The sequence below is a fragment of the Bos grunniens genome, chromosome 26 (genome assembly GCF_055505025.1).
Source record: "Bos grunniens cultivar Pamir isolate PY7600 chromosome 26, Bosgru_T2T1.0, whole genome shotgun sequence".
NCBI lineage: Eukaryota > Metazoa > Chordata > Mammalia > Artiodactyla > Bovidae > Bos > Bos grunniens.
In genome coordinates this window covers 21165806-21453390 of record NC_141190.1, presented here as the reverse complement: position 1 = coordinate 21453390, position 287585 = coordinate 21165806, and the positions used below count along the sequence as shown (strand labels likewise).

General features: G+C 41.6%; 7 protein-coding genes, 2 non-coding genes and 1 pseudogene across 40 annotated transcripts; 9 read left to right on the top strand and 1 right to left on the bottom strand.

The window, feature by feature from the left end:
• Positions 1-25383: 25383 nt before the first annotated feature.
• On the bottom strand, positions 25384-41319 carry SCD (stearoyl-CoA desaturase). The gene is made up of 6 exons (XM_086377263.1): positions 40405-41319; positions 39605-39887; positions 35610-35740; positions 33941-34146; positions 32131-32363; positions 25384-29442 (listed from the first exon to the last, which is right to left on the bottom strand). The coding sequence occupies exons 1-6, from the start codon at positions 40429-40431 to the stop codon at positions 29243-29245; spliced, it is 1080 nt and encodes a 359-aa protein (XP_086233389.1). The 5' UTR covers positions 40432-41319; the 3' UTR covers positions 25384-29242.
• A 3-nt stretch (positions 41320-41322) lies between these two features.
• Positions 41323-115470, top strand: PKD2L1 (polycystin 2 like 1, transient receptor potential cation channel). Of its 5 annotated transcripts, none has more exons than XM_086377242.1 (18): positions 41323-41730; positions 42585-42686; positions 57838-57969; positions 64232-64511; positions 64878-64991; positions 105832-105959; positions 106423-106676; positions 107609-107833; positions 107998-108226; positions 108894-109064; positions 109247-109428; positions 109718-109838; positions 110714-110812; positions 111024-111145; positions 113021-113147; positions 114299-114420; positions 114674-114797; positions 115105-115470. In XM_086377242.1, exons 4-18 carry the CDS (start codon positions 64277-64279, stop codon positions 115171-115173), a joined length of 2322 nt encoding a protein of 773 aa, XP_086233368.1. In that variant the 5' UTR covers positions 41323-41730; positions 42585-42686; positions 57838-57969; positions 64232-64276; the 3' UTR covers positions 115174-115470. The 5 variants fall into 5 exon arrangements, with proteins under 5 accessions (XP_086233368.1, XP_086233367.1, XP_086233369.1 ...); XM_086377244.1 differs by having other exon boundaries at positions 41403-41756; XM_086377241.1 differs by lacking the exon at positions 57838-57969 and having other exon boundaries at positions 41338-41730.
• A 2393-nt stretch (positions 115471-117863) lies between these two features.
• On the top strand, positions 117864-127481 carry BLOC1S2 (biogenesis of lysosomal organelles complex 1 subunit 2). 2 transcript variants are annotated; one of them, XM_086377270.1, is made up of 5 exons: positions 117864-117936; positions 118299-118415; positions 124506-124625; positions 125327-125431; positions 126998-127481. In XM_086377270.1, the coding sequence occupies exons 1-5, from the start codon at positions 117879-117881 to the stop codon at positions 127027-127029; spliced, it is 432 nt and encodes a 143-aa protein (XP_086233396.1). In that variant the 5' UTR covers positions 117864-117878; the 3' UTR covers positions 127030-127481. The 2 variants fall into 2 exon arrangements, with proteins under 2 accessions (XP_086233396.1, XP_086233397.1); XM_086377271.1 differs by having other exon boundaries at positions 117864-117989.
• Positions 127482-136317: 8836 nt separating this feature from the next.
• Positions 136318-161484, top strand: CWF19L1 (CWF19 like cell cycle control factor 1). 13 transcript variants are annotated; one of them, XM_086377256.1, is made up of 14 exons: positions 136318-136426; positions 138940-139024; positions 140913-140975; positions 141640-141741; positions 143205-143391; positions 145277-145395; positions 146715-146799; positions 148919-149059; positions 150936-151050; positions 151747-151826; positions 156262-156471; positions 157749-157868; positions 158264-158361; positions 161048-161484. In XM_086377256.1, the coding sequence occupies exons 8-14, from the start codon at positions 148946-148948 to the stop codon at positions 161193-161195; spliced, it is 885 nt and encodes a 294-aa protein (XP_086233382.1). In that variant the 5' UTR covers positions 136318-136426; positions 138940-139024; positions 140913-140975; positions 141640-141741; positions 143205-143391; positions 145277-145395; positions 146715-146799; positions 148919-148945; the 3' UTR covers positions 161196-161484. The 13 variants fall into 13 exon arrangements, with proteins under 13 accessions (XP_086233382.1, XP_086233376.1, XP_086233380.1 ...); XM_086377250.1 differs by having other exon boundaries at positions 143205-143419; XM_086377254.1 differs by having other exon boundaries at positions 140897-140975.
• LOC147344174 (small nucleolar RNA SNORA12) lies at positions 157410-157557 on the top strand. The gene has a single exon (XR_015155917.1). It is a non-coding gene; the product is annotated as a small nucleolar RNA SNORA12 (small nucleolar RNA).
• Positions 161485-163820: 2336 nt separating the features above from the next.
• On the top strand, positions 163821-206167 carry CHUK (component of inhibitor of nuclear factor kappa B kinase complex). Of its 10 annotated transcripts, none has more exons than XR_015155185.1 (22): positions 163821-163966; positions 169229-169323; positions 170900-171014; positions 171865-171934; positions 172750-172838; positions 174513-174602; positions 174742-174866; positions 175032-175139; positions 175743-175878; positions 179931-180125; positions 181085-181187; positions 183732-183855; positions 184260-184411; positions 186007-186068; positions 187316-187425; positions 188318-188367; positions 200737-200833; positions 201126-201273; positions 201794-201895; positions 202780-203013; positions 204130-204229; positions 204976-206167. XR_015155185.1 is itself a non-coding variant. In XM_086377235.1 (21 exons), exons 1-20 carry the CDS (start codon positions 163862-163864, stop codon positions 204196-204198), a joined length of 2145 nt encoding a protein of 714 aa, XP_086233361.1. In that variant the 5' UTR covers positions 163821-163861; the 3' UTR covers positions 204199-204229; positions 204976-206167. The 10 variants fall into 10 exon arrangements, 6 of the variants coding, with proteins under 6 accessions (XP_086233361.1, XP_086233359.1, XP_086233360.1 ...); XR_015155184.1 differs by having other exon boundaries at positions 201794-201912; positions 202780-202940; XR_015155183.1 differs by having other exon boundaries at positions 201794-201912.
• Positions 206168-208584: 2417 nt separating this feature from the next.
• Positions 208585-250340, top strand: ERLIN1 (ER lipid raft associated 1). 5 transcript variants are annotated; one of them, XM_086377264.1, is made up of 11 exons: positions 208585-209092; positions 211447-211528; positions 216544-216590; positions 218001-218062; positions 221594-221719; positions 223727-223800; positions 232230-232288; positions 235363-235454; positions 245617-245706; positions 246589-246668; positions 248080-250340. In XM_086377264.1, exons 1-11 carry the CDS (start codon positions 208980-208982, stop codon positions 248299-248301), a joined length of 1047 nt encoding a protein of 348 aa, XP_086233390.1. In that variant the 5' UTR covers positions 208585-208979; the 3' UTR covers positions 248302-250340. The 5 variants fall into 5 exon arrangements, with proteins under 5 accessions (XP_086233390.1, XP_086233391.1, XP_086233393.1 ...); XM_086377265.1 differs by lacking the exon at positions 218001-218062; XM_086377267.1 differs by lacking the exons at positions 216544-216590; positions 218001-218062.
• A 5459-nt stretch (positions 250341-255799) lies between these two features.
• LOC147344170 (synaptojanin-2-binding protein-like) lies at positions 255800-257435 on the top strand (annotated as a pseudogene).
• Positions 257436-258460: 1025 nt separating this feature from the next.
• Positions 258461-286386, top strand: LOC147344168 (cytochrome P450 2C23-like). 2 transcript variants are annotated; one of them, XM_086377261.1, is made up of 10 exons: positions 258461-258729; positions 260706-260868; positions 262788-262904; positions 274090-274239; positions 274858-275018; positions 275525-275701; positions 278706-278847; positions 280704-280891; positions 283115-283256; positions 285695-286386. In XM_086377261.1, the coding sequence occupies exons 1-10, from the start codon at positions 258547-258549 to the stop codon at positions 285874-285876; spliced, it is 1605 nt and encodes a 534-aa protein (XP_086233387.1). In that variant the 5' UTR covers positions 258461-258546; the 3' UTR covers positions 285877-286386. The 2 variants fall into 2 exon arrangements, with proteins under 2 accessions (XP_086233387.1, XP_086233388.1); XM_086377262.1 differs by lacking the exon at positions 262788-262904 and having other exon boundaries at positions 258463-258729.
• On the top strand, positions 277229-277335 carry LOC147344169 (U6 spliceosomal RNA). The gene has a single exon (XR_015155902.1). It is a non-coding gene; the product is annotated as a U6 spliceosomal RNA (small nuclear RNA).
• Positions 286387-287585: the final 1199 nt, after the last annotated feature.

Sequence of the window (287585 nt, the reverse complement as noted above, 5' to 3'; positions counted from 1 at the left end):
TATCAAGTGTTGGTGAGTAAATGGAACAGTGGAAACACTTCTGTGCTGCTAGTGAGACTGTAAATTGGTACAACCATTTGGGGGGAAAATGTACTAATATCTAATAAAGTCAACAGACCGGTTCCAAATTGGGGAAATAGTACATCAAGGCTGTATATTGTCACCCTGCTTATTTAACTTATATGCAGAGTACATCATGAGAAACGCTGGGCTGGAAGAAGCACAAGCTGGAGTCAAGATTGCCAGGAGAAATATCAATAACCTCAGATATGCAGATGACACCACCCTTATGGCAGAAAGCGAAGAGGAACTAAAGAGCCTCCTGATGAAAGTGAAAGAGGAAAGTGAAAAAGTTGGCTTAAAACTCAACATTCGAAAAACTAAGATCTTGGCATCCGGTCCCATCACTTCATGGGAAATAGATGGGGAAACAATGGAAACAGTGTCAGACTTTATTTTGGGGGGCTCCAAAATCACTGCAGATGGTGACTGTAGTCATGAAATTAAAAGACACTTACTCCTTGGAAGAAAAGCTATGACCAACCTAGATAGCATATTCAAAAGCAGAGACATTACTTTGCCAACAAAGGTCCATCTAGTCAAAACTATGGTTTTTCCAGTGGTCATGTATAGATGTGAGAGTTGGACTATAAAGAAAACTGAGTGCCAAAGAATTAATGCTTTTGAACTGTAGTGTTGGAGAAGATTCTTGAGAGTCCCTTGGACTGCAAGGAGATCAAACCAGTCAATCCTAAGGGAAATCAGTCCTAAATATTCATTGGAAGCTGAAGCTCCAATACTTTGGCTACCTGATGCGAAGAACTGACTCCTTGGAAAAGACCCTGATGCTGGGAAAGATTGAAGGCAGGAGGAGAAGGGGACAACAGAGGATGAGATGGTTGGATGGCATCACTGACTTGATGGACATGAGTTTGAGCAAGCTCTGGAAGTTGGTGATGGGCAAGGAAGCCTGGGCTGCTGTAGTCTGGGGTCACAAAGAGTTGGACACAACTGAGCAACTGAACTGAACTGAATAAAGTCAAAGATGCTGGTGACCCAATCTTGTGGGTCACAAGAGTAAATTCTAGAGTAAATTTCAATTTTAGAGTAAATCTTGCTCATGTTTACAAGGAGACAGATGTAGAATATTAATAGCAAAAAGTTGGTAACAAGCTCAATGTCCATCAGCATGAGAATAGATGAATAAATATAGATTTATCAGTGATGAATAGCTATAACATTACATCTATGTTGCATGTATTATATTAATATTAGTCACTTGTTTAGTCACTCAGTTGTGTCTGACTCTTTCCAACCCCATAGCCCACCAGGTTCCTCTGTCCATAGGATTTCCTAGGCAAGAATCCTGGAGTGGGTTGCCATTTCCTTCTCCAGGGGGTCTTCCCAAACCATGGTAGAACCCGTGTCTCCTGAATTGGCAGGTGGACTCTTTACCACTGAGCCGTCAGGAAATATTAGTCATATATAATACATAACGACTATAGATATATCAACATGGGTGAATAGCATACTGGTGCTTCACCTGTTGACACTCACAACAGCCTGAGAAGACAGCTTCCTGGAGTTGCAGTTCAGAATGTTTTATGGAACACTGGCATACACCCACTCTTCCAGGTGTCTAGCTTTCATAGATAATAACTTCTGCAGATTTTGGCTTCTCAGCCTCCATCATCATGTGAAACAATTCCTTATAGTAAACCTATCCATTTGTTCATCAGTCCATAGATGGCGAGATGGGTAGGAAAAAGTCCCTTTGGTTCTTTCTCTGAAGAACCCATACTAATATATCTATTAAATAAAATGGAGTTTTTATTTTCTTGTTAATTTGCTCACATTTCAAAAACTCTACCATTCCGTTTCCTTATCTGAAATTAGGGCTAGAAACTTATGTCTCATCAGACTGTTGTGACTATCAACAGGCAAAGCACCAGCATAGTACTGGGCATGTAAGCACTCAAAGTTAGTTCCTTTGATTGTGACCCTAGATGGAAGAATATTGCTTGGCCAACTGATTGTGAAGTCAGCCTGCAAAACTGTGGGTGGGAGCTTGAGGGGTGGCTGAGTGGGATTGCTAGGGTCAAACCAGCTTACTTCAGTATACCCCAGAGTAAATAAGTGAAGTGAGAGTCGCTCTGTTGTGTCCAACTCTTTGTGACCCCATGGACTATACAGTCCATGGAATTCTCCAGGCCAGAATACTGGAATGAATAGCCTTTCCCATCTCCAGGGGATCTTCCCATCCCAGGAATTGAACCCAGGTCTCCTGCATTGCAGGCAGATTCTTTACCAGCTGAGCCACAAGGGGACCCCAAGAATACTGGAGTGGGTAGGCTATCCATCCTCCAGCAGGGCCTTGTTCACCAAAACTTGGTCTCCCCATGTCGCTCTCTCTCCCAAATTCTGGCTGAGTCTCCATCTGGAGCGCGGAACCCGCCATGCTCACTAATTATGCCTGGGCTTCTAAGATCCGACCGGGGAGGCCTCAGTGTCTCCTCTCCTTCGGGAGAACAGAAGGACGCCTGCGGCCTACATGGTGATTTTGGTGTTATAGCTAAGAATCCATTGCTAAATCTGAGGTTTAAAAATACTAGTGTCGGAGGAGGAGCCAAGATGGCGGAGGAGTAGGACGGGGAGAACACTTTCTCCCCCACAAATTCATTAAAAGAGCATTTAAACGTCGAGTAAATTCCACAAAACAACTTCTGAATGCCGGCAGAGGACATCAGGCACCCAGAAAAGCAATCCAATTCTTCGAAAGGAGGTAGGAAAAAATATAAAAGACAAAAAAAGAGACAAAAGAGGGAGGGACGGAGTTCCATCCCAGGAAGGGAGTCTTAAAAAGAGAGAAGTTTCCAAACAGCAGGAAACCTTCTCACTGCCGAATCTGTGCCGAGCTTTGAAAGCACAGAGGGCAACATAACAGGAAGAAAAAATAAATAAACAATTAAAACTCGAAGATTGCGAGTCCTACGGTAACTCCCCCGGCGGAGAAGCAGCGCAGACGCCTGCACGCGCCATTAGCAAGCAGGGGCTGGGCAGGGAGGCGCAGCGCGGGCTGCATCGCTTAGAGTAAGAATCTGGCCTGAATACCCTGAGCACTATCTGAGCGAAATAATTTGGGCTAGCAAACCAGACTGTGGGATATCTACCACGCGAAAAGCCAGCCCCAACCTAAGACACCGCCAGGCCCGTGCACGGAACAAAGAATTGATCAGAGATAGCCGGCTGCAGACCTTCCCCCTCCGGTGACCGGCAGCCAGAGCCGGAAGGGGGCAATCGCAGCCCCAGAGAGACATTATCTATAAAACTGTAAGCAGGCTTCTTTGCTAACTAAAACTTTTTGGGGGTCTGGACGGTTAACATCTGCCTGAGAAGGTGCTCCGGTTTTACACCCAGATAACCGAGTGGCGGGGAGGCGATAAGTCGCAGCATTGGCGCTCGCCAAACACCTCATCACTTGAGCTGCTCGGACCTGGGAAGAGCACAAAACTCAGGCCCAACTGAGTCTGCGCCTCTGAGGACTACCCGAGTGCCTGAACCTGAGCGGCTTGGACCTGGGAGGTACATGCAACCCAGGGCCAGCCTTGGATTGTTCCCGGCGGAACAACCTAGAGCCCGAGCAGTGTGGGCAGGGAGGCTACACGCGCCGTGAGCGGGGGCAGACCCAGTGTGGCTGAGGCACTGCGAGCGCACGCCAGTGTTATTTGTTTGCAGCATCCCACCCTCCCTCCCCACAGCGCAACTGAACAAAGAGAAGAAATACAGCTCCACCCATCAGAACACCGACACAAGCTTCCCTAACCAGGAAACCTTGACAAGCCACCTGTACAAACCCACACACAGCGAGGAAAAGCCACAATAAAGAGAACTCCACAAACTGCCAGAATACAGAAAGGACACCCCAAACTCAGCAATTTAAACAAGATGAAGAGACAGAGGAATACCCAGCAGATAAAGGAACAGGATAAATGCCCACCAAACCAAACCAAAGAGGAAGGGATAGGGAATCTACCTGATAAAGAATTCCGAATAATGATAGTGAAATTGATCCAAAATCTTGAAATTAAAATGGAATCACAGATAAATAGCTTGGAGACAAGGATTGAGAAGATGCAAGAAAGGTTTAACAAGGACCTAGAAGAAATAAAAAAGAGTCAATATATAATGAATAATGCAATAAATGAAATTAAAAACACTCTGGAGGCAACAAATAGTAGAATAACAGAGGCAGAAGATAGGATTAGTGAATTAGAAGATAGAATGGTAGAAATAAATGAATCAGAGAGAATAAAAGAAAAACGAATTAAAAGAAATGAGGACAATCTCAGAGACCTCCAGGACAATATTAAACGCTACAACATTCGAATCACAGGGGTTCCAGAAGAAGAAGACAAAAAGAAAGACCATGAGAAAATACTTGAGGAGATAATAGTTGAAAACTTCCCCAAACTGGGGAAGGAAATAATCACCCAAGTCCAAGAAACCCAGAGAATCCCAAACAGGATAAACCCAAGGCGAAACACCCCAAGACACATATTAATCAAATTAACAAAGATCAAACACAAAGAACAAATATTAAAAGCAGCAAGGGAAAAACAACAAATAACACACAAGGGAATTCCCATAAGGATAACAGCTGATCTTTCGATAGAAACTCTTCAAGCCAGGAGGGAATGGCAAGACATACTTAAAATGATGAAAGAAAATAACCTACAGCCCAGATTATTGTACCCAGCAAGGATTTCATTCAAGTATGAAGGAGAAATCAAAAGCTTCTCAGACAAGCAAAAGCTGAGAGAATTCTGCACCACCAAACCAGCTCTCCAACAAATACTAAAGGATATTCTCTAGACAGGAAACACAAAAATGGTGTATAAATTCGAACCCCAAACAATAAAGTAAATGGCAACGGGATCATACTTATCAGTAATTACCTTAAACATAAATGGGTTGAATGCCCCAACCAAAAGACAAAGACTGGCGGAATGGATACAAAAACAAGACCCCTACATATGTTGTCTACAGGAGACCCACCTCAAAACAGGGGACACATACAGACTGAAAGTGAAGGGCTGGAAAAAGATTTTCCATGCAAATAGGGACCAAAAGAAAGCAGGAGTAGCAATACTCATATCAGATAAAATAGACTTTAAAACAAAGGCTGTGAAAAGAGACAAAGAAGGTCACTACATAATGATCAAAGGATCAATCCAAGAAGAAGATATAACAATTATAAATATATATGCACCCAACATGGGAGCACCGCAGTATGTAAGACAAATGCTAACAAGTATGAAAGGAGAAATTAACAATAACACAATAGTAGTGGGAGACTTTAATACCCCACTCACACCTATGGATAGATCAACTGAACAGAAAATTAACAAGGAAACACAAACTTTAAACGATACAATAGACCAGTTAGACCTAATTGATATCTATAGGACATTTCATCCCAAAACAATGAATTTCACCGTTTTCTCAAGCGCACATGGAACCTTCTCCAGGATAGATCACATCCTGGGCCATAAAGCTAGCCTTGGTAAATTCAAAAAAATAGAAATCATTCCAAGCATCTTTTCTGACCACAACGCAGTAAGATTAGATCTCAATTACAGGAGAAAAACTATTAAAAATTCCAACATATGGAGGATGAACAACACCCTGCTGAATAACCAACAAATCACAGAAGAAATCAAAAAAGAAATCAAAATTTGCATAGAAACGGATGAAAATGAAAACACAACAACCCAAAATCTGTGGGACACAGTAAAAGCAGTCCTAAGGGGAAAGTTCATAGCAATACAGGCACACCTCAAGAAACAAGAAAAAAGTCAAATAAATAACCTAACTCTACACCTAAAGCAACTAGAAAAGGAAGAAATGAAGAACCCCAGGGTTCGTAGAAGGAAAGAAATCTTAAAAATTAGAGCAGAAATAAATGCAAAAGAAACAAAAGAGACCATAGCAAAAATCAACAAAGCCAAAAGCTGGTTCTTTGAAAGGATAAATAAAATTGATAAACCATTAGCCAGACTCATCAAGAAACAAAGGGAGAAAAATCAAATCAATAAAATTAGAAACGAAAATGGAGAGATCACAACAGACAACACAGAAATACAAAGGATCATAAGAGACTATTATCAACAATTATATGCCAATAAAATGGACAACGAGGAAGAAATGGACAAATTCTTAGAAAAGTACAACTTTCCAAAACTCGACCAGGAAGAAATAGAAAACCTTAACAGACCCATCACAAGCACGGAAATTGAAACTGTAATCAAAAATCTTCCAGCAAACAAAAGCCCAGGTCCAGACGGCTTCACAGCTGAATTCTACCAAAAATTTAGAGAAGAGCTAACACCTATCCTGCTCAAACTCTTCCAGAAAATTGCAGAGGAAGGTAAACTTCCAAACTCATTCTATGAGGCCACCATCACCCTAATACCAAAACCTGACAAAGATCCCACAAAAAAAGAAAACTACAGGCCAATATCACTGATGAACATAGATGCAAAAATCCTAAACAAAATTCTAGCAATCAGAATCCATCCTTCAGCAGATCTTCCTGACCCAGGAATTGAACCGGGGTCTCCTGCATTGCAGGTGGATTCTTTACCAACTGAGCTATCATGGAAGCCCCTAGTAAATCTAAACTCCAAGATAAGTTCAGTATTTTCTCCCTGCCAAAAAAAAAAAAAAAATTGGGGTTGTGTCTCTCTTATCATCAAAGATGTCATGCTTATTACATAATTTTTATTGTGCTTTTATTTTACTAACCTTAGAAGAAATAGGTACTAGCTTCCAGGTAGAGAATGAGGCCCAGTGATTCACCATCATTCCCGCATACAAATGGAAAAACCGAGATTCAAGAATTGTGTGTTTACCCAAAAGAATATGGCTGGTTAGCCCCTAAGTTCAAATATCTCTCCAGGCATGTAGGCAGCCAGTGAGGGTGGCTTCTCTGAAGAGTTATAAGCCAAGTACAGTGAGGGTGCAAAATAAAGAGAAGACTTTGGTCTCCCTTTAAGCTAAGGATAAACAGAGGCTAAACTTGTGGAAAATACGTGGAAATCCATCCAACAAGGAACATACATATTTATGATTCCAATTCCTTCAAGTCTTTGCTCAAATTTTACTATCTTGATAAGACCTACACTGATCATTTTATTATTAATAAACACTGCAGCCTTCCCCCCTGCCAATTACTGATTGCTGCTGTACTTTCTTTCTTTCTTTATTTTTTTTTTTGCACTTTCTTTAAATTGAAGTATAGTTGACCTACAGCATTGTGTTAGTTTGAGGTATACAACAAAGTGGTTCCTATTTATATGTGTTCTCCAAATTCTTTTCCATTATAGATTATTACAAGATATTGAATATAGGCCCCTGCATTATATAGTAGGTCCTTGTTGTTTCTCTATTTTCTGTATAGTGGTATGTATCTATTAATCCCATTCTCCTAATTTATCCCTCTCCTCCTTTCTCCTTTGGTTACCATGAGTTTGTTTTCTATGTCTGAGTCTAATTTGTTTTAAAAATAAGTTCATTCATATCATTTGTTTAGATTCCACATATAAGTTATATCATATATTTGAATTACTTTGTTTTTAGTGTGATAATCTCTGGGTCTAATTCATATTGCTGCAAATGGCAGGTTTTAATTCTTTTTTATGGCTGAGTAATATTCCATTGTATATACATACCACATTTTCTTCGTCCTATTCATCTGTCAATGAACACTTACATTGCTTCCATGTTTTAACTATTGTAAATAGTGTTGCTTTGAACATTGGGGTGCAGGTATTTGTTTGAATCAGTTTTTGTTTTTTCCAGATATATGCCCACAAGTAGAATTTCTGGATCATATAGTAACTCTATTTTTAGTTTTTTTAAGGACCCTCCATACTGTTCTCCATAGTGACTATACCAGTTTACATTCCTACCAACAGTGTAGGAGGGTTCCATTTTCTCCATACTCTCTCCTCCTGTTGCAATTTCTACCTTACCTATATAATACCTAATATATATACTCTATGGATTTAGGTTTATTTTTATTATCTCTCCTTACATACACACAGATATACATACAAGCACACAAATGTAAATTCTATAAGTACAAGGGTATTCTGTTTTGTTCACTGATGTGTCCTGAGTGCTTAAGCAGTATGAGGTACTCCATGAATCTATGTGGGATAAATAGGTTCTGAGAGACTACAGGAAAGTTTCCAGATAAGGAAGACATTTTGAATACATGCATTTTCTCCCTCCCTAAACCCTAGTAAAGTAATAGTAAAGGAGGCATATCAAGCTGGTTTTAGAAAAGGCAGTGGAACCAGAAATCAAATTGCCAACATCTGCTGGATCATGGAAAAAGCAAGAGAGTTCCAGAAAAACGTCTATTTCTGTTTTATTGACTATGCCAAAGCCTTTGACTGTGTGGATCACAATAAACTGTGGAAAATTCTGAAAGAGATGGAAATACCAGACCACCTGACCTACCTCTTGAGAAACCTATATGCAGGTCAGGAAGCAACAGTTAGAAGTGGACATGGAACAACAGACTGGTTCCAAATAGGAAAAGGAGTACATCAAGGCTGTATATTGTCACCCTGCTTATTTAACTTCTATGCAGAGTACATCATGAGATATGCTGGGCTGGAAGAAGCACAAGCTGGAATCAAGATTGCAGGGAGAAATATCAATAACCTCAGATATGCAGATGACACCACCCTTATGGCAGAAAGTGAAGAAGAACTAAAGAGTCTCTTGATGAAAGTGAAAGTGGAGAGTGAAAAAGTTGGCTTAAAGCTCAACGTTCAGAAAACTAAGATCGTGGCATCTGGTCCCATCACTTCATGGGAAATAGATGGGGAAACAGTGGCTGACTTTATTTTTGGGGGCTCCAAAATCACTGCAGATGGTGACTGCAGCAATGAAATTAAAAGATGCTTACTCCTCGGAAGGAAAGTTATGACCAACCTAGACAGCATATTAAAAATCAGAGACATTACTTTGCCAACAAAGGTCCGTCTAGTCAATTCTATGGTTTTTCCAGTGGTCATGTACGGATGTGAGAGTTGGACTATAAAGAAAGCTGAGTGCCAAAGAATTGATGCTTTTGAACTGAGGTGTTGCAGAAGATTCTTGAGAGTCCCTTGGACTGCAAGGAGATCCAACCAGTCCATCCTAAAGGCGATCAGTCCTGGGTGTTCATTGGAGGGAGTGATGTTGAAGCTGAAACTTCAATACTTGGCCACCTGTTGCGAAGAGCTGACTCATTTGAAAAGACACTGATGCTGGGAAAGATTGAGGGCAGGAGGAGAAGGGGACGACAGAGGTTGAGATGGTTGGATGGCATCACCAACTTGATGGACATGGGTTTGGGTGGACTCTGGGAGTTGGTGATGGACAGGGAGGCCTGGCATGCTGCGGTTCATGGGGTCACAAAGGGTTGGACACGACTGAGCGACTGAACTGAACTAAATCTCACAAGGACATAAAGAACGGGAGACAAGACCACAATAAGAGTTCAGAAGCTGGAAAACAGATGAAAAAATGATCACTGCCTTAGTAGAACCTGGAAAGCTAAAGCTTAAGCTAGTAGTGGGGGAGAACCAAGAAGCATTGTGATTTACACTCAAGAAGCCACTAAGGTTCAAGATTTGGTGGTACCTCAACTCAACCCATAACACTGGAGGTTTATTCATTGGACAGGGTAAAATCAAGGGTTTCTTGATGGGGAAACACCAGATTCAGTTAAAGAAAGAGTTATTATATCAATCCGGGTCCATTTAGGAGACAGAAACCACACAATATTATACAAAATATTCCCATGCTCGGTAGAATATTTACATCCTCTTTCAGCTTCTAAATGCTGGCAGCCAAGCTGAACTATTCAGGCAGGAAATTGAAGGGGGCTTCTTTGCAGAGGCTGATAGCCTAAAAGGAAAAACCTACGATATTGAGGATGATTCAAAGAAAGAATCCAGTCAGAAACACAGAGATCTGCTTATGTCCAGTGGAAATCAAATGTGTCCAACACATGCTCAGAGCCTCTGATTGGCTCTTTGGTGCCCTACTCTTGTATGTAGACAGAGAACTAAGAATCATCAGTTATCTGTGGAAATATATCTGCCCAAACAAAAAACAGGAAAAAGAAAAAACTTGGAGGACAAGAGACTATGCAAAGAGAAGGAAAATATTCCCTCACATTATCATTAATATTTTTAAAGGGATAAATGAAAATATTGCATCCATAGAACAAGATAATAGGCAATAAAAAGGAAAACTCCAAAAGAACTTTTAGAAATTAAGATCTTAAAAAAATGCATTAGAAGTTTGTAGGGTGAAGTTGAAGAAACCTCCTAGAAAATCAAGCAAAAGAAAAAGACATGGAAAATAAAAGAGAATGTTTTTTTTTTTTCTAATAAATGATCAATTCTGGAGACTCTAGAGTGAGAGAATAAAGAGTGGATGAGGAGGAAATAATCAATCAAAAAATTTATCAGAATTGAATGACAAGGATTTCTAGATTAATCCACCAGTCCTTGATGTTAAATGAAAATGGATCCAGACAAAGCCACAGCATCATGAAATTTTGGAAAACTAAGGACAAAGAGACTATCTTAAGAACACTCTTTTTCATGAGATTAATACAGAGAATGGGTTTCTTCAGAAAAAGAAGAAACCAAGAAAAAGGGTCACACAGGATACAGGAGCAGGGAATCCAACCTAGAAAAGAAGAAAAGGGAATCTCTACGACGATGCCAAAGAGAATTCCCAGAGCAAGAGCTCTGCAGCAGCTTAAAGAGTAACCAGTCTATGTTAGAGCAGATGAAAGGGCTCCAGGGGAGATTTCTTCAAGATGAAACTGAGAGAATACCTAACATGACCAAATTTATTGAGAAGAGATGTAGACAATTAATGGGGAGTTTGAGTTGAATTGATGATTAAGTACGTAGAAAACTAAATGAAAAAAAAAGTCATCGTGAGGGCCAGAGAAAATAAAAGGTTGTGCAAGAAATAAATCATGGGTTTATCTCATGGCTTATATGTGAGCAATATTTACACAGTCATAGCAATATAAACACTGAATATTGTTTTAAACAAATATCAGAACACAGCCATCTGGAGAGGACAGGGAAGGTGAAGCCTGCTCAGCCCATGTGAATATGGTGGTGATAATGATAACGAAGGTAGGAGTCTCATCTTTCATGGAGGGAAGTCAATAAATAACGTGTGTGAAATCTATATACCAACAGATAGCCACATAAGTGTGTCATTTACAGACAGAGAAGTAAAGGCCAAAAGAGTCAGCTAAAAAGAGTTGAAAATGGGGACTTTCCTGGCAGTCCACTGGGGATGAGGGTTCAATCCCTGGTTAGGGAGCTAAGATCCCACCTGCTTTGCAGCCAAAAAACTGAAACATAAAAAAAAAACCAGAAGCAATATTGATAAATTCAATAAAGAAGAGTTGAAAATAGTTACTTCTGTGGAACAGAAAATGGTGAAGAGAGGTGGATGGCATACTGCTGTTTTCAAAACAAAGCAAAACGAATACAATACTGTAAAGTTTAAAAATAAAATTAATTATAAAAAAAAAAGAAGGAAAGATAAAAAAAAAAAAGGACCTATAAAACTATTTGACTCTTGTGTACATGTATAACTTAGGCCTAAAATAAAAACAAAATTCAAAGAAACTACAAAAGATTTTTCAAGTGAACAGAGCCCATTGCAACATTCACATCCCTTCAATCTATTATCAAATCCTGTCTTATGTCATAAATCGCCAGCCTCTCCCCAGTACCTCCACCACCTCAACAAACCAAAGTTCTGACAGAGGAAAGGGAAACTGGTTGAGTCTGGGATCTGCCCTTCTGGGATCTTGTTAGGAACCGTGGGTTACCTTTAGTCCATTATTAGTAGATAACTTCTCCGGGGACAGTTTAAAGCCTTTCCACTGATGTTACAAATCTCAAAGAGACTCAAATAATCTCTCCTAATGTATTTCCTCTTCCTTACATTTCACTGAATATCTTGATTCTGAAACGCTTGATTCTAAATGCACCTTCTACTCCTTCTTCCTTTAGATTCTCCTTCTTTAGAGACAGGGATGGCCTCAGGGTACATCTGCTTTTAGCAGAGACCGACACTTGCCAAGTTGTTAGCACTTGGGTAACAGACTGTTTCTGTTACATTTCATCTTACTGTGTTGCCCTCACAAGGGATAAAAGGCAGAAGCCCTATTAGCTTTGGTTATTTTTGCAGAGAACATTACCCTTAAGCTACCAAATTCTAGAATATTTTTTCTTTCCCTTTCACTGGCTGTCTACTGGCTCTGGTTCTAAGGCTGGCCCATGATATAAACGAGAACTTTTTGGAGGACACAGTTAAGTGATCCTGGTAGGTCAGGTGAGCTTATCTGTTCATTGCATGGTACTCAGGGGAGAAGAATCTCTCATTTTAGATTAGCTCAAAACATTTCGCACTGTCCTTGGCTCTGACCTAGACAACCCTCTTATCTGTGACAGAGAAGGCATGCTTATCCTATTTTCGACTAAGCAAAGCTGGAAGAGATATTTCATATCATAGAAGAATGAATTGGGGATTCAAAAAACTCAATAGTTTGCAAAGTTAAGATTAACAAAAGATGAAATTTACCATGCTTATATTCAAAATATTAATTTTACAAACAGCATGTGGAAGATTTTGCTTAACAATGCAGGTGGGGAAAAAAAGGCTATGAGTCTAATTAATTGCAAGTTTAGCAAGTTGACAGCAAAAAGTGGGTGGGGATGGGGCAGTGACTTCCAAAAACGTAACTTTTCTTTCTGCCTCCCTGAGAACGTGGGCAAGATTGTTTATGCTATATTAATCAGTTTGCTAATCATTGTTTAGTGAGGCTCTGCTAAAATTGATTGTGATGATGGTTACACAATCCTGTGTATATACTAAACACCATTAAACTATACACTTTAAATAGCTGAATTTTTTGGTATGTGAATTATATCTCAATAGAGCTGTTATAAAAAAAATAGAGGACTCTGAAGAGGGTTTGTTTAAATGGGCTTTATAGAATAAACCCACATAACCTATCATTAGGGCTTCCCTGGTAGCTCAGTGGTAAAGAATCTGCCTACCAATTCAGGAGACGCAGGTTAGATCCCTGAGTTGAGAAGATCCTCTGGAGAAGGGCACAGTAACCCACTTCAGTATTTCTGCCTAGAGAATCCCATGGATTCTCTACTAGAGGAGCCTAATGGGCTACAGACCATTGGGTTGCAAAGAGCTAGACACGACTGAGTGACTAAACAACAACCTATCAATAACCTGTAAGATAGTACCCTATTCAGTTCAGTTCAGTTGCTCAGTCGTGTCTGACTCTGTGACAGGAGAGTGAAAAAGTTGGCTTAAAACTCAACATTCAGAAAACTAAGATCATGGCATCTGGTCCCATCACTTCATGGCAAATAGATGGTGAAACAATGGAAACAGTGACAGACTTTATTTTGGGGGGCTCCAAAATCACTGCAGATGGTGACTGCAGCCATGAAACTAAAAGACACTTGCTCCTTGGAAGAAAAGTTATGACCAACCTAGACAGCATATTAAAAAGCAGAGACATTACTTTGCCAACAAAGGTCCGTCTAGTCAAAAGTAACCTATTACATGTTAACATAAACAGATAACATAACAAATTTTTACGGAAAAATAACAACCAACTTAAAGGTTAGTTGCAGTGTGGAATATGAAACCACATCAATGAACTTTTTGTTTTTATTAGAATCCATTGATCTCTCTTGCATCTCAAGTGCACCTTTTACCCATGCATGATTTTGTAATGCTCTTTGTTCATTTTGAAAACACTGGCTCACAAAGTTATGCAAATCTTCCAAAATGTTGACACATTTCATTCTACAATATTAAAAAATCACCGTCATTAATAATACCACTGATTTCATCAGAGGAGTCTGTTTGGGGGAAGTTGTCCAACTCAATGCCATATGCAAGTTTTCCTCATGAGAACATATACTGGCAGTTGTTTCCTAGATTTCACTAATGAAAACAATCTGATGTTTTCATTGATGAAAGCAATCGCTAATGTTCTAAATAACATCTGTCTGAATGTCTATAGTTTGCCTGTCAGTCATTCCTTTAAGTAAAAATGATCTTATATGAAAAAAATGATTAGAAAAAAGTGCTTAATTTAACAAAACTCAAATGTTTACAGTCACAACTCAAATGTTTACAGTAATGCATTTTCTTACGATTATATAATCATTTTGTGATAGTTAGCAGAAGTGCTCTATGCATACGTCCTGTTTTTGACACAGAACTTTTAAAAGATATTTCTCAACTGTCAAGATTTAATATAATTAATAAATTTTACTTTCTAATCAAGAACAGTTTTAAGTGAAACTGAACTCCCTCCAAGTGGGTGACAGTGAGAAATACGACACTAGCATAATTTGGTGCTCCTGCGTTGATTCCTGTCAAGGTGCAAAAAGTTTACATTACTTGGTACAAATGTCAACATGATGGTGAAAAAAGACAAACCAAGGTTTAATATTATTATGAAGTTCATTGTGGTCTCAAAGATCCCTGAAAGCTTCTTGGGAGATCTCCAGGTGTATAAGGATCACGTGTTGAAAATTCCTGCATTTAATGCCTCTCTCGAAGTCATGCATTTAGTTTCATTTGAAACTAGGACCTGTTAACTCCTCATCCAATAGTTTCTCCATTATATTGCAGAATGCCAAAATGAGTGATACAGATAATAAAATATAATGTGCACCCATATTAAAGCCAAATAATCAAATACACGCACCTGAATGTTCATAGCAGCACTATTTACAACAGCCAAGATATGGAAGCAACCCAAATGCCCCTCAACAGACAGATGGATGAAGAAGATGTGGCACACACACACACACACACACACACACACACGCACAATGGAACTTTGTGTGCATGTGTGCTCAGTCATGTCCAGCTCTTTGTGACCCCGTGAGGCTCCTCTGTCCACGGGATTTTCCAGTCAAGAATACTGGAGTGGGTTGCCATTCCTTTCTCCTGGGGATCTTCCCGACCCAGGGACTGAACCCACGTCTCCTGTGTCTCCTGCATTGGCAGGCAGCTTCTTTACCACTGAGCCATCTGGGAAATCCCACAATGGACCTTTACTCAGACATTAAGAAAAAATGAAATTTTGCCATTTGCAGCACCATGGATGGACCTAGAGAATATTATGCTTAGTAAAATAAGGCAGACAGAGAAAGACAAATACTGTATGATACCACTTATGTGCAATCTAAATAACACAAATAAATAAAAATAACAGAAATGAATGTGTAGGCACAGCAGAAACAGACTCACAGAAAACAAATTTCCAAAGAGGGTAGGGAAAGGGAGAGTGGAAAATTAGGGGTGTAGAGTTAAGAGACATCAACTACTGTATATAAAACAGAGAAATAGGGATATATTGTATAGCACAGGGAATTATAGCCATTACCTTATGATAACTTTTAACAGTTATCATAAGGTAAAAAAAACAAACAAAACTGAATCACTATGCTGTATCAATTCAGTTCAGTTCAGTCAGTGTATCTGAAACTAATGTAATATTGTAAATCAACTATACTTCAATAAAACACAATAATAATAAAATTTCTACCAGAGGCCTACTTTGAAATGCAGTTAGTTGTTATCAGCCAGACATGACCATTTTAAGCTCCTCTATTCCAGGTCATAAAGGTAATTTAAATAGATGTGCTTAAAACCATAAAGAGATGGGGTATTGCTTAGACAATCAAAAGAGGCAAGGTGGACACCTATTCCACAGACTGAAAATAACAAAATTTAACTTCTATCACCTTGAGAAAGGGCTGTCATGTACTTAAAATCATAGAGTCTTAAAATTAGGTGGAACCTGGAACTTCCCTGCAGGTCTAATAGTTAAGACCTCACCTTTCAATGCAGGGAGTGAGGGTTCAATCTGTGGTCAGGGAGCTAAGATCTCACATGCCTCACAGCCAAAAAAAACAAAGCATAAAAACAGAAACAATATTGTAATAAATTCAATACTTTTTTAAAAAGTTAAATATTTTTAAAGAATTAAGTGGAATCAAAGAGGTAAGCTTATCCATTATCACACCCCATACAAGAGGTTGGACAAATCTGGTGAGGAGTGGCTTACTTCTCCCAAGACCTGTAACAGCTGTCTTTGGATCTCATTTTTCTTATAGGGCCCCTATATGTATGCAACTGAATTTTGTTATCTCTTGTTAATCTGTCTCATGTCAACTTAATTCTTAGAACAACAGACAAACCTAGAAAGGGAAGAGGAAGAAGTTTTTCCTTCTTCACCATTACCCTTTCCTTCGTCACTGACCAAGCCCTTCTTATGTTCCAGGCAACATGCCACTTAATTCCCAGAATAACTCTATGAAATAGACACCATCGACAGCTACTTTCCTTCTCTAAGGCATTATGGTTTGAGGATGTTTGGCAGTTGTATACAGCCGTGTTACTACTGCCTCAATCAGCATGTAGAACAGTTCCCTCCCCCTAAAATTTCCCTCATGCCCATTTGCAGTCATATATGTAGTTTTTAAAAATAATTTTGTACATACTATTTTTTAAAATGAATGCTTCTCTTAACAAGGTTTATTAAACATCTTCTGATGGCAATAATTTTACGAGATAATCTTAATTTCTGCATAGTAGTCTATTAAATGAACGTTTCCTAATTTATTTAACCAATCCTTTTGTCAGATATCTGTTTTTTGCAATGTCCTGCTCCCTCTTCCTGGAATTAATATTTTACTTCTCATATGCTGTTCTAGTTTGCTTGCTTGTTTTTCCTCATACTTGTTAGTCTAGGTTTTGCTAACTCTGTGTCCTCTTTCTTCCTGTTAAGTGTCAGTATTTCCCAAGATTCTTTTGCTGAATCTGCTTACTATGCAGTCCCTTTCCAGGTGATCAGTTTTCTTCCTAGTTTCAGTATAAATCCCTTGGAGCTCATCTTTATTTCTCTTCCTAGCACTAAGATCCCTATTCCCTACAATCTACGAGGTATTTTTTCCACATAGATATTCTTGTAATTTCAACTCCACATATTAACAATTGGACTCCTATTCTCTTTCCAAAATCTGCTTCTCTCTCTTTTTTAAACCACCTATTTCAGTTAGTGCAGATGCTTCCTTTCCAGTCAAACAGGAGTGAAACCTCAAAGTCATCTCTGACTACTCTCCCAGGTCATCTCGCATGCGTGCTAAGCTGCTTCAGTCATATCGGATTCTTTGTGACCCCATGGACTGTAGCCCACGAGGTTCCTCTGTCCATGGGATTCTAAAGGCAAGAATACTGCAGTGAGTTGCCATGCCCTCCTCCAGGGGATCTTCCCAACCCAGGGATCAAACCCGTGTCTCTTCTGTCTCCTGCCTTGGCAGGATCATTATTTACCACTAGCCCTACCTGGGAAGCATCCGATCAATTAAGTGCTATCAATTTGACTCCAAAAGATCTCTCAACCTGGTGCCCATCCTTTCCATTTGGCCATTACTATTCTAGTGTTTAGTTAGAACTGGACATGGAACAACAGACTGGTTCCAAATAGGAAAAGGAGTACGTCAAGGCTGTATATTGTCACCCTGTTTATTTAACTTATATGCAGAGTACATCATGAGAAACGCTGGATTGGAAGAAACACAAGGTGGAATTAAGATTGCTGGGAGAAATATCAATAACCTCAGATATGCAGATGACACCACCCTTATGGCAGAAAGTGAAGAGGAACTCAAAAGCCTCTTGATGAAAGTGGAGAGTGAAAAAGTTGGCTTAAAGCTCAACATTCGGCAAACGAAGATCATGGCATCCGGTCCCATCACTTCATGGCAAATAGATGGGGAAACAGTGGAAACAGTGTCAGACTTTATTTTTCTGGGCTCCAAAATCACTACAGATGGTGACTGCAGCCATGAAATTAAAAGACGCTTACTCCCTGGAAGGAAAGTTATGACCAACCTAGATAGCATATTCAAAAGCACAGACATAACTTTGCCAACAAAGGTCCATCTAGTCAAGGCTATGGTTTTTCCTGTGGTCATGTATGGATGTGAGAGTTGGACTGTGAAGAAGGCTGAGCACCGAAGAACTGATGCCTTTGAAGTGTGGTGTTGGAGAAGACTCTTGAGAGTCCCTTGGACTGCAAGGAGATCCAACCAGTCCATTCTGAAGGAGATCAGCCCTGGGATTTCATTGGAAGGAATGATGCTAAAGCTGAAACTTCAGTACTTTGGCCACCTCATGTAAAGAGTTGACTCATTAGAAAAGACTCTGATGCTGGGAGGGATTGGAGGCAAGAGGAGAAGGGGACAACAGAGGATGAGATGGCTGGATGGCATCACTGACTCGATGGACGTGAGTCTGAGTGAACTCCGGGAGTTGGTGATGGACAGAGAGGCCTGGCGTGCTGCGTTTAATGGGGTCGCAAAGAGTCGGACACGACTCAGCGACTGATCTGATCTGATCTGATCCTAGTGTTTAGACCTCATGTGTTTAGGTCTCATGACCTCCTATCTGATCTTCCAGCCCTAATCTGATCCTCTCTTGATCTGCTCTTTATGTTAACTTTCTGAATCATCAGAGATAACTTCTGGAAGAACGGAGATTATTTTCTTCTCTTGCTTGAAAATAACTGGTGGCTCCCGGGGCTCTGTATCACTGACGGAAGCATGTTTAAATGCTCGAGGCCAGCTTTCAAGGCCTCTCGCCACGTTGCACTCCAAGTCCTGCATGTTCTGGTTACATCAGCCCTGACCGCTCCCAAACACGTTCTTGCTTCTGCTCTACCCTGTGACTATCCAGTCTTTAGCCTGTTTTGCTGATCCTTCGCTCTTTGCCTTTTACTGACAGGTGTTTGCACTATTGCTGGTGAGAATAAAAATTAGCTCTGCCTACTGGCCTGTTGTGGTCAGCAACGTCGCACCGCCTGCAAAGCAATCATGGATTAAGAGCCCATATTGATAATCCTGAGTCTCTCAGAGAGGGGCTGGCAGTGAGGGAGGAGAAACTCTATACAATTTTTCGAAGCAGAGAAGCACAGGATCTGTGCTAGGAAGGAAGACACAGTGTTCTCCATTCGTTTATAACACTCTCCTAGAATTCTATGTGCAGCTGTCTCCCCAGCTGAGTGTTGTTTCAGTATTTTCCCTATTCCAGTGAATGGCAAACTGAGGTCTAGAGAGAGCCTGAACTCTTGAGTCAGGCTCCCCTCCCCAAAACAGGCGACAACCGACCTGTGTGATTCAAAGAGAGAGAGGCTATAAGGATAGCACCTCCTGATTGGCGCAGACGGAGTCAGACAAGCTTGGGGGCTGCTGATTGGCTCCCGCCTGATCAGGCGCTGTTGGGCTGTTGTAAATGTAAATAGCTCTGTGACCAGCAGTAACCCCGGTGAGAGGGGGTGGAGAGGGAAGCTCTTCCTTTCCATTCATGTCTGCGCCCAGCCAGGCCCAGACAAGCTCAGACAGGCAGGCCCTTTAGCCGGGGGGATGGGCAGCACAAGGCTCGGAGTTGTGTCTTCGGAGATCTTAAGCTTGAGCTGAGAGTTAAAACACTCGCCTGCAGAGTTGAGCCAAGGTTGGCAGCTTCCACACGGAGCTGCTTCCTTTCTGTTCTCAGTTTTGGCTGTTTAAGACAGTTTAATGGAATATTCTGTGTGAGGAGGGAAGTGTTGGAGGGCGCTGGGAAGGTCGTTTTATGGGATAACATAAATGGCTGTGGTGGGTGTGCCACAGGGAGATGGAAGCCTGCCCTCCTCTGTTCCTGGTCACAGAATCCTGTTTGTTGAAGAGGCAAGAGCAGAGGCAAAGCATAAAGCCAGAGGGGCTCCTGCTGCCCCGGTTTATGGGGGGATCATCTTTCTACTAGAGGTGCAGCTTCTCCCATCCTCTACCCCCAGGGAAAGGGAGGTCAGTGGAAACTGGGCTTTCTTGCAAGTAGGGAGCAGGAAAGGAACAAATGGGTACATGTTAAGTATAAAGGGTGAAAAAAATAAAAGAATATGCGTTATATGAGCATTGCTTGTGGAAACAAACGGTGCATCTACTGTGGAAAACAGTTTGGTGGTTCTGCAAAGAGTTAAATGTAGGATTGCCATATAATCTAGCCATTCCTCTCCTGGGTATAAACCCAAATAAATTGAAGACCAGACTCAATTATTTGGGGCTTCTCAGGTGGTTCAGTGGTAAAGAATCCTCCTGCCAAGCAGGAGACGTGGGTTTGATCCCTGGGTTGGGAAGAGCCCCTGGGGGAGGAAATGGCAACCCACTCCAGTATTCTTGCCTGGAAAATCCCATGGGTAGAGGAGCCTGGCAGACTATAGTCCATGGAGTCGCAGCAGAGTCAGACGTGAGTGAGCACGCACACACTCAATTTCTTACACACAAGTGTTCATAGCAACACGATTCACAATAGTCAAAAGGTGGAAACAACAGAGGAAGAGAGAAAGCAATTGTGGTATATTTATACAATGGTATATTATTTGGCATTAAAAAGGAATGAAGTACTGATACATACTACAGTGTGGGTGACCATCAAAATCACTGTGCTGAGAGGAGGAAGCCAGACACAGAAGGTCTGTGTGGACAGAAGATCACATCTTGTGGGATTCTATTTGCATGAAATATCCTGAATAGGTAGATCCATAGAGACAGAAAACAGACTGGAGGTTGCCAGGGGCTGGCGTGAGGGAGACTTGGAGAGTGTGGAACAAGTACTAAGTAATCTTTTGGGGTGAAGGAAAGGTTTCAGAACTGTATAGAAGTAGGGGTTGCACAGTGTTCCGTATGTACTAAGATGTCATCCTATTGTTCACTTTAAAATGGCTAACTTTATGGTATGTGAGTTTTACTTAAAACATATGGATATGAAACAAGCAAAGAGAAAGACTGAAGGGTGAATCCTCACTGCTGTTCCGAATTCTCTGACTGTACAGTCTGCCCTTTCATTTTCGTTTTCCTCTGGTCGGTCACAAAGTTCTAAAGCTTGGCCCAGCCCTAGCTGTTCCCTGCTCCTACGGGAAATGGCCAAAAGAGAGGGCCCCCCTCAGGCCCTTCTGGATGGTCCTGACCTGGCCATAGAAGGGCTGTGTGAGTCAGCACAGCAGACACTTGGGCTTTGTGAGCTCTCTGTGGCTTGGGTGCAGCAGGCTGGGAAGGCCAGGGTGGGGGAGGGGGTAACCTGGGTCTGGAAAAGGGGAAAGCCCTGCCTCCAGCAATCCTAGTATAGAATCTCAACTACTTGGAACCTGCAATTAAGGCCTGTGGCATTTGCTCCAAAGTCAGCACACAAGAAGCAGCACTTTGCCTGCGGCTTAGTAAGTTAACTATCGGTCACAGAGTACAACTCCCACTCCCTGTGACATTTCACACACTTCGTCGCAGAGACAGAATTTAAAATGAGATGTGAGATCTTTCAATAACTTTATCAAACACAGATTGTTTAGGTGCAGGAGACATTTCTAAAAGAAGAGATTCCCTTAAAGTGAAGTGAAGTCGCTCAGTCGTGTCCAACTCTTTGCGACCCCATGGACTGTAGCTTGCCAGGCTCCTTCGTCCATGGAATTTTCCACGCTAGAATATTGGAGTGGGTTGCCATTTTCTTCTCCAAGAGATACTGCTAAGGATCTCAAAATGTAACAGCAGGGTGGAGTACAGTTTACAAAAGTTTAGAGGAAATGTCAGATAGGTTTCTATTGTCAGAGAGGTTAAAACCCAGGTGTGGTTCAATGTTATAACAGGTCACAAAGTGGCATGAGTTGGGTTCTTCTGGATCAGAGAGTGCATCTGCAATTTGACTTTGCATAAATTTAGCTCCCTGCCACTGCAGCCAGCCTTTGCCTCTGTGTAAGAGTGCATCTCAACAGCCATCTACTTGCATATGAGATTTGTGCACTCCAGGTTTACTTAGATGGTTATCTACTTCACACTCATACGGAGAGCAGTTAATGAGTGAACTTCTGGAACTGGATCACAGAATTGTTGCTCACTGCCACACAGTGTTTTTTCTCCCAGTGAATTCGGTTCCCTCATCACTAAAACTGGGGTAATCAGAGCACTTACTTCACATAGCATGAGAAAATGCACTCACTGTCAAGTGCTTGCTACAGTGCCTGGCTATTGTAAATGTTATCGTGGCGTCTGCAGGTCTGGTGGACTTAGAACTCAGACTTCCAGCACCAAAAGGTTGTGGGATTTCTGTTGATGCTTGGCCTCAATCCCTCTAATATAGATCATGGTACATCTGTGAACTTGTCCAAGGAGTGGGGAGGCCTTACAAATAGCTGTGAAAAGAAGAGAAGCGAAAAGCAAAGGAGAAAAGGAAAGATATAAACATCTGAATGCAGAGTTCCAAAGAATAGCAAGAAGAGATAAGAAAGCCTTCTTCAGCGATCAGTGCAAAGAAATAGAGGAAAACAACAGAATGGGAAAGACTAGGGATCTCTTCAAGAAAATCAGAGATATCAGAGGAACATTTCATGCAAAGATGGGCTCCATAAAGGACAGAAATGATATGGACCTAACAGAAGCAGAAGATATTAAGAAGAGATGGCAAGAATACACAGAAGAACTGTACAAAAAGGATCTTCAGGACCCAGATAATCACGATGGTGTGATCACTGACCTAGAGCCAGACATCCTGGAATGTGAAGTCAAGTGGGCCTTAGAAAGCATCACTATGAACAAAGCTAGTGGAGGTGATGGAATTCCAGTTGAGCTATTCCAAATCCTGAAAGATGATGCTGTGGAAGTGCTGCACTCAATATGCCAGCAAATTTGGAAAACTCAGCAGTGGCCACAGGACTGGAAAAGGTCAGTTTTCATTTCAATCCCAAAGAAAGGCAATGCCAAAGAATGCTCAAACTACCACACAATTGCACTCATCTCACATGCTAGTAAAGTAATGCTCAAAATTCTCCAAGCCAGGCTTCAGCAATATGTGAACCATGAACTTCCTGATGTTCAAGCTGGTTTTAGAAAAGGCAGAGGAACCAGAGATCAAATTGCCAACATCTGCTGGATCATGGAAAAAGCAAGAGAGTTCCAGAAAAGCATCTATTTCTGCTTTATTAACTATGCCAAAGCCTTTGACTGTGTGGAGCACAATAAACTGTGGGAAATTCTGAAAGAGATGGGAATACTAGACCACCTGATCTGCCTCTTGAGAAATTTGTATGCAGGTCAGGAAGCAACAGTTAGATCTGGACATGGAACAACAGACTGGTTCCAAATAGGAAAAGGAGTTCGTCAAGGCTGTATATTGTCACCCTGCTTATTTAACTTATATGCAGAGTACATCATGAGAAACGCTGGACTGGAAGAAACACAGGCTGGAATCAAGATTGCCGGGAGAAATATCAATAACCTCAGATATGCAGATGACACCACCCTTATGGCAGAAAGTGAAGAGGAACTCAAAAGCCTCTTGATGAAAGTGAAAGAGGAGAGTGAAAAAGTTGGCTTAAAGCTCAACATTCAGAAAACGAAGATCATGGCATCCGGTCCCATCACTTCATGGGAAATAGATGGGGAAACAGTGGAAACAGTGTCAGACTTTATTTTTCTGGGCTCCAAAATCACTACAGATGGTGATTGCAGCCATGAAATTAAAAGACACTTACTCCCTGGAAGGAAAGTTATGACCAACCTAGATAGCATATTCAAAAGCACAGACATTACTTTGCCAACAAAGGTTCGTCTAGTCAAGGCTATGGTTTTTCCTGTGGTCATGTATGGATGTGAGAGTTGGACTGTGAAGAAGGCTGAGCGCCAAAGAATTGATGCTTTTGAAGTGTGGTGTTGGAGAAGACTCTTGAGAGTCCCTTGGACTGCAAGGAGATCCAACCAGTCCATTCTGAAGGAGATCAGCCCTGGGATTTCTTTGGAAGGAATGATGCTAAAGCTGAAACTCCAGTACTTTGGCCACCTCATGGGAAGAGTTGACTCATTAGAAAAGACTCTGATGCTGGGGGGGATTGAGGGCAAGAGGAGAAGGGGACGACAGAGGATGAGATGGCTGGATGGCATCACTGACTCGATGGACGTGAGTCTGGGTGAACTCCAGGAGTTGGTGATGGACAGGGAGGCCTGGCGTACTGCGATTCATGAGGTCGCAAAGAGTCGGACACGACTAAGCGACTGATCTGATCTGATCTGGTATCACAAATATATCATTCTAGGTAGGCTTTAGTTTATAGCAACTGCCATTTTTACATGTGGCTGGTGTCTCTGTCTCCAAGACAAAGGTAAGACTTGGAAGGAATAGGGCAATTATAGAGCAACAGGAAAAAATGTCCAACCCAAACCTTTCAAACAAAATAGAGGGAAAGGGGTGGAAAGCCAGATATTGATTAAGAAAGTGTACCATCAACTTATTAAGGTCTGGCAAGACCTCAATGAATATACACTTGATGTTGGATGCTCAGAATCAGAGAGAATCTTGCTTCTTGTCCAAGGTGAGGTTAACTTTACATTAAGAAGTGAGGGAGGTTGGTTCTGGTGAATGTTTAGAAGCCCAGCCATTGACCAGGTAGCTCCTGTTGGAAAATGAAGATCTCTCAAACCATAAAATGTCCTTCTTTTTTCCACTCAGATTCTCAGATAAGGTGGTGGTGGTGGTTTAGTCACTAAGACATGTTCAACTCTTGTGACCCTATGGACTGTAGCCTGCCAGGCTACTCTGTCCATGGGATTTTTCAGACAAGAATACTGGAGCGGGTTGCCATTTCCTTCTTCAGTCTCAGATAAGGTAGTAAAAGCTAAAAACCTTTTCCCCTAATGATCATGAAGCCCTTTCTATTCCAGGAATTTACAAGCTTTTCCTTGAATTTTTTTCCTGTCTTCCTGCTGCTGTTAATCAGCATTTTCAGGAAGCTTTATTCCCCTGAGGGACCACGTTTTTGTTTCCATTTCAGATGAATGACTTGGATGGCCCAACCTGGCTTGCCAGGTACAAAATTGCTTTCCAAAGAGTGTCTCCTGCTGCTCCCTTCCTCTCTGTTTCTCTATTTTGGGCTCCTGTGACCATGGACACACAGGAGACCTGGTATTTCCCCAGACCCAAAGTGCTTGCTGGGTGTTAACATGTTTTATCTAATGGCAGCAGACTCCTGGATTCCTGCTGCCAAGGCTGAGTTTAACCTAAAGTTACCCCTAGAAGGGCAGGAGGGCAGGGCAGGTTACTGGGGTATGAGTCAACCATTGCAGTTTCTACTTCTTTTTCACTCTTAAAGGTACAGGAACAGGACATAAACAGGGTGGTGAAGAGACTGAATCACATCCAAAAAAGCTCAGACACAGGGCAATCAGATTCACTTTTATTATGAACAAACACAATCTCAGATCAGTACAACTAGCTTTGGAGTTGATATTAATAGAAATTATTCCAAAATTATTCTTAGGTCACAAATAACTACTATCCCACATAAAAAGGGAAAAATCCCACCCAATTAAGGAAAAGGTATCCTGTGTATGTTTCCATGGCAATGAGTTTATGCATTCTCAGATTTTGTCTGGCTAGTTATCCACCCTTTATCTGATGCATTTATTCCATCTCTCAGAGAGAACCATATAGATTCCTGACGGCATCCAGGACACGTGGCTCGTGGTAGACACACTTCATGGTGGATACTGCTACTATAAAAATACTCAGAACTTAAGAGAATTCCAAGATGCTTTATAAAAAGCATTAGTCATGCCTCAAAACTGCCCTTTGAGGTAGGTCAGTATTATTATCCCATTTTAACAGAAGGAAAACTGAGGCACATTATAGTTAAATGACTTGCCCAGGGTCACATAGCAAGTCAGTGGCACAGTGGTAGGACAGGCCCTGGCCTTAACCACCCATATAACTTTGACATCGAGCTTTCTTGAACTTTTCATGATGACCCATTTGAGCTACACTTACAGAAAATACACTCAGGATACTAGCTAACCAGGAGGAAAAATTTCCATTTTAAATGCTACAACCATCCTTTAATCTAAAAAATAATAATAATAATAATAAATCAAATACATTCAAAATTCCTTCTACCCTCCATCAAATGTGGGCAATTAAGAAAAATAGCCCTAAGCAAAGTTTCCAAAATGAAGCCCAGAAAGGAATCCTGCAAACAACTACACTGATCATTCTCTAGCCAGGCCCCCTTTTATACCAGCCACTTCTGCAGGCTCTGGGGTGCAAAGGGGCTCCAAAGAGGGAGCAGGGAGGGAGCAGAGCACGTTCAGAGGCAACACTGTTTAGAAAAGATGTAAGGCATCCAGATAAGTTGTCAGCATACCCACAAAGCAAGGACTGTTAGAAATTCAGACACCATCAGATCTGAGTTTTTGGGTCATTAATGTATCATTTAAATTTAGCTTTAGAACCTTAAAAACAGTATTCCTTACTCAGTAGACAACCCCCACCTACACAAGTACAAGTACCCTGGGCCCAAGGACACCATCCAGCCTTGTGTAGGGTCATGGTATAGATCAGATCCATGGAACACAATTAGAATAGAAAGATAAGTTGGTTTTGATCATCAGCTGTAAAGCATGCATCTGATGACCTGTGGAATTAAAACTACCCCACAGGCATTTCCAAGCGGTAGGTGCTTGGTCAGAGGATCTAATCTACAGCGATCTTCCATTAGATTTTTTTTTTTCCTACTGAGAGGAACAACTCAAAAGACAAGGATGCCTTTAGTTTAGCCTAAGCTCTGTAGCCTCCATCTATCCAATTAATACAGGAAGAAATGTTCTCCTCCTTTCCATCCTTGGAGCTCAACAGTGGCAGAGCATTTGGTATTGTATATTTTCAACCTTTAAATAGAATAAAGCCAGGTTTCTGCCTAGACAACTGAGGTTACAGGGACAAAGGGACCCAAGGTTCTTCCAACACTTCTCTATACTATTGTCTGCCCTAGACTGTGTTGTGGGGAATGCTGGTTAGTTTGCTGAACAGAGACACTGTTCAGCAAAGTTCATGGCATCTCACATCCTAAGCCTCAGTCAAGGTCTTGCGGTACACCCTGGCTCCCTCCAGGGGGCTGGGGCCACCTTCTGAGTGAGGCACTTGGAACCTGCCTTTGCTTCTTGTGCTTCCCAGTGAAGGCTAGGCCCCCCCTGCTTCTGCAAGCCTCGCACTGTCCGCTGGGAGCACTGACTCAGGCTAGGCAGCTTATCCAGTAAGCTGGGGGCATCCAGCATGCTCCAGACAGAGGAGACTAAAAACAAATCCTCTTTTGCTCCACGGCTGGCTCTGGCACAACATGAGCATTCGGCTTGGCTGTGCCTCATGAGTGCGAATGCCTGTGCCCAGGATGTTTCTAGCAGGCTTTGCCAGCCTTGTCTGGAGTCATCAGTGTGGTAAGGAGCACAAGGATATAGACGGAGACTCTGGAGGCCAAGTGAAAGTGGCAGCTTGCTCAACTTTGTAAAGAGAAACAGTGGTTCAGTGACCCTGACCATTCTGTCGGTAAGAGAGGGAACGACTTGGACCGCAGTAGCCATCACTGCCTCTGAATACACACAGAAGAGGCTTGCCTGTCCAGAAAAAGAAGGAAACATCAAGGAGATAAAACCAGCAGGAGAAAGTGGACAAAGATGGCAGAGCCAAGAATTGATAGGGTAGTTGAGAGATTCCTACCCCATCCCCCAGCCAGTCCTGTATTTTCCGCTAGAAGGTAATAGAAGGAATGAGTGAAAGGGTTCAACACCGTGGGGAGAAGCCTTCTAATGCTTTCTCAATCCAAGGAGAAAGTGGAATTAATGAAATGAACCCAACATCTAACTTGTTTGTATAACCAGTTTCCATATCAGGACACCCAACAACTTACTCAGTAACCTTCTGAATCCCCCAGCAATGTGATCTCAGAGCCTTTCTTTTGTAACCCTATCTCTTAGGAACTGCCTACAGACCCTGCCCCTCAACCTCTCCATCTCCTGTCCAGCAGCGAGAGGAAAGGAGGCAACCTGGCTAATTCTTCCTCTTCTTCAAGCCCCCTCTCTTTCAGAGGGAAATACTCTAAGAGAATTACTTTAATATTCCAACCAAAGTACCCATGTATATATAGCTTTATGTTTGACCCAACTCTGGCTCCTAAAATTCTTTCTTTTTTGGGAGGCAGCTATGCTCACCACCATACCACCAATGTATCTCTTTTTGAAGTCTCAAAATGCTGTAGCCATCTTCTTACTATGAGGGGAGCTGACCAATATCCCCAAGATGGCAGAGTAGAAAGATGAAAGAATTTTGACAATTTCCTGAGCTGCTGGAATCAGCAATTCTGGAAATAACCAACCTCAAGATTTCTTGTTATCTAGAATAAGAAATCTTCCTGTTATGAAAGAAAGAAAACAATTCGTCTGCAGCAGAGACCACTTTTACCACAAACTAAATGCTTCTTCTTTATCCTAAGCCTAAAGTATATCAGGACATTGAGATTTGCTTTTGAGTTTTAGGACTGCCCTGCTCCACAGATATTTCCCAGAGTCAGGAGAGAAAGGGAGCATACTGGGTGATGGGCAGACAGGGGTGTCTGATCACAGCAGGAGCTTCCTGCCTTGTTTCCCACTTCAACTCATCCTATTTATCAATCACACCATGCATGCTGACTCTCTCCCCTGACAATTTACCTGTTTTTTCAGTTTGGTGCCAAAATAAAGTTATTTTTCCATTTCATTTAGCAAAAGTCTGGGCTGAAGATCATCAAGGCCCTTCCCAGAAGATTCTGTCATATCTCTAGCTTGAGCCATCCACCTTAAAGCTCAGACAGCTCAAGGAAAGGGTCAGCCGGGGCAAAGACCACTAGTTTGAGACTACAGAAGGGTTGTCTAGGCTTTGGAAGCTGGAAACCCACCAATGACTGACCACCTGCTTGCCTGGGGGGCAATGAGGAGAAGGAGAAAGGAAGGTGACAGGGACAAAACAAAGGGAAGGATAATGGGAACAGAAGAGAAAGAAGATAGGAGAAGAAATAAGAACATGAGCTTAGCATCATAAAGGCAGAGTTGTTGGCTTTCAATTTAAAAAGAAAATTTTAAAGAATACTGTACTGTAATGGGTTAACGTCATCTTTAGCATCCTGGTAGCATTATTCAGTAGTTAATAAACAGAACATTAAACCTCTGCCCAGATGGCTTTTGGAAAAGGAACCCAAGGGACCACAAATTCAGCCACTCTTGTAGCTTTCCTCTCCAGTTCTTTTTATCCTGGCCAAGATGGCAGCCTTGGATACTTTCTTCCGGTCATAAGCCAGACCGATGGCAGCCATGCAATCAATGAAGAACGTGGTAAAGTTGATGTGCCAGCGGTACTCACTGGCTGAGTAGTCATAAGGAAAGGTGTGGTGGTAGTTGTGGAAGCCCTCACCTGGAACAAAAGCAGAGAAAAGTTAAGCAGCTATACTGTGGATTGCTGGATTCTTGATCTTGGCACTCTGGTTCCCTAGCAGAATGCCTCACACCTAGTAGACACCTGTTGCTGTTGAATGAATGAATGCAGCTAGTCTTTTAAACTCTGAACCAAATAGATCCCCTCAGAGGCATCTTAAGAAATGACTGGGGAGAACCTGGTCACCATGGCTCTCTGGGAACCTTTGTGGGAGAAGGGCTGGCAGTTTCTCTGAGAAAATAAGATGATTTGAGAGAAACTGCTATCAGTAGGAATGGGGTTTAGACTAGAAAACCCCAGAGCCTCACTACATGTTTGTATAAGACCCTAAAGGCTCTGTGCATATGTGCATGTGTTAGAGCGGACAGAGTCCAGAATGAAGAACTTTTACTGGGTTTCTTACAAAGATGAGCAAAGAAGCACACTTTCCCCCACCGCATGGGCACTCTCTCCAAGGGTTGAAGGTACCAAGAGAACTGGGCGACACAGTCAAAAGTCAGAAGAAAGGAGGCCTAGCCCAGGGGCCTAAGTTTCCTCGCCTCTACTGGTTCAGAGTGGACTGTTTTGGCTCCTAATTCTTTGAGCTTTCACCCTGGGATGATGCTGATAAAACAGAAGCTCTCTGAGGGAATAAGAATCAAAAAGCTTAGGTATTCCTTCCAGCCTCTAAAATTCTGAAACGAGCAGTTCACTTTGCTGGACAGAGGAAAATCAAAGAAATTCTAGATTCAGAATAATTTCTATAATGAGTCAAGCTGTGGAAACTCCATAGACAGAGTTCTCCAGTCCTAGGCAGGCTCTTCTTTGTGAACCACATTCAATAACAATACCCTTATGAGGCTGGGGTAAAGAATAGCTAATAAAAGAGTGTACTGAACCCTCTGAAGATGAAAGAGCCCCAGTACAGTAATAGTGACATTAATAACCAACAAGGAAGGAAGTCCTGTGACGGGAATAACACCATCCAGGGCACCATCTCAAGGTTTGTTCACAGTGTGGCTCATCAGTTTATTCAATGAGAACTGAGTAGGAGGGTAGGATAACCCCAAGGCTAAAGGTACTGATGGAAGATCGCTAATTTCCATAAATGACTTTGCAACTAGGCTCTGTCTAAGCACTAGCTAGGCCCACACTTATCAGATTTAAAACAATCAGACACACACACGGTGCCAAGGGAGGAAAGAAAGCGGAGGAAGGTTAGTGGGCAAAAGAAGGATGAGACTCTGTAACTGGAACAGCAAGATAGAGCCAAGAGAGGCTCAAGCAGGGAGGTTAGCTCTGGCAGAGAGAAGATGAGCATGTGACTGGGGGTGGGGAGGTAATTCAAGAAGAACAAGATTAGAATGGCAGGCAAGCAGGGGAAACAGGCGACCAGAGAACAAAGGGTGAGGTGATAAATGGGGAGCAACAGGGATGAAGGAACGAATGGTAAGTGACATACTGACAGCCACTCTGAATAGGGGAAGCTCACAACAGATCTGTTTGCAGTACAGGACTGATCTCATTCCAGAAACCTTCCATGACATTCACTGGTTTTCTATGAAAATAGCCTATAATGTGATTGATTTCAAACATGGTTCAGAGTAAGAGCATGTAAACAGTACACAGTGTCTGGAAGGAGGGAAAGATGCATGAAAATTAAAAAGGAATGAAAAAGATGTCTTTAGTACAGAGAATAATAAAAAAGAAAAAGATGGTCAGGGTTGAGAGTATAAAGGAAGGTTTTAAAGAGAACTGAGTGACGGCTAGGCCATGGCACATGTATATGTGTGGAGCAGGGAGGTTACCTATCTGTGCTGGATGACCAGAGGCCCTGATCACTGGAAGAGGCCGTGGGGTCTGCCTAAGGAAACCTAATTCCAGGCCTTAGTCAAGGTGTATATTTAGCTGAAAAGAGTGACAGACCAAAAAAAAAGAAAAAGAAAATGGAGACAGATGGCAGAACCCTACTGTCTGGCTATTAGAACAGGAATGGTAGAAATAAATTCCTGAATAGTCAGCATTAGGTCAGTGAGTGATTGCTTTATGGTAGTTTCCTAAGTCACACTGTGGGGAGGGAGTGTTCCCAGCACAGCAGAGAAACAGAAGAGAGAAAAATAAAGGATAAGAGAAGAGAGTGGTAGATGGTGATAAAGGGCCACCAACAGTTGCTTTGATGTCCTTCATACTGGCATCACCAGGTAGTAAGGCATGTAATACACTTCAAATATTGCCCCTCTGAATACAGGAAGGTGATAAAAGAGAAGCTTAGTGAGTTAAATGACAAGTATTTGTTCTATATATCACAACTAAATGTAAAATACTAGGCTTTCTGGCCACCCAGATGACCCTACTCTTCTATTTATGCATTCCCTGCCCCAAGCAAGACTACCACCCAGATCAGAGATGACTGGGAAGAGAACAGCCCAAAGGGGTTCATCATACATAGCATTTGTGGCTTGCTCTTAAACCTGGAATTAAAGGCATTGTCATTTTTCACCCTTTTCTCTTTACATAGGACTTGTTGCTTAACTTTCAAGGGTTTTCTAATACTGTCCCTTAGTTTTATAGTGGAATGACATATGGAGAGGGGTCATAAAACAGGTAAATCTAGTTTTTCTGGCACGTAACCTAATACCCTAAGCAGCAGACCACTAGATGTGGTCTTGCTGTGGACTGCTGACTTACCCACAGCTCCCAGTGAAACCAGAATATTCTCTCGGGGGTTGATGGTCTTGTCATAAGGGCGGTATCCATACATATGGGCAGCACTATTCACCAGCCAGGTGACGTTGAGCCCAAGGGCATAACGGAATAAGGTGGCAAAAAACAAGCTGTTTTGAAACGTTTCATCCCACAGATACCACGGCACGAGTGTGGGCAGGATGAAGCACAACAACAGGACACCAGGTTTGTAGTACCTGCATTGAGAGATCACAGGCTCAGTGAGTGGAGAGGGGACGCTGAGACCTACCTGATTTTCCACTCTCACAGGGCGGGGCTGTCCCTTTCTACACTGAGAGCACAGTGTGGCAGGCAACAGAACAAGAGCGAATGGGCAAGGAAATTTTCTGAGAATACAGTGTTATTATCATACTTCTGAGATGAGGTAATGAGGGGTTAAATGACTTTTCTAGGGTCACACTACCAGGAAGTGGTGGAGCAAGGACTGGAATGTTTCAACTCCTGACTCTAAATCCATTGCTCTCTTTTACTACTTCAGGGAAATAGACAGGGTCCAAATTACAGACTGAGTTCTCCTTCCCGGGTTTTTCTGTTCTGCCTTTGGGCTTCCTTTCCCTTTCAGCAGTGCTCTTCGCAGAATCTATGTTTAAGTCAATCTTTTTTTTTTTTTTTGGCCACACCAGGTGGCACAAGGGGATCTTAGTTCCTGGACCAGAGATCCAACCTGTGCCTCGTGCACGTGTGGAGTCTTAACCACCGGACCACCAGGGAAGTCCCCAGGGTTTTTGTTTAGTATGTTGCCTTCATCTCCTGCTAGCCAGGAATCTTTCTCATCCTTCCTCTTCTTCGCCCTCAGAGAGGCACCCCAAATGTCCTAGATGCCAGCAGATCTGTCCCTCTGGAGGCCCTGTTCCATTCTTCCTCCTCCCAAAGGTACAGCAAGCATCAACATTACCAGGGAACTGATTTCCTAGACACCTTCAGCAGTTAAGTCTGCTACTCTGGTATCATTAGTAAGCCCTGCTGCCTTCAACTCCTCTCCATTCCTACCACCACTTCCCTGCACAGAAACCCAAGACTTCCCCACCTCTTTAGTTCAATGCCTTCTCTCATCCACCCCAGAGGTACCGTTCTAAAGCACACCTCCAACCATGCCACCTTCTGGCTCAAAAACCTTGCCATGGTTTCCTATTGCTTGGGTTGAATTACACCTTGTCTGCTTGTAAGACTCCATAACAATGGCATCAGTCTCTGCTGCTAGTCTTTTTTCCTACCACACCCTGTATTTCAAGCAAAAGGACTCTGTTGCAGGAGTACGCTTCAGCTCTTTCTTTCTGTTTGCACTGTCCCCCCACCCACCTGCCCTGTGCCATCCATCAGTGGATTCCAAAGCTACTTTCTTCATAAGCTTCCCTGATGTTCCCCACTCTACAGTCTCCCTCCCTTTTGTGCCTCTCCTCGCTATGGAAAATATTTTGCCATGTATCATAGGTATTTGGACACTTGGCTTATCCTTCCACTCCCCAGTAAGCTATGAACTCCTTGAAGGTAAGGACTATGACACACTTGGCTTTGTATCCATGACCGTCCTAGGTCAACAAACATTTGTTGAATTTAATTGGCTTAGGTAGTTCAGAGAAAAAGAAACAACAGTCTATGGCTCTGGGCTCATGGGCTATTAAAAATTAGGGTTTTAAATTGTAATTTGAGATATAGAAACCAAGTAAATTTCTCAGCTCATGTTGACAAGTCCTAGGAGAAAAAAGGGGGTCCCCTAATGCCAGGTCCCCAGCTCCATCATCATGTCACTCACCTCCTCTGGAACATCACCAGCTTCTCGGCTCTTAGGTCGGATAAATTTAGCGTGGAACCCTTTTCTTTGACAGCTGGGTGTTTGCGCACAAGCAGCCAACCCACGTGAGAGAAGAAAAAGCCACGTCGGGAATTGTGGGGGTCGGCATCCGTTTCTGAAAACTTGTGGTGGGCACGGTGATCTCGGGACCATTCAAAAACGTCATTCTAGAGGAACAGAGAAGAGGAATGAAGGCCTGTGGAAAGACACCCTCTCAGGGGAATTCCAATTGCCAGGCGTCTTCCAGAGCCCACAGCTCTCAGCCCAACCTCACAAAATACCTAGGAGTTGGTGCTCCAAAGGAGAAGTCATGGAGTTGCCTCCTTTCCTTAAACTTGCTGCTGAAGCATAAGTGGAAAAGCAACTTCAAGTCTCAGGACCACATGAACAGGGCTGGCTGCTTCTCGAGGGTTATGTGGTGAGTGGAATGTAGGAAGATTGTACAGGGCTCAGAGTTTCATTAGGAGGGAACACTGCAATTCTTCAAGCAAGAAATGGGGTGTGGGGTGCCTAATCCCTGAGCGTGGATAACAGGAGGCAGGCAACCTTGTGTCTTAGCATCCTGGTCAATGGATGAAGCTGTGGGCAGTTCCATTCTGATGCCTTGGCAAGAGATAACTCACACAACTTGAAAAAGCCAGACAGATAAATCACGATATGACCACATTCCCAAATGGCCTCTGGGACTCTTTCTATCCCATACAGTGCCAATCTCGCTTCCTTGTTTTGCCCCGTGGGTACAATATCAGGAGCCCTTGAGGCATTAAGGCATATGGCAGAGATGATTATGCAATCGTGGGATATTGCCATGGAGAAGGAGACTAACTGGGCTTCCTTGTGTTTTCCTCTTGTTCCAAGCTAGGCCCCTCACTACATGCTATCTTTTGCCCTTTGCTACTGCTTAATAACTATGAGTTCTCTTTCTCCAGTCCCCTTCATTCTATCTCTGCTAAAAACTTTCTGCTTCAACAAACCTCAACACTTGACTTAGGCAGCCTGGTAACCCATTAAAAGGACCATAATGTTGGTCTGCCTAAACCCTCAGTGACACAATTTCCCCATCTGTGAAATGGGGATAACAATAATACCTACCTCCTACGACTGTTGTGAGGGTTTAATGAGGCAATCTATGTCAAGCGCTTAGAATAGTGCCAGACATATGGACAGCACTATAAAAGTGTTTGATCGTCTTACCTGAAAACAACAGAGTTTCAAAGAAGAATCTGTGAAACATTAACTTCAACCCCATTGTGATAGAGGGTTAGAAGACATCCACCCAGAGTTGTGAATGTTTTGTCCAATGTCTGCCCATGAAGCCAGGCTCAGCTCTTGCCTTATGCACTTATGAAAGACCACAACAGCCAGACTGGGTGATAACAGAGGTTCAAAAATGACCCTACACACTGACAGTATTTCCTCTTTATCTCCTACTTGCCTCTGCCAGTCACTCAGAAGTATCCTTATGTTTTATGGACTTCGGGACTGAACCGGAACTTAACCACAAGGAGAGAGGAAAGTGAAGTGGCTGTCCAGGTGCTGTCCCTCTCCAGGCACTGATCGCCTCCATTCCGCCACCAGCTCATCGATCAAGAGTGAGGAGAAAAAGAGCTGAGCACAGCTGGCTTCTTACCTGGAACGCCATGGTGTTGCCAATGATCAGGAAGACCCTCAGAGGCAGCCGAGCTTTGTAGGTTCGGTGACTCCACAGGCGATGGGCCCCTGCTGTGATGCCCAGGGCACCCATCAGATAGTAGAATAACACTGCCAGGATAAGACAGGGCAGGCAGTCACGAACCTGGGAAAGTGTTTGCATGATGTTTTCCTCAGGCCAGAGTGTGTGTAGGCTCCCAGTGAGGATCTGCTTTCCCCTGAACTCCAGGGATACCTTGATCTCTTAGGCTCCTTTGATTTTAATCACTTGAAAAGTATCATCCTCTCTCATCATCTAACCTAGGAGCTGGAATAAGCTTAGGAGTCCCAGGGAACTTCAGAAAGGCAAGAGAGAGAAGAGGCCTCTTACCCCCCGGCCACTTGGCATTCTCAGTTATGAGGGATATTCTCCCAAGTCCCATCCCCTCTGACCTTCTGCTAACCTTCTTCAACAGTTTAAGGACCACAGACCACTACAGCAGTGCTTAAGACCCATGGGCAAGGGTGGTATTAAAATATTTAACAGACAGTAGAGTCTGGGTACTGACCCATTTGAGGGTTCCTGGGTTCTAGGGGACATTAAGGGGGCTCAGAACTATAACTATTTACCAAGTGGTCCAAAAACCTTTTAGCAGACAATGTGGCCACAGGAGGGGAAAATTCACCCTGCACATCAGTCATAGCTGCAGTGTCTTAAGCTTCGCCAAGGATTTTATGTTTTCTGATTCACTAGATATCTTGAAAGGGGTTTAATATCCCTCGCTTTGCGGCTGAAAAAACAAATGCTCAGCAAAGTTAAGTGTTTATCTGTAGTCACATGGCTAGGAAATGGAGCCATGTCTTGAAACTAGATTTTTGTCTCAACTAAGTGGTTCGTGTTCCAGAAGTCTGCCACAAGGATGTATACCATCCACCTCCCCAAGATATGCCCACGATTCTGTGGCATATGTCTTGCCAGATATGTCTTGCCTTTGCCATATCCCTCTGCTAGCGCATACTCCAGCTGGCAAGGCTAATTCTAGATAACGGCAGGACAGGCTCAAAGTTGCCCAACACTGTCATGCCTCACCTTCCTGGAGGTCTGCAGGTTCCAGGTGCCAAATAGAGTCTCTAACTGGGAGGTGGGTTGCTGGGCAACCCAACAGCCACCCACCTTCCTCTGCTCAATAGCTCTAGGGAGGCAGGGGCTGAGGCCTTGGTAGAGCAGTGACTATTGACAATGTTTCATTCCTAGGGAAGCGGCTAGAAACAATAGATTCTCAGTGGCCACTGAACTTAGTTGCAGTTGGAGACACTGTACATTGTAACAAATCGTTCTGTGTTCTCCAGCCACAGATACCAGTTTCCTAAACAAGCTCCCACCCAACCCATCTTCCTCTACCCTATCCAATTTCTCCTACAGAACAGGAGGAGAGCCATGGAGCCAGAGTCTGTCCCGGTGAGACTTCCTCTACTCATAGCCCTCTGGACGGGGTTGGGGCCCTAGGTGATTTGCTGGACCCCGGGCATGTGGTAATAGCCTTTCAGAGGCCATATCTGTCTGCATCTACACCTGGATAGATGACAGTTGAGCCACAGCCCACCAGTCACCAAGGGTAAAGGAAAAGGTCTTTGGGCACAAAAGAAGAAGCACTCAGCTCAGAAGCAAAGAAGCTCTTAGGGTTGTTTCATGCCACAGAAGACCCTGGCAAGTTGACTCAGAAAAGTACCTAAGATCGCTGCATTAACAGAGGAATTGGAAAAAGCACTCAAACGCTCTGGTGCCTTTTTCTATCAGCACCTCTAAGCCTATCTACTAGAAGGCTTTGGGTCAGTTGGAAACTCATTCTCTATTATACTGGTGGTTAAGCAAAACCTCAGATTTAGTCCCAAGAAAGAGACTGGAGAAGTTTGCCCCATGGTCCCTCAGTGTAGCCAGAGATATCTCTTCAGCCCTTCCCTCAAGGCTGTTCTGAGACACCAAAACTGCTCAGTCATGAGAAATGCTGGAATCATAAGCATTTGCTAATTTAACACCATCCTTAGGGATAAAACAAGAAAAGGTAAAGCGAAGCTCCTGAACTCTGAGGACCCTCTGACCCTCCCCCTACCCCCCTTTTGTTCCTTAAGACAAGAGTTCTGATATCCCCACATCAAACCAGTCATTCCATCAGCTAAGCCATCCACCACAGCGCCCAGGGACAGGATACAAAAGTCACCATCCAGTCTCCATGTGGCACATTTCTCTGTCCAAAGGCACAGCACACACTCATGGGCAGGGCACCTAAAAGGTAGTGGGCACAGCCCTGGTTTGCAGATAGCATTCTGCTCCCTGCACCAGCAGCCGAGGGAAAGCAGTGAGCAGCAGCATCTGGTCAAGCTCAGGACTTTACGAGGCTTTCAGGGACTCTTGGGGATGGAAGGGGCTTGCAGGTGATCAAACACTTTCACCAAACACCTGGTGAAGACTTCTCTACTGGGGAGAAGGGGTGGAGAAAGGAGTCCAAAGTCTCCCTGGGGATTCCCTGTCCTGCTCCTGATTCCTCAATTTGAACTGAAATTCCAGAACTCAAGTTCTGCTGGGTTCTCAGAAGGACTAGAGAACAGATGTCCCCCTCCCCTCAAAAATAAGAGCCGTTCCTGGTCTGCAGATGAAACGATTTCATTGGTGCCTGGCTGGCCCCAGCAATTAAACACATGTAAAAAAGCACTATCTTTCTAATCTTAAAAAAAAGTACTATTGTCCCCAGTGTGTTCCTTGAAAAACTGAGAGAGGGGATCTACCCAGCTGCATTTCTGCCCATGGATTACCAAGAGGATTCCTCCCAAAAGCTCCACAGACCAGATTCACCACCTTTAGACCAAAGAGGTTCTGGAGGACTTGGCTGAAACTTGGCCCGCCAGCCCTTCTATGTAACTCCCCTCCAAGAGTGCAGCTGTCTGCAAGCACCCCACACCCAAGACTGCTCTGGAAGACCTACAGTTGCTTTCTGGAGGGGGAGTTCTGGCCTGCCCCTCTCAGAGAGTGCTGATGTGCCCCACCCTCCGATCCCTGGTCTTTAGGGCTCTCTGTTTCCCCTTCCCAAGCCAGACTCAGTGGCAGAGGTAGGAATGCCTGCAGAGCGCATGTGCGTGTGCAGGCGGCAGGGCCCTGCTGTCAGCCCAAGCCCATGGATTCCTGAAAGAGCTGAGCTAAGGGCAGGCAGGTCAGGGATACACTGGGGACTGTCCCCCTCACTGCAGCAGTCTGAAGGCCAGGGCTGCCCGGGCCTGGGAGAGAACGGCTGGAGCGGGATGGGTGTGGAATGGGACATGGAACACTTCTTGAACCTTATTTCATTCTAAGAACATTTTGTCAAGTGGCATGTACAGTCGAGACCTACATGGAGTCACAGATCAATCTGTGTAAACTAGGTTACACAGGAGCCTTCTTCATCTGTTTTGTAACCAAGGAGCCGGAAAGGGCCAAGGGTCAGGGCAAAATAAGTTTGTGCATGACCACCACTCTGTTCCCCTACTACTAACTCTCCTCCTGAGCCGTTGTTCTCATTACCCCATGACTAGACTCAGCTTAAGCCCTCTAAAGTCACTCATCTAGTCCAACGTCCCCATGCCTCCCAGGTAGGGACCCTGATTCTTTCTTGGCTGGCAGGGCTGGGACAAGCAGTCAAGCAAAAGAATTAAAACAGAAAACCTCTTTCAGAAAAAGCTGACTCTCTGGCATAGTTCTGCTCATTTCAAAACCTGAGGCCCATGGTCTCAGGGCTCCAGCCCCAACACCAAAATTAAAAGATCCCCCAGAGTGGACGCTCCTGCATCCCAACCCCCCTAGGCTCTGTTCCCAGGCCATCCAGCCTCTCAGGACACCAAAGAGAAATGGCTGGGAAAACCTCAGCCTGGAGGGGCTGGTGTTTGTACTCTATGTAAGATCTTACTTAACTAAAAGAGTGGAGAGAACCTGGGGTACTGGGTCAGGAGGACATGGGAACTTCTTACCCCAGAGATAGGTGTATATCTTGCAGGTGGGGATCAATGTGATCCCATATAGGGCTCCCAAGTGTAACAGAGACATGAGGATGATGTTTCTCCAAACATACTCAAGCTTGGGCTTTGGGCCCTCCTTATCCTGGTAAGTTGGGTCATAGATGTCATCTCTCATTTCAGGGCGGATGTCTTCTTCCAAGTATAGGGGAGTCTTCTCCAATTTGCCCCCTCCATTCTGCAGGACCCTGGAAGGAGGTGCTGTGATGGTGGTGGTGGTTGTGTAGGAGCTAGAGATCTGGAAGGGAGAGGAAGTGGAGGGTCAAGAGAGAGGAGAGGACACGTGGAGGTAGTAGGGACCGCTTCACTCCCTAGTCAAGCTGGGGGAAGGGCGGGGGATAGGCATAGACCCGGTCCCAATACCCAGGTTACCTGAGGGAAGGCGGAAGACAGGGAAGTGCCCAGGAACTATGCAGAGACTGGGGAGAGGAGGTGAAACCTCAAGGTGAAGGGGAGATAAGAAAGAGGAGTGAAACACTCGCACCCCAACGAGCACACAAAGGAAAGCCCGCATACCTACATACAGAAGGCTACCGGCAGGACCAGGTTTCTCTTTAAAGTTTAAGAAACGAAAGTTGGGAGACCTAAGTTTGCAAATTACAATCCCCATTCCCAACAAACTGAAGGCAGCACAACTCGCAAAAGACGGCTATGTTCTCCCGCGGTGATCTCAACTCTTCTCCAGTGAGTCGCCCAGAAGCCCCACCAGCACCCGCGAACCCGGGGTCTGGGGGCCATTACTCGGAAGCTCTCACCTCCTCTTGCAGCAAGTGGGCCGGCATCTGGGCTCTCAGACACTGGGATCACTTTCTCGGGGCTGAGACTGCGGAGCGGAGTTCGGGGCAGTCCAAACTGAGTGTAGACTAGTTCCTGAGCCTGCTTTTGCGTGGCGATCCGCAGCGCTGCGCTCGGGACCTTCCGCTGCACGGTGCGCGCTGGACCGGTGTCCGGACCCGACCTGCTGTGCTGGGGATTTAAAGGCTAGCGCTGGCAGGGGGTGACTGTGTCCCGTATTTCCTCAGACCTCTTTTATTCGTTGCCAACAAGGGGCAAAGTGCGCAGAGTTGGTTCACCGTGGGAGATCCGCATGGGCGGGAGAGGGGAGGAGACAGAGCGCCGAGGCGTGCTGGGGGCCGAAGAAGCAAGAACTGGATGCTGCAGACACACCGCGGCTTGGCCGCCGCAGCCCCTGCCTCTGCCCCTGCCCCTGGGGAAATGCTAATGGGCTTCTGTAGACTCTGGCGCGTCATTGGCCGAAGGGAATTTGGTGCCACCTCGTCCTGCCGTTGCCATTGGCTCGGCGCAATCTGCTGTTCCCTCTGCCGCGAGCTCCTCACTACCCCTCCCCTCCCTTTCTCCTCGGCTTCTCTTACATCGGCCGCTGGGCCTCTACCGGGCACCCTGCCGCCTCTGAGGCGCTGGGGGAGAGGGAGAGGACCCAGTCGGGGAGTGGCGCGGGGATGCGTGCCAGCCCAGGACTGGCCCCGGGCAATTCGCAAATGGATGGGCACTGGGGAAGTTTCCTGGGAAAGAGTGGGGAAACCACGAGGGCGACCACTCCACACAACTCCACCCCAGCCTTCCCGCTCGTCTAGACGCGTAGGAGGGGAGACGTGTCCTCAAACCCGGGCCCGGGGCCGCGCTCCCGGCCAAGCCCCGCCTCCCTCTGTGCCGAGCGCGCCGGGGATGCGGGGTAGGGGGCGGGGGACGGTTCGGTCCGCCGCGGAACAATGGCCCCGCCCCGCCCACCAGCGGCGCAGCGCTAACCCGGGACTGCTGAACAGGTTTGCGGGTCTCCCCTCCTGCAGGCGAGCTGGAGGCCGCGCACACACAAGTAGATGCACTGATGTGTAGATCTGCACGCGCGTAAGAGGTTCAGCCAATGGTCACGCCGAAAGGAAATGTTCACCGCCAGGCACCAGTGAGCTGTGCTATCCCTGTGCCCATGCCAACAGAAGGTGTGCGGGATGTTTTGGAGATTAGAACGTCGGGTCGTTGTTTTGGAATTGCCTTCGTTGGGAAAGGCCATTTCGTGGAGAAAGGACAGACGTGCTTTCACTCAGAAGCAGGAGAAAGTACTTGTAAGTGCAGCAAGAGTAGCCAAAAGGTATTGCAAGCCAATCCACAAGAATCATTTCATTTGATACTTACTTGTGGCCCTGTGAGGTAGGTAGTCATTTATTCCCTTTTAAAAGATGAGAGAAGTGAGCTATGGAGAAATTAAATAACTTGCTTTATGGTCACAGCAGCCAATCAATGATGGAGCTAGTAGCTGAGTCCAGAAATGTAATGATGGAGCCCAGGTCTTAATCCCTGCTCAGAATCCCTGGTCCCTGAGATGTTCTGACCTCACTGTTGTGGCTCACAGTCTTGCCTTTTCCGGGGGCTGTGGGAGCCTTACCATGGGGATAAGCTGGGAACCAGGCAGGCTGTGCATTCTCCCGGGCTCCAACCACACCCCTGTCTCCCCAAATACCATCCATTTGGGAAGAGAAGAAAGTGAGGAGTTTTGTGCCAACAACTAGCTTCTGGAAGAGAGGCACCTGGGATTGCCTGGGAGGATGATTAAGGAGCTCCCTAGAAGGCCACAGGTCTTGCGGTCTGGCCAGCCTCCTGGCCGGTCACCATCCACCTCCATTCCAGTTCTGACTCACTGTCCAGTGCAAAAGTTTTGAATGAGACTAGATGTTTTTAGATACAGACAGCTGTCTCATCACGGCTCAGAAGCCCTCAGCATGTATGTGGGAGAGAAGTCTGGGCAGGTGTTGCTCCTCTCCAGGCTCTCCTGCAATGTCTAATTGGCTTAATTCCTCGGCCATCTATAGAGCTATTCTTCAAGGCAGAAGAGTCAGGGTTGCTTTGAGGGTGTACCCTCAATTGTGGCCAAAAGTGGCTCTACCATTGAGACCAAATTTCTTTCCCTTTAACTGACTAGGTATGTCTGAGCCTATTTCCTCCACACCCTGGACTTCATCAGGGAACGAGCCTGAAACATCAGAGTTCTCTAGAAACTGCCCTCCTCCTCACTTAGACTCAGGTAGGTATGACTGCTGGTATCACTTAATGCTGCCATTACTATGTAAGCTAGGTGCTAGGTCATTCATTTTCTGCAAGAGAAAGGAAAGGGGGCCTGCCAAGACATAAATGGAGAATCAGGAATGTTTTATTCCTCTCTAAAGACAAGATGCTACCCTGTGGGGGAATCTCTAGGAGTTTATGGAAGGTCTGGATAAGGAGAGAGTTTTGGGGGAGGAGAGGAATGGCCAGAGCCCATCTCACTGTTGATACCTATAGTAGAAAGGTGAATGGTTCCCTAGCTTGGGCTTCCTCCCTGAAGTACATCTGGGGCATATCACATGGCTATGAATGTGTCACCCACTACTTTAAAACTCTCACTACTTTAAAAGTAGCTTGCCACAACCCATGAAATGTGGCTATGTGGTAGGAGTAATATTATGAGGAAAGCATGAGCTTTTTTTTTTTTTTTTTTCCGGTCATAAGGGACCTTAGTGCCCTGACCAGGGATCAGACGTGCCCCCTACATTGGAAGTGCAGTCTTAACCACTGTACTGGCAGGGAAATCCCAGCATGAACTTTGATATCAAGAAGTATTAGGTCAGTGGCAAATTAGAAGTTATAAATAAGTATATGATCAATATTTGTATTCAATTGCATGTATACATTGATTAAGATGATAGGTGTTTTAATGCATAATAAGAAAGCACAAAATATGCTTGGGAGGTGAAGACTGGACCTATAAATCTTGCTTTGTGAAAAGGGGTGCCGGGTACCATGGCAGTTTCTGGACTGATGTTGATCTATGGATTAATTTAATCCCTATAAAAATCCAACAGATTTCTTTGAGGAAATAGACAAGCTGACTCTAAAATTTAAGTGGAAACGCAAAGGGTCAAGAGTAGCCAAAAATTATCTTGGAGAAAAAGAACAAAGTTGAAGGAGTAAAAATATTTTAATTAGGACTTACCATAAGCCTAGAGTATTCAAGAGAGTGTGGTATTAGGAAAATAGAGACAAATAGGTCAATGAAACAAATTAGAAATTTTAGAAACCCACCAACACATGTTAACTGACTTTTTACAATGGTCCCAGGTCAGTACAATGTGAGAGGGAAAGTCTCTTTTAACAAGTATTGCTGGGACAACTGGATAACCATATAGGTTAAATGAACCTCAACCTCTAGCTCATTCCACACACACAAAAAATTAATTTGAGAGCTAAATGTAAACCTACAACTATAAAGTTTCTATATAGAACAGAGGAAAAGATGTTTGTGACCTTGAGGTAGGCAAAGGTTGTTTGGACAGGATACAAAAAAGCAAGAACCATGGGGTGGGGAAATGGATAAAATAGACTCAAGAAAGTTAACATTTTCTGATACCAAAAGGAACTATTAAGAAAACAAACGGATAAGACAGTGAATGAGAACATATATCACAGCACATAAAAAGATAACTCAGAAAACTGATATAAGATTTCACAAAAGGAGGTATAAAAATAGCCAATAAACACATGAAAAATTGCTGAAAGCACTAGTCTTAGATGTGACACCTAAAGCATAGGCAACAAAGGAAAAAAATAGACAAATGGAACTTCATCGAAATTAAACCTTTTATACTTCAGGGCTTATTATCCAGAAAGTGAAATCACAACCCACAGAATGGGAGAAAATGTTTGCATATCATATATCAGAAAAGGAATTCATATCTAGAACGTACTAGTAACTCTTACAACTCGGTAATAAAAACCCCATTAAAAATAGGTACTGCTCCAAAGAATCGCAAATGACCTATAAGCACAGGAAAAGTTGCTCAGCATTGGTAGCCACTAGCAAAATGCATGTCAAAACCAAGATGAGATACTTGATGCCCATTAGGATGGCTATATTCAATGAAACATAAAAAGTGGTGAGGATATGGGTACATTGAAGCCTTGCTATCGGTAATGGAAAATGGTGCAGCCACTTTTGAAAAAGTTTGGTAGCTCCTCAAAAGATTAAACATGGAGTTACCATATGGTCCAGAATTTCACTCCCAGGTATATCCCCAAGATAAATAAAAATATATGTGCACAGATAAACGTCTATACAGATATTCATAACAGCCAAAAAAAAAAAAAATGGAGACACCCTAAACACCCATTGACTGACTAATGGATAAATAAGAGGCAGAATGTTTTACAGAGGAATATTATTCAGCATTTAAAAAAAAAGAATGAAGTACTGGTACATACCATGACATAAATGAATCTTGAAAATATGCTAAGGGCAAGAAACCACTCAACAAAGAGCCACATGATACCACATATATGAACTGTCCAGAAGAGTGAGATCTGTAGAAACATAAAGTAATTTATGTTGTTGTAAATAAACTTAATAAGGAAATTTATTGTAAATAAACAATAAAGTAAATTTGTTGCTGTCATTTGGTAACTAAGCTGAGTCTGACTCCTTGTGATCCATGGGGTACAACCCACCAGGGTCCTCTGTCCATGGGATTTCCCAAGCAAGAATACTGGAGTGGGTTGTCATTTCCTTCTCCACAGGATCTTCCAGACCCAGGGATCAAACCCTTGTCTCCTGCTTTGGCAGGCGGATTCTTTACCACTGAGCAACCAGGGAATCCCTATAAGGGCTGAGAACACGCTAAATGTTGGTGACCATGTGAAATCTCTGAAACCCTCAAACATTGCTGGTGGAAGCATGAAACAGTACAAATACTTTGAAAACAGTTTGGCAGTTTCTTAAAATTCTGAATACTCCCATCCGAAGATCCAGTAATTCCACTCCTGGAACTGTCCTCAAGTGAAATGAAAACATATGTCCACAAAAAGACTCGTACAAGAAAATTCATTATAGCTTCATACATTATAGCCTCAAATGGGAAACATCCCCAAAGTTGCTCCAGGAGGAGAATGGATAAACAGTGTATGAAAAGAATGAACTATAAACACATGCAACAACATGGATGATTCTTTAAAAAAAACATGCTCACCAAAAGCTAGACACCAAAAGTAACATAGTGACTGATTTCCTTTTTATGAAGTCTAGTAAGAGGAAAAACTAATGTGTAGTGTGAGAAGGCAATAAAATATTCATTGAACCCCTACTCTACAGCAGGCTCTGTTCTAGGAGTTGGAAACACTGGTGATAAAGCTCCCCATTCTTGCCTTCATGGAGTTTACATTCTGATGGGAGAGACAATTAACATATATTTAATAGCAAGTGCAGGGGGGGGAAAGAATAAGGGAATTTAGAGCAAATTGTTCTATGAAATGCAGAAACTTTGGAGATTCTGGGCATGATCTGTGCTCAAGAGGAGCCCAAAGCTCATGTCTTTTTTTTTTTTTTTTTTTTTAAATTACAGTTTGCTGGCCCTAATAGTCTGCTGCTTCAATATTTGTGCCTATTTCTGGACTGGGTTCCCACTTAGCTATGACTTTTCTGGCTCCCCTTTGGGATACAAATGTGTACTCAGGACTTGCTGTCCTGAGTGTTTCTGAGCTGGACCCAGAGTAGACGATCACTACTGGGTGAGGTTCATTTCTAGGCTGCAGGTAGTTGCAAGGGACAGCCTACGGGCAGAACTCGCCAGAACTGCTGAGTCTCTTCACCTGGCCTCTGTCCTTTCTTGACCTCTGCTAGAGGTGAGGAGGTTTTGTGGCCTTGCTCTTCTCTCATTTTACTTCCCTTCAGGAGCTGGCAGCTGAACTCTCCCCTATACTTGTGCTCCTGCATTTACCTGACCTCTGACTTACAGGGATTCTTAAGAAAAGGGAGGACAGTTCAGAGGACTTTCCCACCTCTTCCCACAGCTGAGAAGGCAAAGATTTTCCCCACCCACATGACAAGAAAGAATATGACCCCACACAGGCAAGCAGGTCACTATCAGGAGAGAGAGAGATACTTCTGGGACATAGAGGTGCTTCTCAGCCTGGCATCAGGTCTTCCCCTTGTGTGAAGGCCTATCTTTAGTGACCTGGCCTCTCCAAGCCTGGCTTTGGGTGTCCCACGCTAAGCAGCCCAGTGGGAGGCCAGTAGGCTTCCGTAGGAGGCCATGATCCTCCTGGAAGGGGAGTCCTTCAGGTGTTGGGGTGGGGAGAGTGGCCCAAGCCCAAACTTTCAGGAAGAAGCAGACTTGTGAGGCAAGGTTCCTTCTCCATTTTTCACCCCCTGTGACTGTGAGTCATTCTTGGCTACAGAACCAGCTGCCACATTGTCAGGACAGTCCCTTTGTGGATTCTACGTGGCCAGGGCAAAGGTTTTGAAATGTAGGGGCTGTACGTTGCATGCCAGTGATTGAGTCGGTTTATGAGTGTCTCTCTGCTTTCTGGATCCAGGGTGAAGCCTCCAGAATCCTTGTTCTGAAGACCCTGGCGTCCTGGGTGTTAGGATACTGGCTCCCTGTTGCGTTGTAGCTGACCACATCACAGCATAGTAGGTTTCAGCTTTCTTTCCCTTTGTGTAGTAGGCAGTGGGGTGACACAGTAGACAACCCCGTTTGGGAAATAAGCCGACACTTAAGAATATGGAAAATAGCAAGATTCCAGAACCGGTTCCTTTCACTTCCAACTCTGGTCCCAGCTTCATCTCCAACTTGCTCTTTTAACGCTTTGTCCCTCAGTTTCTCCTCTGCAAAATGGAGGCAAGCCGTCTTCAGTTATCATATACTTCTCTCATAGGAGGGAAGTTAATAAATACCTAGCTCTGGTCTTCCAGGGGTTTGGGGAAAGGATGAGGGCCCATGTGAGTGGCTTTCTGTACACATGTGACCTGTATCCCAGGAAATCACATGATTCTCATGAATACTTGCTTGAGTCACAGAAAGGCCCCCGTACTGGACAGTTTGGGTCTCCCTTTTCCCTTCCCTTGAGTTGTTTAGGAAGACAGGGCTTGAGGACACATGTCTGGGATCATGGCACATTAGGCTGCAAAAGGAAAGAGGGAGATGGAGTGGCAGCCTAGTGGTGGGGGCTGGTCCTCGGGTAACACTTCCCTTGAGGATCTGTGACTGTCCCAGTCAAATGTCAAATGGGGGTGGGGGAGTATGTTCACAGATCTTCATGCGACCTGGACAACCCACTCGACAATCTCTTCCTTTTGCCCTCGGGGCTCCCTGTATGGAGAAGCCAGTAACATCGATAATATCTGAACCTGGGGAGGCTAGGTTTACAGAAGGACTGGCTGCGACCCTCATAGGTGCTCAGGGACCTCAGGCCTGTCTCCTGCCCCAAATCCCCCCGATCTGTTATTCCTTACTTCCTTCTTCCTCCTGCTTTCCCACAGATCTAAGCCAAACTTTGGATGTACATAAGTGAAGAGAAGGGCTTCCCAGGTGGCACTAATGGTAAAGAATCCACCTGCCGATGCAGGAGACGCAAGTTTATTCCCTGCATCAGGAAGATCCCCTGGAGGAGGAAATGGCACCCAGTGGCAACCCACTCCGGTATTCTTGCCTGGAGAATCCCATGCACAGAGGAGCCTGGAGGGCTCCAGTCCATGGGGTCACAAAGAGTCGCACACGACAGCACACACACGCACAAGTAGAGAGAATTCATTTCCTTGACCTAACGTCCTACCCGATGGTGATAGTAATTAGACTCATTTCCTCCCCCATGACTGACAGGTACCCAAGGCTTCTCTTCAGCCCCTCAGATCCTGAGATTAAAGTGTCTGCTTGCTCAAACAAGCACATTGAGACAAGGTGTGATCTAGCCAGCCCCACGTCACTGTCCTTCCATACTGCCCATGGCCTTGTGACATCAGGGCAAGAGGCCAGAGCTGTACAGACTGTCATCACCCTCCTGACCTCAAGATTTTCCGTGGGACTTGGCAATGTGGAGAACAGCTGGAAGTCAGCACCCACATCTGGCCTTGGGTTGTCCCCGGCCTGTTCTCTGTGCAGAGACAAGAGGCAGGACCCTCATGGGCTATGGGCTCCTTCCTGTCTCATGGTCCAAGCTGAGTCACAGACAGCAGACAGCCAGGAGAGCTAGCATCGGTGCTCCTGCCCAGAGGAGTGGGGACCAGGCTGGTCTGTATTCTGGGCACCCACTGGCTTCTAGGGGAGATTGAGTAAAACAAGGGGTAGAGACCCTGCACTTCCATAAATATATCAGCTCTCTCATTCAGTGAGTATGGAGTGCCACATGGTCCCAGGCACAGTGGTAAGTGCTTAAGTTATAAAGAGATCCTGACCTTGGACAACTCACCATAATAGTGGAGATCCTTATAACTCTGGGTGATGGTGTTTAGCACAGGGTGCTATGGACTCCAGGGAGAGGCACGTACCAGACCAGCTTGGGAGAATCAAGGGAGACTTCCTGGAGGAGGTGGCAGTGTTGAGTCTCAAGGTACCACTGGGATGGATGTGGAGAAGGGCAGTTGACAAGTTTAGAGGCTCAGAAGAGGAAGAGAGACACAAAACTGACACTCTGCTGATTAGGACCTGAAACACACTCCTCCAAGGACCCAGGCCAGAGAGATGGTGTGAGGTCTTGTGCTGTGTGACCCTAGTTGAGGAGAGGTTGGGGCACTTTTCCAGCCAGCTCCCCGTTTGACTGCGTGGTCTACCTCGCCGGATCCCTCCTTCCCCAGATTGTGCCCTGTCAGGCCTAGAACAGCAGTGTGTGTGTGTGCGTGCCTGTGTGAACGCACATACAGCCACGTGCCGCTGTGTGTCCCCAGTGGGTGGGGCAGGTCTGGCGCCTCTACCAAGTAATTCCTACCTGTCTCTGGGGACTGGGCCTATGTCTGCAGATCAGAGTGAATGCTACTGGGCGCAGTTAATGGGAAGAGTGTGGGACCAGGGGCTAACAGTCTGTGCATGCGAGACTTGGGGACAAAGGTCTTATTAGGACCAGGTCCAGGCTGGTGATCTCACTGACACCCTGGGGAGGTGACACCCAGGGACAGATCATGGGACTGGGGCCAGGCTGGCAGTTTCTGTGGTGGCCTGACTTTTCACCAGGGCTCTTACCCCAGCCAGGGAAGGTGTCCCATACCTGAGCATTTCATCTGTGGTGGGCAGAAAGAAGGACAGGCCCAGGGTCTCCAATAACAAATACCTGAGCTGGAAGGAAAGCCTTTCTTGCCCTGACTCTGTTCTGAGCTGAATGGAGAAGAGAGGGCATGCCCCAGCCTTGCTTTTGTGGTCAGAGAGAGGTGTGCCCCGCTTGCTTCGTATAGTGGCTAAGGGGAGTCTCATTGTCTTCCAGAATTCCAAATCAATGTTCCCTCTGTCCTACAGGTGGAAGGTTAGAGGCCTTAACCATTCCATGCCCTCAGCACCTCTCTTTTGCATCTCTCCCTCCCTCCTTGTTGTTCCCTGCAGGCCCCTACCCGAACCCAGCCCCCATGAGGCACCCTCTCCCCAGCTGATCCAGCCTCTGGCCTCCACAGGCGGTTGGCCTGCTCTCCCCTGCCCTTCCCTTTGCCTGATAGTAACCTCTTCCACAGCTGATGTCACCCCGCTTTGCACTGACACAGCAGTTGAACCGGGTACAGCAGGGCTGCACGGGCCAGAGGGCAGCTGTCTGTGTCCCAAGTCAGGCTTCCCTTGGTGCCTCCTCCCCGCAGCCACTCCCTCTGAGCCAGTGTATCCACCTGAGGATTGCGTGTTGACTGAGCCTTCACAGTGCTCCGTGGACTCTTAGTTCTCTTTTGTGCAGGGGTGGTGGTGGGCAGCGGGGAGGTGATGGAGAATGCAGCCAAGGCTCCGAAGCTGCCCCCGGGGAGCTCACAGCTTTCCAAAGGAAACAGGACAAAGTCCAGTAGCCAGCTGGGCAGGATAACATCTAATGACAGCAGGGTATAAACGTACCATGTTAAATGGGGAATGGGTTCAGGGGAGGCTCCTACCCGAAGCGCCCCCAGAACTGGTTAGAGGAGAGAATGGGCCTGAGACAAACTCATTTAGCAATTTTTTGAGTGTCTATTCCTGTGCACTGGCCTGGGTGCTTTGACAAACTACTAATATTTATTGATATAGTTAGACTATGTTACAAGGCTCAGAAAGCTGTATCAGTCTGGGGCTATTAGGGTAGGGGTAATGTGGGGGGGACATATCAGTTCCCTTTGCCTAGGGGTGGGTAGATACTTCATAGATTTGTCTAGCAAGGAGTTCATTCCAAGCACGGAACAAATGTGCTGAGTGGGGAGTGGAAAGGAGTCTTGCTAGTCCCATTGCCCCCATCCTGGTTCCATCAACCCTGAAACTAAGGTCTGGGCCCCTGGGCAGGTTACAGTCTGGAAGCCCACCCCACCACCACCACCTTCCACATCACCTGGAGGTGTCTTCCTTTCATTTCATTCCCCATCTCCACCTTTCTTCTCCATCTCTCTCTGCCCAAGAGGAAAAAGGGGAAATCCCACACTTGCCCTCAGCTTCCTCTTTGTCATCTAGGTGTAAATGATGCAATTGGGGTAGATTGCCAGGCCATTCTCTGCTGCTCCCATGCCTGGGGTTGCCTGGATTCCCTTTTAAACTCCCAAGTTACTTCCTCCCATTTCCATAAGGCACTCTGCGTTTGCAATGTGACCTGGCCCAGACATGTTCTTGTAGAATCCTTGCTGGTCAACCTGTCTCCTGCTGGGCCAGACTGGCACCTGGGCCTGTGGGTCAGGGCTGAAGCCAATACCCAGTTAATCCCATTACCTCCTTCAGTTTTCGAGAGCTTATAAGCAAGAAGGTGCCAAAGGCAGGGGCCTCGAAAAGGTAGGGCTTTCTTGGGAGGGTATAGTACTTGGATTCATCCAGGAAAGTGGAGAATTGGATGCAGCATGCAGCACGTGGGAGGAGATGGTCACTGGGGGAGGGGTTGGGGAGTGGGGCGTGAAGTCAGCACAAGAGGTGTGAAGTGGGGATTGAACTGCCCCCCTCAGAGGTGGGGAACACAGATGGCCCTTGGTGGAGACTACTGGGGGCTGTTGTTCAGTCTCTAAGTTGCGACAATTTGCGACCCCATGGATTGCAACACACCAGGTTTCCCTGTCTTTCACTATCTCCTGGAGTTTGCTTAAACTCATATCCATTGAGTCGGTGATGCCATCCAACCATCTCATCCTCTGTCGTCCCCTTCTCCTCCTGCCTTCAATCTTTCCCAGCATCAGGGTCTTTTCCCATAAGTCAGCTCTTTGCATCAGGTGGCCAAAATATTGGAGCTTCACCTTCAACATCAGTCTTTCTAATGAATATTCAGGGTTGATTTCCTTTAGGATTGACTGGTTTGGTCTCCTAGCTGTCCATGAGACTCTCAAGAGTCTTCTCAAGCACCACAATTGGATAGCATCAGTTCTTCGGTACTCAGCCTTCTTTATGGTTCAACTCTCACATCCATACATGACTAATGGAAAAACCATAGCTTTGACTAGACTGACTTTGGTGACAAAGTGATATCTCTGCTTTTTAATATGCTGTCTAGGTTGGTCATAGTTTTCCTTCCAAGGAGTAAGCATCTTTTAATTTCATGGCTGCAATCACCATCTGCAGTGATTTTGGAGCCCAAGAAAATAAAATCTGCCACTGTTTCCACTTTTTCCCCTTCTATTTGCCATGAAGTGATGGGACTGGATGCCATGATCTTAGTTTTTTGAATGTTGAGTTTTAAGTCAGTTTTTTCACTCACCTCTTTTTACCTTCATCAAGAGGCTCTTTACTTCCTCTTGGCTTTCTGCTGTTAGAGTGGTATCATCTGCATATCTGAGATTGTTAATATTTCTCCTGGCAATCTTAATTCCAGTTTGGGATTCATCCAGCCCGCATTTTGCATGTTGAATTCTGCATAGAATTTAAATAAGCAGGGTGACAATATACAACCTTGGTGTTCTACTTTGCCAACGTGGAACCAGTCTGTTGTTCAATGTCAGGTTCTAATTGTTGCTTCTTGACCTGCATACAGGTTTCTTAGGAGACAGGTAAGGTGGTCTGGTATTCCCATTTCTTTAAGAATTTTCTACAGTTTGTTGTGATCCATACAGTCAAAGACTTTCATGTAGTCAATGAAGAAGATGTTTTTCTGGAATTCTCTTGCTTTTTTAATGATCCAATGAATGTTGGCAATTTGATCTCAGGTTTGTTTCTCTGCCTTTTATAAATCCAGCTTGTACATCTGGAAGTTCTCAGTTCACATACTGTTGAAACCTCGCTTGAAGGATTTTAAACATTACCTTGGTAGCATGTGAAATGAGTGCAGGTGTCCTATAGTTTGAACATTCTTTGGCATTGCCTCTCTTTGGAATTGGAATGAAAACTGATCTTTTCCAGTTCTGTGGCCACTGCTGAGTTTTCCAAGTTTCCTGGCATATTAAGTGCAGCACTTTAACAGCATCATCTTTTAGGATTTGACATAGCTCAGCTGGAATTCCATCACCTCCACTAGCTTTGTTTGTGGTAATGCTTCCTAAGGCCCACTTGACTTCACACTCCAGGATATCTGGCTCTAGGTGAATGACGACACCATCATGGTTATCTGGATCATTAATATTTTTTTTGTATAGTTCTTCTGTGTATTCTTGCCACCTCTTCTTAATTTCTTCTGCTTCTGTTCTCTTCTTGCCATTTCTGTCCTTTATTATGTCCATCTTTGCATGAAATGTTCCCTTGGCATCTCTGATTTTCTTGAAGAGATCTCCAGTTTTTCCTATTCTATTGTTTTACTATATTTCTTTGCATCGTTCACTTAAGGCTTTTTTATTTCTCCCTGATATTCTCTGGAACTCTGCATTCAGTTGGATATATCTTTCCCTTTCTCCTTTGCCTTTCGCGTCTCTTCTTTTCTCAGCTATTGGTAAGGCCTCCTCAGACAACCATTTTGCCTTCTTGCATTTTTTTCCCTTGGGGGTAGTTTTGGTCACCCCCTCCTGTACAATGTTATGAACCTCTGCCCATAGTTCTTCAGGGAGTCTGTCTACCAGATCTAATCCCCTTGAATCTATTCATCACCTCCACTCTATAATCATGAGGGATTTGATTTAGGTCATACCTGAATGATGTAGTGTTTTACCCTACTTTCTTCAATTTAAGCCTGAATTTTGCAATAAGGAGCTCATTACCTAAGCCACAGTCAGCTCCAGGTCTTGTTTTTGCTGACTGTATAGAGTTTATCCATCTTTGGCTGCAAAGAATATATTCAGTCGGATTTCAGTATTGACCATCTGACAATGTCCATGTGTAGAGTCATCTCTTGTGTTGTTGGAAGAGAGTATTTGCTATAACCAGTGTGTTCTCTTGGCAGAATTCTCTTAGCCTTTGCCCTGCTTCATTTTGTACCTGAGGGCCGAGGCTGTTCCTTTTCCAAAAGAAGGTGTGGAGGCCATGAAAACAGGCCTTACAGATTTCCATCTACTGGTGGGATAATTGACCAAGAGCCTCCACCTGGGGCACTTATAGGTGAGCAGCCCAGCCAATAATCGAGCTTAGCAGGGATACTAAGGCAGGCTTCTTCCTGGAAGACACAGAATTCTCCTGGTGGTTTGTTTGGGCTCCCTGAAGGTCTTGGCCAACGTTTCTGAGACTAACTATACTGCAGGAGGCTCCACACCAACTTTCCTACTCTCTCTTCTTCATTTGGGGTCAGACTGACATTCTAGTCTGACAACTCTCCTAGCATTTCTAGGCGCACTCCCTACTTTCACTTGCAAGTGTTTCCCACACTAAAACCCCTCACAAGCTTTATTCTTGGCTTCTGCTTCTCAGAGGACACAGATTAACACAAAAAGCTACCATGCCTCCAGAATGATAAATCCCCGTGGGTTAGGACTTGTTAGCAGAGTTACCAAGCAGAAAAGAATAAGTAACAGGAAGGAGCAGGAGAGAAACAGTCCCTAGGTTGGAGACTCTCTGAGTACACAGCCTTTCAAACTGGGCAAGGGTACTGCTACCACCTGGTGGACATTTTAGGCAAAGCACCATTGTGCCTTCCCACTCTGCTCTGTGATTCTGCTCAAGAAGGTGGGAGTGAAGAATCTATTCTGGGCCTTGGGATCCCCTCTCCCTCATTTCGGAGAAGGCAAAGGCACCCCATTCCAGTACTCTTGACTGGAAAATCCCATGGATGGAGGAGCCTGGTAGGCTGCAGTCCATGGGGTCGCTAAAAGTCGGACACAAGTGAGCGACTTCACTTTCACTTTTCACTTTCATGCATTGGAGAAGGAAATGGCAACCCACTCCAGTGTTCTTGCCTGGAGAATCCCAGGGACGAGGGAGCCTGGTGGGCTGCCGTCTATGGGGTCGCACAGAGTTGGACACGACTGAAGCGACTTAGCAGCAGCAGCGGCTCCCTCATTTACAGCATAAATTATAAGAATTGAATTCCAGATTCAAATGTTTATCCTTTAAAGTCAGCACCACGGTTGGACATCTGTATAGATACTAAAAATCACTAGCTTGTATACTTAAATGGGTAAACTGTATGATCTGTGAATTATATCTCAATAAAGCTGTTTTTAAAATTCAGCACCAGAAGAGGCGTTGGAATGAACTGAAACTTCTATTTTATTTAAAATAATTTTTATTTTTAAAAGGAAAAAATAGAAGAATTTTAATTTTAATTTGGAGGATAGTTGATTTACAATGTTGGGTTTGTTTCAGATATTATGAACTGAAGCTTTTAGAACATGAAGATGAGGATGGTTGGTTTTGGTTTCTTGCTGCTGCTGCTAAGTCGATTAGTCGTTGTCCATGGCAACCCCATAGACGGCAGCCCACCAGGCTCCGCCATCCCTGGGATTCTCCAGGCACGAACACTGGAGTGGGTTGCCATTTCCTTCGGTTTCTTGGGACATCCCCAAGCAGATGTGCAAGAAGCTCACCCAGCAGGCACTCAAATACTTAGTAAATTTACATGTGCAGTTAAATGGAGCCACTTCATTCATTGCCTTGCCACCCACTCTTTAACCTTTCCACCCCTGCTCCTCCAAATCAGGCATCTCTAGCCTCCTCACTTTTCAAGGTCTCCTGAGAGATTCTAGTCTAAACATCCAGAAGCTTTTATCGGAATTCTTGACCTTTTAACACCATTTGATACCATCCATCAGCGCCCACTTCTTCAAACACTCCTCCTCTGACTTTCGTGTCTTGAAAATCTCTGGTCCTCCTCCTGTCTCTAATGACTCTTTCTCCCTTTTGGCTCCTCTTCCATCCTCCAACTCAAGTTCTTTTCTTTCTTTATTCAGTCTAATCCTTTGGCAATCTTAACTGTTCCTGTGGCTCCAATAAACTTCTAGCCACACAATCCCCATATTACTGTCTGTAGTCTTTATTGCCCTCTTAAACTTCAGCCCAAATTGTTCAACAGCCTCTCATATTTCGTCATCTCAACACTAGGCTCAAATATGCTTAAAGCCAAATTCATCACCTTCCTACTGAAACTCACTCCTTTTTGCTCCATCTCCCTACCCACCTTGTAATAACATCACCACTCTTCCAGCTGTCCGGGTTTGAGACCTTAGATCTGCCTCTGATTTCTCTCCCTTGTACCTCACATTCCTTCAGGTGCATTGTAATCCCAGCAGATGCCACCTAAGAGACTTCTCATAAATCTTTCCTTTCCTTTCTAATCTTATTTCACCGAATGAAATTCATACTTTCATTATCTGTCCCTGAGCTAACACAGTAATTTTCCAACTGATTTGCTTGCTTCCAGTCTCTCCCCAAACCAACCTATCCTGTTGTCAGACTGTTTTCCATAAAATATAGCTTTAATGTAGTTACTCTGTTCAGATGCTTTGTTTGTCTTTCTGTTGCCTAATAAATAAAATGGCTGGTATATGAGGCCTTCCATATTTTCTCCCAGCCCTCTTTCCAGGCTCCCTTTCTATACTCCAGCCAAAGTGGGCTTGTTCTTCCAAAAGAGACTTACTTTCAACTTCCCACCTGCCTGGCTTCGTACACACTGCTGCCCCTGCAGGGTGACATGCAGGAAGTCATTACCACTGTCATCAGACCCCATTTGGAAGCCTGACGCCACCGTTAAGTTCTCTCTCTGATCCTCGGTTTTCTTCCACCTGTAAAATAGAGATAATGAAAAGCTAATTGTATGAGAGTTAACTGAGATCATATTAATACACAGTAAAGTATCTGACATTGTGGTTCAGTGGTAACTAGAAGGACTGATGCTGAAGCTGAAGCTCCAATACTTTGGCCACCTCATGCGAAGAGTTGACTCATTGGAAAAGACTTTGATGCTGGGAGGGACTGGGGGCAGGAGGAGAAGGGGACGACAGAGGATGAGATGGCTGGATGGCATCACTGACTCGATGGACGTGAGTCTGAGTGAACTCCGAGAGCTGGAGATGGACATGGAGGCCTGGAGTGCTGCAATTCATGAGGTCGCAGAGAGTCGGACACGACTGAGCGTCTGAACTGAACTGAACTGAACTGATACCTTATTGTGCTGTGCTCAGTCGCTTCAGTCGTGTCCGATTCTTTGCGACCCAATGGACTGTAGCCTGCCAGGCTTCTCTGTCCATGAGATTTCCCTGGCAAGGAAAATTATTATTTTTTCCGAGTACGAAAGTACTCATAATCATTGTAGAAAAAATTAGCAAAACAATAAGCATCTATAATCACACCATCCAGAGCTGCCATTACTAAATATTTTTATTTTTCAATATTAGTCCTTTTTTTTGATGCATATATCTAAGTATATACAGAGAAAATTTGAATTCTGTACATGTATATGCCAGAAGTTTTAACATAACATACATGAGCTTTTTCTTACAACATTAAATGTTATTCAAAAATATTGCTAATTTCTGCACAACAATCCATAATGTGAATGTGTCTTAATTTATTTGATCTTTTTTCTATTGTTGGATATTTGGGCTTCCTCTTTTCCAGCTTTTTAAAAAATTAATAACTGTTATCAATCACGCTGATAGAGATACCAAGGTAGATTTCTCGATTTGAGATAACAGGGCCAGTGGAACAAAAGAAAAGAAAGTTCTTGGTTCTAAATTCCTGTTCAGGAAGTTTTTTAAAAAAAATTTTGAAAAACGATTGACCTTTATTGAGGTGTGATTGCCATACAAAAAGCTGTATTTATTTAATGTGTACCACTTACTGAGTTTGGCAATAAGTATACAGCTTTATAACCATCACCTCAGGAAATTTTAATCAATTTGTAGTTTCACCAGTTACTCTAGCTCTTTTATTCATTTGTCTCTTTTTCAGCTTTTGAAGAGATAACCAATTTCAGGAGTGAAAAAGTGGTTGGATTCCCTGTTTTTGGAAAGAAGCTAAGGCATGAGTAATTCAAGCTTAGCTCAGCTCCCATTCCAGTGACCATGAGGGACAAAGATGACTGTAAGTTTTAATATTTCTTGCAGTGTTGTAACTTTCTTCTCGTTTGGTCTTTTAACTTGGTCTGTTTCCTTATGCGTACTATCAGTAAAACATGTCTGCCTCTCAGAAACTGTAGTGCGCTGCAGGGACAAGAAGCGGGCAGAGAGATAGAAATCATCATTCCATTCCTCACTGACCTCAGAACGTTGGATCACCTGCTGCAGAGCCACAAAGCACCTGTTGCTTCTCCCTTGCAGTACTTTTTATGATGATAAACCATCAATTATCTGTATATTTGTTTGATGTTTATCTTCCTCACCAGAGTCTAAATTTCATGGGGCAGGTGGCCCTAAGGCTCGCTTTTGCTATTTCAGTAAACATCTGTGGAGTGAATTATGATTAGAATGAGAACTCAGGATGGAAAAAGATGTGGCTTCTCTAATGGGGCTCTCAGAGGGAGGGACAAGGAGGTATGGTGAATGTCTGCCCTGAGAGCCTGAGGTGATGCTGGAAGAGTGAACCCCGAGGGACCTGCCCTGGGGCTCCAGTCTCGCCTCTTCCCAGGCTTGGGACAGTCAGTCGAAGTGCCTCATATGAAATGTGGTGAGTGGCTCTGAGGAGAAGAACCACATTCTCTCACGTCCTCTTCCCCGAGCCTCTCTATCCTCCATCTCCTTGCCCTCTCATGCCTTTCTTTCTCCTCTCCTCCTCTCTCTTTCTAGCCTGATGTCTCCTACTCAGGTGGAGCTCTTTCCTTCCCTAATCCACCCCCTCCAGCAGGTGGCCTGGTTAACAGTCCACTAACGCACCAGCTGAAGAACCCTGCCTGCCACAGCAGGAGCTCTGCCTAGAAAGGAAGCTGCTAATGCATTATGTCAGGACATGTGAGCTCAGATCCGTTTTCTAGGGCTTAGTCAAGTGACAACCTCTTTATTTTTTGGCTGAACTGCGTGGCATGCAGGGTCTTAACCACGGGTCCACCAGGGAAGTCCTAACTCTCTTGTTTTTGGAGATAGTGTCATCTGTCTCTTACCACCTAGGTTTGATTGCTTTCCTCCATCTGTCTAAACCTCTGTAGAAGGTATGGGCAGATGGACAACAATGTCCAGGGGGACCCTTTAGAAATGGGAGGGAAGCTGAGGGTCTCATTCGTAAGGATTCCTTTTAGAGAGATGGAAGATGCAAAATGTATTCCAGAAGGACTCTGAAATCAGGGAGGTAAAAGGAAAGGATGAAAAGGCTAACGTGGGTCCTCTTAATGAAGAGGGGGGTCACGTCCAGCCTCTCTGTGAGGTGTCTGATGAAATAAGACAGAGGCTATTTTCTTGCTGTCTGGGCTGGGACAGCTGCTACGGGACTTCATATACCTGGACCTTCCAACTGAACTGACTTGTTCATGTTAATGTATTATGGAGAAGCTGGGGCTCGTGGAGGCCCCCTGGTGTAGTGCTGTGGTGTTTGTTACATGGAAAAGGCAGGGGAGGAGTCCCTTTGGCTTAGCTCACTCAGCTTGCTTTGCTTGATCCACCATGTATGTTTGTTGTTGAAATCTTGGGCTACTCAAATGTCAGTATTTTTACCAGGCAGATGACTGTGGTGGTGTATCAGTGAAGGTTAAGCTCTTATACCAGGCTTCTTTCTTATAGATAAGTGATTTCCAGCGTCTTCCATTGAGAATCATTGCCATAGTGAGCCACTGTTACTTATAAAAGGTTTCTTACTGTTTATGTCTATTGGGGTGAAAAAGGTTGAGTCACTATGTTGAGTACAGAAGGTGGTTTGCAGCTTGCTTCTCCCTGTAGAAACTGGACTGTGGATCACCCTAGAATTCCTTTTTCTAAAGTATGGAAAGTGTCCTATCTCAGAGGAACTTCCAAGGAAAACTTGTAAGGAGATGGACCACAAGATTCCATCTTGTAGACTTTGATGCCTCTGAACTCTTTGTCAGGGCCTATCAGATCCCGGAAGCCCTGGAGAAGCTGGCTGGGATGGGGAGGCTGTGAAAAGGGGTGCGCTGGTGGCAGGCATGGGTAACCCTCTTCCTGCTGACTGCATGAGGAGAACGTGTGACCAAAACTTTTGTCTCACTGAAGCAACGGGACCAAGTCTCCAAGTGGCTAAGAGGCTTCATGACGAAGAGGTACTTTTGGTTGGAATGAGTAACAAGGCTTGTCATGTGGTTATAAAACTCTTCTAAGAGGTGCTTTCATTTAAAGACTACTTGTATAATACTTTTGAGGTGAAATGCTAGCATTCCATTCTGTTGGTGTCAGCTGAAGTGGAATGGGTGTGGACACAGAGAGTTCTTGGACCCCACTTGTCCTTCAGGGGGCAATGACAACAGAGTCCTGGCTGAAGGTGTCTATCTTAACCATGAACTGCTGTGTCTGAACTGCACTAGGGTGGATGTAATGCCAGGATTATTAAATTCGTTGTGTGCTTTATAGTGCACAGATTATAAAGACTTCTATTTCAGTTCTAAAATAATCCTTAAGTTTAGCAGGACAGGCCTTATTATCAACACTTTGCAGATAGGTAAACAGAGCCTCAGAGGGACTCTTATTGTTGCCCAGAACCATCTGATCAGTGTGTTTTTCAGCCAAGAGTTAAACCCGGGAGTTTTGGTTTCAAGGTCAAGCCCCTTGGGTTTTGCTGAGCCAATAAGAGGCAGTCTGAGCCACAGGACTCCCCTGAAATCAGTTGCTTTTTTTTAACAGAGCAAAGTCAAGTGCCAGTAGGAGCTGGAGGGCATGGAAAACTGCTGGTCATGAAATCATCAGGAGATCCCACTTTATTACCACATTTGCAACTTCTTGAGTAAGATTTAACATCCTAAGAATGCAGAATGGCTTTTGAGAAAATTTCTCAAGCTCTGTTGCATAACCTGTGCCCACTGTGGGCCTTATAGATTATACTCCATGGGGAGTGCTCAGGACTGAGCAGGGAAACACGTTGGCCAGGTAGGTGACCAAGACAGGTCCCATATCCCTGGCCTTAAGCTCCCTGGGGCCTGGGACCTGTCATGTGATGAACCTCCTTGAGTCCATCCAAACCCCTGCTGATCATAAGCCTCCTTTAGGATATAAAATCACCCAAAGGAATCAGAAACCATCTCCATTTCCTCTCCCCACTTCTTTGGACTCTAGCTTCCTGTCCATCGCCTCTGTCCCAGAGCTCAGTTTTGCAGGCCAAGGGTCCTTTTGCAATTGTTTGAAAAGCCTGTGGGTGAGAGGTAGAAACTCCTGTTCCTTCGCTGTCAGATGGTTTCAGAGCAGATGGGCAGTACAGGCCCGAGTCCTGATCTTTTGTCTTCCCAAAGAAAACCATCACCTTGGAATGTGTCTCATTAACCAGTAAAATGCAAAGAGGGGAACTCTTCTGTCTGTGAGAGCTCACAGAGTTGCTACAGCCCAGTCAGCTACAGCTCAGATGGAGAGTTCATTCCCTTCATAGTGTCCCGGGCTGGGGTGGGAGAGCCATGCAGCAGGCCCTGGGGGTAGGACAGCTGCTATCTCAGATGCTGAAGTACACTCACGAGGAGCTGAGCCCAGCCCTGGGTTGTCTGGACTCAGGATCTCTTTGTGGGGATACCTAAGACTGCTCACTTCCACCAGGCTGATGTTTTACTGAGCACAAAGGTGGGTGGGCTTCAGGCCAGAACAGCAGTGGAATAGCCCAGAGAGGGAGTCAAGAGCAGGAGAGAGGGCAGCCCCCACTCCAGCCAGCAAGGAGGAGGTAAGCATCTGCACCTGTAGGGCGCGCCCTGCTCTGAGCCACAGCGCATGCCTGTAGGCAAGCTGGGGCCCTTGCTCAGGGCTGGAGCTAGGCACAGGCAAGGATCTCTGGGGGTCCTTGCCAGGGTTTTGATTCAGAAACCTAAGATTAGGGGGAAAAAGCCAATCAGCCTTGCCATTGCTCCTGCTGCATTTTGTGCTCCTGCTCACTGTTCTAGGTCCAGCGTTAAGCAGAGGCTAAGATAAGCTTTTCATACTGTTCATGGGGTTCTCAAGGCAAGAATACTGAAGTGGTTTGCCATTCCCTTCTCTAGTGGACCACATTCTGTCAGATCTCTCCACCATGACCCGCCCGTCTTGGGTTGTCCCACGGGCATGGCTTAGTTTCATTGAGTTAGACAAGGCTGTGATCCTAGTGTGATTAGACTGACTAGTTTTCTGTGAGTATGGTTTCAGTGTGTCTGCCCTCTGATGCCCTCTTGCAACACCAACCGTCTTACTTGGGTTTCTCTTACCTTGGGTGTGGGGTATCTCTTCACGGCTGCTCCAGCAAAGCGCAGCCGCTGCTCCTTACCTTGGACGAGGGGTATCTCCTCATCGCTGCCCCTCCTGACCTTCAACGTGGGATAGCTCCTCTAGGCCCGCAAAAGGAGTACATCAAGGCTGTATATTGTCACCCTGCTTATTTAACTTATATGCAGAGTACATCATGAGAAACGCTGGACTGGAAGAAACACAAGCTGGAATCAAGATTTCTGGGAGAAATATCAATAACCTCAGATATGCAGATGACACCACCCTTATGGCAGAAAGTGAAGAGGAACTCAAAAGCCTCTTGATGAAGGTGAAAGTGGAGAGTGAAAAAGTTGGCTTAAAGCTCAACATTCAGAAAACGAAGATCATGGCATCCGGTCCCATCACTTCATGGGAAATAGATGGGGAAACAGTGGAAACAGTGTCAGACTTTATTTTTCTGGGCTCCAAAATCACTGCAGATGGTGACTGCAGCCATGAAATTAAAAGATGCTTACTCCTTGGAAGGAAAGTTATGACCAACCTAGATAGCATATTCAAAAGCAGAGGCATTACTTTGCCAACAAAGGTTCGTCCAGTCAAGGCTATGGTTTTTCCAGTAGTCATGTATGGATGTAAGAGTTGGACTGTGAAGAAGGCTGAGCGCTGAAGAATTGATGCTTTTGAACTGTGGTGTTGGAGAAGACTCTTGAGAGTCCCTTGGACTGCAAGGAGATCCAACCAGTCCATTCTGAAGGAGATCAGCCCTGGGATTTCTTTGGAAGGAATGATGCTAAAGCTGAAACTCCAGTACTTTGGCCACCTCATGCGAAGAGTTGACTCATTGGAAAAGACTCTGATGCTGGGAGGGATTGGAGGCAGGAGGAGAAGGGGATGACAGAGGATGAGATGGCTGGATGGCATCACTGACTCGATGGACGTGAGTCTGGGTGAACTCCGGGAGTTGGTGATGGACAGGGAGGCCTAGCGTGCTGCGATTCATGGGGTCGCAAAGAGTCGGACGTGACTGAGCGACTGAACTGAACTGAACTGAAGATAAGCTTGTCAGCTGAGCTGGGTCCAGATGTACACTCCCCTTAAGGAATCCCAGGTCACACAGCCCTTGCCCTTTGCTCTCTGGTCCGTCTTCCCAATCAGTGCTTAGCCTCTTCCCTAAACAGCTCTGCACTCTGCAGGAAGACCTTTCTGGCAGTATAGCTCAGCTGTAAGCTAGAGTGTGGACCATCTAAGAGGACAGACCTCAGAAAAAAGGATTCAGGTGATCTGAACCTCTGCAGGCATTCCCCCTCCTCATCTACGGTCAGAGACCCTGTCACATAAGTGTCTGAAACAGGGGGACCTCCTCTCACGATCCTTGCCCCCAGCTGTGAGGGTGGAATGAGGGAGGAGAGCCCCCCTTCTTCACCCCACCAGGGCTCAGCTCCAGGCGAGACCATAACAGAGCCTCAGACACCATTGGCTGGGCCTGGAGGGAGGCAGCACTTTTCAGTCCCTGTGCCTGGCCTGGGTCTGCACCCTGATCCATGGTGGCCTTTTCAGGAGCTTTTAGTGGAAATGAGTTCAGACCTGCAGTGAAGTTCCAAAGCCTCCCTCTGCTCCCAGCCCCACCTACTGCTTTTTCATTACCTCTTCTACCAGGTGGGGAAGCATCCCTCCCAGGCCCCATCTGCAAGCAGCCCTGCTCTCCCCACAGTGTTCACCTCTCTTGCCCCACCTTCCTTCCAAACCCAGTCTCCACACCTTCCTATTCCCCCATCAAACCCCTGCCTCCCAGCTCCCTCCCACCCTCTTTCTTCTTGTCCCCTGCACTTGCTGAGGGGAGAGAGAGCCCCTGACACAGCACTGACGGTCATTCCCCACCCTCCACCTCCTCTGCTCCCTCCCCGCAGCGGGCACAGACTCCCCCTACAAAAGGCTGGAGGCAGAGGCTGCAGGAGACCAGCTGCTCTCCCATTCCCTTCCCTTTGCCCTCTGCTGGCTAGGCTAACCTGTGTCTTTGTTCTCTCTTTTTCCAGGTGAGAGTGGGTACCTGAGGTGCCAGGTCCCCTGCCTCATCCCCCATGAATGCTGTGGGAAGCCCCGAGGAGCAGGAGCTACAAGAGCTGGGGAGTGGAGCCTGGGACAACCCCACCTATAGCGGCCCCCCCTCCCCTCGAGGGACCCTCAAGATCTGCACCATCTCCAGTGCAGTGCTGTCTCAACCCCAACCCAAGCAGCCTGAAGATGGACCCCAGGAGAAGGCACACAGGACCCTGGTGTCCAGCTGCTGCCTTCGCATCTGTCACGGCATCAGAGGTGCCTGGTGGGGGGAGGCACCTCCTGAGATACTGGGGTCGGGAGAAGGGGCCAGCTGAGGCTTTGGGAAGGGGATGGGGTTTGTGAACTGTCTGTATCAGATCTGAATGCCCCAGAGTACAGAGGCTAGTGTGTGGTCTCTCAGAGGGAAAGCCTGGCACGGTCATCTCTTGGGGACCGAGAAGCATATATGGGAGCTAGTTTGAGGGAAGACATGGATGTGATGATACCCTAGCCTGCCCCACCTGAGGTAAGGTGATGGGAAAAGGGCCTGGGGTGGAAACAAGCATAAATTCCAGGGACTAGTTTGTGGGGTAACTGGAAGGAACCCTGCTGTGGGAATTTTGGACATCTCCCTCCCTTTAGGACTTTGGGGAACGACCTTGACTGAGAACACAGCTGAGAACCGGGAGCTGTATGTCAAGACCACCCTGCGGGAGCTTTTGGTATACGTCGTGTTCCTGGTGGACATCTGTCTCTGTGAGTAACGTTTGTCTCTGTGTACATCTGTGTGTGATCAGCACCTGTGTGTACAGCAACTGTGTACACACCTCTGTGGGCAGCGTCTGTGGGGACAGCCTCTACCACTTGTGTGAGCAGACCGTGTCCCAGGATCTTTATATCAATAATAACATTCTATTTTATACTTTTCCAGCTTCAGGCCTTTTAATTAAAAAGAACATGTCACTGAGTTCAGGAGAAAAAGGCAGACTGTGGGAAAACGTCATACAAATTGCTTTGTCGAAAGTTACAAGGGGGAATCCACTTTTTTGTTTGTCTGTTTCGTTTTTAGGGGAATACACTTTTTAAGATCAAGTTCTTGGTACTGACTTAGCAACCACTGCTCTCTGTTGGTAGGTGGAAGTTTTTAACCTTCTGTAAAGAGTGGGTGACACTCTTTTCTGTTCAGAAAAAAATAGTTTAGTGGGTTTCACATAGTTATCATAGACTAGGTTTGATCTACATTTCTTTGGAGGCGGGAAGAAAAAGATTCAGGCATGCCTTAGAACTCACCTCCCTAATAAAAGGGTTAAAGGTGCAAATGGTATTATAATCAGTGCAGCTAAGATTCTCCCATGTGAGAGAGCACCATGCCACAGGTATGGAGGGAAGCTTATCTGAAACTCTATGTATAGATATAAGCTGGGAAGGTTTGGTCTGTCCCTTGAGAGAAGCAAGTGAAAAGCTAGATCAGTGAGTCATGGAAGAACTGGAGTTAGTGATAAAGATGGATTGAACAGATGCTATAAGGCCTATAGGTAAGTGTGCTTTGTACTTAGTTAATTGCTGCTTTAAGTTCTCACACAAGTGCATTTTGGTTAGTTTGATAGAGTTGTGTGGGTACGTGTGTGTTGACTTGAAGCTGCAGCTTAGATCATACAGCTAAGGTGCCTCCATTACTAGATGACTTTATACCTCACAGAGGGCTTCCCTGGTAGCTCAGCTTAAAGAATCCACTTGCAATGCAGGAGACCCCAGTTCAATTTCTGGGTCGGGAAGATCCCCTGGAGAAAGGTTAGGTTACCTACTTCAGTATTCTTGGGCTTCCCTGGTGGCTCAGATGGTAAAAAAAAAAAATCTCCCTGCAATGCAGGAGACCTGGATTCGATGCCTGGGTTGGGAAGATCCCCTGGAGGAGGGTATGGCAACTCAGTCTAGTATTCTTGTCTGGAGAATCCCTATGGGTAGAGAAGCCTGGTGGGTTACAGTTCACAGGGAGGCAAAGAGTTGCACATGACTGAGCAACTGAGCACAGCACAGCACATACCTCACAGAAGTCTCTGCTCTTTCTAGGTTGCATAAATATTCTGCAAGTAGAATCTGAAGATCTGATAATATAATTTTGGTTAAAAATGTCATCATGTTTGTGAGCCACCCACATTTAAATGAGCCCTCTAGGAAAGCTGAGCACTTGCTTTGGTTGGACTTGGTTGGGACTCATTCTTTGGGGAGAGGAGGGTAGCTCTGTGTTTGCCATAGGCCATCAGCATGGAGTGAAAGGAGACAGAGCATGTGGGGAGCAACAGTTGACCCAGGGTATGTTTTGTGGGACCCATTTTATTCCTCTCAGCAAATGACTGTCAGAAATTCATTTGTTGACATACTGTCTTTTTGTCTCAACCATCTGCCAGGAAGGAGTGTTTCTCTCTGTTTTCAGATCCTATGACAGCAGCTGTAACATGCAGGCAGAGCCTTTCTTTATAAACGACTAGAATGTCTCTATTTCCAGAGCAAGATCGGGAGGTTTCTGGATCCCCAGAGTTAGAGTGAACCATTCTGGCTTCTGGGTGGGAAGCTACAGTTCTCAGAGCCCAGTAGTCCATCCGCTCACATTCTCCACTTTTTGAGATCCCAACACACTGCCGAATACTAGGTGGTCTGTAACTTGCCAAAGTCTGAGTCATAGACTCAATCCAATGATCACAGAAACTTTGAGTGGCCAGGAGCTTTACAGGTCATCTAGTTCAAAGAGATAGAAATCCTTTCTCCTTGATCCTCCCTGTGGAGCATCCATGAGAGTTTCACTGTTTCATGAGGCAGCCCTATTTCCTTCCATCCACGGAGCTCCCCCTTCTGTACCAGACCTTGGACCAGACCTTGGACTGAGATATGCAGAGATGACTGATCCCTGGGCCTTTCGGGGGCTCAACCTTCTCCTTTTTGAGAACTTCCTTCTATTGAGCCATCTACTTCCCTGTTACTCTCCAAAGTGACAATTCTTCAGCTGTGTGAATGAATGTGGTGATCTGTTCTCTGGATTAGATACCTGCTAATTTCCCACTAAGCCAGTCATTATAAAATGGTTTCCAGAAGTGGTATTATGCAGCGACTGAAGGCATGGGCTCTGAATTTACACAGACTTGGGTTCAAACACCATGTTCTACCATTTACCAGGTGAGGGACCTTGAGTAAGTAGCTTAACTTCTTTGAGGTTTCGTTTTCTCTTCTATACCTACCCAATCCAATAGGATTATTACATGAGATACATGAAGTAAGATCCATGGAGTCATTACCTCCATGCCTAGCATATATATTCCATAATGCTCACCATCCTGATTGCTTGTCTCCAGGTCTGATATATATGATACCCCTAATGGACAAAATACTCCATAGTCAATCCAACCAGTTCAGAGTTCTGTGATGCTCTTACTCCAGAACTGAGGGATGTATGAGGACAGGCAGAGGAAGTAATGTCTGAACTAAAACCTGAATGAGGAGGAGAATTCTGCTCCCTGAAAGGTGAAGATGAGTAAGTTTCTGGGAAAAGGGAATAATGTGTGCCAAGCCCCAGAAATGACAGAGGGCATAGTTTAGTGAGAGTGCCTCAGTGTGGCTGGAGCAGGGATTTGAAGAACAAAGTGTAAAGGAAGACAAGGCCAGCTGTTTAAGCAGAGGGTGTTGTGAAGGGCTTTATAAAGTATAATAAGTAATTGGAATATTATCCTGAGGACCCTGTAAAGACTTATAAGTACAGACTGCCAGCTCCCTCAAGAACTTTCTTTTGAAAGAGAATTTGGAGGTCTTCATATTCTGATGATTCCTACAACATGCAATAAAATATCACTAATACTAGTTTCCTAGGCCCCCTCCTCTCACAGCCCCTTCCTTGCTTCAGGCTAATTTTCAGGTAACACAGAGCCTTTGACAAGGTCTCAGTAGGGCTTCTTTGGTGCTCTCCAGGGTCCTGACCTCACCTTTCTAGCATCTTCGCTTCTTCACTCAGCCTCCTTGAGCTCTGGCCATCTGCAACTAGACTACATATTCTCAGTGGGGATGGTGTAGCCCCCAAAGGGGTGAAAATAGTTGCCTTCAGAGCAAAACAACCCTGCTTAGCTATTTCTATAGCTTTTGGATCTCCAAAGGACCCTAGTACATGAGCTAATGTAGAAAATGTATGTGATATTAAAATTTAATTAGGGTATAGGGTGATTAGGAAAAAATGTCTAAAGAGGCTCCTGGGTTAGGGTACAATGCAAAAAAATGTTAAGAAACACTAGACTATGCCTACTTTAATTTTGCTAGTTAGTGTGCTGACTAAACTCTCCTGCCTAAGGACAGGGATGCAAGTCCCAGCCATTGAATCTGGCATAAAGCAGAATGGCTATTGTTCTATCAGGATGCTGTCTTCTAAGAACTGCCGTGACATCTGGTTGGATATGTACTGTATCAATTTGCTTTTTTCCCCATGAGTTCCTGAGACTAGGTTCAGCTGCTATAGGACACATATCTGGCATTAAGCTATGGCATAATGGAAAGATCAGGATATTGGAGTCAGAAAAACTAGATTCAGATGCCAGCTCTTCTCCTTACTAGTTTTGTGATTTTAAGTACTTCCTTGTTGGTAGAACAAGGCTAATAATACTTATGGAGATAATGTATAAAGAACCTCACACAATCATTGATAGTAGTTATCTTTGTGCTAAGGGGATTTCCAAATACTCGAACTTTTAGTCTGCTGGTAAAAAAAGCACCTTTCAAGAAAGAAGCAAGTCTGAAAAGACTGTATATTGTAGGATTCTGACTATATGACATTCTGGAAAAGGCAAAACTATGGAGATAGTGGAAGGACCTCTCACTTCCACACACACAGAGCCAGGGTGGTACCTGTTATGACTGATGAGGTTATGTTGCCACATTGTCATCATCCAAAGTCCATACTTCACATTATGGTTCACTCTTGGTGCTGTGTATTCTGTGGGTTTAGAATGGAATTCTCCAGGTAGGAATACTGGAGTGGGTAGCCTTTCCCTTCTCCAGGGGATCTTCCCAACCCAGGGATCGAACCCAGGTCACGTGCGTTGCAGGCAGATTCTTTACCAGCTGAGTCACAAGGGGGCCATACACCATAGTATATGACTGATGAAGTTATGTTGCCTCACATCAGATTGTGTGCTTTCACTTGGAATTATATCATAGTTCCTCATGTTTCTAAGTGTTTTTCATATTTTCATTTTAATAACTACAGTCACACCTCAGTTAACTAAAACATTTCTCCTGTTATTTCAGTATTTGCCAAGAATAGGTAAATATATCTATACTTGCTGCTTTTTTTCACCACTTTTGTTGAATTACCTCCTTGGAATTTTCAGGGAGAGAGGTTACTATGCCAAAGATGGGACTGTCTTCTTAGTGCTTGCTATGTGTTGTTATTTTGCCTCTGTAAGCAATCATATAAATGTATTATATTGCTAGCATTGTAAGATCACACCAATTTTGTCACAACTTTGATAACATTGAATATTCTTATTTATAATTTTTATTATTAAATAGGCATAACAGTATAGTTTGCCTTAATTTATTTGTCTTTGGTCACTAGTGAGGATGGACAGTTTTCTCATGTTTTAATATATTATGTGTTTATTTTTGTATAAATTGCATAAGAAATACATTTTAAGAAGAGCAAGGAAGAAGATTGGGGGTGAAGTTTGGCACATTAGACCCTAGGTGAGGGACCAACCACCAAGGGGCTCACTTCCAAGATGTGGGTTCCTGGGGCTGGAAAGAATAGTCAGCTAGGTCACCTATCACCTGCACAGCAATTTGGCCTGGGATGGGCACCAGTAAACCAGGGTGGTTAGCCATACTAATTACATTTCTTCTCCATTATGCTTTGGATCAGGAACTGGGTGGATCTAGACACCAGGGTATTTGGAGTCTCATCTGGTTAAAATAAATCTGTCTTTTTGATAGAGGCATTATGGGTGAACTATCAATCTTTACATAATAACCATATCAGTTGTGCTTTCACACCTGTTATCTCATTTGATCCTGACAGCAATCCTGTAAGGAGTAGATACTATTATTTCCGTTCCACAGCTTAGAAAGCTGTTATGATTGTCATTATGAATAGTCCAGGAATGATCAATAATTCAGTCTGGTTCCTGATGGGTAGAGTTACTCCTATTTCTGGGCAGAGAAAGTGCTTAAGAATGATCTTCCTGCCCCCTCCCCTTCCCACCCACCATCATGCTATTTCTGAAAGGGCTTCCAGCCTTTTGCCTTCTTGGCAGGATGGCTGTAGCCTTTTGTTGACGGAGGAGACATTGAAGGTCTTTGTGTAGAAACAATGGCTGTTTGTTTTAGGAGACAGCATTGTTATCTCAAAGGCACACCTGGGACTGTCCCTCACTCCCCTCGAATAGAAGCAGCTCTGAGCCAAGACAAGGCTGGGTCTGGTCACCATGGAGCTGTGGAGGAGGGCAAAGACCGTTGGCCTTTGGCGACTTATATCTACACACCAATTAATGTCAACTGGATGCTCTTTATCCACTACTGGTTGTCAGGAAATGCCAGCCTCTGTTCACTCAGCTTTCTTTTAGTGGATTTTAAGGTTCTGTCTGTAGACTGATGGAATCTTACACTAACAGGAGAGGCTGGAGTAAGCTTGGAGATTAGGAAGAATATGTCTTTTTTTTTTTTAGATTGAGATACAATTGATAATGTACCATTGTCTTAGTTTTAGATGTATAACATGATGATCTGATATACTTATATATTGTTAAAGGATTACCACAGTAAGTGTAGTTAAGTTTAGTTTATCAGCACACATAATTACAGTTTTTTTTCTTATAATGAGAACTTTTAAGATCTACTTTCTTAGCAGCTTTTCAAATATAGTCACCAGCCCTGTGGCCCAAGACTTACTTCTTATAACTGGAAATCTTTACATTTTGACCACTTTCACCCGTTTTGCCCACCTCCTGTGTCTGGTAACCACCAATCTGTTCTCTGTATCTATGAGTTCAGGAGATTGAGATGGTTTTCTTTTTGTTTGTTTGTTTGTTTGTTTGTTTGTTTTGGTTTCTTTGTTTTTTAAGATTGTACCAGTAAGTAAAGTCACACAGTGTTTCTCTCTTTACATACACACATACACACATCACCTTCTCTATCCATTCATCCATCAGTGTTTCCGTGTCTTGGTTATTGCAAATAATATTGCAGTAAACATAGGGATGTACAGATTTCATTTCCTTTGAATAAATACCTAGAAATAAAATTACTGGATCATATGATAATTTTATTTTTAATATTTTGAGAAACCTTCATAGAAGATGGCTTTCTTAACTGAGTGTCCCTAGAATTAACAAAGAAAGGAACAGAAAGATATGAGAGGTTAAGGAAATATCTTTAGGTGAGCCCCATCCCCCACGTGGCTGTAATGATGGCAGAAGATAATTGGTCATATAGAATCATAACCTTAGTGAAGGCACAGTGGTGATGGAGATAGTATGGGACCTGGAATAAGATGACTTCCTTCAAATGATGGTGAGACCAGTTATTAGACATGTGCCTTTGATAAGATCTAGGTCAAGATATTTAAATCCATGGAGGCTTTGATTTCCTTGTATTTCAAATGAGGATAATGTCTGCTTTGTGAGACTAGTGGAAAACAAAAAAGGTACTTAATATGGTGCTTGGCGTAGAGTAGCCTTTCAATAAATATCAGTTGTCATTCCACATCATTTCCATAAATTTGGAAAATACGGAAATGAAAAGTTTAACCCACCAGAACCTGAGATCTGTTTGAAAAATACCAGTATAATGCTTAGCAAGGATCAGAAAGACTAGCCCTCCAGATGAGGTTGCCAAAGATTAAGAATGGCCATGAGGGGCTTCCCTGGTGGTCCAGTGGCTAAGACTCCATGCTCCCAATGCAGGGGTCCGGGTTTTGATCCCTGGTTAGGGAACTGGATCTCACAGGCCACAGCTAAGAGTTTGCTGGTCACAACTAAGACCTGGCACAGTCAAAAAAAAAAAAAAAAAGATGACCGTGGGATAATAATTGCATGCCTCTACTAGCATACTTAGTTAACCATGGCCCGTCCAGACCCAGAGAATTAAGATGTCCTTCAGTACGAGAGTGAGATGATCTGAGTCAAGTAAACCTAAATGATAGAGATTTAGGCCCTACCAGCAGGCTTTGGGGCTTCCCTAGTGGCTCAGGGAGTAAAGAATCCACCTACAATGCAGGAGACCTGGGTTCGATCCCTGGATTAGAAAAATGCCCTGGAGGAGGGCATGGCTACCCACTCCAGTATTCTTACCTAGGGAACCCCCACGGACCGAGGAGCCTGGCAGGCTGCAGTCCATGGAGTTGCAAAGAGTCAGACATGACTGAGTGACTACGCATAGCACAGCACAGCAGGCTTTGATCTGTGTTTGCTGTAGCAGAATTCCCTGGTGCCCTGGAATTTCCAGGGCCTGGATCACTATTATAAGACCAGCGGGTCTGGACATATCCTACAGTCCAGTGCTGAATGATAACTTGTCATTTAGTTTACTCCCATTTGGGGGGCTGTCACTGGTCTCTAGAAACAAACCGTACATTTAAATGCTAGATCTTAGGATCAGGGAAAGGGTTTTTCAGAACTATGACTATGCTTGAGGCTTCCCAGGTGGGTCAGTGGTAAAGAATCCACCTGCCAATACAGGAGACACAGGTTTGATCCTTGGATCGGGAAGATCCCTGGAGAAGAAAATGGCAACCTATTCTAATATTCATGCTTAGGAAATCCCATGGACAGAGGATCCTGGCAAAAGAGTCATACATGACTTAACAACTAAACAACAGCAACATGACCACGCTTCAGTCAAGTGCAGAAGTGCAGGCACCACTAGCTGATGAAATCTGGGGCACTGCCAGTGTAAGTGGCTAGAGGAAGAACACATAGTTCATATTTATAAGGCATGAGTCTGAGTGCTGACTCTGCCTCTTGCCAGCTAAATGACCTGAGCTAGTCAAATAACTCTGAACCTCATGATTCATAGGAAACTGCTCGTGGATAAGGTGGAATAATCTCCCCATGTCTGACCAGCTATACGGAGATGTTGCAGGGGAAAGGTCTTTGTAAAGTATGTAATACGGTATGTAGATAAGGGATTATAATAATACTGATAATGATCTCTTTACAGTGTGGGATGGTGGCAGGAGAAAGTCTAGGGTTTTAAGTTCAGGCAGATTCTCAAGTCTGGGTGGAGGCTAGTCACAGAAATAGGCAAAGGGCAGTGGTTCTCAAAGGTGTGCTCTAAGGACACCTGGATATATCCTGAGACCCTTTCAGGGGTTCTTGAGAACAAAATGTTTGTGAACCACTGACTTAGAGGATGAGTCTGAGCTAGTCAAACCAAATTATTTCACAACATTGAGGAAAAGGACAAATGAGACAAAGAGAGCTTATTAGGAAAAAGTTCAGATGAAGGGCAAGAGCCTGGGTATTTACACATTGACTCATTCAAACATATATGAAGTCCTGGCTTCCCTAGTGGCTCAACTGGTAAAGAATTGAGACCTGGGTTCAATCCCTGGGTGGGGAAGATCCCCTGGAGAAGGAAATAGCAACCTACTCCAGTATTCTTGCCTGGAGAATTCCATGGACAGAGGAACTGGGCAGGCTACAGTCCATGGGATCTCAAAGAGTCAGACTTGACTGAATGACTAACTTTCACCTTTCGCTATGTCAGGCCCTAGGCCAACTGTAAAAGGGTTTGAAATACAGAGATTCATCCTCTGCCCTCAAGGAGGAAAGATGGTAGAAATGTAAAGCAACAGTGTCATGGTGTGATGAATACAGTGGTGAACAGGTGCTCTGGACCATGGCAAGATGTGGGGGGCGAAATGGTCAGAGCAATCTGGGAACGTTCACAGCTCCCAGAGGCAGGCAAGCGTTTGCATCTGAGGAGACCCAGAGTCAATGCCAGAGAGGCCTAAAGTCATTGCTGTTTGCTGGCTTGTTTGTTTTAACATCATTGGCTTTCAGCCTTGAGGAGGCAGGGGTTGGAGGAGGTAGCCAGAGCCAGCTAAGGCCTCAGACTATAGAAACACAAGAGCTTTGCTGTACTCCGAGTCTGAAAAGATAAGTATAACAGGAAAATGTAAAATAGTATTTTTCCTCATTCCTTACAAAAAATTCCAACCCCCCAAAAAAAATTTCTGGGAACATCTTTATTGAAATGTTAACTAATACACAGTCCTTGTTTTAAAAAGTCCAATAAGGCCACTGTTATTAACCACTATTAACAGTTTGGTGTGTATCATTTGAACCATTTTCTAGGCACATAAGAAATGGTGGTGGTGGTGGTTTAGTCTCTAAGTTATGTCCAACTCTTGCGACCCCATGGATTGTAGCCCACCAGGCTCCCCTGTCCATGAGGTTTCCTAGGCAAGAATACTGGAGTGGGTTGCCATTTCCTTCTCCAGGGGGATCTTCCAGACCCAGAGATTGAACCCATATCTGCTGCTTGCAGGCCGATTCTTTACAGCTGAGAGCTTATGGTGAACGATGTCAGATTCCTGGAAGAGATTTAGCTTCAGGACCAGGGACCAGGCTTGATCACTCAAGAGCTTTTGTGTAGCAGTTTTATTAAAGTATGAAAAGAGACAGAGAAAGCTTCCGATATAGACATCAGAAGGGGGATGAGGAGTGCCCACCAGCGAGTTTTAGCAAAGGAGTTATAGTTTTTAAATTGGTTATCACAATAAATCAAAAGAATGTCTCAAGGTTCCATGGGGTCTAAAAGAGTCTGACACAACTAAATACACACACACAGACCCACTTCGACAATTTGCATTTTAAGATAACAGGATTAGTCAGAAGGTTGTTTTTTTTTTTTTTTAAACTTTACAATATTGTATTAGTTTTGCCAAATATCAAAATGAATCCACCACAGATATACTGAGGTACCATTTCACGCCAGTCAGAATGGCTGCAATCCAAAAGTCTACAAGCAATAAATGCTGGAGAGGGTGTGGAGAAAAGGGAACCCTCTTACACTGTTGGTGGGAATGCAAACTAGTACAGCCACTATGGAGAACAGTGTGGAGATTCCTTAAAAAACAGGAAATAGAACTGCCTTATGATCCAGCAATCCCACTGCTGGGCATACACACTGAGGAAACCAGAAGGGAAGGAGACACGTGTACCCCAATGTTCATCACAGCACTGTTTATAATAGCCAGGACATGGAAGCAACCTAGATGTCCATCGGCAGATGAATGGATAAGAAAGCTGTGGTACATATACCCAATGGAGTATTACTCAGCCATTAAAAAGAATACATTTGAATCAGTTCTAATGAAGTGGATGAAACTGGAGCCTATTATACAGAGTGAAGTAAGCCAGAAAGAAAAACACCAATACAGTATACTAACGCATATATATGGAATTTAGAAAGATGGTAACAATAACCCTATGTACGAGACAGCAAAAGAGACACTGAAGTATAGAACAGAAGGTTTTTAAGAAGGAGAAACTTCTCAACCAGGATACATAGTTGTTCTATAATCCTCCAGTTCAGTTCAGTTGCTCAGTTGTGTCTGACTCTTTGTGACCCCATGAATCCCAGCATGCCAGGCCTCCATGTCCATCACCAACTCCCAGAGTTCACCCAAACTCATGTCCATCGAGTCGGTGATGCCATCCAGCCATCTCATCCTCTGTCGTCCCCTTCTCCTCCTGCCCCCAATCCCTCCCAGCATCAGAGTCTTTTCCAATGAGTCAGCTCATCGCATGAGGTGGCCAAAGTATTGGAGTTTCAGCCTCAGCATCAGTCCTTCCAAAGAACACCCAACTGGTCTCCTTTAGGATGGACTGGTTGGATCTCCTTGCAGTCCAAGGGACTCTCAAGAGTCTTCTCCAGCACCACAGTTCAAAAGCATCAATTCTTCAGTGCTCAGCTTTCTTTGTAGTCCAACTCTCACATCCATACATGACCACTGGAAAAACCATGGCCTTGACTAGATGGACATTTGTTGGCAAAGTAATATCTCTGCTTTTGAATATGCTATCTAGGTTGGTCATAACTTTACTTCCAAGGAGTAAGCATCTTTTAATTTCATAGCTGCAATCACCATCTGCAGTGATTTTGGAGCCCAGAAAAATAAAGTCTGACACTGTTTCCACTGTTTCCCCATCTATTTGCCATGGAGTGATGGGACCAGATGTCATGATCTTCGTTTTCTGAATATTGAGCTTTAAGCCAACTTTTTCACTCTCCTCTTTTACTTTCATCAAGAGGCTTTTTAGTTCCTCTTCACTTTTTGCCATAAGGGTGGTGTCATCTGCATATCTGAGATTATTGGTATATCTCCCAGCAATCTTGATTCCAGCTTGTGCTTCTTCCAGCCCAGCGTTTCTCATGATGTACTCTGCATATAAGTTAAATAAGCAGGGTGACAATATACAACCTTGACGTACTCCTTTTCCTATTTGGAACCAGTCTGTTGTTCCATGTCCAGTTCTAACTGTTGCTTCCTGACCTGCATACAGATTTCTCAAGAGGCAGGTCAGGTGGCCTGGTATTTCCATCTCTTTCAGAATTTTCCACAGTTTATTGTGATCTACACAGTCAAAGGCTTTGGCATAGTCAATAAAGCAGAAATAGATGTTTTTCTGGAGCTCTCTTGCTTTTTTGATGATCCAGAAGATGTTGGCAATTTGATCTCTGGTTCCTCTGCTTTTTCTAAAACCAGCTTGAACACCTGGAAGTTCACGGTTCACATATTGCTGAAGCCTGGCTTGGAGAATTTTGAGCATTACTTTACTAGCATGTGAGATGAATGCAATTTTGCAGTAGTTTGAGCATTCTTTGGCATTGCCTTTCTTTGAGATTGGAATGAAAACTGACCTTTTCCAGTCCTGTGGCCACTGCTGAGTTTTCTAAATTTACTGGCATATTGAGTGCAGCACTTTCACAGCATCATCTTTCAGGATTTAAAATAACTCAACTGGAATTCCATCACCTCCACTAGCTTTGTTTGTAGTGATGCTATCTAAGGCCCACTTGACTTCACATTCCAGGATGTCTGGCTCTAGGTAAGTCATCACACCACTGTGATTATATGGGTTGTGAAGATCTTTTTTGTACAGTTCTTCTGTGTATTCTTGCCACCTCTTCTTGATATCTTCTACTTCTGTTAGGTCCATACCATTTCTGTCCTTTATCGAGCCCATCTTTGCATGAAATGTTCCCTTGGTATCTCTAATTTTCTTGAAGAGATCTCTAGTCTTTCCCATTCTGTTGTTTTCCTCTATTTCTTTGCATTGATTGCTGAGGAAGGCCTTATCTCTCCTTGGTATTCTTTGGAACTCTGCATTCAAATGGGAATCTTTCCTTTTCTCCTTTGCTTTTCACTTCTCTTCTTTTCACAGCTATTTGTAAGGCCTCTTCAGACAGCCATTTTGCTTTTTTACATTTCTTTTCCATGGGGATGGTCTTGATCCCTGTCTCTTGTACAATGTCACGAACCGCCATCCATAGTTCATCAGGTACTCTGTCTATCAGATCTAGGCCCTTAAATCTATTTCACTTCCACTGTATAATCATAAGGGATTTGATTTACGTCATACCTGAATGGTCTAGTGGTTTCCCTACTTTCTTCAATTTCAGTCTGAATTTGGCAATAAGGAGTTCATGATCTGAGCCACAGTCAGCTCCCAGTCTTGTTTTTGCTGACTGTATAGAGCTTCTCCATCTTTGGCTGCAAAGAATATAATCAGTCTGATTTTGGTGTTGACCATCTGGTGATGTCCATGTGTAGAGGCTTCTCTTGTGTTGTTGGAAGAGGGTTTTTGCTATGACCAGTGTGTTCTCTTGGCAAAACTCTATTAGCCTTTGCCCTGCTTCATTCCATATTCCAAGGCCAAATTTGCCTGTTACTCCAGGTGTTTCTTGACTTCCTACTTTTGCATTCCAGTCCCCTATAATGAAAAGGACATTTTTTGGGGGTGTTAGTTCTAAAAATCTTGTAGGTCTTCATAGAACCGTTCAACTTCAGCTTCTTCAGTGTTACTGGTTGGGGCATAGACTTGGATTACCGTGATATTGAATGGTTTGCTTTGGAAATGAATAGAGATCATTCTGTGGTTTTTGAGATTGCATCCAAGTACTGCATTTCAGACTCTTTTGTTGACCATGATGGCCACTCCATTTCTTCTAAGGGATTCCTGCCCACAGTAGTAGATATAATGATCATCTGAGTTAAATTCACCCATTCCAGTCCATTTTAGTTCACTGATTCCTAGAATGTCAACGTTCACTCTTGCCATGTCCTGTTTGACCACTTCCAATTTGCCTTGATTCATGGACCTGACATTCCAGGTTCCTATGCAGTATTGCTCTTTACAGCATTGGAGCTTGCTTCTATCACCAGTCACATCCACAACTGCATATTGTTTTTGCTTTGGCTCCATCCCTGCATTCTTTCTATAATTCTTAGTACAGAGTAAACTGAGTTGTTTGTTGTATAAGCCTCAGACTTAAAGAAAAAAACGTTTTATGTGACTAAGAGTATGTGACTAATGTCGTTTGTTGTTGTAATCATCAGGCTTAAGGAAAAAACGTTTTATGTGACTAAGGAATGTAGAAAAAAAAAAGTTTGTCCTTTCCTCCTCCTTGAAAATTCCAGACCCTATCTCCTCCTTGGGACCCCAGACTTCTTATCAACCCGCCAAGGAATTCACTCTCTCACCCCTGAGCCATAAGGGAAGCCCAGGCACATATAGATAGAAATTTTAGAAAAGAGACTTTGGTTAATTTATACTAGATGGTTGTTCTGGGCAAACAGATGAAATGTACCCTGAAGATGATAAGTGTAGGAGGCTTTCCCAAGATGTTGATGGCTGATGGCAATAAAGTCAGTGTAGGATCTCTTGATGCACTTTGTAGAAACTAACTCACACTTCAGAATATCTGCCAGAAACTGACAGCTTGCAGTGAAGGCAGGAATCAGATACAGTGCTTCTTGCTGGATACTTCTTTGTTTTTTAAAAAATATTTATTTATGTATTTACATATTTATTTGGGTGTGACAAGTCTCAGTTTCAGCATGTGGGATCTAGTTCCCTGACCAGGGATGGAATCTGGGCTCCCTGCATTGGGAGCACAGAGTCTTTGCCACCTAACCACCAAGAATGTCCCTGGGTACTTCTATATCTTGGCCACCTCTCCCAATGTCTCCTTTGTCCTCTCTCATCTCTATCCCCAGACGCTAGTCCACTTTGCTTTCTTCTCACTTACCTCCGCCCAAAGTATTTGAATCTTCTTTCCTTTTTTAAAAAAACTTTAAATAGCATATTTATTCCCTGCCTTATTTTACAGAGCAATGTAAGGTAAATGTAGTAACCCACACACTAAACTAGAAAATCCTATACAGATAAAATGTGTTTTCAGAGGAAACAGAGTTGGAAGATTAAGACCAGGACAGAATTAAAATATGATTATACAAAAATACCTTCCTTCAGAGAGATTAAAGTTGGGCTTCACTTTTGAATTTCATTAGTATAAGTAAACAAGAGAAGAAATTTGTTACACAATTTGCACTGTACATAAGGATAAAAATGAATGTTTATTAGCAGAAGTAAATTTTACATTGTTACCTAGGTCAGTGAATACATTATAGTGAGACTTCCTATAGTTGGTAAACCAGCTCTTCCGGTGGCCGGGGGTTTTTTTTTTTTAACTTTTTTTCCCGTGTTTATTGTTTTCTGTTTCTTTTAAATTTTTTTAAATGATGAAAATATGATAACACATTTACAGGAGACTTGGAAAAAACAGAACAAAGTTACATGTAATTCTGCTATATATTACAATTATTTTTTAAGTAGATAAATTAAGATTTTTAATTGGAGTTTCAATATCAAACTCTCAAAACTTAATAGAATGAATATACAGAGAAGTAGAAGGATAGACCTGAAAAGCAGTCAACATAATTAAGATTTATACAATTTTCACACAACAATAGGATATAAAGTCTATTGAAGTTCCCATAGACTATAAACTAGGAAACACTAGAACGTATCCAGGGACTTAAGACCACGTGCAAATATATCATGGTCTAAAGGTATTGAAATCATACAGAGTCTGTTCTCTTATCGTTGTGGAATTATACTAGAGATCAATATCAAAAGATATTTGAAAATAATCCACGTACTTCATTTTACCTTTACCACGTATTTTTAAGTGCAATATAACATTTCCAAGAGAGATCTTTGACATAGCCATTGAGAGCCTCAATAAAATTAGAAGACTGAAAAAGCACAGAGGGTGATTGCAGAGAAGAAAGCATTTAAATGAGAAATTAATATCAAAATCAGAAATTAATACCAAAGATACTTTAGAAATCCCATGTATTTGGAAATTAAATGTCCACTTTGAAATGATGGATGTATCTAAGAAGCCATAGCAAGGAAAATTAGAAAATATTTTGTAATAGAATAAAAATAAGAATTCAACAGAATTTGTTGCATACAGCTGAAGCTGCTCAATGCAGTTAAATACAATGTGGAGTCTTGAATAAGATATGAAATCAAATAATGGACACTAGCATAAAATTTTGTGAAATTTGAACAAAATCTGTACTTTAGTTAATAATACTCTATCACATGTTAATTTCCTATTTTTTTAAACAAGATATTTCTTTATATTCTCAGAATTGGATTAGAAGTTTCAAGCCTCATTCAAATTTTTTATTTTTTTAAAAATCAGTAAGATAATAAATTTTCTAGACTTTTAGCAGTAATATTAGATGCCAAAATATGTGGAACTATATCAAAGTTTTGAGTGAATACAAATTCGAAATCTCTCATTCTATTCATACCAAGTCAAACAAGTGGAATCAAAATGTCATAAAATTTTTATCTAGGCAAAAATCCATACATTTTCTAAAATATATGTATTATATTATACATACTATTTATATATATGTATACAAAAGCTTTTCTGTGACTTTTGATAAAGGCTTGAGAAAGAACATAAAGAAGATAGAGAAATTGGAAAACATAAACTAAATGAAATGGGAAAACTGAATATGAAATAGAAAAAGAGAAACAAACTAGATAAAAGATCATCATATAGTTTAGTTGTTTTTAAAGGTGGTTGCTGATTAGAAACATATCTGGAGTTTTGGAGGAAAAAAAGCAATACCTGAGTATTTGTATTTTTCAAAAAATTCCAAGATAATTCTGATATGCCTCTGGATTTTTAAGTGATTATAGGTTTTTCTATTAAATGGTAGTTTCAGTGATACAGAATTCTATTATTTTCTGCTGACCAAACATGATATAATTATTGTATTAAGCAGAAATCACAATAATAGAAGAGGTTTATCAGTTTTCACTATCAATAGCCAGACAAAAAAAAATCATTACAATTGTAAACTGTAATGGAAAGGTGATTAACTTAACAATATAAAATAATTATACACAATTTGGGAGGTCGATTAGAGTGTGATAAGTAGAAGTGCATACTTGCATGTTTTATTTTTTTAATTAATTATTTTAATTGGAGGCTAATTACTTTACAATATTGTAGTGGTTTTTGCCAAACATTGACATGAATCAGCCATGGGCGCACATGTATTCTGCATCCAGAACCTCCCTTCCACCTCCCTCTGCATCCCATCCCCCAGGGTCATCCCTGTGCACCAGCCCTGAGCACCCTGTCTCATTTGCACATGTTTTCATCCCCCCAGCCAGTCTGTCTTTTGGTTGGTGCATTTAATCCATTTACATTTAAGGTAATTACTGATATGTATGATCCTATTATCATTTTCTTAATTGTTTTGGGTTTATTTTATGTAGATCTTTTCCCTCTCTCATGTTTCCTGCCTAGAGATGTTCCTTTAGAATTTGTTATAAACCTGGTTTGGTGGTGCTGACTTCTCTTAACTTCTGCTTATCTGGAAAGCTTTTGCTTTCCCTGTCAAATCTGAATCAGAATCTTTCTGGGTAGAGTGTTCTTGATTGTAGATATTTTCTTTTCATCAGTTTAAGTATATTGTGCCATTCCCTTCTGGCTTGTAGAGTTTTTGTTGAGAAATCAACTGATAACTTTATGGGAGTTCCCCTGTATGTTGTTATTTTTCCTTTGTTGCTTTTAATATTTTATCTTTGTCTTTAACTTTTGTCAGTTTGATTACTATGTGTCTCAGTGTATTTGCCTTTGGGTTTATCCTGCCTGGGACTCTCTGCACTTCCTGGACTTGGTTGACTATTTCTTTTCCCATATTAGAGAAGTTTTCACCTATTATCTTTTCAAATATTTTCTCAGGTCCCTTTTCTCTGTCTCTTCTCCTTCTGGGACCCCTATGATGTGAATGTTCGTGCATTTAATGTTGTCCCAGGAGTCTCTTAGGCTGTCTTCTTCTTTTTTTTTTTCTTTCTTTTTTCTATATTCTGTTCTGCGGCAGTGATTTCCACCATTCTGTCCTTCAGGTCACTTACCCATTCTTCTGCCTAAGTTATTGTGCTATTGATTCCTTCCAGTGTATTATTCATCTCTGTTCTTTAGTTCTTCTAGGTCTTTGGTAAACATTTCTTGCATCGTTTCCATTCTGTTTCTGAGATCCTAGATCACCTTCACTATCATTATTCTGAATTCTTTTTCTGGAAGGTTGCCTATCTTCACTTCATTTAATTGCTTTTCTAGAATTTTATCTTGTCCCTTCATCTGGGACATAATCCTCTGATTTTTCATCCTGATTAGCTTTCTGTAATATGGTTCTTGTTCTAGCTACTGTGGGATTGTGGTTCTTCTTGCTTATTCTGTCTGGTGGATGAGGCTAAGAGGCTTGTATAAACTTCCTGATTAGAGGGACTAGCAGTAAGAAAAACTGGGTCTTGACCTGGTGGGCAGGGCCATGCTTAGTAAAGCTTTAATCCAATTTTCTGCTGATGTGTGGGATTTGTTCCCTCCCTGTTAGTTGTTTGGCCTGAGGTGACCCAGCCCTGGGATCTGCGGGGCTCTGTGGTAGGGTTAGGGCTTCCCTGGTAGCTCAGCTAGTAAAGACTCTGTCTGCAATTCAGGAAAACCAAGTTCAGTTCTTGGGTTGGGAAGATCTCCAAGAGAAGGATTAAGCTATCCACACCAGTATTCTTGGGCTTCCCTGGTGGCTCAGACAGTAAAGAATTCACCTGCAATGCAGGAGACCTGGGTTTGATTCCTGGGATGGGAAGATCCCCTGGAGGAGGGCATGGCAACCCACTACAGTATTCTTGCCTGGAGAATCCGCACGGACAGAGGAGCCTGGCGGGCTACAGTCCATGGGGTCACAAAGAGTCAGACACAACTGACAGACTAAGCACAGTGCAGAACAGCATGGTAGGGTTAATGGCAACCTCCAAGAGGACGTAAGCCAAGGGGCAGCTTCCAGGATTGCTGCTGCCAGTGCCCTTGTCCCTGCAGTGAGCCACTGCCGACCCTTGCCACCACAGGAGACCCTCCAACACTAGCAGGTAAGTCTGGTTCAGTATCCTCTGCTGCTTTCCCCTAGGTCTTGATGCACATAAGATTTTGTTTGTGCCTTCCAAGACTGGAGTCTCTGTTTCCCCTCAGTTCAGTTCAGTCGCTCAGTCGTGTTCGACTCTTTGCGACCCCATGAATCGCAGCACGCCAGGCCTCCCTGTCCATCACCAACTCCTGGAGTTCACTCAAACTCACGTCCATTGAGTCAGTGATGCCATCCAGCCATCTCATCCTCTGTCGTCCCCTTCTCCTCCTGCCCCCAATCCCTCTCAGCATCAGAGTCTTTTCCAATGAGTCAACTCTTCGCATGAGGTGGCCAAAGTACTGGAGTTTCAGCTTCAGCATCATTCCCTCCAAAGAAATCCCAGGGCTGATCTCCTTCAGAATGGACTGGTTGGATCTCCTTGCAGTCCAAGGGACTCTCAAGAGTCTTCTCCAACACCACAGTTCAAAAGCATCAATTCTTCGGCGCTCAGCCTTCCTCACAGTCCAACTCTCACATCCATACATGACCACAGGAAAAACCATAGCCTTGACTAGATGGACCTTTGTTGGCAAAGTAATGTCTGTGCTTTTGAATATGCTATCTAGGTTGGTCATTACTTTCCTTCCAAGGAGTAAGCATCTTTTAATTTCATGGCTGCAGTCACCATCTGCAGTGATTTTGGAGCCCCAAAAAATAAAGTATGACACTGTTAACACTGTTTCCCCATCTATTTCCCATGAAGTGATGGGACTGGATGCCATGATCTTCATTTTCATGTTGAGGTTTAAGCCAGCTTTTTCATTCTCCACTTTCACTTTCATCAAGAGGCTTTTAGTTCCTCTTCACTTTCTGCCATAAGGGTGGTGTCATCTGCATATCTGAAGTTACTGATATTTCTCCCAGCAATATTGATCCAGCTTGTGGTTCTTCCAGTCCAGCATGTCTCATGATATACTCTGCATATAAGTTAAATAAGCAGGGTGACAATATACAGCCTTGACGAACTCCTTTTCCTATTTGGAACCAGTCTGTTGTTCCATGTCCAGTTCTAACTGTTGCTTCCTGACCTGCATACAGATTTCTCAAGAGGCAGGTCAGGTGGTCTGGTATTCCCATCTCTTTCAGAATTTTTCACTGTTTATTGTGATCCACACAGTCAAAGGCTTTGGCATAGTCAATAAAGCAGAAATAGACGTTTTTCTGGAACGCTCTTGCTTTTTCCATGATCCAGCGGATGTTGGCAATTTGATCTCTGGTTCCTCTGCCTTTTCTAAAACCAGCTTGAACATCAAGAAGTTCATGGTTCACGTATTGCTGAAGCCTGGCTTGGAGAATTTTGAGCATTACTTTACTAGCATGTGAGATGAGTGCAATTGTGTGATAGTTTGAGCATTCTTTGGCATTGCCTTTCTTTGGGATTGGAATGAAAACTGACCTTTTCCAGTCCTGTGGCCACTGCTGAGTTTTCCAAATTTGCTAGCATATTGAGTGCAGCACTTTCACAGCATCATCTTTCAGGATTTGAAATAACTCAACTGGAATTCCATCACCTCCACTAGCTTTGTTCGTAGTGATGCTTTCTAAGGCCCACTTGACTTCACATTCCAGGATGTCTGGCTCTAGGTCAGTGATCACACCATCGTGATTATCTGGGTCGTGAAAATCTTTTTTGTACAGTTCTTCTGTGTATTCTTGCCACCTCTTTTTAATATCTTCTACTTCTGTTAGGTCCATACCATTTCTGTCCTTTATCAAGCCCATCTTTGCATGAAATGTTCCCTTGGTATCTCTAATTTTCTTGAAGAGATCTCTATCTTTCCCATCCTGTTGTTTTCCTCTATTTCTTTGCATTGATCACTGAGGAAGGCTTTCTTATCTCTTCTTGCTATTCTTTGGAACTCTGCATTCAGATGCTTATATATTTCCTTTTCTCCTTTACTTTTCACTTCTCTTCTTTTCACAGCTATTTGTAAGGCCTCCCCAGACAACCATTTTGCTTTTTTGCGTTTCTTTTCCATGGGGATGGTCTTGATTCCTGTCTCATGTACAATGTCACGAACCTCATTCCATAGTTCATCAGGCACTCTATCTATCAGATCTAGGCCCTTAAATCTATTTCTCACTTCCACCATATAATCATAAGGGATTGGATTTACGTCATACCTGAATGGTCTAGTGGTTTTCCCTACTTTCTTCAATTTCAGTCTGAATTTGGAAATAAGGAGTTCATGAACTGAGACACAGTCAGCTCCTGGTCTTGTTTTTGCTGACTGTATAGAGCTTCTCCATCTTTGGCTGCAAAGAATGTAATCAATCTGATTTCGGTGTTGACCATCTGGTGATGTCCATGTGTAGAGTCTTCTCTTGTGTTGTTGGAAGAGGGTGTTTGCTATGACCAGTGCATTTTCTTGGCAAAACTCTGTTAGCCTTTGCCCTGCTTCATTCCATATTCCAAGGCCAAATTTGCCTGTTACTCCAGGTGTTTCTTGACTTCCTACGTTTGCATTCCAGTCCCCTATAATGAAAAGGACATCTTTTTTGGGTGTTAGTTCTAAAAGGTCTTGTAGGTCTTCATAGAACCATTCCACTTCAGCTTCTTCAGTGTTACTGGTTGGGGCATAGACTTGGATTACTGTGATATTGAATGGTTTGCCTTGGAAATGAACAGAGATCATTCTGTGGTTTTTGAGATTGCATCCAAGTACTGCATTTCGGACTCTTTTGTTGACCATGATGGCTACTCCATTTCTTCTGAGGGATTCCTGCTCGCAGTAGTAGATATAATGGTCATCTGAGTTAAATTCACCCATTCCAGTCCATTTCAGTTGGCTGATTCCTAGAATGTTGACATTCACTCTTGCCATCTCTTGTTTGACCACTTCCAATTTGCCTTGATTCATGGACCTGACATTTCAGTTTCCTATGCAATATTGCTCTTTACAGCATTGGAGCTTGCTTCTATCACCAGTCACATCCACAGCTGGGTATTGTTTTTGCTTTGGCTCCATCCCTTCATTCTTTCTGGAGTTATTTCTCCACTGATCTCCAGTAGCATATTGGATACCTACTGACCTGGGGAGTTCCTCTCTCAGTATCCTATGATTTTGCCTTTTCAAACTGTTCATGGGGTTCTCAAGGCAAGAATACTGAAGTGGTTTGCCATTCCCTTCTCCAGTGGACCACATTCTGTCAGATCTCTCCACCATGACCCGCCTGTCCTGGGTTGCCCCATGGGCATGGCTTAGTTTCACTGAGTTAGACAAGGCTGTGGCCCTAGTGTGATTAGATTGACTAGTTTTCTGTGAATATGGTTTCAGTGTGTCTGTCCTCTGATGCCCTCTTGCAACACCTACCATCTTACTTGGGTTTCTCTTACCTTGGGCGTGGGTTATCTCTTCGCGGCTGCTCCAGCAAAGCGCAGCCGCTGCTCCTTACTTTGGACAAGGGGTATCTCCTCACCGCTGCCCTTCCTGACCTTCAACGTGGGATAGCTTCTCTAGGCCCTCTTGTGCCCGCGCAGCCACCGCTCATTGGACGTGGGGTTGGTCCTCCTGCCGCCACCCCTGGCCTCAGGTGTGGGGTTGGTCCTCCCGGCCACCGCCCCTGATCTCGGACGAGGTGTAGCTCCTCTCAGCTGCCGCCACTGACCTCGGACACGGGGTAGCTCCTCTTGGCTGCAGCCCCGGACCTCGGACGCGGGTCCCCTACTCCTGTGGAAATCCTGTAATCAAATCCCGCTGGCCTTCAAAGTCAGATATTCTGGGGATTCCCAGTCCTTTTGCTGGATCCCCAGGATGGGAAGCCTGACATGGGGCTCAGAATATTCAGAACGGTGGGAGAATTTCTTGGGTATTATCATTCTCCAGTTTGTGGGTTGCCCACCCAGCAGATATCAGTTAAGTTGCTTGGTCATGCCCGATTCTTTCCAACCTTATGGACTGCAGCATGCTAGGTTTCCCTGTCCATCACTAATTCCCAGAGCTTGCTCAAACTCATGTGCATCGAGTTGGTGATGACATCCAACCATCTCATCCTCTGTCATCCCCTTCTCCCCCTGCCTTCAATCTTTCCCAGCATCAGGATCTTTATTAAGGAGTCAGTTCTTCTCATCAGGTGACCAAAGTACTAGAGCTTCAGCTTCAGCATCAGTCCTTCCAATGAATATTCAGGGTAGATTTCCTTTACGATTGACTGGTTTGATCTCCTTGCTGTCCAACGGACCCTCAAGAGTCTTCTCTAACACCACAGTTCAAAAGCATCAAATCTTTGGCACTCAGCTTTCTTTATGGTCCAACTCTAACATCCATACATAACTCCTGAAAGAACCATACCTTTGACTATACAGACGTTTGTTGACAAAGTAATATCTCTGATTTTTAATATGCTGTCTAGGTTGGTCATAGCTTTTCTTCCAAGGAGCAAGTGTCTTTTAATTTCATGGCTACAGTCGCTGTCTGCAGTGATTTTGGAGCCCAAGAAAATAAAATCTGTCACTGTTTCCATTGTTTCCCCATCTATTTGCCATGAAGTTATGGGACCAGATGCCATGATCTTCATTTTTTGAATGTTGAGTTTTAAGCCAGTTTTTTCACTCTCCTCTTTCATTTTCATCAAGAGGCTTTTTATTTCATCTTCACTTTCTACCATAAGGGTGGTGTCAGGTATAGGATTTGATTTTATCATAATTGCTCCCCTCCTGGCTTCTCATTGTGACTTCTTCTTTGTCTTTGGATGTGGAGTATCTTTTTTTGGTGGATTCCAATGTCCTCCTGTTGATGGTTGTTCAACAACTAGTTGCAATTTTGGTGTTCTCACAGGAGGAGATATGTCCTTATACTCTGCCATCTTGAGCTGGAACCTTCTTTCTTTTTGACTTCTTTCTCTGTTCCACTGTCCATAGCCTTTTCCCTGTCCTCTGTCCCTGATACAGCTTCTTGAGATTTCTTTGAAAGGGTATCTCTGATGGGAACTCCAGGAAAATATTGTTCACTTTTGATTCTTGAACCTGAGAAATGGAATACTGCTGCTGCTAAGTCACTTCAGTCATGTCTGACTCTGTGCGACCCCATAGATGGCAGCCCACCAGGCTCCCCCGTCCCTGGGATTCTTCAGGCAAGAACACTGGAGTGGGTTGCCATTTCCTTCTCCAATGTGTGAAAGTGAAAAGTGAAAGTGAAGTCGCTCAGTCGTGTCCGACTCTTAGCGACCCCATGGACTGCAGCCTACCAGGCTCCTCCATTCATGGGATTTTCCAGGCAAGAGTACTGGAGTAGGGTGCCATTATTGCCTGCCATATCAGTAAACAAATGATGTTGTAGCTATCAGCAATTGCAGCCCTCCAACAGGAGCTGGTGAGTCCTGATAAAACTCAGGAATGCAAGAATACCTGCTATCTAGCAGCCATCAGACTGCAGCCACTCCCTATGGTAACCCTGAGGAAACTCAGGATGTCAAAACACAGAATATTGGCCCCACATAGCTGAAGTGCGTGTCAAAGGAATGATTTCAGGGAATCCAGGCTCTTGCATCTTCCCATACACATAAAAGCACTAAATTCCTTAACTTAACTTTCTGTCATTTATAATAATCTTTTGATGTTCTGACTACTTGCCCTTTGTTGCAAAACTTCTGTATAATCTGGCTTCCCCCTCTCCTCCTCAGAGCAGTTCTCTTAGGGTTACTTGAGATGTTGCCTGCCAGACTTGAAATCCTAAAAATCTGCACCAAATAAACCATTAAATCTCAACTTTTAGATTGTGAATATTTTTTAAAGTTGACAAGCCCCAAGGAAAGTTTGCTTTGTTTTTAATTTTTAAACATTTTTATTTGAAATATAGTTGATTCACAGTGTTGTGCTAATTTCTGCTGTACAGCAAAGTAATTCAGTTATACATATATGTACATTAAAAAATTCTTTTCCTTTTGATTTATCATAGGATACTGAATATGGTTCTCTGTGCTATACAGTAGGACCTTGTTGTTTATCCATTCCATAAATAATAGCTGATATCTGCTAACTCCAATCTCCAACTCCATCCTTCTCCAACCCCTTCCCCCTTGGCAACCACCAGTCTGTTGTCTATGTCCATGAGTCTGTTTCTGTTTCATAGATAGGTTCATCTGTGTCATTTTTAGATTCCACATATAAGTGATATCATACGGTATTTGTCCTTTTCTTTCTGAGTTGCTTCACTTAGTAGCATACTCACCATATCTTCTTGATCCATTCATCTGTTGGTGAATGTTTGGGCTGCTTCCATGTCTTGGCTATTGTGATTAGTGCTGCTGTGAGCATAGTGGTGCATGTATCTTTTTTGATTAGTTTTGTCTGGGTATATTCACAGGAGTGGGATTGCCGGATCATATGATAATTCTATTTTTAGTTTTTTTGAGGAACCTCCATACTATTTTCCATAGTGGCTGTACCAGCTTACATAGGGAAAGTTTGATAATGTGTTTCAAGGCATTCAGGCCCTTCAAAGTGATAATGACATGTCTCTATTTAAATTATTTTAAACTCAGTTCATATGCTAATTACTTAAATATGTCTTCCCTTTCTGTAGAACCATTTGAGAGCCTCTTGTTGTGTACTGAGTGAGCATGCCCTATAGTAAAGGAGGTGATGTACTTTTGTGATGTGTCTGAAGCTATGTTCATACATTTTTTCTGAACTGCTTTAATTTTGCAATATTTCATGAGCCAATCAATGATAAGACTACCCTTAACAGACCCTATAACTCCAGACAGAATCCGTTCTTGGCATTGGATGACCATGTAGTTTAGTCATAGTATTGATTATCCTATAATCTTCACAGAATCATTGATGCATGCAGGTTGAACAGCAAAATTACAGGTGAAGTCCATGACTTCTATGTCCTGAAATCACTCCTTACCAATGTTACTACCTTAGTCACATTTCTGTGATATTTTGTAAGGATAGTGCATGAAATGGTGGCGTCATAATTGGGGTAGCCCCTATATATGTCATTTATCTGTTTTGCCTCATTTTCAACTTGCTTGGGTCCAAATTTTCAAGAATTCTAACCGTGGTACCCTGTAACTTAAAGGGCTCTTCTCTTAATGCTTCCTCAGATTTAACATGATAGCTCTTTGGTATAGCTATAGGCTGTAAAGTCTTTAAACCTCAGGTGTATACTCCTCTCTATGCCCCCCCCCCCCTTTTTTTCATGATTAGTCTTTGGGAGATCTCAGGCAAAATCACTGAAGGAAACACAGATAAGAGCAAGCACAGTCTTATTCTGTAACCTTCTAGGAAAATATGTGTAAAAACCACTTCGGACATATCAGCTAGGAAAAAACCCCATACTAAGGCAGGTCTTTATGTTATACCCCAGTTGGCATCTTCTCTTGAAACAGTGTGCCCTTCTTCTTAGAGACCAAAGCTCTATATGTCTTACATATCTCTCATGACATTGCTGAAATTCATTTTCTGTCTTGAGCATTCTGGATAACAAAAGAACTATGCTGTTTGGGTTCTGAAATTATGTAACAGTTTACAACCCATCAGCTAAGTTTATATTAAATCTGTAAGAATCAATTGTTTTTGCTCTCCCTTGCATCTGCACTGAGAAATTGAATAGAACAGAGGAGTTCCAGCAGCTAATCATCAGTGCATTCTTGTGCCCTGTTCCCTAGTCCCATCTCCAATCATCTAGGTATCATTTTTTACAGTTGATATAATTCTTATTTTTCAGTTCAATTCAGTTCAGTCTCTCAGTCGTGTCCGACTCTGTGACCCCATGAATTGCAGCACGCCAGGCCTCCCTGTCCACCACCAACTCCCAGAGTTCACTCAGACTCATGTCCATCGAGTTAGTGATGCCATCCAGCCATCTCATCCTCTGTCATCCCCTTCTCCTCCTGCCCCCAATCCCTCCCAGCATCAGAGTCTTTTCCAATGAGTCAACTCTTCGCATGAGGTGGCCAAAGTACTGGAGTTTCAGCTTTAGCATCATTCCTTCCAAAGAACATCCAGGACTGATCTCCTTTAGAATGGACTGGTTGGATCTCCTTGCAGTCCAAGGGACTCTCGAGAGTCTTCTCCAACACCACACTTCAAAAGCATCAATTCTTTGGCACTCAGCTTTCCTCACAGTCCAACTCTCACATCCATACATGACCACTGGGAAAACCATAGCCTTGACTAGACAGACCTTAGTTGGCAAAGTAATGCCTCTGCTTTTGAATATGCTGTCTAGGTTGGTCATAACTTTCCTTCCAAGGAGTAAGCGTCTTTTAATTTTATGGCTGCAATCACCATCTGCAGTGATTTTGGAGCCCAGAAAAATAAAGTTTGACAATGTTTCCACTGTTTCCCCATCTAATTCCCATGAAGTGATGGAACTGGATGCCATGATCTTCGTTTTCTGAATGTTGAGCTTTAAGCCAACTTTTTCACTCTCCACTTCCACTTTCATCAAGAGGCTTTTTAGTTCCTCTTCACTTTCTGCCATAAGGGTGGTGTCATCTGCAAATCTGAGGTTATTGATATTTCTCCCAGCGATTTTGATTCCAGCTTGTGCTTCTTCCAGCCCAGTGTTTCTCATGATGTACTCTGCATATAAGTTGAATAAACAGGGTGACAATATACAGCCTTGACGAACTCCTTTTCCTATTTGGAACCAGTCTGTTGTTCCATGTCCAGTTCTAACTGTTGCTTCCTGACCTGCATATAGGTTTCTCAAGAGGCAGATCAGGTGGTCTGGTATTCCCATCTCTTGAAGAATTTTCCACAGTTTATTGTGATCCACACAGTCAAAGGCTTTGGCATAGTCAATAAAGCAGAAATAGATGTTTTTCTGGAACTCTCTTGCTTTTTCCATGATCCAGCAGATGTTGGCAATTTGATCTCTGGTTCCTCTGCCTTTTCTAAAACCAGCTTGAACACCTGGAAGTTCATGGTTCACATATTGCTGAAGCCTGGCTTGGAGAATTTTGAGCATTACTTTACTAGTGCCTGATGAACTATGGATGGAGGTTCGTGACATTGTACAGGAGACAGGGATCAAGACCATCCCCATGGAAAAGAAATGCAAAAAAGCAAAATGGCTGTCTGGGGAGGCCTTACAAATAGCTGTGAAAAGAAGAGAAGCAAAAAGCAAAGGAGAAAAGGAAAAATATAAGCATCTGAATACAGAGTTCCAAAGAATAGCAAGAAGAGATAAGAAAGCCTTCCTTAGCAAGGCTTGCAAAGAAATAGAGGAAAACAACAGAATGGGAAAGACTAGAGATCTCTTCAAGAAAATTAGAGATACCAAGGGAACATTTCATGCAAAGATGGGCTTGATAAAGGACAGAAATGGTATGGACCTAACAGAAGCAGAAGCTATTAAGAAGAGGTGGCAAGAATACACAGAAGAACTGTACAAAAAAGATCTTCACGACCAAAATAAGCATGATGGTGTGATCACACCTAGAGCCAGACATCCTGCAATGTGAAGTCAAGTGGGCCTTAGAAAGCATCACTACGAACAAAGCTAGTGGAGGTGATGGAATTCCTGTTGAGCTATTTCAAATCCTGAAAGATGATGCTGTGAAAGTGCTGCACTCAATATGCCAGCAAATTTGGAACACTCAGCAGTGGCCACAGGACTGGAAAAGGTCAGTTTTCATTCCAATCCCAAAGAAAGGCAATGCCAAAGAATGCTCAAACTACTGCACAATTTCACTCATCTCACACGCTAGTAAAGTAATGCTCAAAATTTTTAGTTTTAAAAAACTTTTATTATTTTGTATCGGGGCATAGTGGATTAACAGTGTTGTTAGTTTCACACGTACAGCAAAGTGACTCAGTTCTACAGAAACATGTATCTATTCTATTAAGGACTTCCCTCGTGGCTCAGCTGGTAAAGAGTTTGCCTGCTATGCTGGAGACCTGGGTTCAGTCCCTGCATTGGGACGATCCCCTTGAGAAGGGAAAAGGTACACACTCCAGTATTCTGGCCTAGAGAATTCCATGGATTGTATAGTCTATGGTGTTGCAAAGAGTTGGACACAACTGAGCGACTTTCACTTCACTTCACTGCATTCTATTTAAAATTCTTTTCCCATTTAGGTTATTACTGAATATGAGCAGAGTTTTCTGTGCTATACAGTAGGTCCTTATTAGTTATCTATTTTGTATGTAACATAGTGTGTACATGTCAGTCCCAAATGCTTAATCTATCCCTCCCATAAACCCTTTTACCCTAGTAACCATAAATTCATTCTCTAAATCTGTGAGTCTGTTTCTGTTTTGTGAATAAGTTCACTTGTATAATTTTTTTAAGATTTCACATACAGTGATAATCATATGATATTTGACTTTGTCTGATTTACTTCACTTAGCATGATAATCATCTAGGTATCTTATTTCAGTATTTCATCTCCTGAGACAATCTGTTGCATTGATTCAGGATGGAAAGACATTTATAAGTCTTTCTTACCCCTGTCCTAAGATCTCAGAGCTACCAGAAACTTTAGGGAGATCACTGGTTAGTTTTTGGATTCATTTTCTCAGAATGATCACCTTTAGCCTTATTGAATTCCTTCAAAAGCAACTCCTAACCCTTTGGCCTTGAATCTGATTTCCTAAGAAGAAACTGACTATATGTAGTCATAGGTTGCTCTAGAACTTTAATCTTTTTAACTCCTGAAAGGCTTAAAAATGCTCATGGACTTAGTTACCAAAGCAGCTGTGACTGATCTAGTTCTCTCAGCTGTATCCTCTTAGATACACCAATATGAAATTCTTCAGTCAACACTCTGAGGACTTAACACTTCCTTCATTTCCAGGTCCCAACTTTCTTCTGCCTACAGTCCATCTTAAGAAACATAAAGTGTTTGGAATCCAAATTTGGATAATCCAGTAGCATGAATCAGAATGTGTGAGTAAGATGGCAGGTAAAGAAAAGAATGAAGGGAGGAATTGCCCAAGAAGAACAAAAAATTTCTTAATAGGGAATGTCTTACTAAGAGAAGGAAAAATGTTCTGCGTATCCAGTAAATGATTTTAACAAGAGATCTGTGATTAGACTTGACTTTTCTTAGGACAGGAATTTCGTGGCTAACAGCTTGCTTATTTCAACTCTACCTTTTTCCCTCTATGCCTATCCTAATTTTCTTAGAAAAACTCCTTTTGGAAAGTACCCTTCTGATATGGATATATTCATATGAATTGCTTCTGTTGGGATATTAGTTTAGCTGCAATAACAGTGGCTTTAATAAGACAGAAGTTTGTTTCTCTCTCATGTAATAATCTGAGGTATAAGCAGCCCTGGACTAATGTGGGGCTGCATAATCATGTGGGGCCCAGGCTCATTCTACCATATTGCTTTGCCATCCTCAACATATGGCATCTGTCTCATGCTCTAGCTCCTGCGTTTATGTCCATGCTCTAGGCAGAAGGAAGTAAGAAAGTAGAAAGGGAAAACATTTTACTTCTTTTTAAGGACTTAAGTCAGAGCTATACATGGAAACCTATCACTTCACTTTTATTCCACTGGCCAAAAGTTACTCAAATGGCCACTCTACCTAGCTGCAAGGGAAGCTGGGCAATGTGGTATTTAGTTTAGCAGTCATGTGCACCTAGATAAAATTATGTTACTCTACAGAAAGGAGAGGAGATGTACTGGGGAATAGCTAATAGTCTATGCCAGGTAAGGGGAGAATAAATCTTCTTCATAGTTTGGCAGGAGAACAGCAACAGCTCATGGAACCTAGAGAAATCCCTGACATAAATCATAATGGAGGCTGATGAGATCTGATTTTTTTCCAGTAAGAGTATTCAAATGTTTATTTAAGCTCTTGTGAAACTATTTTAGAGATTGTTGGGGAGATATTAAAGAAGGGTGAGTTTCAGGGCACTGTATTTTATTTCACAAGAAAGTAGAATTGTCCTTTAGGGACAACCCTAGACCTTGTTCACATGCTCAGTTGCTCAGTCTTGTCCGACTCCTTGCCACCCCATGTACTTCAGCCCTCCAGGCTCCTCTGTCCATAGAATTTTGCAGGCAGAATACTGGAGTGGGTTGCCATTTCCTACTCCAGGAAATCTCCCCAACCCAGAAATCAAACCCACATCTCCTGCATTGGCAGGCAAATTCTTTACCACTGAGCCACCTGGGAAGCCAATCATAAACCCTATTTCCCTCCAAATTATTTATGTGACCGAAGCCAAAAGGGACCCAGTGTTCTAATAAATAGGTAGAGATATTTCAGAGAGCTTCTCAGCAAGCCAGGTGATAAGAGAGGCTCAGGAAAAGGCCGTCAGAGGAGCTAGAGGTTAAATATATAGAACTGGTAAAGCCCAAGGAGCTTCCGATCCTTCTGCAATTGGAGGATGGATAGAGCAGTGGAAGTTCTATCCACATGATGACTGCCAGGGCCGGAGCTGGAGTGAAAGAGACCTGCAGTTTTCTAGAGAAGCATCTGCAGTGCTTTTCCTCAGAGCCAGCCAGCTTAGGAAAGAGTAGCTGGCTTTGAAGTGTCAAAGACTTGAAGACATAGATTTTCCAGCAGAGGAGTAGTGTAGACACATAAAGGAATTATACACTTGCTGGTGGAAGCACCTCAGCTCTTCAAGCTACTTTGTCAGTTAGTTGAGAGAAAGGATCTCATTCCTGCCCAAGGAGAATGCTGTTAGAAAAGGATGGTTGCTGCTGCTGCTGCTGCTGCTGCTAAGTCACTTCAGTCGTGTCTGACTCTGTGCGACCCCATAGACGGCAGCCCACCAGGCTCCCCTGTCCCTGGGATTCTCCAGGCAAGAACACTGGAGTGGGTTGCCATTTCCTTCTCCAATGCGTGAAAAGTGAAAGTGAAGTTGCTAGGTTCCCTTAAATAGTAATTAGGGACAGGGAAGGAGCTCCGAGGTGGGTGATGATGACCTATATGACAATCACCTGGGAAAGGAAAAGAAGAAAGCAACTTCTGACTAATTGCTCTGAGTTGGAAAGGTCTTCCAGCAATTCAAAGAAGAGGACAAGAACATTCAGTCTCTACTATGAACACTGGAATGGGAAAATCAAGTTATTACCCAAGCTCATGATGATTAATAATAATTATTACAGTCATACTTACTTAATAATATATATTTGTGCCCTACCTATGTCTAAAAGGAATCTGAGCCAATTTACATTAAGAAGCACAGATACAATAAAATATAACCCTTTAAAACTGTAATAAAAAGACCTAGCAAAAGAAGAGAGAGAAGGGGAGGAAGATAAAATGAACAAAGGCACTACAAATGAGAGCAAAGCCTGAGGTTCCTGGCAACTAAAGCAAAGAAAACAAAATGGATTGAGTAACACAAATGGAATTCTCATTGTAAGAAAGAGAGCACCAGTTAATAGGAAGACGCTAGCTGTGGAAGAATTGGCTTTGTTGGATTTTGTATATGAGCGAAATGGAATATCATAATGGATAAGTTCAGTTCAGTTCAGTTCAGTCACTCAGTCGTGTCCGACTCTTTGCAACCCCATGAATCGCAGCACGCCAGGCCTCCCTGTCCATCACCAACTCCCGGAGTTCACTCAGACTCACGTCCATCGAGTCAGTGATGCCATCCAGCCATCTCATCCTCTGTCGTCCCCTTCTCCTTCTGCCCCCAATCCCTCCCAGCATCAGAGTCTTTTCCAGTGAGTCAGTTCTTCGCATGAGGTGGCCAAAGTGCTGGAGTTTCAGCTTCAGCATCATTCCCTCCAAAGAAATCCCAGGGCTGATCTCCTTCAGAATGGACTGGTTGGATCTCCTTGCAGTCCAAGGGACTCTCAAGAGTCTTCTCCAACACCACAGTTCAAAAGCATCAATTCTTTGGTGCTCAGCCTTCTTCACAGTCCAACTCTCACATCCATACATGACCACGGGAAAAACCATAGCCTTGACTAGACGGACCTTTGTTGGCAAAGTAATGTCTCTGCTTTTGAATATGCTATCTAGGTTGGTCATAACTTTACTTCCAAGGAGTAAGCGTCTTTTAATTTCATGGCTGCAGTCACCATCTGCAGTGATTTTGGAGCCCCCCAAAATAAAGTCTGACACTGTTTCCACTGTTTCCCCATCTATTTCCCATGAAGTGATGGGACCGGATGCCATGATCTTCGTTTTCTGAATGTTGAGCTTTAAGCCAACTTTTTCACTCTCCACTTTCACCTTCATCAGGAGGCTTTTTAGTTCCTCTTCACTTTCTGCCATAAGGGTGGTATCATCTGCATATCTGAGGTTATTGATATTTCTCCAGGCAATCTTGATTCTAGCTTGTGTTTCTTCCAGCCCAGTGTTTCTCATGATGTACTCTGCATAGAAGTTAAATAAACAGGGTGACAATATACAGCCTTGATGTACTCCTTTTCCTATTTGGAACCAGTCTGTTGTTCCATGTCCAGTTCTAACTGTTGCTTCCTGACCTGCATACAGATTTCTCAAGAGGCAGGTCAGGTGGTCTGGTATTCCCATCTCTTTCACAATTTTCCACAGTTTATTGTGATCCACCCAGTCAAAGGCTTTGGCATAGTCAATAAAGCAGAAATAGACGTTTTTCTGGAACTCTTTTGCTTTTTCCATGATCCAACAGATGTTGGCAATTTGGTCTCTGATTCCTCTGCCTTTTCTAAAACCAGCTTGAACATCAGGAAGTTCACGGTTCACGTATTGCTGAAGCCTGGCTTGGAGAATTTTGAGCATTACTTTACTAGCGTGTGAGATGAGTGCAATTGTGTGGTAGTTTGAGCATTCTTTGGCATTGCCTTTCTTTGGGATTGGAATGAAAACTGACCTTTTCCAGTCCTGTGGCCACTGCTGAGTTTTCCAAATTTGCTGGCATATTGAGTGCAGCACTTTCACAGCATCATCTTTCAGGATTTGAAATAACTCAACTGGAATTCCATCACCTCCACTAGCTTTGTTCGTAGTGATGCTTTCTAAGGCCCACTTGACTTCACATTGCAGGATATCTGGCTCTAGGTAAGTGATCACACCATCGTGATTATCTGGGTCCTGAAGATCTTTTTTGTACAGTTCTTCTGTGTATTCTTGCCACCTCTTCTTAATATCTTCTGCTTCTGTTAGGTCCATACCATTTCTGTCCTTTATCAAGCCCATCTTTGCATGAAATGTTCCCTTGGTATCTTTAATTTTCTTGAAGAGATCTCTAGTCTTTCCCATCCTGTTGTTTTCCTCTATTTCTTTGCATTGATCACTGAGGAAGGCTTTCTTATCTCTTCTTGCTATTCTTTGGAACTCTGTATTCAGATGCTTATATTTTTCCTTTTCTCCTTTGCTTTTCACTTCTCTTCTTTTCACAGCTATTTGTAATGGATAAAGGCAATATTAAAAATTTGTGCTACTTTTGATTGTTGTTTATATCTGCCTTTCTTAAAATCTGTATAATATCCTTATTCTATAAAGGCAATTTTTAGGAGTAGGGATATAAGCAAATTTCATGATATTCTAGAAACGTGACTTCAATAAATAAAGTTCAGAAAGTTTTGCAAAATGAATGATGGGTGTGTTCCTAGAATATCCTCATCATCAGTTGGCTTGGTCACCAAGCCCTCTTTCATATAGGGCTGTAATGTATTTTAATTAATGTAAACTTTGGCACAGATATGCTAGTCATCCACTGCTTTCTAGAGATGTTCAGACAGTAGCAGAAGCTTTTTTAGCTCCATTTTCCTCAGAAATAATGCAATCTTTTTGAAAATGTCTTGATTTCCATATAACTAAGGACTGTTACAATAAAATAAAATCCAGTGAAAACAGGCTTACACCTGAATGGCACTTTTTGTCCAGATGAAGATCCAAAGGAGGGCAAGGTTCAGGGTTGATCAATCCAGTTGCTTCATGACTCAATGACATCATTACTTATTTCTGTTATTCAGTTTGTCAGCTGCATGATCAGTTTCATCCTTCGTCTGGATCATCTGGGGCTGTCTTATTCATATCTAGCAAGACAGAGGAGATCCCCAAAGGTTCCAGAAATCTCTTTTCATGAGTCTTTGATCTGAAATGTATTAGATGCTCATCTCTGAACCAATAATGGTACCAAGGGAGAGGTATTTGTGGAACAGCTTAGCCCTGAGCCCGCTGTCCAAGTCCTAGAGCCAGGGGTGGATTCAGCATCTGGTAACATAGGTGAGATGATCAGGAGAGATGTGATACCTCAAATAAAATAATGGTATGAACCAAAAGAGGATCTTAGGTAAGCAGTCACAAAGCCCAGTAGAGCATCCAGCACCTGGAAATTTCAGCTCATGACTTGAAAACAAAAATGTGGAAAGATTTTTTAAAATGAGTTTCTAGTCTATTATTATTATTATAGCATTAATTGAATCTATTATACTTTTCATTAAAAGTTCATTTTTCCTTTAAATTTTTACATGCTTAACATTTTAAAAATATTTAAATGTAGTGATAGCAGGGAAACAATTTTGCATTCTGTTTTTATTAGCATTTCAATGGCTGTATCATACTCCATTAAGTGTCTCAGTGATATAATTTACTTAACTATTGCTTCGCTGTAGGACACTTAGGTTGTTTGTAATTTTTTGATATTGTGAATAACCCAAGTAACAATTTTATGCATGTGATTTTCCCCCTTCTTTGGGACTCATCTATGTCAGAATGTGATTCTTGATACAGATTTATGTACATTTTCCATTTATACCAGAATGAAGAAATTCGAAGTTTCTTTTAAGGTGTTGCTATTTTGAGTTTACCAACTGCTTTCATAGTTTGCCTCCTGAGTCAAATGTCAAACTCTTCAAATAGTTTTCTTATAAGGACACCTTATAAACCTGCACCATCCTAATCATTTGTGTTGACTTTTGGAAGGAGAGCCAGGGTCTGTTATTATAAAGATGTTGAGTAGTAGAGCGATATATTATGTATAATATAGAGCAATGGCTAAATTTGTGGTCCTTAGAGTAAGTCAGACTTGAGTTTAAATCCAAATTCTACATGCTTGCTGTCTGATCTTTGGACAAGTTATTTAACATTTTGGATTTCTGTTATCTACATAAAATACAGATAGTTCCTACTTTATGAAGTTTTTTTTTTCTTCAGGATTATGGGAGACAATGTATGCAAAGCCTGGTGACTAATGAGTCAGTAATGGTGATTATTCGGAGAAGGCAATGGCACCCCACTCCAGTACTCTTGGCTGGAAAATCCCATGGATGGAGGAGCCTGGTGGGCTGCAGTCCATGGGGTCACTAAGAGTCAGGCATGACTGAGCGACTTCACTTTCACTTTTCACTTTCACACATTGGAGAAGGAAATGGCAACCCACTCCAGTGTTCTTGCCTGGAGAATCCCAGGGATGGGGGAGCCTGGTGGGCTGCTGTCTATGGGGTTGCACAGAGTCGGACATGACTGAAGCGACTTAGCAGCAGCAGCAGCAATGGTGATTATTGTTATTATTCAGCAACTCGAAATTGGATCTGAAGCTAAAGTTAAGAGATATGATATAGTGTGTAGGAGAACTTAGTATCTATCTAAGAGAAAAAAAAAAAAAAACAAACGGAGAAGGCAATGGCACCCCACTCCAGTACTCTTGCCTGGAAAATCCCATGGATGGAGGAGCCTGGTAGGCTGCAGTCCATGGGGTAGTGAAGAGTCGGACACGACTGAGCGACTTCACTTTCACTTTTCACTTTCATGCATTGGAGAGGGAAATGGCAACCCACTCCAGTGTTCTTGCCTGGAGAATCCCAGGGAAGGGGGAGCCTGATGGGCTGCCATCTATGGGGTCGCACAAAGTCCGACATGACTGAAGCGACTTAGCAGCAGCAGCAGCAAGAGAAAAAAAAAAAAAAATCAGGTTCTCTGTACTGGATGGCCACCTGGTCTTAAATCCCTTTCATAGCATTCTCATGCAGTCGTTGTCCAGTATCTGAAAATTTCCTGGAATGAGGCCCTCACTACACCAGACAGGTGGTTTAGCACTGACATTTGACATACTGACAAATTCGAATTCCTCCCCATTGCTTGTCTTTCTCTGCCCTAGTGTTATCTTTTGAAACATATGAGGCCGTTCCAGTCCTTCACTGGATCTTAAAGGAAGGAACTGGAAAGGCCAGCCACTGCCCATTGTAGAAACCCCCTCAATGTGATCCTCAGAACGTGGTCCTTTGCTGACATTGTCAGAGGTGAAATGAATGTTTGTGAAGTGGCCTATTTCTTAATAGGAAGCACTCATGGATTGGAGGTTCTGCCATTTATGGAACTTAAGTTTTCCCTTCTATAACTTCTACCTCTTGGATATAGTGCCATCCTTGATTCCTGGCTCCCTTAGTTTATTTACCCTGGGCAAGTGACTTCAGCCCTCTGAGAGTGGAGAGTAGGGGAAATAATAGCACCTAATACATTGGGTTGTTGTAGGATTAAGTGGAATAGTCATGTCAAGCATTTAACATAGAGCATATAATAGGTGGATCACAATAAACTGTGGAAAATTCTGAAAGAGATGGGAATACCAGACCACCTGATCTGCCTCTTGAGAAATCTGTATGCAGGTCAGGAAGCAACAGTTAGAACTGGACATGGAACAACAGACTGGTTCCAAATAGGAAAAGGAGTACGTCAAGGCTGTATATTGTCACCCTGTTTATTTAACTTCTATGCAGAGTACATCATGAGAAACGCTGGGCTGGAAGAAACACAAGGTGGAATTAAGATTGCGGAGAGAAATATCAATAACCTCAGATATGCAGATGACACCACCCTTATGGCAGAAAGTGAAGAAGAACTAAAAAGCCTCTTGATGAAGGTGAAAGTGAGAGTGAAAAAGTTGGCTTAAAGCTCAACATTCAGAAAACGAAGATCATGGCATCTGGTCCCATCACTTTATGGGAAATAGATGGGGAAACAGTGGAAACATTGTCAAACTTTATTTTTCTGGGCTCCAAAATCACTGCAGATGGTGATTGCAGCCATGAAATTAAAAGACGCTTACTCCTTGGAAGTAAAGTTATGACCAACCTAGATAGCATATTCAAAAGCAGAGACATTACTTTGCCAACAAAGGTCCATCTAGTCAAGGCTATGGTTTTTCCCGTGGTCATGTATGGATGTGAGAGTTGGACTGTGAAGAAGGCTGAGCGCCAAAGAATTGATGCTTTTGAACTGTGGTGTTGGAGAAGACTCTTGAGAGTCCCTTGGACTGCAAGGAGATCCAACCAGTCCATTCTGAAGGAGATCAGCCCTGGGATTTCTTTGGAGGGAATGATGCTGAAGCTGAAACTCCAGCACTTTGGCCACCTCATGCGAAGAACTGACTCACTGGAAAAGACTCTGATGCTGGGAGGGATTGGGGGCAGAAGGAGAAAGGGATGACAGAGGATGAGATGGCTGGATGGCATCACTGACTCGATGGACGTGAGTCTGAGTGAACTCCGGGAGTTGGTGATGGACAGGGAGGCCTGGCGTGCTGCGATTCATGGGGTTGCAAAGAGTCGGACATGACTGAGCGACTGATCTGATCTGATCTGATCTGATAGAATAGGTGTTCTGAGTATCAGTGGGCATTTGACTAGGTGAAACCATTTTTCTCAGAATATATAGTCTTTACTGTCTTGGATAATAATCAGAGATGTTATGCTTCCTCCATAAAGGGTTGAGAACCAGTTCAGAGCAATACTAATTCTGAGGGGTAATTTAGAATTGAAGAGAAAAAGATATAGCTGTGAGTACCACCTAGTGGTCTTCTAGAAGTATAACAATTTAATCAGCAATGTCAGGTGGCACAGTAGTAAAGGAATCTGCCTGCCAATGCAGGAGACGCCAGAGATGCGACTTCGATCCCTGGGTCAGAAGATCCCTTGGAGATGGAAATGGCAACCCACTCCAGTATTCTTGCCAGGAAAATTCCATGGACAAAGGAGCCTGGTGGGCTACAGTCCAGGGGGGTCGCAGAGTCGGCTATGACTGAGCACAGCACAGCAGCAGTATTTAGGAAAAGTTCAGCTCACTGACCATCAGTTCTAACTGTGGTAGGCTCTCAGCAGACAGAAGAGTTTGATTTCCAACCCGTTTTCCAGATCCAGATGACCTGAGTCTGAGTCCTCCAGAAAATAAGGGTAATCACAGATTTTATTTAGAGAGAAGTCAAGTCATCTCTTGGAATTAGTAGAGTGGAATGGGGAAATGTGAAATAATAATGCTTTCTTTTTGCTGATTTCTCCCTGGAAGTGAATGATGTTGCTTGTGCATAATCTGAGACCACTCATCGGCCTCTCTTTCCTCCCAAATTGTCAGTGAACTTCAGTCCACCCCAGGGCATTTCCTTTCCAGATGGGGTACTGGAAGAAAATACGTTCCAAGATTTGAAAATGAAAATTCTTAAAGGGAGTTGCTCACAAGAGGCTGACAGTCCTACTTTAATTTTAAAAACTTTAATTACAGATGTACAGAAAAGTTACAAGAATAATAGAAAGAGTTCTTATATGTATTTCACCCAAATGTCTCAAATGTGAATATTTCACTGTGGTTGCTTTTCCTTTATCACTCTCTCTTTGTCCACCTTCTACACACACACACACACACACACACACACACAAAACTATTTGAGAGTAAATTGTAGACATAATGCCCTGTTATTCCTAAAAATAAGTAAATGATCAAAGTCAGGAAATTATAAACGATCCAGTGCTTTTATCTAATGAACACACCTTATTACAGTCTCACCAGTTATTCTACTAATAGCCTTTATAGAAAAAGGAAAAAGTATGGCCCAAAATATAATCCTAACTAGATGATCATATTGCATTTCATTTTCATGATTCTATAGTCTCTCTTAATCTTTAAAAGATTTAAATACTTTAAAAGTATTTTAGGACAATTTCTTTGTTTTTCATGACCTGTCTAAAAATAATTGACATATTATAAAAATTTTACAGAATTATGGAAATATTAAAGAGTTTCATACTGAATAACATAAATAATAAATTAGTGAGGAAGTAGAAAAAGCTCTTCCTGGAGAGAATGCCAGCTAATAAACACAGAAGGAATGATAGAATGAGCAAATCACAGCTTGACAACCGGAATAATAATAATTAGGCAAAAGTCATCAATGGGTGATAAACTTGCAGGTGAAACATTGATGAATAAAGGATATTTACATAGTTTCAAAGTATTTTCCCCAAAAATATGTGTTCGTTACAAAGAGAAAAATAATATATGTATATTGAAGAAAGCTGGAAGACACCATCTTAACAAGGGATCAAAGCTAGTGTCACCAGTAATATGCAGTTAGACAATTTGTGCCTCCTGATATCATGCACTGAAAAGGGCAGTCTCACTCTGGTATTCCTGACCAAACATGCATAACCTGGATTTAAACACAAGGAAACACCAGACAAATCTCATCTGAGGGGCAATCTATAAAGTAAATAGCTTATACTCTTCAAATTCTGCCAGTTAATCAGAAAATTTGTAACTTCCCTTGACAGCCCTACTTTGGTCTAGATGTGTGTGTCAAGGTGGTCAAGGGGGATCTGGTTCTTCAGGACAAAGGCCAGGTTTTATTTTGATCTTGGAATGCTCTGAGTCCCTCTCACAGAACAGCTGTGCCCAGCAGATTGCACTAGGGCCAAAGGTGCCATGCCTAGCTCCTACTCCAATGGCTGCAGAGTCACTGACTCCAAGGTCCAGGATGCCCATCTCCATGGCAAGGCATTTGGCCATGGCTTTGGCATACTCGAGTTTGGAGGCATTTTTCCAAGCGCATTAATATAGGACAAATAAAGGGAAGCACTACCTGATGCAGAATGTAGAAATTTTTTGGCTCTGGGGAGTAAGAACTAGGAAGTTAAGCTGGCTCAGGAAGAGAAAAGTGACTATTTAGAATGACAATGTCAAGAGACAGTTACAGTGGAGTTCAGTCTTTCTGAGGTGAGTTGGGAAGAGAGGAGGAGAGCTATAACTACAACTTTCCCTTAATTCCCTGGTTTCCCAATGCCACTGTAAGCCCCTTAGCCAACTCTAGAGGGGTAGATCCCATTCAGGTAGCATCTTTGACCTCAGGCAGTGGCTATCTTCTCTCTTCTGGATAATGGAGAAGGAAACAGTGTTCAGGACACAGCCTCTTGGGTTGGTTTCTAGTGACCTATGGAATGACAAGCTCCAGTGCCTATTACTACACCAAAGTGATGTCTGAGCTCTTCTTACATACCCCATCGGACACTGGAATCTCCTTCCAGGCCATCAGCAGCATGGAGGACTTCTGGGATGTGAGTATGAGATCTCCTCTACCCCTCCCCTCTTCTTCACAGTGGCCTAAAGCCTGAGGCCATGGGCCAGGTTTCAGGGCTGTCAAATGGTAGATAAGGCCATATCCAGAGACAGGGCATTCTAGCATTAGGCTGAGTCATGGGGTCAGGCAAGAATTAATGGGTCAGACTAGACAGAGTTCAGGTGGTGATAGGTTAGAGATCGGGATGATAATCAGAGAGTCAAGTCAGTGCTTAAACTAGTATTGAGAGTCAGAGGTAAAGCAGAACTTCAAAATGTATTTTAAGTAAAGAGTAAGGCCACATCAGGCTGAGATTTGGCCAGAGTTCATGGCTAGGCTGAAGAGCCCAACAGAAGCAGACTGGAGACAAGCTGGAGGGGGTCAGTGAGTATGGGAAAAGGGAATTCTAAGGGTAAGAGTCAGCAGAGTCTGGGTCAGGTTCAACCCAGTTTGTGATCTAGTTTGCCCAGGGCCCATTACTGGACAGCTTGTATTGGACCAAATGGTACAACAACCAGAGCCTGGGCCACGGCTCCCACTCCTTCATCTACTATGAGAACCTGCTGCTGGGGGTTCCGAGGCTGCGGCAGCTGCGGGTCCGCAATGACTCCTGCATGGTGCATGAGGACTTCCGCGAGGACATTCTGAGCTGCTACGATGTCTACTCCCCAGACAAGGAAGAGCAACTCCCCTTTGGGCCCCTCAATGGCACAGCGTGAGTGAGTCCCCCAACCAGTGTCGCAGGGCTTGCCCCTCTGAGCCTGATGCCATCCCAGGCTTGGGAACCATTTCCATTCAGACTTAAAGAGCCTTGGGGGTACTTGGTGGGGCGGTGAGAGGCGTCTCTCTGAGACCCATCTGTGACTGTTTGGAGACCCTGGTCTGGGTCATTGAGGAACAGAAAAGGTATGTTAGCAGACAGAGCCATAGCCTTCAGAGTTGTCTTCACACACAGGTCCCTGTCACAGCTGCCCTACTCTGGAGGCAGTCTTGCCAGAGGAAGCATCCTTTCTTGCCCAGAAGACCCTCCTGGGTATGGAGAATGGATCCACACAAGTCATGGCTGGAAGGGTCTGACCCTTGGAGCTAATAGGGGAAGGCAGCAAGGGGCCAAGGATGGATGAGGCATTAGGGAAGAAAGGGGAAAGGGTGAATAGGACAGGAAAGAAGAGGAAAGAAATAAGGGTTCAGGGAGGAAAGTTTGTGGACAAAACAGAGAATCATGAGGCTAAGTAGCCAGGTGCACATGAGAAGAAAGGGTCTTTTCTGGGCTACATGCTTTCCTCATGGGGACTACTCAGGCTGGAGTCAAAAGTGGACTTGGGTTTATTATCTGTAGACTTGGGTGACATTGTAAAATATCAGGAGATTTACATTTGAACTTCACTTCAGCCACTAACTAGCTGGATTATCTCAGACATCTGAGTATTAGTTTCATCCTCTGTAAAATATGAATAATATTTTTCCTTCCTTCTCAAATAGTTAGGTTAAACAAGATAATATATGTAAAATGTATATGCGATATATATAGGTAATATATATGAAACAATAAAGCCCAGACAGTTATAAAATGCTGCCATTGCCTTGGGAGTCCAGCTTCTGGGCCTGGCTCAGACCTCTCCACTCAGGTGGCTTCTTCTGTGACAGATGGACCTACCACTCGCAGGATGAGCTGGGGGGCTCCTCTCACTGGGGCCAGCTCACAAGCTACAGTGGAGGTGGCTACTACCTGGACCTTCCAGGATCTCGACGGGCCTGTGAAGAGGCACTCAAGGACCTTAAGGAGGGCCTATGGCTGGACAGGGGCACTCGGGTGGTCTTCATCGACTTCTCAGTCTACAATGCTAACATCAATCTTTTCTGTGTTCTGAGGTGGGTCCCCTTTCCCTGCCTTCCCTCTGTCACCCATGGTTCCTGGTTCACCTCTCCTCTGCTGGAGACCCTTCCTTAAATGTGTTCCCTGTGGTGGGGGAGGGGAGAGGATGGGAGGAACTGTCCCAGCACAGGCCCCACCAGACACCCCACTCCTCCCACAGACTGGTGGTGGAGTTTCCAGCTACAGGAGGTGCCATCCCATCCTGGCAAATCCGCACGGTTAAGCTGATCCGCTATGTCAGCAACTGGGACTTCTTTATCGTTGGCTGTGAGATTGCCTTCTGCATCTTCATCTTCTACTACGTAGTGGAGGAGATCCTAGAGCTCCGCATCCACAGGCTTCGTTACCTCAGCAGCATCTGGAACATTCTGGACCTGGTGGTCATCTTGGTGAGGGACAGATGTCCTAGACTTGGGACACCTGGGGTGGTGCAGGGAGGTCTACCCTGAGAGGGGCTCCCAGTTCTTCCTTCTGGCATCCCAAGTCCTTGGGACTTCTGGTCAAATCACTGTGTAACAGCTCCCTAATCCAGAGGCTGATGTGCCCCAGGCTCGGCCCTGGAAGAATCCTATCTCCATGTTTCCTCTCCCTCCGGCCTGTGATCCAGGCCCTGCTTCTTTTTTGTACCTGACGTTATGTTCCTCTTCTGTCTTTCCCCCTCATGACCTGTCCCCTTGAAACTCCTGCCTTTTCTCTCCTATTAAAATTTTCTGCCTCTTCATCTTCGTCTCCTTCCTATTAACAGGACACATGCATGTCCGACCAAGGCTGGAAAGAGGTGGGGGAAATAAAATTGCTTGGCTCCATCTCTCCATGGTCCTTTACAATCTACATATTTACCACTGGCCTCACAGCCTTCTCTTGGACTTTAAGCTGTTCCCCCAATCATCCTATCCAGTTCCACTTGAACCTAAGATAGTCAACCACTCAGCAGGGAGAGAGGTGTTTTTCTACCTACCTGTCTTACCCACCCCAGGTCTCCCCTGGGACTTCATGGTTGAACTTCCCTTGAGATTCTCTTGACTCTCTGACACTCCCCAACTCCCGTTGTGACAGCTCTCCATTATGGCTGTGGGCTTCCACATATTCCGAACCCTCGAGGTGAATCGGCTGATGGGGAAGCTTTTACAGCAGCCAAACATGTATGCTGACTTTGAGTTCCTCGCCTTCTGGCAGACACAGTACAACAACATGAACGCCGTCAACCTCTTCTTTGCCTGGATCAAGGTACCTTGGGGCTCCGCACCCTCAGCAGCACCTCAGGGCACGCATTCTCCCTTCCCTAGGACTTGTCTCATTTTCCTTGTCTGGTTTTGGCAACTCCTGTGGCCTCCCTAGGCCCCCGGAGTGGACTGTTTCAGGCTTTCCTCTTTCTTCCCTAATTACTTGGTTCAATATGGCCCTTTCAGATATTCAAGTACATCAGCTTCAACAAGACCATGACCCAGCTCTCCTCCACGCTGGCCCGCTGTGCCAAGGACATCTTGGGCTTTGCCGTCATGTTCTTCCTTGTGTTTTTCGCCTATGCCCAGCTGGGCTACCTGCTTTTCGGGACCCAAGTGGAAAACTTCAGCACTTTCGTCAAGTGCATGTGTGTGTCCTTCCCCCTCCACTCCTCCCTGGCCCCTCACCCTCTGGCTCTAGGGGTGTGTGTATCCTTGGGGAATTTGGGTGGATGTGGATGTGGGTGTCTCTGTGCTTAAAGCATCTGGATGAGTCCCCAGAAGCCCTAGTGTGTGTGCTCAGCATCTCTGACCTTGTTCTGTCTGCATCAGATTGGGTCAGGGGTCTGAGTTCACTGAAGAGCAGTAGGGAGGGAAGTGGGATGGCGTCAAGGTTATGGTTGGGCTCAGGGTGAAGCCCAGGCCATGGTGTCTCAGCTTCACTCAGTTCCGGATCATCCTTGGGGACTTTGACTACAATGCTATTGACAACGCCAACCGCATCCTGGGACCTGTTTACTTTGTCACCTACGTCTTCTTCGTCTTCTTCGTGCTCCTGGTGAGGGTCCCACTGAGGGATGGGGATTTGGGAACATGAGGAGTGGAGATGTGAATGGCCTGCAAGGTGGGGTTTTGTCCCCCACTCCACCCATGTTCTACACTAATAATTACGGAGGGTTTCTCAAACCAAGGATGGAGAGGTGGGGGGCGAGGAGAACCTCTGCATTTTCTGAAGGTTGGCCAGTGTGTGGTCAGCACAGTTAGGCAGTTTGCAGAGTATAAAGGAATCTGCAGGTTCCCTCCCTAAAATCAAACCCCTGTCCTCCAAGGATGGAAAGAGAAGGAAGGCTACTTCATGGGGAGAAGGGCCTGCCCTTGGAAGCTTTTCTGCCTATTTTCTAAGACCCCCTTTCCCCTGGGGCTCTCTGGCTCTTTCTACTACCATTGTTTGGTATTTGCTCTCTCTCCCTGCCAACCATGAAAGATCTGTGTTTGATTTTTGTTAGAAAAGCCAGCAGGTTTCTTTATTTGATTGGTGGACAGGGATACAGATATGGATTTGGGGATAGACGGTGAAGAGAGCACAATTTTACTCTCACCTTGGAAAGTTTCTGGCTTCAATGACAAGCAGACCCTTCCATGAAGGGGGCCTGTGGCGTATGTTGGGGTATCTTTGTGGCCGGATTACTGCAGCAGTAAGGGAAGACATCAGGTTGATGAAGGGGCATGACCCCCACTCCCACCCCCACAACAGAACTGTGCTGAAAGCCTGGGCTCTGGGGACCCTGAGATGTGGGGATCAGTGAGCTGCAGAGATGGCGCTGGAGGTATTGGCCTTTTTGGAACACATGTTGGGACGTTCATAGGGTCCGTGGGCTTGATGCTGTCAGTGGATCTGGAAGTGAGGACTCTGGTCCCTGCTTTCTCCTCCAGAACATGTTCCTGGCCATCATCAATGACACATATTCAGAGGTCAAGGAGGAGCTGGCTGGACAAAAGGATGAGCTACAGCTTTCAGACCTCCTGAGACAGGTGACTACTCAGTCTCCTGGAGCCGCACATGTGCATCAGGGCCCAGGTCAAGGCTCTGTGTCCTGGTCTGCGCCTGATGGGTTAGGGGCCTGTGCTCTCGTGTGCCTTCAGCTTATCCCTGGGATCCTGTCACCCTGTGAGTGCAGGTGGGGACAAGAGATGAGGAGGAGGTTGCAGGCGGGAACCAGGCCTGTTTCTTTTCCCTATCCAGGGCTACAACAAAACCCTACGGAGGCTGCATCTGAGGAAGGAGCAGGTTTCAGATGTGCAGAAGGTCCTGCAGGCTGGGGAGCAGGAGATCCAGTTCGAGGACTTCACCAACACCTTGAGGGAGTGAGCAAGCAGAGATCCAACCTTCTCTGACATTGATCTATAAGTCCTTGACCCTCAAGCACATGCCCTTTGCCTATAACCCTCCAATCTTGGCCCATGGGCCTCTGACCTTGTTTTACAGGCCTTTAACCTTGGCTTATCGGAGAAGGCATGGCACCCCACTCCAGTACTCTTGCCTGGAAAATCCCATGGATGGAGGAGCCTGGTGGGCTGCAGTCCATGGGGTCTCGAAGAGTCAGACACGACTGAGCGACTTCCCTTTCACTTTTCACTTTCATGCATTGGAGAAGGAAATGGCAACCCACTCCAGTGTTCTTGCCTGGAGAGTCCCAGGGACGGAGGAGCCTGGTGGACTGCCGTTTATGGGGTCACACAGAGTCAGACACGACTGAAGTGACTTAGCGGCAGCAGCAGCAGCAACCTTGGTTTATAGGTCTCTTATCCTGACCTTCAGAACTGTGCCCCTGGTTTAAAGGACTCTGATTGTTCTATTCTGGACCTTGTTGAACAACCCTTAGCACTAGTGTAATACCATGATTCCCTAATCATTGTATACATGCCTCACTCCCACAAAACTCTGAGCTTAATTCTATGCTCCCTCACAAACACAGGATTATTTCCTTAGCCATCCTCTCCCTGCTTCTCAGTTAAACATATTAATAAACATTGATCAGATATATTGTGAGTACCAGCTGTGGGCCAGGCATATAATTAAATGAGATAATCTTTGTCTTTCAGGAATTCACAGACATATAAGCAAATAAACAGAAATCACAGAACAGTGATTCTGTTCCACAACAGAAATAACTAAAAGCAAGGGAGCATGGAGGTATAAAAGCACATACAAAGGCAAAGAGGTCTGAAACTGAGCCACATGCACAGGACTAATAAGTAACTGAGCATTGTAAGGCAGTAAATGAAAGGTTGGGCAACGCAGACGAGGCGGAGAAATGGGCTAAGGCCACATTGGGAAAAGCCCTGAACACCACTTCTCTATCCAAAGAATACGGTGCCCAGGAGAGGTTTTAAGCAGGGAAGGAGTATAGTTAGTCTTGTACTCTTTTTTTTGGGTGGGGGTAGGGGAGGGGCCGGAGAAGGCAATGGCACCCCACTCCAATACTCTTGCCTGGAAAATCCCATGGACGGAGGAGCCTGGTGGGCTGTAGTCCATGGGGTCGCTGAGTCAGACACGACTGAGCAACTTCAGTTTCACTTTTCACTTTCATGCATTGGAGAAGGAAATGGCAACCCACTCCAGTGTTCTTGCCTGGAGAATCCCAGGGACGGGGGAGCCTGGTGGGCTGCCGTCTATGGGGTCCCACAGAGTCGGACACGACTGAAGCAACTTAGCAGCAGCAGCAGCAAGGGAGGGGCATGCAATGCAGCTTTCGGGATTTTAGTTCCCTGACCAGGGATCAAACCTGGGCCCTTGGCAGTGAAAGTGCAAGTCCTAACCACTGGACCGCCAGGAAATTCAATAGGCTTGTACTTTAGAATAATGTAACTCTAGTTGCATTATGAAGAATGGATTTCAGGGGTAGGTAATGAAGGGAAGGCCACAGGGCAGGGGGTAGGGAGCAGGTAGAGGGTGGGTTATTTGGAGGCAAAGAGATTTTGCAGTAATTCTTTTAGGAGATCCTGAGGGCCTGAACCTAGTCAGCAGGAGTCAGGGAAGGAAGAAATAGATTCAAGGGATTGTGTGAGGGGTTTCAAACCACTAGACCTTGACATCCTGGCTTTCTCATGTGGCCCCCTTTGTCTCTAGAGAGCAAGACTCTTGCCAGAGTCTAGCAAAAAAAAAGAGTGAGGAGTCCATAATGGAGAGCTCACAGCCATGGCAGGTCAGAGGTCATTTCATCCCCCTGTTCTCTTCAGGCTGGAGCACACAGAGCATGAGACGACCAAGCTCACGGCTGCCTTCACCAGGTTTGACCAAGATGGGAACGGCATCCTAGACGAGAAGGAGCAGAAGGAGACGCAGCAGAAGCTGGAGGGGGAGAGGGTGAGCCCAGGCAGCTGGTGGAGAGGCTACAAGGAAACTGCTCATCCTCCTCTTCCTGCAGCACACCCCGAACACTAACCAACTTGGAAATCCTCCAATGGATGGGCGGGAAAGACCTCTCTAGAATAGTGGTTCTCAAACTGCTGTGTGGTAGAACCCCCTGGAGAGTTTTAAAACATCCTCATGCTCAGGCCACACACTCCAGATCAGAATCTCTGGGGGAGTCAGTGGGGGTCAGCCATCATTTGTTTTCGATGTGGTTCTGCCAGAATTGGACACTGGCTGTTTTTTTTTTTTTTTAATTAATCAATTTATTTATTCATGGCTGTACTGGATCTCTGTTGCGGGCTTTCTCTAGTTGTGGTGTGCAGGCTTCTCATTGCGGTGGCTTCTCTTATTGTAGAGTATGGGCTCTAGGACATGTGAGCCTCAGTAGCTGTCGTATGTGGGCTCAGTAGTTGTGGCTCCCGGGCTCTAGAGCACAGGCTCAGTAGCTGTGGTGCATGGGCTTAGCTGGTCCATGGCATAGTGGGATCTCCCCCTGTCAGGGACTGGATCCACGTCTCCTGCATTGGCAGATGGATTCTTTACCACTGAACCATCAGGGAAGCCTCATCAGTCGTTTTTAAAGCTCCCCAGGTGACTCCAGTGCATAGCCAAGGTTGATCATCATTGCTCTAAAACACAGCCTCAGGGAGAAAAGGATCAATTGCCGAGGAATCTCTGACAATTCCTTCAGAGCTCTTGCCCTCTCCTTGGAGTTCTCAAACTCTGACCCTTAGCTGCCCCTCCTATGCCTCTTCATCCCTAGCCTGCATAGACCAAAAAGCCAAGGGCTAAAGGAGCAGTGCCAGGACACTGTCCCTCCTCTCCCTCAACAGAGTTGGCTTCTAGTGAGTGCCCCATTCATCAGTGCTTCAAAGAGCTTGTGTTTTGTTTCTTGGGGAGGTGATTCTCTCCCAGAGGTTAGGCCAGCTTTGTGTCCAGCACCACCACTCTGATTCTGTTGTCTCTAGAGTTTGAGGGGAAAAGGGAATAGCAATAACTATAGCCCAAGGCCTGGTCCTGAGAGCCCATTAGAGCAAGTGATGGAGCAGGAGCTGATGACTTCCCAGAGTCATCTTCTCCCTGACCTCTGACTTCCTGATCAGGTGGCTGTCCATGCTGAGATTGAGAACTTGGGCTGGTCCATTGTGAGGAGCCCACCAGGCGAATCGAGTCCAAAGCAGGCTGCCAAAACAGGTGGCTGGGTTTCGGGAGAAGAATTCTACACGTACGTGCAGCCAGGGGGCCCAGGGCTGACTGTGTTTATGTCGTTCTACCTTGAGCTTCTTTCCACAACCTTCCAACTCCCTATCCTGCCCCAGGGAAAACCCCTGTCCCCCTTTAATTCTCCCAGCACCACTGGGCCTTATGTTCTTTGCTCCCATCCGGGCATCCCCTGTTCTGTACCCCCTTCCCCTGGAATCACCCAGCTCTCCAGACACACATTTCTGCTCCTTTGGTCTCTCTCAAATCCTGCACAGGCTCACAAGGAGAGTTTTGCAGCTGGAGACTGTCCTGGAAGGAGTCATGACCCAGGTTGATGCCATGAGGTCAAAGCTGACGATGGTGGAGAGGAAGGGGTGGCTGGCTCCTCTTCCAGGCGCAGTGAGTGGTCCTTCACCTGGCTCTTCCTGGCTCCCCACAGCTGATCTCTACCATCTTTTCTACTCAGTGGATGGAGGCAAAACATTTTTGAAAGATCAGCATTTCAGTCTCCTGGGGCAACATGTTCCCGGTAGTCAGTCTGTCAGTGGAGATCAGGGGGTGGAAAGAAGAACTGAAGTTGTTTCTCTGGCCTGAGGGCGACCTTAGCCTCCAGGAGAGGGTCTGGGGTTGGAGAAACATCCAGGTAAAAGGAAAATGGGACACAAACTCCTCCTCCAAGTGACCTGTCCTTTTTTTCTTCCAACAGGGGGAACAAGGCATTTGGGAGCACCTGCAGGCAGCCCCAGCTGTGACTCCAGCCCCCTGGGGACTCTAGGGCAGGCAGGAGAGTAGTAGGGGAGGGGTCCTAAAGCTTCAGACAGCAGGTTCCTCTGTCACCGCCTCCCCAGAAGCTCCCCCAGCACACGCCCTCCACTTCTAGGGCAGTGGGTGCTACCACTGCTGCTGCCAAACCCCACCCTGTGCCTGGCCTTTTGAGCCAAGGTTTCTGTGTGTAGCTGTATAGCTCTATGAAATATTTCCTGCTGGGCCTCTCACCCCCGTGGGCTCTGAATTCTGCTGTGATAATTTTTTTTTTTTTAAGTCAAAAACAATAAAGAAGGGTAATAACTTTCCTGAGCATCTGGATAGCCATGATTTGTGAAAAAAGTAGAAGCTGAGAGAAGAGCAATATCTAGATGTCTTCTTACTTGCCAGTGAAACTTTTCCTCTGTGTGTCTTGAGGACAACTGCTGGCAACCATGGGGTTCACTTCTTCCCCATTGGGATTCCATGTGAAAGAGAAGGGGAAGCCAGAGAGGAGGGGACACTTTCTTGCGTGGGGAGAGTACAGTGTTGTAGAGGAGTTGGATTGGTGACCTCCCTCAACCTTCCCCAGCAAAGTCCAGGAAGGCTCAGGGGCAAGTCTGCCTCCAGACGTGCCCCTGAACAGGGAGGGGGGTGTAAACCAGAACAAAGCTGAAGCCTGAGGAGAAGCTGGCCAAGAAACGACCTCCGGATTCTAGGATCTTTGGATAAAATGTGGGGGACTCTGATTCTCTCCTTCCACAGGACATTGTGGGTTTGCCTGGTGATTATCAATAAAATAAAAAAAAATCCTTAGGAAAACCAGGACTTTGCACTTGCTTTGGGGATGGCAGGAGAAAGAAGAGGGGCTGGAACTATGACCCATCCTTGTATTAATACTAGGGCTGGAGAAAGCTCACCCCTCCTGGGAAGTGTAGAGCTGGGGCAGTGACAGTGTGAAGAAGCTGGGCTTCCCCAGGAGTCCTGAAGGAAAAACTTCTGACTCATAGGAATGGTTTGAAATGGTGGACACTTTGGAAGGAATGATGCTAAAGCTGAAACTCCAGTACTTTGGCCACCTCATGCGAAGAGTTGACTCGTTGGAAAAGACTCTGATGCTGGGAGGGATTGGGGGCAGGAGGAGAAGGGGACGACAGAGGATGAGATGGCTGGATGGCATCACTGATTCGATGGACGTGAGTCTGAGTGAACTCCAGGAGTTGGTGATGGACAGGGAGGCCTGGCGTGCTGCGATTCATGGGGTCGCAAAGAGTTGGACACGACTGAGCGACTGATCTGATCTGATCTGATGATTGTCCTATTGGAGGAGGTGGAGGTGGTAATCTAGGGTGTTCTGGTCCTTAGAAGGGGTGTGTGTGTGTTTGTGTGTGTGTGCACGAGCACACTGTTGGGTGTGGGCAGTGAGAGTGTAGATGGAGAATAACCAGAGATAAGACAAAAAAGCTCCTACACCAAGATTTCAAGAGTATAGGCCTGCATCTTGACACCTGCTATATCCCCTCTCTCTTCCCTTGTGATCTTTATTCCTCCCTCATTTTGCACATTCCACTGCTCCCCACTTTCTTTTTTCATCCATTCCCTTCACCCATCCCTGTTCTTCCATCCCATCAAATACATTCTATTTGTATTTGAAACAGCTGAATCAATTAAGAACACCAGACTGTATCCTCAGTTCTGTAAATTTATAACTGGACTTCCCTGGTGGTTAAGACTCTGTACTCCCAATGTGGACACATGGGTTCCATCCCCTACAGGGTTGGGGTAACTAAGATCCCACATGCCAGGTGGTGTGACCAGGAAAAAAAAATATGATCTAAGCTTTCTTCAAGAAAGGTTATAGCAACGGAAGAGAAACAGGTGCCAGTCTGCTGTTTGAAAAAAAAAAACGCCCAGTGAGTTGACCTTAATCTAGGACATCGGAAGTGAAGTGAAAGTCACTCAGTACTGTCCGACTCTCTGCGACCCCAAGGACTATACAGTCCATGGAAGTCTCCAGGCCTGAACACTGGGGCCTTTCCCTTCTCCAGGGGATCTTCCCAACCCAGGGATCAAAATCAGGTCTCCCGCATTGCGGGTGGATTCTTAACCGGCTGAGCCACAAGGGAAGCCCAAGAATACAGGAGTGGGTAGCCTATCCCTTCTCCAGGGGAACTTCCCGATCCAGGAATACGAACTGGGGTCTCCTGCATTGCAGGCGGATTCTTTACCAACTGAACTATCAGGGAAGCGGAAGAGAGAGTGTTTTGGCTCAGGTGTAACGGCCTGAAGGTTTCCCAGAGCCTGGATGAGACTAGCTTCAAAAGCATGGATTTCCTGAGCAGTCATTCAGCGACTAATACCGGCCAGAGTGAGGATTCTCTGAGGAGGGGCTAACTTGTCTCTTTACCACTTTATAGTCAGCAGGCTACACTGGGCTCGACCCATCCAAGAGGTCGTGGGTCTGTTACTAGGCTAACGATACTTCCAGGGAGTGGCCGCGGGATTGAGTGCATCCTTCGTTCCAGATGTCGGACCCTTGGCAGCGCATTCACTCACGAAGACTATTTTGGCTTTAAATTTGGCTTAGTGCTTACGCTTGGTTATTATTCTTTACTTGAGACATAACTTAGCCCACAAGCGCAGAATCACAGGGCATTGAACCCAGGGCGGGGAGGGCGGGGCACGCCCAGCGCGCATGCGCAGCACCTCACAACCGGAAGCAGCGCGGGGCAGGGCATGGCGGCGGCGGCGGCCGAGGGTGTCCCCGCGATCCACCGCGAGGAGCCAGTTCGAGGTATGCGGAGTGGACGGGGATGAAGTGTCCGGTGGGGAGGCCTGAGTCTCCGGGTACGGCCCCGAGATGCCGGGGCTCACCTGGCGGGAGCGGGCAGATCGGAGGGGCGCGCCTGTGTGTGAGCGTGTTTGTGCTGTCAGGGCTACTGAGAAAGAGTGGCCCCGAGGTCAAGTGTGGCCTGAGGCCGGTGCAAGGCAGAGGCGGGTGAGGCAGGAAGGAAGTGAGGGACTTGGAATTACGGCACTTGAGAATGGAGCCGATTTGATGGAATGAGGTCAGGTGGAGGGGTGTGGGGAGAAGCTGCTGTGTCTGGATTAGGACCGGGGCAGGGCGGGGCACTTACTCTTTCTCCTTTGATTCAGATGATGTCGCTGTGGAGACTGCTGAGGAAGCAAAGGAGCCTGCTGAGGCTGACATAAATGAGCTCTGCCGGGACATGTTCTCCAAAATGGCAACTTACCTGACTGGGGAACTGACGGGTGAGGCGCGGTCCGGATGGATGCGGGTAGTGCCGGGCATCACTCGCTGAAGTGGTTTGGCGTTTGGCACAGGCAAACCCGTGAGGTGCTTTAGCAGCGTCAGTGTGCGGCTCCCTCCCTAACCCCATAAACCTTGAAACATGCCTGTTGGAAGTTTGGGGAGGTCAAGAAAGCGTAGGAAAGAAGTCCCTCCCTTCCCTGGAGAAATTCAGGAACTACTTTCAGAAACACAGGATGAACAGCAAGGGCACACTATGTAGCACAGAGAACTGTATTTAATGTCCTATGATAAACCATAATGGAAAAGAATGTAAGGAAAAAAGAATGTGTGTGTGTGTGTGTGTGTGTGTGTATGGCTGAGTCACTTTGCTGTACAGCAGTAATTAACACAGCATTGTAAATCAACTGTACTTCAAAAAAAAAAAAAAAAATTGGTGCAGAAACACGTAAGAATACTTAGTACAACCCTGCAGGTCTCCATAGTGTAGACTGAGCCTGAGAAAACGAAAAAGAATTAATCAAGAAGTGCTTTCTTGGGGCAAGTGTATTTTGAAAGGGGTTGTAAAGAATATAAGAATTCATTGGCAGAAAAGTGGGAAATGACTAGTGAGTGAGATAGTATAAGCAAGCTGTTTGTTTGGCTAAAGAGATGTACTTATTAGGTTAAAGGGAACTGGGGAGTGACCAGCAAAATTTGGGGTCTATTAGGTTGGTCTGAGAATTTGATGACCCACTCTTTGAGACATGATTAATTTTTTGGTCCAGTGTGTATTTCCAAGTGAAGCATGACCCATGTGTGGAGGAAGGTCCAAAAAATGAAGTCTGGGTCAAGTGTAGCTTTTCATAAGGGTCTGTTACATTGTTTCACTTCCCCAGGAAGTTGCTGTGAGCTAAACTTGTGAACCAGAATGTATGAGAAAATGCTTGATGAATAGGAGGGGTTGTGAGTCTCCAACAGCCTATTTATTTGTTTATTTCTGAGCAAGAGAAACCAAGCAACAAAATCTAGATTTTATTTATTTATTTATTTATTTTGGCTTTTCTTTAAAAATTCCAAGGACTTGGCAGTGCTCCCATTCTTGCAAGGCTCTAGTTGACTAGAGTTGGGCATTGTCTCCTTTAAATGGACCAGCATGGTGCAGTTTGTCCCTCCTACTCCCTGTTTTCTCCCTTTTACTGAGACCCAGTGTCAGTTGCCATGTATTACTCTTCTTATATTGTTTTTTAGTAGTGGTACAGAAATAGTTTTCTGTACCAATGTCTATCAAAATTGATAAAGTAAATGGTAGACTAAGACTAAGAAAATCATACTATTCCAAGAAATGAGAGTGTATTTCTTTGTAGAAGTGAATAATCTTGTGTTTAATATGCAAACACCTGGCTTGCTTCACTCATTTACATAATATTGCTGGTTCCTGGGTATTTGAGTGTGTCACCGTTGTTTGAAAGAGACAAGTTTGATAGCAGTGAGAGTGTGGATATGGAGGAGAGATGGAATAACAATATTTCAGATGAAGAGATATGGTCTGTGACTGAGTGATGGTAAAAGGGGTGGAGAGAGCAGCATGGACCCAAGATCATTACGGAAGTGGAGTTTATAAGACTTGTTGAAGTGGATATTGAGGGATGGGAGCAGCTAAAGACATGTCTGAGGTTTTAAGCCAGTGGTGCCATCAGCCAAAATAGGCAAGTTGGAAAGAGGAACCATGTTTAGTGTGAAAATAATATTTTCAGCTTGGGCTTTGCTGATTTTAGGTATTACTGGGATACTCGGGTGACTGTTCCCAAGACATTCAAGTGACTTGAATATGTGAGTCCAGAGCTCAGAGTGATCAGAGCAGGAGAAACAGATTTGGGAGTCACCTGCCTAGTAGTGTGAGTTTAGGATGTGTAGGAAGAGATTGCCAAGGAAGACCTTAGAGGTAGATAAGAAGACCTGGACTGAAATCTCAGGGAATGCCTGTATTGGGCAATTAGTTTTTATTAACAGTACTTAAAGTACCTAGATTTACAAATGATTTATTATAAAATTTAAAGTGGATTGTAATTTCCCTATGATTGTCATTCTTATCTATACGGATACTTTTTTGAGTTTGAAACTCAAAAACTCTGGGAGTGCCATAGGAATGTGCCACCTATGTAAACATCAGCCATGAGTCACAGCTGAGGAAGAGCTGAGACCAGATAGTTAAGGGAGTTGGATGAGAAGAGATCTGGCATAGACACTCAAAAAGAGCAGTTAGATTAGAAAATGCTATAGCAGCCAAGGAAAGGAGCAGTTCATGGAGAGAGGGAGATCAGTAATGTCAGATACTATGGAGAGGCCCAGGAGGATAATAACTGAGAAAAGGCCAAGGATTTGGTAATTAGGAGAGCACTGACAACCTTGGAGCATGTGATTTCTCTGGGTGTTGGGGACAGAGACCAGATAGGAACGGTTTATACCAGAGAGTGGTGGTGAGGAGGAAGCAGTGAGTGTAAGTTACTCTTTCAAAAGGGTTAACAGTGAAGCTCCTTTGCTTTACTGAGCGAATGATGTAGGTGTAGAATAGAGGGAGTGCTTTGGGGATGGAGGAAAGTGGAATATAGATAGAGAGGAAGGTGCCAGGATGGAGAGAGAATTTGGAAAGGCAAGGGAAACGAGATGGTTGAAGAGAGGCTCTGAAGAGGTAGAAGGATTGGGATCAGGTACACAGGAGGAGAAGGAGCTGTCTTGGCAAGAATAGGAACACTTCTACCTCTTGAAAATATATTAAGGTTCAGAGAAGTTTAGAAGTGAGGCAGAAATATTGAGGCAGTTTATGTTAAGTGGGCTTGACTTTTGGGAAAGTTGGAGTAAAGGCCATTTGCTTTGAGTAGGGATGGGGAAGGGAACCAAGGATGTGAGAAGCAGGCAAATAGTTTGGAAAACTCAGTGCATAAAATGGAATACAGAATCACAAGTAGTAAATGAGTTACTAAGAAGTGTTGAGGTCCTGCTGCTGCTGCTGCTAAGTCACTTCAGTCGTGTCCAACTCTGTGCGACCCAATGGACGGCAGCCCACCAGGCTCCCCCGTCCCTGGGATTCTCCAGGCAAGCACTGGAGTGGGTTGCCATTTCCTTCTCCAATGCATGAAAGTGAAAAGTGAAAGTGAAGTCGCTCAGTTGTGTCTGACTCTCAGCGACCCCATGGACTGCAGCCTTCCAGGCTCCTCCGTCCCTGGGATTCTCCAGGCAAGAGCACTGGAGTGGGGTGCCATTGCCTTCTCCGGTTGAGGTCTTAGTTGACTTTATATATATTTTGATTGATATATATATATCTTTTCCCCATCTCTTCTACATTTATTTGCAAAGCTGTTTTTTTCCTTATTTTCAATTGATGGTAATTGCTTTACTATGTTGTGTTAGCTTCTGCCATACAACAGTGTGAATCAGCTCGAAGTATTCATAGGTTCCATCCCTCTTGAACCTTCCCCTCTCCCCTCACTCCCAGGTTGTCACAGAGCACTGGGTTGAAGTTCCCTGTGTTACAGCGACGTCCCACTAGCTATCTGTTTTACGTATGGTAATGTATATGTCTCAGTGCTGCTCTCTCAATTTGTCCCACCCTCTCCTTCCCCTGTGTGTCCACAAGTCTGTTTTCTATGTCTCTATTCCTGGCCTACAAATAGGTTCATCAGTACGAATTTTCTAGATTCCATGCTATGCTAAGGTGCTTCAGTTGTGTCCGAATCTGTGCGACCCTATAGACAGCAGCCCACCAGGCTCCCCCGTCCCCGGGATTCTCCAGGCAAGAACGCTGGAGTGGGTTGCCATTTCCTTCTCCCTAGATTCCATATGTATGTGTTAATAAACACTATTTGTTTTTCTCTTTCTGACTTAACTTCACTCTATATAGCAGGCTCTAGGTTCATCTATCTCAATAGGACTGACTCAAGCTCATTCCTTTCTATGACTAATATTCCATTATATATATATATGTACCACAACTTCTTTATCCCTTCATCTGTCGGTGGACATCTAAGTTGCTTCCATTTCTTGGCTATTGTAAATAGTGTTGTAATGTACGTTAGGGTCAGTTCAGTTCAGTTCAGTCGCTCAGTCGTGTCCGACTCTTTGCGACCCCATGAAGTGCAGCACACCAGGCCTCCCTGTCCATCACCAACTCCCAGAGTCCACCCAAATCCATGTCCATTGAGTTGGTGATGCCATCCAACCATCTCATCCTGTCGTCCCCTTCTCCTCCTGTCCTCAATCTTTCCCAGCATCAGGGTCTTTTCAAATGAGTCAGCTCTTCGCATCAGGTGGCCAAAGTGTCTTTTTGAATTATGCTTTTCTCAGGGTATATGCCCAGTAGTGGGACTGCTGGGTCATATGGTAGTTTTATTCTTTGTTTTTTTAAGGAATCTCAATACTGTTCTCCATAGTGGCAGTATCAAGTTATATTCCCACCAACAGTGCAAGAGGGTTCCCTTTTCTCCACATCCTCTGCAGCATTTATTGTTTGTAGAGTTTTAAAACAATTATTTATTTACTTAGCTTTGGCTGTGCTGAGTCTTCATTGCTGCACGGGCTTTTCTCAAGTTGTGGCGAGTGGGTGCTACTCTCTGGTTGCAGTGCACAGGCTTCTCGCTGTAGTGGCTTTTCTTTGTTGTGGAGCATGGGCTCTAGGGCACTCGGGCTTCAGTAGTTGCAGAATACAGGCTCAGAGTTGGGGCTCACGGGCTTAGTTGCTCTGCAGCATGTAGGATCTTCCTGGATCAGGAGTTGAACCCCTATCTCTTGAATTGGCAGGTGGATTCTTTACCACTGAATCACCAAGGGAGCCCCATTTGTAGATTTTTTTTGATGATGGCCATTTTGACCAGTGTTGAGGTGATGACCTCACTGTAGTTGTGATTTGCATTTCTCTAGTAATGAGCAATGGAGAAGGCAATGGCACCCCACTCCAGTATTCTTGCCTGGAGAATCCCATGGGCGGAGGAGCCTGGTAGGCTGCAGTTCATGGGGTCGTTAAGAGTCAGACACGACTGAGTGACTTCACTTTCACTTTTCACTTTCATGTATTGGAGAAGGAAATGGCAACCCACTCCAGTGTTCTTGCCTGGAGAATCCCAGGGACGGGGGAGCCTGGTGGGCTGCTGTCTATGGGGTCGCACAGAGTTGGAAACGACTGAAGCGACTTAGCAGCAGGAGTAGCAGTAATGAGCGATGTTGAGCCTTTTTTCACATGTTTATTAGCCATCTATATGTATCTGTGGAGAAGGCAATGGTACCCCACTCCAGTACTCTTGCTTGGAAAATCCCATGGACGGAGGAGCCTGTTAGGCTGTAATCCATGGGGTTGCTAAGAGTCGGACACGACTGAGCGACTTCACTTTCACTTTTCACTTTCATGCATTGGAGAAGAAAATGGCAACCCATTCCAGTGTTCTTGCCTGGAGAATCTCAGGGACGGGGGAGCCTGGTGGGCTGCTGTCTATGGGGTCGCACAGAGTTGGAAACGACTGAAGTGACTTAGCATATGTATCTGTATTTATGGTGCAGTCTGCCCAGTTATATGATGTCATATTAGGGAGACCAAGACTGCTTGCTTCACCTCCCTTTTTCTGGTACATGAGTTTATCTTTTCCCTTTCTAACTACGATCCTGAAGCTTCTGGATTTTATTTGGTTTGAATAGTTTGCCAGTTGTTGCCTGAATTCCTACTTAGACATTTAGAATACGTATGCGTGTGCATAAGTTGCTTCACTCATATCCTACTCTTTGTGACCCTATGGACTATAGCCCTCCAGGCTTCTCTGTCCATGGGATTCTCCAGGCAAGAATACTCGAGTGAATTGCCACACCCTCCTTCAGGTGATCTTCCGAACCCAGGGATCAAACCCATAGCTCCTGCAGCTCCTGCACTGCAGGCAGATTCTTTACTGCTGAGCCACGAGGGAAGCCCTAGAGTACATAGGCTGAGTATAAATGTCATAGATCAGAAGGGGCCTGCTTCTTTGACATTCCCTAGATCCTGCCTTGAACTGCCATTTGGTCATTAATTCCACATTCTAGTCATCTACACAAATCTTAAAGGTATCACATCTTCTGTGTTTGTTTTAAAGCGACCAGTGAAGACTATAAGCTCCTGGAAAATATGAATAAACTAACCAGCCTGAAGTATCTTGAAATGAAAGATATTGCTATAAACATTAGTAGAAACTTAAAGGACTTAAACCAGAAGTGTAAGTAATAATTTTACAATTAAACATATTTGTTTGTATTTAATGTTCATTTGTGCTTGAGGGAGTAGAGAAGGGAAAGGAACATGGTCTCTGTCCTCAGGTAGCTCATTTTCTAAAAGTGAATTACAAAGTTAAAGTGAATTTTTTCCACTCTGAGGATTAGTGTGCTTTGGTGGTACAGTTATTTCTGCTTCTGAATCTTGAGTTGATCCATTTATTTCCAGAAAAATGGGGCAGAGGAAAGGTGGCCAGATTCTAGGGAATTAACAATGAAATCCGTAAAGGACTACTTTATAAACAGAAAACCATAACATATATAATCATAATATGCTGCTTTAGTTGGCAGAATATATTTTCCTGTTGACTTATATTTGTGTTCCCTGTCTATAGGGCTCTCCTTCTTGGTCTGGGAGTACCTAAGAAACTGAGTCAGTAATGGAAAGATTGCTTGAGGAGCAAGGAATTTCAAAGAGAGGAAAACTAGTAGATGAGAGAGACTTAACTTTGTTTAGGTCACCAGTCATACCTGATCAGCTAGCTACTGTCTTCTAAGGCATGTGCCCTGCCAGTGATCAGAATCATGTCACTCCACCTACTCTGTCTTAGGCAGAGCTGACCAGACACTAGCATGCTTACTTTCCACCTTTTTCTACATTCCTTGTTGATGCTGTATAAACCCTGGTCTGTCTTTGTTTTCAAAGATGCTGGACTGCAGCCTTATCTGGATCAGATCAACATAATTGAGGAGCAAGTAGCAGCTCTTGAGCAGGCAGCCTACAAGTTGGATGCATATTCAAAAAAACTGGGTAACCATTTTTATTTGTTTTGATTTGATAAGAGCACCCTCCTCCCAGTATGACCATATGATAGTTAACATTTATGGTATGCCTACAGTGATCTATTTTAATCTTCACAAAACCTCTGGAGAGTAACTTTTTATGACTAGTAGTAATAAAATAACATTTCCTGAGTGCTTAATAACATATCAGGCACTGTTCTTAATATTTTGTGCCTATCATTTTTTTTAATCCTTTGATCTCTGAGGTAAGTACATGATTTTTAGCCCCATTCTATTGAAGAGGAAGCTGTGGTTGAAGGAGTTATAACTGGCTTAAGGACAGCAGAGTTGCACAGTGAAAGTGCTTAAGGACACAAAGTTAGTATATAGAAGAGCTGTATTCCAAACTATGATTGATTTCAAAGCTCAGGCATTTAATTGTGGTTCAGCAGGCTGAAGCATCTTTAATAATGTAGATGCACATCTCAGAAATAGAGTAGGCAGTCCAATCAAGGCTTTCTTAAGGGGTTACTTTTCCTTTAAGGAAGAAACTGGTACTAGTGTTGATGCCTTGCTACCTGACTCTGGCTCTTATATCCATGATTAAAAATAACACAGTTGTTAAAAAAAAAACACGTTGTTTTTACTCTAGATATAATTTACATGTTATTTTTGATCATTGACAGTTGTTGACTACTTGAAGCAATTGGTTTGTAGCAGACTGAGATTTGACATGGGTGGTAGTTAACATTGTCCACAATTAAATTTACTAAATGGTGACTGTGAACTTTAGAAAGCATTGTGCCAGATGCTTACAGGGTTTTAAAGAAAGGGGGAATCTATAACATTAAGGGGTTTACTTGATGGTCTTTTAAATTCCTGTATCTTTCAAAATTGTTTTCCTAGTGTGTATGAAGGATAGGAATAAGAAAATAAAAGGAGAAATGTACTTGAGATTTCAGTCTGGCTCTTAGAGGGTGCCTGGGACAGAGCCTGGAGGGGCAAGTGCTTCCTATGCTTTTCTAAGGCTCCTGGTGGCTCTAGTGCTAATACGTTTGCTTAACCCTGGTAGAGTGTCTGAGCAGGTGCTGTTGACAGGGCTAGAATGTAGGGAACTCATTTTAGATTCTTGGTTATGTGTATGGATATTTGACTCCTTAAGTTGAGCACACTGATTATATTTGGACAGATATCCAAATATCTGTCGTAGCTAATAATGATAGTTAGCATTTATGGTGTACCCGTAATTTGGATACAATTTGGACAGCTACAAGGACTGAAGTTAATAGATATTTTTTAAAATGTAATAGACATTTTTGAATTTGCCTGGAAATGCTAACTAAAGAGTATCTTTGTAAGAGCTGATTTTGTTTTTTTAATGTTTTAATTTTTGGCCACATTGCACAGGCATGTGGGATCTTAGTTCCCCGACCAGGGATCAAGCCTGCGCCCTCTGCATTGGGAGGTGAAATCTTAATTACTGGACCACGGGGGAAGTCTTTTTTATTTTTTTCTTTCTTTCTCCCTCTCTCTTTTTTTTTATAAGAGCCCATTTTAAAAGATATAACTCTTCCTCTCCCTCTCCCCACTGCAGAAGCCAAGTACAAGAAGCTGGAGAAGCGATGAAAAACAACTGTGGGGACAAAGTCTTTTTTAATGTGGAAAGAATGTTTTATAAGACCTGAATCTTCAGGTTGATGAATTGTGAAAAGTCCTCAAAAGGCAACTACGCTGGTCGTCCCAGAAACATCGCAACATTGGAGTAAACTGGAGAACTGTGGCTATCCCTGGAGGAACTTCTTTTGAGGCAGAATCCTCAGAAACTCAACACTTATAACTCCTTACCTTTTACTTGAATGCTTCATCATCCATTCAGGACAAAGAGTTTCTCAAAGTTCAGATAAACCTGGGCCTGCCAGTAGAATCAAATGAGAGGACCTCTTTTCCCTGGTAGCAGTTGATTACTGTATTATTTTCTTAAATGGTTGGTTTTTGAGTTACTGTGTAAAAGGTGGTTTTTGTCTGTCAAGGATGTAATGTATTGCTAACAAGATTCTAAATTAAAAAAGGAAAACAAAGCAGTCTTGTTCTTGTCAGTTTATTACCTTGTGAATGTCAGTAATTTACTTTTCCATACATTGCAAATAACAGAAAATCTTAAAATTGTCTCAGGCCAAGTCTTCTAGACTGAACAGAAACAGTGGAAGGAGTGTCGTTGCGATAGCTTGGTGTATGTGATGGGCCCCTCCTGTCTCCTCTTTATGAGTCAGATGGCTAGAGACGGATGACACTTGGCACGTGTGCTCACTTTTGGAAATATAACAGGATGTGTGTATGTTAGGTGGGGAGGTGGGGCTGCCACCCAGGCTACTCAATAAGTAAAGCATTTTATAAAATATCTTCCTACTTGTGTCTGCAGCGTCAGGGGAGCTTCCGCGAACCTGGCTGTATTCTTTTCAGACTACAGACATCAGAGGGTACTAACTAACCAGTCTGGAAGACAGTCAGTCATATCCAGAGTGGGGTATCAGCAGTTACGAAGGTGCCTGAGGTCCCCAATTCCATTTCCAAAAGAGTTCTTAACTCTGTAATTTCCCACCATTTAAGTTCCAGAAGTCTTCCATGATCCTCTGCTTCTCTGAACCGTTGCTGTGGTCTCTTCTCATCTTAACTATGCCTCTAACCTGTAGTCTATGCTGCTGGCAGATCAGTCTTTCTAAAATGTAAACTGGCCATATTACTCCTGCTTGGAATTGTCTTATGACTTCTCATGGTGTCTTTGAAAAAGCCAGACTCTTTTTTTTTTTTTAAACTTAGAAACCAACATTTTAATAAGTATTTCGTATTACTTTTGTGTTTCTGAGGAAGTAGTCAAATGTAATTCCCTTTGGTTCTTTATTAAACTTTTTGTAACTTTTTCATATAAGATTCAAAGCATTTGGCCAGATACACACCCTGACACAAACTCGCATTTTGAAATTGGTATCAATATATAGAGGCAACAACATCCCCAATTCTATTCAGGGTTCTCCTAAGGTAAAGTTGAAAATACCATAGTTTTAATCTTTCATTCTATTAATGTATTACATTTATTGATTTGTGTGTGTTGAACCATCTTTGTGGGCTTCCCTGATAGCCCAGTTGGTAAAGAATCCACCTGCAATGCAGGAGACCCTGGTTCAATTCTTGGGTCGGGAAGATCCACTGGAGAAGGGATAGGCTACCCACTCCAGTATTCTTGGGCTTCCCTTGTGGCTCACCTGATAAAGAATCCGCGTGCAATGCAGGAGACCTGGGTTTGATCCCTGGGTTGGGAAGATCCCCTGGAGAAGGGAAAGGCTACCCACTCCAGTATTCTGGCCTGGAGAATTCCATGGACTGGGTCGCAAAGAGTCAAACAACTGAGCGACTTTCACAACAACCATCTTTGTATCCCAGGGATAAATCCCATTTGATCATGTGTATGAGTCTTAATGTGCTATTGAATTTGGTTTGCTAGTATTTTATTAAGAAGCTTTACATCTATATTCATCAAGGATATTGGCCTGCTTTTTTTTTGTAGTATCCTAATCTGGCTTTGGTATCAGGGTAATGCTCACCTCATGAGTTTAGGAGTGTTTCCTCTTCAGATTTTTGGGAAGAGTTTGAGAAAGATTGGCATTACTTCTTTGTTTAGTAGAATTCACCAGTGAAACCATCTGATCCTGGGCTTTTCTTTGTTGGGAGATTTTGATTACTGATTCAAAATCTTTATCCTTTATTGATTTGTTCAGATTTTTCCATTTCTTCCTGACTCAATCTTGGTAAGTCATGTGTTTCTAGGAATTTATCCATTTTTTCAGGTTGTCCAATTTGTTGGCAGATAATTGCTTATACAGTCTTTGTATTTCAGTAGACATCCTCTTTCATTAACTTTATTTATTTGAGACCTATCTCTTTTTGTCTTGGTTAGCCCAGCTAAAGCTTTGTCAGTTTTGTTTATCTTTCCCAAAACCAACTTAATTTCATTGATCTTTTTTATTGTTGTCCTGCTCTTTATTTCATTTATTTCTACTGTATTTTTCCTGCTTTCTGCTAACCTTGGGCTTAATTTGTTTTTCTTTTTCTAGTTCCTTAAGGTGTAATGTTAGGCTTTTTGAGATCTCTCTTTTTTCTTGATATAGGCATTTATAGCTGTAAACTTCCCTCTTATTTTGCAACATCCATAAATTTTGGTATGTTGTGTTTCCAGTTTCATGTTTCATCTGATTTTCCTTTTGATTTCTGTTTTTGTTCTTTTGTTGTTCAAGAGTATGCTTTTCATGCATTTGTGAATTTCCAATTTTTCTCCTGTTACTGGATTCTAGTTTTGTGACATTGTATTTAGAAAAGATACTTGATATAGTTTCTATCTTTTTGAATTTGTTGAGACTTGCAGCCAAATACATGATCTAGCTTGGAGAATGTTCATGTGCAGTTGGCAAGAATGTGTTTTCTAAATCCATATTTCTTAGCATGCATACAAGGCCCCTATTTCATTCCTTTTTTAAATTTTACTTCCTATTACTCTGAGACTTAACACTGTTTTCAGCTGTTATGAGCTACCTTAAATTCCCATGGAGGAGTTGTCTTTTTTTTTTTTTCTTTCATAAACTTTCTACTTTACAACAGATTTAGATTTGCTGGAAAGTTGTAAAGGTAACACAGAATTCCATACACCTAAATTAAAAACAACAAAAAAAAGGATAACAGAATTTCATGGTTGAGCTTTCACATCTCAACCGTGTTTCCTCTTCCTGAAATGATTACCTGCCCATGCTTGACAAACTTCTCTTATTTAAGATTCAGTCTTGATTTTCACTCCTGGGCTATGCTGTATTGCGCCAAAAGTAGAAAAAACATGTTAGTGTGCCAGCGATACATCGATGTTTATGAGGCAAGTAATCTGATTTTTAAAAAAAAAAACATTGTAGGAGTTGTGAGGAAAATCAGAGTTTTTGTTGTTCTTTAAGTTTTAGTTAATTTTGAATTGCTTAGGTTGCCTTTGATGAGTCTTCCATGCACCTCAGTTATTAGGAACCCTTGTTTCCATTTCACTAAACACTGTTGTCTCCAACCAGTAAGATTGAATTCTCAAAAAAAAAAAGTCATTATCATGAAAAACAAAACTAAAAAGGTAGGTAGGCTATTGTGGATTAAAGGAGATGAGAGAGCTGAATCCAGGTGTGAAATGTGATTGGATCATGAATGAAAACAAAAGTATAAAATTTGGGAGGACACAAGAACTTTAAACGTGTGTTAGGTGGATAATTTTGAATTAAGGTTAATTTTCTTAGGTGTGCTAATGGTGTTATGGTTTTGTAGGAGAGTGTCCTTCTTCCAGACATTCCAGCTGGATTTTTGAACTGTGGTGTTTGAGAAGACCCTTGAGAGTCCCTTGGACTGCAAGGAGATCCAACCAGCCCATCCTAAAGGAAATCAGTCTTGAATACTCATTGGAAGAACTGATGCTGAAGCTGAAACTCCAATACTTTGGCCACCTGACGTGAAGAACTGACTTGTCGGAAAAGACTGATGCTGGGAAAGATTGAAGGCGGGAGGATAAGGGGATAACAAAGGATGAGATGGCTGGATGGCATCACTGACTCAGTGGACATGAGTTTGAATAAACTCTGGGAGTTGGTGATGGACAGGGAGGCCTGGCATACTGCAGTCCATGGTGTCACAAAGAGCTGGACTCGACTGAGCGACTGAACTGAACTGTCCTTCTTGAGAAATACATGCTGAGGTATTCTGCTGTCTTCAATTTACTTTCAAATGACTCTGGGAATAAAAGTATTAATACTAAGCACCTTGAAGGAAGAAGAGGAAGGGAGGAGTAAATTTGGCAACTTGTTGACACATGAATCTAGGGGATGGCCATTGTTCTTTCAACTTTTTGATAGGTTTAAAACTTCCAACTCATTTCACATGCTAGTAAAGTAATGCTCAAAATTCTCCAAGCCAGACTTCAGCAGTACATGAACCATGAACTTCGAGATGTTCAAGCTGGTTTTAGAAAAGGCAGAGGAACCAGAGATCAAATTGCCAACATCCTCTGGATCATCGAAAAAGCAAGAGAGTTCCAGAAAAACATATATTTCTGCTTTATTGACTATGCCAAAGCCTTTGACTATGTAGATCACAATAAACTGTGGAAAAGTCTTCAAGAGATGGGAATATCAGACCACCTGACCTGCCTCTTGAGAAACCTATATGCAGGTCAGGAAGCAACAGTTAGAACTGGACATGGAACAACAGAATGGTTCCAAATAGGAAAAGGAGTACATCAAGGCTGTATATTGTTACCCTGTTTATTTAGCTTATATGCAGAGTACATCATGAGAAACGCTGGGCTGGAAGAAGCACAAGCTTGGAATCAAGATTGCTGGGAGAAATATCAATAACCTCAGATATGCAGATGACACCACCCTTATGGCAGAAATTGAAGAGGAACTAAAAAGCCTCTTGATGTGTATTTTTTAGATTAGTTGTTTGTCAGTTGCTTCATTTGCTATTATTTTCTCCCATTCTGAAGGCTGTCTTTTCACCTTGCTAATAGTTTCCTTTGATGTGCAGAAGCTTTTAAGGTTAATTAGGTCCCATTTGTTTATTTTTGATTTTATTTCCAATATTCTGGGAGGTGGGTCATAGAGGATCCTGCTGTGATGTATGTCAGAGAGTGTTTTGCCTATGTTCTCCTCTAGGAGTTTTATAGTTTCTGATCTTACATTGAGATCTTTAATCCATTTTGAGTTTATTTTTGTGTATGGTGTTAGAAAGTGTTCTAGTTTCATTCTTTTACAAGTAGTTGACCAGTTTTCCCAGCACCACTTGTTAAAGAGATTGTCTTTAATCCATTGTATATTCTTGCCTCCTTTGTCAAAGATAAGGTGTCCATATGTGCGTGGATTTATCTCTGGGCTTTCTATTTTATTCCATTGATCTATATTTCTGTCTTTGTGCCAGTACCATACTGTCTTGATAACTGTGGCTTTGTAGTAGAGCCTGAAGTCAGATAGGTTGATTCCTCCAGTTCCATTCTTCTTTCTCAAGATCGCTTTGGCTATTCGAGGTTTTTTGTATTTCCATACAAGTTGTGAAATTATTTGTTCTAGCTCTGTGAAGAATACTGTTGGTAGCTTGATAGGGATTGCATTGAATCTATAAATTGCTTTGGGTAGTATACTCATTTTCACTATATGGATTCTTCCAATCCATGAACATGGTATATTTCTCCATCTATTAGTGTCCTCTTTGATTTCTTTCACCAGTGTTTTATAGTTTTCTATATATAGGTCTTTAGTTTCTTTAGGTAGATATATTCCTAAGTATTTTATTCTTTCCATTGCAATAGTGAATGGAATTGTTTCCTTAATTTCTCTTTCTGTTTTCTCATTATTAGTGTATAGGAATGCAAGGGATTTCTGTGTGTTGATTTTATATCCTGCAACTTTACTATAGTCATTGATTATTTCTAGTAATTTTCTGGTGGAATCTTTAGGGTTTTCTATGTAGAGGATCATGTCATCTGCAAATAGTAAGAGTTTTACTTCTTCTTTTCCAATTTGGATTCCTTTTATTTCTTTTTCTGCTCTGATTGCTGTGGCCAAAACTTCCAAAACTATGTTGAATAGTAATGGTGAAAGTGGGCACCCTTGTCTTGTTCCTGACTTTAGAGGAAATGCTTTCAATTTTTCACCATTGAGGATAATGTTTGCTGTGGGTTTGTCATATATAGCTTTTATTATGTTGAGGTATGTTCCTTCTATTCCTGCTTTCTGGAGAGTTTTTATCATAACTGGATGTTGAATTTTGTCAAAGGCTTTCTCTGCATCTATTGAGATAATCATATTGTTTTTATTTTTCAATTTGTTAATGTGGTGTATTACATTGATTGATTTGCGGATATTGAAGAATCCTTGCATCCCTGGGATTAAGCCCACTTGATCATGGTGTATGATCTTTTTAATGTGTTGTTGGATTCTGATTGCTAGAATTTTGTTAAGGATTTTTGCATCTATGTTCATCAGTGATATTGGCCTGTAGTTTTCTTTTTTTGTGGGATCTTTGTCAGGTTTTGGTATTAGGGTGATGGTGGCCTCATAGAATGAGTTTGGAAGTTTACCTTCCTCTGCAATTTTTTGGAAGAGTTTGAGCAGGATAGGTGTTAGCTCTTCTCTAAATTTTTGGTAGAATTCAGCTGTGAAGCCGTCTGGACCGGGGCTTTTGTTTGCTGGAAGATTTTTGATTACAGTTTCAATTTCTGTGCTTGTGATGGGTCTGTTAAGATTTTCTATTTCTTCCCGGTCGAGTTTTGGAAAGTTGTACTTTTCTAAGAATTTGTCCATTTCTTCCACGTTGTCCATTTTATTGGCATATAATTGTTGATAGTAGTCTCTTATGATCCTTTGTATTTCTGTGTTGTCTGTTGTGATCTCTCCATTTTCGTTTCTAATTTTGTTGATTTGATTTTTCTCCCTTTGTTTCTTGATGAGTCTGGCTAATGGTTTGTCAATTTTATTTATCCTTTCAAAGAACCAGCTTTTGGTTTTGTTGATTTTTGCTATGGTCTCTTTTGTTTCTTTTGCATTTATTTCTGCTCCTACAGCTCAACTCCAGAAAAATAAATGACCCAATCAAAAAATGGGCCAAAGAACTAAATAGACATTTCTCCAAAGAAGACATACAGATGGCTAACAAACACATGAAAAGATGCTCAACATCACTCATTATCAGAGAAATGCAAATCAAAACCACTATGAGGTACCATTTCACACCAGTCAGAATGGCTGTGATCCAAAAGTCTACAAATAATAAATGCTGGAGAGGGTGTGGAGAAAAGGGAACCCTCTTACACTGTTGGTGGGAATGCAAACTAGTACAGCCACTATGGAGAACAGTGTGGAGATTCCTTAAAAAACTGGAAATAGAACTGCCTTATGATCCAGCAATCCCACTGCTGGGCATACACACTGAGGAAACCAGACGGGAAAGAGACACGTGAACCCCAATATTCATCGCAGCACTGTTTATAATAGCCAGGACATGGAAGCAACCTAGATGTCCATCAGCAGATGAATGGATAAGAAAGCTATGGTACATATACACAATGGAGTATTACTCAGCCATTAAAAAGAATACATTTGAATCAGTTCTAATGAGGTGGATGAAACTGGAGCCTATTATACAGAGTGAAGTAAGCCAGAAGGAAAAACATAAATACAGTATACTAACGCGTATATATGGAATTTAGAAAGATGGTAACAATAACCCTATGTACGAGACAGCAAAAGAGACACTGATGTATAGAACAGTCTTATGGACTCTGTGGGAGAGGGAGAGGGTGGGAAGATTTGGGAGAATGACATTGAAACATGTAAAATATCATGTAAGAAACGAGTTGCCAGCCCAGGTTCGATGCACGATACTGGATGCTTGGGGCTAGTGCACTGGGATGACCCAGAGGGGTGGTATGGGGAGGGAGGAGGGAGGAGGGTTCAGGATGGGGAGCACGTGTATACCTGTGGCAGATTCATTTTGATGTTTGGCAAAACTAGTACAATTATGTGAAGTTTAAAAAAAAAAAAAAAGCCTCTTGATGAAAGTGAAAGTGGAGAGTGGAAAAGTTGGCTTAAAGCTCAACATTCCAAAAAAAAAAAAAAACTCAACATTCAGAAAACTAAGATCATGGCATCTGGTCCCATCACTTCATGGGAAATAGATTGGGAAACAGTGGAAACAGTGTCAGACTTTATTTTTTGGGCTCCAAAATCACTGCAGATAGTGACTGCAGCCATGAAATTAAAAGACGCTTGCTATGCTATGCTATGCTAAGTCACTTCAGTCGTGTCCGACTCTGTGCGACCCCATAGATGGCAACCCACCAGGATCCCCCGTCCCTGGGATTCTCCAGGCAAGAACACTGGAATGGGTTGCCATTTCCTTCTCCAATGCATGAAAGTGAAAAGTGAAAGTGAAGTCGCTCAGTCCTGTCCGACTCTTAACGACCCCATGGATTACAGCCTAACAGGCTCCTCCGTCCATGGGATTTTCCAAGCAAGAGTACTGGAGTGGGGTGCCATTGCTTGGAAAAAAAGTTATGACCAACCTAGATAGCATATTGAAAAGCAGAGACATTACTTTGCCAACAAAGGTCCGTCTAGTCAAGGCTATGGTTTTTCCAGTGGTCATGTATGGATGTGAGAGTTGGATTGTGAAGAAAGCTGAGCGCTTAAGAATTGATGCTTTTGAACTGCGGTGTTGGAGAAGACTCTTGAGAGTCCCTTGGACTGCAAAGAGATCCAACCAGTCTATTCTAAAGGAGATCAGCCCTGGGTGTTCTTTGGAAGGAATGATGCTAAAGCTGAAACTCCAGTACTTTGGCCACCTCATGCGAAGAGTTGACTCATTGGAAAAGACTCTGATGCTGGGAGGGATTGGGGGCAGGAGGAGAAGGAGATGACAGAGGATGAGATGGCTGATGGCATCACCGACTCGATGGACGTGAGTCTCAGTGAACTGCGGGAGTTGGTGATGGACAGGGAAGCCTGGCGTGCTGCGATTCATGGGGTCACAAAGAGTCGGATACGACTGAGCGACTGAACTGAACTGAACAGAAAACTTATAAAAAGCATGTGTGCAGGGAGTCTGTCTTGCCTACCAGAGTGACATGGTTAGGTTGGGGCCAACATTGTGCAGACAGCTTTCTAGCAGCTCACTAATTTCAATTGCCGCCAAATACAAAAATTACAGTCGGAATGTTTTCCTTCGTTACCTCTTTTAACGCTCCTTTTGCGGTTCCTCCGCGAGGCGAAACTATCTGGGAGAGAACTTTGTCCCTCGGCGCTCTCTGTAGGTTACTGAGTTTTCATTGGTTGGGCGGGCTGTCGTCTTACCTCCGTGCGGCCGAGTTTTCCGGAGTCGCGTGGGTTCGCAATTCCAGCTTTGTTTGGTCGGTCCAACCCAGGTTGTTAACGCAGATGGCTCAGAAACCGCTGCGCCTGTAAGTGAACCTGAGTCCGAAGCCTGTGTGTCTCTGTGTGTTTGTGTCTGCTGGAGAGGGTTTTTCTAAAGACGTGAAGAAAGGAGGAAAGCCCGGGGTGGAAGCCCGGAGCCTGCTGGTGAGCTCCTATCGCGTCTTTGCCTGGCCACGGCAAGCAGGCCTCTTCTCCCGATTGTTTTCGCTTCTGAAGCGGGAGACTATTGTCTACAGTCGCAGAGAGAAGAGGAAGCTGTCAGAGTCAGGTCTTCATGTTAGGCCTTCCTGGCCTCTGATATATATCAATTTCCCCTTCGTTTCTCCTTGCAGTATATTTATTAGCCAAAAATTGTAGGCATGGGCCCACTTATGGGTCCTGGGCAGGGTTCGACTGAACAGAGAGAGAGAGGACCTTTGCCCTGGCGCGTTTTTTCAGGGGGGTGGTGAGGAGAAGCCTTCCATTCATCCATTCATTCAACAGCATTGATTGAACAGTTGCAGTGCGCCAGGCATTGGACAGATGGAATTCCTGCCCTAATGGATCTTATAGTTTAGGGGAACAAATATTAATCAGGAAACCAGATAAATGTTAAATTATGGTCCTGGTAAATGTCAGGAGGAAAAGGTTCACGGTTCTGGGAGGATTTATATAGGATATTTGGGTTAATGTGAGGAATCAAGGAAGTGAGGATTGAACTTTGATTAATAGTCTTTTTTTTTTGTCTTTATTTCAAAAAAGTCACTAGAATGTTTACGAACACCTTGACATGATCAAATTTTCATTTTGGAAAGCGATTCTGGCAGCAGTGTGAAAAAAAAAATTGGAGCCAAAGTGGAAGACAGCTAGGACTAGGTAAATGAAGAAGAAAAGTGCAGAAATTCAAGGTCTGTTAAAGAGAGGACATCAACACGGCTTGGAGATGTTTGGTTATGAGTGCAAAGAAGTCAGCATAGTCTGGATCCTAGATTTCTGTTTTTCTTCAGTAGGATTGGAAACCGTGGCAAAGGGCCCAGATGAGGAGATGATGAGTTTTGAGGTGTCTTATGATGTACAGACTGGACAGTGGCTGTCCCCCAAACAATGGTAATTCCATGTGACAACTGCTATGAAAGAGGAAGTGCAGGGTCCTTTGGGAGCACTAGGAATTGGTGATTGATAGGGACTGGAGGGCTTCCTAGAAGAGGTGGTGCTCCGAAGATAAATGAACGTGCCAAATAATTTATTACAGAGTTTGCTCTGAAAAGCTATTTGGGTTTCTAAAGTTTTGAGAAGAGGACTTTCTGAGCTGGTCAGGAAGGCTTTAGAGATGTGCTTGGCCTTGAAAGATGGGAAATCTTTTAGATTCAAGATGGGTAGAGTGGGACTGTTAGGAGATGTCACCACCCCAAGGGAATGGCAGAGACAGAGAGAGTGATCAGATTGACAGTAGAGAAGGTTTCTGTTTTGGAACTTGGAGAAAACATTGGGGAAAGAGATCAGGGACTTGTGAAAAGCTGTCATCTCTCTGGCTGTGGAGTTGTCTTAATGATTTTGAGGAAAGAACATTGAACTGTTGGCTTTATGTAGGATGGACAGGAAGAAGGGAAGGTATTAGAGGAAATGTAAGTATATTCCCTATGTTGTAGCCAATACCAGATTCATTATATTTCTCTCTGATTCTGCCTCTTCAGTAACTACAGGACTCTCAGTTGCTCTGCCTCATAATTGTCCTGAGGCAGAGAATATAAAGAAAATTCCTCTTCTTTATATTCCTTGACATGTCCTCAGCATAGTACTTGGCACACTGCACTTAGCAAAGCATACTGTAGGTGCTCAGTGTGTGTTTGTTGAATGGATGCCTGAAATCCTGTGCTAAGATAGTGGCAGTGTAAATGGAAGCTACAAGAGGATCACAAAAGATACTTGTAAAAGGAATTGAAGAGACTTGATGACTGCATGGGGGATTTTTGCCTCTTGGTAATCAAATTGGCAGTAGCTGCTGCTGCTGCTGCTAAGTCGCTTCAGTCGTGTCCGACTCTGTGCGACCCCATAGACGGCAGCCCACTAGGCTCCTGTGTCCCTGGGATTCTCCAGGCAAGAACACTGGAGTGGGTTGCCATTTTCTTCTCCAGTGCATGAAAATGAAAAGTCAAAGTGAAGTCGCTCAGTCATGTCCGACTCTTATCGACCCCATGGACTGGAGCCCACCAGGCTCCTCCGTTGATGGGATTTTACAGGCAAGAGTACTGGAGTGGGGTGCCATTGCCTTCTCCGATTGGCAGTAGACTTATGTACAAAACTTGGCAAGTGAGAAGAAACTGGTTCAATTTTGGAGGAAATGATAAGCTAAATTTTAGATATGGTGAAGATAACTGGTGAGACCTTCAGGTGGAGCCGCCCAGCAGTCACTAATAGTTCACATGCCTTGAACCCCTCAGGTAACCTCAGAGAGACTGGAACACAAATCTCCCTGATCCAGGAAGACTAGTATATATACCAAACCTGGCAGGCCCATTTGTGTATCCTGAAGTGCTTTAACATTTATTATTATTTGCAGCTTGGCATGTGGAGATGTCGAAGGAAAGTTTGATGCTTTATTCAATAGAGTTCGAGCAATTCAGAAGAAAAGTGGAAACTTTGATGTAAGATGTTTCTTTCTACTGCATTTAAAAATTTGATTGTTGTAATCAAACATATTAAAGTTTGGGCTTCTTTATACATTTCTGGAACACCTACTCTCTTGTTAGACTGAGTTTCTTTTGTGAGCATGGAAATTTAGTAGCTGAAGAGTGGTATGGGAAAGGGGATGATGTGTTTACTGTAGACTTTTTTATACTCTTGAATTTGAGTTTTATTACTTTATTACTTTACACAAAACTGAAAACAGACTAGCAAAACCTCCCTTCAGTTCAGTTCAGTCGCTCAGTAGTGTCTGACTCTTTGCGACCCCATGAACTGCAGCACGCCAGGCCTCCCTGTCTATCACCAACCCCCGGAGACTACCCAAACTCATGTCCATTGAGTCGGTGATGCTATCCAACCATCTCATCCTCTGTCATCCCCTTCTCCTCCTGCCTTCAATCTTTTCCCAGCATCAGGGTCTTTTCAAATGAGTCAGCTCTTTGCATCAAATGGCCAAAGTACTGGAGTTTCAGCTTCAACGTCAGTCCTTCCAATGAATACCCAGGACTGATCTCCTTTAGGATGGACTGGTTGGATCTCCTTGCAGTCCAAGGGACTCTCAAGAGTCTCTTTTCCCACACCACAGTTCAGAAGCATCAATTCTTTGGCGCTCAGCTTTCTTTATAGTCCAACTCTCACATCCATACATGACTACTGGAAAAACCTCCCTTAGTGATTCTGATTACTGGGTTTGGGAAGCACAGATCTATTTCATGGGTATATGGTGTGGATGAAGTCAGACAATATATGTGCAAATGCTTCACAAACTAAAGAGCCCTGATTGTTATGTAATGTTGACTGCTGCTGCTGCTGCTGCTGGTAAGTCTCTCAGTTGTGTCCCACTCTGTGCGACCCCACAGACGGCAGCCCACCAGGCTCCGCCGTCCCTGGGATTCTCCAGGCAAGAACACTGGAGTGGGTTGCCATTTCCTTCTCCAATGCATGAAAGTGAAAAGTGAAAGGGAAGTCGCTCAGTTGTGTCCGACTCTTAGCAACCCCATGGACTGCAGCCCACTAGACTTCTCCATCCATGGGATTTTCCAGGCAAGAAGAGTACTGGAGTGGGGTGCCATTGCCTTCTCCGGTATTGTTGACTACTGGACTCTAAATTCTTAAGAGTACAGAAGAGTATTCTAGGTATGGGAATTATTTGTTCATTGGGCTAAAGGTTGAGTAAGACAACAAGCAGAAAATGTGTCCTTTATTTCCTGTATCTCTCAGGGTACCTAATACCAGAGAGATACCTAAGTTTTGTATTTCACAGATTCTTCAAGGTTGATTTCTCCATTTTTTTCCCTGACCCTCTCATCCCCTTCACCAGCTTGTATTTGACAGCTAGAGAGCCAAAATTCAGTAATTGGTAGACTCAGAGTAACTACTACAATTGTTAAAGAATTATGTTTAGAAATTCTATAAATTAAGAAAAAATTTGGTTGCTGCTGCTGCTGCTAAGTCACTTCAGTCGTGTCCGACTCTGTGGAACCCCATAGACAGCAGCCCACTAGGCTCCCCCATCCCTGGGATTCTCCAGGCAAGAACACTGGAGTGGGTTGCCATTTCCTTCTCCAGTGCATGAAAGTGAAAAGTGAAAGTGAAGTCGTTCAGGTGTGCCTTACTCTTCGTGACCCCATGGACTGCAGCCTACCAGGCTCCTCTGTCCATGGGATTTTCCAGGCAAGAGTACTGGAGTGGGTTGCCATTGCCTTCTCTGAAAATTTGGTTAGAGATAATTAAATAGGACAGTTAGCCAAATAATGTTACTGTCAATTAATTATGTACTATTTGATAGTTTTTTTAAAAAATCTCATATCTGTTTAAAAAACTCATTTTAGCTGCTGTTGTGTGTAGGAAATTTCTTTGGCTCCACTCCAGATGCCGAATGGAAAGAATATAAAACTGGCGTCAAGAAAGGTATGAACTTACTTTTCTTTTTAATATTTTATTTATTTGGCTTTGCCCGGTTTTAGTTGCAGCGTGTGGGATCTAGTTCCCCAACCAGGCATTGAACCCAGGCCCTCTGCTTTGGGAGTGTGGAGTCTTGGCTACTGGACCACCAGGGAAGTCCCCAGAACTTATTTTTAACATGATTTCTAACAAAGTTTTAAGGCTCCCTGGTTCTTGCCAAGTTGTTTTTTACATATTAGTGATTTAAAAGTTTGCCTTTGAGTTTTGCATTGATCTGGGAAGAATGTCTATGCATCTGAATGTTCAAATTTTTAATTTGGTTGGATTTAGTTCCAGGAAAAGAATTCTCTTCTCAGTAGGAAAGAATTGAATAATGCAACTGTATGTGTTCTTTCCTTTTTTTCAGTTTTGATGTTTTTTTTATGAAGCTCTTTTGGGTCTGCTTTCCTAACTACATTGACCATTCCGTCCAAGATGTGATAAGCCTAGTGATACCATTTGATAATCAAGCCACAGGTTGGCTGTAGGATGTCCTCTGTGGTGAGCATGTTCCACGTGGAGGATTGCAGGCTCTACCTTCACTATGGATGTTTTTCCTTTGGGGAAGCAGTTCTCAGGTCCCCAGGCAGATCTGCTAACTAGCTAGTGTCATGTCTGTTTCTCTTACTAGCTCCTATTCAGACATACGTGCTGGGTGCCAATAACCAAGAAACAGTGAAATATTTCCAAGATGTTGATGGGTGTGAATTAGCTGAAAACATTACTTATCTGGGTAAGTGGATATTTTGTATGTTTGTAATGAACATAATGTGTCCCAGGAATTAGTCTTCTAGGAAATTTGTGGCTGGATTCATCTGCCATTACTGCCTGAGAGAATGGGGATGAGGGGCTTCTTTTCTAAAATCAATGTCCATATGTTTAAGACTATGTCATTTTTTCTCTGTTTCTGGTGTCTCACACCTCTCCCCAATCTCCTTGTACTCCCACAACCCAATATATACTGTTTCAGTCAACTAGAGGAGTAAACTGTTTGACTACAATGTTTGGAGTACCTAAAGTATAAAGTGTGTGTGTGTTATTTTTTTAACTCCATGTATGTGTCTCACCGTGTAACATTACTAGATACATACAGCTTATTTGTTAATTAGACTCCTAATTCCTATAGCTCTAGGTTTCACTGAGGTTTTAAAAAACTCAAGTTTTTAATGCTGGTCCTTGGCTTTTTCACTACTTTCTTGTCCTTTTTCCAATTCAAGGTCCACTCTTCAATTCCAGGTTAAAGTTGTTCCTCTGCAACCCCCTGAAACTCTTATAGTGGGTCCTTTCAGTATCTGGCTGTTTTTTTTGTTTTGTTTTAAAAAAAAAAAAAAAGTCATATTTTGTTTTCCTTCTTCCCCTGCTCCCCTCCTTCAACCACTACTGCTTCTTGCATCATTCAACTAAGTTTTTTCTAAAATGGCTCAACCACTCTTCACATTTCCTCTCTCTTGGTCTCTCTTTTCTTTAGAAAGCTTCCACATTTCCTTTGCTATAAATGCTCCTTTATAGTGTTTTTTTTTTTTTTAATTAGTATGTGTGTTCTTTATTACTTCGTTATTCTTGTTAGTCAGTATATGTGTTCCATAATGAGTCAGTATGTGGAAAGAGCCATGTGAGACTCAGTAGATGAAAGGGAGGTGAAAGCTGATGGAACAAGGTTCTGGAGGCAACACAAAGGAAGAGAATCAAGGGCACAAGCCAGGAATAAATTGAGAAGATGGCAGAGTCTCTTTTTTTTCCCCTAAATATTTCCTAAATTATTTCCTAAATAATTGCTCTTTCCTAATGTGTTCCTTCATTTGGAAGTGTCTGCCTTCATAAAGTGCACATCTGTTCTAGACTAGAGCTTACTCAAACCTGCAATTATTTTTTGTCTTCTCAGTGCCACTCTAGGTGTCTAGATTTCTTTTAGTCCCTATGGAGTCTCTAGAAGGCAGAAAGCCTTTTTCTTAATCAGTGCTTCCAAAGTTTTCTCAGTTGTGAGGCACCTAGAGCAGTCAGACTGTGGGCTCCAGCAGCTTCCACATAAGGACAGCTCTTGTGTACTGAACAGGAATACTGTTGTAGCTGTCCACCGTTGAGACCTGGGAGCCAGAAGTGGGCTTTAAGAGAGTTGGGGCATGAAAGAGATTCATCACCAGTGTGACATTTCCTTCTGCAGTTTGACTAAAACTTTTCCATTTTCTTTGAACCCAGGTCGTAAAGGTGTCTTCACTGGAAGTTCAGGACTACAGATTGTGTACCTCAGTGGGACAGAGTCCTTAAATGAGCCTGTCCCAGGTTACAGTTTCAGTCCCAAGGATGTGTCTTCCCTAAGGACAATGCTGTGTTCAACACCCCAGTTTAAGGGTGTTGATATCTTGCTCACATCCCCGTGGCCCAAGTATGTGGGGAACTTTGGGAATTCTTCTGTGAGTAGTGTTTGTTCAGTTGGAATTTCTAAAAGCAAATTGCAGTGGCTTAATTTGAGCTTTTTTTTCTTCTTTTTTTTGCTCTTTGAGTGTTTCAGTTCTTAGTTCCTTTCAGTAGAAACCTTGTGTGAATTTTTTGGGGGATACTTAAAGCCTATTGGCTGATGAAAACAAGTTGATCTTGTGAAAACACAGTTCACCAATGAAATTGCTGAAGTCTTAATTATAAATGAAAGCTTTTTAAGAATTGTAGTCTCTGCCTCAAGTATCCTTTCTTAGCCTTCTTAAGATGTTTTGAGGAGTCAGTAATATTCAGTGAAATATTCGTAGGTAGTGGCAGCTCTGCAGTTTTATTTATCCCTTTCCATTCCAGATTATATATTTTTGGCTATTAAAATATTTTAAAAGATGGAATCATTATGGGAGTGAAGATAGCGATCTAAAGTTGGGACACAGTATGTTGAAAACTTAGTAGTTCTTTGATGGGAAAGCTTTAATGTTGGAATGTATTGGACTGTGTCATTGGATTTGATCTAAATATTATTTATAAGAAGAAGATGTACACCAGGTTGGTGAGTGACGGCTATCATGGGGAGCTACTCTGGTGGAAAATAAGCCTAAGGAAGACCTTGAAAGATTGTCTATGAGGGCAGAAAGCATCCACTGAGCTTCAGTGAAGGAAAATGTAAAGAGTAGGGAAAAAATATCAGTTCCTAGACGCAGAGTTATCAATGATGATCCAGAAAAGGGCATTGTAGACTACTGTCTATCAGCTTCAGCACAATATGTCTGTGACCAAAAAGGCCAACAAAATACCAGGCAGTGTCAGGATATTGAATGTAGAAGGGCCACGCTCTTCCCCTTCCACACATCCATGGTTATTCTGCCACTAGAACATAAGAGGCAGTAGATTCAGAGAAAGACTACTAAAGTGATGATGGGAGGAACAAGTGATACTCTATAAGGAAGAATGAAAAGGGTGCTAAAAAAAGTTTATAATTTTTGATTAAAGTTGACTTTGGTGAAAATGAATAATCACATATTTATAGGGGGAAAAACACCAGTCCCTAAGATACTAGCCTCAAGGCCAATTCCCTGCCCTTCAGCAGACAGCTGAAGGAGTCAAGCATAAGGCAAAAGGAAAGTGTTGCTTTACTTAGTGGAAAGTTAACTCTGATAATTTCTCTCTTACCAGTTCATACTTTTCTCTTGGAACTTCATTCTAAGAGAAAGTATGAACTGGTTTATGGGTGAGAGGTCACATAATTTGTTGTTAATGGAAGCTCTGGGAATAAGCCTAACTTTTGACAGACTGAACCAGGGGCATGATTGTATCCTTCTGCAAACCATGCTTTCCTTGACTGAAGCAAAATAGAGGGTTGTATGCTTATGTGATGAAGTCCCTGAATGTTCTATGGCAAATATTCTGTGGATCCTAGGGGCCCTGAAAGCTAGCTTTTGATTTTAATCTTCTGTAGTGATTGTTTATCAGAACTACAGGAGCACAGCAAAGCGAATTATAGACACACAGTCTGTGAGCTCCAGAGAGAAAATACTTACCTTCCCAAATGAGATTTTAATAAATCTTGTTTTGGGTGTTTGTATGGAGGAGTAACCTTCCTCCTTAACTTCTGGCTTCTAACTATTGTTCTTATTTCTGCATTTGTAATTAGCCCATTTTCCCCTTATGTGTTTGAGTTTCTCTGATTGCCATAGAGTAGAATTCATGATGCAAATTCTACTGCCACATTGTAGCCACATAAAAATTCCAAAGACATTTCAAAGTGTCTTGTTATATCTCTGCATTTCATGATAACTTGTAGATCTGTTAATGATGACTAAATTTCTGTTTACTAGGGAGAAGTGGATACCAAAAAATGTGGCTCTGCTTTGATCTCCAGTCTTGCCACAGGCTTGAAACCAAGATATCATTTTGCTTCTTTGGAAAAGACCTATTATGAGAGGCTTCCATATCGGTGAGTAGCATTCCATTCTTTTTGGTTTTTTGAAGAATTTGCTTGGATTTTCTCTGTAAACTTCTCCCTTTCATTTCAGCCATATTACATCTTGGTTTCTTTTAGTTTCTCGGGCATGAAATAAGTGACTCTCAAACCATTCCACTTCTCTGAGTTTGGTTTCCTAATTTGAAATACAAAGGATTTGCCAATACAGAGCCCCTTGTAGGCTTAAGTGTCTGACATCACAGTGCTGTTTAATCATCATAGCTTGATGTATAGCAAGTCCTGTTTTGATCAGGTTAAACAGTGCTCCTTGTATAGTCTTAAACTCAGGGTAATTACATAAGAAACATTTCAAGTTAGGAATCAAAAACTTGTATCAATTTTTTTTCTTGTTTTTTTTCAGTATAGGTTGGAGGTGGAGTTTTTAAAGGATATATTGCAGAAAAAATAAAACCAGTGTTTTATAAGTTATAGAGTTAAGTAAAATTTATTGTGAATGATTGTCACTGTAAAGGGCGTGGATAATCCCTAAACAATTTGTACTTTTTTTTTTATTCAAAAGCAATATATGTGTTGAAAGTTCAAAAAATATAGGTGAGCAAAAGAAGAATATAACCTGCTCTTTCCCTATAAATCCCACAGCCTAAGGTATAAACATAGATATTACAGATTTTTGTTTTATATCTCCATATATGCCTTCTGGAAAAACCTCTTCTTCTCTGAAACCATACACTAAAAAAGGTTATTGGAACAAGCCACTCAAAGGCAGCTCAACCTTTAAGGATGCAAATATGTATTTCTCTGAAGAACATACACCAATGGCCAATAGGTGCGTGAAAAGATGCTCTCACATCATTAGCCATTAGGGTATTCTATTCTATTGTTACACAAAAGAAGAGAGAATAGTATAATGAACCCTCCTGAACCCATAACCTACATTAGCAATTATTAACATTTTGCCAGTTGCCCAACTCAGAGTTTTTTGTGCTTTTCAGATTCGTGATCTCATTTTTCCCTAACGGCAGCCCTGGGAAGTAGGCATGATTATTCTACTGAATGGATGGGTAACATCTGAGATATTACTGGTGGTGATGTAGTGATGGACTTAGGCCTGTGCTCTCTTCATGGACCCTTGGAGTCTACATATCTCATAATTGCAGATCAAAAGTAAAGTTTGTTGTTGGGAAGTCATTGGCAGTCTAGTGGTTAGGCCTCAGTGCTTTCATTGCTGGGTTCACTCCCTAGTCAGGGAAGTAAGAATGAGCAAGCCTCGAGCCACGGCCAAAAAAAAGTAAAGTTTGTTGATAACCTATTATCTTTCAAATATATTACAGAAATCACATTGTTCTACAGGAAAATGCACAGCATGCCACCAGGTTTATAGCTCTGGCAAATGTTGGAAATCCAGAAAAGAAAAAGGTAAATGTTGAGTGTTTGGTGATTGGTTAGTATTCATTGTCTGCCTGATAAATGTTCCTCTTGCCCAGTTTAGGATTCAGATCTTCTCTTCTTCCCAACTGTAATGTCCCAGTACTTTAGCAACTTTACTCTTTGTAGTAATATGGTAATGAAAGGTCAGTTTCCTTGGGTCCTTTGTAGGAGATTTTAGGGAAGGGTTTGGGAAAATAGGCCCAGTGGAACAAAGGCAGATTTTCAAATGAGTTATGTTCCTTTCTTCCCACATCCATGTGGTTGTTTCCATGGGTATTTTTCAAGGGTTTGACATCAGGTGGTACTATAGCAACTTCATTTAGCCTAAATAATAAAATCTTCCCAAGGATTTACCTAAGCTCTCCTTGGCTTTGGGCAGTCTTAGTGATACCTGGAATCTGGCTTTATACGAGAAAACTGTGCAAGTGAATGAAAGAGAATATACCAGAAAAGTATATATATTGGTTTTCTCACTTCCTTGAGAGCATTTCTGATTCTTTAAGGCCAAAAGCCAGGATATTGTGGATTGGGACAGCTAAAGATTAGAACAGTAAGTCAAGTGGGAAAACAGATAAATTATCTGAAGATTTTCTCACTTTAATAGGCCATGAACAGTGTACATGCAAAAGATAAGCAAATACCTGTTTTGTTTTTTCCATAATAGCTCAAACTTTGGGGCCCAGGGCATTCTTAGCAAGTTTTGATTTGTAATTTCTTTTTTATTAACAACTTATCTGCCTTTCCTCCCTTCTTCCTTTCTTCCTTTTTTTAAACTGCCCTTTTAAGACTGAGTATCACTTACAGTATTTATAGTCTGTTGTTTTACTTTTAGGGACCTGTTAGCCTTAGCCCTAAGCAACGCATACTTCACTCAGAATATGCGCATTTTGAAATCGGCAAGTATTATTAAATTATCTCAAAATTTTGTTACAGTTTATACCCCCACCGGCAGTGTATGAGACTGTTTTCTGTCTACATTCTCAATGGGTAGTGTCAAGTTTTTATTGACATTTTTGCCATCCTGACAGAAGAAGGTTGTGTGTCAGTGTTAATCGGTTGTATTTCCCTGATAAGTAGTGAGGTTAAGCATCTATTCATATCTCAAATAAAGTTTTCAATATTTGTGTCGTCCATCCAAGATTCTAGATATTTATATATTTAGTTCCTTGCTACTAATCCCTAAGAAAATTTATCTGCATAAATAGCAGAAATTGTATAAAATCAAAGGAAAACACTAAGTTGTTTTTCATTGGAAAAAAACAAGGGCAGTACAGTGACTATTGACAAAGTACACAAATGTCAGGGAATGTTTAACAGGATTCCTATGTGCTGTTTCTCATAAATCCCCTGTTCCTTATCAGTTTCTGTTGCCAGAAACAGGTGGAAAGGCACACCGCTCCCAGGACTGAGGACATAGGATGAGACAGGCTTGAATCTCCTTCAGTAAACATTCTCCTTACGACAAAACTGCTTAGTCTCAATCCTCTTTCTTGAGATATGGATTGTCTCCTGACCTTGTGACCATTATTAATCCCTTGTTCCCTTGGAACTAGATTGCTGTACATTTGGTTTTCTGATCTTTATCATTGTCGAAAGAAATTTCTTGTACAACAGCCTATATATACTCACCAAAAGATCATTAAAGCACCTTTGCTCCATCAGAGCTTGGGTCCCCGTGTCTGTCTTTCTTTCTCTCTCTCTCCCTCCTTCCCTCCAGCTCTCTCTTTCACTTTTTTATCATCGACTCTGGACCACCAGGTTCCAGTCCTTTAAAGGACTACAACATGTAAAGATAAAGGACTGAGAGACAAAAGCAATTTGTCTTCAAGGGTTATGGAGCAAATCCCTCTAGGCCTTGTAGTGCTAGTTGTTTTATGTAAGGGCTGGGCTTTGAATAGTTGCTTGTTACTTTATCAGCTCGTGGTTAGCCCTTGCGAAGATCACCGAAATGGCATTGTTATGGATTCTCTGAACTACAGATAGGCTGGTTGCTGCTCTTTAGTTTTACTCAGTTTCTGAAGATTTTTGTGGAATTTTACATCCAGGAGGTTGGTTATATTTGCATAAATAGTATGCAAATAATAATATTGTTATTCTTTTTCCAAAGTATCTTTATGCATTCAGTATTGTTCCTATGAAACTAATGGATGCAGCAGAACTGGTAAAACAGCCGCCAGATGTCACTGAAAACCCGTACAGAAAATCTGGGAAGGAAGCGTCCACAGGAAAGCAAACTCCTGCCCCTGAGGTGGGTTCTGATTGAGAGGTGACATTTTCTGGGCATGATTACCCATTACAGGTGTCTTTTCCCTGGTTATAGTTTAGTTCATTAGGCAAGTTTAATCCCTAGAACCTTAATCTCTTTTTTTTCTCCTTTGGGAAATTGTGGTGGTGATTAGAAAGCTTTAGTAGATTTCCAGTAGGATCAATGTGTGTGTGTACATTTAATTGTAGTTTGGGGTTAACCGTTTTATATTTTAAGTCTTTCATTGTCTAAAGTTGGTTCGAATATTGGGGTTACACATATAAAGTCTTTCCTGTCTAAAGTTAATTCCCTGTTCCTAACTTTTCAGGCAAGGATCCAAGTGCTTGGTAGCAATGTAATTTGTTATCTTATAATGAGTGGTAGGTCAGGAAGCAACAGTTAGAACTGGTCATGGAACAGCAAACTGGTTCCAAATCAGGAAAGGAGTATGTCAAGGCTGTATGTTGTCACCCTGCTTATTTAACTTATATGCAGAGTATATCATGAGAAACAGTGGGCTGGATGAAGCATAAGCCGGAATCAAGATTGCCAGGAGAAATATCAGTAACTTCAGATATGCAGATGACACCACCCTTATGGCAGAAAGTGAAGAGGAACTAAAAAGCCTCTTGTTGAAAGTGAAAGAGGAGAGTGAAAAAGTTGGCTTAAAACTCAACATTCAGGAAACTAAGATCATGGCATCTGGTCCCATCCCTTCACGTCAAGTTGATGGGGAAACAGTGGAAACAGTGACAGACTTTATTTTTGGGGGGCTTCAAAATCACTGCAGATGGTGACTGCAGCCATGAAATTAAAAGATGCTTGCTCCTTGGAAGAAAAGTTATGACCAACCTAGACAGCATATTAAAAAGCAGAGACATTTCTTTGCCAACAGAGGTCCATCTAGTCAAAACTAGTTTTTCCAGTAGTCATGCTATGTATGGATGTGAGAGTTGGACTATAGAGAAGGCCGAGTACAGAAGAATTGATGCTTTTGAACTGGTGTTGGAGAAGACTCTTGAGAGTCCCTTGGACAGCAAGGAGATCAACCAGTCCATCCTAAAGGAAATCAGTCCTGAATATTCATTGGAAGGACTGATGCTGAAGCTGAAACTCCAATACTTTGGCCACCTGATGCGAAGAACTGACGCATTTGAAAACATCCCGACGCTGGGAAAGATTGAAGGCAGGAGGAGAAGGGGACAACAGAGGATGAGATGGTTAGATGGCATCACCGACTCAATGAACATGAGTTTGAGTAAACTCTGGGAGTTGGTGATGGACAGGGAGGCCTGGTGTGCTGCAGTCCATGGGGTTGCAAAGAGTCGGACACGACTGAGTGACTGGAACTGAATTGAACTGAATGAGTGGTAGTAGGTCAATAAGATTTACTCTGAAGAGATTTCTTAATAGCAGACTTTTCTGAAATTCATTTTCCCTTCACTCAAGCAAGGAATGTCAAGTTCCCTTACTAGTATGAATGGTCTGCTTTCTTAGACCTTCTTAATGAGCAGCCTTTTATTTTTTTAAATTAAAACTCAGTTAAAGTCGTTTGATCTGTGAAATTATAAGACTACTACAGCCCTACTGAGAGAGGGAAAGGGATTTGGGCGGGATCATGCTATTGTGTTTTAGGCAAGAATTGCTGTATAACTTACATGTTAATTTGCTTTTCCAAAGGGATGAATTTGGTAGCTTAGTTATATAAGTGTTGAGAGGTGTGACTGAGTCCAGGCATCAGGACTGGCAAACTATTTTGCTTCGCTAGATTAGGCAGAAAGGGCTGGGAGGAAGGTAGCAATGTTCCCTTGTGTGTGATGGTTGGCTACTTGCTTAAAGGTTAGTTTAATAACATTTACTCTTCTATTGGCTGTTCTAGGAAGAATCAGCCTGCCAGTTTTTCTTTGATTTAAATGAAAAGCAGGGAAGGAAGCGTTCATCTACAGGCAGAGATAGCAAGTCTTCTCCTCACCCAAAGCAGCCTCGCAAACCTCGTAAGTACCTTGGCTCCAGAGGTCTCTTCTGTGGGCAATAATGGTTATTTTGGGTCTTGTTTGGGAAGCAGCATTGCTCAAAGGGCCTCTTCTGGCAGAAGATCAATAATAAAAACAAAAGGATGCAAAGATGGCTTGACTTTGATGCTGTCTGAGGCTATTTCTGTAAGAACTATGGAGAAAGTTCCTTTCCTTCATGTCTGTAAAACAGAAGGTTAAGAGCCTACAAAACCAGTGCAGGTTTATAAAATAATAATCAAAATGTTAGCAAAGATAGCTGTTAATACATTGAGATCTTCTTTTCCACCCACTTGTTTCAAAGATGAAGAAGTTGACTTTGTAACTCCTGGCGTCATGTGACTAGCTGGTGGCATGACTGGAACTAGAAATGGGGCTCCAGACACCCAGTTGAATGTTCTCTTATTGCAGTCAATTGCCAGTTACATGCTATGGCTATCACTTGTAGATCCCCTACCTGTGGACTGGTTACCAATTCAGAACGTCTGTAGACATTTAGTTTCATTAATAATGGCGATGGGGGCGGGGGTCATAGTGGGAGTGCAGCAGACCCGCTGTGGCAGTAGTGTGTAACACAGTCTTCGCAGGACACAAAGATCAGACAAGGCCGTGTTCTGTCGGTGGTTATGTGCTGTAGTGCTTGCACCGTGGTAACATTTGTCTTTCTCCCACGTGAAGCTCAGCCTCCAGGACCCTGCTGGTTTTGCCTTGCCAGCCCTGAAGTGGAAAAGCATTTGGTGGTCAACATTGGCACACATGTGAGTTACTTCCATGAACCTCTTGCAGAGAGGAAGACACCTGTTTCTTTTCTGTTGACTTTATGGAGTCATGGTTTACATATAAAATTTACCTACTTTAAGTGTGCAATTCAGTGACTTTTAGTAAGCTTACTGATTGTACAACCATCACATAATACAGTTTTAGAACATGTTCATCACTTCAGTAAGAGTCCTCATGCCCATTTCCAGTTAATCCCCACACCCACCCTCAGTTCCAGGAAACCACTCGTCTACTTTGTCCGTCTGGATATTTCGTATAAATGGAATTGTACATCTTTGCGTCTGGCTCCTTTTACTTAGCATAATATTCTTCTTATTCATGTTGTAGCCTGTATCAGTTTTCTATTCCTCCTTGTCAAATGGTATTCCATTGTATGGATAGACTACATTTTTTCTATTTATTCACTAAGTGGACATTTGAGTTGTTTCCCCTTTATGGCTATTAGTGAACATTTGCATACATGTCTTTGTGTGAACATATGTTTTTTCTCTTGGATAGCCCTAACCTAAGAAGTGGAGTTGTTTGTAATTTTATGTTTACCTTTTTAAGAAACTGCCAAACTATTTTTCAAAACAGCTGCACCATCTTGTTTTCCCACCAGCAATGTATGAGGGTTCTTGTTTTTCTACATCCTCCCCAACATTTGATATTGTCTATCTTGACCGTGGCAACTATAGCAGTTCTCTTGTGGTTTAGTAGAATCAGTTTCACAAGATTCCTCCTTCTTTTTTTTTTTTTTTTTTAGGGGACCGATGAGAGAGATGGCAGAGTTAGATGAGCCTGGGGGATTTGGGGTGCCAAGAGAAGGAGGGTTAACGGGCGGACTAGATCTTGGGGAAATTGTGCTGGGGAGAGCTATGTTGAAAGGGCTCTTAGTAGTCCAGGGGGAAGACGACACCCCAGGCCTGGCTGTCGCAGCTGTCTGCTGGAGAAGGGGAACTTGACCTTCCGGTGGGCGCCGCTCCTGCGTAGGCTGAGCGGCCCCCGGTGCCCTGGTTTGTGTAGGAGGAGGAAGACAGAGACGGAGAGGTGGAGGAGGTTGAGGGTCTTGCCTCCCTTGCTGGAGGCGGAGTTGGTCAGTTGATGCTTTGAAAAGGAGCTGGAAGGCAGGCAGTGGGGTGCAGGGTGGCAGGTGGGCAGGGAGGGCAGGACTTGAACTTGTCAATACCAGCAGCCCCCTTTTTTTCCAGACAAAGGGTTGTGAGCCTGCCTGGGGATGAGGCCTCATGTGGTGGAAGCTGCCCTTAGCTTCGCGGGGCTGACAGCTCTGGCCCAGGGCGGTATGTAAGTCTGGCTCGGCCCGGGACAGGGTCCAGCCAGGCCCAGCCTGGTGAAACCCAGGTCTGGGTGTGAGGGTGGTCTAGGGAGTGAGTGAGGAGGTAAGGTGCCGGTCCAAGCGGTTACTATTATGTCTGGCAGGCGGGAGCTGTCAAGATTCCTCCTTCTTTCCCTCCTCTCTGACAAACAGGTATGGCTTTCCTAGGGTGATGCTTTTATGAAATTCTTGAACTTTATATGTTTTTATTCCATACTATTTGGGGATGATGATTTGCTTTTTTGAATTACCATTTGAAACAATGATTTTCTTTGTCCCTGAAAAGGAGTCCTCTGTTGCCTATACACTCATATTCGGCTAAAAATGTTAGTATTCTTTTTTTGTATCTTCAGATTTTAAAACTTGAGTTTATTAATTTTTATCTATAGTAACTATGTAGTGTTGGGAACTGATTTACACTAATTATAAAAGACTAAAGTGATAAGTTCTCAGTTTTGCCTAGTAATAGAGGATATAGCTTCCTAATGACAGGAAGACTCACATCCACATTTCTGGTCTGGGTATCTGGGAACCCAAGATGATAATTATAAGATTGCTGGGTAAGCAATCAGACTGTGACAACTGGATGATCTTGAGAAGGATTTTATTCAGGCTATGAAAAGTTCTGATGGAATACATGTATCTCACTGTAAAGTCATCCTATTTCAGACTTCCCAAATGCTTTTCCTTGGGCATGACTTGCTTAGATATTATATTAAATAATACTCATTTTTGACCCTCATTCTTCTGGGATCCATACAGACCATTATCCTTCTTTTTCATTCACTTAGAGTGAAAAGAAGCTTAATTTTCAGAGTTACAGTTGCACCCTAGTCACCCATACTAGAAATAGCTATTTTCCAAGGCTCCTGAGGATAATACATACAGATCATTTCGTAGTGTGTGATGCTTTTGTAGGCAGATACTTTCATCCATTTTTCATTGATTTATTCTGATTTTGTTTCCTGGGGATGACCTTTTTTTCCTCAGCTTATCCTGATAATGAGGGTCTTTTACTGGGGTATGAGCCTAGGGGAATTTCAAGGAAAACTCTGTGCTTCTTATCTTGACCTGAAGTTAGAGGGGCAAAAAGCATATCAGATTTTGATTGTGGACAGATAGGAGGTCACCTGATGATTTTGGCTTACCTACCAATTGGTACTTAGCTACCAAAGCTACTTGATTGGTAGCTTACCTACCAATCAAGTTTACCCTTACCTGCACTGTCCTTTGTTGGTAGAAATCTCTTGCAAATGTCTGGTGACCTGTGGGTATCTGGCTGAGGACTTGGAGTCCCGTCTCTGCAACCACTCCTTTTGATCCCCTTGGCTTTTTTCTTTTTTCCCCTGGCTTTTCTCTGTCATTGCCATGCCTTCCCAGAGAAGGAAATGGCAACCCACTCCAGTATTCTTGCCTAGAGAATCCTGTGGATGGAGGAGCCTGGTGGGCTGCTGTCCATAGGGTCACACAGAGCAATTTCACATGCATGTGTGCCTTGGAGAAGGAAATGGCAACCCACTACAGTATTCTTGCCTGGAGAATCCCAGGGACAGAGGAGCCTAGTGGGCTGCCGTCTATGAGGCTGTACAGAGTCGGACACGACTGAAGCGACTTAGCAGCAGCAGCAACAGCCATGCCTTCTTCAAGGGGTATACATAGAAGTATGCTAATGACCCATAGGTTTAAGTTGGTAAAAGCAGTTGCAGGCTGCTAAGAGTCCAGAATAAGTACTGCAAAATCCATGCATTTATGGGAGAAATACTCATTCAGGTCCTACTTACATAGATAAAATTAGAGATGAATTCAAGTACAGCACAGATTAGAAGTTGAGAGTTTGAAAAGTAGGGAAGAGACTGGGCAAGTTTGAAACGTCACAAAAACTAGAAGGTACTGCCTTAGGGGTGCTGTTTAGTCTAGACTAGAAGCCTTCAGTAGCTTCAAGGCACATCACAATATAAAAACTGCCATTTATGGCAGCAACCCTCTGACATAAAGGCTAGAAAATGTAATTTTCTAGAGTAACCTTTTAAAACAAACACAATCACATTGGTTACTGTACTTTTTTTTTTTTTTTTTACTGTTTTAGTGCTTATGAGGTTTTGATGAACTTTAGTCATCTGGAATATTAACTCTGTAGATGTGTTCAGTCCTCTGTGCCAAGGAGAGCAAGGATGATAATGCTTTAGTTTGTTGCTGTTACCTATCTTGTCTTTCTGTTGGGCTTTCTCAGGGTAGATGAAAAATAAATGACTCTTTCGTTCAGTCTTAACTTTGAAGGCACCACACTAAAAGTATACTTCGGATTGTTTTTCTAAAGCTCTGGTACCTTCATTTGCCTGGCCCTTTCTCTGCTCTCTTCCCTTCAAAGTATGTCTGAGTGGCAGAGCAGTCTTGTGTGTTTGGGTTTTGACAGAAATACTTTTAGTTGCTGTTTAGCTGTCCACAGCCATTGCTGGGAACCGTAGTTTTCTTTGGATGTACCTGAGTTTGAAGTTTCTTCTTCTTCCTTCTCCATTAGGTTATGTTTGCTTTCATTTTGTAAAGGTCAGTCAGCAGCTTAAGGCTGTAGGGACATTGGTGATGATGATGATAATCATATCATCTTAGCCTTTTTCGTGAACCCAGGAAGTATATTTAGGGGTGGAATTAGGTGTCACTGTAGGGGAAGTAGTTCATTTGAAATCAGAAGTGGTTCTTTGAAATCAGAAGTGGTATCTTCCTGTGGGTTGAGTGATAGTCACTGGAAAATTGTTAAATTGTTTCAAGTTTGGAGCCTGGGAGGAAAAACCAAGTTTGTTGTTCTAGTCTCCTTCAGCTCTGGTGTGTTTGTAGCCAAAAGCCAGGCTGTGTGCTGCTCATTTTTCCCCAGTTCATTTGATAGTTGCATAGAAATTTGTTGGATCTAACCTCATTCTTTAGCGGGTACTTGACAACAATGTTGTCAACCTCTAAAATCAGATTTTTTTTTAGGAGAAGTTCTGCCGGTAGCCTCTGGCGCACTTGCCCCACACCCTAGCAGCTCACACTTAGTAGAGGCTTTTCTCTGAAGAATCACACATGCAGGACTGAAGTCTCACTTCTGTGTGCTTCCTGTTCAGTGCTACCTTGCCCTGGCCAAAGGAGGCTTATCTGATGACCATGTCCTCATTCTGCCCATTGGACACTACCAGTCAGTGGTGGAGCTTTCAGCAGAGGTGGTAGAAGAGGTGGAGAAGTACAAGGCTACCTTGAGGAGGTTCTTTAGGAGTCGAGGCAAACGCTGTGTTCTATTTGAGAGGAATTATAAAAGCCATCACCTGCAGCTACAGGTATGTGATCTCTGTCCAAGAGCTTGGAAGGGCCTGGATATTGATAAATATTTAAATAATGTTAATTTTTTTGAAGTATAGTTGACTGACAATATTGTATTAGTTTCAGATGTACAGCAAAGTGATTCAGTTCTTGTATATATATATAAAATATCATTTTCTATTTATAGGTTGTTACAAGATATTGAATATAATTCCCTCTACTAGGTTCACCTATTATGCTGCTGCAAATGGCAACAGTTCATCATTTTTCGTATTCCATCGTGTGTATATACAACATGTTCTTAAGGCAGCCGTCTGTTGATGGACACTTGGGTTGTACTGTAAATTGGTGCAGCCGTTATGGAAAACAGTATAGAGGTTTCTCAGAAAACTAAAGATAGATCCTATGATCCAGCAGTCTCAGTCCTGGGTATATATCCAGGAAAGACGAAAACCTTTAATTCAAAAAGATGCATGCACCCCAGTTTTCATAGCAGCACTATTACAACAGCTAAGACTTAGAAACAATCCAAGTGCCCATCAACAAATGTTAATTTTAATAAATATTTAAGTGTTTGATTCTAATATAAGATTAAGTATTTGAATAGTTGACTTAATACTTTAAAAAATTTAGTATGAACTTTCATATTAATATTTAAATAATATTCATCTAAAAGGTTATAGTTTCTGGTGATAACTCCAGGGACTTCCAGGGAAGTGCATAGTCAGCACAACTGAATAGCACAGGTAGTAAGTGCCTTGTTGAGAAAAGAAATGGATAGTTCAGGAAGGTCCCAGGAAAGATTTGGGCCTTGACAGATAAGAGTTTGGAAAGAGAGTGGCTATTTTGTGTGAAGCTTAGCATGAGTGACAGTTCACAGGTAGGAAGCAGTCTCAGGTCTTGCCCAGGGCTTCCAGCTCAGAAATTCAGAGACTGTTATGGGTAATTTGAATGTCATTGTGGTGGTTTTCTTTCTGGCACATTTGTTAAGTTTTCAAATGGGCCTGACTCTGCCACATATATTATATAGGAGCTGGAAAAGGCTTGATGACAAAGAGATCTCTTTCTAGCCTTTTCTGCATCAGAGATGGCCTCCCACATGTGAAAGGCTGTCTCATAAGTTTAAGTCCTTACAGACAGGATGACATAGACCTGTCTGGCCTGAGGAAAATGTCTGCTGAGGGGTGTTCCTCCACCCCTGTGATGAATTTGCTACATCTCAGAGACTGTGCGGGAGGCACAACCTCTCTGAGACCTGCACAAAGAATTTTTCCTGTCTCCCCCCCACCCCTAGGTTATTCCTGTGCCACTCAGCAGCTGTGCTACTGATGACATTAAAGACGCCTTCATCACTCAGGCACAGGAACAGCAGATAGAGCTCCTGGAAATCCCAGAGCACTCAGACATCAAGCAGGTAAAACAGGAGAGGAAGGTGATATTCCAGGGGAAGTATTGGGTTTCTAGCCTATAGAGCCTGAGGTACTCAGAGGCATTCAACAAATGTTAAATAGGCAGGTGACAATTTGGTGCTCGAGCATGTGACTAGAGATGAAGATTATATTATAGCAGTTCCTTAGTGCTTTCCTGGGAAGGGCAAGAAATCAGAAATTTCCTAAGGCAGGAACTTAGGAAGGTAGGTGCCACTGGGAGGATCGTTGTAATATCTGCCAGTGTCTTTTTAAACTTTTGTTGTATTAAAGTTCTTATACTTCTAAATTCTTTGCCAAATTAAAGCTCTTAAGAGATGGGCTGGGATTTTCAATGTTTAAAGTACTATTACATGTCCTCATATGACTCTGTTTACTGTAGATTGCACAGCCAGGAGCAGCATATTTTTATGTTGAACTTGACACAGGAGAGAAACTTTTCCACAGAATTAAAAAGAATTTTCCTTTGCAGTTTGGAAGGTTTGTATATTTTTCTTATTTTAAATGTGTTTTCACTAGACCTACTCTGGATAAAGTAGTGGGCTGCATGACGAGTTAAATAAAAAGCCAAACAAGAAATAGTCCTTGCCCTAAGGAGCAAATAGTCTTAGGGCAAGTCAGATACTTAACGTATATGACAGTAATGTAATGTAGAATGTGGAAAGTACCATAAAAAAGTTTTGAGGAACAATGTACTTTAGAAATCCAGAGAAGGGAGAGCCATTTCTGCTTGATGGAAGGCATCATGAAAGGGCTGAAGTTGAGCCTGAGAGGGAGATTTAGAGGGTAAACCTGGTGCCTGGGCATTCTAGCCCAAGGGAGGAAAATGCTACTATGAACATGTGCTCTGTGCCAGGCACTGTGCCAAGAACTTTCCATGCATTGCCTCATTTAATCTTCTAAACTCTGTGTGGTAGGTACTGTCATCCCAGTTTACCAGTCTGGAGAATGAGACTCTGGAGGAGTGCCCAGTAGAACTTTGCATGATGATAGACATATTCTATAAATCTACACTGTCCTACACAGTAATCCCCAGCCCCATTACTGGTGATTACCGAGCACTTGAAATGTGGCTAATGTGACTGAGAAACTCAATTTTTAATTTCATTTAATTAATTATGATTAAATTTAAATATATTAGGCTACTGCCTTCATTGGGTTTCCCAGGTGGCTCAGTGGTAAAGAATCTGCCTATGCAGGAGTTGCAGGAGACGTGGGTTTGATCTCCTGGAGGAGGAAAAGGCAACCCACTCCAGTATTCTTGCCTGGGAAATCCCATGGACGTAAGAGTGGTGGACTACAGTCCGTGAGGTTGCAAAGAGCTGGACATGACCAAGCATGCTGGTGGCTTTAGTAGTGGACAGTGTGGCTCTAGAGTGGTGAGGTAGCTTGTCCATGGTCACAGTGACCTGGCCTGCTGGACCCCAAAATTGAGGTCTTAACTCAGTACTCTGAAGTGTCCTAAAGATTTGGATGAGGCTTCATTTCTGTTCCTCACATCATGGAGAACATGACTGTACGACTGTACAGGGAGTGGTATAAATTAGGCAGAGACTGAAGGCAGGAGTTTGCTGGCAAGAAGAGATTATGGAGGGTAGTTGGAAAAATGTGCAGGACAGATTATCTGGTGCTGGTGTCTGTGTTTTGCAGTGGTTTTTTTTCCCTAGTTAGAACTGAGCTTTGAGTCAACTCTGAACCATTTTTGGGCCAATTTGGAAAGCCTCTAAGAGACTGCCACCAGTAGACAAGTCTAGTAAATGTAGTTGTCTACATTTTCAAAGCAGATAATAAATGAGAAAAAGTGTATTAGGAGCTTCAGACATCTGACATTATCTTTTGTGTTGTTGATTCAGCAGCAGACACAGGTTTAGATACTGAGGGCACATGCATGTAAGCTTACAGAGGAGAGATTCTTTGAATGATTTTATGCTCTTGATATTTGGTTGTATTTTCAACACTGAGTATTTTTCAGAGTAGTAACTTACAGGTGATAGTGAAAGTGTTAGTCACTCAGTCATGTTCGACTCTTTGCCACCCTATGGACTGTAGCCTGCCAGGTTCCTCTGTCTGGGATTTTCCAGGCAAGAATATTGGAGTGGGTTGCCATTTCCTTCTCCAGGGGATCTTCGCAACCCAGGGATCAAACCTGCGTCTCCAGTGTCTCCTGCATTAGCAGGCAGATTTTTTACCATCTGAACCACCAGGGAACATAGCATTTTATAGTTAACAAAATACTTGAGAAGACATCTTTTTTTTCCTGCTGTACAAGAAGGATGGGTCTATCTTCATTCTACAGATGAAGAGGTAGTCTCATAGTCTGCCCAGAGAATAAGAACTTGAGCTTAGGTCCTTTGACTTTTAGAAGATTCTGTGATTTGTTTTTAGCCTTTCTATTTACTGTAGCTTCAAAGTGGAAAATGAACCAAACAAATGTACAAATAGGGTTATTTCTAATATATCAAAATAAGTAAAAATAGAAAGCAGTGGCATTTAGAAGATAGCTTGTGTGAGAGGTGATTTTGTTGACATTGAGCATGTGGTATTGTGCCTATATAGACTTGAGGGCACTAAAAAAAAGGCAGAAAGTCAGATCAGGGTATGATACTAGGTGCCTGACTTTTCACCGTGCCCTCAGCCCATTAATGGCCTGAGATAACGAAACTAGAGTCTAAGGCAGGATGTAATTACAACTAGTTTGGTGCTTTGATTGTGTTATCTTCATACATTAGAAAACCCTTATTTTGCATGTCATAGGCGAGGAAATCAAGACACAGAGATGAAGTAATCTGTTCTTAGACAGCAAACGGCAGAGCTAGGAATGGAATCCAGTCTCGTCTCTTTCTGATTGCAGGGCCTGCCCTCTTTCTACTATGTCATGTTGATTCTCTAGGTAGCAGTAACGTAGTTCCAGGTTGTTCAGAGGAGTAAATGGAATTTGAGGAGTTAGAGAAGAGCTAAGACCTGGGCTGGTCACTTTAAAACAGATGTGATTTTGATAGATAGAATGGCAGAGATAGCCCTCAGGGAAGAGAACATGGTGTGAGCAAAGTTAGAGGAATTTGCATGCCTTTTTTGGGTGATGCTGAGCAGAGCTCTCTGGCTGGAGAGGAATCGAAGGTTTTGGACGGATATTGTCCATTTTGACTTCTCTGTCCTCTTTTTGCAGGGAGGTCCTGGCTAGTGAAGCTATCCTTAATATTCCTGACAAGTCTGACTGGAGGAAGTGTCAGATGAGTAAGGAAGAGGAGGAGACTCTGGCTCGCCGCTTCCGGAAAGACTTTGAGCCCTTTGACTTCACCGTGGATGATGACTGAGTAAAGGGAAAAAGCACTTGATGAACTTCACAGGGTATAATAGCAGCCTGCTTTTTAGGAAACAACAGTCTCCCATGGGGACTGTTTTCCTGCCTCTTTTTGTGTATTCCCATGGAACCTGCCTGTAGCAAGAGGCCTAAGATTGAATATTTTTTGGGAAAAGTCATATTTTAGGATGAAGATCTTATGTTAAAAGCATATCTGTCATCCAGTTCCAAGTAGAGGTTATGTTTGTCAACATTTTCAAAAATATTTAAACTATATAAAATCCAAATGCTTTTTCATGGTTGGGAAGTGTCTTGTGTTCATGTTACCTGTAACTAGTGAAATGAAGTAGTGTGTGTGTGTATATAGTAGGAGGGGCCAGGGCTTTAGGTCCAGCTGTTATCCCAGGATCTCACAGGTGGCTTCTTACTGAGCAATCCAGAATGGAGAAGGGACCCAAGGCCTTAGCCATTTTTCCCTTGTAGAATTCATCTTACTGATAGAAAAGAGCTCATTCAGTCCTTCAGGAAATACTTAACTCCTCTGTACTAGACATTTTTCTAGACTCCAGGAGTATAGCCATGTCCCAACATGATTTCCTGTTGTTCCATAGTTTACAGTCTAATTGGGAAGAGAAGGGGCAAGATTTTTAAAAAGATGAGTTCTCCTTTACCGAGAAGTGAGCTTTAGTTGCTGTTTGATAGTTACAAATTCAAGGTGCTCTGGATTGCTGATAGGGTTTGGGGGCTCATCAGGATATAGGCCACAGGTGAAGTTAAGAGAATGGATGAAAGTAGGATGAATACAGTTGTAAGCTGAAGAAGACTACCTGAGAAATATCAGTATTTAAGGAGTGCCTGGAAATCGAGTCATCCAAGAAGTACATGGGAAAAGAGCAGAGAGAGAGTGATCACAAGAGAATGCCTTATCTTAGAAGCCAAAGAAAAATAACTGCTCCTATACACTGGGCACTTACGGCCCAGACACTCTTACTTAATCCTCATAAGATAGCTATGAGGTAGGTATTATTACCTCTGTTTTACACATGAAAAAACAAGCTGGCAAGCTTCAAGATGATAGAGCCTGAAGGTAACCAGCCAGGATTTTTTTTTTTTAATTCAGAAAAACCTCAAAAAGTGAACTATCGGAAACAACTCAGTTCCTGCAAAGATGGCCACTTAAGGGTCTTCAGCATCCCTTCATAGCTCTTCCAAGTAAGAATTAGGGATTTTGGCCCTACCTATGCCTATCAGATACACTCCAGAGCCAGATGCTGCCCACTTAGCAAATGAGGACTTCATTCTGTTTGGATAGTCTGCCACAATCTGTGTAGTCTGCCCAGCTAGAAGGGACATGCTTTTGGTGGTACTGTGTGCCACCTTCAAGACTGATGCTCCAGCTCCATGGCTAGCAAGCATATATGGGAATCAGAATTTTGGATACTACACACAGGTTAGTGGTGAACTACTATACAACATGGTTTGTATCTTACAGTGTTCAACATCCTGGCTGCAATATTCAGGGATCTGGGGGACAACAGACATTTGCTATAACAATGTCCATTCAGTGCTTTCAAAACAGCAACACTACTGTGGTGCACCTACTGTATCCACCTTAGAAGTCTCAACATGCTACATCTTTAGTGGCAGTCATGTCACAAAACGTTAGCTGAATTCTAAGTTCACAACCCAGGCTGCACAAATGATGGTCCAAGTGCACATAATCTCAAAGGAGGGGCAAATGACCAGGCTTAAGGAAACTCTCACTTAGAGAATTTGATTCCATGCCGATATACCTTGGAGTGACTGATGAGATCAACTTCCATGAAGCGTACAACACTCAAAGCGAGAATGGGGAGTTGGCGCCCCTATTCTAAGGCAGTCTGCCACTCGGACGCACTTAATTACTGTTGCACCAATAGCTATCGGAAGCTTGCCTCCAGCTCTGCCTGGCGTGTCGGAAACAACCCCACAATGAGGAACTTCCGTGCTGGCAAACCCACAACTGGAGGTACGCCTGACAGCAAGCTCCGTGAGGCTTTTAGGGAAAAGCTCCCGAAGTCAGGCGGAGCATTCTTTACTCCGGAACAGCGTCACATCCTTGAGTTGTTTGGGGTTATAGGGGAGATCCTAGAACAGGTGCATACGAAGTCATTTAAGAGAAGAAAAGAAAAATGAACTATGACGCCTAATGCATCAGCGGGCCTGTTAGCGCAGAATTCTTTCTAGTTCTTCGGATTTCCCAATATTTAAATCCTCGGTGGCCTTTACCAGTGGCAGCTCAGCGGCTGGTGGGGCTGGAGGAAAGGTCTGAAATAAGGTGAAGCGTAGACAAGGGTGGGGACAACCTTAAGTTTAGAAAAGACGAATACGGCAAAGACTGACTTGGAAAGTGATTTTAAGGGAATTGTTTGGAGAGCTTATATTTTTGAAGATTGGGAAAACACATGTGGGTTTTCTCAGCTATGACGATGCCTAGGGAACTTTTTGAGAGAGGGGATTTAAAGTACCCACCCTCCTCCCTACCGTTTCGCCGGCGGGGCTCGGGGCGGGCTTTTTCGCTGCCGCAGTTACCGGAAATGACGCTTGCTTCTCGCGAGAAGAAAGACGCGCGAGCCTCTGCGGGCCCGGAACCGGCCTCGAAACAGTGGCGGAGCCTCAGGCCGCTCGCCCTCCCGCCCCATGGAGCGGCCCCCGGGGCTGCGGCCGGGCGCGGGCGGGCCCTGGGAGATGCGGGAGCGGCTGGGCACCGGCGGCTTCGGGAACGTCTGCCTGTATCAACATCGGGTGAGGCGGGGCGCGCAAGGGAGCGGCGGTGGGTGTTTGTCAGGGCGCCTGTGGAACACAGTGCCTGTCAGTACGTGAGAGATTGTCGGTGGGGCAGTGTCGTGGGCCAGTGAGCCTCAGTATATGTGTGTGTGTGTGTGTGTGTGAGAGAGAGAGAGGACAGAGGACTGATTGTATTTGTGAGCCTGGGATTGAGTCCGAGGTTTATCTGAGTTCTGGGCAGTGTGTGAGAGAGAGCTATTAGGGAGAACTTTTGTTATGACTGTCAAGATGTGTTTACCGAGCGTGCTGGCACGTACGTGTCCCTCTGAATATAGTCAGGGTGTGGGAGGTACACACATATCAGAGTGTGCACATATTGTGAGCACAAGTGGCTGAGAAGATGGGGCTGCCTGTTGGAATGTGTGTGTTTTTTGTGTGTGCTTGCAGGGCTTGTGATGTCTGTAGGGCCTGGAGTAGACAAGGACGGTGTCATAGTGGGTCTGCAGTCAAGCTTTTGGTTTCATTGGGTGTTGGGGCTTTGGAATTGGGGATGCTTTCTAAGTAGGGAACACCTGGTGAAAATGATCGTGGATTCACAAGGGGAGGAGATAGAGGGTGAGGTCCTCTAGCAGGTGAAGACAGTTAACATTAGACTCGGAAATTGTGCTTCAATTTAACTAAAAATAACTGAAAATGTTTAACCATGGTAGCAGCATCTAACGATCATGTGTGAGCCAGTCTTTTCATATACCAATAAAAGCTATGAACCTTTTCCCCAGACAAATGCACAGACGCACATGCATGCAGCCTTATGCACTGCCTTTGAGGGGGTCGGTGCTCTCTTGAGGGCTTCCCAGGTGGTGCTAGTGGTAGAGAACACGCCTGCCAATGCAGAAGACAGAAGAGACACGGTTTGACCACTGGGTCGGAAAAATCCCTTGGAGGAGGAAATGGCAACCCACTCCAGTGTTCTTGCCTGGAGAATCCCAGGGACAGAGGAGCCTAGTGGGCTGTAGTCCATAGCGAGGCAAAGAGTTGGACACAATTGAAGAGACTTAGCACAGCACATGCTCTCTTGAAGGACATTTTCAGACCCATTAGCTTTATAGACCCTGGAACAATATTCCCTGCAGTATAGCTTTTATTTTATCATATGTAAAATGGTTATAATAATGTATATACATCATGAGTCTGAGAGTTAAATAAGATGTTTATAAGTGCCACGCCCATGGTAAGCTCTCAGATGTTAGCTCCTGCTGCTGCTGTGTTGTTGCTGTTGTCATCATCTTCATCATCATTAACTGATGTTAAAAAAAGGAAATGTCAAGATAAAAGTGGTGTTCTCGAAGATTTTTTGTAAAAGGTAAATCTTTCTGGAAAAACATATAAGACAAGATGAACAGTTAAGCTGTTTCTAAAATGTATTGGCCTATGACCTAAGAAGTGGATTCAAGAGGGGGAATCATGATTTGCTGTCCTAAGAAGTATGAATGTGAGTAGAGAGCTCACAGCATAGGGAGGGGTAGGGTAGATGGGAGTCTACCTGGGAGGATTAGGTCTGTTTGTGTGGCAGTTATACAATGACAAATGTCACTGATATAACAGGAAATTTTGTGAAGCATGTTTCTAGTAGAGCATAGGAGAGAGTCTTGGAGAGAGGGAGAAAGGAAGGTGAAGGACCAGGCATTAAGTACTTTGACAGCCAGACAAGTAGTAAATTTAATAATTTTAACTATCAGACACAAGGCATTCAAAGAGTAAAGAGAGGGGGCCAAGTACATTCCAGCAGAATGTTGCCTGTGGCTTTGTTATCAACCTGCCCATCAGTCTGGTCATAAGAAAAAGGAGTTTGCATGCTCGCCTGTTTATGTGACTGCTTTGCTTGGTTCCTGGCTGGGGATGAATGAATACATTAAAATTTAAAAAAAAATTGTGATGGAATATATATAACATAAAAGTTACATTTTAATCCTTTTAAAGTGTACTGTTCAGTGACATTGTATGTTTACATTGTTGTGCAACAGCCATCACCCTCTATTTCCAGAATTTTTTCATCTTCCCAAATTGAAACTCTGTACCCTTTAAACAATGAAAGAAAGAGCAAGTGTTAGTTGCTCAGTCCTGTCTGACTGTTTTCGATCCCACAGACTGTAGCTCGCCAGGCTCCTCTGTCCATGGAATTCTCTAGGCAGGAATACTGGAGTGGGTTGCCATTCCCTTCTCCAGGGGATCTTCCTGACCCAGGGATTGAACCTGGGTCTCCTATATTACAGGCAGATTCTTTACCATCTGAGCCTCCAGGACATGAGTCTTTAAACAATAATTCCTCCCTAATTTTCTCCTCCCAACATACCAGAGGATGTGTTACCAGAGGATGTGTCTTTGGAATTCATCACTGTTTAAATGAAGAGATTTAGCTTCCTCTAGAATCTTAGAAATCTCTTGGGAACTTTCCAGATATTCACAGTGGCCCTTCCCCAGAACTGGGACATTTGACAACTGAGTCTGTAGTGAGAAGAGAATACTCTGTGGTAAGACTTGGAAATAGTATCATTACTTTTCCAATTAGAGCTTTGAGTTTGGCTTTCAAATCCTTGTGTTTTGGTGGAAGCCACATTTCAATATTTCACCTACCCCCTCTTAAATCACAACGAGAAAGAGAAAAGGATGTAATATGGTTTATTTAACTGATTATTGGGTAGCTGACAGCTGATGGTACCAGAATCAACAAAAACAGTATTTTCTTCCCTCAAAGAATTTCAAGTCTAGTGAGAGAAGTAGACACAGAAACACTTGAAGTACAATGTGGCAACCTATATAATGAAGGTATTTGTAAAGTGATGTAGAAGCATGGTGAAATAACCAAAGAACTCTTCCTAGGATATAGGGTGGCACTTCTCACAATGTGTTTGGAAAAACTAATCTTGTAAAATGCTTTGAAAAAAGGATACTGTGGTCAATACATTCTATGCTGTTGCTGCAAAGTCGCTTCAGTCGTGTCCAACTCTGTGCGACCCCATAGATGGCAGCCCACCAGGCTCCCCCATCCCTGGGATTCTCCAGGCAGGAACACTGGAGTGGGGTGCCATTTCCTTCTCCAATGCATGAAAGTGAAAAATGAAAGTGAAGTCGCTCAGTCGTGTCCGATTCTTAGCGACCCCATGGACTGCAGCCCACCAGGCTCCTCCGCCCATGGGATTTTCCAGGCAAGAGTACTGGAGTGGGGTGCCGTTGCCTTCTCCGAATACATTCTATAAATGATGCATATAATGTTTCTTCATTGGAGAGTCATAACCCACAATAGCATATTAAAAGCTCTGTGAAGTCCTATAGTAAAGAAACTAATAGAAACTAATTTAGCTTCCCGCTGCTGCTGCTAAGTCACTTCAGTCGTGTCCGACTCTGTGCGACCCCATAGATGGCAGCCCACCGGGCTCTGCCGTCCCTGGGATTCTCTAGGCAAGAACACTGGAGTGGTTCCCATTTCCTTCTCCAATGCATGAAAGTGAAAAGTCAAAGTGAAGTCGCTCCGTCGTGTCTGACCCTCAGCGACCCCATGGACTGCAGCCTACCAGGCTCCTCCATCCATGGGATTTTCCAGGCAAGAGTACTGGAGTGGGGTGCCATTGCCTTCTCTATAATTTAGCTTAGTATTTTCCAATTTTTTATTGTGGTAAAATATACATAACATTTGCCATTTAGCCATCTTTAGGTGTACAGTTCTGTGGCATTAAGTACATTCACATTTTGTGCAGCCATCACCACCATTCATCTCCTGCCTATTGCTGTTACCTTTTTTTTTTTTTTTAAAGCACCAAACTCTTCTTTTTTTGTTTTGCTGGACATGTATAAACTTTCCACAGAGCATTCTCCGTGAAAAGTGAGGAAGACCTTCAGAGAGTAGCTGAAATATAAACTGAGAGGTTGAAGGATACTTTAGGATGAAATCTTTTTGAAATAGATAGCTTTCTGCCTTACTCATATGAGAATTTAGGACTTAATGTTGTTCATGGTTGTACCAGATTGACTCCATAGTGGTAAAAACGTACACAGGACCTAGCAGCAGCTCAGCATCTACTCATAACGAGAGGCTGAAGGAAGGGAGGACGCTGGTTAGGTTGGGCTGTAGTCTGGCCTAGTTCCTTACTCTCGCTCTATACATCAGTTATCTCATTTCTTGCCGGCCCCCATTTCAGACCATCCTATACAAATTGTGTCTTGCTTCCTGTTCCTGGGCTGCATTATTACTGTTGCCAGAATGTGATGAGGTTTGGCTGCTTCCTGTAATGTACATCAGGTTGGGTTTAATTTCAGTTAGAATTGGCTAAATTACTAGTCATAGAGGCAAGAGCTGTTAGGTCCGTTTTCTAGACATGGAAATACACAACCATTGTTAGGAGTCTTTCAATGTCATTTGAAATGCAAAAATTAGGAAATAGTTTTGGAGTTTTTTTGTATTAGATTTGGTCATATTAAAACTATTTCCTACTGTTGAGGCAGGGAGCCCTGAATTATTCTCCGCATTCTAGTTATGTGGGAACCTGGAACCGTTTGTAGCTGCCTTGACTAAATTCAGAAAGGGGTTGTTGGGGAGACAGAGTCTTTTTATGTTCTAGCAGCATGTATGAGATGGTGTTCTGAAGAGATCTGTTACAGGATCAGCCTCAGTAACTTTTTGCTTGTGTGCTTTGGTGTTTGAAGGTCAGTTTAAAAGCATTAGTTTAATAGTCTCATGGCTTACTTGGCAGAAGCATTGGCTCAAGAGAACTGTGGATAAATATGTTTAATTAGTAAAGCTAAAAGAGTTTTGTTTCCCTAAGTTGGCATTTCTTTGATAGCAAGTAAATCTGCTGCTGCTGCTGCTGCCAAGTCACTTCAGTCGTGTCCGACTCTGTGCGACCCCGTGGATGGCAGCCCACCAGGCTCCCCTGTCCCTGGAATTCTCCAGGCAAGAACACTGGAGTGGGTTTGCCATTTCCTTCTCCAATGCATGAAAGTGAAAAGTGAAAGTGAAGTCGCTCAGTTGTGTCCGACCCTCAGCGACCCATGGACTGCAGCCTTCAAGGCTCCTCAGTCCATGGGATTTTCCAGGCAAGAGTACTAGAGTGGGGTGCCATTGCCTTCTCCGAGTAAATCTGCACAAGAACCTAATTTATAATCTTCTGTTTAATTAGTAAAGCTAAAAGAGTTTTGTTTCCCCAAGTTGGCATTTCTTTGATAGCAAGTAAATCTGCACAAGAACCTAATTTATAATCTTCTGTTGATTTTCTATTTTGGCAGGAACTTGATCTCAAAATAGCAATTAAGTCTTGTCGCCTAGAGCTAAGTACCAAAAACAGAGAACGGTGGTGCCATGAAATCCAGATCATGAAGAAGTAAGTGTACTTGATGACTTAAGTTTCCCCAGTTTTGCAACCCACCCAGATGTCATCATAGGGAAGGAGGCTAGGAATCCATTCTTCTTTGAATCTTTTGGGGGGCATATTTTTCTCCTTCTCATTAAATATGTGTGTTTTATTTCAAATAATAACATCACATCATGCTTAAGTAGGTTTTGTTTAAATAGTTATCTAGGTAATAATAGTATAATATTGAAGAAAAACAAAAAGCCCTTCAGGGAACTTGGAGTTTTTTAGAGCATGAGCCACCATTTCCTTGCATGGCCTTGCTGTAAATTTTTCTATGCTCCAAAAACATAAAATAAAATGTCAGCTAGGTATTATCAGACTCAGCTTTCTGAGGGCAGAATCTGTTTCCGTTGGGTCTCAGGCAGTGCTTATCTGTTATACTTTATAGTTAAATAGCGGTCACTACTTTTAATTAAAAAAATTTTTTTACTCTCACCTACTTTTGTTAAATAGTATATCCATTGCTTTGTAAAAAAAATTATCCTTAAGCTTAGTGGGTTAAAACAACAGAAGTTTGGTGTCTCACACTTTCTGTGGTTTAGGAATTTGGGAGTGACTTAGGTGGTTTTGACTCAAGAGATGCCTCCTGAAACATCTCAAAATGTTGACTGGGGCTGCAGTTATCCAAAGGCTTGAGTGGGGCTGGAGTATCCACTTCAAAGCTCCTTTAGTGTCTGTTGGCTAGAGGCATTGGTGCCCCATCACATGTGCCTCTCTTTCCATAGGGAAATTTGAATGTCTTCATAACATAGCAGCTAACTTTCCCCAAAGTCAGTGATCTGAGAGAGAGCGAGCAGGCGGACATATTTTTATGATCTTCCCTCAGAAGCTACACTCTATCCTTTCCAAATAATTTCTATTTGTTAGAAATCAGTCCTTTAATATAGCCTTTACTTCAGGGAAAGAGAATTCAGCTCTTGAAGGGAGAAGTGGCTATGTTTTAAAACATCCACAGGTAGAATGCTAATAAGGGCTTACCCATATCTTCTCGTTGTCACAGCAACCCTGTGTTTAGGCATTATCTCTTTGCTAAAGAAAAAGTTGAAGCTTATAGTCATATAACTGATAGGTAATAGACTCTGGATTTGAAATAAGCACTTTTTGACTTCAGAGTTCTCAATGCATTTTAATGGTTTTCAAACTTGGCTATGTGGCAGAATCACTAGAAAAACCTTTTAACAATACAAATCCTCAGGCTCTACACATGGAAATTCTGTTTCTTTAGGTCCCTGGGCCATGGGAATCTATTCCAGTTTGGAGACCACTGTGTGATGATGATGGTGATATGATATATTACTAAGTTTAAAAAAAGATGTTAGGAAACATATATAATGTGATTCAATATTTATTGAAAAACATGTATTTGTACACAAATTAAAAACTTTTACACAATATCAATTTTTAATTATACAAATGAGAAATTAGAACATTATAAATAAAGTCAGTCTTTCGTCCCCTCACTGCCCCCAAATAACTACAATTTCAAACTCAGTCCCTTTTCACTGGAAACAAATTTTTTATTATAATGCTTTCCCCTTGTTAGGTTGAACCACGCCAATGTTGTAAAGGCCTGTGACGTTCCTGAGGAATTGAATTTTTTGATTAACGATGTGCCTCTGCTAGCAATGGAATATTGTTCTGGAGGAGATCTCCGGAAGGTAGTGTGGATGTTTTGATGAGATAGTAAATCACGAACTCTAGCAGTATTTGAATCCCACTCAGTACAATAATCTAGAGTAAGAGTCAGTAAACTATGGCCTGTTGTCTGTTTTTGTGGCTGCTTTCTTACAATAGTAGCAGAGTCGAGTAGTGGTGCCAGAGATTGCATGACTTGGAAGCCTAAAGAATTTACTCTCTTGGCCCTTTACAGGTAATGTTTGCTGACCCCTGCTTTAGAACATGAATATTTTTGTTGGTGGTAGTGGTGTTTGCAGGATGGGACTGTACTGATGGTTTTAGATCACAGTGTCAATGTGTAAAGTGTTGATGTTTCTCTGTTGCAAATCTTTCCCATCTCATTTTAAATCTACCAGTTGTTGTTGTTGTTCAGTTGCTAAGTCATGTCCAACTCTTTTGTGACCCCATGGGCCGTCCATAGGATTTCCCAGGCAAGAATACTGGAATAAGTTGCCATTTCATTCTCCAGGAGGTCATCCCCATCCAATAATCGTAATCAAACCCATGGCTCCTGCTGTGCCACCTTGGAGCTCTTTTTATATATTTAAAATGGCTATTATTTTAAATATCCTATGACTATTTTTATATATTTATCTGTGAGATTTTTCAACCTTGTAAAATTTCAAATACCTTCTCCCATTATTTTTACTTGTATAAATTTTGTCATGAAATTTACATGTCCTCTGTGTGGATTTGGTAATTTTTCCCCCTTATGTTTTCTTAATCATGACTAATTTTCTTATTCTCTCAAAGTATAATGGTTAATGTATCAGTATTACTGCCCAGCAACATTGGCAATATACATTTTTAGGTTTTTTTTTTTTTCTTTAGCTACTCAACAAACCAGAAAATTGCTGTGGACTTAAAGAAAGCCAGATACTTTCTTTACTGAGTGATATAGGTATGTAATCAGTATGAAAATTCCATCATAATTTAATGCCCATTTGGTCTGTACGAGTCTGTATACTGCTTGGCAATTAGAATTGTTGATAAACTATACAAAGCATAGGTTTTTAAGTATAAGAAATTTTTGATCTTTAAGAAATTATCAGAAAAATTTAAGTATTACTGTTGATGCTAATTTAAAACTAGGATATTTTGTTTTTTATTTTTTGTGTTGTCTGTGTCCATTTGACTAATAGATATTCTAGTTGCTAAAAAATAAAGGTTGTGAAATTATCTTATGTATTCCTTCCTCCCTGATTAACATAGTAAATTTATTTACCAGGGACATTGCTTCTCATAGGCATCGGTATTCTTAAGGTGAAATCTCTTTTTAATCAGAATTACTCCTGAAAAATTTCTAAAATAACCAGGACATAGGCCCTTGGAGAGAGCTCAGAAGGCCAGATTATGTTTCTCTATGTATTTTGATTTGTTTATTTTCTTAGGTTATGGAGGCCAAAGTCTAGTTGAAGAGGTTGAGTTAGGTCAGAAGTCCAATGATAATACTGGGATTTTTTTCAATTGCTTGTTCCATTTCTTTTTAATATTAATTTTCATAAGTTAAATGGGAACATATTGTAATTCTGCTGTCTGATTAATGTTACTGTATTTTTGTGGAGAAAATTTGAGTGTCTATAAAATCATTAATCATGTAGTTATGATGGTCCATATAAAATTGAGCATCAGACCAGATCTGTACAAAATGAGTTGAATTTTTTTATTTCAGTGTTTTTTTTTATTACCTCAAAATACATTTTAAACTTTATTTAGGATCTGGGATCCGATATTTGCATGAAAACAAAATTATACATCGTGATCTAAAACCTGAAAACATAGTTCTTCAGGATGTTGGTGGAAAGGTAGGTAAACCCTGAAGAAATGTTCTGTGCTAATTGAATAGAGTCTCCATGATGTAGTTAGTCTTTGCGGTTTGGTGCCCACCATAGCATTCTGTACTTCTTTATCCCCGCCCTCACTATACTGAACTGTGGTTTTTTGTTTGTCTGTCTCCTCTGCTAACATAATAGCTCCATTAGAGAAGGAGCTACATCTGTCTTGTTCATTTCATTTTTCCAGCACAGTATCTAGCAGAGCTAGTAGGCAGTAAGTAATTTGTTAATTTGTATGTTATGAAGTACATCCAAAAAACATACCCTTAGTCTTCTTTAAGAAAAAAAAATATGTTTAAAGTATGTTTTCATATTTAAGAAGAACAAAACAAAGTCAGTCTCCTCCCCAAAGTCCTAAGTTTATTTTTAATTAAAATTCAAAACCTTGATTTCTCAGATTCCTGAAAGAGTCATCTTGAGAAGAACTAGAAATTGTGAATTAATTCTTGGAATATTTATTTTTATCCAAGTAATTTGAGCAGTTTTCTTGCTTTTAGTGCCTAAATTCCATTCCAATAAAGACATAAAGCCAAGAATGTGAACCTTGAATTGGATTGTATGGCCTTAGGTTGTGAAGATAATGATCAGTTGGCAGTGATGAAACCTTGGTGCTTCTTCTCTTAGGAACCTTTTGTGTATGCTTTGCACCGACTATTTGCTTTTTGTTTATGTATGTATCCTGAGACTTTAGGATGTTCTTGAAGTTAGATAGGTGTTTACTCATGTTGATCCACTCTTAAGATGGTATGATGCTTCTTATAAGTTTGGAAGTCACCCTGCCTGTGCCTTCCAGTTTAACGGATCAAGCTTATTCTGAATATACCAAAATAAAAAATTAATAGCCAGTCTATATCAGCATATTAAAAAGCAGAGACATTACTTTGACAATAAAAGTCTGTCTAGTCAAAGATATGGTTTTTCCAGTGGTTATGTATGGATGTGAGAGTTGGACTGTAAAGAAAACTGAGCATCGAAGAATTGATGCCTTTTGAATGGTGGTGTTGGAGAAGTCTCTTGAGAGTCCTTTGGACTGCAAGAATATCAAACCAGTCAATCCTAAAGGAAATCAGTCCTGAATATTCATTGGAAGGACTGATGCTGTACCTCCAATCCTTTGGCCACGTGATGCGAAGGACTAACTCATTGGGAAAGACCCTGATGCTGGGAAAGATTGAGGGCAGGAGGAGAAGGGGATGACAAAGGATGAGATGATTGGATGGCATCCTGACTTGTCTATCAGACATGAGTTTGAGTAAGCTCTGGGAGTTGGTGATGGACAGGGAAGACTGGTGTGCTATAGTCCATGGGGTCGCAAAGTGTTGGACACTACTGAGCAACTAAACTGAACTGATTTAGTTTTTTACTATATGTCAGACACTGTTAAATTATTTTCATTATCATTGAATCCTAATAGCAATTCTGTGAAGTAGGGATTTTTAGGAATATCATTATATAGGAAACTGAGAGGAATAACTTGATCAAGGTCACATAACTATTTATCTACGTGGTAGAGCTTAGGCTTGAAACATGTTTGTCTTATTCCAGAGCCATGTTCTTCACCACCTCCCTCTCCAGAGCATTATAAGGACCTTATTCCCTTTCATTTTCAAGTTTTTCAGCCATTTAATACTTACTGTTTTGCAGATTATGCATAAAATAATTGATTTGGGATATGCCAAAGATGTTGATCAAGGAAGTCTTTGTACATCTTTTGTGGGAACTTTGCAGTATCTGGTAAGACACATATTGTTTCTTTGAATTTAAGTGTACAGCATTATTCTTATTTCTTAAGGTTGTGAATGTAATAGTTCAAAACTCAAGTAGCTTTTCGCTTATAGTGTTGATGTTTAAAGCATTTTTTTTTCTTTTTAAGGCCCCAGAGCTCTTTGAGAATAAGCCTTATACAGCCACTGTTGATTATTGGAGCTTTGGGACCATGGTGTTTGAGTGTATTGCTGGATATAGGCCTTTTTTGCATCATCTGCAGCCATTTACCTGGTAAGAAATGAGACAGAACTTTGGTATGCTTAATGGGAGTGAAATTTTCAGTACCCCTCTGGCTGCCTTTCTTTAAATGGTATAATTACTTTTTAACACAACTGAATAAAATTAAAAGGCAAAAATATCTCAGGTTGTCAACTGAAGTAGCTTTTGTTTTTATAGGCATGAGAAGATTAAGAAGAAGGATCCAAAGTGTATATTTGCATGTGAAGAAATGACAGGAGAAGTTCGGTTTAGTAGCCATTTACCTCAACCAAATAGCCTTTGTAGGTATGTATATTTTAGTTGAGGAAGTTTGACTCATTTTCTTCAGGGATGTCAGTAAAGTTGTTGTCTGCTTCAAGTAGCATTATCCATTGGAACTTTTTGTAATGATGGAAATGTTTTATATGTATGCTGGCCACATGAGTCTGTCTGAGCAATTGAAAGGTGGGTGGTAAGACTGAAGAACTGAATTTCAAATTTATTTAATTTTAATTAAGTATAAATGCAAATAGCCACCTGTGAATAGTGGCATCCGTATGGACAGCCATACGGATTACCAACACTATTTGTGTTGATAGTGGAAATAAGAACTGCCATTCAACTGATTGGCTTAGGTGCTAAGAACACTCTTAGAATACTGTGATGAATGGGTTCCTTAGGAAATGGAAGTGAAGAGTTGCCCGTAACTAACTTGCGCATGTGGGTTTGGGATTTTTTTTAATGGAAAAAAGTTTGTCACCTGTCATTTCATGAATTATTTGGAAGTAAGATATAATATCATACAAATAACGACAAAGGATATGGACAACCTATACAACCACTTTTTTTACAAAACTAAAAGAAAATTGGAATATAATGATTTTTATCCTATTTTTGTATGTTTTCTAGTTTAATAGTAGAACCCATGGAAAACTGGCTGCAGTTGATGCTAAACTGGGATCCTCAGCAGAGAGGAGGACCTGTTGATCTTACTTTGAAGCAGCCAAGATGTTTTGTATTAATGGATCACATTCTGAATTTGAAGGTTAGTTTGAATGGGGGTCTACTTCATAAGACTTGCATTGAAGTTAACAAACTATTGGAGAATGGACATAAATATATTTTAATAGTGCATTTCTATTTCTTTAGTAAGCTTTCTCAGTTTTACTTCTAAGTGGTCTTATTGATCACTCCTTTGAAGTATCTTTTGGATTTTCCCCCTCTCTCATATTGGTACCAGTTCACCTCGTTCATTTAGGTCTAATCATATTGGATTTGGTTTGGTGAGGAAGGTTCCTACCTGGCTTTTTGCCTCTACACTTACTTTCCATCCTACAGTCCGTACAGCATGAACTGCCTGTTTTATTTTTTGAAAAGGCTTTTTGATTCTCCAGTCCAAGAAACTGATTCTGCCTACCAAATCAAGTCTAAACTGACCTGCTTGGGTTTGTGGGGGTTTTCTTCATTTAGGTCTACCTCATCCAAGTGCTTGTTTCATTTCTCTTAACCCTTTACTTCACTTAGGACCAGCTTGTCATTGCACCTTATTCCATCAAGCCCATTATCCATTTTTGTGTTGACAGATGCTGTTCTTCTGCCAGACTGATATCTATCGCTATATATCCCCTCACCTGTACTGGCACATATTCAACTCTCCTTTTCTCCAAACTGTGTCTACCTCACAGTGCATCATTTAATCATTTTTATTATATTCTCTAGTTGTTTCTCATCTTCCATTCATGCCTCTCCATATAGATTGTCTTCTTTAATGCTGAGATTGTTTTTCTTACTTTTATTAACAGTCATCTATCCTACCACCACAGTGTTCCTATGCTGGCATTCTGTACAAAGCTGGACACGTACCAGATTCTCAGTAAATATCCATTGATATGAACGAGAGGTTCTATTATGCTGTATATGTAGAAACAACTCATCTGTGATCTTTTCGTATTTGTTGATTGCTTGTGGTAGATAGTGTTTCTAAAATGTAAATGAGAAAGTAGTAGTAATGTAAGGTTTTACTCTTACCTTGATACACTTCATTAAATAGGAACTTGAGGCCATGTTGATGTCATTCTTGGCTCACATTGAAAAGACAGCTGGTGTCGTGATTTGGTTTTCTTTTACTGTGCCACGGAGTAAATCATCCCCCAGCATGTTAGACAAGCAGGACTTGGTGACACCTTTTAGTTCTTTGTTGGTTTCAAAAATTTTTGTTTTTTTTTCTCATATTTTTCAGTCTTTTCATGGTAATCATAACATCATTTCTACTTGTAAGGAGTCTGTGAGCATGTGCTTGTTTTACAGAGCATGAGTAAGGAGTCCTCCTTATGTGTTTTGTGTTCTGTAGACTTTAGTTCAGTTTGTAGCACTGAACTGTATATCTGTGAATCTAGGCAAAATATATATATATATTTATATTTATTTGTAGTTTAGGTACAGTAACATCTTCTTTAAAGGATCAGTATTGCCGTGAGGTTTCAGAATAAGGTGTGTGTAGGGTACTAGTCATAGTAGTTCAGGGTTGCTTCCTAGGCATAATAATAAGACTGAGTTTCGAAGGATAAGGAAGTGTTAATCTGGGGGAAAGATTTGCAAGCAGAGGAATGTCATGAGCACAGAAGCATGAACTGAAGAATAGGTTGCTATTATTATAAGACATTTTTCTAAGGTATTTATTGTTAAAGGAGGGAATGACATAAAGAAGAAATCAGCATAGCTAGTGGGAAACTGCTGTATAACACAGGGAGCTCAGCTTGATGCTCTGTGACGACCTAGAGGGGTGGGGAGGGAGGGAAACTGAAGAGGGACAGGATATATGTGTACTTACAGCTGATTCACATTATTAAACAGCAGAAACCAACACAGCATGGCAAAGCAATTATCTTCCAGGTAAAAATAAATTTAAAAAGTAAGCTCATCCCGTATTTCTGGGGGGAAAAAGAAAGAAGAAATCAGTAAAACAGTTACTGAATTATTTCCTTTCCTTAAGAAAAGTTTGTAGATTCTGATTACATATTTTTCTAAATATTTATTATGAAAAACTTTAAATATGCAAAAAAGTTGAAAAAAGTATACTGAATATTCTTTGCCACCTCTTTCATGCCTGTAAGTATAACTATATCCTAAGAGTCTTTACTTAGCTTTCTTTTTTTCCGTATTACTTTTCCTCCTTTTTTTGACAATTTCTTCAGTTATATAACGTTATATAACTTTATATAACGTTATATAACTTTATATAACTTTAACTATAAACTGAATATGGATAACTTCCAAATTTATCTCCTTAGTTGTGACTGCAGAGTATTTGTAACTACACTTGGTGGTCCCACTGGCAAGCAAGACATGATTCATGAAAAACTGAGCATGTTTGCTCCATTAACTGCTTCTACAGCTTTTCCTCTGCTGCTTACTTGCCCCATCACCCTTCCGTCACTTTGGCTGTCTGACTATTCCATCTCCCTCAATCTGCATATCCAGTTATTTTGTACAGTTTATTTTTTGAATGTTTTACCAATTTTGAACTTGTTAGGTTGTCAATTTAGAAAGCCTTCCACAGTTCATTTTTGCTTACTGAATAAATTCCAAATGCTTACATTGACATTCAGAATCTGTCTTGGTCTCATTTCATCCTACGCTTTTAGTCTTATCTCCTATTTTCTCCTAAGGGGGCATCATTTTAGGTACTTTTGATTATGCTCATCCCTTTCTAGTTCTCTGCCTACTTTGTTGGTTTTTGCCTAGAACTTTTCTTCTTTCAGGCTTTTCTTGTTCTAGTCATTCTTCCTTTTCAAAGTTCAGCTCAAATAGTACCTCCTTATAAAGCACACCTTTCCTCCCACCAAAGAATCTTCTTTGGAATCTGCACAGTACTTTATATCATTACACTACCTATTGCATTTTGCCTTGTCTTTTAGTTCTTTTATTGTGTCTTAATATCTTTTATTTGACTGTTATCCTATAGAGGGCAAGGATCATTAAGTTACTCAGCTTGCATATCCACTACTAGCACAACACTCTTAGTAGTTTGTACCATAGTAGATACTTAGCAGATATTCAGATGAACGAAAGAATTCATTTAGGTTGTATTTCCTCTCCCTTTGTTTTGCTCCCTTCTATCTTGGCTTTGGTAGTGGGATGCTGTGAGAACCCCATGCTAGTTTGAAATATGCCCTCTGTAAAAGTAAATGTCCACTTTAGGATTTTCATACTGTGTTTCTGCTATTGATCTTAGTGGCCACTGTCACAGGATGAAATCTACCTAGGCTGGGAAGGAATGGCAGGTCTCAGCTGGTATGCTTGTATTGTAATCCATGTCAACTTGAAAGACTCCCTTCTCTTCCCTCACCTTTTTTAAATTTAGAAGTTATTATATACTAAAGGGAAGTTAGTTCTTTACCTCTGTGATAAACATTTGTATCATCGATAATTCTAATCATTTGCATCCACTAGTCAGTGTAAGGCATTGGGAAAACATAGGTATTAATTTCGTATGGCTTATCTAAGGGCAGTAGAAGGACAAAGATTTAAAATTAGATTGTGTTAAGAAGACTAACATCTAACTCTGTAACTATCCTTGGTTACCTCAGTAGAGCCCTGCCTGACTCAGTCTCACACTTACTTGGCCTGTATCTGGCTACTTTCAGTGGGACTTTTAAGTGAGAAGTTCTCAGAGCTCTGGTTTCTGTTTTGCCAAAAAGGAGAGTAGAAGAGCTGATTAACAAGATGTTATGTGAAAGCAATTAGCTTGTGGCTGGCATCTGTTAGGCAGTTAATAAAGTTTTCCTTCTAGGTCAGTGATACCTTTCTCAAAAGTAAATGTTGCTTATTTAAATTGGAGTTTTTCTTTCTTGATTTTATACATCCCTAGAATTTTCACACTTAATTCCTAGGAACTAACTATCCTAGGAACTATCTGTTTCAGTAGAAAAGTAAATTCTACTCTTTAGTTTTCAGAATGTCATAATTATAGAAAATTTCACTTTGGAAAATGATTGAATCTTGTTTAATGCAGAGATGATGCTCTTAAGTAGCTAGCACTGAATCGTTTATGTAACAAATAATCAAAGTTATTTCTCTTTTTTCTTATTTAAACAGATAGTACATATCCTAAATATGACTTCTGCAAAGATAATTTCTTTTCTGTTACCACCTGATGAAAGTCTTCATTCACTACAGTCTCGTATTGAGCGGGAAACTGGAATAAATACTGGTTCTCAAGAGCTTCTTTCAGAGATGGGAATTTCCCTGGATCCTCGGAAACCAGCCTCTCAGTGTGTTCTGGATGGAGTTGTAAGACAGTTCTTATATACCTAGAGTATAAGAAATCTCTTTGCATAGAGGGATTGCATGCGCTGCATTTTTGATGTCTATTTGGAATCATTGGGGGAGTGGTTCACATCTTATAATTCTTTTAGTTTTATCCTACTCATTATGCTTATTGCTTTGCAAGGTGAAAAGGTAGAAATGAAACATTGGTTATTTTAAACTGTATGTGACATTCTCTTTGGTGCCACTTCCATCCTTTTTTCCCCCCTTTTTGTCCTGAAGCCTATAACCTTGAAATTAGACCAGCAGTCTCATAGGTCCTGTCAGAGGATGGATGGATGGTAATAAATGATTCTGGTCATGACTCATTTCATATTTTCCTTTTTTAACTTTGTTGAGGCATATTTTATATATCATACAATTTAACCATTTCAAATGTACAATTCAGTTTTGTTTTTTTTTTTTTTTAGCAAACCACCCTAATTGCACAGCCATCATCATAAATCAGTTTTAAAACATTTCCATGTCTTTAAGTTCTTTAACTACTAGTATCCATTCTGCCCAGCCCAGAAAATCACTAATTTACTTACTACCTTATATAGATTTGCCTTTTCTGAACATTTCGTACAAGTGGAATCATATAATCTCTTGTGTCTCATTTCTTTCACTTACTGTTATGTTTTTGAGATTTCATTCATTACTTCATTCCTTTTGATTACTGAAAAAGTATTCCCATTGTATGTTGTTGTAACTTTTTGCTTTTGTCCTTTTGGGTCTGGTGACTGTTTTCACTTTAGTCCATACTGCTGTTACTTATATTTCTCAAATAAAAATTTAGACCTTAAGTCTGTGAGATGTATGCTAATGAACTTGACTTCTCTGTTGGCATTTCAAAGTAGGAAATTTGGTGGTTAGGTACTTAGAGAACCTAGAATTTTCAAGAATCTTTTCTTCTTAATTGTTGGTTTTTTTTTTTTTTTCAGAGGGGCTGTGATAGCTATATGGTTTATTTGTTTGATAAAAGTAAGACTGTATATGAAGGACCATTTGCTTCCAGAAGTTTATCTGACTGTGTAAATTATATTGGTAAGTATAGTTCATTTACTGACTAAGCTTTAAACCTGAAGTAATATAATTTTGACACGACATGATTAGTAGAAATGGTTCTTTGGTGTTTCTGTTCTGTGTCATACTTCAGGATTCTATATGTGCTAAAAGATGGGTTTGTATGGTTTGGAAGGTAAAGAGGTAGATTTTAAATCACCACCAGACCCCTCATTTGGCAGAAGATGACTTTCCTATGAATATGACTCTCACATGAAAAACTGAATCTTCACTATTAATTAAGCCACTTTTTAGTTTCTTCTTCACTACTTAAGCATGTTCAAATACTTCATTTTATCCTATGAATACTTCTTAATGTTCAAATGATTTCATTTTTCCTCAGAGAATTAATGTTTTCTACTAAAGAAGTTAAGTGGTTAATTTCTATCTACCCTAAACTAAAAACAAGCATATTATAAAATCAAGGATAAAATTGGTCACAAGGGCTGAAATTATGTAATCTTTCCTTTTCATTAGTTTAAAAAAAAAAGTTCTAGATTTATAGAAAAATTGAGCAGATAGGACAGAGTTCTTATGTTATTCCCCTACACATATAGTTTCCCCTGTTGTTAACATCTTACGTTATTATGGTATTTTGTTACAACTAATGAACCAATAGATTATTATTAACCAAAGTTCATACTTTATTCAGATTTCTTTTAATTTTTATCTGGTGTCCTTTTTCTGTTCCAGAATCCCATCCAGAATACCACGTTACATTTGTCCTGTCTGCAGTTCTTCAGATTTTCCTTATTTTTGATGACCTTGAGATCAAATATGTTGTAGGATGCCCCTCTGTTGCAATTTGCCTGATTTTTTTTTCTTATGACTAGGCTAGGATAATGGGTTTTTGAGAGAAAGATCAAAGAATTCAAGTACCATTTTGGAAACATTATATAAAGGGCACATACTGTAAACATGATTAATGACTGTAGTGTTACCTTGCTCACATGGCTGAAGTAGTCAGCTTTCTTCAGTGCAAAGTTTAGTCTCACCCTCTCCTCCTTTCCGTACTCTGTGGAAGGAAATCACTATGCAAGAATCCACACTTAAGGAGTAGAGTTATATGCCTCCTCCTTCAGGGTAGAATATCTATATAATTTATTGAAAATGCTTCTGCTTACATGAATTATCTCTTCTCTCCCATTTATTAATTTATTTAATCATTTATCATATAAATCTGAATTCATGGATATTTATTTTATATTATAGATTATAATCCAATACTAGTTTATTTTGTTATTCAAATTGTTGCAGCTTACCTTAGAAGCTCTTTCAGTTGATTTCCTATGCCTCTTCTACCTGACCCATTAGTGAGGGTGTTTTTGTTTTTGCTTTTGTTTTTTTAAGCATTTCCTTACTTTTTGGTACCATGTAGTATTCCAGGCCCATCTTTTAAATTTTCTACCATAGTCCTAGAATTGGCCATTTCTCCAAGGAGCCCTGGTTCCTTTAATTGAGAACAGCGTTAGAAATAAAAATTTGGATACTTGGTATGCTTCCTGCTATGGGGTATCATTTTTGGGCACTTTCAGACTTTTTTTTTAAAGTATATAATTTTGTTCTAGACTCACTTCCCCCAGACTATTTTTTTTAAGTGTGTGAGTTTTTATTTTGTTTTGTTTGTTTGGTCTGTCAGAGGAAGCCTCAGGATTAAGTGTGGGTATATAAAAATAGAAGAGAAGTTAGTTGAGGCTATTTATCATTATTAGGGGAGGCAAAGATTTTTCCAGATACACAGCTTTATTTGTTTGACATCTGTTTCAGATAATGTGTTTTCTCAATGTGAAACCTAGTGTAGCACCCGTTCTCTGAAGATTTTCATTGGAAAAGAATAATGGAATATAATCACCACCTTAAAGTATGAGATGAATCTCTCTTCAATCTTGGAGAATTTTATAATGTTAAAATGAAATTTCATTGAACTTAATACCTACCTGCCATGGTTTTAGAAAGAAACATCCCCTTTGCCAAAGAAAAGAGATTATCATAAATAGATAATTTCATAAGTCTTACATTGAGAAAGGCATATCTTTTTTAAAGGCATATTTACCCAGTGTGTTTTTCTGAAGCTGGGTTGGTAGTTCAAGAGATGAAGTTTGTTATTCAGAAGCAAAAAAGATTATAGCAGATTGTGGAGTACTTGGGACTTAGTTTAGAACTTCAAAGGAATAAAGAATTTGGATTATTGGAGAGGAAAAAAAAAAAAGAGGATTCCAGATTGGAGAGAAACAAGGAAGAAAAAGACCGATATAGGAATAATTGTAAGCTTTGTGATTATGTAGTAATTATGTCTTCATTTTTATTTCCCCTTGTATCTGGAACAGGGCTCAAGTACGTGTGCAGGTGTTCAATAAAGTTACACTGACTGAATGGAACTATAACAAGTGGTTCTTTCTAGCATCTGGTTTCTAGCATCTATAGGAATGATATTTGTATGGACAGAAAATCACAAAGAATAATAAATGAACACTAGAATCTTAAAAAGTAATTCCCCTCTCCTTTCCCCCATCTTCTTACACATAGTACAGGACAGCAAAATACAGCTTCCAATTATCCAGCTGCGTAAAGTATGGGCGGAAGCAGTACACTATGTGTCTGGGCTGAAGGAAGACTACAGCAGGCTCTTTCAGGGGCAGAGAGCAGCCATGTAAGTGAATTCTCTTGTTTATAGGCACAGTGTCATGTGCATTCATGCTCAAGAATTAAATTTTGCTACTTTTCACTAGTCAGTATCCCATGTAAAAATATATTACTGGGCCAATTTGCAACGTAATATTCTGATCAGGCATGTAGAATTCTTATTAACAGTCTGAAACCATCCAGTTGCAATAGACTGACAGTAGTTCCTGAATGGTCCTAGTATAAGAAGATTGTTTTATCATAGAGTATCACAAGCAGAAATTCTTTAGAGATCAGGTTTTAGAGATCAGCTATTTCTCATAGATTGCTAATAGAAACATACGCTTTGGGCTTATGGCAGTTTGAGTTTTTAAACTTTTGTCCAGTGTCTCTAAAATGCTTATATCTTGTTTTTTTCTTGCTGTGGTTTAGGTTAAGTCTTCTTAGATATAATACTAACTTGACAAAAATGAAAAACACTTTGATCTCAGCATCTCAGCAACTGAAAGCTAAATTGGAGTTTTTTCACAAAAGCATTCAGCTTGACTTGGAAAGATATAGTGAGCAGATGACTTACGGGATATGTAAGTGTTGGATAATGTATTTGAAACAAGTGTCTTGTCTCTTGAAGCCATCTGCTGTGTTAACTTCTTACCTGTTAGCCAGTTGTTTCACTTGCATTCATATTAGAACAAAAGATAGGACATCTCATATCATTGTAAACTGTATTTGGTTTGAATATATATATATATTTTTATAATCTTTAGTTGAACAGCTTTACTCTACCCACCCCTCACCCCCACAATTGGACTAAAATTGTTCACCTTTAGAAAAATGCAAAATGATTTAAGAATTTGATTGTCAAACCTCATTTATAAAGTAGATACAAAGTCTGTATTAGGGTGACTTCTTAGCCTGGGATGTCTTAAATTACTTATCCTTCTATAAATAATAATCACGCAATTCGAGTTTTTTTTTTAAAAATTTCTAAACAACCTACTGCGGAGTCCCGCTGTTTTTTATTGCACATAGCCTCCAATTTTTTGGTATTGAATTCTAAGCTTATCTTCCTTCAGGTGTACTAAGGAAATGTAAAAAGTAGAGTTAAAATTCAAATAATAAACCAAAAGAGTTGCCTTCAGCATTTCTGTTTGTATACTTGAGCAAGGTGTGTATGTTTCAGAAGTAAATGATCAATAGTATCCAGCTGGGTAAATAAGTTTTCTCACCAAAGCTGGTTCTATGATTGATGTTTTATTTCTGTTTGTGTATTATAGGCATTCTGATGAATGGCAAAACATAGTTATTTCATCAGATTATCTTTGACTTATCTTGTTAAGTTGTATATCTTAGACTACTGTTTAAAAAGAGTGAGGTAGACCTATGTGTGCTGATATTAAAAGATCACTTGATCTTTAAGGCAGCAATGTTTTAAATTGGAGAAAAAAGCAAGGAAGGAAAAGTATATAGAGATGATTCTATTTATGGGAGAAAAGGAGATGTGTCTGTAAGAAATGATTAGCATTGGGATTGCAAAAGGTGGAAAGTGGGGGGGAGGAGACTTCTTATATCCCTATATAGTGTTTGATTTTTTTAAAATATCATGTTCATGTATTACTTAAAAAAAAATTTTTTTTTAAGAGAAAGTCATCTGTGTTAGTTTCCCAGGGTTGCCATAACAAATTGCTATGAACTGGGTGGCTTAAAACAATAGAAATTTATTACCTCATAGCTTCAGAGGCTTAAAGTCCAAAATCGATGTGTTGTCAGGGCCATGCTCTCTCTGGAACCTAAGGAGAAGAATCCTTCCTTAGATTCTTCTGGTACTTGCCGGCAATCTTTGGCATTCATTGGCTTGCAGCTGTGGCACTTTAGTCTCTGCCTCTGTTGTGAAATGGAGCTTTCCCGTTCATATGTCTGTTGCTGTGTTTCTTCTTCTTTTCTTAAAAGGACACTAGTCATACTAGGTTAAGACTCAACCTTAATTTAGCTATTTGCACCTGACGCTATTTCCAAATAAGGTCAAATTCTGAAGTACAAGGTTAGGGCTTCACCATCTTTTGGGGGAATAATTCAACTCATAACTTTTTTTTTGATGTTGATATGGCAAGGAGATGGGGAGGTCAATATTGAACCTATGGCTATTTCTGAGATGACCAATTAAGACTTTTTTTTTTAGCCTCAGAAAAAATGTTAAAAGCATGGAAAGAAATGGAAGAAAAGGCTATCCACTATGCTGAGGTAAAATCACTGAGCTTATTCTGTGTGCTTATTAACCCCTGAGGTCTCCCTTAGAAATTCTTTGGTTTTGGTTTGTAGAGTATTTCTCATATCATTCCTGAATGTCAGACAGATACCTAGTATGTGTATATAGAGGGAAGTACCACAGTGGATAAAAACAAGAGCTTTGGGTAAATGCGACTAAAATGAAGCCTCACTGAGCCTCAGTTTCCATGTTATATTATGGGGACTGTACCTTTTTTAGTGGGGTTATACATATTTAAGTGGGAGTGAAATGGTAGTTATCACTGATATTTTTAAGACTGGTTTTGATAGGACGGCTGGACATCCTGGTTTACTCGGGACAGTTTCAGTTTACCTCTCTTGCCTTAATTATCAATTAGTTAAGTTAGTTAAGTGAAAAACGCTCAGTTGTGTCTGACTCTTTGTGACCCCTGGACTATACAGTACATGGAATTCTCCAGGCCAGAATACTGGAGTGGGTAGCCTTTCCCTTCTCCAGGGGATCTTCCCAACCCAGGGATCGAACCCAGGTCTCCCACATTGCAGGAGGATTCTTTGCCAGGTGAACCACAAAGGAAGCCCAAGAATACTGGAGTGGGTAACCTATCCCTTCTCCAGGGGATTTTCCCACCCAGGAATTGAACCAGGGTCTCCTGCATTGCAGGCAGATTCTTTACCAACTGAGCTATCAGGGAAGCTCTTATTATCAATACTCTCAAAATTATGCTGGTTTGGATGATAAATTTTTTATGGTCACACTGTATGTGGCAGATTCCTTCTTTACCTGGTACATCTGTCTGTGGTCCCACTAAATTGTTGCTCTCCTTGATGCCAGCACTTCCTGAGGAATGAGTGTGGCAGTTGGTATCCTGGGTTGGGAAATCCAGTGTTTTTATCTTTCTGCGTCTTTATTCAAGTTGGGAACAAATGACACTGAAAATTGTAGAACTGAGATGCAGTGGTATTGATGGTCACTTTTACTTATTAGTGACACTTCTGTCTTTTTCCTTCTCAGGAGGAGAAAGAAAATGCTAGTAGTGTACTGTTGTCAGGAGAGAAGCCTGAAATAAGTTGGTTCTCATGGGAAAGTTACATGTCATAATCTGAGAGACAAAAAGACTTGAACAAAATCAGTGTTTTACATTCAGTCGCTTTGCTCTGTTACTGTAAGAAGTCATTCTCTGAGTTCCTTGTGTTGTGTGGTGGTGAGCCTGTCACTTCTTTTGTGTTTCATCATATTTTAGGTGGGTGTCATTGGATACCTGGAGGATCAAATCATGTCCCTGCACACTGAAATCATGGAGCTACAGAAGAGCCCCTACGGACGACGTCAGGGAGACTTGATGGAATCTCTGTAAGGGTGAAGTCATGTTCTTAGTGTTGGTGTCTGTAATTTTTGGTAGCAGATTATTCTTTGATTGTATTTCTGGAAGATTATATGTGGTTCTTTTCTATAGTTTTTCTTTCCACAAATAAATTGGCATCATATTTAAAAAGGAAGTTTTTTCCTAATCACAGGAAATTTTGGCAATAACTCTTCAGGTTGACATTTACTATTTATTTATTTTTAAAAATCTTTTTATTTTATATTGGGGTTATATTATAGTTGATTACCAATGTTGCGATAGTTTCAAGTATGTAGCGAAGGGACTCAGCCATATATATATACACCTATTCTTTTTCAAATTCTTTTCCATGACCTTTGCTTTTTAAATCGAAGCATCTTTTCATGTGAGTGTTAGTAATTTTTCAAGTATTTTAAGTTGCAGACTATTTCCCTACTTACCACACTTCTGGTTTAAGGAAGGTATCATTTATTAAATTCGCTAAATAAGGTTAACTTCCTAAGTGTTTGGATTAGAAACTTCCGATTTTTTTTCTTTAGTCACAGGACATAATTTTTTTCCATTTAAGTGTTTCTGGTGCAGAGATACTATATAAATGATGGTAGATCAGAGCAGATACTTAGTATATTAAACTTTGCATCTTAAGATCTTACTTATTACCCAGTGAAACACCCTGTAAAATATTCATTGGCAATATCAGAGCAGATACTTAGTATATTAAACTTTGCATCTTAAGATCTTGCTTATTACCCAGTGAAACACCCTGTAAAATATTCATTGGCAATATATAATTACTTGAAAATGGGGTCATTACTCTATTCAAATAATATTGTTCAAGTTGGAAATTATTAAAGTCATTAAACTATCTTCACTTTTAGAAACATGTTTTCTTTTTCATAGGGAACAGCGTGCAATTGATCTATATAAGCAGTTAAAGCACAGACCTTCAGGTAAGACACTTTCACAGTATACAGAGGCATTTTAGGAAACCATCACTAGCTTAACAAATCTGTGAAACTGGATTTTAAGCAAGCCGCAGAATAAATTCCAGTTTTGGTATTGCCATTGAGATGTTTAGGGGCTTCCCTAGTGGCTCAGTTGGTAAAGAATCTGCCTGCAATGCAGGAGACCTGTGTTCAGTCCCTGGGTCACAAAGTTCCCCTGGAGAAGGGAGTGACAAACCACTCCAGTATTCTTGCCTGGAGAATTCCATGGACAGAGGAGCCTGGCAGGCTACAGTCCATGGGGTGGCAGAGTAGGACATGATTGAGCAACTGACACTTCAACTTCACATTGAGATGTTTATGGTACAACAGCATTTAAGTCTGTGAGAATTTAAGAAATTAGGAAGGCAAAGTAATAAAGTTTGAAATAGAAAAAAATTTTTTTAATATATTTATTTTTAATTGAAGGATAATTGCTTTACAGTATTGCATTGGTTTCTGCCAAACATTAACATGAAACAGCCATAGGCTTACCCATGTGCCCTCCCACTTGAACATCCCTCCCACCTCCCTCCCCATCCAACCTCTCTAGGTTGTTACCGAGCTCTGGTTTGAGTTCCTGAGTCATACAGCAAATTCCCATTGGTTATCTATTTTACATATCAGATCAGATCAGCCGCTCAGTTGTGTCAGACTTTTTGCGACCCCATGAATCGCAGCACGCCAGGCCTCCCTATCCATCACCAACTCCCGGAGTTCACTCAGACTCACGTCCATCGAGTCAGTGATGCTATCCAGCCATCTCATCCTCTGTCGTCCCCTTCTCCTCCTGCCCCCAATCCCTCCCAGCATCAGAGTCTTTTCCAATGAGTCAACTCTTCACATGAGGTGGCCAAAGTACTGGAGTTTCAGCTTTAGCACCATTCCTTCCAAAGAAATCCCAGGGCTGATCTCCTTCAGAATGGACTGGTTGGATCTTCTTGCAGTCCAAGGGACTCTCAAGAGTCTTCTCTGACACCACAGTTCAAAAGTTTCCATGTTACTCTCTCCATACCTCCCACCCACTCCTTCTCCGCATCCCCCCGGCCAACCTAGCCATGTCCATAAGTCTGTTCATAATGTCTGTGTCTCCTTGCTGCTTTGCAAATAGGTTTTTCAGTACCATCTTTCTATATTCCATATATATGTGTTCAGTTCAGTCGCTCAGTCATGTCTGATTCTTTGCGACACCATGGACTACAGCATTCCAGGCCTCCCTGTCCATCACCAACTCCCGGAGTTTACTTAAACTCAGGTCCATTGAGTCGGTAATGCCATCCAACCGTCTCATCCTCTGTCGTCCCCTTCTCCTCCCGCCTTCGATCTTTTCCAGCATCAGGGTCTTTTCAAATGAGTCAGTTCTTCACATCAGGTGGCCAAAGTATTAGAGTTTCAGCTTTAGCATCAGTCCTTCCAATGAATATTCAGAACTGATCTCCTTTAGGATGGACTGGTTGGATCTCCTTGCAGTCCAAAGGACTCTCAAGAGTCTTCTCCAACACCACAGTTCAAAAGAATCAATTCTTTGGTGCTCAGCCTTCTTCACAGTCCAACTCTCACATCTGTGCATGACTACTGGAAAAACCACAGCTTTGACTAGATGGACCTTTGTTGGCAAAGCGATGTCTCTGCTTTTTAATAAGGTGTCTAGGTTGGTCATAATTTTTCTTCCAGGGAGCAAGCATCTTTTAATATTATGGCTGCAGTCACCATCTGTGGTGATTTTGGAGCCCCCCAAAATAAAATCTGTCACTGTTTCCATTGTTGCCCCATCTATTTCCCATGAAATGGTGGAAGCAGATGCCATGATCTTAATTTCCTGAATGTTGAGTTTTAAGCCAATTTTTTCACTCTCCACTTTCACTTTCATCTAGAGGTTCTTTAGTTCTTCTTCGCTTTCTGCCATAAGGGTGGTGTCATCTGCATATCTGAGGTTATTGGTATTTCTCCTGGCAGTCTTGATTCTAGCTTGTGCATCATCCAGCCCAGTATTTCTCATGATGTACTCTGCACATAAGTTAAATAAGTAGGGTGACAATATACAGCCTTGATGTACTCCTTTCCCAATTTGGAAGCAGTCTGTTCTGTGTCCAGTTCTAACTGTTGCTTCTTGACCTGCATACAGATTTCTCACGAGGCAGGTCAGGTGGTCTAGTATTCCCATCTGTTAAAGAATTTTCCACAGTTTGTTGTGATCCACACAGTCAGAGGCTTTAGCATAATCAGTAAAGCAGAAGTAGATATATATGTTAATGTATGATCATTGTTTTCTCTTTCTGACTTAATTCACTCTGTATAACGGGCTCTAGGTTCATCTACCTCATTGGGACTGACTCAGATGTGTTCCTTTTTATGGCTGAGTAATATTCCATTGTATATATATACCACAGCTTCTTTATCCATTCATCTGTCAGTGGACGTTGGATTGCTTCTATGTCCTAGCTATTATAAATAGAGCTGCAATGAACATGGGTTACATGTGTCTTTTTCAATTTTGATTTCCTCAGGGTACATGCCTAGTAGTGGAATTGCTGGGTCATATGGTGTTTTTATTCCTAGTTTTATAAGGAATCTCCGTACTGTTCTCCATAGTGGTGGTATCAATTTGCATTCCCACCAGCAGTGCAAGGGGGTTCCCTTTTCTCCACACCCTCTCCAGCATTTATTGTTTGTTGGTTTTTTGATGATGGCCATTCTGACCAGAGTGAGGTGATATCTCATTGAAGTTTTGATTTGCATTTCCCTAATAATGAGCGATATTTCAATTTAAGTCTGAATTTGGCAATAAGGAGTTCATGATCTGAGCCACAGTCAGCTCCTGGTCTTGTTTTTGCTGACTGTATAGAGCTTCTCCATCTTTGGCTGCAAAGAATATAATCAGTCTGATTTCGATGTTGACCATCTGGTGATGTCCATGTGTAGAGTCTTCTCTTGTGTTGTTGGAAGAGGGTGTTTGCTATGACCAGTGTGTTCTCTTGGCAAAACTCTGTTAGCCTTTGCCCTGCTTCATTCCATACTCCAAGGCCAAATTTGCCTGTTACTCCAGGTGTTTCTTGACTTCCTACTTTTGCATTCCAGTCCCCTACAATGAAAAGTCCCCTTATGGCAGAAAGTGAAGAAGAACGAAAAAGCCTCTTGATGAAAGTGAAAGAGGAGAGTGAAAAAGTTGGCTTAAAGCTCAACATTCAGAAAACTAAGATCATGGCATCTGGTCCCATCATTTCATGGCAAATAGATGGGGAAACAGTGGAAACAGTGTCAGACTTTATTTTTTGGAGCTCCAAAATCACTGCAGATGGTGACTGCAGCCATGAAATTAAAAGACGCTTACTCCTTGGAAGGAAAGTTATGACCAACCTAGATAGCATATTTAAAAGCAGAGACATTCCTTTGCCAACAAAGGTCCGTCTAGTCAAGGCTATGGTTTTTCCAGTGGTCATGTATGGATGTGAGAGTTGGACTGTGAAGAAAGCTGAGTGCCGAAGAATTGATGCTTTTGAACTGCGGTGTTGGAGAAGACTCCAAGGAGATCCAACCAGTCCATTCTAAAGGAGGTCAGTCCTGGGTATTCTTTGGAAGGAATGATGCTAAAGCTGAAACTCCAGTACTTTGGCCACCTCATGCGAAGAGTTGACTCATTGGAAAAGACTCTGATGCTGGGAGGGATTGGGGGCAGGAGGAGAAGGGGACGACAGAGCATGAGATGGCTGGATAGCATCACCGACTCGATGGACGTGAGTCTCAGTGAACTCCGGAAATTAGTGATGGACAGGAAGGCCTGGTGTGCTGTGATCCATGTGGTCGCAAAGAATTGGACATGACTGAGAGACTGAACTGAACTGAACTGAATAATGAGAGATGTTGAGCATCTTTTCATGTGTTTATTAGCCATCTGTATGTCTTCTTTGGAGAAATGCCTCTTTAGGTCTTTTGCCCATTTTTTGATTAGGTTGTTTGTTTTTCTAGTATTGATTTGTATGAGCTGCTTATATATTTTTGAAATTAGTCCTTTGTCAATTGTTTCATTTGCTATTTTTCCCATTCTGAGGGTTGTCTTTTCATCTTGTTTATAGTTTCACCTTGTTTATGTTTATAGTTTATGTTTTTTGCTGTGCAAAAGCTTTTAAGTTTAATTAGGTCCCACTTGTTTATTTTGAAATAGAGAAAATTTTAAAGGGAAGTAAAAGGAAGGAACGAAAGAGAAAAAAGGAACTTGGAATAAGGGAAAGAGGAAGCAAGAAAATGTGTGGAAAGATGTAAAAAGAAAGAAAGAAAGAAATGCGGCTTAAAATTAAAGAGATTGGAAATAATTTGAGGCTGTGGGTTCAGGTGTGGAATGGTCAGAGGGATGCCCATATGCTAAGCCAAAACAGTGTACTTTGAAAATGATGCCTTCCTCTGCACCTGGTCACTGGTTGCTTATTTCATTGACAAAACTGTTCATTTCTGTTGAACATCTGCTGAATACAGAGCATGTTCTGATAGTAAGTGCACTGGACTGAGAATTACATGCATGTTCAGTCATGTCCAACTCTTTTTGACTCCACAGACTGTAGCCCACCATGCTCCTTTGCTTCATGGGGTTTTTCCAGAATGAATACTGGACAGGGTTGCCATTTCCTCCTCTAGGGGATCTTCCAACCCAGGGATTGAACCCATGTCTCCTAAGTCCCCTGCATTACTGGAGAATTCTTTACAGCTCAGCCACCAGGGAAGCACCTGGATTGAAAATTAGAAGGCTTTAATTCTAAATTGGGCACTTTATTGAGCAAATAACTTTTTTTCCTGGTATCTCATTTCCCTCTCCTGCAAAATGGGGTAGGAATCTAACTTTCCTAACTCAGTGACTATATATGGCATTATATTTGACAGGATGTTTGTGAAAGTGCCTGAAAACTATAGAGTATTATATATGTGCAAGATATTATCCTTCAGTTAAAAACTGATCTGTTTTGAAGGATTAGGGAAGAACTAAAAGGTAATGTCTGTGCCCTGATTTGTTAGATACTGAAATTGTAAACAAATAAAACCATAACTCTTACACCTTAAAATTACAAACACATGCAAATCTTAAATAGTATGTAACAAATAAAAAAATCTCCTCTACATTGGTTTTTATTGTAGTGGAATTTGTTCAGTTAATTTCTACAAACATGTATGAGATATATATACAATAGGCATCTAACCGTGTTTGGGAGTCATGGTTGGTTAGAGGAGGTTTCCTGCAGGAGACAACATCTGAGATGAGCCTTAAAGGATAAATAGCAGTAGCTTGGTGAAAGAAGGTATATATGAAAGAGTATATATACTCTTATATATGCAAGTATAATAGGGAAAGACACATCCATGTAGCAGTTAGCATGTTTGAGGAAATGTATTGTGACTGGATTATAGAGTTTCAGAAGGAGAAATGTGACTGGATCGCAAAGGATCTGGCATGTCATAGTAACAGTTTTGGATTTTATCATGATGACAAAGAGAAACCCTAAAAAGGTATAATCAGGAGAATGGCATGTTCAGATTAGCATTTTAGAAATACTGCATTGGTAACATTGTGGATAATGGATTAAAGTGTGGCTGGGATAGAGACATTCATCAATTATGAGGTTGTTGAGTAATTGTGGCACAGGATAAGGTAGGACATGAACTAAAGCAGAGAGCCTGAACTGTGGCAGTGGGGAGTGCTAGTGAAGAAGAGGAGGATAAAGGCAAGAGAGAGATTTAGGAAGCAGAACTGATAATATTGGGTAATGGATTGTATATGGGTGGAAGGAGATGGGATAGAGAGTCGTGGATGCCTGCCAAGTTTCTGGCTGGAGCAGTTAGGTGCTCTTAGCACCCAGTTCTAGTGGGTGAGGACCACTCACCATGATAGGAAGTATAGGAAAGATAACAGGCTTAATGGGAAAAGAACATGGGTTCATTTTTGTACATGTTGATGTTAAGGTGTCAGTGGAACATTTAAATAAGATGGAAAATAGTAGATATGTGTGTATGTATATATAAACATACATGCTATGCTAAGTCACTTCAGTCGTGTCCGACTCTGTGCGACCCCATAGACGGCAGCCCACCAGGCTCCCCCGTCCCTGGGATTCTCCAGGCAAGAACACTGGAGTGGGTTGCCATTTCCTTCTCCAATGCATGAAAGTGAAAAGTGAAAGTGAAGTCGCTCAGTCGTGTTCGACTCCTAGCAACCCCATGGTTGCTACCAGCCTACCTACCTAGGCAGCCTACCAGGCTCCTCCATCCATGGGATTTTCCAAGCAAGAGTACTGGAATGGGGTGCCATTGCCTTCTCTGTATAAATATACATACATATACATATATACATGTGTATTGTGTGTACATATATATGAATGTATTGAACATGGATTTAGTGGAGAAGTCCAGACTAGACATTTAGCTGGTTTGAGAGTAATTAGCCATAGGAATAAAGTGATCGTCTTGTATAAATATATTGAATAAGATAACCAAGGATGGATTTAGAGAATATCAACATTCAAGAAATGGCTAGAAGCAGAAGAGCGTACAAAAAGATTGAGGAATGACTTGAATGTGTAGCAGGAATGATACGATGGGAATAGGACAGAGAGTTTCAAGAAGAAAGTGATCAGGGTGAAATGCTAGAGATGTGGGTAATAAAAATGATAATGAAAATATCCATCGGACTTGGTAGTTTGGACATGATTGGTGATCTTGGTAAAATAATGGCCTTTTGGGAACAGAACTAGATTGTAGTGGGCTGAGGACGGAGTGGGATAGGAGGAAATGGAGAAGTTAGTCTAAATCAGCAGTTCTCAAAAGTATAGCTCATGAACCCCTGAGGATCTGCAAAGGATCCTTTTAAGAGGAGTCAGTGAAGTCAAAACTGTTTTCACAATACTAGAATGTTATCTGCCTCTTAACTATGTTGATATTTTCACTGATGCTGCAAAAACATTGGTGGGTAAACAGCTTGCACCCTGCTTAGCATGAATGAAGGCACTAGCACCAAAGTATGCTAGTAGTCACTGATTTTCACCAATGTGGGTTCATAGTTTAAAAAAAAAGCCAGTTTCATTTAAAAGTATCCTTGATAAGGCAATAAAAATTCTAAAGAAATTTCAACCCTTGGGTATATGTCTTTTTAATATTCTCTGTGACAAAATGGAAAGTACTCATAAAGTGCTTCTGTTACATGCTGAGGTGTGAAAGTGAAAGTCACTCAATCGTATCTGTTTGTGACCCCATGGACTATACAGTCCATGGAATTCTCCAGGCCAGAATACCGGAGTGGGTAGCCTTTCCCTTCCCCAGGGGATCTTCCCAACCCAGGGATCAAACACAGGTCTTGCGCACTGCAGGCGGATTCTTCACCAGCTGAGCCACAAGGGAAGCCCAAGATTACTGGAGTGGGTAGCCTATCCCTTCTCCAGGGGATCTTCCTGACCCAGGAATCGAATTGGGGTCTCCTGCAAGCGGATTCTTTACCAACTGAGCTATGAGGGAAGCCCTGCTGAGGTATGATGGCTGTCCTAAGGAAAACCACGTCAGCAGTTGTTGACATTGCTTGTGGACCAGCCTGTTTAACCAAACACCATTTTTACTTGGAACAATGATCATCAGATAAACTGTGATTCTTCAGATTTGGGTATGTGGCAGATATTTTCTAAAAATTAATGGAGCATGACCTGTCACTTGAAGGATAAAAAAATACAATATTAGTTGTCAATGATAAAATTCCATGTTTCAAGCAAAAAATTAGAATGTAGGAAAACGTCTATCCATCATCCAAAATTTGTCAGCTTCTCAATACTTAAATACTTTTATGATAAGATTGGTAGTGTTATTAAAAAGATTTGCAAAAATGTAAAATAATGCCAATACTCTCACTAAATTTTTTGAGGAAAATACAGTTATTTTGGATTAAAATGTTTTAATAATGAATTTATGTTATTTTTAATGAATAAATAAATATCTTTATATTTCTCAGTTTAATTCCTAAAAAACCCTGGGGTTCTTAAGGATTTTTGAGTGTAGGTGTCCTGAGACCAGTAAGTTTGAAACCTGGTTATCTAGGCTATTCTTTCCTGAAGCTTGGCTGTTAAGGAACAAAAAGAGATGAGCAGCTCAGAGAGATTGAAGAATGAAGGGAAGTCAATTTTCAGAAGAAAGACTTAAGCTTGTTTGTGCACTTGGGGCCAAAAGCCTGTGGAGAGGGAAGTCTCTGAACAACTTTGAGGGGCTGACTCCAGAGAATAGTGGGGAGGGGTTGGGCGTGTTGCTCCTGATCTTAGAGAGGGAGATGTGTGTGGATATAGACACTTCTCTGGGTATAGGGAGTGAAAGGTATGAATCTTACTGCTTTATAGCCTCCTATCCCAAAGTAAGATGTTGGGTTAACTGTAATAGAAGAGATGTGACATAGATTTAGGGAGTATGCTAAACGAGTATGCTTTTGAAAGCTGGTGTGTTCAGTGATAGATGTTGCTGGTCCAGGATATTTATTCAGAATCCAGAGCAGAAGTGAAAACCTGTGAATTAGTTAGGACAGCAGAAAGAATGAAAGTATAATTGTTTTGATGGTAATGTTTAGTATCTTGGATACAGAAAACTGATAGAGCAAGTGGTTAGACTGATCTAGGGTTAGGATGTTGCTGACAATAAAGGGACAGAAAAGTTGAAAATAATGACCAAAAAAATGATAGAAGCTAGAGTAAAATACTGAAATTTAAGATTTCAAATAGAGCAAGGATAACTTTTTTCCTTTAATCAGTATTCATTACCCTCCATCTCCTGACCAATGAATCAGATATTGTAGATGAAGATATATGGGAAAAGGCAATGGCAACCCACTCCTGTACTGTTGCCCGGAAAATCCCATGGATGGAGGAGCCTGGTGGGCTGCAGTCCATGGGGTCGCTAAGAGTCAGGCACGACTGAGCGACTTCACTTTCACTTTCCACTTTCATGCATTGGAGAAGGAAATGGCAACCCACTCCAGTGTTCTTGCCTGGAGAATCCCAGAGATGCGGGAGCCTGGTAGGCTGCAGTCCATGGGGTTGCACAGAGTCGGACATGACTGAAGCAACTTAGCGGCAGCAGCAGCAGATGAAGATATATAAAATTCCATCCATTGACTCAGTCAAATTAACTTTCCACAGTCATTGATAAAATTTGTTTGGGTTATTCTTACAAAATCTTTGCAGTAGTCACAGGTATCAGTGTATCACAGGGCCTAGAAATAAATTTGCTATACAAAGTTATCCAAAGAACTGATGGTCACCTCAACCGACAAGTTGTGACAAGAAGTTTTGTCTGTTGTTGGGTTATATAATCATACTTGAGGTATATGGTCTTTGGTGCCTTTTCCAGTTCAGAGTTGACTTGAGATTCTTGTTCACCTGCAAATGATGAAAACCACCTTTCCCCATGCTTTATGTTGGAGTAGGTTAAAGTTCTGAGGTCGTTGACCATCTAAAAGAGCTATATGCCTTATAGTTATATGGCAAAGCTGTTGGGCTTGATCTGTGGGATTTATTAACAAGTGCTGTTTGGAGAGAAGCCTTTTGGGAGTCTCTGTCTTTGGTTGTTTTTGAGGGAGAGAGAGAGAAAAAGGTGTTGGGACTAAAGCTGAGTACTTGGGAAGGTCTTCACAGTTCTAACACAGGACACAACTTTTCAAAAATCTCTTTTGATATTCCTTTCATAGTAAAATGTGGGTAGCATCAGTAGCCATTTCTTGGGACTCCTGTGAGTATTAAATGAGAAAACTGTAAGTAGATAATAGCATATAATAATAATAATATTTTTGCATTCAAGATTAATTATTGTCTGGGGAAATGCCAGCATGATCCATGACCAAACTTCAAATTTTTTAAAACTTAAATACCATTTTTTGAAACATAACAGTTAATACTAGTTTTGGGTTTGCTTTATTTAAAAAGGTGGCATCTCCTATAATGGTAGAACTCACTGTGACCACCATCCCACCACCATCCCATTTGAGGATCTTTGTCAGCTGCCAGTTTACTTTGAGATGTCACACTGCCCTCAAACTGAACTTTCAAGATGTCTGCAGGTCCTTTTATGCATCAGATTTGGCTTAAGTTGACCAGCTTTTTTCAGTGTTTTCATGGGTATAAACAGATGGATAAACATGAAATTTCAAGCAACCTAGCTGGAACTCCTGAGTCAGTTAAAGTTTGATGAACTATCGTACTGCTTCTAAATAAATTATGTTAGTCATCTAAGAAAAATTGATCTCATGTCCAGAAAGCTGCATATATGTCTGGGGCTTGAATTAGCCAAGATAATTCTTCTTAAAACAGAGAAGATACAATGTCTTTGAATACACAGTGATAAATCTGTGTATACATTGTTGTTGTTCAGTCTCTAAGTCCTGTCCAACTCTTTGTGACCCCACAGAGTACCTCACACCAGGCTTCCCTGTCTTTCACTATCTCCCAGAGTTTGCTCAAACTCACGTCCATTGAGTCAGTGATGCCATCCAACCATCTCATCCTCTGTCGCCCCCTTTTCCTGCTGCCTTCAGTCTTTCCCAGCATCAGGGTCTTTTCTAATGAGTCAGTTCTTCACGTCAGATGACCAAAGTATTGGAGCTCCAACATTAGTCCTTCCAATGAATATTCAGGGTTGATTTCCTTTAGGATTGCCTGGTTTCATCTCCTTGCTGTCCAAAGGATTCTCAAGAGTCTTCTCTAGCACCACAATTCGAAAGCATCAATTCTTCAGCGCTCAGCCTTCTTTATGGTCTAACTCTCACATCCATACATGACTCCTGGAAAAACTATAGCTTTGACTATAATGGACCTTTGTTGGCAAAAGTGATGTCTCTGATTTTTAATACTCTGTCTAGGTTTGTCATAGCTTTTCTTCCAAGGAGCAAGCATCTTTTAATTTCGTGGGTACAGTCACCATCCACAGTGATTTTTGGAGCCCATGAAAATAAAATCTGTCACTGTTTCCATTGTTTTCCCATCTGTTTGCCATGAAGTGATGGTACTGGATGCCATGATCTTAGTTTTTTGAATGTTGAGTTTTAAGTCAGCTTTTTCACTTTCCTCTTTCACCCTCATCCTCTCTAATTCTTTAATTCCTCTTTGCTTTGTCATTAGAGTGGCATCATCTGCATATCTGAGATTGTTGATATTTCTCCTGGCAATCTTGATCCCAGCTTGTGAGTCATCCATCCTGGCATTTCACATGATGTACTCTCCATATAATTTAAATAAGCAGGGTGACAATATATAGCTGTGACTCCTTTCCCAATTTGGAACCAGTCCATTGTTCCATGTCCGGTTCTAACTGTTGCTTCTTGGCCTGGAGACAGGTAATGGTCTGATATTCCCATTTCTTGAAGAATTTTCCATGGTTGTGATCCACACAGTCAAAGGCTTTAGCATAGTCAACGAAGCAGATTTTTTGGGGGAATTGCTTTTTCTGTGAATGAGTGGATGTTGCCATTTGATCTCTGGTTCTCTCTGCCATTTCTAAATTCAACTTTTACATCTTGAAGTTCTCAGTTCATGTACTATTAAAGCCTAGCTTGAAGGATTTTGAGTATTACCTTGCCAACATGTGAAATGAGCACAATTATACATTAGTTTGAAGCATTGCCTTTCTTTGGGATTGGAATGAAAACTGACCTATTCCAGTTCTGCAGCCACTGCTGAGCTTTCCAAATTTGCTAGCATATTGATGCAGCACTTTAGCAGCAGCATCTTTTAGGATTTTAAATAGCTCAGCTGGAATTCCATCACCTCCACTAGCCTTGTTGGTAATGCTTCCTAAGGCCATTTGACTTCACACTCCAGGATGTTCTAGGTGAGTGACCACATATCATGGTTTTCTGGGTCATGAAGACCTTTTTTGTGTAGCATTCTGTGTATTCTTGCCACCTGGGGCTTCCCTGATGACTCAGATGGTAAAGAATCTGCCTGTAATGCAGGACATCTGGGTTTGATCCCTTGATTGGTAAGATCCCCTGGGGAAGGGAATGGCTACCCACTCCAGTTTTCTTGCCTGGAAAATCCATGGACAGAGGAGCCTGGCAGACTACGGTCCATGGGGTTGCAGAGTCAGACAGGACTGAGCAACTAACACTTTGACTTTCATGTATGCATTATATACACACACAGACAGACTTTGTTTTTAGTTATATGATTATTATAGATATATAATCTTAAAACTTTTTATACTAATTTAGTTTTGAAATTAAATGGAGATGTTAATTATTTAAAACTAGTTTCAGATTTTCAGGAATTTTCTGTTTAGGGCTGGTTTGTTTCATGCAGAAGAGAGGTTATACCTACTGACTGAGTTCTTTTATAGATCACTCCTACAGCGACAGCACGGAGATGGTGAAGATCATTGTGCATACTGTGCAGAGTCAGGACCGGGTTCTCAAGGAGCTGTTTGGTCATCTGAGGTAGAAATATTGTTTTATTTCCTACTAAAAAGCCAGGGAACTTGAGCCAGGTTCCTTTTAAAACGTAATACCCCTTTCTGGTTAAATATACTAGACCCAGGAAAAGTACTGGCAGTACGCTGCAGAACTTAGCCATAGCTGCATGCATTTAGTGTCCTCTCTGTGTGCACTGCTTTGCAGATCAGTCACTAAATCTGTGCTGATTGTGACTCATTCCCCCAGCTGGGTTTGGGAGTATGGGGTACAGTCTTGGGGGATATGTAAGTGTCTGACACAGATTTTACCTCTCCAGCAAGTTGTTGGGCTGTAAGCAGAAGATTATTGATCTACTGCCCAAGGTGGAAATGGCCCTCAGTAACATCAAAGAAGCTGACAGTACTGTCATGTTTATGCAGGGGAAGAGGCAGAAAGAAATATGGCATCTCCTTAAAATTGCCTGTGTAAGTAATTTTTAATATGAATTATTTAATATGACACTAATTTGTTGATATTCCCTACAAAAGGGTTTTTTATCAGCATGATTTCTGTCCTCTTGAAGACATATGTATTTTATGTTGGGTTGATGTTCATGTTCTTTGCTTGGTGTCTCACTAGGGATTCAGATATAGGACTTCATGATCATCCTTCATTCTCTCTCTCCTTTCTAGTCTCCTGTTTTTATACTCCTCCCAACCCTAGACCACTGTGGTCACCCAACCCAACTTGGGGATAGATGTGCCTGGCTGATTTGAAAAACCAGCCCTTTGTTCAACTGGAACAAAGTAGAATGGAAGGATGGATACATCTGATTTTAGTCAATGAAGAAAGAGGTCCAGGACAGGATAATTAGTAGGGTGTGTAACAGTGGAGATAGTTTTGTACAGAAATACTCTGGTTGTACATAAAAGTAGTGATAGAAATGTGTCTTAGGAATATGAATGCATGAAGGTGCTTGCCTGTAATTTTATTTTTTTCCTTCAGACTCAGAGTTCTGCTCGGTCCCTTGTAGGATCCAGTCTAGAAGGTGTAACCCCTCAGCTGCCCCCAACTTCAGCAGAACGTGAACATCCTCTGTCATGCGTGGTAACTCCTCAAGATGGGTGGGTTCACTTTGTTACAATAGATAGTTGTGTGTTCAAGAGTAGTGGTGGGAATGAGACAGTAGAGTGAAGTGGTTAAGACAGTCTTCACTGCCTTATAGACCAGGATTGAATCCTGATTGTCCCTTTGTAATAACCCTACACAATTAACTTGACTGTTTCAATGTTCACATTTCCTCACCTGTAAAATGGGAAGTGCTATGAAAATTCAGCTAGACAGTATATATAAAATGCTTGGGAAGTGAATCTTCAGCAAATATTACTTCTTATTAGCTCAATCCAAGTTCTAAGTTCTTTTTCTATTATTGACTTACTAAACCTTGTGCTAAGTCACTTCAGTCGTGTCTGACTCTGTGTGACCCCAGAGACGGCAGCCCACCAGGTTCCCCCGTCCCTGGGATTCTCCAGGCAAGAACACTGGAGTGGGTTGCCATTTCCTTCTCCAATGCATGAAAGTGAAAAGTGAAAGTGAAGTCGCTTAGTTGTGTCTGACTCTGTGCGACCCCATAGATGGCAGCCCACCAGGCTCCTCTGTCCATGGGATTTTCCAGGCAAAAGTACTGGAGTGGGGTGCCATTGCCTTCTCCGATTAAACCTTGTAGCCATACTTTATTCCTAAATTTATCATTTATCTCTAAGAATTTATGCTATCTTTTTGCAGTTGTCATTTTAGGGCCTTTGATCACCCCTATAATGGAATTAAGTTTAATGTACTCATTTTATAACTTAGTATTCTTAAAATCAGACTTTTTTCAGTGCCTTAAATCGTTTTTGGAAACAACTCAAGTTTGAAGTCCTATATTTTCTTTTAATTCCTACTCTTCTGCTAAAAGCTGAATGACTATCCATTTCTGTTATTTTTCTCAGCATGAGATGTGCCGTATCCAGAGCCAGTGGCTCTTTGCTAGCTTGTGTATTGTCGCTTTTCTTACAACTCATGGAGACCTCTACAGTACCAGCATTTCCTGGAAGCTCTGCCCATAATTAGTTTTGCAGAGGTGCAGCCGTGTAACATCACTGCTCAGGAGGTCAGCAGCTGCACATTCTGTACTCTGCTTTTATGAGAGAAAAGCACATGGCAGGAAGGCAAGCTGATACCAGGTATTTTATCTTCTTAAAGAAAGCAAGTTCTAGGGTATATTTTAGGGTCATTATACATTTGGCCCAAGGTAATACATCCAGGGCCAATTAGGAAATATTTCATTAATCAGAATTGATACAAATAAAGTTTAATATCTTTTTGCTTTCATTAGAGATACTTGGGTTTATTAGAGAATGCAAATGGTTGCAAATATTACGTCTATACAAGTGATTTTCAGTGTGAGGTTATGATGGTTTGCAAAAATATATTTACCAGGAATTTTAAAATACATTTTCCAAAAGGAAAACTGGTTTCAGTAATAATATACCTGTGGTACTTAACCACCAAGGATTGGGGACTGTTGACCTCAATTTTTCTATCTGTTGGATAAGCTGAATGAGAATTTAGTTCTAAGCTAACAGTGACCATCTTCCATGGCCTGGAATTGGTTCTACTAGGGTAGGGACTGAGGGTTAGTAAAAGGTAAGGATGGAGGACATATGGAAGAGGAAAGTACAGAAGATAGAAATCAGATTCAGGATTGTCTTCAAATTTCCAAGGATACTTCTTGGTTCTTGGCAGCTCCCCTGTCACAGTTTTCTTCTGCTGTCATCAGGAATCAGCTTGCTTTTCTTTTTCATTGCTGTCATCTATATTTTCCACAGTTTTTTTCACCTTCCCTAATCTTTGCAGAAAAGATAGTTTATCTTTTCTATCTCTTCCCCTACATTTGTGTCTCAAAAGTAAGCATGCTAATGTTTTTACTACTGGCAAGGAAAAGGAAATGTTCCAGAAACAAAAAAAGATCTTTCATCTGGCTGTGCCACAGGATCTCTTTTTCCCCGAGTGAGCATTTTCAGGGGGGGAAAGTTGTATATAAGTGCCACTTATATTTCAGAGGAAAATCAGATTGGCGTTATAGTGGACTCCTTATCATTAGAGCTGGGCAGAGGCAGCAGCCTGGAGTAACAAACAGGACTCTGCCTCTGGGTGGGAGGGATGAGCAAACTGAAGACAACAGGAATCAGCTGCATTGGGTTGCTGGGTTGTGGTGGTGTAGGAAGAGCAGTATCATCCTGACCCTGAAGATCAGAAAGTAGAGGAAATTTATATGCCCTTTTGCTTTCATTCCACAGGGAGACTTTAGCACAAATGATAGAAGAAAATTTGAACTGTCTTGGCCATTTAAGCACTATTATTCATGAAGCAAATGAAAAACAGGGCAACAATATGATGGTAAGTTTTATATGGATATGAATGTGTTTTAAGTGTGTTGGGTGCAAAGGGTTTAACTTTCCATGCTGGACTTATCTGGTGTTTGGCATTCCGTTGGGGAATAGAACTCAGAGGAAAGAGCATTTGAGGAATGCTTAACCTCAACTCCCCATCTTCTCTTACTCATGGATATACTAGGATTATGCCATCAGTAATCTTTAATAGCATTTTTGGTCAAGTTAAATGATTGGTGAGCTTTCTTTGCAGTGTGACCACTGAAATCAAATGGTCTGTACTTTTTTGCTTCTGCAGTCAGTTTTCTCCAGTAAGATGGGGCATAATTTGTACTGTATTTCAAATATCGTAACTGTTGTGTGCAAAATGAATAATGTTAATATGGTTATTAACAGAAGTGTTTTTATGAAGATCTGATTGCTATGAATTATTGATTTGTTAAAACTTGGAGAAACTACAATAAAATATTTACTGAATTAACTTTTACTATATTTAGTCTTGATATTAATTCTTTGTTATTTCCTCTTTCATTATTTGCTTCAAATATCTGAAAACTCTTTGAAATTTTTTTTTTGTTGTCAGTAGAAATTAAGGTAAACTAAACTCTTTAATTGTAACTTATTTGTACTTTCGGTTTTTCAACTTTTGATTATAAAATCTCCAAATAAACAGAAAACTTGCAAAAATGAACACCCACATACCTATTGCTTAGAGTCTACATCTAATGGTAACTTTTTCATGCCTGGTTTTAGAGTCTTGATTGGAGTTGGTTAACAGAATGACTTGCCACTTAGAGACTCTGCTGAAACCTATGAAGTTGTTGCTGTACATGTTGGACATTTGTTTTTCTCCTATGAAACCATTCTTCAAATACCAGTCAATGGAAGAAATGACTATGATCAGAAGCTCCACATGATTTTACAGCATAATAGTTTGACTGTGGGTAATTTTAACTTCTGAACAGATAGAATTTTATGAGTCAGTGGACTTAAATCCATTTGTCTTCAAACCTGGTAAAACATTAATTATTTAACTGATTCTTTCAACATTTAACTTTTGGGCATAAGGCCAAAATAATGTATACAGAGAAGAAAATCTCAACATGTATTCTAAGTAAAAAAGTGTTTGCCTGTGTTTCTGTGGAAGACACTGCTTGTGTTGTACTTGTGTTGTACTTAACAGTGCTCTTCCCAGCATCATAAAAGAGTTTAATCCCATTTTCCATTTTCCTGCACATTTGATTGTATCCCTTTCCTAGGAAAGGGACTGTGCATTTGTGCCTTTAATACCAGTTGATTCTTCCAAATCTTGTTAAGTGTGCTCTGTGTATATGTATTTAAGATGTACATTTAATAATATCAAAGAGAAGATGACTGTTAATTTATAATGTATTTGAAAGCTTATCTGTGTTTTCATTTGTAAAAATGGGTCTTTTAAGGAATCTTTCATGTCTTGTGATACAAATTTATAAAGATCTGCATTCCTTATCTGTAATTCCAAAATCAAAAACTCTTTGAAAACAAGATTTTTCATAAGATTGATGACAAAATTCATCTGCTTGCACATCCAACAAGAACTGACATTGAGTCTACTTATCCCATTTAGTGTGAATATTCTTTTGCTGCAGAAATATTACTGTATTTGATTGTTGGGGGGAAGGGTGCTGCCACAGACCCTGCCTGAGGTTTATGTAGTTTGGTATATGCACTGAATAACCTTTCTAAAATCTGAAAATTTCATAATTCTGAAGCATCTGGCCCCAAGGGTTTCAAGACTAGATTGGGTGCCTTCAAGATGGTATGGCCGCAGACTGGGTTTCAGATAAAGGATTGTGGATCTATCGTCTGATAAATAATTTAGAAGGTATTACTTGTTTTAAAAATGTGAAGTGCTTTTGTATTCTAGACAGTTTTTCACTTTGTGTATTAAACAATTTTTAAATTACTTTTTGAATCTGTATTCATTAAAATCAGATTGTAGCAGAATAATTGAATATGCTTTGAGAAAATGTGAAGGTTCCATGAAGCAGAGTTGGAGCACAGAGTAACAAAACAGGCTTTTAGTGTACTTAGGAATGAAACAGACTTACGGTAAAGGCAGTATTAGGTAGCTTCTTTAATATAGTCTTTTCTCCTGACATGGCCTGTCATCACTATTTGTTTCTAAAAACTATGCTTATACCATGTCCTAAAACTGCTGTCTTAGTTACGCCATCCCCATTTTTGCTAATAGTGTCATTTTCCTAGTCATCTCAGTTTGAGACCTTGGGATTGTCTTCACCTAACTTTTTAGTCAACTGCTACTACTGTTTCTCTGAATATGGACATTCTGACTACCAGCCATTAAAACTGGCTGTCTTTCTCTTGCTGCTTCCAGTTCTAGAAGGTTTTAATCAGTAAACATTCATTGGGTGCCTGTTGCTTGGAAGATATTGAGCAAAATGGGAAGATCAAAAAAATTAACACAGGCAGTACAATAAGTGTTTATTTGGAATGAAGTTATTGTTAAAGGCTTTTTGAAATGAGCATTTTCTAAATATCATTATAATAACTGATAAAAGACCTGGTATAGGGTGGGACTATTTTTATGGTTTGTGGCTGATAAGACCTTAGGAGAGCCTGATCTGTGTGATACAGGTAAGTGGTATGAGTCAGAACAGCCTATTACAGTGAGATCACCTCAGATATGCTTTTGATACATGAGTTGACCACTCTATTTGTTATTTGGTGGTAAGTTTTCAGAGTTGAATTTCAATTCTGGATTATATCTACTTCATTCAAGCAATACTATGAAAAACTAAAATAATTCATCCAGAAAACAGAAGCAGACAAGTTATTTTTCATTCGTTTTGCATTTTGTAGGTCAAAATAGCTAAGCTCTGCAAGTAACATTTATCTAGTACAGACAAGGTCCCATACATTCTTAGGTGTAAAAGTCAAAGGGATGATCCAGGTAAGTGCATTTATTGAAGGGAAAAGGTACAGTTGTCTGGGAGGGCTTGCTTTAATGAAGATTTGAATTGATTCTATTACCTCTTTCCATTTCCACCAGTTACAACTATTGAAACTTTGGGCCTGCAGTTTACTAACCACTTGGCTTCCCTGCCTCCTGTCTCCACTCGGAGCCATTCTGTAGACTCACTGACCCAGAAGCACTGCTTTCTCATACTACCCAAGAGGTTACAGAGCTCCTCAACTTTAGTCTATTTGTGGTCCCACTGCTAGTCTTTCAAAGCTTACATGACTAATGCCCAACCTCTTCTAATATGCTGCCCTTATTTCCCTTATATTCATCTATCTCACTCCTATCTTTACTCTTTCACTAAAAGTAGAGACATCACTTTGCTGACAAAGGTCCATGTAGTCAAAGCTATGGTTTTTTCAGTAGTCTTGTACTGATGTGAGAGTTAGACCATAAAGATGAGCATCAGAGAACTGATGCTCTCAATTAAGGTACTAGAGGACACTCTTGAGAGTCCCTTGGACAACAAGGAGAGCAAACCAATCCAGTCCTAAAGGAAATCAACCCTGAATACTTATTGGAAGGACTGATGCTGAAGGTGAAGCTCCAATACTTTGGCCACCTGATGTGAAGAGTTGGCTCATTGGAAAAGACCTGATGCTGGGAAAGATTGAGGGTAGGAGAAGGGGACGACGGAGGATGAGATGGTTGGATAGTATCACTGACTTAATAAGAGTTTGAGCAAGCTCCGGGAGATAGTGAAGGACAGGGAAGTCTGGCATCCTGCAGTCCATGGGGTCGCAGAGTCAGACACTACTTAGTGACTAAATAACAATGAATAACTTAAAAGGGCAGAAAAGTATTTAGTGAAAAGAAAGTTTGTCTTTATTCTCTAGCCATCCAATTTCCCCTCCTTGCAGAAAAGCACATTTGAGCCTTTCAAAATCAGGGCCTAGCCTAATAGGAGTGGGCCTAGCCGACTCCTTTCCATCACAGAGGCTTCAAGGAAGTTCAAATGCTCACTGTTCGTAGTCTTGAAGGACCCTCCCAACACACACCCACGTTTGCATGCTTATTAGTTCATTCCGTTCTTACTGCTTGGATGGCCTTCATAAAGCCCTCACTGGATCATCATTCTAGCACGTTAATAGATGTCTTTGCACAAGGACAAACTGACCACTCCCTTGTCTCAGATGGCTTCTTTCCTCTGCCCCTTTGCTTACTCCCAATACCCCATTTCCTTTTTTTTCCAGGGCAGGAAACCAACAGCACGCAGACAAGACCCTATGCAGCTTCGAGCGAAATCGCTCGGCGGGCGGCTTGGAGAATTTTGTCCCATTCGCTCCCCCGTCTCTAGCCGCAGGGCGCGGCGTCGGCGTGCGTGTCCGCGCAGCCGCATTGCCCCGCGGGTGGGCGGGGCCGGCTGTTGGCGGCGGTTGGCCCGGCCTTGGTGGCGGCTCCACGTGCGGGCGGGGACGATGCGTCACTGATTAGTGAGGCCCGGCCGAGGGGTCGGTCTCCGTCCGGAGTCTGCGGCTGGCTTCCTTCTCAGTTAGTGCCTTCCGCTGGGCGGGCAGGAGCGGTCGTCGGGAGGGGGTTGTCAGGCCGAGCCGTGTCGACTCACGGGCCCGCTCTGGCGGAGGGGGTTGGCGAGGAGGAAAAAGGGGCATAGGACTCCTCAGCTCGGCCTGCGGGACGGCGCCAGGTCGCGAGGGGGAAGGTGGAAACCGGAGGTAGTGGGCCTGTCACTCAAGGGGCTGGGGCTGCGTTCCATCCGCATCCAGGAGGAATTAAGATGAATATGACTCAAGCCCGAGTTCTGGTGGCTGGAGTGGTGGGTCTGGTGGTGGTCCTCCTTTACGCCTCCATCCACAAGATCGAGGAAGGACACCTGGCCGTGTACTACAGGTGAGCGGCACGTGCAGTCAGCTCAGGTTCTAGAGCAGTTAGAGGCAGACTTTTATTCGAGTCTAGGAAATTGTTCTCAGGGAACTTTTTCTAGTCCTAGAAAGTGGTTTTCGTCGCATCCCTAGGAGGTTTGGGGGCTGTGGCAGGCTTTTGTAGACAGATGGACAGTTTCAGTGCTATTCAGAGATTAAAACTCCCTACAGTTGTTCCTAATAGTAAACCCACTTATTTGTAGGGAAAAAATGAAGGGTGGAAGGCAGTGGTCACTCCACCTGTAGCTGAGGAGGTGGATAAATCATTGTTAAATTGCATACAGCTTTACTGACTTTTCGTTTGCAGCTGTAGATGCTATTTAGAAACTTGAGTCCTGTTTGTGGTGGTTTCTTAGCTTTTTGTTGTTTTCTTTAAAAGTTTCTGGCGTCTGGCTTGGGCTTGTAAGGCCATGAAGACCATGACAGTTGTTAAATTCCTGGACCTTGGGAGACTAGCACAGGATTGTGACAGACACATTCTCCCAACCTTTCCCTTTCTTTTCACGTGGAAAGGAATGGTGTGAAGTGTGTTAGTTGCTCTCTAGCTAAGACGAATAGCTGTTCCTTCAACGTAGTTACCACCAGTTTTTTTTATGTAGACAGATGACACTTTGGAGAAATTTGAAATGGTGTATTTGAAAGAGCTTCAACTTTTTCTGGCTTCTGCCCATCCTCCCCTAAAACTGATATTTCCACTTTTAGATCCACCTTGAGTCTTAGAAATAGTCTTCGCAAGTGGGGGTGGGAGTCTAGCATTTTAAAAATGACAGATTAGTCTGTATTTCCATCCATCTAGTTCAGCATATAACTTTCTTTCAATGAATTTGAAATTTAAAAAAATTTTGGAACAATGGAAAAAAGTGAAAGAAGGACAAAGAAAGAACATTTCAAGGTGTGGGTTTCAAAGAGTTAGGGATGGACCTAAAACAATTAATCTTTTCTTAGTTATTTGTTATGAATTCTTTGCAAATCTGTTTATATTTTCTTTTTTTTTTAATTTATTATTTAACTTTACAATATTGTATTGGTTTTGCCTTATATCAAAATGAATCTGCCACAGGTATACATGTGTTCCCCATCCTGAACCCTCCTCCCTCCCCATACCATCCCTCTGGGTCGTCCCAGTACACCAGCTCCAAGCATCCAGTATCCTGCATTGAACCTGGACTGGCGACTCGTTTCATACATGATATTATACATGTTTCAATGCCATTCTCCAAAATTATCCCACCCTCTCCCACAGAGTCCAAAAGACTGTTCTATACATCAGTGTCTCTTTTGCTGTCTTGTATACAGGGTTATTATTACCATCTTTCCAAATTCCATATATATTGTTTATATTTTCAAGATAGAAAGCTAAGTTCTATGTATATACTATTCACTATATAAAACAGGATTTCATTTTTATAGTTGCCTCCAAATTGCCTCCTTTTTATAACTTCCAGGGTATGGTGTCATGTTTCTTACATTTCAGAATTTGGTGATCATGTCTATGCTTATAACATTGATTTATAGTTATATCTTTTTATTCTTCATCTTTCTATGCTAATTTTTTGTTGTTGATTTTATAGAGGCTTTATGGCCCCAGTATTTTTTTTTTCTTTTTTTTAAAAAAATTTTGAAGTATAGTTAATTTGCAGTGTTGTGTTTTAAGTGTTCAGCAAAGTGATTGATATGTATGTTTATATATTTTTCAGATTCTTTTTATGTTATAGATTATTACAGATACTGAGTATAGTTCCTTGTACTATACAGTAGGTCCTTGTTTACCTATTTTATATATAGTGTTGTGTATATGTTAATTGCCCCCAATATTTTAATTGCTTTCTAGGTAGATTAAAAGAATTGTGAGCATCAGAAATTTTCTCCTTACTTGGAAGTTTGCTGTTATCTTTTTTTTTTTTCCCAGCCCGGTGATTAAATGTATGTTTTGATCTGGCTTGTGTTATGTACAATTAAAGTACATCAACTGAGAGCCAGCTGAATTTTTTTTCCACAAGTATTTCTCAAAAGGTTAAAAACCAAAGAGAGACTGTCTTTATACCTGAGAGTATGCTGGAGACCCGGAGGTGTGGTTGGTAGAGCTTATGAAACAAGGTGTAATGTTAACAGTTTAATTTTATCTTTTCACTTTTGTAGGTGTGATAGATACTGTAGGGACCAGCAATTGTTCATCACGAGTAACTCATACTAGTGAGGCTTTAGTAGATCAATAGCATGAGTAAGAGTGAATGTAAGAGTGAATGTTTATTACAGCATTTTAGATTTGGAAAGAGAATTTCTCTTTTTATAATCTTGTCAAATTGAAACATCTTTTTGCAGGGGAGGAGCTTTGCTAACTAGCCCCAGTGGACCGGGCTATCATATCATGTTGCCTTTCATTACTACCTTCAGATCCGTGCAGGTGAGTGATTCCTAGGGAAGCCCTGACACTGAAAGACAAGTGTGACAGGAACAGTTACCACATTCATGGGTGGAGATAGATTTCCTTATTGCTTAAGCAAATGATAGTATGCTACCAACGTAGGAGCTAAAGTTCAGAGTACAGTTGTCACAGCGTAAGTTTTGACTTTGAACGACATCACTCTCTTGAAGTATGAGCTAGGCAGCTTTTGAGGACTGACTTCTCCCATCTATATAGTGGAATACAGCAGGTTTTCTGTTGCTGCTATCAGAGTAAAAGCAAGATTTTGAAACACAACTAGAGACATGAACCAATGATTACTTGGTTTAGAATGGTGTTTGGTTTCCATAGAGGCAATCTCCTGGGCTACTGTTAACATGGAGGATCTCAATTTTTATACACAGTTTCTCTGCCTCATATTTTTGCCTGGGACATTAAGCACAATTTTATGTGGAACCATACTGAATGTTCTGGAGAAGGCAGTGGCAACCCACTCCAGTACTATTGCCTGGAAAATCCCATGGGCGGAGGAGCCTGGTGGGCTGCAGTCCATGGGGTCGCTAAGAATCGGACACGACTGAGCGACTTCACTTTCACTTTTCACTTTCATGCATTGGAGAAGGAAATGGCAACCCACTCCAGTGTTCTTGCTGGAGAATCCCAGGGACGGGGGAGCCTGGTGGGCTGCTGTCTATGGGGTCGCACAGAGTCGGACATGACCAAAGCGACTTAGCAGCAGCAGCAGTATACTAAATGTTCTAGTTTGACAACATCCCAGAATATCTGAAATAAGCATCTGGTTCTTGAGAATACTGTCTTAGCTGTAGGAGACACTTAGTAAATATCTTTTGACATGACAAGATGACAAAGCAGGATTAGATTGTTACTACTTTTGCAAGCACTGTGTGATTATAAATCTTTGGATTCAGAAGTTTGTCTATCTGCTACTGAATTTTCAGGACTCAGGGAAATTTAATGTGTTTAGTCTTGTAATTTAAAGTCTAGGCTTTCTGCTAAATGAGATTTTCATTATGAATACTTAAATCCTCCAGATTTCCTTCCAATTTCCTTTTGGATGGCTTGGGATAAGAATCGTGTCTATTGAAATGAAATATAGTGTTCTCCTAGTCAGACCTGATTTCCATACTGTTTTCCCATATTTTATTCACTCTTGCCTTGGCTGATGCCATCTCACCATCTCTCTATTCTTTATTTCCTATCTAAATCTTGCCAGCCTTTTTAGAGCTCATCACAAATTCTACTCTTGTTCCATAGCTCTTTAAGACTATATTGTAAATTTTGGCCCTTGGTCTTATTTCCTTTAGTAACGTTGTCTTGTTATTAGTCTCTTAAGTTTTTGTGTGAATTTTTTTCCAGAAAGTCTCATAACTTCTTGAAGGCAGGGGTTGTAACACAATTTGTATTTCTGGCCTTTCTACTTTTGGTGAAAGTTGTTAAATTGAAGTGATTTCTCAGGAAGCTGTCTAATGTAGTGAGCATGGGGCCAGAAACCTGGAGAAGTTCTGACCCTGGCTCCTCCACCAATTGGTTACATGACTTTGCAGAAATTACCTAACCATTCTAAACTCCAGTTAGTTCTCTGAATCAAGAGGTTTTAACTGCATGAACCTACCAACAGCTTAAAGCTCAACATTCGAAAAACTAAGATCATAGCATCTGGTCCCATCACTTCATGGCAAATAGAAGGGGAAAAAAGTGGAAGCGTGACAGATTTTATTTTCTTGGGCTCCAGAATCACTGTGGGTAGTGACTGCAGCCATGAAGTTAAAAGACGTTTGCTGTTTGAAAGGACAGCTGACAAACCTAGACAGTATGCTAAAAAGCAAAGCCCTCATTTGGCCAACAAAGCTTTATGTAGTCAAAGCTGTGGTTTTTCAGTTAATCATGTATGGATGTGAGAATTGGACCATATGGAAGGCTGAGTGCCTGAAGAATTGATGCTTTCGAATTATGGTGCTGGGGAAGACTCTTGAGAGTTCCTTGGACTGGAAGGAGAGATCAAACCAACCAATCCTAAAAGAAATCAACCCTGAATATTCGTTGGAAGGACTGATGCTGCAACTTCGACATGGGCCACGTGATGCGAAGAGACAACTCATTTGAAAAGACTCTGATGCTAGGAAAGATTGAAGGCCACACAAGAAGAGGGCAACAGGATGAGATGGTTAAATAGCATTACTGACTCAATTTGAGCAAACTCCAGAAGATAGTAAAGGACAGGGAAGCCTGGCGTGCTGCAGTCCATGGAGTCGCAAAGAGTCAGATATGACTTAGCGATTGAACAACAATAGCCACAGCCAACAGCTTAAATGTTCTATAGTGATGTTGTCAATGGCGTCATCAGATGCTTAGAGATCAGGGGCTTTTTTTTAGATTTTGTTCAGTGCCAGACATGTCTGTCTCTGCCTTCTTGGAGATGAGTATGTAGAGTCATACTGATGACTCTTTTATATAAAAGAGATAAATACAGGATGTGTGTATATATTTACATACAAATATTTTATATATACACACATTCACATATAGAGTGATAAACTATCATAAGAAATGAAAATGAAATTTGTAAAAAGATTTTTGTGAACTAATGTACTTTGTATCTACAAAATATTAAATGTTGGAGTCAGTTTGACTAAATGGAAATGGTCTTTATATGTGAAACAGCAATGTTCTAGGAAAGAATTATATTAATAAAACCCTCTTAAGAAGTTGTCTTCATAGGAATGAGATGCAGAAACTTATTTTTAGGAGTTTTTGGAACACATTAGAGGACATAGCTTATATAAACAAATGGCTTAACAGATTTGGCATTTGATAGGAATATTTAAGAAGCATCTTGGGGAAATGTGATATCCCCATATATGATGTAAGAAAAAAAAATGTTTAGAAAAATATGAAGACTTTTAGCCTTTAAAATATATATAACACAACCAAAGACTTTTGAAATATTTATACTGGGAAAATGATTTTTGAGATAATATAAAAGAAGTAAAAAAGTACATGAAAATAGGATGTTAAATTGAAGATTTAACCTTTGAACTCTTTGCTGGTTCTTGGTTTGAAAATTGAAGTCTATCCTTTAGATTTAGATAGAAATGTATATGTAAAGTTGATATGGAAGTTGAATTTGGTTAATGTTTTGAAGGGAATAAACTGAGCTCACCTTTCTTATCAACTTCCCTCTCTACTCAGAACCTGTCACTAATGTTTATTATCAACCTTTTAACCCCCAAATTCATAGTCTATTCTTCTCTCTCCTGGAATTTTATATGCAACTAGTTATCAAACTCCTCTGTTAAGTCTCCTGGGTTGACAGCTTTCAGTTTCCATGGCCTTTTCTATGTTAATCTAAATAAATTACTACTTAAGCTTCCCAGCTGGTGGTCTTGCCTGCGGATGTGGTAGATAATGAGAACCATATCACACATAAGCAAAGGAATGAAGAAAAAGTCATATTTTTGAAAGGTTCATTTTGTGGCTGTTTATAGGATGGATTAGGGAGAGCACAACCTCCCCCCCTCCCCTCCAGCCAATATTCAAGGCCCTCTCCCTAACATCATCATGTTCTCTTCTCAGAGCCTCACCTCATCTATATTGCCCTTCCTACTCCAGGCAAGCCAACTGCATCCTGAAACCTATACACACAGTTTGTGTGACTGGTTATTTAACTCTGCCAGTTAATACCTAATTTGTATCTGTTATGGATTGCTTCGTAATGATTTTCTCTCCTGTGTTGGATTGTGAACTCTTTGGGAACAGGGGCCATGCTTCCTTTCTCCTTTGTATTCTGTCAAGTACTCTGTTGCTGTGGGCCTAATACAGTGCATTGTGTCCAGGATACACTCATTATGTGCTCACCTGCTGGATGCCTTCCAGTGCAATAGAGAGTCATTCCAGATCCAAATCAAGTTATGACAGGGGTAGAGTAATTAAGTACCATATTGTTGGTTCACTAGGAGGAAGCACTGCTGATGGTGGCAGTTCTATTAAAAAGGAAATTGAATAGACCATCTGAACGATCTCTAGGACCTGACCTAAAATACTGCCTACAGCTTCAAAGGAAGAGGTTGCTGTTGAGTTCAAAGGCCTACTTGTATGCATATAATAGTAATCTTTTACCTTCATTGTAAACATTAATATTAGCAGTGGAATCAGAGTTCAAAAAACAAGTCCTAGCAGTAGTATCCTCGTGGGTATTCCATGTAGTTTGCAATCCCAGGCCAACCCCAGGCAAATAAAGGACTCTGAGTGAGAGATTGAACATTGAAACTTTTCCTGGTGCGTCTTGACTCAAACATTAACTATAAAATATTTTGTCTCTAGTCTTTTATGTGTGTTCGGATACAAAAATCTATGACAAGCCTAGGCAGCGTGTTAGAAAGCAGAGACATCACTTTGCCAGCAAAGATCCATATAGTCAAAGTTACGGTTTTTCTAGTCACACATGGATGTGAGAGATGGACCATAAAGAAGGTTGAGTGCTGAAGAATTGATGGTTTTGAACTGTGGTGCTGGAAAAGACTCTTGAGAGTCCTTGGACAGCAAGGAGATCAAACCAATCCTGTAAGAAATCAACCCTGAATATTCATTGGAAGGACTGATGCTGAAGCTCCAATATTTTGGCCACCTGATACAAAGAGCTGACTCATTGAAAAAGACCCTGATGCTGGGAACGATTGAGGGCAGATGGAGAAGGGGATTACAGGATGAAACGGTTGGATGGCATCACTGACTCAATGGACATGAGTTTGAGCAAACTCCGAGAGAGAGTGTAGAACAGGAAAGCCTTGCATGCTGAGGTCCATGGGATTGCAACGAGTCAGACACAACTTAGCAACTGAACAACGAGGATACAAAAAGAAATTTAGGGGGCTAAAATTGTAATGGAGTTCTCTTGTACTTATCTCTTAGCAGTTCTGTAGAGATTTTCCTTTAGCACTAGTGGTTCCTTGATGATATGTGTGCTGAGTATTGATGAGATATTTTTTCCTCCCCAGACAACACTACAAACTGATGAAGTTAAAAATGTGCCTTGTGGAACAAGGTAAGCATTCCCCTTGCTTACCAGTGTCCCTTTGATTCAGATGTAGTTTCTGTTCATAAGCTGTAGTCTCTTAAACATCTTTCAGATAGGCGTGATAGTAACCGAGGGGAATTTATCTTCTGAGCATTATTTGAGAAAAGCCCTGCCTCCAAATAGGAGCTTTCCATCTTAGGAGTCATTTTAAACTGATAGTAACAGTTTAAAATGGAATTAGCTCACCATATCAAGTATGGTATTAAATGCCATCTAATTTAGAGTTTCTGATTTAGTAGGTCTGGAATGAGACCCAAGAATTTGCATTGCTAGCAAAAGTTCCCAGGTGAAGCTAAGACTGCTGGTCCAAAGACCATATTTAGAAAATCACTGTCCTAAAGAGTTTTGGGGCAGGAAAGAAAGTCAAGGCCCAAAGAGTATAATCAGTACATTGCATTGTATAAAAGGAAGAGTATAAAGCTCAAAGTATGTTTTAAATTCTGTATTTTAAATGACTAATATATCACTTTTAAAGCCTATAAAAGAGGCTTTGACATCTGTGGAAGGACAGAAATGCTCTTAAAAAGGGAGCAGATTCTCTCTGTTTTAAGTTACTTGATACCAAGTTCTCTAGGTCTATCTGTAACTCTCTTTTATGGATTCCCTTCAGAGATGACTCAAAATTGGCAGCTGATGAGATGTTGGGTAAATTTTATTTTTATCTTCATGCTTTCCTATGTTTGTCAGATTTTTTGCCTGTGAGCAGGTATTATGTTTTTTTTTTTATCAGAAAAAAATGTTATTGTAAGTTGATAGAAGGGCTTAATTGTATAGTTTCAAAATCTCTTAACTTCAAGTATCTTAAACTGAGGTTCACATGTCCTTCAGGATGTGTGCTGGTAGGCCAGGAAGTATAGGAAACCATTAATTAACAAGAGCTGTCTTTCTGGAGTGTCAGTTTTACTTCATGTTTTGGGGGCAAATTCTTTGTTTCATATTAGAATAAATACAGATGAAAAGTAGATTAAGATAGGGCAGGAAATCAAAAGAATTTCAGTTCATGGCTGACCTCTACCTCTTGGGAAACCATTTTATCTGGTTCCTTGTTGGAGAAGTTTGAGGAATGCACTGCTTTAGCTGTTGGCTTCAGTTAATAAGGGCAGAGTGCTAAGCAGCTCTAGGTTTTAGGTCTAGTCTTCCTGTGAGCTCATCTGATAACAGCATTTACGAAGGAGAGCCTTTGGTTATGAGAGGAGCCAGGTGAGTGTGTATAGGGGTCATTTGAGTAGTGATTAATGAAGTCGTTTTAATCAGTAGTATATCTTTAGATTTTACTTCTAAATTTCTGTCACGTGGGATTTGTTGGCTGATGTGGGATTAATATGGGACTCTAACAATTTGTATTTGGCTCATGTTTTTCCATTTCTCTGTTTTTAGTGGTGGGGTCATGATCTATATTGACCGAATAGAAGTGGTTAATATGTTGGCCCCTTGTGCAGGTATGGTACCCATCTATTCTGTTAGAGTTATACTCAGAGTGTCTGTCACTGAGAGAGTCCTTGGAGGAGAAGAAGAGATTCCCTAAGGAAAGTTTTATGACTTCATTCATTTCTGATCTCTCTATATATAAAATAATCATTGGAATATTTTCCATTCGTAGGGAATGGTGATAGTGATAGGTCACAAATCCTGGACAGAGTTGACTTTCTGCAACTGTATGGGATACTCTGAGCTGAGTGTATTTAGCAAGATAGTCATTGATTATTTCTAGAATTCCTAGAAAGTGCCATTTCACCCAATCAGGATGAAAAGTAATTTCCTTACACATTAAAAGTCTATAACTGATCAGTTCCTTGACCACATTGATTTGTGACCACCAAAAAATCTTTTTTAGCTGAGATTTGCTAACTTGCAATCTGAAAGTCCTCAGTGTGGGGAAAACATTTTCTTGGTAATAGATGAAAACCCCCAGAGATGGAGTACTGTTCAAATAAAAAACTGAAAGAGAATTTCTGAAGTAAGATTGGCCTTCTTTTTAATGTTTGATTTTTTTTCCCAATTTTTTTTATTTTGATAAAATACATATAACGGAATTTGCCATCTTTACCACTTTTAAATATTCAGTGGGCATTAAATACATTCACATTGTTATGCAGTCATCACCAACATCCATCTCTATAACTCGTTTTCATCTTGTAAAACTGAAACTTTCTACCCATTAAACAGTAACTTCCCATCCGCCCCCTCTCCCAGCCCCTGGCAACCACTGTTTCTGTCTTTCTGACATTTCTGTGTACTTTCTCTCTATGAGTTTGACTACTCTAGGTACCTCATAAATGGAATCATACAGTGTTTGTCTTTTTGTACTTGCTTATTTAACACTTAACATAATGTCTTCAGGGTTCATCTACGTTGCAGCGTGTCAGAATTTCCTTTCTTTTTAAGGCTGAATAATATTCCACTGTATCCATTCATCTGTTGATGGACACTTAGGTTACTTCCATGTTTTAGCTATTATGAATAATGCTGCTATGACCAGGGGTATACATGGGTCTCTTTGAGACCTTACTTTGAATCAAAAGATCTGCTGTTTTCAGAAAACCTATATAAGTATTTCTCCAAAAAAAGACATGCAGATGCTCAATAGGCACGTGAAAAGATGCTCAACATCACTAATTATTAGAGAACTGCAAATCAAAACTACAATGAGGTAGCACCTCACACTGATCAGAATGGCCATCGTTTAAAAGTCTTATAAATAACAAATGCTGAACAGGGCATAGAGAAAAGGAAACCCTCCTATGCTGTTGGTAGGAATGTAAATCTGTGCAGCCACAATGGAAAACAATATGGAGATTTCTCAAAAGACCAGCAATCCTGTCATATGATCCAGCAATCCTACTCCTGGGCATGTACGTAGACAAATTATAATTTGAAAAGATACATGCCCCAGTGTTCATTGTAGCACCATTGACTATAGCCAAGAATGGAAACAACCTAAATGTCCATCGACAGATGAATGGATTAAAAAAGATGTGGTACATGCATATAATAGAATACTATGCAGCATAAAAAAGAATGATGTAATGCCAATTTGCAGCAGCATGGATGGATTAGAAATTATCATACTAAGTAAAGTCAGAAAGGCAAATAATGGTATGATACCAATTACATGTGAAATCTAAAATATGACACAAATTATGAAACAACAGATTTATGGTTGCCTTGGGGGAGGGTGGATTGGGAGTTTGGAATTAGCAGGCGCAAACTGTTACATAAAGGATGGATAAGCAGCATGACCCCACTGTACAGCACAGGGAACTATATTCACTATCATGTGATAAATCATAATGAAAGAAAACATGAAAAAGAATGTGTATATATGTATAACTGAATCACTTTGCTATATAGTAGAAATTAATACATTATAAATCAACTATACTGTAATAAAATAAATTTTAAAAAAATCTGTCATTTTATTATCCTTATTATTTATTAGTAGTAATACTTTTCCTTACTAAGTATTACTTATTAATAATTATCCTTATTACTAAAATTTGCACACATACAATATCAGGATACTGTGTTCAGCAAAAACAATTCAAAACCATGAAGTTAGATCTTTGCCTTAAGGGTTGGTTTGTTTGTTTTTCCCACTTGAGAAGGCATGATACTGACCTAAAAAAAAAAAAAAATACATATATATAGGAATGTAAGGTCTTGCTGAATTTCATGTCACTGGTACAGGCACAAATAGCAAAAGAATTTCAAAACAGAGAGCAAGCTGTGTTACTATCAAGTGGATTTGGATTATATTTTTCAGCAACTAAGTATTTTCCTGTCTTTTATAATCTAGTTTCCCTGGTCACAAGGGTGTTCCTGGAGGCTCAGATGGTAAAGAATCTGCCTGCAATGCAGGAGACTCGGGTTCAATTCCTGGGTTGGGAATATCCCCTGTAGAAGGGAATGGCACCCCACTCCAGTATTCTTGCTTGGAAAATTCCATGAACAGAGGAGTCTGGAGGGCTATAGTCCATGGGGTTGCAAAAAGTCAGACATGACTAAGCAACTTAACACTTTCACTTGACTTCACTTTCTCATTTCCCCTGGTCACAGATCAGTGGAATGGACTATGATTGGAAAAAAACAGAAGAAGGGGAGATATTGCTTGTTTTCTGGCGAGAGATAAAGACGAAACTGTTGCATCACTGACTCATTTGTAAATGACCAAGAGAATGAATTAGTCACCGAGTGTTATTTGATGACCTGTTTGTGGTTTGCAGTTTAGTTCTAGTTTTCTCCATAGGAAGGCCAGTAGAGCACGTCTTGGATTTGAAGGGAGAAAGCAGCATGTTTTAATAAGGGCATAGGTTCTGGCATGGTATAATATATTCCCTTAGGCACATTTCTGAAATTCTGTTTCTCAGTTTTATACTATGCAAAATTAGATTTTTTGTGAGAATTGTGTGTTAAGGAAGTATATAAATTGCCAGACATAAAGCCTGGCCCAGAAATGTTAGCTTCCTTCCCTTCTAGCCTAGCATCTTTTTTTTTCCCCCAACCTTTGAAAACTGCCTTTTTGAAAATGGCCTTTTGGAGCTACTTCCCTCTTTCATTTCCACTGTTCCTCAGTTAGTTCAGGTTCTGTTTATCTAAACTTTGGCTTTTCAATCATTGCTTCTTTATACTTTGCCTGCTTCTGATTTCTATGCCTTACAGTTCATTTTTCACTCTGCTGCCAAAGTACAGTCTGATAGTGTCATGCCCTTGCTCAAAAACTTTGACAGTTCCTTATTACCTTCAAGATAATATATACTCTCCTTAGTATGGAATTCAAAGTTTGCTTACTAGAATTGCAAATGCAGTAATATGTGGAATATTAAGCATGTTAAGGAACACACCAAGGCTTAGAGTTGTGTTCCATGTTTTCGCTGTTTCATTGGCACTTCTTGTGTATATTTTATAACTAACTTTTTCCTTGGCTGAATTAGAGGATACACAGGTAAACATGAATTGTACCTTTCTTCCAGTGTTTGATATCGTGAAGAACTACACTGCAGATTATGACAAGACCTTAATCTTCAATAAAATCCACCATGAACTGAACCAGTTTTGCAGTGCCCATACACTTCAAGAAGTTTACATTGAATTGTTTGGTGAGTCTTATTTGTTTTAAATATATGAATAACCAATTAGAAATCTTGTTCAACTTGTTTGTGAAGGCTATAATAATATTAATAATGTGTTATTTGTGCATTTCTTCTGAGTTTATAATAGAGCAGTTGTGTTTAAAATATTCTTTATCTTAAGTTTAAAATTTCTTTGCTAAAATTGCTTAAATTAAGCAAATTGTTACTTAAGATACTTTAAGAATGATAACCATTTTCTGAAATGTATAGTGTATAACTTGGTACAGATTGGAAAAAGATTCATTTCTTAACAATATTCTATTTATGCCATGATAATTTACTAAAAACTAGCTTTGCTTGTGCGCTCTCAGTCTCTTCAGTTGCGTCCGACTCTGTGGGGCCCCATGGACTGTAGCCCGGTGGGCTTCTCTGTCCATGGAATTCTCCAAGCAAGAGTACTGGAGTGGGTTGCCATGCCCTCCTCCAGGGGATCTTCCCAACCCGGGGATCAAATTTGTGTTTCCTGCAGTGCAAGCAGATTCTTTACCGTCTGAACCACCAGGGAAGCCTAAGAATACTGCTGTGGGTAGCCTGTCCCTTCTCCAGAGCATGTTCCTGACCCAGAAATCGAAACAGGGTCTCCTGCGTTGCAGGTGGATTCTTTACCAGCTGAGCTACCAGGGAAGCCAAGCTTTGTTGCTATTTTAATAGATAATTTGGGGAATTTAGAACCTGGGTCTTGCAGTTTCCCAAGACTCACCTCCACGTTTGATGAGGACTAGCAGGACTCCATATAATTATACTCACAGCTGAGATGTACTACAGCAAAAAGATACAGAGCAAAATCGCAAAAGGAAAAGGCACGTGGTGAAGTCTGAAGAAAATCAGGCACAAGCTTGCAAGAGTCTTCTCCAGTGGAGTCACGCAGGATACACTTGATTACTCCAGCTTTGAAATGTGACAACACATGTTAGATGTTTGCTGGAGAAGTTCATTAGAGATTTTCTGCCCAGAATTTTTTCTGGAAGTTGTTCATGTAGGTACCCTCTGCCTAGCATGTATCAATACCAATATTCCAGAAGAAAAGTAGATGCTCAGCATAAAATACATAGTTTGAATAAACAATTTAGGCACAGTGAAGTCATTCTTCCCAGTCCTGGGGATTGTGGAAATGAAATGCTCTCCAAAACCACAACCCCAGGTGACAGTCAGAGACCAAATTGCGAATAGGCCTTTCTCGGATAGTAGTTTTCAGGCTTGCTATGTTAATTCTCTTATGTACAAGTTACATTTCATTTGTGATAGTGAAAGTTCTGGCCAGGGGTTGGGTTGCTGCTATTGGCTGCCTACTTCTCTCTTCTGGAATTATTAGTGAATTTCTTAGAGGCAGATATAGAAATGGTTTATCAGTGTAGAAATCTATCAGTTGATTCCTCTTTGATGATTACGAACTATTGGAATGATGTTTGAGAAAATTTTGCCTTTTCTTATTTGTCACATTTCTGGCTATTTAATAATGGGGAAAGTACTGACGAGGTGGATAGAAAAATTTGTGAATTATCAATTCAGGTGAAGTGACATCTTTATTCTTGTATGCTCTAGGAACTTTCCCCCTCCCTCTCTCTTTCTAAATCTAAAATAATCAGCTGAGTTCCATAGAAATGAAATTTAGTTATTTGAGAATTTGGATAAAGATTGACTAAAGATAGAAATTTATTTTTTTAGAGAATTGAGACACATATTAAGTCACAATACTGAATTAAGACATTAGAAACCTAGATCCTCCACTTATTGGATAAACATCAATGGCTGCTTATCATCTTTCCTCAATTTCTTTGTCCAATAATTCCTCACACTTTTTCTCATTTATATATATATTTATTTGTTTTCATATGTGTGTGACATGGTTCAAGCTCTATAAAAGAAGAATACCATGGAAACTTTAGATCTAATAATGATTTTGTTTTAGGGCTAGCACAGCGTTAAGACTTTTTTTGAGTGTCATAGAGCTCTTGTTCTTGGCTTCAAAAACAGATCAAATAGACGAAAACCTCAAGCAAGCTCTGCAGAAAGATTTAAACGTCATGGCCCCAGGCCTCACCATACAGGTAAGCCCTTCTCCTAGGGAAATTCTTTGGGAGTTTTGAGAGCTTTGAATTTAATCGTCCTTGAATAGGACTGTTTATTCAGCAGTTATTTAACTGAAGTGCTTTGGTAATTTATAGTCTATCTTTCTCAGTTTAGGTTATGGGTAGAATTTTTTCTGAACTCTTGGAACAGATAAACTGAGGTTCTTGCAGGAAATAAAATCTGTATACTGCTATGTGTGAGGCATTATTAAGATACAGTAATGGTGTTAAGTCAGTGTAAGACTGATCCTTGGCATCAGTAAGATTATGAAAAAGAATTTCAAGTATAAAATTCGAACAATAATTCCAGACAAAGTAGATATCCCTAAGTATTCATTGACAGATGAATTGACTGGATGACTGTTGCTCTAAGAGTTAAAAGAACATTTCAAGAAAGTCTGCCTGGAAATGACTGGCTTGGAATTTTGATAGGTCTAGAAGAATTACTAGGATTTATATGAGGGAAAGCAATAAGGAAGTGGATGGAATGACCTGAGTAAAAGCAAGGTAACAGATGAATTCAGTGGTGGTGTGATGGTGGCAGTGGCATTGGGAGATAGAATAGTGAGAAAAACTGCTTTTTGGATCAGTATTTTTTCAGAGTGGGTTGAAATCCATTATTAGGTTCTAAAATCAGTTTTAGTGGGTTATGACTAGCCTTTAAATAAAATGGAATTGAACAGGAAAAGAAACCCGGGCACATGGCTTGTAGTAAGTTTTAAGTATCATTCTGTGAAACTTGTTTTTTTGATGTCAGTGTGTGGGGTAGGTGTTATTGTGGGTGTCACTGTAAGATGCCTTTTCTACTGTAGTCATGCTCAATAACATTGGAAAGCTGTGACTCTGGATCTGGATTATCGGAGAAGTGGTGAATATGACTTCTCTAATATGCTTCCTCAGTTTCTGGATCATACTGCTTGTAAGAAGTGTGCATTCACTCTGAGTGATCAGGAGCAATCTCATAAACAAGTCTGAGGGTATTATTTCCCTTGTCCTCCCCCTTGCTGTGTCATCTCTGCTGGCTGCCTAAGGGGAAGCTGCACAAGTTACAGGGTCTCTTGAAATGTCCAGAGCTAACTTTGTAAAACCCTTTTGGTTGTTCTGGAGTAGCTTTTCAATTTTAAAGATAATGTGAATGTCACAGATTCTTACATTCTGCTCAAGTTGTTACTAGGAGATCTAGCTCATTCTTCTTTACAACCCCTTATAGTTCCTCGCCTTATATTGCATAACTATTTCCCTATTGTTTCCAATTTGCCTTTAATAAACAATAGTGTAGTGAATATTCCTGACACATCTCCTTGTATGTACAATTTATCTTTCAAAGTGGCTGTATAAATCTACATTCTTACCAGCAGTATTTGTGAATACTTGTTTCTCCACAACCTCGTCAACATGTGAAGCAGTCAGACATGCTGATTTTTGATGCATGGATACATGTGAAGTTATTGAATATCTCTCTTTGATTTGCATTTCATTAATTGTTAATAAGTTGACATCTTTTTATTTAATCTTTGTCCATTTGCACTTCTCTGTCAATTGCCTATTCATATTCTTTGCCCCAGTGTTGGACTAAAGTGGAATCATACCCTAACCATTTTGTTCACCAACAATATGTGTCTTTTCAAGTCACAAGTAAGATTCGCTACATCATCACTTTTAACCTTTTAATTTAATCCCTGTGGCTTCCAGTTGTTACTGTTATGTACATGTTGTGATGACTAAGCTGTGCTGGGTCTTCATTTCATTGCAGGCCTTTCTAAGTTGCAGTGAGCCAGAACTGCTCTTTGTTGCGATGTGTGGGCTGCTCATTGCAGTGGCTTCTCTTGTTGTGGAGCACAGGCTCTAGGGCTTGCGGGCTCAATAGCTGTGGCCCCCAGGCCTCATTGCTCTGCAGCATGGGGAATCTCCCAGACCAGGGATCCAACCAGTGTTCCCTGCATTGACAGGTGGATTCTTTCCCACTGTGCCACTAGGGAAGTCCAGGATAAATTCTTAATTGTAGGATTGATGAGTCAAAATGTATCCCCTGTGTGGGGACTTTTTGGTACATATTGCCAAACTGCATTTCAGAAAAATTTTAGCATCCTGCACTCTCTCATCAGCAGTGTTCATGAGCTGTTGTTTTCTATACATTTGATTGTGTGATTGTACCCAAATAATTAGCAGATACATGTTTCTAAATCCTGTTGGAGAAAATGTGTATGGTATTTTGTGTTAATTATTGAATATCCTTGGATGTATGTTTGCTCATTGTTTGGTTTTTATCTGTTTTTCTCATTGACTTAAACTATTTTTGGTATGTTAATTATGGTAACTCTTAAATACTCCCCTTCACTTTTCACTTTCATGCATTGGAGAAGGAGATGGCGAACCACTCCAGTGTTCTTGCCTGGAGAATCCCAGGGACAGCGGAGCCTGGTGGGCTGCTGTCTGTGGGGTCGTGCAGAGTCAGACACGACTGAAGCGACTTAGCAGCAGCAGCATGCTTTTAAGAGCCTTTCACCAACTTTAAAATATAAAAATCTAAATAAAATCAGAAATTACATTTTTTCTCTACTTTTATGTTGTATTTTTAGGTTTAAAATTTTAATTCATCTGAAATTCATTTTTAGTTGTGAGGTTGGACTCAGTTCCTCCCCCAATTATTAACAACAGTAATTATTGAATAATTTATGCCCGTCTGTCTTCCTTGATTGAAATGCCAATGGTATTGTATGCTAAATTTTGTTATATGGTAAAGTTGTTTTTTAGACTTTGTTCTGTTCCATTGCTTTTTCTATTTCCTATTCTTTAGTTAGTTACTGAGCCTTTCATCTTTTCCCATCCAATTTGCTGCTCTCCTTTTTTTTTCTTCTAGTTAGTAAATGGTTCCCTCTTAGCCTCAGGCCAGTCTAAATGTATGGGAGGCATCTTTGACAACTCTCTTGCCCTTAATATCTAGTCCCTGGATTCTGCTGATTCTACCGAATCCACCTAAAACATCTCTGCCACCTCCTTAAACCAAGTACTGTCTTTTGCCTGAATTTCTGCAGTAATCTCCTATCTTGTTTTCTCACTTTTACTTGTCTACTGCATTGCAGGAAAAAGGATCTTTTAAACTTAGGTATATTTATTTGTTGTTTTTATTAAAAGTTGTTGAATGAAAAAAATATCACTTTATATTCATGTTTTTAAACTGATAGATCAAGATCTCCATTTTTTGGTTGCTTTAGTCTTGTTATAAAATAACTTATTATTTTATAACATAACTTATAGTTGAAATGCATTTTTAAAACTTAAAGGCTATTTTTCAGTGTTCCTATCTTTAACATGTTACATTATGGTTATGATAATTCAACTTTTTAGTCACTTTAAAAATTCCGATAAGATACATTGTCTTTAAGAATGGCCTTGGATATTTCTGCCAGTTAACTCTACATGATGAGTTTTCATTACTGATATTTTCAAGGCATACCAGGTACCTAAATTGGCTTGTACATTTTAAAATTAGGAATATAGTCTATGACTTCATTTATATTATCATTTTTGTTTCTTTTAGAATTTCTGACTTAGGTGAGAAACCCATATACCAAGTTAAATTAATATTCATAAAGTTAATGAACTTTAATGCTATTGACATCTGGTCCCATCACTTCATAGGAAATAGATGGGGAAACAGTGGAAACAGTGTCAGACTTTATTTTGGGGGGCTCCAAAACCACTGCAGATGGTGATTGCAGCCATAAAATTAAAAGACACTTACTCCTTGGAAGGAAAGTTATGACCAACCTAGACAGCATATTCAAAAGCAGAGATATTACTTTGCCAACAAAGGTCTGTCTAGTCAAGGCTATGGTTTTTCCAGTGGTCATGTATGGATGTGAGAGTTGGACTGTGAAGAAAACTGAGCACCAAAGAATTGATGCTTTTGAACTGTGGTGTTGGAGAAGACTCTTGAGAGTCCCTTGGACTGCAAGGAGATCCACCCAGTCCATCCTAAAGGAGATCAGTCCTGGGTGTTCATTGGAAGGACTGATGCTAAAGCTGAAACTCCAGTACTTTGGCCACCTCATGTGAAGAGTTGACTCATTGGAAAAGACTCTGATGCTGGGAGGAATTGCGGGCAGGAGGAGAAGAGGACGACAGAGGATGGGATGGCTGGATGGCATCACCAACTCGATGGACATGAGTTTGAGTGAACTCTGGGAGTTGGTGATGGACAGGGAGGCCTGGTGTGCTACGATTCATGGGGTCTCAAAGAGTTGGATACGACTGAGCTACTGAACTGAATGCTATTAAATGTGTAGTCTATTTTTAAGCATTGAGGAATGCAAACAATTCTTGATGACTTTATTGTATATCCACAGATTTGCTGAATAAACTATCTTTAGTAATTGTTTTTGGTTAATTTCCTTAGATTTCTGTGTGTGTGTGTGTGTGTGTACGTGTGGTAAAAATACTTAACTTGAGATCTACCCTCTTAAAATTTTAAGTGTACAAAAAGAATTTTTAGTGTACATTTTATTGACTCTAAGTACAATGCTGTACAGTAGATCTCTGGAGCTATTTATTTTACTTGATGAAAACTTTATGAATTTCTCTAGAATTTTTTAAGCTATGTAATTATGCCAAAATAAAAATGTTGACTTTGCTCCCAATCTAGTATTTTAATTTTCCACATAACACTAATAACTGTCTGAAATTTAATTTATATGCTTTTTGTTGTTATTTACTGTCTTTTTGTTCTTTTAAAATTTTAAAGTCCATGAGCACAGTCTTGCCTTGTTTATTGCTGTATCCACAGTGGTTGAAACAAACAGTACTTGGTTCGACTAGGCACCCAATTAATACTTGTTGAGTGAACCTTCTCTGTAACATTCAGTGTTTTAATTTTTCCCTTCTCTATATTTGTACCCCATCTTTTCTTTTCTTTTTAAAAAATTTTATTTTTTGACTTTGCTAGGTCTTCGTTGCTGTGAGGGCCTTTCTCTGGCTATGATAAGCAGGTGCTTCTCTCTAGTTGCTGTGCACAGGCTTCTCGTGGCCATGGCTTCTCTTGTTGTGGATTAAGGGATCTAGAGCATGCAGGCTTCACCGTTGCAGCATGTGGGCTCAGAATTGTGGCTCCAGGCTCTAGAGCACAGGCTCGGTAGTTGTGGCTCATAGGCTTAGTTGCTCTGTGACATGTGAAATCTTCCCAAGGGATCAAACCTGTGTCTCCTGCACTGTCAGGCAGATTCTTCACCACTGAGCCACTAGGGAAACCCTGCATTTTTTCTTCTTCAACAACTACTGTGGCAAATTGAAGTGGTGAAAAAATTCTTGATTTTTTTTTTCCTATGCTATTTAAGGCAATGATTATATTATATGCTGGCTTTTGGTTTCAAGTATGTGCTTATGACCCAGGGTTCAGTTTCAATAGACATACTCATTTCATCAGCCTTTTTCTCTTTCGTCACTCACTGTGTGTGTTTGTGTATTTGACCATTGTTTGGGGTATATTTTATTTCTTAAATCTCTTTATGAAGCAAATTATTCATGGTCTCTATATCAATAGGTGCTTATATTTCACATATTTGAAAATTATGAGATTTCCCAAGATTGACACGTGTGTAGTACATTCTTCAGCCTCACACAGCAAGATAGAAGTCTTCAGAAGACAGTTCTATTTCATGCTACTTTTTAAGACTAGGAAAATACGTGGCCATTGCTTCCCTCTGAATCATACTGGAGGTCACCTGTCTTTCTGGTACTCACATAGGGAAATTAGGCATCTCTAACCAATTCTGGTTCTGAATTTTTCTTTGTCTTCTGGATATGTCCTTGAGTTCTTCATAACCTCACATGCTTCAACCTTCAGCGTGAAAATTGAGGGTTTTTTTACCATGGTCCCCAGCTTCTTATTCCATTTCACTCTAATTCTTATATTTAGTTATGATCATCCTCAGTTATGCACAGATCTAGCTTTTTTATGGAGGGGAGGCTTTGTTGCTTAGAAGTTTTAAAAGCTTTCTTTCAAAAGCCCTAAATGAAGGCTTCATGCCTAAAATCCTTGTTGTTTAAAAGTTCAACCAATTTTCAGAGGGAAATTAAAAGTTCCTTCAGATCAGCAAGGTGGTGTGTGTGTGTATGTGTGCGCACACACGTGCAGTCAGGTGGAGGGTGGTACAGGACGTTTAGCTAGTAAAATCAAACACTTCTGAGAGGTCAAGTCCTTAATACAGAAAAATCAGTCTTCGGAACCTGGATTTTCCACATAGATGTAACCATGTAAGTGCTGTGTGTCCATGGCACAGAAAGGCAAACTCTGACAGTTGTTGTTTGCAGCAAAATAAAAGTTTAGTTGCAGGATCCAGCAAGGAGAGTGGGCAGCTGATGCTCAGAGGACCCAAACTCCTCAACAGCTTTAAGGGAAGTTCTTAAAGGCAACATTTGAGGTAAGGGTTGTAGGAGGCATGACTTTTTTCTGGTTAATAGTCCAGAAATATTAATCATCGATCTTCTTGTGCCAACCAATCTGGGGGTCTGTGTGCTCATGCTTAGCATGTAGTCACCATCCTCCACCTGGGTGAGGGCCTTAGTTCCTGCAGAATGAGTCAGAGATATGCATCAGGTTGTTATATATATTCCTTGACCCTGTTTTATAAATTACTGTTTCTTGACTGCTTGAGTTTGTTCTTTGGAACACAGGACAGACCCAGGAGACTAAAGCCTTTTTGTACAAAAAAGAAACGGAACACAGAGGGGCTTTTGTACCTGGCCTTTGCACCCCAAAACTATCCTGTTTCATAGATAATTATGCCAAGGTACACTATGATTAGGGAAACTGTGTAGTAAACAGTGTTTGCAGAGGCACGCAGATTTTGTTCTAAGCAAGATTCTATGGAGAAAGAATGTAACCTGCTAATTGGTGTTTGTTTTTCCTCAGTGTTGGGCTATTTATTTGTAATCAGTACTGAGTGATTGCAGGTTTAGGAAGTGATAAATTCATTTATTGTCCACTATATTAAGTTGCATATACCCACCAGGGTTTGTTTTTGTTTTTGACTATTTCCTACTTTACAATTTAAATCTTGAAATTTTGCCTTTCTTCTGTTTATTTGACTTTCAGGTTTGAAAGGAAACAAAAGTATTCCATTTAAGAGCTTTGTGAAAGGTCTTTTAAGGAAGACTCTTTTCCCTAAAAATTTATTTCCTCAATAGATAGAGGAAATCCATTCAGTTCAGTCGCTCAGTGGTGTCCGACTCTTTGTGACCCCATGAATCGCAGCACGCCAGGCCTCCCTGTCCATCACCAACTCCCGGAGTTCACTCAAACCCACTTCCATCAAGTCGGTGATGGCATGCAGCCATCTCATCCTCTGTTGTCCCCTTCTTCTCCTGCCCCCATCCCTCCCAGCATCAGAGTCTTTTCCAATGAGTCAACTCTTCGCATGAGGTGGCCAAAGTACTGGAGTTTCAGCTTCAGCATCATTCCTTCCAAAGAACACCCAGGACTGATCACCTTTAAAATGGACTAGTTGGATCTCCTTGCAGTCCAAGGGACTCTCAAGAGTCTTCTCCAACACCACAGTTCAAAAGCATCAATTCTTTGGCACTCAGCTTTCTTCACAGTCCAACTCTCACATCCATACGTGACCACTGGAAAAACCATAGCCTTGACTAGACGGACCTTTGTTGGCAAAGTAATATCTCTGCTTTTGAATATGCTGTCTAGGTTGGTCATAACTTTCCTTCCAAGGAGTAAGCGTCTTTTAATTTCATGGCTGCAATCACCATCTACAGTGATCTTGGAGCCCAAAAAAATAAAGTCTGACACTGTTTCCACTATTTCCCCATCTGTTTCCTATGAAGTGATGGGACCAGATGCCATGATCTTAGTTTTCTGAATGTTGAGCTTTAAGCCAACTTTTTCACTCTCCTCTTTCACTTTCATCAGGAGGTTTTTAGTTCCTCTTCACTTTCTGCCATAAGGGTGGTATTATCTGCATATCTCAGGTTATTGATACTTCTTCCGGCAATCTTGATTCCAGCTTGTGCTTCTTCCAGCCCAGCGTTTCTCATGATGTACTCTGCATATAAGTTAAATAAGCAGGATGACAATATACAGCCTTGACGTACTCCTTTTCCTATTTGGACCCAGTCTGTTGTTCCATGTCCAGTTTGTTGCTTCCTGACCTGCATATAGGTTTCTCAAGAGGCAGGTCGAAATCCATTAGCCAAGCATTTTTTTAAGGAAACAAGCAGCTTATCTTTGACTTTGGTGTGGTGACAGGAGAAATAGATTTTCTACTGGATCCCTACATGTGTTTTTAGGCAGCTATGTCATAGCTATTTAATATTAGTTTCATTTGAGGCACTCTTTTGTACAGATTTAAATATTTATTTTTCAAATATACTTTGGCTTTTTCACTTTTATTTTTTAGGCTGTGCGTGTTACAAAACCCAAAATCCCAGAAGCCATAAGAAGAAATTTTGAGTTAATGTGAGTAATATGCATGGGATCTCAATATTTTTATTTTGGCTTGTCTACATATTTATCTTGCCAGTCTAGAGGGAAAAATTATGTTTGAGATAGTTACACTGGGGAGGGGTATATGTCCATCTTCTGTACTTTAATTCTAATAATACTATCTATTCTGGTGTCTTAATTCCCACTAGACTCTTATTAGTTTTCTCTTTACATATGGACATTTCAGGAGCAGCTTCAGTGGCTAAAGATGCAGTTTGCTGTAGAACTGTTGTTGGAAGCCTAAGGAGCTATAATTTGGATGTGAATAATGCCTTGAATTAAATATTAATAGAGGAGAGAAAGAGTCCTAGCTGTTAAGGTTGAAGAGAGTGCCTATATTTTGTTACTGTGTTATAAATGGTAAGAATAAATACATTGGTATCAAGTTTGCTTTTCCATTGTATGTGATTGTGTATCTAAAATTAGATCTGATCTTTATAATTTGCCTTTAGGGAAGCTTTGCCTGCCTTGACTCCTGGTAGTCTTTTCTTTTATGTGTCCAGGGCTGACTGGGAATGAAGAAATTACTTGCTTGACATGAAATTAGTTTCTGAGTGCTTTAGAAGATTCCATTTAAAGGACTACCTATTGTAGTCAAAATGTTTTTGTGTGTGTGCAGTCAAGTGTGGGGTGGTGTACAGGATGTTTAACTAGTAAAATCAGATACTTCCGAGAGAGACAGTCCTTGATACAGAAAAGTCAGCCTTCGGAATCTGGATTTCCCAAGTAGATATAACCGTGTAAGGGCTTACGTCCACAGCCCAGAAAGCCAGATTCTTACAATAGGTATCATGACAGGTACTGAAAAGAAGAAACTAGAGTCTTTAGGAAACTAAAGTAGTATTATTCTGTCTGTCTGACTTTTAAGTCTTTAGGAAACTTGGAAGATAGGTTAAGAGACAAAATATGAAATGCTAGAAAACGAATTTTGCAAAAGTCAAGAATACAAAAGATGTATAAATACGGGGCATCCAAAAAGTAATAATAATATTTTATAGAGTGATATACTTCTGAGTCCGTATTGTTCCCAAGTCTATACCTTCTATTATGCATAATTTTGTTTCCCCTTTTTTACTGTAGAAAAAGAACTCTTTTAAATAAAGCACAGAGTGCTAGACTGAGTAGATCATAGGTCTGATCCATTTATAGAAGAAAAAATTTCTTGAAGGCTCAGGATGTCTTAGACTTTAAATATAATAACTTCTGGAAATGCAAAGATGAATACTATGTGTTCTCTGCCCTCAAATAACTCATAGTATCCAGAATGTTATTTTATATCTTTTATGAGTGTTAACGCGAGGAAAGGAGAGAGGTTGGCGAGGGTAATGTTTGGGGAAACTATTGGAGTGCCTGGATTCTGGATCTTTCCTAAGTTTAAAGACTGTTGGAATTCCACAATTAAAGGCTACCTTGGAATAATGCAGTCTAACCTCCCACCTAATAGGTATCTTTTCTTTAATACCCTTCCTTCCATGTGGTCCCCTAGCAGCCATTTGTCCATGCTTAGTGACAGACCACCTATTTCCATTATTAGGAAGCTCAAATTCTTAGAATGTTCTTTCGTACATTGAGCCCCAGTTCACCACCTAATAAAGAACTGCCATCTAGTTCTATCTTCTGTACAACAAATAAGGCCACTACATGAGGGTGTCTGCTGGAAGAGGGCCTGAAATCCAGCCCCCTTCTGCTTGCCAAACCATGCACCTGAGGGGCTGCATCTTCCCAGAGGTTAGTGCCTTTTGCTAGTTGGTCCAGTTTAGCTGGAGGCCTAATAGCAAAGGAAGCATTTATATACTCCAGACACTTCCAGATCACAGGCCTTTTCTTGATACAGTTAGTAGAAAAGGTCAGCCTACGGGCTTCCCAGGTGGTTCAGTGGTAGAGAGTCTGCCTGCCATTGCAGGAGACGCAGGAAGCATGGATTCAATCTCTGAGTTGGGAAGATCCCCTGGAGTAGGAAATGGCAACCCACTCTAGTAATCTTGCCAGGATGATTTCATGGACAGAGGAGTCTGGCAGGCTACAGTCCATGAGGTCAGAAAGAGTTTGACATGACTGAGCAACTGAATATGTCAGACTGAAATATATTAAATTTGATTCCTGTTTCTGGGTGACTTTGGACAAATCATTTAACCTTTCAACCTCAGGTTTATTATCAGTAATATAGGATAACACCTCTCTTGCCTACCTTAGTGAGTCAGAAAATTGTTATTGAAAATGACGCTCTGAACCACTGTAGTGTCAGAATTACTATCTATGACTATTCAGTTCAGTTCAGTCACTCAGTCATGTCCAGTTCTTTGCGACCCCGTGAATCACAGCACACCAGGCCTCCCTGTCCATCACCAACTCCCGGAATTCACTCAGACTCACATCCATTGAGTTGGTGATGCCATCCAGCCATCTCATCCTCTGTCGTCCCCTTTTCCTCCTGCCCCCAATCCCTTCCAGCATCAGAGTCTTTTCCAATGAGTCACCTCTTCGCATGAGGTGGCCAGAGTACTGGAGTTTCAGCTTTAGCATCATTCCTTCCAAAGAAATCCCAGGGCTGATCTCCTTTAGAATGGACTGGTTGGATCTCATTGCAGTCCAAGGGAATCTCAAGAGTCTTCTCCAACACCACAGTTCAAAAGCATCAATTCTTCCACACTCAGCCTTCTTCACAGTCCATCTCTCACATCCATACATGACCACAGGAAAAACCATAGCCTTGACTAGATGGACCTTTGTTGGCAAAGTAATGTCTCTGCTTTTCAGTATGCTGTCTAGGTTGGACATAACTTTCCTTCTAAGGAGTAAGTGTCTTTTAATTTCATGGCTGCAGTCACCATCTGTGGTGATTTTGGAGCCCAGAAAAATAAAGTCTGACACTGTTTCCACTGTTTCCCCATCTATTTCCCGTGAAGTGATAGGACCGGATGCCTTGATCTTCGTTTTCTGAATGTTGAGCTTTAAGCCAACTTTTTCATTCTCCACTTTCACTTTCATCAAGAGACTTTCTGTGACTATAGATCATTTCTAATTTTTTGTAATTTTTTTTCCCACAGGGAGGCTGAGAAGACAAAACTTCTTATAGCTGCACAGAAACAAAAGGTTGTGGAGAAAGAAGCTGAGACAGAGAGGAAAAAGGCTGTTATAGGTACTTGGATTTCTTTCTGAAATGGAAGTCTCTAAGTACATGTGCTGTGAGTTTGTCCTGTTCTTTGTCAGCCTCATGTTGGATATTGATGGGACTCAGATAAGATTGCATCATACATGATGGAGAATCCTGGAAATTCCTTTGTATGTTCAGATGTCCTAAAGCCTTTAAACATAGATGAGGCCAGTACTTGATGAAGTGCTTTGGCTCTCCACTGTGTTGTTGACCCCCTCTGTTGTCTTTCGAGGACAGGGACAGTGGATAGGGTTTGGGAATAGTTCTAGTCTCTGGTGGAATAGGGGTTTTGTGTACACAGATTCAGAATAAGGGTTTTTTGCCAAAGCTCAGGATTATAGTATGCATCCTTACTGTTGACATGCAACCTAGTTTTATCTGCATGGATAAATATTGCCATCTCTGGAAGTACAGCAGGGTTGCTTATAGCTAATTTTAAGTCACAGGGGCTTCCCTAAAACCCCAGCAGGCTGTTAGTCACCTGCTGCCTTAGGTTCTCACTTGTTTGTTCCTTGGTTTGCTGAAAGTTTATTTTACATTAAAATAGTTCAAATATATAGGAACATACAGAGAACAATATAATGAAGGCTTAACATTTTGCCATATTTCTTTCAGATTGCATTTTCTTTTAGGAAAATGTTATATGAAGCCTCCTTTTGTACCCCTCCCTGGTCTTACTTCTTGACCTGTCTTCTCAGAGTAGCTTCTGTTCTGAAGTTGACATAAATCTTTTCTGTCCATATTACTTTAAGTATGTAACAATTCACAGAATTGTTTGACTACAGAAGTGGTATCAAACTCCACCTTTTATTTACAACTTCCTTTTTTTTTTTTTAACTAACACTGAGATTTATTCATATTGATACATATAGATCTAGTTTCTTTTTTAACTGCTGTGTATACATTTCATTCTGTGAGTGATCCTCATTTGATGGATTACTAATGAAGAACTAGTTTCTGGTTTTTCCTTATTACAGACTGTTCTGCAGTAATACCCTTGCCGAGGCCCAGCCACAGCTAATCCAGGGAGTTCAAAGTGGGGACGGCGTCGGCGAGGATCAGGATACAATAGCTTCAATTAGATGTTAATTAGAGATGTAAAGAGTAGTAGAATGAGGATAGCTCAGTAGGAAAATTCAGTGGAGAAAAGAGGCTGAGTAGCTTGGTTTACATGGGAGACCAATAAAACTTCAAGACAAGAAGTTTGCACCACTTACGAAGGCCGCAGGCATCCTTCCGTTCTCCCGAAGGAGAGACACTGAGGCCTCCCCAGTCGGATCTTAGAAGCCCAGGCAAAATTAGTAAGCTTGGTGGGTTCCGCGTTCCAGATGGAGACTCAGCCAGAGTTTGAGAGAGCGAGCGACATGGGGAGACCAGTATTTCGAGAAACTGATCCCAATTCTTTATTTTCCATGGTCTACTTTTATACACTGAGATGTTATGCAAAAGTCACGTGGGGTCAGCAGTCCTGACTTTTATCAAAGTCAGGTGCTTCATACAAATGTATACAGAGGTCTTAGGGGTGTTACATCATCTTCTGGCCAGGGGGCCTGCTGACAATTTATGACCCTCTCCTTGTGACAGCGGTCAGTCAACCAGGACACTTATTTCTCCAGGGGTGATTATTCTTAAAAAAGACTCCACCTTCTGAAGGTACCAGATAAAGTTACATTCCTATAGGGTGAAGGTGTAGTGGGTTTTAATTAAGGAAAGAATTTACTTAGCCTAAGGTCTAACGTGATTAATATCAAAGGTTAATACTTATTTCTTCTATATATTCATTAATGTGTGTAAGGGCAGGGGATGGGGAGACTTAGCAACAAACATTGGCTGAACAAACGAAAAACCCTTCACCAGTACAATTTCTAATCAGCCCACTATACTTATACTAATGGTTTTCTAACTTTTCTAAGGAACCTGTTTTTAGAAGGTTTAAAGCATCTCATGCCTCTCACGGTTGGGAGGCTGTGAGCAATCACATGTGACCGGACAAGCCTGTCAGGCAGGCTAGAGAACCTTCAGAGGAGTTTGTAGATTAGAACACTCTTGTCACGCCCAGGAGTTTTTATTAACTGGAGCTCTAAGTTAACTCCTTCTCTGAAAGAGGTGGTGGGGGACAGCCCCCCATAAAGTCAGAGGTGTAGGTGAGAGCACAAAGTAGTAAAGTAGGCAGGCTCTGCTTATGGGGGTAGATGCTCGAGGATTTCCAGGGGGACTCCTGAGGCTCGATCCCGCCTTTGCGTATGTTGAGCCTCCTTCCTCATGACCTTTGCCATGGGCGGAGTGCCTCACGCTGGCCCCCAACAACCCTTATCCATATCTGTCTGTGCTCACATGCAAGAGTTTTTCTAGAGAAGTGCTACTTAACATGTGGTGTGGGTCAGTGCCCTATTATATTTTATTAAAGATTAAAATACAAACAAATTCTTTCCCACAGCTGGTTTGAGAAGCACTGCTCTAGAATACGTATCTCAAAGTAGAGTTGCTGAGTCATAGGGAACACACATCTTGAAGTTACAAAAACACTGCCAAGTTGCCCTTCAAAGTGACTCCTCCGTTTTACCCTTTCTTCAGCAGTGTTTGAGTTTCCATTTCTTTGCTGCCTTATTCAGTTGTAATTTCTACACATCCTCCTCTACCCATAGAGTTACCAGATTTTTAAAAATTTATGCCATTTTGGTGATGGACATGAAACCACACAGTTTTGATGAGTTTCCCCAGTTACTGGTGAAGTTGAGTATTGTTTATGGAACATTCAAGTTTCCCTTTTTTTGATGTGTAATTGCCTGTTAAAGTCTTTGGCTGTTATTTGATTACTTTTTAAAACTGATTTGTAAAAATTCTTTATATCTTCTAGATACTAATCCCTTCCCAGGTTTATACATTGCAGATATCTTCTCTCAATTTATGGCATGTCTTTGAACTTTATGATGTCTTTGACATACGTATGTATTTCATTTTCATGTAATCAGATTCATCGATCTTTTCCTTTCCAGTTTGTGCTTTTCCTATCTTGTTTAAGAATTCTTTCCCAACCCCAAAATAATAATTTTATTCTAAAAGTTATAAAGTTTTTCTTCTCATATATAGATCTTGAGCTCATCTGCAATTTATTTTAATGTTTAGTGTGATATATAGATTCAGTTTTAGTTCAGTTCAGTCGCTCAGTGAGTCTGCCCCTTTGCAACCCAATGAACTGCAGCAAGAGAGGCTTCCCTGTCCATCACCAGCTCCCAGCGATTGGTCAAACTCATGTCCATCGAGTCAGTGATGCTGTCCAACCATCTTATCCTCTGTTGTCCCCTTCTCCTCCTGCCTTCACTCTTTCCCAGCATCAGGGTCTTTTTTCAGGAGTCAGTTCTAAGCATCAGGTGGCCGAAGTATTGGAGCTTCAGCATCAGTCCTTCCAATAAATATTCAGGACTGATTTCCTTTAGAATTGACTGGTTTGATCTCCTTGAAGTCCAAGGAACTGTCAAGTGTCTTCTCCAACACCACAGTTCAAAAGCGTCAATTCTACACCACTCAGCTTTCTTTATGGTCCAACTCTCACATCCATACACAACTACTGGAAAAACCATAGCTTTGATTAGACAGACCTTTGTTGGCAAAGTAATGTCTCTGCTTTTTAATATGCTGTCTAGGTAATAACTTTTCTTCCAAGGAGCAAGTGTCTTTTGATTTCATGGCTGCAGTCGTCATCTCCAGTGATTTTGGAGTCCAAGAAGATAAAGTCTGTCAGTGTTTCCATTGTTTCCCCATCTATTTGTCATGAAGAGATGGAACCGGGTGCCATGATCTTCGTTTTTTGAATGTTGAGTTTTAAGCCAACTTTTTCACTCTCCTCTTTATCACTTTCATCAAGAGGCTCTTCAGTTCCTCTTCGCTTTCTGCCGTAAGGGTGGTGTCATCTGCATATCTGAGGTTATTGATATTTCTCCTGGCATTATTGATTCCAGCTTGTGCTTCATCCAAGCCCAGCATTTCGCATGATGTACTCTGCATGTAAGTTAAATAAGCAGGGTGACAGTATACAGCCTTGATGTACTCCTTTCCCAATTTGGAACCAGTCCTTTGTTCCATGTCAGGTTCTAACTGTTGCTTCTTGACCTGCATACAGATTTCTCAGAAAGCAGGTCAGGTGTTCTGGTAGTTCTGTCTCTTTTTTTCCACAGTTTGTTGTGATCCACATAGTCAAAGGCTCTAACGTAGTCAATAAAGCAGAAGTAGATGTTTCTCTGGAACTCTTTTGCTTTTTTGATGATCCAGTGGATGTTGGCAAAATGATCTCTGGTTCCTCTGCCTTTTCTAAATCTAGCTTGAACATCTGAAAGTTCTCAGTTCATGTACTGTTGGAGCCTTACTTGGAGAATTTTGAGCATTACTTTACTAGCATATGAGATGAATGCAATTACGCAGTAGTTTGAGCATTCTTTGGCCATTGCCTTTCTTTGGGATTGGATTGAAAACTGACCTTTTCCAGTCCTGTGGCCACTGCTGAGTTTTCCAAATTTGTTGGCATATTGAGTGTGGCACTTTAACAGCATCATCTTTTAGGATTTGAAATAGTTCAACTGAAATTCCATCACCCCCACTAGCCTTGTTTGTAGTGATGCTTCCCCAAGGCCCACTTGACTTCGGACTCTAGGACGTGTGGCCCTAGGTGAGTGATCACACCATTGTGATTATCTGGGTCATGAAGATCTTTTTTGTGTAGTTCTTCTGTATATCTTTTGTATAGTCTTTTCTTAATATCTTCTGCTTCTGTTAGGTCCATACCATTTCTGTCCTTTATTGTGCCCATCTTTACATGATGTGTTCCCTTGGTATCTCTAGTTTTCTTGAAGAGATCTTTAGTCTTTCCCATCCTATTGTTTTCCTCTATTTCTTTGCATTAATCACTGAGGAAGGCTTTCTTATCTCTCTCTGCTATTCTTTGGAACTCTGCATTCAAACGGGTATATCTTTCATTTTCTCCTTTGCCTTTAACTTCTGTTCTTTTCTCAGCTATTTGTAAGGCCTCCTCAGACAACCATTTGTCCTTTTTGCATTTCTTTTTCTTGGGGATGGTCTTGATCACTGCCTCCTGTACAATGTCACAAACCTCTGTCCGTTGTTCTTCAGGCACTATCAAATCTAATCCATTTAACTTTTTCCAAATGGCAAACTATCTTAGACTATTGAGTAGTTCCTTATTCCCTTTATTTATTTATAATGCCACATCTGTCATATAATAAGATCCTATATATAATTTGTTTTGTTGCTTGGGTTTCTGTTTTCTTTCCATTTCTTTGTCTTTCGTTTTCCAGTAATACCTTGCTTTAATTACTATAGCTTTTATTTTAAGTCTTGCTGTCTGGTAGAGCAAGTTTGTTTCTTCTTCACTATTCCTCTTAACTGTTCCTGTTTCTAAAATTGTGTTGGACTATTCTAAGCCCTAATTCCTCCATGTAAATTTTAGAACCAGCTCAAGTTCTATAAACTACTGTTGAGTTTTTATTGTAATCACATTACTTGTATATGGTATATCAGTTTGAAGAGAATTATATTTATAATATTGAATTTTATAAATCTATTGCATTTCTCCATTTATGAGAATGAAAAATGAAAGAATGACCTTTCAAAAAAAGGTATCATAATCTTCTTCTCATAGTTCCTACACACTCTTTGTTAGAGACTTATTTCTATATATTCCTCAAATATTTTGCTAGTACAGATAGGCTCTTTTTTCAGGACACATTTTTGAACTGCTTTTTACTTTTGTAGGTATGCTGTTGATTTTTTCATTTATCAGTCTTCCTGAAAATGCTGTTGTTTATAATATTCTCTTGGATTTCTCAAGTAAATCATATTGTCTTCAAGATCAGGACAGTTCTGGTTTTTCACTGTACTCTACAGTTTTTAGTTCTTCTCTTAACTGCTTTAGGCTATGACTTCCAGTACAGTGCTGAAAAGAAAGATGGTAAACAGGCATTCTTGTCTTGTTCTAACTTTAAAAACACAGTCCCAGTGATGTTTGCTATGCTAAACTTTTATCGGGTTGATGAAGTTTCCTTCTGTTTCTTGCTTGCCCAGGGTTTTTATCATGAATGACTGCTAAAACTTTTACAATTTTTTTCTAAATCTGTTAAGATGACCATATGGTTTTTCTTTTTAAAGCAGTTAATATGATGATTATATTAATAGATTTTCTCTTAAAAGTTATTTTGTCTTCATGGGATAAATTCATTTGCTCATAAAGTAGGTGGTTAATTTACCCTAATACGTTTTATATGACTTGCTTTAATTTTATTTTTTTACTTTTATTTTCATAAATGGTCAGCTGCTTTTTTTTTTTTCTTATTTTCTTACTCTTAGGTTTTTGGGGACTGTTGTTTGTTTTTGTTTGTTTGTTGTATCCTGGCTACACTAGCCTCAAAATGAGTTAGAGGGCATTTCTTTTTTCCATGTTGTGAGCATCTTGTATAAAATATATATTATCTCCTCTTTGTAGATTTGCTGGAACTCAGTTATAAAAACCATCGTGGTAAAGTGGAGTTTGTGCTTTTTTGTATGCTCATTTGATTTTTATGGCAACATTTAATCTACAGATTTAATTTCTGTATTGTGTAAGGTGTTTGTTTCTTTTTTAAGTCAGTTTTGGTAGTTATGTTTTTATCTGCTGTTTCAAATTTGAGGGCATAAATTTGTTTGTAAAGTTCTCAATGATTTTTTAAAAATAAACCCTCTACTAAATCTGTGTGCCCCTTGTCATTCCTGATATTGTTTATTTGTGCCTTCTGTTTTGCTGGATCAGATTGGTTTTTTTCATCTTTTCCTAGAACTAGATGTTAATTTGGTTGATTCTTTTGTTACTTTCTTTTAAATTATTATTTTACACTTATTTTTTTTAATTTTCTACCTAGAATTTACTTATTGGTTCTTTTCGAATTTCTTGAGTGACTTAATTCTTTAGTTTTTAATCTTTTCTAATGGAAAAGTGTAAAATGAGACATTTTCTTCCAAGTTCTGCTTTTAGGTGCATCTCACCAGTTTTGAATGTAATTTAATTTATTTGTGTTTGTTTTTTGTTTTGTTTTTAATTTCCATTATTTCTGCTTTGATTCATGAATTATTAATAGTATATTTTCAATTTCTAATTGAGTGGATTCTCAGGGAGCTACTTTTTTATTATTGATTTCTGCATTGTAATCAGAAAATATGACCTGTTATATGGATTCTTAAGTATTTGTTGAAGTTTGTTTTGTGGACTATCAAGTACATGGTCCTTTTTTGGTAAATGTTCTGTGTGTGCTTGAAGAGATTGAATGTCTGTTCGCTATTTGTTGGATTCAGGTTTCTCTTTATATTCATTATGTCAGGATTATGAATTGTATTGTTCACATCTTGTGTGCTCTTCTAGTTTTTGTCTTCTTGAGCTATCAGTTACTGAGATGGTGTGTTAAAATCTCCCACTATGACCATGAATTTGTTGACTTGTAACTTTCTCTTTATGTAATCTAGGACTGTATCTTTAAAAGTGTTCAGTTCCAGAATTGCATTATTACATCTCTGGAGAATTGGCGCGTTATGTAATAACCCTCTTTTATAGCCAGACATGCTTGTTGGCTTAAGGTCTATTTTGTCTGATGATAATATAGCTATGACAGATTTTTCTTGGTTAGTTATTTTCTTGATGTATATTTTCACATCCTTTTACTTTCAACTTTTCTATGTCATTATGTTTTAGGTGTGTCTCTTGTAAACAGCATATAGCTGGATTTTGTTATCTTATCCAATGTGAGAATCTGTCTTTTAACTGGTGAGTTTAGTCTTTTTATATTTATTGTGGTTACTGCTATATTTGGACTTGTTTTATCATTTAATTTTGTGCCATTTACCATGCTTCTTTTCCCCCCTTTTTTGACTGATATTGAATTGATTATCTTTTCTTTATTCTTTTCCTCCTTTGACTTGATTGGAAGTTTTATGTTCTATTTCTTGAATGTATAACTAGGCATTGCCTGTAAAATGCTACAAGCATACCTGACTTGAGAGACTCTAGATTTAATCATTCTTTTCATGCTCTTCTTGAATAATACCTTAGGATGCTTTAGCTCTATCACTGTCCTCCAGTTTTACATATTGTTGTTGCCTGATATTTTACTTTATGTTGTTTTCATTCCCCCATTAATTATTATCATCGATTCTTACAGTAAAATATTTTATTTTTATTTAAATGTATTGTGTAATTTTTTCCCTCTCCATTGCTTCTGGCAATTCGTTTCTTTTTTTCTGCTAGCTTTTTTCAATGAAGGCTGAGAAATGGAAAACTTACTCAATCTTCCTTGGTCTGAAATAGTTTTACTTCATTCTTGAATGGTAATTTAACCTATAGTTCTAAGCCCAGCTCAGCTTCCTTTTCTGTGTAACTTTGGCAGTAATATTTTGGTTTTGTTTGGCCTCTTCTCCTTGCTTAACTTTTAAGAATTTTCTATCTTGGAGTTCTCTCTAATTTCACTATGATATGTCACTGGGACGGAAGGTAGAGCATTTTAGTTTCACTGGAGTTGGAGCCCTTTAGAAGGTCCTGGGTTTTATATGGGGGTTTCAGTTATGCCATCTCAAGACGTCATCTCCCAGCCCTGCATGGGCAGTAACCCAAGGCCATCTCTCTTACTTGTCTAATATCCACTCCCAGGGCTGCTGTCATACAGTCTGTCAGCTCTCCCTTTACTTGTGTCTCTTGAAGATCTCAGTTACACATTAGGAAACAATTTTGTTCTGTTTTATCTAGCATTTTAAGATGTTGATAGCTGAAGGGTTTCTCATTAGCCTGTTCCACCAGTTTTCTTAACTAGAGCTCTGGTCATGCTGTTTGTTGGTTCATGCCCACATGTCAGAGAATAGTGTGAAATGGGATTACTGCATCATTTCCCAATGTTAAGACACCATTCTCTGGGTTCTAGCTGCAGGCTCTAGATTCCTCACCTTTTATTTGAATTTTACTGAGTTTCTGCTTAATGCTAAGTTTTTAGCCCAGCTGAACATAGTAGTCTGTTTTTAGGATGGTATGATGATAGATTGATTTTATGCTGTTGGGGATATAGGGAAATATGCCCTGGAGTAGTTCGTAAAGGATCCTGCCTTTTGGAAAGAAGAAACCACTTGGAAGTGTTCTTTCCATTATGGGCTTCCTCCAGAGGCCAAAGAGAAGATATGTTAAAATACTCAACTTCTTTGACTGAAAAGGAGAATTGAGAATGTTCTTCAAGAATTGTAGTGGTTATATTGAAAGTGTAAAATTAGAGTCTTTCTTCCCTGGTTCTGGATCCTTTAGTTAGACCAGAGAGTTCCTAAGGATGTTTTGTTTTCCCTGCCCGTAATTGCCTGCTGCGGCTACCTTGTTCACTCCCAGCACATTTTCACATGCTCAGATGAATTACCCTGCTTTTTGTCTTTATGTCTGTAGCAGTCAGAATACTCCTCTGGTAACTCTTCATCACATCATTTCCCTGATAGTTACTTAACAATTGATCTGGAGTATATATTAAAGCTAAATTCCTTAGCCTTTCACTCAAAACAGGGGTCTTTTAGCCCTCTCTGTAGTGTTTTTGTTATCTTCTCTTGTCAACTGGCTCTCTTATCACCTCTTCACTGTGACTTGCTAATTTGTTTCTTCTTGTTTTCATTTACACTTTCTGCCAGGTCCTCTTAAGTTCTGTGTATAATTTTCTTTTAAGATTTCTTCTAGATGACCTTCCTTGGCTTATCTTCCACATCCTTTCTTTCTCCTGCCACAATATATAAATGTCCTATGTTGCTATACACTTGTGTTGCACTGTTTTTGTTTTGAGTGCTTTCACGAAGTCTCTTGTTTTCCCCATTAACTTGTGAATCACTGCCATTTAATCCCATGAAGGACTGAAACTGTTACGTTTTGTATTCCTCCTTCCCACAAAACAAACACTGTCCAAATAAAAGTGAAGTAGGAAATAAACTTCCTTTTTTCTGATGAGTTGTTTATAGTTTGGGTAGATAAAACAGTGAAACAATTAGGCTGTAAAGTGTTATATGATTAAATGTAAGCTATGTGCTGCTGTTTTCTAAGTAGCTCCAGAACTAGAGAAATGTTTTTGAAGGTATCTTGTTTTGTATATAATTATAGAAGCAGAGAAGATTGCACAAGTGGCAAAAATTCGGTTTCAGCAGAAGGTGATGGAGAAAGAAACTGAAAAGCGCATTTCTGAAATTGAAGGTACCACAGGGAGAAAAGAAACTCTGACCATCCTGAACTGCTTCGCTGTCTCAGGGACTGGGTCTGGGTTATGGTGGGTGGGCCATAGAGAGGATAATCTGGTCTGGAGGAAGTAGCTAGTTGATATTCTAGACAAACATTTTTTAAATTGCCATTGCATATTTAGTTCTTTGGTTTGTAACTATGGTAAACGTTAACCTTTTATTTTCCATCCTTAAATTAGGACGGACTTGTTCTCAGGCAAAGTAATCCGTTTTAAAGAATATACCACCAGTTTCTTTTCTGCTTGTCAACCAAAAAAATAACCAGACGATTAGTTGGGGAAAAAAGAAGCCCCAGTTTTTATCTTCCAAACTCTTGATTACACATAGTGAGAAGTCGATGCTCTTAGTTCACAGTCTTAAAGATGAAATATTCAGCCTCTTTTGCTTACATGATGCTGCTTCCTATCATTCTGCATTAACTGATTCTGGATCCAGTTTGAAGGGGATGGAGACAGTGCAATAAATAGAGCCAGGCGCTCATGTCTGAACTTACTTAGTTAACGCCTAGAGCCTGGGTGGGGTATGAGGCTTTGAGTGATGAGGGGTGGTGGAAAGAAGGAACAGCTTCAGGTTGAAAATGAAGTGGGTTCAGATGAACTGAGTTATTTAACTTGACATTGTCAAGAGTATCCTCCCTTTGAGAACAAGCTGTCTGGAGACTGGGATTTGAAAACTGTTAACACTGTTATATGCCTTAGAAGTAAAGTAAATGATTGTAATATCAGGCAGTGGATAAATGGGCTTCTGCTTCAGGTAGAGTCTGAACTCTTGCGCAGAGCTGAGGAAATGGGTTGCACCTTTGCTCTGTTTTAAACACCCTGACTGTTTTGCTTACTAGATGCCGCATTCCTGGCCCGAGAGAAGGCGAAAGCAGATGCTGAGTATTATGCCGCACACAAATATGCCACCTCAAACAAGGTGACTGGCTCTCTGTGCCACTGTCCTAGTAATAGAGTTTGGGTATTTCCTTTCCCTTGTGAGGAGTTCTAACATGATAGAGGTGATTTTATCCAGTGTCAAGAAAGGATGGTTACTATCACAGAATCAGCCATTCATTTCCAAAGGCATATAATGCACATTCTATGAGTAGAGAACTCTGTATGGTTCCGTATAAAAGTGAGGAACTAGGAAAAAGGCAAGCAGATATATAAGCCCAGGTTAAGTGCCATAAATGCATTCATTTGTACTGCTGCATAAGAGCTCAGTAATCAGGAAAGTTAAAAGTCTTCTCCTGAAATGACAAGAGTGACGGGAGAGGAGTAAAGTTCATTTGAAATTGCCTCCCAGATAAGGGAGCCCTGGTGGGCAGATGCTGAGCTTGTTCAGGGCAGTGTTTCTCATCAAATTCTTAGCATTTTGGGGTGAGATACTTTTTCATTGTTGAAGACTTATCTTACACATTATGGTATATTTTCCTACTAAACTATCAGTTTTGCTCACCAATTATTTTAACAATACACACACAGAGCACGCACACACACACACATTTCCAAATACCCCTAATTGAGTAATGCTTGTTTGTTGGATTTAAAAAATGCTATAGTCACGAGGAATTTCATACGTGTACCTTGAGAAAGGAGGTTGGGTGATGTATGGGTTAACAGTTTTTGTATAGAGACGGGTGAGTTTAGATCTAGAGAGTACAGACCTGTTAGTAGGATTTATTTAATTAAAAGTCAACTAGAACCCCTAGTATTCTGAGAAGGAAAGAATATGACCAAGGTTTAGAAAGTATTAATTATACAATAGAGTGGAACAAAGAAAAAGTTGAGAAGGAGGTTGCTAAAGTATATGATGCAGTTTGAAGAGTTAGAATCAAGATTTAAAGTATCGACAGGGCTTTAACTTTTTCTCTTTAGAAAGGAACAATAATCTCTATTCAGAAGAAATTTTAAGATATGATAGGTTGTCAGAACAGAGTTGTTAGTACTTTGAAATCCATATAAATTTAGAAATAAACTTAATATATTGGATTGGAGGATGCAGCTCTATAAAAACAGAATAGAATTTGGTCAAGATGAAGGCAAGATGAGAAATTTCAGTTTCCAAACCAGTGATCCAAATCTGTCTCGGGAAGAACTGGCCAGACACAGGTATCAAGATTCTGTCGTTGAGGTCGCCTCAGGCTGAGAGTGGCAGCAGTTTGTGTCATTGAAAAGTGCTGTGAATGTGACAGCCACACTTCAGAATGAGAGAGCGCTGCTGGTAATGATTGAGAGCTGAGGAATGGTACTCAGGAGAGCAATCAGGAAAGTCTGTGTTAGGAAAGAGAGAGGTGAATAGTGCACCAAAGTGTCCTGATGCCTGTGCTCTTGTTTGCCTCTCACAGCACAAATTGACCCCGGAATATCTGGAGCTCAAAAGGTACCAGGCCATTGCTTCTAACAGTAAGATCTACTTTGGCAACAGCATCCCTAGCATGTTCGTGGACTCCTCCTGTGCTTTGAAGTATTCAGATGTTAGGACTGGAAGAAAAGGTTCTCTGCCCTCTAAGGAGGCTCTTGAACCCTCTGGAGAGAGCCCCATCCAAAACAAGGAGAATACAAGTTGATGCAACAGATGGAAATGTTCTCCAGTATCAAGATGTGGCCCAAGGGGTTAAGTGGGAACAGTGGTTACACAACTCTTCAGATTTACAGAGAACCCATGCTGTCTGTTCTGCCTCTCCTGTGGTCGTCCTGGTTTATCAGCTGATTGCAGGAGAGAACTAGCTGTCTGCACCCAGATGGTCTTTTCAGCCGCAGTTTTATCAACTATCCTGAGTGTGTTCCTTTCTAAACTGGTACTCATGAATGAGAGAAAGTCTGATGCTAAGATACTGCCTGCACTGGAATGTTAAACACTAGATATATAATAAGCTGCGTTTTTCTAAGCTGAAATCTATTGAATAATGTTTACATTGGTCCCTGGGGAAATGTGTGTTCAGCCATTCAAGAGATTGAGGCCAGAGAGAAGATGGCCATAATGTGGTAAGTGTAATGAAGACTGACTGCTTCGGGACCCAGGCTCTCTCTTTGGGGTCCAGTCCTGGCATTCATCCCTGTGATTAGCATCTAGTCCACAGAAGTTCTTCAGGAAATGATCTTCTGCTTGAGCAACCATTTACTTGATAAAATTCTCACCTGTTTGATTTCCTGTAGTCAAGATGGTGGCCTGCTGGGACGTGCACCCTGCCACCCAATCAGAGATTCTTCAGAGAGATTCCTAATCATTAGTTTATTGCTTTAGTAAGCTCAGAGATAGAGCTTGGTTTGAAGTTTGGGGTGAGATGAAACCTTTGCTTTGAACCAAAGCTCTGGGAGACATGCATTATCCTCCATTAGGTGATGGATGTCTGTGTCACTGCCTCAGGCCATATGTGACAAGGTGCCTGGTTTTTAGCCACAGACAGCTCCTTATATGTCACCTCTCAGCTCTGACCAAGAGTAGAACAAAGACTTTAACCAGAAATAGGAGCAGTATCCAGTTCCTAGCTGTTCACTGCACAGTATTGTATCATAACTGCAGGAAGTTTTTATTTTTAAAACTGGATTTGGGGTGCTTTCATTTCCCCCAGTACCTCTGCCTAAAGGTCAAATCCTGGGGCTGCATGGTTACTAGCCCACAGATTCTCCTTCTGAAATTGTTTGAAGAGTCCACATAGGGTGGAACAAGGAGTAACCTAGAAAGCATCCTTGGTCATCTTGGTCTCTGTCCCTCCTAGCCCAGAGATGCTAAAATCGAAGTTGTTCCCCAGCTTTTACCTCACCTAGGAGATAAGGATTATTCCAGTGACTTCCTGGGCAGCCAGTGGATTTAAATTTCCATGGGAAGCTGGTAAGAGTTAGCCTGTGGCTATGGGAGATCTATTTCATCTGGACCTTTTTTACCTTAAGTTTCCTGAATCAGTGTGCCCTGTAATTAGGCCATAGTTTATTCAGTTTTAAGACACCTTTTATGTATGCTACATTCAAGCCAGACAGAAAATTCATGGGACCACTTCCAGAAACCTTTAAGCTAACTATCAGTCTCATGACAGCCTGTGGGTTGTGCCAAACACTTAATGTGGGAAAGGAATCCCAGATTCAGGGTCTTTTCCCTAGGCCTTATCCTATAAAGGCATTCGTAATATGGAAAGGATTTTTGTTTTTGCTCATTTAATTATATACATTCTCTTTATGAATGAATTTTACATTCTCTAGCCCTCTTTAAAAGGTCTTTGGAACTATATAATGAACTGTCATATATGTTGCTGCATATAAATAATGATTGTTGTGGGAAGTCTGGATCATTGACCTTCATGCTTTCATTCCTAGAGATGTTTCCTATTCCTATGAGCTAAAAGCTGTTGCCCCAAAGTGGTGGATGTGGGTTTTCTTACAAGCCACAAGCCGTGGTGGCAGAGTTGAGGAACAGGGAAGTAGCACTGTGAAGTTTTCGAGAAAGGACTTTTGTTTAAACTCTCCATGGAGTGTGCTTCCCTGTGCTCACTGGAGCTCTCAGTCTGTCCCCCCTTCAGGGATGTTCCTTTTGGTAATCTTGAAGTCTAAATTTATATGTGAAATGCTACCTTTTTAAAAGAAGACACTAAATAAAATTATTTTACTATCAGTGATTTGTGTTTTTCCCATGTGTCTCCATTCTTCTCTGTTGCTTATCTTGCTCCTTAAGCTGTCCTGCCTGTTTCAGCTCAGGGGCCAGTTTATTTATTAGTTTATCTTACTGTAGACACTCTTCTTACACTCTTCCCAGAAACCTCATGTAAGAATTTTGAAAGCAGGGTTTCCATTCTTTGCTGACTCATGGAATTTAACAAGGGACGTTCAGATGCTTTGTGGGATGTAGCCAGCAGCAGAGAAGGGAAGGGGGAGGATGGTGCATCATGCCCCTCAGGGACGGCCCAAGAGCTAAGGAGGGGAGGGGCATTATCCTGAGGTGGGGAAAGACAAGCTGTGCATCATAACTTTATGGGATCCACTCCATGCTATCCCACATCTGTGGCTACAAACCAGGGAAATTGAATTCAAACTGATTATCCTTTAGGCTTTTGGTAAGGCTTAGAATGAAGTGATTTAGATATAAGTGATTTCTTCTACTCTGTGGGGAAGGAATTTTGTGAATGAGATGTTGTGGCCTTGGGATTAAGTCCGCGATGTTTTCATGCAAGGGTCTCTGGGATTTGCTCCCACTGAGCTCTCCAGCCCAGGTGCTTGAATGTACCTTCTGTCCCTTTGCATGTATTACTCCATCCACCTGGTCTACTTTTTTTCCCTTATAGCTCTAACCTTGTTAACGCCTATAGAGTCTTCACGTCTTCAGAGAGAGCTCCTGGAACTGCCTGCTCAGGTCAGACCCCGCATTGCCCTGTTTTTAACCGCATAACCTCACATTACCTGTTCTCACAAATGTTTAGGTCTCTGGGTACAGAGACTGTGGCCACGCTCTTCCCTGGGATAATATCTGTTGCTAATACTTTGCACAGTGCTTGGCACATATGAGTTGGTCTGTTATGTTGCCGGAAAGAACAAAAGGATGAGTGTGAAAGGCAGGTCAGTGAGCAGTGGGGGAGAAAACAAGGACACAGAAGTTAAGCTAGAGTGTCCATGTCAGGACTTAGTGTGTAATGATGGAAAATTGCATAATGTTCCAACTTGTTGACATGTCCTTACAGAGCTTGTCAGTAGGTTGAGCAAGATCTGTTTATGCACTTGGAATAGTGATTTGCAGTGCTGTTTGTTGGGGTGCACTACTTCACCCAGCCTTTTGGAGTCAATATATGTTTCTCCCTCTGAGTAGACTGTAAATTCCTGTGATGGACAGAGCGCACAGTGCTGATACAGGTGTATCAGAAAACTCAGATTGAATTATGTCTTCAGCATCAGTGACCTAAGCGATAGCTGGATTTTAACCTCAACCACAGCCCTCCAGGAACATCTCAGCAAGCTGGGCCAGCTTCTCAGCTTTCCTCTGGTCTGTTGTCTTTATATAAGCATTTAAAGTTAGTTTATTGTTAATTCATTGCTCACCACCCCCCCAAATGCCCATTATTCTATAACTCAGAATGACATTTTACTTATTTTCCTAACCATATTTCTTTGGAATTAGTGCCTTTCATCTTTTTTTCCTATTATCTCCTATCCATTTTTCTATCTTCCATCTGCCATGGGCTGAATGTGTCCCCCTAAAAGTCATGTTGAAGTTCTAATGCCCCATGTGATGGTGTTTGGAGCTGGGACCTTTGAAAGGTAATTAAGTTGTAACGGGTGATACTCTGTTTATGAATTAGTACTTTTATAATAAGAGACACAAGAAAGATGTCTTGCTGGGCCATGTGAGGCAGGAAGAGAGCTCTCACCAGACAGCAAATCTGCTACCACTTTGGTTTTGGACTTCCCTGTATCTAGAACTGTGAGAAATGAATGTTGTTTGTTTAAGCCACCAGTTTTTGGTATTTGGTTATAGTGGCGATTAGGGTGATTCAGCAGATTAATAGGCAAGTTGTAATAGTGTGGTGAGCACCAGAGCAGGCTAGTCACTGCATGCAGGGTGAAGGTCAGTACAGCCTGATGGTTTCTAGGAGGAAATGTCGGGTCTGAGCTGAATATTTTAAGGATACACAGGAGGCAGCCAGCCACCTGAAGAGAAGGATAATGGTGAAATGTGTTCCAGGCAATAGGAGCGCCAGATGCTATTTTATTTTAAAATTCAATTCCCTGGGTCTCCAGTGCCGAGCATGCAGTCCCCATGTTTTTCACTGCAGGGTTCCTCCCACACTTTGGAAGTTGCAACCATTCTGCACATAACTCAGATATGCACAAGAATGCATATCCTGAGGGATAACCCTCAACCACTGGAAGAGGGGAGCACAAATGCTCAGAGAGGAGGTGGCCCCTAAAACCTTTTCGATGGAGACAGCAACCCTCCTGACACAACAGGAGAAGCAGTGTGCTTCAAATAAAGTAGAGCAAATGTTTGGGTGCCTGGTGTGTGCCAGGAAAACGAACTGTGTTACGTATTAGACCAGCAGTGAACAAAACAGTAGTGAATAAGACGTATAACCTTTGTTCTCTTAGAATCAACAGACTCATGGAAAGGTAGCTTTTAATCAAAGAATTCCAACTATGATAAGTTTATATAAATGGGAGAAATGTAGTACTAAGAGTATAAAAAAGGAGGAGGAGATAAAGAATGAGAAAGTGTAGCTAGCCAGTTAAAGATCAGGGAATAACAACAACAATTTTTAACAAAATTTTTTTTATTGGGCGAAGGATCTCTAGACGTTTCTTCGGAGAAGATACTCAAATGGCTAAAATGAACATGAAAGATGTTTAACATAATTAGTCATTAGGGAAATGTTGATCAAAACCATAATGAGGTAGCACTTTATACCCATTACAGTAACTGTAACAAAAAAGACAATAACAAGTATTGGCAAGGATGTGGAGAAATTGGAGACCTCATACATTACTAGTAGTAGTGGAAACTGGTAGTTATTTTGGACTATGTTGTGACAGTTCCTCAAAATGGTAAACATAGAATTAACCATATGACCCAGCAGTTCCACTTCTAGATACCCACCCAGAAGAATCAAAACACGTCCACACAAAATGAACTGTGCTTTAAAAGACTGAATTGTATGTGACTTCTATCTCAATAAAGCTGTTATTTTTAAAAATGCTCACATGTGAAGCCTTATAATGTGAAGATCTCAGTTCAAGAACCTTCCAGGAATAGACCAAAGTCTGATAACAGGTGTAACATTAGCAAGAGTAGGAGCAGCAAAAAATGAGACTGGTAAGGAGGGTGTCAAGAGGGGAAGAGGAATGTGGTGGGCCTTCTGAGCCTTGTTACTTATCAGTGATATTTCCAAAGGTTATACACCTTCAAGCAAAACATTTCAGGATTTGAAATTTAAAGCACAATAACATTTATATTAGCATCCCAAACTATGAAATAGGTATAAATCTAACAAAGTATGTGTCTGTTAAGATCTATATAAGGAAAACTACAGAACTTCAGTAAATCAATGAAGAGTTGATACAGATGAGGACATTCCATGTTTGTGGATAGGAAGACAATATTGCCAGCGTGTTAACTTCTTTCTAACTTGATCTGTAGATTCAATGCAATCTCAGTTAAAATCCCAACAGGTTATTTTATGAATATTGACAATGATTCTAAAGCATATATGGAGAAGTAGAATAGGTGGTGTAATAGTGAAGAACCAATTTGGAGGCCATGACCTAAGTTCAAGACTTATAAAACTACAATAATCAAGACAGTGTGTTGTTGGCAAAAAAACATACAGAGACAAGTAGATTAGTGGGACAGAAAAGAAAGTCCAGAAATAGACCCACATAAATATAGTCAGCCAGTCTTTGTCACAGAACAAAGGCAACGCGATGGAGAAAAAATAGTCTTTTCAACAAATTGTGCTGGAATAACTGGACATACACATGCAAATACGCCACTCTGGTTCAGGACTTAATAGAGGCAGGGAGTATATGAGAACTCTGTATCTTCTGCTCAATTTGGTATAAAACAGCTCTAGAAACAAAATCTTAGTAATGAAAGGTCTATTAAAAATCCACGAATTAAAAAAAAAAAAGCACCTTTTAAGGTTTTTAAGTAGGGCAACTGATTAGGTAACTTGAAAACTGCCCTTTCTGAACACGTTTACCAGTACAACGTTTTCAAGCATTTCAAAGTCCATAATTGACCTCATTGTGGAATGTCTGCAAACAAATGTTTGCAAGCAACTCAGGATAATCATCAGTGGATACTGATTTCACAGAAGGTTCTGGAAGGACTACAGCAATGTATAAAAAAGTGTTAGTTGCTCAGTTGTGTCTGACTCTTTGCAACCCCATCGACTATAGCCCACCAGGCTCCTCTCTCCATGGAATTCCCAGGCAAGAATACTGGAGTGGGTGCTGTTCCCTTCTCCAGGGGATATTCCCAACTCAGGGATCAAACCTGAGTTTCCCACATTGTAGGCAGATTCTTTTACTATTTGAGCCACCAGGGAAGCCCATGTATATGTATATAAATATGTATATGGGCTTCCCTGGTGGCTCAACTGATAAAGAATCCACTTCCAATGCAGGAGACCTAGGTTCAGTCCCTGAGTTGGGCAGATCCCCTGGAGAAGGGAATAGCTACGCACTCCAGTATTTTGGTCTGGAGAATTCCATGGACTGTATAGTCCATGGGGTCACAAAGAGTGGGACAGGACTGAGCAACTTTCACACTTCAAGCTAATTACCTCTACCTAGGTTCTTCATGCCCAAACCTATCACTGGCTGTGTCTCCATCCCAGCGTAGTGGCTCCATCCCAGCTTATTAGCCCCACATCTAATGCATATATGAATGCAGCCTAATAAGGTTGTTTAATGGAAGCAAATAGTCTGCTATGGAAAAATACAGAGAGTTCTGGAATTAGTGAAAAATAGTCAAGTTGAAACAATGAATTTTAGTGCTAACTTGGCTCCCACTTCTTTTGTTCAGGTTTTCCTACATCAGTGCAAAGGTGATACTTTCCTCTTCCACCTGCTTGTTGAGGGCAGATTGCATTTCCCAGAGCAAACCACAGCCATATCTCTCACCCCTCGTTCTCTCTGTAGTGTGCCCACCACCACTTCCCCATCAAGAAAGGAAACCTAATTCCTGACCGTTTGGATTGGGGTTGGCTTTTGGGAATTACTTGCAATGAATAAAATGGTTCTAATGTTTTCTATAATAAATAGTAGGAAACCACAGTAGGTTTTTTTAGATTTTGAAAAATGTATTATAACAAATTCGCCATAAAATATTGTCTAGATTCTGAGACATTGCTATTAATAGTAAGATTTATCTCAAAGAATAAGTCAGCAAAAGCATTAATTATCTTAAATGCAAATACAAATGAGAACATTTATCAAATACCAACTAGGTAATTGTTATCTTTATTATGGTAAAATATACATAAAGTATATCATTTTAACACTTTTAAATGTACAGGTCAGTGGCATTAAGCACAATCACAACTTTGTACAATTATCACCATTATCCATTTCTAGAACTTTTTAAAAAATTCGCTATATTAACAAAAGTTTTCCCACAAGGCCTTTTACTGGTTCGTGGGCTGATGAAACCGAAAGTGCAGTGTTGTGGCTGCTGCCAGGAGTGATTCTCACCTTCACCTGTGCCAGTCCTCGCTATGAACAGAAGAACAGATTACTTGGTTACTGAGGAAGAGATCAGTCTCACTAGAGGACCATCAGGCCTGGGCTTCAACATCATCGGTGGGACAGATCAGCAGTATGTCTCCAATGACAGTGGCATCTTCGTCAGCCGCGTCAAAGAGAATAGGGCTGTGGGCTCTGGATGGGTGGCTCCAGGAGGGTGATAAGATCTGCTTGGTCAATGGCCAAGACCTAAAGAATCTGCTGCACCAGGATGCCATAGACCTTTTCTGTAATGCAGGCTATGCTGTGTCCCTGAGAGTGCAGCACAGGTTACAGGTGCAGAATGGGGCCAGTTCAGTTCAGTCGCTCAGTCGTGTCCGACTCTTTGTGATCGCATGAATCGCAGCACGCCAGGCCTCCCTGTCCATCACCAACTCCTGGAATTCACCCAAACTCATGTGCATCAAGTCGGTGATGCCATCCAGCCATCTCATCCTCTGTCATCCCCTTCTCCTCCTGCCCCCAATCCCTCCCAGCATCAGGGTCTTTTCCAATGAGTCAACTCTTCACATGAGGTGGTCAAAGTATTGGAGTTTCAGCCTCAGCATCAGTCCTTCCAATGAACACCCAGGACTGGTCTCCTTTAGGATGGACTGGTTGGATCTCCTTGCAGTCCAAGGGACTCTCAAGAGTCTTCTCCAGCACCACAGTTCAAAAGCATCAATTCTTCAGTGCTCAGCTTTCTGTAGAGTCCAACTCTCACATCCATACATGACCACTGGAGAAACCATAGCCTTGACTAGATGGACCTTTGTTGGCAGAGTAATATCTCTGCTTTTTAATATGCTGTCTAGGTTGGTCATAACTTTCCTTCCCAAGGAGTAAGCGTCTTTTAATTTCATGGCTGCAATCACCATCTGCAATGATTTTGGAGCCCCCAAAAATAAAGTCTGTCACTGTTTCCACTGTTTGCCCATCTATTTCCCATGAAGTGATGGGACCAGATGCCATGATCTTTGTTTTCTGAATGTTGAGCTTTAAGCCAACTTTTTCACTCTCCTCTTTCACTTTGATCAAGAGGCTTTTTAGTTCCTCATCACTTTCTGCCTAGTCCATAAGGATGGTGTCATCTGCATATCTGAGGTTATTGATATTTCTCCCGGCAATCTTGATTCTAGGTTGTGCTTCTTCCAGCCCAACGTTTCTCATGATGTACTCTGAATATAAGTTAAATAAGCAGGATGACATTATACAGCCTTGACGTACTCCTTTTCCTATTTGGAACCAGAATGGGCCCATAGGACCTCAAAATGAAGGGGAGCCAAGTGGTGTTACCATAACTGTGGTGGTGCCTTTGTTTGCCCTCACCACGGTAGCAACCTGGGCCTTCACGAGATACCAGCAATAACTTTGAAAAACTTGCTTTCTTCCAGTGTTCCCAGAGAAGACACATTTCTCTCTCTCTCTCACCCTCCTCTCCTGCCAGTCTTCCATAACTTTCCCTCTACATAGCCAGCTTATGATTTAAAGAGACTGCTACCCAACGAGAATCTTCCTATTCAAAATCTCTGAATCCTCATATTCTTATGGGAGAGTAAAGGTATTGTTTGAAGGAAACCTGAAAGAAGGACTTGCCTAGAAGAGAGAGTTACATATTTTACTAGGACCGCCAATGAAAGTTCAGCTACAACCTCAAAAATGTGAAAGGTCCAGTCTTCCCATCATCCTGCAGTATTCCTTTTTTTCTTACCTGGTGTGCGTCAAACGCCAGCTGTAATAAGAGGAAAAAAGGACTTTTCTCTTAAAAAAAAAATTTCCCATAAGGAAAGCACCAGATTGTTTCACTGTAGTATTTTATCAAACTTTTTAGGAAAAATAACACGAATCTTTTAATTAAAACTTTAAAAACTCATTTATTAAAAAGAAAAAATGGAACATTTGCCAAATTACTTTATCTGGCTATCAAATCTGATGTTAAAACCAGACAAACACATTACAGAGAACAAAATTGCAAACCAATACTCTACATGTACATGAGTACAAAAATCCATAACAAAGTAATGGCAAATCAAATTCAGAAAATAAAAATGTTTTACTACATCATGAGAAAGAAGAGATGTCCATCCTAGGAATATAAGGTTAGTTTAACACTTTTAAAAACAATCATTATAGATTGCAATTTAAAAATTTGGCTAGCTTTTTAAAAATTATTGAAGTATAGTTGCTATACAATAGTATACATTACAGGCATACAATATAATGGTTTGCACATTTCAAGGGTTATAAATATTGGCTATATTCTCCATATTGTACCATATGTCCTTGTAGTTTATTTTATACCTAAAAGTTTGTACCTTGAAATCCCCCAGCTTTATAGTTAATGTATTGTTAGTGCTTAAAGGAAATAGTACATGAAAGGAGAGGCTTAAAAAATCAAAAATTGCAGATTTTGTGAATGAGAGGTAGGAAAGGTATGAATCCATCCTGATCTCAAGCTTCAGGAAGGTAAATACGACCCAAACCAATTCCAGGTTGTTTGTTTGCTAAGTCCAAGAACTCAGACCAGCCTTTGACTTAGAGATCATACCCCGGGTGTGTACAAAACTCTGCTAACAAGCAACCCAAACAGTTACTAACACCGAGTAACCAAGATGGAACGACTGGAAATCACTACTCTTGCTCTTGTGATTTGTGTCACTTGCCTGGTTTTTCTTTTTGTGTGGAAGAAAAGTCACAAAGGTTTGGGAAAGCTCCCTCCTGGTCCAACTCCCCTTCCCATCATTGGGAATCTGATGCAACTAAACCTCAAGGACATCCCTGCATCTCTTTCCAAGGTAAGGGGGTTTTATTAGGGGCTGGTCATCTCCAGGTAAAGGGGAGTCACCTTCAGATTATCTTTGTGTCATCTTTAACTTTTCTTATTAATAGTTTTACTCACTGCTAAGGCACTTTGGTGTATCTATTTCTGTATTACAAGACAGATGTTCTCCCCCACCCCCTTTATTTTTTTCTGAATTGGATCACTTTAGAGGTGACAGTGAAGTGTGTTAACCTGACCTGAGATACAGATTGAATTCTAGTGAATGGGAAAATTCTGAAGTCAGAACATATTTTAACCAAAAGTCTTCTAAACCTCTCTGCATGTAACACTAACCAAAAGACAATCAAATGTAAAAGAAAAATGTAAATAATGTCCTTTTATGTTATTATTACTATTTCAGACTAATCTATGGGATAATTTGTGATCCTCCTTTTGAAGAGTGATCCTCACACCTTGCTCTCACACAACTCAGCTCTGCTCCCCAACTGACATTCACTCCTTTGAGTTCATTGTGCAAGTATACATTCTCCAAAAATTCCCTAATTACTGTCGTCTGACCAATGAATAAAGAAAGTACAATGTGCACGCGCACACACACACGCACATACCGAGGAATATTATTTCCCCTTAATGAAGGAGGAAATCTGTCACTGACAGCAACATTGATGAACCTGGAGGATATCCTAAATTATAGAAGCCAGGCACAGAAGGACAAATACTATATGAACTCACTTACATGGGGACTCTAAAAGAGTCATAGAAGTAGGGAGTAGAATGGTGGTTGCCAGGGACTGGGGGAGGAAGAGAAATAGGGTGATGTTCAATATTGCTGTAAAAAAGGAAAGTCAAGTTGCCATAGCTAAAAGGGAATGGAATCCTGTGCATAAGCTGGAGGATTGGGCCTTTTTCGGGGCATGGAGAGTCATTTATATTAACAGAGAACTATGTATATGGGTACAGATTCAAGTGAACAAGAAGCTATGGTAGCAGCACGTGGACATTCTCTTCCTTCTATTATCTCTGTGAAATAGGGAGCAACATCATCAGCTGAGGGTGAGGTTGGAAGGGAAGGGCCTGATGTTTTGTGCCCCAAAGTACAGAGAGACACTCCTTCAGAGGAACCAAGAAAGTAGTTTCATTCTCCTTGGACAGAGAAAACAGAAAGTAGCAAAATTCTCTACCATTTAAGTGTAAGTTTTAAAAAGTGTAGGAAAGGCAGAAAGAAAAAAGAGGTGGCAAGTTCAGTAAGTTTTGCCATTTAAGAATTTTACTTAAAAAAATGGAGGATTGTAATATGCATATGGATCTTTAAATGTAACTTTATTTTTGTTCAACTAGAACATGAACATGTTTCCATACCATCATACATCTTCACATAAGTACTTTCAAATGGCTACTTTAAATTCACATGCATGGATGTAAAATACATTTGAAAACAAATCCCTAGCTGGCAGCTGTTTTAGTACTCTATTTTTCCCCTTGACACAATGCTATCATAAATATGTAATTTCATTCTTTTTAATACCTACTAAGTAAGCTCTCTTTGTCTTGTCATGGCTGCTTCCTTCTCATCTCTAGTTTTTTCTTAAACGTCACCTCCTCATAGAATTCTCATCTATTTTGTTAAGTTTTCCCATTATCATCTAGCATAAGTACATTCTTTACCACTTTCATAGAATCATGTGCAGCTTGTATTGCAAATGTAGTTTGTTTTGCGCCTGTTACTTCCACTAGACTCTAAGTTCCGTGAGGGTTCCTGGCACAATGTCTGACAGAATATAATTGCTTAGTAAATATTTATATTGCTCAGTGGTTGCATGTATAGATGAAGGAAAGAATGAATCCATGACTGTAGCCCAGGTTAAATGACTGAAAGGAACTTAATGGAGCAAAGTCTAAGCTACGTGTGAATCATTAGTTAATTCCCACCAAAGCCTCCAATGGAGAGATTTCACAATAGCCCTTATAGTTGTTTGCATCTCTTTACAGTTGGCCAAACAATATGGACCTGTTTACACTCTGCACCTTGGATCCCAGACCACTGTGGTCTTACATGGATATGAAGTGGTGAAGGAAGCTCTAATTGACCAAGGTGATGAATTCCTTGGCAGAGCACATTTTCCTATTATTGACGATACCCAGAGAGGATATGGTATGTTTCAAAATACAAGTTAATTCTTTTTAGCAAAAAAGTGTGATTAACCTAATGAGTATCTGTTTTGCAACAAGCGATAAATTAGATGCTGCAATACTGCACTGCAATTCAGATACTAACTACTCAGAGTTAGTCTATACTCCATATGTTAAGTATGTGTGTGTGTGTGTGTGTGAGCGCGCGCGTGCACATGCATGCTAAGTCGCACACGCGCCTGCTAAGTTGCTTCAGTCATGTCCCATTCTTTGTGACCCTATGGACTGTGGCCTGCTAGACTAATCTGTTCATGGAATTCCCCAGCCAAGAATACTGGAGTGGGTTGCCATGCCCTTCTCTAGGGGATCTTCCCGACACAGGAATCAAACCCAGGTCTCATGTCTCCTACAGTAGCAGGCAGTTTCTTCACCACTAGTGACCACCTGGTAAGCCTTACGTTAAGGGCATCATTCTCCAAAAGACTACCCTCGCTTCTATTGTCAGCCACAAGTTCAGAGGTCTCCAGATTACCCACACTTATAACCAGCTGGCTAAAAATTCAGGGTTTCCATGACCACCTAGGTTCAATAATTTACTGGAATGACTCACAGAACTCAGGAAGATGCCATACTTACAATCACAATTCTATTACATATGAAAGCTACAAATGGAGAGACACGTTGGACAAGGTTTAGGAGTGCCCCAGATGCAGAGCTTCTGTATTCATTCTCTTGCAAGGAATCAGAATGCATTGCCCATTCAATGTGTTGGTATATTCACCAACTCAGAATCTCATCAGAGCTTCGGTGTCGGGAGGTTTTCACTGGAACTTCATTACTTGAGCACAGTTGATTGATTGATTGGCCATCTGACAGAACTCAGTCTCTAGCTTCTTCCATTCCTTGAAAGTCCTAAGGTCTGGCTGATACCACTTGGGTGAAAGCTTCAGTTCTCTAAATACAAAGTTCATCTTTCTGGGGCCAACTCCATCTTGACAGTGTTAAGGAATCTACCATGAGTTACCTCATTATCATAAACTCAAGTGTGATCCCAGAGGCTCAGCATGAATAACAAACTTCTGTGTTAGAAGTGGGAAAATCCAAGGATTTAGAAGCTGTGTCCCATGAATGGGGACAAAAAACAGATTTTTTTTTTTAATTGTACAGCAGATACTCCGAAAATTCTATTGAGATAAACATCAAAAACAGACTCCAAGTTCCCTTTAAGATAAATCTGCAAATATGATTGTGATTTTAAAAAAAGCAATCTGGGAACATTTTGAAAATAAAAGTTTTTACCCAAAGGTCTTACGATTTAGAGAGCCATGTTTGGGGTGTCATTTCACAGGGTACAAAGATTGCAGTGACATAGTGGCAGCAACAACAAACAGATGACTAGGTACAGAAATTACTGTGTTTTCAATGTCAGCTCCTGGTGTGGGACTGGTGGGGGGATGGAGAGGTGGGAGTGAGGGGGTGGAGAGAGGGTGGTAAGATCAGAGTGGTAACACACAGGGAGCTACAGTGGTACTTAGTCAAGTTCAAGTTCTTCAGTGGGACAACAGGCTCACAGATAATTATTTTCTTACTATGTTTCAAAACTTAAACATATGAAGTATTACACAATAAAAAAAACCTAGGACAGCCTGAAAATCTCCTCTAATCCATTTAAAAATTGTAAAATTGCAAGCCCCAAAGAAATAGAAACTTAATTCTTTTCAAAGCATATTTATGAATAATTAATTAAATATTATGCAGTGTACTAAGTGATGAAAGAGAAACAATTTTTAATCTCTCTTACATTAGATATACATGCTTACCTAAAGAAGCAACCAAACCTTCCCTCTATTTCTTCCCATTTTTTTTAAAAACAAGTTGATTACGTTGGCTGTGTGTGAGGTTTGGAATTAATTTTTTATTTGTTTATATTTGTATCTGCAGAATCTTCGTTGCTGCACAGGCTTTCCCCTAGTCGCAGCAAGTGGAGGCTGCTCCTCGTTGTGGTTCGTGGGCTTCTCATAGCAGTGGCTTCTCTTGCTGTGAAGCACGGGCCCTGGGGTACGCAGGCTTCTGTAGCTGCACCGTGGGCTCAGCAGTTGTGGGTCCTGGTCTCTAGGGCACAGGCTCAATACTTGTGGTGCACGGGATTTTTCGCTCTGTGGCATGTGGAATATATCCTGGCTAGGGATTGAATCCATGTCTCCAGCATTGGCAGGCAGACTCTACCACTACCACCAGGGAAACCCTGAAATTAATTTTTAACTGGAGCAGAAGGTATTGGGCTGGATTGAGCTCAGTTCAGTTCAGTTGCTCAGTCATGTCCGACGCTTTGCAACCCCATGAACCGCAGCATACCAGGCCTCCCTGTCCATCACCAACTCCCAGAGTTCACTCACACTCATGTCCATCGAGTCAGTGATGCCATCCAGCCATCTCATCCTCTGTCGTCCCCTTCTCCTCCTGCCCCCAATCCCTCCCAGCATCAGGGTCTTTTCCAATGAGTCAACTCTTTGCATGAGGTAGCCAAAGTATTGGAGTTTCAGCTTCAGCATCAGTCCTCCCAATAAACACCCAGGACTTATCTCCTTTAGGATGGACTGGTTGGATCTCCTTGCAGTCCAAGGGACTCTCAAGAGTCTTCTCTGACACCACAGTTCAAAAGCATCAATTCTTTGGTGCTCAGCTTTCTTTAGAGTCCAACTCTCACATCCATACTTGACTACTGGAAAAACAATAGCCTTGACTAGATGGACCTTTGTTGACAAAGTAATGTCTCTGCTTTTTAATATGCTGTCTAGGTTGGTCATAACTTTCCTTCCAAGGAGTAAGCGTCTTTTAATTTCATGGCTGCAATCACCATCTGCAGTGATTTTGGAGCCCCAAAAAATAAAAGTCTGACACTGTTTCCACTGTTTCCCCATCTATTTCCCATGAAGTGATGGAAGTGGGTGCCATGATCTTAGTTTTCTGTTGTTGAGCTTTAACCCAGCTTTTTCATTCTCCTCTTTCACTTTCATCAAGAGGCTCTTTAGTTCCTCCTCACTTTCTGCAGATGGTGTCATCTGCATATCTGAGGTTATTGATATTTCTCCCAGCAATCTTGATTCCGGCTTGTGTTTCTTCCAGCCCAGCATTTCTCATGATGTACTCTACATAGAAGTTAAATAAGCAGGGTGACAATATACAGCCTTGACGTACTCCTTTTCCTATTTGGAACCAGTCTGTTGTTCCATGTCCAGTTCTAACTGTTGCTTCTTGATCTGCATACAGGTTTCTCAAGAGGCAGGTCAGGTGGTCTGCTATTCCCATCTCTTTCAGAATTTTCCACAGTTTGTTGCAATACACACAGTCAAAGGCTTTGGCATCGTCAATAAGGCAGAAATAGATGCTTTTCTGGAACTCTCTTGCTTTTTCCATGATCCAGTGGATGTTGGCAATTTGATCTCTGGTTCCTGTGCCTTTTCTAAAACCAGCTTGAACATCTGAAAGTTCACAGTTCACATATTGCTGAAGCCTGGCTTGAAGAATTTTGAGCATTACTTTCCTAGCATGTGAGATGAGTGCAATTGTGTGATTGAGCTCAAGAGGGGGAAAAAATTGCCGTTTTCACAACTCTGAGAATGTTGGTTTTTCAACTTTCCTATAAAATTATTGTTACAGGCTTCTCACTTGCCTGTAATGCCTGTAATGGTGATTGGTTGGTTTAGTCACTAACTTGTGTCCAACTCTTGTGACCCCATGGACTGTGGCCTGCCAGGCTCCTAGCCTATGGGATTCTCTAGGCAAGAATACTGGAGTGGGTTGCCATTAATTCAGCTTTTCTTTTCCTAAAACTTTCTATCCTGGAAAATAACAAAGAGAAAAGCCATTCACTGGTATTTTAGTTTTCCTTCTGTATTAGTTTCCTAGGGCTGTCATAATGTACCAAAAACTGGGTACAAACCTTAGGATGACAGAATTTTATTGTCTTACAGTTTTGGAGTCTAGAAATCTGAGATTAAGACGTTAGTGAGGTTGGTTCCTTCTGAGAGCTTGTGAGGGAGAAAAGGTTTCCTGCTTCTCTCCTGGCTTCTGGTGCTTTTCTGGTAACTTTTTTGTTCCTTGACTTGTAGATGTATTGCCTTAATCTCTGATTCATGTTCACATGGCATTTTCTGTTGTTTGCATGTCTCTGTGTCCAAGTTTCCCCTTCCTAGAAGCATACAGTCATGTTTGAACATTCTCTGGCATTGCCTTTCTTTGGGATTGGAATGAAAACTGACCTTTTCAAGTCCTGTGACCACTGCTGAGTTTCCAAGTTTGCTGGCATATTGAGTGCAGCACTGTAACAGCATCATCTTTTAGGATCTGAAATAGCTCAACTGGAATTCCATCACCTCCACTAGCTTTGTTTGTAGTGATGCTTCCTAAGGCCCACTTGATTTAGAATTCCAGGATGTCTGGCTCCAGGTCAGTGATCACACCATCGTGATTATCTGGGTCATGAAGATTTTTTTTGTATAGTTCTTCTGTGTATCCTTGCCACCTCTTCTAACTGTCTTCTGCTTCTGTTAGATCCATACCATTTCTGTCTTTTATTGTACCCATCTTTGCATGAAATGTTCCCTTGGTATCTCTAATTTTCCTGAAGAGATCTCTAGTCTTTCCCATCCTATTGTTTTCCTCTATTTCTTTGCATTGATCACCGAGGAAGGCTTTCTTATTCTCCCTGCTATTCTTTGGAACTCTGAATTCAAATGGGTATATCTTTCCTTTTCTCCTTTGCCTTTGGTGTCTTTTCTTTTCTCAGCTTTTTGTAAGGCCTCCTCAGACAGCCATTTTGCCTTCTTGAGTTTTTTTCCCTTGGGTATGGTCTTGATCACTGCCTCCTGTACAATGTCATGAAACTTTGTCCATAGTTCTTCAGGTACTCCATCAGACCTAATCCCTTGATTCTATTTGTCACTTCCACTGTATAATCATAAGGGACTTAATTTAGGTCATACCTGAATGGTCTAGTGGTTTTCCTTACTGTCTTCAACTTAAGTCTGAATTCCGCAATAAGGAGTTCATGATCTGAGCCACAGTCAGCTCCCAGTCTTGTTTTTGCTGTTTGTATAGAGCTTCTCCATCTTTGGCTGCAAAGAATATAATCAATCTGATTTTGGTGTTGACCATCTGGTGATGTCCTTGTGTAGTCTTCTCTTGTGTTGTTAGAAGAGGGTGTTTGCTATGACCAGTGGTTCTCTTGGTTGACTATGACCAGTAAGTGAACTGTGAACATTCAGATGTTCAAAATGGATTTAGAAAAGGCAGAGGAACCAGAGATCAAATTGCCAACAGCCACTGGATCATCAAAAAAGCAAAAAAGAGAGTTCCAGAAAAACATCTACTTCCACTTTGTTGATGATGCCAAAGCCTTTGTGTGTATCACAACAAACTGTGGAAAATTCATAAAGAGATGGGAATACCAGACCACCTTACCTGCCTCCTGAGAAATCTGTATGAAGGTCAAGAAGCAGTAGTTAGAACTGGACATGGAACAACAGACTGGTTCCAAATTGGGAAAGGAGTACGTCAAGGCTGTATATTGTCACTCTGCTTATTTAACTTATATGCAGAGTACATCATGAGAAACACTGGGCTGGAAGAAAGACAAACTAGAATCAAGACTGCAGGGAAAAATATCAATAACCTCAGATACGCAGATGACGCCACTCTTATGGCAGAAAGCGAAGAGGAACTGAAGAGCCTCTTGATGAAAGTGAAAGAGGAGAGTGAAAAAGTTGGCTTAAAGCTCAACATTCAGAAAACTAAGATCATGGCATCTGGTCCCATCACTTAATGGCATAGATGGGGAAACAATGGAAACAGTGACAGACTTTATTTTTGGGGGCTCCAAAATCACTGCAGGTAGTGATGGCAGCCATGAAATTAAAAGACGCTTACTCCTTGGAAGGAAAGTTATGACTAACCTAGACAGCCTGTTAAAAAGCAGAGACATTACTTTGCCAACAAAGGTCTATCTAGTCAAAGCTATGGTTTTTCCAGTAGTTGTGTATGGATGTGAGAGTTGGACCATAAAGAAAGCTGAGTGGTGTAGAATTGATGCTTTTGAACTGTGGTGTTGGAGAAGACTCTCGAGAGTCCCTTGGACTGCAAGGAGATCCAACCAGTCCATGCTAAAGGAAACCAGTCCTGAATATTCATTGGAAGGACTGATGTTGAAGCTGAAACTCCAATACTTTGGCCACCTAATGTGAAGAACTGAGTCATCTGAAAAGACCCTGATGCTGGAAAAGATTGAAGGCAGGAGGAGACAGGGATGTCAGAGGATGAGAAGTTTGGATGGCATCACCCACTCTATGGATGTGAGTTTGAGCAAGCTCTGGGAATTGGTGATGGACAGGGAAGCCTGGCATGCTGCAGTCCATGGGTTGCAAAGAGTCAGACACAACTGAGCAACTAAACTGAATTGAACAGTCATATTGGATTGTACCCACCCTAATCTCATTTGGCTTCCCTCATAACTCAGTTGGTAAAGAATCTGCCTGAAATGCAGGTGACCCCAGTTCGATTCCTGAGTTGGGAAGATCCACTGGAGAACGAATAGGCTGCGCTCTCCAGTATTCTTGGGCTTCCCTTATGGCTCAGCTGGTAAAGAATCCGCCCATAATGCGGGAGACCTGGGTTCGATCCCTGGGTTAGGAAGATCCCCTGGAGAAAGGAAAGGCTACCCACTCCAGTATGCTGGCCTGGAGAATTGTCCATGGGGTCACAAAGAGTCAGATAGGACTGAGTGACTTTCACTTTCACTAATCTCATTTTAACTTGATTACCTCTGCAAAGATCCTATTTCCAAATAAGGTCATTATATTGGCTGTAATGACCTTATTTAGAAATAAGGCTGTAATTCATAGATACCAGGACCAGGACATCAACGTATTTTGAGGGGAAACAATTCAACCCATAACATCTTTGTAAATGAAATATCTGCTAAAATGCCAGATAGCTTTCTGGCCTAGTGATCTTTGAACTGTGTAATATAGCACTGCAGATTTTGTGTCTAACTAATCAAGTTGTTGAAATATTTCCTGTTAACCATCAACTCACTATTTTACCCAGTGTCTTAATCTTTAAACATTTATCTCATTGGTGAATTGCAACAGCTCGAGTCCTTACTTTACCTTACTCATTCAATCTATACACCAGTTTTAGATGCCATTGTTCACTCACTAAAATACAAAATTTAAAATAACTTGGTACTCTTAAAGGTATGGCTAAATAGCCATTCATTCTTTACCTGCTGCTGCTGCTAAGTCGCTTCAGTCGTGTCTGATTCTGTGCGACCCCATATTCGGCAGCCCACCAGGCTCCCCTGTCCCTGGGATTCTCCAGGCAAGAACACTGGAGTGGGTTGCCATTTCCTTCTCCGATGCACGAAAATGAAAGTGAAGTTGCTCAGTTGTGTCCGACTCTTAGCGACCTCGTGGCCTGCAGCCTACCAGCCTTCTCCGCCCATGGGATTTTCCAGGCAAGAGTACTGGAGTGGGGTGCCATTGCCTTCTCCGCATTCTTTCCCTGGAAGAGTGCAGATGCTATAACATTTTTGGAAAGTAATCTACTATATCTACGGACATATAAACTGTAGAGACCTATTGAGGAATCTAGTTTACAAAAATAGAAGTAAACAGCTATGTAATTATTCACCCATGCACATACTTGCCCCAAAACAGTGAGTGTGGAGAGGGCATTGCTTCCTTGGAACACTACCCACCAGCAGGGATGCAGGTGCGATAAAGAAGTGTATGTTTTAAAATACATTTACATTATAGGTATACATTCTGAACAAAGCGAGAAAAATAGGAAAGTATTCCAGTTATCTCTTGTGTAACAAACCACCCCAGACTCAGGGATGTAAAACAGTACCCTCCACCCCCCAGCCTTTTTAATGCTCAGGGACTCTGTGATCAGGAATTTGAATAAGACATAGTGGAATTGGCTTTTCTCTGATCCACAAGGCCTTGGGCCTTAGCAGATATCCTTTTGTGTTTCCCAAATAAAGCTGCTAAGGGTGATTCGAATAGCTGAGGGCTGAAATCACATGGAGGCTTCTTCGTTTACAAGTCTGGCTTTTGGGGATGACCCAAAGGTTGAGCTCAGCTGGGCCTGTCAACAGAGCATCTGCCAGTGGCCTGCCCATGTAGCTTGGGCTTCTCGCTGGTACCTGGAGTCCAGGAGGGGGCATCCTGAGGAAGCATGTGAGCATTTCAAGCTGTGAAGCTTCTTCAGACCAAATCTCAGAACATAGAACCATTTTATTCATTGCAAGTAATTCCCAAAAGCCAACCCTAATCCAAATGGACAGGAATTAGGTTTCCTTTCTTGATGGGGAAGGGGTGGTGGGCACACTACAGAAGAGAATGAGGGGTGAGAGATATGGCTGTGGTTCATTCTGGAAATGCAGTCTGCCCTCAACAAACAGGTGGAAGAGGAAAGTGTCACCTTAGCACTGATACAAGAAAACCCGAAGAACAGAAGTTTAAGTGGGAGCCAAGTGTTCCTGCAGTGGAGGCCAGAATTAGAGAGACTTCTGCATTGAGTCACAGACAACCCTGGACCAAAGCTGAACTCTATTCATAGAAAAGAAGAGACTGACTTCTGTGTGTGAGATTCATATGTATAATCCCAGATCTCGACTCTCCAAAAGCTTTTTAATTTAGAAATAGGGATATAGGTTCAGTCACTGGGTCAGAAAGATCCCCTGGAGAAGGAAATGGCAACCCATTCCAGTATTCTTGCCTGGGAAATGCCATGGACAGAGGAGCCTGGTGGGCTATATAGTCCATAGGGTCACTGAGTTGGACACAACTTAATGATTACACAACAAAAACAAGATGTCAGATTTCCCTCTGAAATAGATATTATCAAGAGCTTTGGCCTTAAACTTTTAACTGACAGCATCAGTGAATCAAAGCAGCTTTCACATAGCTCACTTATTGTAATCAGTCCCTAGAAAATATTTTAGCACTCTCCCGCTATCACCTTTACCTGGCATCTACTTGAGCCCTGGAAGAATTCAACCATCTTCTCTGTGTTTGTACTCAGAAGATAAACACAGCTAGAGAAATTCTCTCAATAATTACACTGACTTCCCTTTAAATTAATACCTTTAAACCTCAATTAGCCTCTTACTACATATTTCTCTGTCTGGCTCCTTTTTCTACTCGTATTCACACCCCCACTATGCATTTCCTCTCTTAGAACCATTGTATCATAACTCATTGTAACAACAGAAGCATCAAAAAGGAATTTTCTGTTTCTTAACGTTTTATCTGTAGGTCTATCTGCCTCTGCACCCACACTCTGCTTTTTTCCCTGGGTTACAATAGACAAATGTCCCTATAGCATCTCACCTTCACAAGGATCTTACTTCTTTGGTAGTGCCTTCTCCATCCCAGATTATCCATTGCTGTCCTTTTGTCTTAAAAGCCACTTGCCTTTCTTGCCTTATTTGCCCTGGTTCCCAGTGCTACAGGTACTGCAGACTGAAATTCCCACAGCTGGCTCTGGCTGAGATCAACTAAAGAGAGGCACTGGCAAGAGGCTGGGGAATGGAAGGAGAGCCAGAGGTCCCCCTGTCTGTGCCTCAGATAGCATCTCTTACAAGAGCTGCATGTCCCCCATAACTCCAGCTCCTTCAGAACAGGACCACTCTGGTTCCAATTCTGGCCAGGTAACCCCAGCCATTGAGCTCCTTTGTCCCTTCCATGGGAAGATGGCAGCAGTTTTCTGCTGTTGATAATTATCAGTTGTCTGGCTGTCCCTGGTTTAACCTCTCAGTGTTTCCATCACCCTAAAACAAATTCCCTGGATTAAATTTCCTTTGTTTTAAATACTTAGAGAGGCTTCTCTTTTCTTGGTTGGACTGTGACTGATAAACTCACTCTCCACTGGACCATTCCCAGGAGCATGTGAGGATTCCATAGCACTCACCTCACAAGCCCCTTGAGTTACTGCCCCAGGTTTCTTACCCCTTAACAACCAAACTTCTCCAAAGAGACATTCACAATGATGGAGGAATTTGTTTGTAGAAACTATCTTGAGAGATAATACAGGATGTGGGAAAATATAAACATGAACGTTCACAGTAGTAATATTTTTAGGATCTGCTATATGCATAGCAGGTGTCAACTAAACAAAAAGTACACAACGTGAGAGCTGTGAGTTCACTTTTATTTGGGGACTTCCTGAGGCCTACAGCCCAGGAGACAGCCCCTCAGATAGCTCTAAAGAGCTCTGAAGAACTCTGAAGAGCAAGACGGGAAAGTCAGTATATAAAATGATTTGGTGAAGGGGGTACTTGCAATCAACACCCATCTCGGTAGAAGGCTGCTCCGAGTCACAAGGATTGGATGTCTCCTGAAGTGATTTTAGTGCTTTTCTAAGGATGAGAAAATGAATAAAATTGAGATCATAAAATTTTCTCCTGAAAATATCTAACTATATGAAGGCCCATTCTGTCAGTTTCCCCAGAGCACAGGGTACCTCATCCCTGATCTCCACCCTAAATGCCTTCCAGTGACTGCAGTGGCTAATGATCTAACCCTTGTAGAGCGGGATGGTGAGCAAAATGCCTTTGTTGGCACAGGAAAGTAATGAAAATTTATTAAATAAATGGAAGAATAAATGAAGTGCAAAAGACACAGCAATATTTGAAAGTCTAATTAAGAATTAAATAAATAATTTTGCCACATTTACGATTGCCTTTTGATTTAAAGATGATGTAAAAACAGTTAAAAATTTGAAGAGATGAAAATATTCCTAAAGTTCAATAATAATAATGTTAGACATTATCTAACATTAGATAATAATAATAACATTATTATTATCTAATAATAATGTTAGTCATAATAATGTTAGACATTATAATGTTAGACAATAATAATAAATGTTAGACATTATAATAATTGGATTATTATTGACTTGAATTATTATTGTAATAACTATAATTATATAATTGCTGCTGCTGCTGCTGCTGCTAAGTCGCTTCAGTCGTGTCCGACTCTGTGCGACCCCAGAGACGGGCAGCCCACCAGGCTCCCCCATCCCTGGGATTCTCCAGGCAAGAACACTGGAGTGGGTTGCCATTGCCTTCTCCAATGCATGAAAGTGAAAAGTGAAAGTGAAGTCGCTCAGTCGTGTCCGACTCTTAGCGACCCCATGGACTGCAACCTACCAGGCTCCTCCACCCATGAGATTTTCCAGGCAAGAGTACTGGAGTAGGGTGCCATTGCCTTCTCCGATATAATAGCTAGTATTTATTAAATACTTCTTGTGTGCCAGATACCATGCTAGGGGTTTCACATGTATTACCGTATTCAGTTACCATGATGGCCCCATGAGGAGGATATTTTTTATTTCCATTCAACAGATGAAAAGCTGAGGCAACAGAAGTTAATTGCTCATCAAAATTAGAAACTTTTGGAGCAGACTTGAATTCAGTTTGCCTAACTCTAGAGCCCAGAACCAATAACCATAGTCCATAGACTTAATACACTAATCTCTGTTTTAATTTTTTGATTTTTTTTTTTTGGTTCAGAGTTAGAGCCAAGGGGGAGAATGATGGAAAGTTTTGAAGAGTTTAAAGGTGTCATAATGAGACCGGCTGGGGAGGTAGGGGGTTGTTTTTTGTTGTTGTTCAGTTGATAAGTCGTGTTCGACTCTGCGACCCCACGGACTGCAGCACGCCAGGCTTCCCTGACCTTCATTATCTCCCTGAGTTTGCTCAAACTCATGCCCATGGAATCAGTGATGCCATCCAACCATCTCATCCTCTGTCATCCCCTTCTCCTTTTGCCCTCAGTCTTTCCCAGGATTAGGGTCTTTCCGAATGAGTCAGCTCTTCGCATCAGGTGGCCAAAGTATTGGAGATTCAGCTTCAGCACCAGTCTTCCCAATGAATATTCAGGACTGATTTCCTTTAAGATTGACTGGTTTGATTTCTTTGCTGTCCAGGGGACTCTCATGAGTCTTTTCCAACACCACAGTTCAAAAGCATTGATTCTCTGGCACTCAGCCTTCTTTATGGTGAGAGGTGGGTATAGGGAAATCCACTGAATGCTTTTTAGCACCAGAAAAATTGTCCTCGTATTTGATTTTGAGGAACCTAGAAACTCTAAATCTAGGAAACTGGTTTGAAGATGATCATAACCTTAGAAGCTGAAGTGTGGTAGTGTAGTTTGAATTGACAAGAAGGGACAGATGAGAAAGACATTTTGAAGGTGGCATCGACAGAATTTACCAAATGCAGCTGTATAGGGAAAGAGGGGTGTGAAAAATGCCCTGAGGTTTGGGTTTGGGGTACTAGGAAACATGGTACATTGAGAGAAATAGGAAATTCAGGACATATACAGAGGAAGAAATGAAAAAGCATTGGGTGTGAACATACTGAGTTCCTTTGTTTCTGAGTTCCTTTTGGTTCAGATTAGCTAACAGCTGTAGTAAATTTGGAGGTGAATAGACATGCATATTCCCTATTACTCTGCTTTGCAATTGCTTATCCTCTAATACAGGCTTCCTTAGTGGCTCGGACCTTAAAGAATCCGCCTGCAATGCAGGAGACCTAGGTTAGTTCCCCCAAGTTGGGAAGATCCCCTTGAGAAGGGAATGGCTACCCACTCTAGTAGCTCAGCTGGTAAAGAATCCACCTGCAATGCAGGAGACCTGGATTCGATCCCTAGGTTGGGAAGATCCCCTGGAGAAGGGAACAGTTACCCACTCCAGTATTCTTGCCTGGAGAATTCCATGGACAGAGAAGCCCTGTGGGCTACAGTCCGTGGGATTGCAAATCCTCTAGTAGAGGAAGTCATGGGTAGAACTAAACCACAAGTCAGAGGGATGTTAAGTGCAAAAACAGACACTCAGGAGAGGGGTTTGTGGGAAGACATGGCAGTCTTTACCATCTTTAACAAAACCAGACAGATGGCCTTCCCCACACTTGGGAATGTTCCCTATGTGCCAATGATCCTGCCCCCTGTCTCCATCACCTTTGTCCTCTGTTGACCAGAACTTGGGTTTTATTTTCTTTGTGACAAATATTTTACCCAAACCAAAGAATATGTTGCGCTCTTCAAAGGCCAGTTGCTAAATTCCTGGTAAGGGGCAGTGGCCACAGCGCAGGGTGGACACAAGAGATCAGCTTCTGGGGACATCCGATTCTATGATGCAAAACCACTTTTCTGCTCTTTGCTTCTTTTCCTAGGACTCGTTTTCAGCAATGGAGACACGTGGAAGCAAATGCGGCGCTTCTCCCTTATGACCCTAAGGAACTTTGGAATGGGGAAGAGGAGCCTTGAGGAGAGGATCCAAGAGGAGGCCCAGTTTCTGGTGGAGGAGTTCAGGAAATCAGAGGGTTTGTTCCATGGACCATCTTTTGGGCCAAGGGGCTACTGCGCACACAGCCCTTCCCACCAAAGCTCCTCCTTCAGGAGATGCTCAGCAGTCCACAATCTGCTCTATTAACCAGGGCATTGGCAAGGAAAAGCGGGGCAGGAGGAAAATGACTCAAAGCTGTTACTTAGGATCCTTGAATCCCTTTGTTTGGATTCATCTTCCAACTTCAGCACTTACTGGATGTGTAAATTTGGGCAAGTTATTTAATTTCTCTAAGGTGCAGTTTCCTCATCTGAAAAATGCGTCTAAAAATCAAACCTCAGATTGAGGGTTGGATAATACAGTTTGCAAAACATTTACACAGTATCCAGTATATGGTAAATATTCTATAATATTACTTGCTCCTCTTATGACTGTCACCATATTCACTGAATAATAACAACCAGTGGTAGCATAGTATAATACTATAGAGCATGAGTGTTAATGTTAGTAGAAGATGCTTACATCCTAATTTGAAGAAGTTTAGAGAAAATAAAATGTAAGTAACCATCTGAGGAGGAGGGAGGCCACCTTCTTGAAACCCTAATGCAGGCTGATGAAGATTCTAAATGTTAGAGTTGTTTTTTGTTCACACCAGCTCAGCCCTTTAACCCTGCTGTCACCCTATCCTGTGCTACCTGCAACATCATCTGCTCCATCCTCTTCAACGAACGTTTCCACTACCAAGATAAGACCCTTCACTCCCTGCTGGATTTGTTAAATAAAAATTTTAATCGAATAAGCTCTCTCTGGAACCAGGTAAGGTCAAGTCTCCATTTAACCTTGCACTTGACCTCTTGGGCACACTGGGAGCCCACAAGCAGGATAAAGAGCTGCAAGCTGCCCACCTTGTCCCATGAGCATGCGCCAAGGCAAGCACCGCCCCCGTCCCTCATGTGTGGCTTATGTCAAGTGGATTAGTATAGTGTCACTCAGACCAGCACCTGTGAAGGCTGCCTTCTGCTCGCTTCTGTGAGGTGATTCCCTCAAAAGAAGACGTCATGTCCCAGTCCCCTGCATTTCTTTTAAGGCTCCTGTGCACATTCTCCCCCTCTTACTCTGAGGTTGGCTGAGGGTGGTTGAGCAGGAGATGAGAAGGGGCGACTCTAGTGTATGTGACGGTCATCCTCCCTTCTCTTTAGCTTGAAAGCTGGAGGAAGGGATTCTCCCTAGCCAGACCCTGCAGAGAGTTCGGTGCTCCACTTAGAAACCCTGGTGTCTCTTCACAAACTGAATTGCTTGTGTATTTTTTGTTTTCATTTTAGATTTACAATCTATGGCCAAAACTCATAAAGCCTCTCCCTGGAGAGCACAGAGCATTTTCAAAAAGGCTTAAGGATGTTCACTACTTTGTTCTGGAAAAAGTGAAGGAGCATCAAAAGTCCCTGAATCATAATAACCCTCGTGACTACATTGACTGTTTCCTCAGCAGGATGGAGCAGGTATTGTACATGACATCTTTCCCCAATACTATATTTTATCAGTCCGTGGGAATGCAGGAAAGCATAATCATACCATGTTGGTAATTCTTGATATTTTGATATCTTGTGGCAGTGGGGTATGCTATTAACAATAGTAGAAATTTTTCATAGTGCAGAAATTTTAAAAGAAGAAAAGCCCCCCTTTTCCTTTGTATTTCTTTTTTTTCTTTTTAAAATTTATTTATTTTAAATGAAACAAAGAGATATATTTTTAACAATAAAGGATACAATTCAAAAAGAAGATCAGATCAGATCAGATCAGTCGCTCAGTCGTGTCTGACTCTTTGCAACCCCATGAATCGCAGCACGCCAGGCCTCCCTGTCCATCACCAACTCCCGGAGTTCACTGAGACTCACGTCCATCGAGTCAGTAATGCCATCCAGCCATCTCATCCTCTGTCATCCCCTTAGACATCATAAACCTTTAGACAACTTAACAACAAAGAAACAAAAATACATAAAGCAAAAATCAGAAGAAACATAAGGGAAAAGAAAAAATATACAATCACAGTGAAAAATATTAACATTTCTCTGAGAATATTTTATCAAGTGCAGAAAAAATCAGAATAGAAGCATCTTGAATGATGTCATTAATAATATAAATGTAATACATTTGTATTTAATTAATTTATATTAATCATATCCTACACAAATATATTTAAATTTTGTCTTTCGTATGCTGTTATTAGATGTCCATAGGACATTTAGAAAAATTGGCAATAAGATAAACTTGACTAAATTTCAAAAAGTAGAATTCTTTTGTATGTGTGTGATTCAGTTGTACATATACACATATATTATTTTCGAAGTTATTTCCCATTATAGGTTATTTCAAGAGATTGACATAGTTCCCTGTGCTATACATAAACCTTTGTTGCTTGTTGCATATCTATTTTTCTAAATTAGAAATCTAGTATTCTATTCATACTAAGTCAAACAAGTGGAATCAAAATGTCATAAATTTTTTAGTTGGGCAAAAACTCAAAAGCTTTCTAAAAAATATATATTATACATATTATTTCCTTTTATCTCTATTTACTTCCTGTACTTGGACACTAGCATTTAATGAAATCTTCTCAGTATATATTTATGATGAGCTACATATATGTATATTTACGCATGTTTCTGAGCATATATTTATCTTACTGTGGCTAAAAGACACACACATCTTCTTTGCACACCCATTGTCTGCCATTGTGTGCCACAATGTTTCCCAGGGAGTATGTCATAGACCAATACATTATAAACACTGGATTGTATTTTCCCATGGAACAATTTCGTTAATTAAAACTAACAGTGGATAAAAGATTCTAAAGAAATACATTATAATTAACCATCGGTGGTCTTAAACATATTGAATAGCAAGTATCACACAGCCACCAGCTCTTAGAACATCACTGGCTAAGATACCAGCATCAATGTCCATGAGAACATCAGTAGGAAAACGGTCAAAACTGTGACAAACAATAGACTGCAAAAGGATGTTCAGTGCTCATTTTGGCAGCACGTACTCTGAGAGTGGAATGATACAGAGAAGATTAGCATGGCCCCTGTGCAAGGATGGCACACACATTTCTGAAGTGTTCCATATTTTTGTGTGTGCACAAGACTTTTAACCAATATAATTTCAATTTTTGTATTTCTGAAAAAAAAGGATATTTCAATATATATACATATGTAACAACTTAAAATCTGAAAATAATTCTTTGAGCCCTGTAAAATTAACCTTGTTTATGCCAAAGTTTGGCTTCCCCAGTAAAGCGTTATTTCAGATGGTAAAGAATCTGCCTGAAAAGCAGGCAAACCCAGGTTTGATCTCTGGGTTGAGAAGATCCCCTGGAGGAGGGAACAGCTGCTCACTCCAGTATTCTTGCCTGGAGAATTCCATGGACAGAGGAATGTGGCAGGCTACAGTCCATAGGACTGCAAAGAGTTGGACACAACTGAGCAACTAATACTTTGAATTTCATGCCAAAATTCCCCAAATATACATAAATAAGCAAAGGAAAAACACTGTGCAATTGTATCATAAGTGTGCAATTTATAGCAAATGGTTAATTACTAATAACCTGTTTAGTCTTCTTAATCTCTGGGAGGGCTGATTTAGAAAGCTTGACTTCCTTAGAACAAATGCTGAAGGAAGGCATGATGATGCTCTCTTTTCTTCTCAGAAATTTCCTTGGAGTTAGTAGAGACATTCAAGCTCACTCCATTTATCAACAATGTGCATTGAAATATCCTCTTCATTCTGATGGAAAAATTTGTTGTTGGCCCTCAGAGGACTAGATGTTTGTCTGGGAAAGAGGAAAAAAAAAAGCTAGGTTTTTAATTCAGTCATTTAAAAATTTTCCTTCGTACCAACTCTCTATCAGTCCATGATTGTTGGTAAAAGGAGTAAAATGATGAATCAAATATTACCCTGAAATTTTCTTTCATAGCACTCATCGTAGTTTAACAAAATATTTAATCGACCTCTATATACTTCACTACAATACTCTAAAGGGCTGGGGTAGTATCGATTTCCCATGCTTTGTATCACTGGTCTGAAGGAAACAGACCAGTTCCAAACCAGTGATTTCTCTACACTGTGCTCACATTGAATTTATCATCTAGTCTTTTTCATTAAATATAATAAAAGAAGATTCCATTAACTGAGTGTTTGTATATAAGAATTGTTCCAAGACCTTCCACTCAGTATCTCTTTTCATCTTTACAATAACCCTATGAAGTATATTCTGTTCTATATCCCAGTATCACAAATGATGAAGTTGAGTAAACAGGTAAGGTAACTTGTCAAGGGCGTATATCTGATCATTGACTAACCTGGGATTTGAACCAGAAGTTTCAATTCCAAGACTGATTTTTAAACCCTACCATGCACCAAATGAAGCCTATTACTAGTGATGGGGTGTGATCCTGGAGCTCTGATAAACCGTTGCCTTCTTTTTAACTCTGCCATCTACAGGAGAAACAGAACCCAGAGTCTCAATTTCACTTGGAAAACTTAGCAACCTGTGGATCAAATCTGTTTTCAGCAGGAATAGAGACAACCACTGCCACCCTGAGTTACGGGTTCCTGCTCCTAATGAAATACCCTGAGGTTCAAGGTACAGCAAATATCTTAGGTATTTATTTAGGATAAAATAGGAGCTGCTGGCACTCGTGAAGGTGGGAAGGTACTACAGTCTGTGACAACTTCTCTTTCTCTGGACAGCTTTGGCAAGCATCATGCATAGGGCCACCCATGTGGTTTGGTTTTACAGATCAAAATTCTGTCAAATGATGCTGATAAGGAAGACAGACCTTTATGAATCAAAGACTTTTTAAGTTTAAAAGCAGAGGAGCTTCTGAATCCCAGCTCTTCTATATATGATGTAATGTTGAAGAGTCAGTCCAATTTAGATGAGGGATGCATGGGTTCCTATTTTGGACTCTCATTCTCAGCCGCCAATACCTGACTGTGTGACCTCAAACAAGTTATTTCACTTCACAGGCCTTTGTTTTTTCATCTTGAAAATGGATCAGTCTCCCCAAAGGGGATTTTTAGCTCCAATATAATTTAAAATTCAAAAATGAAATTGTACTAGCTTGATTTTCTCAATCATGTTCTCAGAGCACAGGTCTTAGAAAGCCAGTGTTTATTTTGTTCAACAAAATGGTGTTTGCTGTTCCCACAAAATGTTAGGAGACTGGATGATACTGATAGAGGAGATGCTCCCACTAGAGTTAGGATTGAACATTTTCCCTCTGCAGCTGCTTTGCCAGGAATCTGGGGTAAACTTTAATCCCTGCACAGAGGTCATCTCCTCACCTGTACAGGAGGACAAACCAGTTCAGGCAGGAGGCCAAAGACATACCTAATGCAGCTTTTATGTTTCCTGAAGCGAAATCTCTGGTCTTTGCAGCAATATAAAAAATAGAAATTCTATGGCTGCTATCAAAAAGTCTACAAACGATAAATGCTGGAGAGGATGCAGAGAAAAGGGAAACCTCTTACACTGTTAGTGGGAATGCAAACTAGTACAGCCACTATGGAGAACAGTGTAGAGATTCCTTAAAAAATTGGAAATAGAACTGCCATCCGACCCAGCAACCCAATGCTGGGGATACATACTGAGGAAACCAGAATTGAAAGAGACACGTGTACCCCAATGTTCATCGCAGCACTGTTTACAATAGCCAGGACATGGAAACAACCTAGATGTCCATTGGAAAATGAATGGATAAGAAAGCTGTGGTACATATACACAATGGAATATTACTCAGCTATTAAAAAGAATGCATTTGAATCAGTTCTAATGAGGTGGATGAAACTGGAGTCTATTATACAGAGTGAAGTAAGTTAGAAAGAAAAACACCAATACAGTATATTAACGCATATATATGGAATTTAGAAAGATGGTACAATGACCCTATATGCGAGACAGCAAAACAGACACAAGTGTAAAGAACAGACTTTTGGACTCTGTGGGAGAAGGCGAGGGTGGGATGATTTGAGAGAATAGCATTGAAATATGTATATTACCATATGTGAAATAGATCACCAGTCCAGGTTTGATGCATGAGGCAGGGTGCTCAGGGCCAGAGCACCGGGATGACCCTGAGGGATGGGATTGGGGGGAAGGTGGGAGGGGGTTCAGGATGGGGAACACATGTACACCCATGGCTGATTCATGTCAATGTATGGCAAAAACCACTATAATATTGTAAAGTAATTAGCCTCCAATTAAAAATAAATAAATTAATTTAAAAAAGAATATTCTGAGAATAAAGATTTTATACTAAAATTAAAAAAAAAGAGAAAAAATAGAAATTCTATGAAGAACAGAGCTGTGAGTTGTTTAGCAACATGTCTTTGACCTTGGGAGCCTTTTCCAGGCCACTTTCTTTACATGTTGTAAGCATTTCCAAGTATCCAGGGAACATATCTCTTAAGCAGGATTCATGATTCATGTCTCTGCAGCCAAAGTTCATGAAGAAATTGACCGTGTGATTGGACGCACCCGAAGTCCCTGCATGAAGGACAAGATGAAGCTGCCCTATACAGAGGCTGTGTTGCATGAGATACAAAGATACATCACCCTCATTCCTTCTAACTTACCCCATGCTGTGGTCCAGGACACGAAATTCAGACAATATGTCATCCCCAAGGTTAGAGGTGGCTGGGAAAGCTGGCTGAGATAGAAGGTGCAACATGGTGCCACTCCACCCCACGGTAGATGGGGCCTGTTAGAGGCATCGTAGCTGTTTCAGGAAGAGGCGGTTGAGAGACGTGGAAAGAACACGAGGCCTGAGTTACATGGCCTGGGTTTAAATCTGTCACTGCTGTGCAGTGTCCTCTCAGGCCATTGTGTCACCTCTGTGGTTCTGCCTCTGCCTCCCTGGAATGGGGAAGCTAACCCAGGGCTTCCAACACTCCTCACACTCTCAGATATAATAGGATATATTAAGGGAGAAGTGATTGGCATTAGTATGAATCTTGTGGGAACAGAAATCTGATTTTCCATGATAGATTTTAAAAAGCAGGAAGAGATGGACAGTGTATCTGCAGCTCTAAAGTAATCAAGTGTCAACTTTCTTAAACCCAAATTCTCTCCTCCCGAGATCTCATGTACCAGACATTTGGGGCATTGCTGCCCATAATAGTTAACGATGATCAAAACCTTCACACGGACACGGGATGTAGTCAGCCTTCTGCAGTGATTAAGGGGTTGGGTTTTACATTTGAGAGTGTAGAAGAAGAAGAAAAGGTGTCAAACCTGACCAGACTACTGCAAAACTGAAGCAGCCCCCAACCTTACTGCCAAATCCCAGTGCAAAAGTCTATTAACACATAAGTCTAGTATCACATTAAAAATGCTATTCCACCACCAAGTGAAGGTAATCAGGAACACAGAAAGCTCTAACACCAGAAAATTTGGTTTAATAAAATTCACCATAGAAATAGAATTTAAAGAAAAACCACATGGTAATCTCCTTTATACAGAAAGTGCTTTTGATAATATTAAAGAGTTTCTGCTCTGTTAGTTGCTCAGTCATGTCCGACTTTTTGTGACTCCACCAGGCTCCTCTGTCCACAGAATTTTCTAGGCAAGAATACTGGAGTGGGTTGCCAAATTCCTTCACCAGGAGATCTTCCAGACCCAGGGATTGAACCTGGGTTTCCTGCACTGCAGGCAGATTCTTTATCATCTGAACTACCAGGGAAGCCCCACCTATAATAAAATAGGAATAAATTTCTGATAGCAGTGATTACATTAAGAAGGAAACCAAAGAACTTGAGTATAGGAAAAAGAAACTTATTTTCAACTTGACTTTTTTTTTATACTATGTACATGTATTACCTACTCCAAAAACTGTGAAATAATGTTTCAGGAAATAAAAAATGAAGTAAAATGGAAAGAGGAGGCTTTCGCTTAAATAGGGGTGCTTTATGATCAGATAGAAGTTGGGTCAAATTCTAATTATGCCACTTGCTAATAACCACAAGTAAATTGTTTCTTCTCTCTGAATCTCAATTTCTGCATTTATACACTGAGCCAAAAAAACAAGATCCTAGTGAATATGGTTGAAGTGAGAATTAAATGACATTTATAAACAATTCAACACAGTGTCAGGTAAATGTGAAGCATCCTGTATCAGTGGTCATTATCATTTTGTCATTTAAACCTCACAAGTTCTAATGGGGCAAAGAGGAAAGTGTATGGTGGCTCAGACAGTAAAGAATCTGCCTGCAACGCAGGAGACACAGGTTTGATACCTCAGTTGGAAAGATCCCCTGGAGAAAGGAATGGCAACCCCCTCCAGTATTCCTGCCTGAAAAATTCCATGGACAGAGGAACCAGGCTGGCTACAGTTCAGTTCATGGGGTCACCAAGAGCTGGACATGACTAAGCGACAAACATATGCACATGCACGCCATTTTAGAAGTGAGGAGGTGGGCTTTGAGCCAATGGATTTTGTAGATTACAAAGTACTATACTGTATTTTCTTACATTCGCACCTGAATTCAGAAAGAAAAAAATTGTGAAAAGTGAACTCTTCCAATTTGAGGTGGCGGTTCTAGTAAAGCACATGTCTGAACAATATGAGCTGCAAATCTTAGTTTTTGAACAATTGTTTATTGCACATTGACTGTAACAGTTGCTCTTCCCCCAGAGAACTATCTTATTATTCAATAAAAGGTATTGTATGATAGTGGGTGTATGATAGTGGGTGTGAAAAAACTCTCACACAAGACAGTGAGAAAGCTCTCATACAAGCTTCAAGAGTGCTCGGTCCTGTTTAATCCACTATAATTAAAAGTGTTAGGCTTTTTATGAACCGAAGATAAGTATGATAACATGCCATTCCATCTCTCTTTCTTGGTTCCAGGGTACTACTGTATTGCCGTTACTGTCTTCTGTCTTGTACGACTGCAAGGAGTTTCCTAACCCAGAGAAGTTTGACCCAGGCCATTTTTTGGATAAAAATGGCAGCTTCAGGAAAACAAAATACTTTGTGGCTTTTTCCATTGGTAAGTATAGATACATACCATCCAAACCATACACATGAACCTTTTGAACAACTTTTAGCTTTACTGAATGTACGTAAGTAATCCACTAACGATCACAAAGTTAATCAAATCAATCTGCTATAACCCTCTAAATCAAGGTGGAGCCATTTAAGTCTGTATACCAATAGGATCAGATAACTCTTTCAAGGACTATTTTGTTATCTGGTGACTAAGTACAATGTCAGTTTCTAAAGAAATCAAGGCAAATTAATTCAATCCAGATGTCACACATTATCAGATAACAAAGGGACCTCCTTTCGTAGACTCTTACCTATTGATCTCCCTTTTGTAATATACAACTTTTCTAAAACAGAATGTTCAGGTTTCTTTCTTCTTTTAAAATGACTAAACATTATTGTATAATTTTCTGATTCTTAGAGCCAGAGGCCATCAGAGGGACTTTGGTCATTTCATTCTCTTCCTTCCCCTCTGAAATCCAGAGCCCCACATACCCTTGCCTCTTTGCAAGAGCTGATTGGCTCCCAGTTGCTATTTCTCATAAGGTCATAAAGACAACTTAAGATCACTCAGCACATATTTTTTTTTTTTGTTATCCTAGTCAATTATTTGATTAGTATTTTCAAAAATAACAGTTAATATGTTTTTACAAGATGGCCTGTGGTATTAAACAATCTTCCATACAAACATGTTTAGGTGGCATTGCGTGATAGCAGCACAATGACTTGTTTAATTAATCTAATATAGGTGTATGTCTAGTTTTCATCTAACTCATCGGAGTCATAAATAATAAGTGACATCCTCATTGGTGAATCTCTAGTTTCTACAGATAAATCTCCAGGAGAACTACTGAATTAAGAGCATAAATCTCTTTAGAGAAATTTTGGTTTGTTAGAGGAACTGTACCAGTTGATCAGCAATTTGGAAAACTCAGCAGTGGCCACAGGACCGGGAATGGTCAGTTTGCATTCCAATCCCAAAGAAAGGCAATGCCAAAGAACGCTCAAACTACCGCACAATTGCACTCATCGCACACGCTAGTAAAGTCATGCTCAAAATTCTCCAAGCCAGGCTTCAGCAATATGTGAACCGTGAACTTCCAGATGTTCAAGCTGGTTTTAGAAAAGGCAGAGGAACCAGAGATCAAGTTGCCAACATCTTCTGGGTCATCAAGAAAGCAAGAGAGTTCCAGAAAAACATTTATTTCTGCTTTATTGACTATGCCGAAGCCTTTGACTATGTGGATCACAATAAACTGGAAAATTCTGAAGGAGATGGTAATACCAGACCACCTAACCTGCCTCTTGAGAAACCTGTATACACGTCAGGAAGCAACAGTTAGAACTGGACATGGAACAACAGACTGGTTCCAAATAGGAAAAGGAGTACGTCAAGGCTGTATATTGTCACCCTGCTTATTTAACTTATACGCAGAGTACATCATGAGAAACGCTGGGCTGGAAGAAGCGCAAGCTGAAATCAAGATTGCCAGGAGAAATATCAATAACCTCAGATATGCAGATGACACCACCCTTATGGCGGAAAGTGAAGAGGAACTAAAGAGCTTCTTGATGAAAGTGAAAGAGGAGAGTGAAAAAGCTGGTTTAAAGCTCAACATTGAGAAAACTAAGATCATGGCACCCGGTCCCATCACTTCATGGCAAATAGATGGGGAAACAGTGGAAACAGTGGCTGACTTTATTTTTCTGGGCTCCAAAATCACTGCAGATGGTGATTACAGCCATGGAATTAAAAGATGCTTATTCCTTGGAAGGAAAGTTATGACCAACCTAGATAGCATATTCAAAAGCAGAGACATTACTTTGTCAACAAAGGTCCGTCTAGTCAAGGCTATGGTTTTTCCAGTGGTCATGTATGGATGTGAGAGTTGGACTGTGAAGAAAGCTGAGTGCTGAAGAATTGATGCTTTTGAACTGTGGTGTTGGAGAAGACTCTTGAGAGTCCCTTGGACTGCAAGGAGATCCAACTAGTCCATCCTAAAGGAGATCAGTCCTGGGTGTCCATTGGAAGGACTGATGTTGAAGCTGAAACTCCAATACTTTGGCTACCTGATGAGAAGAGCTGACTCATTCGAAAAGACCCAGATGCTGGGAAAGATTGAAGGCGGGAGGAGAAGGGGACGACAGAAGATAAGATAGTTGGATGGCATTACTGACTCAATGGACATGGGTTTGGGTAGACTCCGGCAGTTGGTGATGGACAGGGAGGCCTGGCGTGCTGCAATTCATGGGGTCACAAAGAGTCAGACACGACTGAGCAACTGAACTGAACTGAACCAGTTGATCATCATCTAGCAGTTTCTGACCTGTCCCTTTTCTGAACAATGTTTTCAGTGGCAGTCAGGAGTATGTAATATTTGAATATGAGCTATTGTAATATTTAATTTGGAACAAGCTAATTGAACTGTCTCTTCCTTTCAGGGAAACGGGCCTGTGTTGGAGAGGGCCTTGCCCAAATGGAGCTGTTCCTGTTCTTCACCACCATTCTGCAAAATTTTGTCCTGAAACCCCTGGGGGAGACAAAGGACATAGAGACCAAACCCATTGTTACTGGACTGATCAACATGCCACCACCCTTCAAGCTATGCCTTATCCCCAGATAAAAGAAGAGCTTTTCTCTTATAACAATTTAAATGAAAGTAATAGCTTTTTCTTCTCACTACTTCTCCCACCCCAATAGTCTCTTTTCACTTTAAATTCTGCTTAGGACAGAAACATGGGCTTCCCTCATAGCTCAGTCGGTAAAGAATCTACCTGTACTGCAGGACAGACACACTACTCACTAAAAGCTTGATAGACATTTGTTTAAATCTATAAATTCCTTGAAAAAAAGGAGCTGGGTCCTGAAAGCTCCAGGGGTAAAACAATATCTTGTACCCTATAGAGTACTTCATAAACCATGATCCAGCCAAACCAAGCCCAGGCCCACAGAAGGCCTTTATCAGCAAATAGTGGAGCCTTCACTTTTTCTGTGCCTTTGGAGATAGGCTGATAATCTATAATTTTCAAAATAGAGAATGTAATGGCCTATGTGTATTTTTTCCTATTTCCCATTGAAAGCACTTACATGATTTCTGCCACATTCACAAAATAAAACCTTTCTTTCCACAGCAGCTTTTCTGTGAATGTTTGACTTTATTTCAAGTCTCAAATATCCCTTACCTTGAGTTATGGACAGTCTACAATTAGAATAAGATAGAACTTCCAGATGTTCAAGCTGGTTTTAGAAAAGGCAGAGGAACCAGAGATCAAATTGCCAACATCCGCTGGATCATCTAAAAAGCAAGAGATTTCCAGAAAAACATCTATTTCTGTTTTATTGACTATATGGCATTACCGACTCAATGGACATGGGTTTGGGTAGACTCCGGCAGTTGGTGATGGACAGGGAGGCCTGGCGTGCTGCGATTCATGGGGTCGCAGAGAGTCGGACACGACTGAGCGACTGAACTGAACTGAACTGAAACAGATGAAATGGTAACCCCCATCACAAACCTCTCCCTGCCCCACCTCATCTATTTGCATCCATTGCTTTACATGGAGGCCCAAGAAGCCACCTTGGATAAAAGTCAAACCATGTGCATAGGCAGGATTCAGACATGCATAGCTGCATCTTCTTCAGAAAATGAGGGGCAGGACTGGGGTTTGGAGAGCAAGAGGGTAAACTGCAAGAAAAAACTGTTATTGCCAAGAGAATAGTGACGCGGAAGAGAATAGCTAGAACAACTGCCCAGTAGGGGCCCAGTGGAGTGCTGGGAGCAGCAGCTGCCACAGAAGGATGGTTCAAATGTCATGAGGCAGCCCAGGCTCCAGGACATTGGGAGGGAAAGAAGCTTTAAAAGTAGAGCTGAGTTTCTGGGCATATACTCAAAAGAATTGATTCTTTTGAGTCCTCCAGCAGATATTTGCACACCCATGTCCCTAGTAGCATTATTCACAATAGCCAAAAAAGGTGGAAACTACCCAAATGTCCATTGGCAGAAGAGCAGATAAACAAAGTGTGATTATATGCATACAATAGAGTATTATTCAGCCTTAAAAAAGAAGGACTTATAGTCTAACTGAATTCCAGGTGAGCTATTTCAAATCCTAATCGATGATGCTGTTAAAGTGCTGCACTTGAATATGAATGCCAGCAAATTTGGAAAACTCAGCAGTGGCCACAGGACTGGAAAAGGTCAGTTTTCATTCCAATCCCAAAGAAAGGCCAAAGAATGTTCAAACTACCACACAATTGCACTCATCCCACAAGCTAGCAACCCACTCCGGTGTTCTTGCCTGGAGAATCCCAGGGACTGGGGAGCCTGGTGGG

Bases quoted from the DNA above. Each gene is read 5' to 3' on its own strand.
- SCD (XM_086377263.1), bottom strand. From the start codon at position 40,431: ATGCCGGCCCACTTGCTGCAAGAGGAG. The intron at 34,147-35,609 runs GTAAGAAGCCAG...CTGTTCCTCTAG, and splicing joins GCAACACCATGGCGTTCCAG to AATGACGTTTTTGAATGGTC. The intron at 32,364-33,940 runs GTGAGTGACATG...CTCTCAATGCAG, and splicing joins CTGGTGATGTTCCAGAGGAG to GTACTACAAACCTGGTGTCC.
- PKD2L1 (XM_086377242.1), top strand. From the start codon at position 64,277: ATGAATGCTGTGGGAAGCCCCGAGGAGCAGGAGCTACAAGAGCTGGGG. The intron at 106,677-107,608 runs GTGAGTGAGTCC...CTTCTGTGACAG, and splicing joins GGGCCCCTCAATGGCACAGC to ATGGACCTACCACTCGCAGG. The intron at 114,798-115,104 runs GTGAGTGGTCCT...TTCTTCCAACAG, and splicing joins TGGCTCCTCTTCCAGGCGCA to GGGGAACAAGGCATTTGGGA.
- CHUK (XM_086377233.1), top strand. From the start codon at position 163,862: ATGGAGCGGCCCCCGGGGCTGCGGCCGGGCGCGGGCGGGCCCTGGGAG. The intron at 175,140-175,742 runs GTATGTATATTT...TATGTTTTCTAG, and splicing joins CAACCAAATAGCCTTTGTAG to TTTAATAGTAGAACCCATGG. The intron at 186,069-187,315 runs GTAAAATCACTG...ATCATATTTTAG, and splicing joins AGGCTATCCACTATGCTGAG to GTGGGTGTCATTGGATACCT.
- BLOC1S2 (XM_086377270.1), top strand. From the start codon at position 117,879: ATGGCGGCGGCGGCGGCCGAGGGTGTCCCCGCGATCCACCGCGAGGAG. The intron at 117,937-118,298 runs GTATGCGGAGTG...CCTTTGATTCAG, and splicing joins CCGCGAGGAGCCAGTTCGAG to ATGATGTCGCTGTGGAGACT. The intron at 118,416-124,505 runs GTGAGGCGCGGT...TTTGTTTTAAAG, and splicing joins CCTGACTGGGGAACTGACGG to CGACCAGTGAAGACTATAAG.
- LOC147344168 (XM_086377261.1), top strand. From the start codon at position 258,547: ATGGAACGACTGGAAATCACTACTCTTGCTCTTGTGATTTGTGTCACT. The intron at 262,905-274,089 runs GTACGCAGGCTT...TTCTTTTCCTAG, and splicing joins TGTGAAGCACGGGCCCTGGG to GACTCGTTTTCAGCAATGGA. The intron at 274,240-274,857 runs GTTTGTTCCATG...TGTTCACACCAG, and splicing joins GGAGTTCAGGAAATCAGAGG to CTCAGCCCTTTAACCCTGCT.
- ERLIN1 (XM_086377264.1), top strand. From the start codon at position 208,980: ATGAATATGACTCAAGCCCGAGTTCTGGTGGCTGGAGTGGTGGGTCTG. The intron at 218,063-221,593 runs GTATGGTACCCA...CCTTTCTTCCAG, and splicing joins TATGTTGGCCCCTTGTGCAG to TGTTTGATATCGTGAAGAAC. The intron at 246,669-248,079 runs GTGACTGGCTCT...TGCCTCTCACAG, and splicing joins AATATGCCACCTCAAACAAG to CACAAATTGACCCCGGAATA.
- CWF19L1 (XM_086377246.1), top strand. From the start codon at position 136,404: ATGGCTCAGAAACCGCTGCGCCT. The intron at 136,427-138,939 runs GTAAGTGAACCT...TATTATTTGCAG, and splicing joins GCTCAGAAACCGCTGCGCCT to CTTGGCATGTGGAGATGTCG. The intron at 141,742-143,204 runs GTAAGTGGATAT...CTTTGAACCCAG, and splicing joins TGAAAACATTACTTATCTGG to GTCGTAAAGGTGTCTTCACT.